The sequence below is a fragment of the Anopheles bellator genome, chromosome 2 (assembly GCF_943735745.2).
Source record: "Anopheles bellator chromosome 2, idAnoBellAS_SP24_06.2, whole genome shotgun sequence".
Classification (NCBI taxonomy): Eukaryota; Metazoa; Arthropoda; class Insecta; order Diptera; family Culicidae; genus Anopheles; species Anopheles bellator.
In genome coordinates this window covers 76,738,740-77,001,989 of record NC_071286.1, presented here as the reverse complement: position 1 = coordinate 77,001,989, position 263,250 = coordinate 76,738,740, and the positions used below count along the sequence as shown (strand labels likewise).

The 263,250-nt window shown below is 50.9% G+C and overlaps 27 protein-coding genes and 1 non-coding gene across 32 annotated transcripts in view; 13 read left to right on the top strand and 15 right to left on the bottom strand.

Annotated features, from left to right (window-relative positions):
- The window catches only part of LOC131208087 (tRNA-dihydrouridine(16/17) synthase [NAD(P)(+)]-like), a 4,568-nt gene extending 2,522 nt beyond the window's left edge, over positions 1-2,046 (bottom strand). The window contains exons 1-2 of the mRNA XM_058200734.1: positions 1,693-2,046; positions 1,356-1,515 (exon numbers count right to left, since the gene is read on the bottom strand). Of these exons, the coding sequence (XP_058056717.1) occupies positions 1,356-1,515; positions 1,693-2,046 (514 nt within the window). The remainder of the gene's footprint in view (positions 1-1,355; positions 1,516-1,692) is intronic.
- A 7,509-nt stretch (positions 2,047-9,555) lies between these two features.
- On the top strand, positions 9,556-9,628 carry Trnak-cuu (transfer RNA lysine (anticodon CUU)). Its single transcript has one exon. It is a non-coding gene; the product is annotated as a tRNA-Lys (tRNA).
- A 23,968-nt stretch (positions 9,629-33,596) lies between these two features.
- Positions 33,597-34,309, bottom strand: LOC131208086 (uncharacterized). The gene is made up of 2 exons (XM_058200733.1): positions 34,002-34,309; positions 33,597-33,930 (listed from the first exon to the last, which is right to left on the bottom strand). The coding sequence occupies exons 1-2, from the start codon at positions 34,307-34,309 to the stop codon at positions 33,597-33,599; spliced, it is 642 nt and encodes a 213-aa protein (XP_058056716.1).
- A 10,867-nt stretch (positions 34,310-45,176) lies between these two features.
- LOC131208085 (uncharacterized) lies at positions 45,177-48,632 on the bottom strand. The gene is made up of 2 exons (XM_058200732.1): positions 46,897-48,632; positions 45,177-46,857 (listed from the first exon to the last, which is right to left on the bottom strand). The coding sequence occupies exons 1-2, from the start codon at positions 48,630-48,632 to the stop codon at positions 45,177-45,179; spliced, it is 3,417 nt and encodes a 1,138-aa protein (XP_058056715.1).
- An 8,722-nt stretch (positions 48,633-57,354) lies between these two features.
- LOC131209775 (sphingomyelin phosphodiesterase-like) lies at positions 57,355-59,522 on the top strand. The gene is made up of 3 exons (XM_058202912.1): positions 57,355-57,485; positions 57,652-59,081; positions 59,150-59,522. The coding sequence occupies exons 1-3, from the start codon at positions 57,386-57,388 to the stop codon at positions 59,486-59,488; spliced, it is 1,869 nt and encodes a 622-aa protein (XP_058058895.1). The 5' UTR covers positions 57,355-57,385; the 3' UTR covers positions 59,489-59,522.
- Positions 59,523-61,235: 1,713 nt separating this feature from the next.
- Positions 61,236-107,073, bottom strand: LOC131210386 (signal-induced proliferation-associated 1-like protein 1). Its single transcript, XM_058203628.1, has 4 exons — positions 107,017-107,073; positions 62,630-67,472; positions 62,469-62,545; positions 61,236-62,405 (listed from the first exon to the last, which is right to left on the bottom strand). The coding sequence occupies exons 1-4, from the start codon at positions 107,071-107,073 to the stop codon at positions 61,884-61,886; spliced, it is 5,499 nt and encodes a 1,832-aa protein (XP_058059611.1). The 3' UTR covers positions 61,236-61,883.
- Positions 107,074-123,950: 16,877 nt separating this feature from the next.
- Positions 123,951-125,697, top strand: LOC131211607 (protein fuzzy homolog). The gene is made up of 3 exons (XM_058205160.1): positions 123,951-124,056; positions 124,121-125,190; positions 125,410-125,697. The coding sequence occupies exons 1-3, from the start codon at positions 123,979-123,981 to the stop codon at positions 125,465-125,467; spliced, it is 1,206 nt and encodes a 401-aa protein (XP_058061143.1). The 5' UTR covers positions 123,951-123,978; the 3' UTR covers positions 125,468-125,697.
- On the bottom strand, positions 125,241-132,723 carry LOC131211606 (proton-coupled amino acid transporter-like protein CG1139). Of its 3 annotated transcripts, none has more exons than XM_058205158.1 (5): positions 132,337-132,723; positions 131,686-131,993; positions 127,914-128,707; positions 127,530-127,839; positions 125,241-127,461 (listed from the first exon to the last, which is right to left on the bottom strand). In XM_058205158.1, exons 3-5 carry the CDS (start codon positions 128,644-128,646, stop codon positions 127,044-127,046), a joined length of 1,461 nt encoding a protein of 486 aa, XP_058061141.1. In that variant the 5' UTR covers positions 128,647-128,707; positions 131,686-131,993; positions 132,337-132,723; the 3' UTR covers positions 125,241-127,043. The 3 variants fall into 3 exon arrangements, with proteins under 3 accessions (XP_058061141.1, XP_058061140.1, XP_058061139.1); XM_058205157.1 differs by having other exon boundaries at positions 127,914-128,658; XM_058205156.1 differs by lacking the exon at positions 131,686-131,993 and having other exon boundaries at positions 127,914-128,658.
- A 340-nt stretch (positions 132,724-133,063) lies between these two features.
- Positions 133,064-133,660, top strand: LOC131210472 (dolichyl-diphosphooligosaccharide--protein glycosyltransferase subunit DAD1). The gene is made up of 2 exons (XM_058203730.1): positions 133,064-133,381; positions 133,452-133,660. Exons 1-2 carry the CDS (start codon positions 133,174-133,176, stop codon positions 133,580-133,582), a joined length of 339 nt encoding a protein of 112 aa, XP_058059713.1. The 5' UTR covers positions 133,064-133,173; the 3' UTR covers positions 133,583-133,660.
- A 114-nt stretch (positions 133,661-133,774) lies between these two features.
- LOC131209233 (pyroglutamyl-peptidase 1) lies at positions 133,775-134,739 on the top strand. The gene is made up of 3 exons (XM_058202247.1): positions 133,775-134,046; positions 134,116-134,366; positions 134,439-134,739. Exons 1-3 carry the CDS (start codon positions 133,846-133,848, stop codon positions 134,611-134,613), a joined length of 627 nt encoding a protein of 208 aa, XP_058058230.1. The 5' UTR covers positions 133,775-133,845; the 3' UTR covers positions 134,614-134,739.
- LOC131208084 (uncharacterized) lies at positions 134,567-136,602 on the bottom strand. Its single transcript, XM_058200731.1, has 2 exons — positions 134,920-136,602; positions 134,567-134,854 (listed from the first exon to the last, which is right to left on the bottom strand). Exons 1-2 carry the CDS (start codon positions 136,600-136,602, stop codon positions 134,774-134,776), a joined length of 1,764 nt encoding a protein of 587 aa, XP_058056714.1. The 3' UTR covers positions 134,567-134,773.
- A 600-nt stretch (positions 136,603-137,202) lies between these two features.
- Positions 137,203-139,973, bottom strand: LOC131209217 (palmitoyltransferase ZDHHC3-A). Its single transcript, XM_058202226.1, has 2 exons — positions 139,508-139,973; positions 137,203-139,394 (listed from the first exon to the last, which is right to left on the bottom strand). Exons 1-2 carry the CDS (start codon positions 139,621-139,623, stop codon positions 138,698-138,700), a joined length of 813 nt encoding a protein of 270 aa, XP_058058209.1. The 5' UTR covers positions 139,624-139,973; the 3' UTR covers positions 137,203-138,697.
- Positions 139,974-140,431: 458 nt separating this feature from the next.
- LOC131208515 (signal transducing adapter molecule 2) lies at positions 140,432-145,840 on the top strand. Its single transcript, XM_058201293.1, has 6 exons — positions 140,432-141,004; positions 142,545-142,705; positions 142,785-142,901; positions 142,973-143,251; positions 143,318-143,380; positions 143,448-145,840. Exons 1-6 carry the CDS (start codon positions 140,962-140,964, stop codon positions 145,113-145,115), a joined length of 2,331 nt encoding a protein of 776 aa, XP_058057276.1. The 5' UTR covers positions 140,432-140,961; the 3' UTR covers positions 145,116-145,840.
- Positions 145,841-146,015: 175 nt separating this feature from the next.
- On the top strand, positions 146,016-147,070 carry LOC131208830 (transcription termination factor 4, mitochondrial). The gene is made up of 2 exons (XM_058201733.1): positions 146,016-146,128; positions 146,199-147,070. Exons 1-2 carry the CDS (start codon positions 146,063-146,065, stop codon positions 147,027-147,029), a joined length of 897 nt encoding a protein of 298 aa, XP_058057716.1. The 5' UTR covers positions 146,016-146,062; the 3' UTR covers positions 147,030-147,070.
- A 48-nt stretch (positions 147,071-147,118) lies between these two features.
- Positions 147,119-148,024, bottom strand: LOC131208831 (bis(5'-nucleosyl)-tetraphosphatase [asymmetrical]). Its single transcript, XM_058201734.1, has 2 exons — positions 147,664-148,024; positions 147,119-147,572 (listed from the first exon to the last, which is right to left on the bottom strand). Exons 1-2 carry the CDS (start codon positions 147,834-147,836, stop codon positions 147,320-147,322), a joined length of 426 nt encoding a protein of 141 aa, XP_058057717.1. The 5' UTR covers positions 147,837-148,024; the 3' UTR covers positions 147,119-147,319.
- A 381-nt stretch (positions 148,025-148,405) lies between these two features.
- Positions 148,406-149,516, top strand: LOC131210451 (mediator of RNA polymerase II transcription subunit 30-like). Its single transcript, XM_058203703.1, has 2 exons — positions 148,406-148,573; positions 148,633-149,516. The coding sequence occupies exons 1-2, from the start codon at positions 148,453-148,455 to the stop codon at positions 149,436-149,438; spliced, it is 927 nt and encodes a 308-aa protein (XP_058059686.1). The 5' UTR covers positions 148,406-148,452; the 3' UTR covers positions 149,439-149,516.
- Positions 149,517-150,018: 502 nt separating this feature from the next.
- Positions 150,019-152,372, top strand: LOC131208668 (cysteine protease ATG4B). Its single transcript, XM_058201480.1, has 5 exons — positions 150,019-150,499; positions 150,560-150,905; positions 150,988-151,067; positions 151,144-151,716; positions 151,783-152,372. The coding sequence occupies exons 1-5, from the start codon at positions 150,382-150,384 to the stop codon at positions 151,845-151,847; spliced, it is 1,182 nt and encodes a 393-aa protein (XP_058057463.1). The 5' UTR covers positions 150,019-150,381; the 3' UTR covers positions 151,848-152,372.
- A 145-nt stretch (positions 152,373-152,517) lies between these two features.
- LOC131210364 (PCI domain-containing protein 2 homolog) lies at positions 152,518-153,906 on the bottom strand. Its single transcript, XM_058203599.1, has one exon. It carries the CDS (start codon positions 153,896-153,898, stop codon positions 152,711-152,713), a length of 1,188 nt encoding a protein of 395 aa, XP_058059582.1. The 5' UTR covers positions 153,899-153,906; the 3' UTR covers positions 152,518-152,710.
- A 260-nt stretch (positions 153,907-154,166) lies between these two features.
- On the top strand, positions 154,167-156,853 carry LOC131211556 (protein asteroid). Its single transcript, XM_058205069.1, has one exon. It carries the CDS (start codon positions 154,167-154,169, stop codon positions 156,774-156,776), a length of 2,610 nt encoding a protein of 869 aa, XP_058061052.1. The 3' UTR covers positions 156,777-156,853.
- On the bottom strand, positions 156,509-157,816 carry LOC131211558 (uncharacterized). The gene is made up of 2 exons (XM_058205071.1): positions 157,693-157,816; positions 156,509-157,572 (listed from the first exon to the last, which is right to left on the bottom strand). Exons 1-2 carry the CDS (start codon positions 157,703-157,705, stop codon positions 156,953-156,955), a joined length of 633 nt encoding a protein of 210 aa, XP_058061054.1. The 5' UTR covers positions 157,706-157,816; the 3' UTR covers positions 156,509-156,952.
- A 131-nt stretch (positions 157,817-157,947) lies between these two features.
- On the bottom strand, positions 157,948-161,871 carry LOC131211557 (uncharacterized). Its single transcript, XM_058205070.1, has 3 exons — positions 161,734-161,871; positions 158,862-159,136; positions 157,948-158,793 (listed from the first exon to the last, which is right to left on the bottom strand). The coding sequence occupies exons 1-3, from the start codon at positions 161,744-161,746 to the stop codon at positions 158,188-158,190; spliced, it is 894 nt and encodes a 297-aa protein (XP_058061053.1). The 5' UTR covers positions 161,747-161,871; the 3' UTR covers positions 157,948-158,187.
- Positions 161,872-162,522: 651 nt separating this feature from the next.
- LOC131210696 (uncharacterized) lies at positions 162,523-163,831 on the bottom strand. Its single transcript, XM_058203977.1, has 3 exons — positions 163,758-163,831; positions 163,428-163,690; positions 162,523-163,365 (listed from the first exon to the last, which is right to left on the bottom strand). The coding sequence occupies exons 1-3, from the start codon at positions 163,822-163,824 to the stop codon at positions 162,610-162,612; spliced, it is 1,086 nt and encodes a 361-aa protein (XP_058059960.1). The 5' UTR covers positions 163,825-163,831; the 3' UTR covers positions 162,523-162,609.
- Positions 163,832-164,097: 266 nt separating this feature from the next.
- Positions 164,098-171,336, bottom strand: LOC131212795 (mitochondrial uncoupling protein 4). Of its 2 annotated transcripts, none has more exons than XM_058206818.1 (5): positions 170,121-171,336; positions 166,528-166,814; positions 165,937-166,046; positions 165,382-165,867; positions 164,098-165,311 (listed from the first exon to the last, which is right to left on the bottom strand). In XM_058206818.1, exons 2-5 carry the CDS (start codon positions 166,738-166,740, stop codon positions 165,137-165,139), a joined length of 984 nt encoding a protein of 327 aa, XP_058062801.1. In that variant the 5' UTR covers positions 166,741-166,814; positions 170,121-171,336; the 3' UTR covers positions 164,098-165,136. The 2 variants fall into 2 exon arrangements, with proteins under 2 accessions (XP_058062801.1, XP_058062800.1); XM_058206817.1 differs by lacking the exon at positions 170,121-171,336 and adding an exon at positions 169,296-169,574.
- Positions 171,337-171,567: 231 nt separating this feature from the next.
- LOC131208083 (nidogen) lies at positions 171,568-176,846 on the bottom strand. The gene is made up of 9 exons (XM_058200730.1): positions 176,655-176,846; positions 175,469-175,948; positions 175,149-175,393; positions 174,304-175,048; positions 173,940-174,239; positions 173,721-173,871; positions 172,966-173,656; positions 172,021-172,893; positions 171,568-171,961 (listed from the first exon to the last, which is right to left on the bottom strand). The coding sequence occupies exons 1-9, from the start codon at positions 176,844-176,846 to the stop codon at positions 171,715-171,717; spliced, it is 3,924 nt and encodes a 1,307-aa protein (XP_058056713.1). The 3' UTR covers positions 171,568-171,714.
- Positions 176,847-179,379: 2,533 nt separating this feature from the next.
- LOC131208082 (uncharacterized) lies at positions 179,380-182,843 on the top strand. The gene is made up of 6 exons (XM_058200729.1): positions 179,380-179,518; positions 179,586-181,234; positions 181,289-181,874; positions 181,940-182,119; positions 182,182-182,336; positions 182,784-182,843. The coding sequence occupies exons 1-6, from the start codon at positions 179,380-179,382 to the stop codon at positions 182,841-182,843; spliced, it is 2,769 nt and encodes a 922-aa protein (XP_058056712.1).
- LOC131208902 (5'-AMP-activated protein kinase subunit beta-1) lies at positions 182,426-184,229 on the bottom strand. 2 transcript variants are annotated; one of them, XM_058201838.1, is made up of 4 exons: positions 183,801-184,229; positions 183,570-183,761; positions 183,270-183,500; positions 182,426-183,192 (listed from the first exon to the last, which is right to left on the bottom strand). In XM_058201838.1, the coding sequence occupies exons 1-4, from the start codon at positions 184,050-184,052 to the stop codon at positions 183,046-183,048; spliced, it is 822 nt and encodes a 273-aa protein (XP_058057821.1). In that variant the 5' UTR covers positions 184,053-184,229; the 3' UTR covers positions 182,426-183,045. The 2 variants fall into 2 exon arrangements, with proteins under 2 accessions (XP_058057821.1, XP_058057820.1); XM_058201837.1 differs by having other exon boundaries at positions 183,570-184,229.
- A 758-nt stretch (positions 184,230-184,987) lies between these two features.
- LOC131212880 (anaphase-promoting complex subunit 11) lies at positions 184,988-186,114 on the top strand. The gene is made up of 2 exons (XM_058206944.1): positions 184,988-185,145; positions 185,552-186,114. Exons 1-2 carry the CDS (start codon positions 185,127-185,129, stop codon positions 185,785-185,787), a joined length of 255 nt encoding a protein of 84 aa, XP_058062927.1. The 5' UTR covers positions 184,988-185,126; the 3' UTR covers positions 185,788-186,114.
- A 6,035-nt stretch (positions 186,115-192,149) lies between these two features.
- On the top strand, positions 192,150-235,775 carry LOC131212879 (uncharacterized). Its single transcript, XM_058206943.1, has 4 exons — positions 192,150-192,274; positions 193,576-195,430; positions 201,886-202,405; positions 234,706-235,775. Exons 2-4 carry the CDS (start codon positions 193,833-193,835, stop codon positions 235,159-235,161), a joined length of 2,574 nt encoding a protein of 857 aa, XP_058062926.1. The 5' UTR covers positions 192,150-192,274; positions 193,576-193,832; the 3' UTR covers positions 235,162-235,775.
- The last annotated feature ends 27,475 nt before the right edge of the window (positions 235,776-263,250 follow it).

Below are 263,250 nucleotides of genomic sequence, written 5' to 3'. Positions count from 1 at the left end.
GGCAATCGCTTTTCACCACTGCAAGCAACCCGCTGCAAACGGCTTATCCTGTCCCTGCCTTGAGCGCGTCTTGCTGCCTCCGTGCGACACATTCGCTGGCCCCCCACCAACCGGTTTTTCCGCCCTTTGGGGCCCTTTGAACAGAGGGCAGACTGGAAACTTTCCTTCTCAGGGTTGCTATCGTTTACTTTCTACTTCGCCTTGGGCAAGTGAGAAAAAAAGAAATGGTGACGGGTTGGCCGGGACGGAACGGGTGGCAAGTGTTTTTTTAGGACTACACTCGGCGAATACTGCGCCCTTCGGGGAACTGGTAGAGCGAACGCTTGCAGACCGAACGCTAATGAGAATCAAACAATCGAATCGAAAGCTGTTGCGAGTTATTTTCGGTTTCTTCGAGGGTTTCCCTTTCTAGCGGAATGCAAATCAGGTCAGGTCAGTTATCAAGAACCTTCCGGTTGGTGTGTTCCACCCTTTGAATGGTTCAAAAGAACAGGAATAAGGGACTGCCATTCATGGATTCGTTGCGTCGAGCACTGTTATGGTCGGTTTCTGGAAGGCCACCACACCAAATGCTAAAGTTGACATAGAAGGCCATGAAATGACCGAGTCGCAAGAAGAAAGGAAAAGTTTTCACCGAATAATTCCAGAAACTTTGCATGGAAAAAGGGGTGAAAACTATATCGTGCTTTAGGCGGCCAGTTCTTTGTTTTGGAATCAATTTTGGTACAGAGTTCCTCAAGAGTGCTTGTCGTACAAAAACGAGATACAATCCACTTTATGACAAAACCTTTCCTTCTGCTGCAGGGCCACGATTCTGTAAGATTAACTTCGTCTTTAGGAACAGCATATCCTCGAATAGGGTGATTCGCAACACGGAACTGTGACAACATGTGGCGGGATTCGATGGCAACAGGTGCAGAAGAACACGATTCCCGTAACACTTCTACGCTCATCACTCGATGCATGCCAAGAAGCGATTTACTATCCGAAACATGCATCGCCAGGGGAGTTTGTCTGAATATGTTCGACAGAGTTTCGATTCAAGGACAAAAAAAACCCTCACGACTAGCCGGATAGAGAGTTCACTACGAAAAAGAAAGCCATGAAAACTCATTGGAGACAGCCTGCCAACGACTGGGGCTTCACTGGCTACTTTGAGCATTGTCATAGTAACAAAGCGTCGGAGAAAATATGCACTTTTATGCGAGTGATGCAACCCATAAACTACTTCCAAAAGTAGTCCTTTTTCGGTCACGGTGTAGAGATGAAGCTATCCATGATCTCACGATCCGCGGCCAGCCAGAGAAACTCTTTTCGTGCGGTGCCACTGAGGCTTTGGGGAAACTTTGGCTGACCTATCGCACGCAGCAGCTCCCATTCTTCCTGCAGGAAGGCACCGTAGTGACCCCGTTTGGCGATGGCCTGCGGGCACCCAAGGTTGATATCGATGGCGTCACAGTGGTCCTGTGCCAGCAGAGCGGCCTCCAGCATCACCTTCGGGTCGTTGCCGCAGAACTGCAATGAGAAAGGGAACGCACGTCAGTAAGGGGTGGATGAAAGAAACATATATGTTGGACCAAAGCCGTCCGAAACCGCCGCTTTGCACACGTAATTAAATGTCAACATTTTAATTAACCGTTTCCTCTCCGTGTTGGGTGTGAAAAATGGGTGACACGGCGCGCCGGGGCGTACCTGAATAATGAGGGGACGATCTTCCGGGCAGGTTTGCAGCGAGTCCTTCCGGTACTTCGGGTCCTTCGAGAAGCAGCTACTGTGGAACATGGGCGAGTAGCAGAGCTGGGCCCCGTGGCGACGGCTAAGTAGGCGCCAGGCGAGTTCGCTTGCGTCCACCATCGGTGCCACGACGTACCGCGGGGCGTGAAGTACGTGTTCGTAAAACTCAAATCCTGCCAGCTTGCGACCGGCCGTCGTCGGTGCATTCCGATTGCCCGAGCCGGTTGTTGCCGGTTGCTCTTGCTGCTGCTGGTGACTGCCGGTGCTTGGTTCGGCTGGCGAAATCGCGTTACCTTCGTCACTCGTTACCATCGTTACCATCACCCCGTGGAGCTGCCTTTGACGGGGAGGATCGCTTTTGACGGATCGGTGTTAGAACCCGGTGTTCCGGTGCTGTCCGTTTTCCTAAAAACACAAAAGCCAGAAAATGGAGAAACATTAGTTTTCAATTAGAACTGCTAAGAAATGTGACCATGAATGTAATGGAAACCGGCAACACGATGAGGGTCCTAATTAAAACTGACTGATGGCCCAAAGCAAACGGGTAAACGGGTAACGGAAGGACCAATGGCACCAAGGAGGAGTTTTGGTCAAAAACAAATCGCTACCAAACTGGAAGATCGGAAGATAAGCCATCGTCGTCGGCTACACATCCGTTTTGGGTTCGGCAATTGTGCAGCGCTAATTTAACGGCTCATCTGTAATCCGTCCCAGTCCCCTCCAAGAATAATTTCACGCACCAACACACTCGCAAACCAATACACCCCGAGAGCGCAACGCAGTAGAAGCCGCTGCGTTCCGTTAGTTGAAAGGGCAACTTTCGGTTTTTTTTTCATCCCTCCACAAAGTCTCGGGAGGCTCGCCGCCCAGTGAAAGGATTCTTACGAGGGTCGGACTTTGGTGTGGAAATCTTTCTCCATCGCCGAGCATAAATGGTGCCCCGCATATCGTACGATGATCCACTCTGGGGTTCGGGTTTTCCACCTTCCGGCAAACGGTATCACATATCCGCCTCCTGACGCTTCCTTGTATGCCCGTCGAATGGTCGCCGAGGCCGAGGTGGGTGTCATCGCCTGAGGCGACATAATCTTTCCACTCTTCCACATTTCGGGCGGCAGCTGACGGAACTTGAACTCCATCACGCGTTTCTTGGGGCGCTTCGAGCGATTCCATTCTTTTCCGATTTCTCCGTGCACTAAAGTGAGATAAAAGCCCGGGGACACACTCGCCGCCGCCGCCCGAAGGTGAGTTTATGTTTATGCGGTGGTCGGGTATTGTGTTATCGCTTCCTGCGTGACCGGCGGATGGGTCCGATAAGGCAGTAAAAAAAGAGAACAGTTCCTCCGGGCCGCTTCGAGCAAAGAAATTACGGCCTTTCTGCTCGCCGAGGTTGGCGCGCGGTTTATCTGGATCATCGGTGGACGGGCCCCAGGGTGTTCCGGGGGGGGGGAAGTATCGTTGTTTTCTTTCATAGTCTGTCGCCTCGGGACCCCCCGGGACCGCTATCGCGTTGAGCCCTTCGCCGAAAGGTTAAATTAATCCGTCACGTCCGCGGGGTTCCGGGGGGAGCCAGGAAGCAACTCAACCGACGGGACGGGACCCTTTCTGGCCGGCATCGGGCCCCGGGCCGGGTCTTAGCACGTATATCTTCGTCGAGCCATCGTGCAGCAGGAAGCTTCTTTTGATGATTTTGCATAAGATTCTGTTCGGCCGGATACCCCCCTGGATCTGGCGGAAAGGTGGAAATGATTTTGAATAATGAGTTTGCTTTGAAATTGACGTAATTGGACCCTTTCGTAATCCTATCGATAGAGAGAGGGAGGGCAATCAGCGGTAAGCCGATGAGCGGCCGTTGACAGGAGGAGACTGCTGGCAAGCCTAGCTCGACAGAGGGCTTCGGTGTCCCTGTCCCTTAATCCGTGCTGCGTAAACAGAGCAACGGATCCGAGGTCTGAAAACTAGAGCTGCTCGAAAGGATGGTGCAATAAATATTTATCCGGCAAATCCGAAGTCGGAACGGAATCTGCAAAACAGAAATCGATTGCTTCGTTTCGCTCCACCCAATTGCGCATCCGCATCGCATCCTGTGGCCGTCCGCCCGCCGGGGTGGGTTCCGCCTCACAAAATAACAATTAGTTTGGCAACTAATTTCGATACTTCGCAGCACAACGTTAGGTTGTCGCCATTCTCCGGAGGGAAGATCCTTTGCCAGGGGAGCGCATTCCGACCTTTCGAGGCCAGCGCGGCAAGGGCAAGGTTTGTCGTATTTTTTTTTGCTTCTTTCGTTCTGTTTCGACTTCCCGGCGGTGCCTTAAATTTACCTCCGCAGGGCATCCGCTGGCATCGGGCCAAACGGGGCCGGGAATTGCCGAACTATCGGCAGCCGAGGTCACACACTGCAGTAGTATTCATTAGTGGACAAACGGTACAGTACAGTACAGTGTGTTGTTGTGTGGCCCGGGGGTCGGGTGCACTCGAGACCAACTTTTTTGGGAATTGCCCCCCCCCCCGGCGGTTTCAAACAACTCACACTCGGAGAGACAGAAAAAGGCACAACCATAAACCGCACATGCTGCCGCCGGCCACGAGCCACGGGGAACGCCGGAACCGTTACGCTTAATGCTCGAAGCCATTACAAACGGCAATCCTTGGGTTCCTAAATCATGTCGCCACTGGCCATGATCGGGGCGCACGCATCCGTCTGTTGGGTTGCGCGATGCGACCCCAAGTATGTTGCCGCTTGCGAGTCACATGAGCTCGGTCCCTCGATCGATGTTGAAGCCGGCAGATAGCCGGCGCTGTCCTTTCATTCCTTTCGCCAACTTACTTTGCCGCAGGGCAGCGAGGAACCGATTTTCGTCTCCCAACAGACGTTTAAAGCACGAACTTGTTAACAGGAGAAAACAACCAGCACTGTGCCAACTGTGCCCGAGACATCAAGGATAATCATAATTCTTTGTAGCTCCCCGGGTCCGTCGGTGTCAACGGGACCAAAAGTTTATCATCCCCGTTGTGCACCAGCGTTTTTAGAGAATGAATACAAATTATTACTCAAGTTTTGCAAACTCAAATCGTCGGGCGTCAGGGCCCCAGCCCGACGGCGACTGATGAGCTATTCATTTTTGTTTCACTCCTGGTCGGACGCCGGGTCGGTCAGTCACCATCAAGTGTCGCCCGTTGAATGCTAAACAGGACCCCGGCATGACTCCCAGGTGCCCTCCGGGGAAAGCGAACGTGCGGCTCGACTGGCACGACTTTCATGCGCATCGGGAAGTGATAACAAGTTTAGTGTCGTTGAAAAGCGGAGGATGCGAGCCAAACGCGTCAAAAAAAACGGTTCTGCCAACACCGGGATGCTGCGGGAGGCCTAACCCAAACGGTTCTGTCAGCGACAGACGCCTCGTTGGCGAACAAACCTTAGCCTGCAGTGGCTTCTAATTTAGCACATCCGCAACGGTCGCCTACGGCTGACAAACGGCGTGACCGAGGCCAGACAGAAATCATTTAGCGGCAAATAATCACGAATGCGGCAAACGGTGAGCCTATGTTGATCTCTGTGTATGTGTGGTGAGCACCCGATTGAGGGTCCCTATCCGGCCAGGACGGCCTTGTTCCGCGTCACAACCAATGTGCGAACGGTGGCCTCGCAGATAGAGGGAACCCAATCACACGATGATGCTGTTGCCGCCGAATGATGAGAAACAGGCCCTTCGATTGCTGGCCCCGTTCGTCTCGATTGCCCGTCGATAAAAACTCGATCTGATCAACGTTTCTATTGTTGCCATTTTAGCTGCCTCGGACATGGCGAACTGAAGGTGGTTTAACTGAAAAGGATAAAGTAATTGTTTGGTGCCCAAAAACAGGATCCACTGGCCGCCCGGAGCTACTAGACTGGCCTAAAGATTTAAGCATTCGGTTTATCCTCCCGATTTAGGATGCTGGTCCTTCTCTTAAAGCCCTAAAGTAACGAACGGCGCCGTGGGCCGTTTGATGCAATAAATAATCTTTAACTTGGCATGTAATAATGCATGCCATCAGTCGCGTTGCTTCGGTGGTCACGGAAGCAACCGGAAGCCACCGGCCGAAACGGGCGCCCATCAGAAGCTGCACAAACACGTAAACATCCGATAAAGGAAATCCCTGCACGACCGGGAAAAGGAAGACCGTGGTCCGACCGTGGTTCCCTTTCTTCTTCACAAAGGGTGATCATGAGCGCACCATCACGCCGAGCGCCAAGCGGAAGGCGTGAAATAGACCGACCGACCGACCGAAAAAAAGGAAAAAAAAGGACGACATCGGAAAACTTGGTCCTGAAGTCGCGGCCAGCCAGCCAGCCAGCCAGCGAGTGGGAACTAATTTTTGCCATTGATCGAGTCCTTTTGGCCGGGTCTGAGCGAACCCAGCGAGCCGTGGAAAGTTAGCGCCGACCGACGGAGCGGGCGACGGTGTGACTTCCGGTAGGAAGGGGCCGCAGACAGCCGAGACGGGGACCCCGCCGAACGAATTCGGTCGGCCGTGGGCCGCGTCGAACAAAAATTAATCGACCACCAGAACACGCGGAAGCGAGCGAAGTGAAAGTTTTGCGTCGTAAGATTTATTTTCGCCCAAATACCTCTTTTTTGTCCTGTTTTCTCCCGCTAAGGGTGGCCCGACGGAGACGGACGGGCACGGCCTGTGGGAGAGTTTTGATGGGTGGAAGAAGGTGAAGAAAGAGAATAAATTATTCCTTCTTGGCCGTGCCGCCGAACCCGTTGAACCAATTAGTGCGTGATGGCCGTGGAAGCCAAGAATGGATGTTCGAAACAAGCGGAGTCCCATGATTTGGCCGTTTACTGTTTAATTTAGCCGGGCATTGCACTACAGCCGGCTCTGGCATTTACCGGAAGGGAAGGGATTAAGAAATTAATTCCTTCGTTGTCGCTGATACCGAAGCCGAATCCTCGAAAGCCGAGGACCGAGCGGACTCCATTGGATGGGTTCTCGATAGTGCCTTGACAAAAGTGTCAATAAATCGGAAATGAAATCACTTACATGCGTGGTCAGCAACTTGCTTGCTGGTGCTGCAGGGCGGCGTTCCGAAAGTTTGCCACGGTCCGGACACCGGAAACGCCGAGTAATCGCAGCAACCGCAACCTCAATCCGAAGAGCGGGGTGCGTTCCGTCCGCACAGACCTCGGTGTGTAAACATTCTAAAACAACATCCCGAGTATCCCGGGTTTGCAGAGGGAAAGAGAGAGAGAGAGAGGCAGAAACCGGAAGTTACCAATTTCGAACCCCGGACCGTTGGTTGGCTGCGTTGGCGTCGAGTGGTCACTCGCTCCGAAGCGGTAGTGAGTAAAATGAGCTTCGAAACATGAACCCGTCCGTGGGGGTTTGGCTTCACTTCCGGTTCGGGAAGGGGGTACATTCGGGGAAATGTCAAAGTTGCTTGCTTGCAAACACATCTGGCCAGCAACTTTGTTCCATCCGAAGCCAACTCATCGATGACCATCGGGAAGGACCTTCTTCCGGGTCGGTTTTTACCGGGCAACTTTTCCATACCCCCATCCCAGATCCCGGGGAACGTTTATTGACGGATGGTTTCCATTTTTATTCCACTTACGGTCAAAAGTCGGTCCAAGTGCGCCGGAATAAAGCTGCAAGCTAATTCCGTAACGCGGAAACGGAAAAGCTCGGAATTGAAATGGTACGCGTAAAAACACACTCGCTTCGGATTTTCGTTGCGACAATAAATAACACGAAAAGGCGGGACGGCCACGTTATTGGATTTTGGGGAAACCCATTCTATCGCCGGTAAGCCGCCAGGTTCACCAGGGAACAGGGTACGGCGAACGGTTAAACATTTCCATTCGGCTTATCGCACCCCGATCGGGTCCATGCCGTCGCGCACGTGGCCTTAAAGCTGATTGGATGGCAAAACCCCGGGACCGGGGCCAATTTTAGATCTCGATTCGATTCGAATCCTTCGGCGGACATGTGGCCGACAAGCTAGGCGGCAAGCTGGGCTCGCGTTCCGCGACCGATTGAATTGCTTTTAGATGGTCCGGATTTCCCGTGGACTCCGCACATTCGGAATACCGGGCGCGAGTGTCCCTTTAACCGGACCGAGCAACGGAAGTGGCTTTTCATGTTCACAACACAAACCCCGTGGCCTGACCCACAGAGAGAGAGAGAGAGAGAGAGAGAGAGAGAGACAGCGTGAGAGAGATAGCGGGAGTGACAAAAAATCAAGTTAGAAGGTCAGGAAATGGACTGTGGACAATGTTGGGACGTGACGTTTCCGGCCGCTTTTGTCATCGTCCTTGCTGGGGCGTTGGTGGGTAGCAAAAGTTAGTTCATCAATTGACAGGAAGCAAAACACCCTCGACACATGACCGCCAGGCTCCGGAAAATTCTGCCACACATCGGTCCATCGGACACGAGGGTTCGGGGGGCCAGAGTCCACTGGGACCGGGTTTTTTTGTTGCTGGTCCGGTTTCCGGTAGTTGAGGGTACTCCAAAGTTTTGATCTATCTGTTGAAGCGTATCTGGTCTGGCCTTTTCGGTTTGTGGAACGTTCACTTGGTCCACAGTGATGGTGGATGGTTGCGTGTCTCAACGTTTCACAATATTTGCTGCTTGGCCAATGATTAACAAATTAGAATATTTGGAGTCGAGGTTGAGTTACCAGAAAAAGTTCATGCATTACGAATACGGCCTACGAATAAAGGGGACGCAAGATTGGGCCCGCCTTGGGCCAGTTCTACTGATTCCTAGCGATGGCAAATAAATTGAAAGTGTTTTTTGGAGGGGCGCTGCGGTCGGAATAAAAATCAATTTTCTCGCGGAACTCATTGGACCGGAAAAAATGGCGGCGATCACGGAGATGCCAATAAATCATCGGCGCGCACTGGGTCTGGCGGTGAGGTTTGCTCTTAAACGGAACGTGACCACACGGCGGGGGTGGGGGGAAGGTCTATGTGGTCCTGCCGCTCCGTTGGATCCTCCTTTCAAGTGCAACCCACCGAATCTTTCCCCCATCGTTCGGGTCTTCTGTGCCCGACGATGATAGAATAGCAACAAAATTGGTCCAGAGCGGGCGAGCGACTCCAGAAACTGGCGACCACGGCCGTGCTCAAGTCGTCTTCGGCAGAAGAGTTGATGCCCGGGGTGGCCCGCCGGCAGGAAATAAGAATCCATCATAAGACTTCCCGGCACCCGGCACGGTTCAATAAAAACATGTTTGCCCATTTGCGGTCCTTTTCGGCCCGGCCATGATCCGGCCCGAACGAATATACGGTCTTATTTTCCACTTCCCTGAAATATTGAAAAGCTCCCGAAATAGCATTAGCAGCGGGTGAAGGACAAATTCTTCTGGCCTCAACCGACGGCAACTGTGAAAGTAACTCCCCGATGCCCGTGGCAACCGCAACGAGGTTGCTGAGGATCAACTCCTCGCGTTGTCGCGGGTACTTTGGATCACTTCGGCATCATATGATGGATGAGTTGCGCATGATGCGTGCACATTCAGCAGTGACAGCATAAACCCGCCTCCTTCAGCTGCGACATTGTAGTCGGTATCCCTCGGGAAACGTCGCGGAGCGTAACTTGCGAATGAGCTAGCGCATCGTTTACTTTCCGTTTTTTCTTCCTATTTGCTTTGCCTTAGTCAACAGGAATTGACTTTAACCAGCGTGACGAATAAATCCATCTGCTACTTTGGACGAGTGTCCTGAAGTGGGTTGGCTGTAAATTTTATGACTCTTCGTCGTTGTTACGAACCAATGAACAGAGTAAGGACAAGATGAACACGATCTTCAACGGACGCAACCTATCACAGCAGCCCGGCTAGCTCAGTCGGTAGAGCATGAGACTCTTAATCTCAGGGTCGTGGGTTCGAGCCCCACGTTGGGCGATTCTACCGTTTTTTCTTTTTATTTTATTTTAATTTCTATTATTAAGCAAAAACTAGCTGACCTGGGGAACTTTGTTCCGCCTTCCGCGTGTAATAAATATGCAGATTTCGGATTTTTTTTTGACATGAGTAGCAACATAACGCCGCAAAAAATTGAATATACGTAGCCCGCGTAAATACAAAATTATTAGAACTTTTTGAACACACAACGTATAGAGATATTAAGCCTTGTTTTCCTATTGAAAACGTGTCCTTCTATGATACATAATCACATTTCTAAAAATAAATTACGGCCAAGGATGAAGCAGCACTTTTTCGTGCAACCCACGAACGCTTTTAATGCCCAGGGCTTACTGTGATTGGTTTCCACGATTGTTACTAATGAGAGCATTACGACGCTGGTTGGCATAAAACGAGCATCGTCGGTGGTGGTCGATTCGCTCGTGTTGCGGACCCTCTCTCTCAGTCAGTCAGTAAGTCGGCGGAACGGAGTGTAGCACCCACGGGGAGAGTATATTCTTTGCCCACCAACCAACCGACAACCAATCGATCCCGCCGCCGCCGCCGCTGGGTTCGGGGTCTTCCTTTGGGGAATTTCGGTGCTTCCTCGCGAGGGCTGCATCAGCCGGGGGCCTCAATAATTGACAGTCGCGCGGCTGGGCACCAACATAAAATGGAAACCTTGGGATCCGCGCCTTTCGGCGGGATGCATTAATTGATTGTTGCCACACCGGTGGCCTATTCAGGAGCCATCGATGAGACCCTAGCAAAACATTAATAATGCCGGACGGGGGACAGCCACAGCCAAGTGCACGATTGGATGCGACCCCACCCGCGGCCAACGTCCGATGGATAAATGATGCTCGCTGACAGCGAGAGAACATCCTTGTTCTATTGTTTCGTAGAAAATGCTACAAATTTGCTGCGATGCTTGCCGTGTCGAACCGTGCTGCTATCAGCAAAGGACACTTCTCGCTGTCGAGATTGTCGTGTGGGCGCGGCGTCCTAGGTGGTTCGTTCTCCGGCGGCCACAGACATGGTAATTGTGGTGGTGGTTTCGATCAATCAATCAATCAATCTATCATCATCAATTTTCTGCCCACCGTCTCCGACGATTATGTTGTCCCCGAGCGGAGTGGAGAGAATGGAGTGAAAAAAAATCAAGTATGATGGAAGATGGCTTCTCTGGAGGAATTTCTATTGAGTCGTGCCTCCTTCCGGTGGCAGTGGACAATCTTGAACGCGAAAAAGTTCACCTCGTGGCCACCGCAGCTTTGTAACTTTTGCTGTGTAAAGCGCGCATTGGCACGGCACGTTACCGTCGTCCGGTTTGGATTATGTTGCAACTTCCTATCTCACGATGAAAGAGGCCGGATGTGTTGTCGTGTAGCGAATGATGGATTGTTTTAACCTGTGGTAAACCACCAAAGGGTCTTCTCTGATAGTCGCTCCAGAGAGAGAGAGAGAGAGAGAGAGAGAGAGCTAAAGACATTGATAAATTAATTACGGGACAGCACAGGAAACATGCTGCAGCAGCATGTTGGCCACGGCGAGAGGTCAGAGCGCGTATTGAACGCACTTCCTAAGCGTGTGTTTGCCGGGAGAGGGACACACTTTTGCAAGGATTTTTCGTTGGCCCATGTCGCAGTAATTAATTTTACCCACCTGCCCGCTAAGCTCCTTAAGCCGGCAGCAGCAGCAGCAACTGGCCTAGGCAACCGAGACTACAACCACCCATAAAATGCACTTATCGGCAGTAAATTTTTCCACCGCCAATTTCCCGCAGCTGTTGCGCGTTCGTTGCTGAGTACGGGACAAAACTTTGGACCATAGATGTCTCCGCAGCGCTTTTTGTGGTCCCCTACGGACGGTTGAGAGGTGAAATCTGCGCACATGTTCAAGGATGTTCGATATTTTTTTCCCACTGTTCGGAGTATGTCCGGTTTAAAAATGGTTCCACTTTTCTAGTTCAGTCACTGCGAACCACCGTAAGCCCAACCCCCGGGGGGAAATTACCTAGCGGAGTTTCCTTCCCACGGCGGAAAACAATATCCGCACGACAGCCACGCGGAAGGACAAACTTTTCTCTTCCGCTACAAATTAATGGAAATAAACCGTTACGGTGCGCGCCCGTGGAATGGCTCCAAAGTTGGAACAGATTTTTTAATATGAACGTAATTTCCGTAACATTAGTTCGCTAATGGAAGGTGTATAGGTACGCTTAAGTGTCCCTGACGAGCGGTTTCTTACGCCAGTGCGGTCCGATTTTTCCAACCAGACGCAACTGGACGTTGCAATGGGGCCAGCTTTATGCCCAGCACACTACGGCATCGGCTGAGGTCGCCTGCCAGCCAGTCCGAAAGTAACCGGCCTGGGCTGTGGCTGGGTAAAAGTTGGAAAAACAGATGATTGAATCCGGCACACCACAAGGAGAGTACTGCAGAGACACCATTTACATAACAATAACCAAACAATCTACCAACTACCGGGGACTCGGGTCTGCAGGAGTCGGCTTCGGGAGCTGTGTGTCCGGGAGAATTCCCACTGTGAGTAATCCTTTCAACGCTACCGCCGGTCCGGACACTCGGGCCCGGGATTGTGGGCCGCAGTCAACTCTTCTTCTCTGGGCCACTCTGGGCCGGACCGGAAAAGATGAACCGAATGGGAAATGGGCTTCTTCAGTGGCGTAGCACTAGCTGAGTGTCTTGCAGTGCCGTTTCCGAGCCCTACCACCGATGGCAGATGGAAGGCGCCGTAAAATGGCCAGTAATTTGAAGAAGAACAACAGGGCGGCGGAATTTACGGCAGCATCATGCTGTCCTAAATCGATGTTGGAAAGTGTGAAGCAGTGGCATCCGGTAATTGGTTGGCTTTGCGGAGTAGAATCGGGCTGACGGCACGGGTTTTTGGGGGAGGCCGAGCTGATTCTGCGATTTGCGAGGTTTTAAAATAAATCACAGTTTGAGATCGTCGCTTCGGTCTAATGTAACGTGGCCAAACCCCAATGCGCAGTGCATCAACCCGGTTGGTAATGGGCTAAAAAGCCAATGATTTAGTTTAATGAGCCGTTCATCGACTGCATCGATTTCGCTGCTTTGGCGCTAATATCCTGCAGCTTAACGTGATGGCTATCGCAATGCGCACATCATATATTTCATTTAGCGCACACAATCGTACATTCAAACGGTGGTGGGTGTTGCCGGGTCTACCTTACCACGTAATGAAAATTTGTTGGGCAAACCAAACCATTCGCTATTTATTGCTAATTAGCGCGGAACCGAAAGAGGGCCGGGCACGCGGGGAGCACACATAATAATGGTGGATCATCAGTTTCTATTTGTACGCAAACAGAGCCACTCGAGCATACGGCACTGTGTCTAAATTTGCCGATGCATCCCATGGTCCCAGCCAGCCAGCCAGCCTCAAATGATTGGTTTTTATACGTGAAAGTTAAATTGCAATTAACACAGACCAACCGCCGGATGGCAAAAACGAAACAAATACAAACCGACGGAACATGCTTCGTGCCACGCGTGCTTACCGGCTCCGGCTGCAGTGTTTTTTGGGGAACCGGTTCGATATTTTGCAAAATTTGCAAATTACTACCACCGATGGCCGAGCCGAAACAGATGTTCCGGGTAATGGAGCTGACGTGGCTGGCCATTGGAATTTTGCTAATGTTTCGATGCGGTGGTGCTGCGATCACGATTCGATATATTGACGGTTCCCAAATTAACCACAAGCCTCCGGCGCACCAACTAATGCGTGGCGATGCGACCAGCAGAATCGAATGAGGATTTGAAATTGCCAGGAAGAAAAATTAGACCGATAACTAGCCGTCCGGTAGCTGGTCGGGCCGGGCAGTGGTGTAGTGTTGCAGAAATAATGGCATCCGAAAGTTGGAAGCAGCCCTGTCTCCGGAGGGCAGAAGGTACCGAAAGTAATCAAAACTCGTCCGATGGCGTCCTGTGGCGTTTACGCCTTTTTGGGTCGAAAACTAGTTTAGCATCGCTTTGACAGGTTTCCTTCGTTCTTTCCGGCCACCACGCGGCCATGGTATTAAAATGGTTAAATGATCTCACCAACAGCTGCCAATGGTGGGGCAATGGTGTACGAAAAGAAACCAAAATCCAATTGCGCTCGGAATCACGAAGGACGGCAATCAAAAGTTATCCGAAAGTAAAAGACTCCGGGTGCGGGTGCTGGCTGGGTCGCTAGGGTCGAACCGTTCCGTTTCGGCTTCCTCGCTGCAAATAGCGATTGGTTATTGTAATCGATTTTCTTGTAGCCCGTGCCTTTCGGTGCCGTTTACTGGCAAGGATCGGAAGCGGAGTTTGGTACGATTTGGGGGGCCCAGTTTGAGCCACCGGAATCCGTTTGTAGCTTTTGCAAATCTTCATCCTTAGAAAATTACAAAAAGAAAAAAACTTAACTAAATAATGGATAGTAGTGGTTTCAAAAACAGCGCCGAAGGGCGGCTAAGTCAACGTTTACTCAATCGCTGCACAAGTTAGTTCTGCAATCGATAGAAAAAACGGCACCGGCCACGGTTGTTTGGCGGATGGCAGACTCTCACAGCGTTTCCGTTTCCGGGTCCGGGTTTCCGCGAGCGGAAGGATCTGCTGCGGCCAAAGCACCCGACCGACTCCATAAACTAGCTTTGCCGGGGCGATTGATGAAATGTGCAGCAATTTGCAGTGTAAATGTTCGACGGTCGTTTCCCCCACTTTTTATTCCCGCACGAGTCCACTCAAGGGGCCGATAATTGATGGCGAAAGTAGAATCGAAGTCATCCTGCTTGCTAAATGGCGTCGGCAATTCGGCGGTACGTCGACCGCCTTCTGGCGTTCGGCGCCGGAAATGCTGCTCCCGACATCGGGTTAATGGTTTGTGTGTGAAGCGGCTCGGTTCTCTCGTAACGATGGTAAAGTTCGAAGGAGTCCGACCGAGAATCAATTTACCGGACCAGCAACGGTAAAATGCCCCTCTCGGCGGAGGGGTTTTGATTAAGTCTAGTGGCACTCCAAAATCATCTCACAACGGCGCTCGACATTCATTGTCAACATCGCACCCGTGGCGTAGTGTGTAAATCTTCGTCCTCGCACCGACCAACCCACTCGACTTTGACGTCAACAGTGATACCGTTATCGGCGATTCAATTAGGGCCCTCCTTTTATCGCCGGGGCGTTGGTTAGCGCCCCGAGCGGAGGATGGCCTCGCGAGAGGCGTTGGCCCCGAAAAATGTTCCTTGGAAAATTATCCAAATTCTTGGATCTCCGCATCCGAAATGCGCCGAACCGAACGGCGCGCACCATTTGGCAAGAAGTAATTTATTCGACACAAATCGATCGGAAGAACGGATAAGATTTGGCGGGCAAGAAAACGCTAAACAACGCCGAAAAAAAAAACGCCTTTCAGCGCATACTTTGCGTCAATCGAAGATGTTTTTCCCGTTTCTTTTGTTGCGTCGTCAGAAAGAGACAAAGACGCACAAAAGGCAGAGAGAGAGAGAGAGAGAGAGCGAGAGAGAGCTGCTTGCTGGGAATGGCGATGTTTTTTCCCAACAGCAGCCAACTCTAATGAGTGATTTTAGTCCCGGGCGTTAGGGGTTCCCCTTAGGGAAAACTCATTAAGCAACCATTGCAAGTCGAAAAAAGCGATCCAAAATACATTTTTCCGGCCACCCCAAGCAGGTTAGAAAAGAGAATCGATTGCGATTGCACATAAATTGTCTACAATCCAATTGCAACCAGTTGCTAAGAGCCAAAAATCAAGTGAGAACTCTGGATTAAAATTGAACCATTAAAGGTAAGCAAATGCTCACACCAAGTAGCGGAGAGATACAATTCAGTTAGTTAAGCTCATTTCATAAGCGCAACTTTTGAAACGTCCACAACCATGCTTCAAGCACGCACTTCCGGTTCCATTAGCGTCAATCGTTGTGCCGATTTCCGGGAGAAGAAAAAACAACGGTGAAAAATACTTCAACCGGTAAGTGGTTCGCCGGGGCGTCATCTTCGGTTGTCCCGGGACCAAAGGCAGCCCGAATGTCAAAGCCGCCCGCAAGGAAAAGGAAACAACAGAAAGAAACCGGATACTTCGCAGTGTCGTCGTCGCCGCCGCCGGGTGTACGCCGTCCATCGCCGTAATGTCAAAATTTCATGGCAGCCTGCGATGGCAGATCCGCGATGTCATTTTGCCTAAACATGATCATTCCGGGGGTCCCTTTTCGCTCGGTGTTCGTTGTTCCCCGGGCGGAACGGAAGCTAATTTCTTACGGTGGGAAGTAAAACTAGCCGCAGGATGTTTGAAATTGCAAGCAATTTTCTCCCGCGCTCACAATGATTCGTTCCCTCTTTTTTGGTGGCCATTTTCTTCCGAATCACGTCGGCCAATATTTAATAAGCGGGGCAGAGAGCAGAACGACTCATTAGCGCCTTGGACTGATATTTTCGTGGCGTTAATATTCACGAGCTTGGCCATGCTGGCGGGGTGCCAGCAGTCAAAAACGCGGCTGCAGGAGGATTATGCCCCCAGCAAATCGGAAGCGCTACCTTTTTCCCGGCTGTTCTTAACGAGACGGCTGCATCGTTTTGTGCGACGATAGTTCCCTCAAATAACGATATCGATAAAGTGAAATTGCTGCCAACAGACAGCCTGGTCCGAATTTTGGCAGTGGAGAAAATCAAGTGGGTGGATTTTCCTTCCACTGCTTGGAGTCCATTTGTCGGCCACCTGGTGGGAACGAAACGTTTGCTTGGCAAAACTCGCCAGATATTTGAGATCGCCTGCATGAGGCGTTCCAGGACCGTGCAAGGAATGGACCAACCGAACTGAACAAAAAAAAAGAAACGAAACAACATCATCAAAGCGATGCGGTTCGGATGCACTTTTTTGGCCGCAGGATACTTTTCGTGTTTGCTATTCACGAACGTTCGACGGGGTAAATGGGGGGATCGCCGTCGTTTCTTCTGTAAATACGGTAACGGCAAAACTCAGGGTTCCTGAGACGTGTTGCGCTCGGAAAGCACCGGAGAAGAACCGAAGCGATTCAGCCACGCCCGAGGAGGACATCTTTCCGAGGTGCAGGCAATGCTCCCGGTGGCAATAAGAATGCTATTAAGGGCACCTTTAGTGTGGCACCTTCGGTGGAAGGTTTTCATTTTCCCGGCCAGCTGACGGTGCCACTTTAAGGTGTGTGTTGACGAGGACGAACGGATTTTTGTTGTGCATACGACAAACGTTAAAGATAACTTCAACGAAATTTTATTCAACATAAACTCGCTGTTTGCCGTTTGAATGAAACACGTTCGTTTGTTGCGATCTGCATGCCGGAATAAGTTTCCCCCGTTTTTGTCCGTGACGCAGTGGTTAGGACTTTGTGACATGCGACCGAAAAACAAGTGCAGGAACCCGAAAACAAACATCGGTTCCAGTGCAAACGCCTGAATCTCGGATTGCATTTGTCGCATTGCCGCGGAACGGGTGCACAAATAAAGCAAAAACAAATTCGCATCGCGCAATACGTGCTCAATTACGCATCGGGCAGTGATTCGGATTTAATGGCTTTGGCTTTGGTAAAAAAAGGGATAGGCTATTTTATAACAGCCTTTTTGAAACGTTGCTGCTAGAAAATGGTCGTTTTTAGTATATTTTGTCATCCTGCAGGCGGTTGATAACGGTCTTTGTGCGCTCCATTTAATGGACCCCGTTCATGTTGGGCTCAAACCTGCTTTTGACGGACACGAATTTGAGATCGATTCGAATTAACCCATTCGAAACCCGAAGCGGCCCGAAGCAACATTGTCAAGTCCGAATTCATCAATACGATGACATCTTGCCGGCCCAGCACACGGTGGCCACCCGGCAATTAGTGGCTAGTGGGCCATGTTTTGTGCTTTTTCAGGCCCTTGGGGCTTACAAGCAACAGTTGGCACTAATCGCCTTACGCCCCGTTTTGGTCAGCATCGGTTTGGGGTGCCATGTTCCGGGACCCTCCGACCGACGGGGATGATGCTAATGTACCGGCGGTTCCCGGCGGACCGGGAATAAATCATTGCTCTGCGTTCTGTCATGGCGGTTGACCATGTCGGTCGGTTGGGCCCTTCCCAGCAACGGCGGTCAGGGCGGTGGAGGTCGAACCACACGCAACAACCATTTTATGTGCCGTGTCCTTGAACTTTGTGCTACAACACGAGCCTCACGAGCACCCACAAACACACGCTGGCACACGGTGGCACCAAAAACTCACCAACTGAGAGAGAATTCAAGCGGTGTAATTAGTCCTTTGTGTTTCGTGTTCCGGCGTTTGGCGTGGGGCGGCCACCCCGAGGTCGGCTTCAAATTTCCGCATGAACCGCCGACACCGACAGCCCCACACATTTGATGGCCCCCGTACATGCACAATCAACATTCAAGGCATCGGAGGCCAAACGAGCATGAGGCTCCCTGGGTCCCGTGTCCTGGCGGCGGACACACTTTTCGCAGCCGTCGTAATTTACATTTTGTACCAAGCTAAAGAGTGGGCCCTCCTTTTACCCGGTGGTTCAAACGAGAGTGGAAGTAATCCGGTGCTCAGGGAAGCCAATACATCCATAACGGACACATTTTGCCGACGAAGGAAGACTGGCCCAGTCCGCCCCAGCCCGTCGACCGGAAAGGCGTTCCCGATACTTGTCGGCTGGTTGTGGTTAAAAAATATTCGATAATACACTTCATAAATATTCAACTTCCGACAGAGAGAGAGAGAGAGCGCGAGAAAACTACTATCGGTTGGGGTGCCGAAAATTTAGTGTGACCCTCACCACGAGGCCATCCTGCCGAAGGCTTTCTTGTGCCGGAAGTGGGCTGGATGGGCGCGTGTGGTAAGCAACACTTTGGGGGCCCTTTTTTTAGTGTCACCCCAAACCGGGTTATTTGTTTTTGCATCACCCTCCTGAATGTGAAGTGAAAGTGGCCATGAATAGTGTTGGGATTCGCTGGATTCGCTGAACCAGGAAGCGAACAGGAGTGAGGAATTCAACCGCCTTTCTTAACGCACATTAAAACGAGCATGCAAATGTTCTGTGTCCTTTTGCGGCCACGACACTGGGCTCCGGAGGGAAGAAAAATTAGCCATCGGAAGCGTAACGTTGAGGTGCCCTTTTGTTTCCTCGACGAGAAGAAGCAGCAGCAGTGAACACGAGCCCGAAACAAACACCTCGGTAAGGACACTGACAAAGAGGACGGCATAAACGGGTGGGGGTGCCTCATAAATTTATGAGCATATTCTCTTGGCAAACAATGGAAAATGGCGCTAATGTTGGCTGGCAGCACGGAAAGAAGTTCACCCAACTCCTTGTGAGTGGCAAAGTTCAATTACCTTGTGCGCCGTCGGTCGAGTCCGGACGGCCAAGTCTTTTCGCCCCAGCCAGCCCCCAGCACTCTATGTCACCGTCCCAGTTTCGGGATCTGCATACGGAAGACAACATATTTTCTACTCCGCGCTCCGGGTGCGACTGACGAAGGGTGTAAACAATCAAAGCTCGAAAGCAGCGCGGCCAGGACCAGAGTGCCACGGGTGGAAGCCTCACGGAACGGTGTTTATGTTTGTCCACCACTTATCTGTCGCGAGTGGCAATTGACTGTGCGCGGGGAGATTCCTGAACGGGCATTTTAATGAGAAAACATCCAACATAATCTGTTTGTGTAATATGCTACACGGCAGATTGGAGGGGACACTTCAAAAGCTTTCGGGGTTCGTGGTGGCCATTAAGCTGTTCAAAAATTAATTCCATTGCAAACGCACGCCGCCTGCGTGTTGTGTTGGCCAAATAAAACGATTAACTACCGATGGAGGCGCCTGGTGCTTCGTGTGGCGCGCGCGGGGAACAAAGGGCCGCAAGAACCCCAGCCCCGGTTCTGCGCCATTTGTTTGTTCACGCAACGAAACACTAGGCATTCAGACGAACACAAAGACACAATGCACGGTACACAGTGTGAAAAATGGCAACAAACGACGGAAAAGACCCCCGGACAGCAGCACTCTATCAACACCCCGTACGCCGGTGCGATGATAATTGTTGCTGGGGGCGCGCGGCGCTGGCCGGATTGTGTACATCGTCCTCCTGGGCGCATTGTTTCACGGTGCATCCGCTGCAATTAACCCCTCGCAGTACGGTGTACGCGGGCCCATAAATCATGGTTTCCAATCGCGTGACGTGACCCTTTGTAGCTCCGTTTGCTCCGGTTTTTGTCTCACACAGGACATTGTGTTGCTCACCGGTTCCTGCATGGTGCGTACGAATGGAAACTCGGGCAGAGACATCTCATAACCCGCGTTGACCGAATTCGGTTCGCTGGAAGCGGAAAATGACCCGAAGCGGCAGTGATCGGTGAGTTTTCCACCAGTCCACCGGAACGCCGATAGTGGACTGCGGATGAGTGGACCCCCTTTGTCACTGGGCCAGGGTTTATCACATTCCCCGCACCACACACAAACGAGCACAATGGAGGAGGGAAAAAAGCCCGGAACTCCCCATTGTCCTTGTTTGCGGACGAAAAAAGGGGTATCCTTGCCGAGCAGCAACAGGATCGCCAGTGGAGTAGGGTCGGCGTGGCATACATCTGGTTCGGGAGTGGGGATGAAAATGTCCTGCCGAACGGGCTCCAGGGTTCAAAGCGGATTACCGAGGGTTAAATGTGGGCGGAGCGTCCCATTTTCAATACTTGAGATGAAAGCAATGGAAAATCAACAGATGTGAATGTATGGCCATTATGTAGATCCTCGACTGTTGATCTTCGCAGAAGAAATGGCGATTAGATTCCGTAAGCTTTTCGGTGCCTTTTTTATGGTGGACAAGTATATAATTAATGATTCACAGTGAAAGTTCATTTCAATTTAAAGTCCGCACGCTCTTGCTGTAGCCCTGCTAGACCCTTAGAGAAGCAAACCGGGTGCTTACGGAGGGATTTCAAACCGTTTGGATAACAAATCGAAAGTGCGGCCATAAAGGTCAGCCAGCACAACTCGGGCAGCCCGAGGTTCGAAAACGTTAGAATTAGTTTCTTTCCCCAGGTTGGAACTTAGCAACGTCCGAGGCTCGGCCGGTCGGTCGGTATCGGTCAGGCGAAAGCTATGGTAATCCAACGTAAAAGTTACGGTCATTGTTAGCCACCATTTCGGGGAGCGCTTTATCGAGCAATCGATCTGTTAAAGGTCAGCCGCCGAGTGGCACGAAACCTTGGTCCTGCGAAGGTCGAGCCAAGCCGACCGTTCGAGCTTGGGAAGGGAAGGCACAGGCACTCGAGGACACTCGACGCTTCGAAGGACACACACACAGCACGACCCCGGAAGGACAATTTAGATAATGAATCCCAGCTTGAAAGTGATCCCGTGCGGAAGCTGTAATTTATACGCAGCCGTTTATTGAGCAAACATTGTTCCGTGCGGCGACATTTGTTCCTTTGGCGCGGTGGTGTCGGGCGGATCGGGTCTCTACGGTAATGGGACGAGCGATATGAAATATGAAACCAAGCCTTAACACCGCAGGGTTAAGGCGTGCGACGGTGGTGATGGCGTCGGAATGGCCCGAGCCGTGTAAGAAATCGGAGCATTAATTGCCATATCATGTGCCTCCCTGTGCAGCCCTGCTTAGTGCTGGGAAAGGAATCGGGCATATTATTATTTTTTTAAAGTAAATCGCTAACACCGAGACACTTGACGTTGATTGATAGGCCAAGGAAGCGACAATTATCGATCGCACCGCCTCACGCTTACGCTGCCGGGAAGTATTCAATTTCTAAGCACATTTCAACCCACAGAGCGGGGCGTTGGGTGTTGAACGGAACAACGGGCCACAACAGTCGCTGAGCTCGGTTGTTTGGCCCTCCATCGGTTCGATTTGATGGAAATAATTCATGCGCCTCAGAAGCATCGCGTCGACGATGCTTGAAGGACCCTTCCGAAGCCCCGGGCCCAGGCCCAGGTTTTAATTAAACATTTACGTCACTCGCTTCCCTAGTCAGCGTGCGCGTCCAGCATGTGGTCCTGGGGTCAGCGATAATGCGTCTGCGTGTGTATTGGGGAGTTGGGTGCAATTTTCCCACTTTTCTCGGTGCGGTTTGCCGCACGACCACGTGGCCGGCACGTTGCATGTTGCATCAACCTTCCGGCGGGTCCCGCGAGGGCCAAAAGTTGACAGTGCCGCAGTCCACCGATGTACCGGACCGGAAATTGCATGTTGCTGAAATATGCATCCAGTGGCCGGCTATTCGTGGAAGGTAAACTTCACCAGCGCAGCGAGTGGCCATTATCACTCTGAAGCTGCGCCGCTGCCGGGCCGCTTATCGATCGATCCGTTCCGATGTTGTGCCGGGGTGCCGTTTTGACGTAGTTAGCTGAAAATGAAAACATATCCGCCTTCCGGTTTCCCGGCACTGGCCCGCCATCATCATCATGTGTCGGTGGCGAGCGGTGATGGTTGGCACGGATTGTGGTACAAAACACTTCCCCGGGCCCGGGAGCCGAGAAACGAGAGTGTTCGGTGCAACATTGTAGCGGCCACCCTAGGCACCGCCACCGAGGGGCAGTTTCATTCCAACTCGGTGTGATTGCGCAAATCTGTGATGAAGGCGCTGCGTGAGGAGCCGAGCACAGGGCACTCCGTCACACGAGCATCGTTAGGAGCATAAGTCGTTAGGTTGAGCCGTTGGTTGAAGTGTTTCAACCGAAGCGTGAGCCACCATTTGTGAGGGATTTAAACTGCATCGCACTGCACCGCTTGGGAAGTGACCAATTTGTGTCCACCATATGGTAGTGCGGGCCTAGGCGTTCCTGCGGGATTAATATTTCTTCTAATCATGCGGATAAACTTGAAAACCAATTATGGTGAATGGCCTCCCGCGAAACGCGTTCGCTAATGTCGCCACCAGTCGGACGCCGTTGGGAGCTTAAATCAATTTTAATCACCCACCCAGCGAAGAGAGGACCTATCGGGCCGGTCGGAACGTACCCACAGCCCCACAAGGGCCACGGTCGTGCGCTATTGTTTTCAAACGGGCGGGAAATTTATGATACTTTCAGGGAATTAAACAGCGCACGGAACGGCCCTTTCGAGGGCCCCGGCGAAGTTTGAAACAGGAAGGCACCCAATTTTCCGACGATGTCTAGGCCCTCCAGTGGAACATGGCAGACAAGTTTACTACCGGCCCCGGTGACTTTCCCCACACCGAGAGCCCGGGGAATCGGGGGGACCCATAAATCAGCGCCGCAACCGATTGCGCGGACCGTCGCGGAAAAACAAAGCCAACGCCCGCCGTTGTGTTGTTAATTTATAATTAAATCATTATTCATGGCGCTCGCAGCTCAGCGGTGTCGGCTCGCCTTTGTCCCACGTGTGGCCACTACTTGTCGTGAGCATATGCGCGTGCCGCGCACTCGTCCTTCGGAGGAGCGGGGGGACCGCGAAAGCAGTGCGCGCCTATTATGCTGCTTAATCGTGGCCAAATGTAGGCCATTCGTTGTCGCTAGATTCGCCCAATTCATTCGCTCACGGACACCGAGTGTAACGTTTTAATCTTTTATCACATGAACCTTTTGGGGTAGAGCGAGCCGCGAGTAGCCTCGGGCGTAGCCGGGAAGGATATGCTTCGCCGCCGCCATCGACCAGGCTGTTCAATAAGTTCCTTTCAATCGGTTACTTAATTCTTTTTTTACAAGCCATTTAGTATCGGCATGTCACATTATTCTTTGCAATGAAAAAAATCAAGTATCGTGCAGTGATTTAATTTTTTTTTTTGAGGTTTAAAAGCCAAGGAATGGGCGAATGTTGAAAGTGTATAAGGACTCTTCACCTTCAATTAGGGGGTAAAACGGGGGGTTTCTGAGTTTAAACGCGGTCGTACTAGCCTTCAAGACGATCCACTTTAAAAACGTCAAAAAACAGACAGAACGCCTGAAATCGTAGAAAAAATACAGGATGTCGTATTGGAAAATCGTTGGAACAATGCGGAACCAGGTCACAAGAGCTTTTTGAAAATGGCAAAAATCCATCAATTAAAGCTCAAATTTTTAGAGTATACACCGTATTCATCAGATTTGGTCCCTGTGGAAACGTATTTTGAAGGCGTTCCAAATTATCACTTCAGGGATGGAATTTATAAATTGGAGTCTCTTTGGAACAAGTGTATTGATGTTCAGGGAGACCATACTGAGTGTGTTTTACTTATCGAGGCTACGAACTTATTGAACAGCCTAGTATGTCCACTACACGAGTGAGCGAATGATGAATGAACTGCACATAGCCATCCGGCGGGCATCCAATCGGCCGGTACGATATTTCTTATGCTTCCGCCAGCTTTCGCGCGGCTAACACAGATGTGCTGGTGTGGTCAAGGTAGCAATTTTGTGAAATGGTTATAAATTGCTGCAGCCACTGGCCGTGCTGATAACAGGGGCACCATATTTCAAGTGCGAAATGTATATGTAGTTTATTAATTTCCGCACAAAACGGACTGGGACCGCACCATTCCTCTGCGGTCCTGTCATCGGGGCACTGCGGCGCGGCTAATGCTGCTCCCCTGAGTTAATATCGATTTAAATTTAATCGATTATTACTTCGCATCAGACGGGCGCCAGGCGACCACCACCCAGTGGGGCCACCTTTTGTGTGTTCGAGCAATGGGCAGCAATGGGATTTATTGGATGAGAAACATGAAGAGCATTCCCTCTCCGGTCATTCGCTACTTTTTTGTGTATTTTATTTTACATTCACCGGATGACAATACGTTCAGCATTGGGCAGTGTAATGGGATTTTTCCTACGCATCGGGTGACATTTTTACGACAGCCAGCAATTGAATCAACAGATCGGCTCGCCTTCGAGGGAACCCCGACCGGGGCGTTCCGACATCCCGCTGCGTTCCCGGGACAGTCGCTGCGGATGTGACGATGGGACCAATCGTAGCGTCCAATAATCATAAATAAACCCCCGATACCCTCGTGATTGCTGGTAGTGGCGGTTGGTGGCGTCCGACACCCCCAGCACCCATCGGTCCGATGATTTCGACACGCCAATCGCCCAGCATGCTGTGGGCGGTTGGGCGGCCCAGCACCCAGCGGGCCATCGGTGGCCGTGGATGCGAACTAATTTAATTACCTAATTAATCGTTACGACCGTGACGACCGTGGTCGGTCCATGGGGCAAAAAAGGCCGTGCTGGCCCTATTTTTTGGCCCGCTAGAGTGTGTACTTTCGCCGATGACTGGGCTGGCCCACTTCATCGAGAGCGAGAGCGAGAGAGAGAGAGAGAGAGACAGGACCCAATCATTATTATCGATGACGGGAACAAGCAAGGGGTGCCCAGGACAGAAACGTTAGGATGTCCTTCGCTTTCGCCGATGGAATTTGTCCGGTGGAGTGAAAATTACTTCATTGTCCTGGCCACTCGTCTGCAAGATGTTGCGCCATTTCTGCCTGCTTTTTGGGATGGGTCCAGAGAGAGCGTGTTTGGTCGAAGCATTTAACGACGTAGTTGCTAATTCGGTTACAGACCGCAAGTGCGAACCCTGGGCCCGGGGAGTACGTGAATAATGGCACGAGTAATGGCTCAGCATGTTTATTTGATGTGGAGCACCAGGCGTCTCCATCCATTATGAATGGCCCCCCGTTGCCCGCTGGCTTCCGTAACGTCGGATGCAAAATAAATTAAAAGTGGCAGCTTACCGACGGGGAAGAATGTCAATTATTCGATGACCGGCCCGGTTCCGCACGGTTTGTGGAAGTGACCTGCAAATACAGAAGTCCGAAAAAGAGGTACGAAAAATCAATAAACATCATCAATAGCGACACCACAGCGACATGACAGCGAGAAGAGGACGAGCGCACTGATGACACACGCTGACGGATGGATGCGAACCGGGGTCCGGGACAAGGCCGGTTTCCGGTCACTGGCCGGCACCGGAACATGATTATTTCACCCTTCGGACAGAGGTAAATATTTAATCAACCGCGCGCAACCGTGGCCAGCAGCAGAAGTGGTCTTTCTGGTGTCCAGGATTCCCCGGAACGAGTAGTTCTGGGCAGTGAGAAAAAGCAGAAAATGCTAAACCGTCGCCCGTCGGTCCACGGCTCGGTCGGAGGTCTCATTTTATGGCAATCAGGACACTACCGCACGTAGCCACCGCCGGCAGGTGTGCCGTTTTCTCACCGTCTGACCATTTGCTCAACACTTGACCCAAGAAACTGGGTTGCGGTGTATCTGTGTTCGCCCCTTGGAGGACCGACCGACTGCCAAGCCGGTCACCGGAACGATGACGCGGATGATGGCGATGATGACAGTAGTGTCCTTTCGCTTCCAAATGTATGCCGCTAAATATAGCCATCAAATCGGATGGTTATTGAGACGCTAGGAAAACGATTACCGTCGGATTGGGGACGGCGAGAAAAAAAGGCTCGTTCCGTTCCGGGGCCGGTGTGAATGTGCATTTGATTGCGATTTTTCGTTCCACTTTGCTGCCGGTGCTTCTGTTGCTGGTTCAGGGACGCTACACTTCCGGTAGCATGAAACCTACGGACCGACCGACCGACCGTACCACAACCGTTTTGAATAGCGCGGACCGTTTGGCGTGGCCAGCATCATTATAAGCGGCGGCGGTTTGATAGCAGTAATAATAATCCGTGCTCATCAACCAATCCGATTTGGTCGGTCCATCGGTTGGCGCGGTCTGTTGGAAGCGGTCCAAAAAAACGGGAAGTTGTTGGTCGCGGCGGATAATACGACTTTCAAATTTACGGACGATCCACCCCCCGGGTTTGGTGCCAACTTTCGGTGCACTCACCCGCCCCGCCCGATGGTGGTCATACTCAGGACCCTCAGGGGCTTGCAATTGCCATGGAAGTGTTTATGCAAACGGGTTTTCCGGCCCTTCTCTCCGTTTGGTGGGAACAACTTAACGAGTGTATCATTTATGCATTTTTTTATCTCCGGGCCAGGGTTAATTAAAATTTATTGGAATGTAGTGGCCCGGTGATAATGGGGTCGCGGAGTGTTTATGGAAATTGCTGTGTTTAATGCCGGGCGATAAATGTTGCACTGTTATCCCGGGTGTTAAGCGACCGGTGCTAAATGGCCGCCGGGGGTTTTGGGAAATTGAAAACTTTTATGAGACCGTTTACGTTCGCATATCCACGCACGCAGGTCCTAATTGTTTCACAAATTAGCTTAAAAAAACCCACATTCCAAGTCGCGTACAAAATTACGCCAGCGTTCCGCCATGAATCCGCATCCGGCAGGCTTAACATCGGACGAGCAACACACAGCATCTGCCGAGAACTGCTTCTGGATTTTTACGATGCACACAACACCCGTCTTGCGATCAGCAGCTATGAACCTGACCCCAGCCAGAGCAACAGCTTGCGCTACGGATTGTTTGTGTCTGTTTCTCCCATTTCCATCCAGAGCAGAAAGGAAATGGATTTCTCGGAAGCTGCGCCCCGAAAAAGGTGCAAGAGACGGTTATGATATCCATCGTCGTTGCTGGCGTCGATTGTCAAGGCTGGCGGCCCGACGGAACCGACAGTGCTGCTGCTTACGATAATCAAATCCCAGAAAACCTCATTGCACTTCCGGACTCGTACGGTGCGCTGCTCTTCGATGAGGAAAATCGATTCCTTAAACTCGTGAATCCGCCTTGCGATCGTTCCCGTTTTTCCAAGGAAGTTCCCGCATGATGATGCTGCCGCTCCAGCCGCTTCCATCGGCGAGCTCCGTTAACCTTCGCCTTGGAATGATTATATTATGATGTTTCCTTTTTCTGCGGGTGCCAAAAAACGCTGCCTTTTCGCTGTTGCCGCCGCCGCCATCCGAGGGATTGCCCGGAGCATCGTGTCTTCGTGAAATTATGTTCGGTATAAAATGAAATTTATGACTTTATTTATGACCTCCGCCGCGCCGCGCTAAAACGGTACGCTCGGTGGTGGTAGGCCGGAGAACAATAACCGGCCCTGCATCCTTCTCGGAGAGTTATGGGACCGCCCGAAGAATGGGTGTTGTGTTTTGGCCCACGCTCGTGCCAGATAAATAGAGGGCCCTTTTTGGGCCGCATCGAAACACATTTTAATTGCTCCCATCGGTAACGGCCGGAGGGAGCATAAGTTTTGCCACCTCGCTCGGTGTCCGAAGGGGAGCTTCGGGGAGCACTTGGTGAATGCAACCAAAAATCGGGAACTTATCGGGTTCCTGTTTTGCTATTCTTTTTAGTTTTACTCCAGTTCAGCAGTGTGGTGTCGTAAAACGGAGTGCCTGAAAAGTTGACTGAAAGTGACTGAAAAGTTTCCGGCCAACCGGCAACCGGAAGCGTTCACGCGAAACCACAGAACGAAACTCCGCTCGTCAACCATTTAAATTCACCAAGCGATAAGTGTCCACACGCAGACCGCACCGGAGGTCGGGACCGTGCCGCAGTCGACGCCACAGATTTGCCGTAAATTAGTTTACGGCATTTCGAGCGAAGCTTTACAGCACGCGTGACCTCGCGCGCCGGAACCTGGCCTGGCGGCGGATGCAAAGGTGGCCGCGCGGGAAATTGGGAAAATTTGCTTAACGCTACGATGGTGCCGTTCCCGGGACACCACCACTGCCAGTAGCCAACCCCCTGGGCAGGTGTAAGGAGCAGCCAAACACTTGAACAAGTGTGGGGCATAAGTTCAGCCTCGAGTATAGCTAGTTTGTGTTAAGTCGTGCGAATTTTCCACGTGCTCGGTGGGGCAAAGGCCCGTATTTAATTTGCCCGACGACGGCGTACATCGTTAATGGTAATAGTTTTATCTGGCCGTTAAAAGTTGGCCCGCTAACGACGCAGGGGCAGATCAGGTTGAACTAAAAATACGGCAAAGCGGCAATTTAATTTTGGTCTGTACCAGTTCTCTCTGGTTTTGAAATATGAGACGCGCCAAAAAGAACGCTTTCCTGCACCGAGTAGGTTCCGTAGGTTCCGTAAAAAAGACACATTCTTCTTGCTGCCAGCCGATTGGCATATATCCACGTTACGATTGGCATTCATCCTTTTATCCTTCCACGCAACCTCAATTGGTCTTCGGCCCGCCAGCCACAAATCCTCACGTGGCAAAAAGGCGGTGCCGATGAAGCGGAACCTTTTGCCGGAGGTCGTATTGCGCAATCCGATTCACGAAAATCGGCCGACGGAATGTGTCTCCCGCGTGTGTGTCTCGAGCCGGAACCGAGGGGCGAGCAGAACCCGTCGGAACAGTGGCGAAAAGGTACCGATGAAATTCTTGCCTTTAATTTGTACGCTCGTCTGTGGCGAGACCACTCCCCGAGACTTGGGTGTGAAGGGTGCTTCAATCGCCTTCGCTACGCGCGTAACGGGGAAGAATGTGCGCGCCCCTTGGCTGGGCCGCCCTCGGTCGGCGAAGTGCTCGGTTGTTGAGCACACTTCAAAGATGATTAAGAGAGACTCGAACCGGCGGCCTCCAAAGTGGGAAAGTAACAAGTCATTCGAGTACACTTTTCCAATAAAATGTACCTTCGTACCCGAGTAGCCCGAGCATCCATCCTGGGACAAGAATTTATGCCGCTGAAGAAACAAAGAGCTGTAGCGCTGTCGTAATTTTGGGAGCGAACTTTGCGAACAATTTTAATACCAAATAAAGTGATGATGTAAGAAGCCTAAACGGCGAGTTTGCAGCACGATAAATCTGCCGCGTCTTTCCGGGTCTCGGTCGGGCACACTCTCGGGTCCAAGGGATGCGGGGAGCCTTTTACTGGCAAATCACGAAATTTGCTGCCACTGAGCCAAATGAGAAACTTTCACAGCAAGTTGGCTCGGGGTCGGGTTCCGGACCCGGTCGACCAACGCCAGTGTAAGTCCATCCGCCCGTGTCCTCGTTGCACTCGCTCAACCCGACTGCTGTCCGACGCAGCGAGCGAGCCAACTAGATTAGGGTCAAGGAAAATGGCGGAAAACGATAACTTTATTTCAAATTTGCCGTTGCACGGGGGGCCAGGCACAAACTTCTCACAGCGCAAATAAACATGGCCACAGGAGCAGTCTCTGTAGGTTTTCCCCACAAGCACAGCGAGCCGGAGATACGCGCGAACCCCTGTGTTCCATCCAGTACACATCAACGCGCGGGTTTCATGTTGCAAAAGCCGAACATCTCTGCCAATCTCTGGCAGCTGCTTTCCCGTACCCCGGGGCCGGAGAGTTTCGCGCCGGAAGCAGCACCGGACCATCTTGCAGCCATCGGAAAAGAGTGTTGTGTGGGGCGGGAAAACCCCTCCGTCTGAGCGAAAACTTCGGGAAAACAGTTTACTCTTTATGTTAGATCCCGGAGCCGGCTGCAGATGGAATGGAGTTGATGGTATTTCTTTCGCGTGCCAGCGGGAACAGGGCGCTCCGGTTCTTCACAGGTTGTCTCGGGTTCGGGAAAAGCTTCTCATTATGATCCCGATGGCCACACGGAAACAACAGGCGGCAGGCGAGGCTTGTGCGCACTGGTCAGCAAGCAAGGGCAGCTCCGGCTCTGACGTTTGGCTCGTGATTTGTTGGCTTTTTTCCATCGCTCTCCGTTTCCGAGGTTCGTCGGTCGAATGGTAAATTCGGTCTGCCAATTTAATGCTGATACTCTGTGGTTGCTGCATTCGAACCGGGATCGATATTAGTTTAGAGTCGAAAAACGGGACGATTAATGCGCATAATACAGGGTGTTTCAGTAATGACACATTTTTTCATTTGGTTATAAAAAATACGGCTGAATATTTTTCAATGGTTGAACATTGGTTTGGAAGGTCCATTCATGGCATTTATGTATAAAACTATAATTGTGGTTGCAGAAAATTGGGGTGATGAACACTTGACCATATTTATTTTAAAAAACAAAAAAGGTTACGAATCCACCTTTCAAATAACAGTTTATAACCAAATTGTTTTTCCAAATTTTTTTATAATTTATTTAGTTGCATTAATTTGACTGTCATTCGATACGCTCCCGCAGAAAGTAGAGCATTAGCACAAATCAGGTTTAAGAGGTGCAGGGGGGCACAAAAAATTAAAAGAGCTTTTCTTAATTATGTTATTCATTAGACCCGCGGCGGCATCAAAATTAGAGATTCAATTTGCTCCGAAGGATGGAAAACAAAACTGTCGTCCGCGGGCAAGCGCACCGGATTACACCGACGACCGGCCAATGGCCGGTGGCAGCGTAACGGAGTAAGTAATCACCATTAGCATCGTGGACGATGGTCGTCCACGTCATTAAAATCTCCATTTTCCACGGGACGGGAGCGGATATTTTACGGATCATTTCCACCGACCGCCGTCCGAAGGACCATCGAAACTTTGCACTCCCGGATGGGTCCCGTCCGCGCCATCCCTACTGACGGCTTGGGTTCGGTACGGTCCCCCGAGACGGCCATCATTGCCACTATTCGTGGGCCGTTGCCGTTCCCCAGTTTTAGCCTTCCTCCGGGAACACTTTTCGCGACACATATGAGGCCGCCCGTCAACGTGAGCCGGAACGTGCTCCTCGACGAGTTCCCAAAAACCCTCCCCCAGGCAGCCAGCCAGTCAACCAGCAGACAGTATCGCCTTTGTCGGGTCCAGTGGGGCTGAAACAGAAACCCAGAGTGTGTGCCCGGGGATTAGTTCCCGCTGTCCGCTGCTTTACCATAACGGAGTGACGTGGCGGTTTCGGATTGACATTACGTTGTGACGTGCTGTTGCACTTCCGGATTCCGGATCGGAGCGGACCACCCATCCCAGTGTGTCAGGACGAGTCGAAGCAAGTGTCCATCTTCGCCCGGAAGCCGGAGTTTATCGTAAATGAAAACTTCGGCCACATGATGCTGGACCGGCAGCGGACGAGCGTCTGTCATGTCTCGGTAGGATTTTCCAATACATATCGGGCACGACATGAGTGTGCATGGGGGAGGAATCATTCAAAGTCGAACGTGATTGGAAGCGACCGGCCGTGACTAGCAGCGGGTCCAGTCCCATGCTGATGGGTGTCGAAGCCGCCCGAAGAATTCCGTTCCGAGCGGCGGTGTCCGGAAAATCACATTACTGTGCCCGGAATGCTGTCGCAGAGCCATTGGCCATTTGCGCACCCTACACACTGGAGGACACTCTGCTCTCGGCGGAGACGTGTAGAAAATGTATGCTCATGATGCTTGGGCGTGGGTCGTGAATTTTAACGACCAAAGCACAGGGTAATGGACATTGAGCGGCATTTATTTTTCGCACGATGGGCGATTCGACGTTGTTCCGTCGCACGGCAAACATTAGTAGCACTTACAGGTCGGCGAGCATAAGTTTTGTGACTGACGAAGATCCAATTACATTCCCTCGCCGATAATTCCGTCAGCCGTCAGTTCGTGCCATTGCTGAGCAAATGGGGACCCTCATTTGCTCAGAAATTAGGTTGAAAAACTATTATAGATTCCTATCGTTGGTCGGTTCATAGTCTATGGGTTGGGTTTAACCCAGCAATCTGCAGCCCTTCAGCGCCACTGTCACAAAGATGCTTCTTTCGATCGCTTCTCGTAAATATTCGTTCCGTTTCCACATTTTTCATCCCATTTGCTTCGGTGGCCTTCGGAAAAAAACAACGATAAACTAAATCAGTGCCCACCGTCCACCATATGTGTGGTCGCGGTGGAAAATCTCATTACATGTGGCCAGGAATAGGTTACCGGCGGTGACCGGCGACCGATTTTTTCACTCTCTCTCTCTTCTTTCAACTGATGAGGTTGAGGTTGGTGGCATTTTTTGCGCCATCCCCGGCAAACGCAAATGGAAAATTATACGCCCCGAACTCGTGGCCGGCCCGGCGTTTGAGTTTGCCGTTTTTTTCCTTCTCCACATTTTCCAATACCGCGTCCATTTTCACCCCGTCCTACACAAACCACCGCAGCCTTGACCGGAACGAGCGGGTCCATTATAGCCAGGTTGGTCAACTCGCGCCACCCCGAAAGGGGGCCACCAGCTAAGGGAGACCAGGCGCACAAGGACGGTTCGATATCGATCACGACGCGGTGGAACTCGTAAAAAGTCCTAGACCTAGGCAAAACTGTTGATGGGGCCAGAAATAATAATCTGGCCAGTTTTTGTCGTTCCTTCGCTCACTTCACGGCGTTGTTTTTGTCGATGCGGTCCTCCGATGTGCGGTCCAGCACACAAAAACCATCCTGCCCCTGTTAGAGGGACATCCTCTCGGCCAATATTGTTAGCAAAGGAAGAGAGGGAAGGCAGGTCGCCCGAGCAATGCAGTGCAATGTTGCATTTGTGTTGACCTCCTTTCAAGTGCCCGAAGTGCGGCTTCCCGTGGCGATGCGGGTCAAGAACGTGCCCATACAGTTCGCCTAAGCGCGAAGGAAGGAGCGAACCATCCACGCACCGGAAAGCGGAAGTTTTTCTCCTACGACCACGATGGCCGACAATGCGGCTTAACGTTTCCGTCGTTTAATTCCTCGCCTTTTTTGAGACAGTGTTCCTTAGGAGCGTAATGCTCCGAGGGAAATACGGTGGTCTTCGGCCACAGTCTGCGAGCCCTCAAAGGAAAATAAATACCCAAACTATGCGTGCGTGGCAGGTACCATGGATGGCTGGCCTCGTCCTTGAAGAGAGAATATGTTTCAATTAAGCCAGCCAGCAAGAAAGGTGGCCGGCCTTTCCGGTCGGCTTCAGTCGCTTCGAAGAATGTCTATTGAAAATTCCACCCTCCCGAGAACCGGTCGGGCCAAGGAAAGCAACCACAGGATAATGTTTTCACGCATGCCTTCACATGCTCTCGAAATTCCGGCAGCCCACCCGTAAGACCATTAGCATCCCGAGCGCAGGAAAGACTGATTCAAACTGGGTACACAAAACAGTTTAATGTTTTTATCGTTATAATGTCTATTTGTGAATTCGTTCTTATGCTAACGTTCTAGTTCTATATGTACAATAAGGTTTATCACATTCGAAATTTATCACATCCAACCTTCGCCGAACAACCCGGCTTCGATGGCCGCACCGTGGTACTCTGCCGCGTGCAGATGATCGTTGAGGTCGTCGTCGATGTAGTAGTCGTTCAGCAGCAGCAGTGTGTCCAGCGGATCCTTGAGGTGCTGTTTTTGGTCCGGAACCGGAATATCCCAGGAGATATCACCCGGCAGGAAGCAGTCGTCGATTTCCTCCAGAAACGTGCTCTGATAAACGTGGCTAAAGTCGCTGCAATCAAAGTTGAACCGCTCGTTTAACTCGTCCAGCATCTCGTCCTTCACAAGGTCGGCTTTGCCGCAGGCTGGTTCCTCGACGTGTTGGCTGCAAGCGGAAAGAAAGATAGCATTAATGGATGTTGTTTAGAAGGAAAGCATAAGATCGAGAAGACTTACCAGCAAGAGGACGACAGAATGGGTGCCAACTTGTGTGGTTCCTCGTAGCAAAGCTGCTTGCGTTGTGGGGTCCTCGAGAAGCGTGAGGCCTTCCAGTACTCGTCCGCCAGCTGACCGCACGGCAGCTGACGGGGATGAAACCCGTGGTCACAGTTCGGCAGCACACTCAGCCGGGGGAACATCTTCAGCAGTAACCGGTACCACAGATACATCAGAATGCGCTGCAGCAGGATCATCAGCGAGATCTCTTCGAAGCACCAGCACATCTTGTTACGGCCGTTTACACTTTCTTCACCAATGGTACACATGATCTCTACGATTTGTTCACGTTGCGTGATCCTCGAACTCGGAACGACGGACGTTAACTTTTTGTGCGCAAACTGGCAAAGTCTTCACCGCTGAACGATCGAATGACGAATGATGAGTTTTCCGCCGAACGGAGCTATTTTAAATAGTTAAACAAAAGTGACCTCAAGTGTGGTCCGGGCTGGCAGGTAGCGCTCGAGCACCACCACCACACCCTCAGGAAGGTATGAAAGAAGCTACTGCCGAAGGAAGGCGTTACCACGGCAGATGCGATCGCAAACAATTTACCAACAAGTTCGATCCTGCAGCTGCACACGTAGGTAGAGTACCGATCGGGATGCGGGACCTGGGTAACATACAAGGACTGGTGCTCGATCTAGGCCCCCGGCTGCATACCTGCAATGCGTGAAATGGCACATAAAGGTGAAAACACCCCGTCCTGCCACCTTTCTGGGGCGGGCCAAGAAACGAAAGATCACGAGTCGTGCCCATTTTTTCGTGTTTAGGTAAAAAGTCCGAATCTTCCCGTGTTTGCGAATGCCTTGGTGGTTTTCGTCCTTTCACAGTGCACTGTAACAGCTGCGGTGGCCATCAGGTGCTCTCGTTTCGTACCTCCCAGCCAGGCTACGGCAGACGGTTCTCGGACGATCGGTCCAGGCGTAGTGGTGTGGAAGCTTGTCGTGACGTGTTCGGTTCAGGCGACTGATTTTTGCCTTCACCATTTCATGCTCCTGTTTGTTTCGGTACACACCGAGCGCAAACAAAGGAAAGATCCTCCTGAAGACAATTGACCCCAGGGCTAGCGATTGTTTCATGAACAAGATTTGCACCCAGCTCCCGCATTCGACCGAGACGCTGTTTCTGGCGATCACATCCCAAAATTGGTTATTTGAATGAACGTTAGGGTCCCGTCAATTAAGGGTTGTCCTGCTTAACCCAGCGGAAGGCCCACGGGAGCGATTCGACGTGAAGCATCGTGCTGAAGGCTAGCCATAAACGGGCCACAAATTGGGTTACCCTTTGGACCAGGAATATTCACGTTTCTCAGCAACAGCCAAGCCCTCTAACTGATCGAGGTTAAGGACCAACATTAATTGCCTCGGGCAGGAATGCCATTTAGCACAAGACACACAGGGACAGCGCGGAATGGCCGCGTGAAAGTGCACGGCTTCTGGGCGACCATTTCTGGTGCGGTAAACACATTTAACACATTATTCATACGCAAACATAAGCTCCATTAGCGGCTGGCTGGCTGGCCGGATTGCGGTAACTGCCGAAACTTTTCCCCCGACGGGACTCGACAGGGCTGTGGTTGCTTGTGGTGCCGGTGCCGCCGTTGTCGAACGGTGGGATTAATCTTCACACAAAAAAACGGGAACCCGAGCGACCGATAAACGCCGACATCTTCGGTCCTGTGGCGTGAGCTCGGGCGCCGCCTGATTGCGAAAGTCTGAAGGGATCGTGTCGTCACCGGTCGTCGTTTGCAGCTTTGTTTAATAAATTGCTAGATCGCCGGCAACAGCCGTCGACAGGCCGACAGGCCGCCAGGGAGACCGGAATGGCTGGGTACGCATCCGGTGAGGGTACCGAGGGTTGATTAGCAGCTACACGGAAGCTACTTTCGCCCGGCCCCTCCGGGGGCTCCGGAACAAGTGTGTTATTATCACGTATTTTTAGGGGGCTACCCACTGTCTGTCCCACGGCACGTGGCATGGCGGTGAAAAATGATGCCCGGCCGGGCGGGTGTAAACTGTAATCAAGAATATTTTCATTTAGCAGGTGTTACGGCCGGTGGTAGCCGCGTCGGGTCGGAAGCGATTTACCACATGGCCACTTTTCTTCTGCATGCCGGCGGGGCACGTAGAACCACTTTTTCATCATTAAAAACCGAAAGGCGGAGAAGCAATCCGCGCGAAAAGTTTCCTTTTCCGGCAAGGTTAAATACGATAAGCGAGACGATCGAGAAGGGTGCGCTGTAAGGGTATCAAATATCGGGCCTCGGGGATGCGGTTCATGATTCTCGTGCCGAGGAAAATGCTTCGCATATAAACGGCGTTTCCTTTCATTTCATTGGTGGGAATATTTTTCCGGAAGCCCACATAAAAAGGCGACTGGTTTTGTGTTCAATACGCCATCATTTACTGGCAGGATATGCGAAGAGCACCACTCATTCTGCGTTCGTTGGTCGTTGGAATAATTCAGCGTAAACATTAACACCGCATATTGTTCGGGTGCGTGAATCGGCTTCTGAAAAGTCATGGCCATAGGTGGATGACCTCTGCGACCGCACGCCATTTTCCACCCAGACCTCGCAAAGCCGCACCGACCGCAGGTTCTTTCGCACCGGCCGGGTGATTATGTTGTCTACCGCTCACGCCCGTGTGCGGGCCCGAGTTTCGTCCTTGACTAAGGACGATGATCGTATGCCTTCCGCATACAGTGGCAGTGCGGCCTTTTCTTTCCTTTGTTTCGACCCGCAATATCTCGTGCGAAACGTGTAAAGATTATTTAACGCCGATAAGAACCACTGGCCGGATGGAGGTGATTTTGATGTGATGGCTCCCCGCCGCTACTGTGGTGTTGGCACTTTTGCCACCAACCGAATCGACCGAGGCAAGTTCTGGACCAAACCATGGGCGTCTGGTCCGTCTGGTACATCAGAATCGCCTAGGCGGTCGGTTTTTTGTATCGAGAACGCAGGAGGATGAAGATGATTAAACGAGATTACGAAAATGTGATTTTTCATACAAATTTTGCGGCCACTAAACGGATCCTAGGGCCGACTGTATCGGTCCCTTTTGTTGGGTGCCCATCCTACAGTTGAGCAAAACAGTATCTTTCCAGCTTCAACTTGCTTATCTAGAGTATCACTGCGTGACCGCACATTTGGACAGTTTATGATGTCGAGCGCCGAAAACCGTTTACATAGTCGTAAGGACCCGTAAGGCCTTTACTATTTTCGTTGGCAAGGTACACAATTTGTAATGCGACCGTTCATTGACCGTACCACGAGCGCAAAATCGAAATGATGGCATTCCAGAATATGGCCCTCAGAATGTTGGAAGAAGTCTAGCACCGTGAAAGGCTTCTTAGTGGGGCGCCATTTTCCTCGCAGTTACTACCCATAAAGTAAGTGGGGCTCAAGTGAAATCCTTTTAAAACCCAGACCCACCGGGGGGGTTTCGTAGTCCAACCGGGGGCCACCAGCACCGGAATCGAGGCAGTTTTCGGATGCAAAATATGCTTTCCATTAAATAGAGTTTCAAGGGCACGTGGAAGGTTTCTCGTTGTTTCTTCGCAGACATCTTTACATTCTTGTTAAGCGCTAAATGATACCCTTTTGCACCGTGAAATACGGCAACGAAAAGTAACATCAAACGGAAACCTCGGACGGGCACTCGGTTTTTTGTGCTACTCTTACGTGGCCATTTTATGGTTTGTTCCTTTGCGTTCCTTTGCGTTCCTTTGCGTTATAAACTTCCTTACCGTGAGCGGGCATCATAGGGGTCAGGGTTTATGAATTTTTCGTTACATCGAATGGGGGGATTGTCTTGGGTGATTTACAAAAACGAATCTAAACATCTTCGGGTCACACGATAAATGGGTCCACATTCCAAAGCGACTGCCACGGGGGTCTCAATAACGAGAACCCAACAATTGGGAGAAAAATAATCATCATCAGCAAATGTAACTTCTGCCCACAAAACTACCCAATTGGCAGCAAATTGAAGAAGAATCATTCTCGGTCGGTCGAATCGTTTGGGGACAAAATTTAATTTCTCGCCAAAATACATTCCAGCGACACGCTGAAGTTTGGGCCCATTTTTGTTCTGTTTGTTTGCGGAACCAAACCCGATTCCTGGCCGTATGTGTGCCACACTACGGCGGGGTTCCTTTCGGACTCTACGCTACGCTCTAACTAGAGCGACCAACGACGACGGCGACCGGATTTCTGGTCAGCCAGTGGCTTCCGGCGGAGAATTTATTTCCGAGTGTGGCAAATTCCTCAGGACGCTCGGGACAAATCCAACCGAAAGCCGAATGAATTGATCGCTCCTCGGGTGTGTCCTCGTTCGCAACGGGAAACAACAGCATCAAGTCTGGGCCGGGGCTGGTGGTTCCGGGGTTCCGCATATTTCGCTGCTGCCATGGCCGCCAGCGGCACAGGAAATTGCCTTCGGTGCAAAAGAAGGACAAGACCGACGACGATGACACTACCAGCGCCGTTCGAGTGGAAATAAGGATGGCGAGTAAACGAACGCTCGTGTCCTCGCAGACGGAGGCCGGAATTGTTGTCCGCGTGGCTGAACAAGCTGCATGCATTCATTTGCATCTGAATTCGATGAGTTTTGCGAAAACCGTCGGACCGGGCCCGTGCGGCGGCAGACTTCCTTTTTTCTACGGACGGCCTTTTTCGAAGCAGCGAAGAAAAATGGTAGCGCGAAATGTATGAGCTGGCGACAGAAAGTCACCACAACGGCCAACCGACCAAGAATTTCAAGAGCAACGAGACTCGCCGCCATTTGGTAGGCTGAATTTAAATCGTTTTTCGCATTTTGTTCTACGTTCGAACACACCGTTTACCGACGGACACGGGCAGGGAGAAGCACAAGATCGGGTACTTTCGCATGATCGCCTTGTAAATAATCACTAATCAGTTCGCGGTTTTAATAAACTGTCATTTTGTTATTTATCCATTGAAAAGGGCCAATTGGCGTCCGAAGGTGTCAGGTTTAGAGCCGATACGTCCGACAGGCTCCGTTTGAAGTCGCAGAGGATTTGAGCTGTTCTTGGGCAACGAATGATCGATCACAGATCAACATCATAACGGGGGTATCGATCGAGATCAGATGCTTGCAGTCTTCCCTGCATGGACTCCACAAGAAACACGCTTTTGCCTGTCCCAGTTAACGGAATTCGGCGAGTAATATTGATTAATGTTGAACCATACTGGGTGTATTTAATCAAAACTTTACTTATATTTCCTGCAATCAATTTAGGGCCACGGACCGAAGCTCGCGAGGATATAAAATATTCATTGAAAATTTCGTTGAAGTTTTTCCCTTACCCAACAAGTAAGAGGCGATGTAAATCGGTGGTAAGGTTTGTCGTGTTCCAGGCAGAGTGCTACAACGGGAAACACCCTTTACATTTCAACTCGAGCTACGCTAATGCCGCATCCATCCACTTACTGTCATTTCAAGTCATATTTCTGCCACCCTCTCGATTAGAAGCCGTTAAAAGTCACATCCTATCCGTCTGCTCTGCCGCCGTGTCATTACTTCGAGTTCCAGACACAACTCCGCCAGGCCTTCAGCAAAGACAACGGCAAACGCGATCGGTTAAACAACCGCACCAACATCTCGTCCGTTTTCCGGTATCTGGTACTTCGTGTCGCAAGATGGATGTAAATGTCGCCAATTATATGTCAGAGCGCTACCGGATGCTCCTTTTTCCGCGAGCGAGCATAAGATGGCGGCAGAATTCGATTCACAAACACAGCGGCCTTCGCAGTAACCGTCCCGAATGTGGTCGCTGTCTATCTGGCCGTCGGTTTGTGAGACGCAAAATTTGACATCCCAGTTTCGGAGCACATTACGTGAGTCCTGCGGATGGGTGAAAAGTTTACTTGTTCACAATGGAAGTAAGGCGTGCGCTCCCGTTAAGTGGACTCCTTGCTCCAGCGAGTCCGTTTGTCCTCGTGCGTAAGTGGTTGGCGTGAGTTTAATAAATTGCACAAACATGGACGCTAATGGAACCGAGAAACCTCTCGAGGGGCCACCCGGTTTTGATTAACACGCGTTGGGACCAACACGGAACCGAGATTTAAAGACCCGTGCCCGTGAAGCACTGTGTTGCGTAACATTTCTGACTACTGTAAACGGGAGATGATTGATGGTGATGGGTTTTCGCGGCCGGCACGGCGTAGGGAAATACTTAGCATCTCAAACTGAGCCACGTGGGAAAGCATGCGTTCAACACCACTCAATCTCGTTCTCGGAGTCCCGGCCACAAACGTAACAAAACGTGGAGAGAAGCTAATCATTCGCTTCATTAAATTGGATGGTCTTTCTCCGTGTGCGCATTAAATTATTAAGCCCTTGCTTAAATGGTGTCCTGGCCCCCGTTGCGCCTGCGAAGGAACGGCTTGACATTTAAGTCGATACACAACGGGGTACCGAGGAGAGCATCCGGACCGCCCCAAATGCAGCAAATGACAGACAAACCAACACGGAAGAACGATGCTTCCGTCAGGGTTGATTCGCTCGGGTTCTGTTGGGTCATTGGCACCGAGAACCGTTACCGAAGCATCGCGTGATCCTGCGGATACGTCGCCACTGCCATCGCGTATGCCGTTCACGTGTGACGGAACCATGTGACCCACTCCTGCTGCCCGGGGGCCTTCTGGCTCTTGTTTCGTTTCCGGCGTGTCACTTCCGACGTGCGCCCTTCGTGTACGTTGCGACAAACGAATGTCCTCCGCATGGAACGCACGGTTCAAGCCTGTTCTCCCCGCCGGGGTTGGAGGTCCATATTTATGTTCATTAGGCTAATGTTGAGCGAACCGTGAATCGTTACACTATACCTGACTCGCTACGGTATTGATAGTGGGGCTCGGATCGATAGTGGCGTGGTGCACCAGTAGTAGTGGGACAGGCCGCGGGCTGATTTAGATAACAGGCAGCATTAGCTGTGGACGGTGGAACGGAGAAATCAGAACCCGTGCACACCGTGGCACCGGAAGATAAATGGATGCCGATCGTAAAATACGTGAGCCCCGGCAGAGTGTGTAGATATCGACGGCCGAGTGATGTAATGCAAACTAATTACCTAACACTGTACGGTGGCCGAATCCAAATAAGATCGAACCTTGGCTTGATGTTTGACGCAAATATCTTACACAAGGACCCGGTCATCTCAAGATAGCCGAATAGATGGAGATTCATCGATTGATGGTACATAGCGCCCGAGCGGCCAAGAACGTCTTCTTCCGTCCGCAATAACCACTCGGGCAGTCTTTCATGGTGTGGTTGTTTCGACTTTGCTCGAAGTTCCCGCTGACGATAGAAAACTTTAACCTTTGATGTGACAAGTACCAGCAAAAGATACTTGTCTACAGTCAAACCATAACAGCCATCCTGTCGAGACAAGAAACTTGCTTTCACCCTAACTAGGAAACTAATTTCCTTTCGGCAGCTGCCTCACGCCAATATCGCTACACTTTAAGGGCGCCTTTTATGATGATTTGAAACCCACGCGTGACGGCGTCTCATCTGTCAGCACTGTTGGAACTCTTCCAACCGAGTCCAGCCGGAGCGGTTGGGCAATTCCTCACACGCCCGGAATAGGCAAACAGTTTGTCACGGGTTTCGATCCAGAACTTGACACTTTTCGGCACGTCGGGGGCGGTAGGAAATAGGCAAAACGGGGAATTTATGCACAGATTGCTTATGCACCCCGATCCCGAGGCCACCCACCGAAGGACCGGAGGTCTGTTCCGTGCGCGCCGAAAAAGGTACGGAAAATTGTGCCGCTCCTATTGATGAGAAAAGTCTGCCAAAAACTCGAACCCGTCGAAGTGGAGAGCGCCGGTAAAAATGTTCGCCAGTGAAGACGTCGGGTAACTTTGGCGAACATATGTGTGGGCATAAATTGGTGTGTGGGCACACACTGCGGCGTGCCCTATGAGATAGGTGCCGGGGACAGGTTTTATTCAATTTTCCTCGAACCGCCCGGCGTGCGCCAGCAGCCGGGCGTGCCGAGCGAATTGTTGTGAGGTGCGTTACGTGGCCCCAACGTTTGCGATTCCCGACGATGCTGCGGTTTGATCATGAATTATTTATCAGCCCTTCTTTTTGCACTCCGAACAAGTGACATACTCAACCTGAGTGAAAATATTAGCAAAAAATGGAAGGGCAGAAGTGAACCGCAGCTTCCAACTCCGCGATCAGCGCCGCTCGCTGGGCACGATACGGTTGGGCGGTGTAAAAAAAACATGAACAAACGAAGAATGGGCCTAACGGAAGCACGAATTTATTTCGACGACGGATAAACAAACAAACCAATAGCCGGACCATAAAACGGCGCATATTTCGCAGCTCGAATCGAACACCGGTTCAGAAGATGTGTGATATTTTGTCGCTTCGACAGAGCGCTGGGGCCAAAAAATATGTATTTACAAGCAAAAATATGTTTTCCGCAGCATAATGCCACGTTTACATGCCATGTTTTCGGTTTGTATGATTCGGGCGCACAGCACGTGCGACGATTTATGGACAACACATCATGATGCCTTCAAAGGACACTTCCCCGCTCTGTGGTCCATCAAACCGTATCGATAGCACAGAATGATGTAAAATGATGCGTCACTCTGAGGAGTCTTTCGAGTGATAAAGGTAACGGTTTATGAAGAGAGTTCGGATGGACATTCTACGCTAGAAGAATCCATCCCAACATTTCATGCGCAATTTGAACATTAGGCAGCATGGCGCATTCGTTGCTTGGATGTATTCGTTGCCATCTAGTGTTGAAACCGTTCTTCAGCTGGTAACCAAGGCAACAAGGAGTAGAGTTTGAACCGCAACGACGTGAGTACTTAAGCCGTTTCGAGCAATTTTGGAATTATTTCAAACGCGACCTGATCAAAGAAACCATCAAAACCCTTTTGAATGGGCAATACTAATTCACGAAAGGTTTTCCGTTGCTGTCATCATCAGTAAATGGACTCATTTTTTCCAATCTATCACCAGGCCGCGAAACAAAAACTCCCGTTCTCTGAGGTGAGGTTTTTTTTACTTTTTTTTTCTTCAAAGAAACAGTTATTTATTACTCTGTAGTATAATATATCTTTACCAGCATTTTGACTCTGGCACTGTTAAGCGTTCTGCATGCCGCTTTCCCCTATCGTGTCCTTATCGGTTGACAGTAACAAATTGTGTGCAGCCTACTCACTCGATTCGACGATTTTGCCCGATTCCCTGTGTGCTGTTTGTATTGCCGAAAAATATCCTCCCAGCACCACAACCCCAACTGTCACGGTCGGCGGAAAAGTGATGCCCACATAAAAAGGAATCAACCATTTGGCAAGATCCATAAAACGTGCATGATCTCACCCCACCTGGTGCATGTTTGGATGCATCGGGGCTCTCGTTCTGACCCATTATCAACGCGCAGGACCGCGATGCTCCATGCATTTCATTACCGACCAGTTGTTTGCACTCAACACTACTGTTTTATGCCTTCGTTTATGCGTTCCGCCTGGCGGTGATTTTCACTCCATTGTTTGAATATGTATATCAATGCACTTGTGTCCGGGTGTGTGGTTTTCCCCTTCGGGGATCGATGTGATAAAGTTCTTTTTACGTCCATTCGATGGGGTGGTACAGTATCTTGCCGCTTTGGACGCCTGTCATGTTCCAGCCAATTTTAATATTAACACTAACTTTTTACTATTGTTTACCATATTGTAGCACCCACCATTGTTACGAAGTGGCCTATAAATGTAGCGTAAACGTCGCCGACAGCAATCGGTCACTATCGGTTCGATCAGTTCGGGGTACCACTGGTTTGAAGGTGAACGTTTGCCACAACACTATCCTTTCGTAACTCGTTTTTCGTAACCTCTTTGGCTACTATGATGGTGCCTTCAAACCTGGTACTGATATGGAACGGCAATCATGGCACACGGTAGGCCGGTAGCACTCCAAAGGTAAGCGTCAAACAGCTATCTGTGTTTGAAGTAGTAGGCAAGCAAGAAAAAGATGATACCGTCTGGGGGGCTACGAAATATTCGATTTCGATTTTCGATTCCATTTCCGTTCGCCCAGTCAAAGGATGCTGGGACCAATCAGTTTTACTTCACTTCGCCACCCATCCGGGGGGGGACATACACATAGAGGATGAAGCACACTAGTATTGGGCAGAGGATCGCTCTGCTCACTTGCGTACGTATACGTTATAGGGTTTTTGGTAAACAGACAGAAGAATTGGGGGAGCAAGATTAGAGACAGAGAGAGAGAGAGAGAATGATATATATAATTTTACGGATATGCAGTACAGTGAGAAGCAGACACACCCATCGAACAAACTGCACACACATGCACACTGGGACACGAAGAAAACAATCGCCCCCTTTCGGCGCCTCTTCACTCGATTAACCTAACCTAGCAGCAAACAACATGGCAACGTCCAAAAGCGTACTTTGCTCCAGCTCTAACGCCATCAACGCCATAACGTATTGCCGGACAGATCTAGGCTGATGTATATTGTTTCGCAAAATTTACACTATCGATATACCGTGTGTGGGAGTTGAAAACAACGAACCAAGCCATATTCGCATCCTGCAACAAACATCCGCACGAGCGCACACATCAACACTCCGGTCCGGGCCGGTCTCTTGTCAGTCGATTAACGGTGCGATATTCGTATATAAAAAATTAGCAATACAATTTCACCTAAACTACTGAATTTCACAATCGCTTCCTTAGCCACTAGTTAATCTCACTACCCCGGGCCCCCCCTCGAATGGGACCCCTTCTGTGTTGTGTAGTGCTCGTTGGATCCGCCTGCGCAACAAGTATATGCTGGGCGGCTGCTGGCCGGACATGTTTTGATTTACGTTTGTTTTGTATTCATTTTTGTGGTTTGCTCTTCGCTTCGTGGATCTGAATCTATTTCGTTGTCTCAGAAAAACAAATATGCTTTTTAGTTTTTCGCCCTACCGGACGACTCGGTGATTGGCATTTCTATCCGTTTCGCCTCGCCGACCATTTCCGTCTTGAGTTGCTTCGCAATAAAATCATCACAGCCTCCTGGATCGAATGCGATGACAACCGACTACTTGGGTACACTGGGACACTGCATGGCGGATCAGGGCGATGGGTCGGAGTAGCCGGTATGGACCGGTGGCGAAGCGCCGGACTCCATTTGGCGGATCAACAGGTTGCCCGTGGTTCCGGTGGTGCCAGAGCCAGAGCTTGGTGTGACGGGTGCACAGACGTGCCGGCAGGGCAGCGGCGAGGTTGGATTCGACAGCCCGGACTCGTGTATCGGTGACAGCGTGGGGCTGCGATTGCGGAGCACGTTCTTCCGGCGGCTTCTACGGTACGCTAGCGGTGGATGGACCGGAACTCGGACCCCCGATCCCGACCCTGACGGCGGCGGCGAATGCTGATCGACATCGACCAGTAGCTCGGGCAGCGGTTCGCTGATCCCTCCACCGCCACCCTTCAGCCGGCGACGTGTCGGTGGCGGCAGAACCGGCATTGTGATTGCCATCGGTCGGTCCGGATCGTTGGACATCGTGACGGATGGGCCAGTTCCCGGGGCCATTGCTTCGGACGCAAAAGATGACGCGGCGGCAGCCAACACCGACGCTCCGAATCCCGGTACTGATAGTAGCGCACTGGCATACTCGCACGAGGACATCGGTCTTATCTGGTTCTGCTTGGGTGGGGTGAATGTGCCGCCGGCCGACGAAGGACCACCGGTAGACGGGCTAGAGCCACTTCCGCCGGGACAGCTCGCGGTCGACGACGCACTGGCCGATCGGGCTCGTGGTCTTCGGTAGCGATCGATCATGCGTATCATATGCCGCAGACGCACCACGGGCCAGGGCCTTACAAGTCTCGCCCGGGGACGCTTCGGGGCTGGCGAAACGTTGGCCGCCTGCTGGGATGCTGTAAGCGGTGGTGGCGACGCCGGTGGCAACGTACCACTCTCTACACCGCCTCCATCAAGCGCCAGCTCGTTTCCATTGGCATCGGAGTGGAGAATCTGGATCGGGGAATCATCATCGCCGTAGATCCGGTTCCCGTTATCGTTACACCGCCGCGCCCGAGGTGACCGTGGACTTCGACACGGGCTAGGGGGGGTTCGACTAACACTAACACTAGCGTTGCTACTAACAGAGTTATTGTTGGCACAGTTTTCATTATACATCAGTTCTGACCGCAGGAGTCGCGGTGACTCGGCGGTGGCATAGGATATCTGTTCCTGCTGCGGCTGCTGCTGTCGGTAACGGGTACGATATTTCGGTTGCTGGTGCTGCTGCTCGGCCACGGTCGTGATCGACGGAAGACCGCCGGCACTGGCACTCAGCACCGATCGGGACGCGGCCACCGAGAGCGTCCCGGAGATGGTCCGCACGATGCCAACCGCTTCGCCGCCGGTCGCCACCATCGGCGGTACATCCGGACTGTCGGGAACGCTCGAGCAGCAGTTCCACTTCCTCTTCCAGCGGTGGTGTTTACCGGACGTGGTCGCACAGCAAGTCACTCCGTCCGTCACCGAAGCCTTACCACCGGCACGCAGCGGATGGTGGCACAGATCGCGCTGATGATGCTGCTGGGGACGATCTTCAGGACGCTCGGCCGGAACTTCCTGCCCGTGAGGCGACGGTTTCTGCACCTGAAAGCTGCAGAAAGTGCAGCGCTCCGTGTACTGCACGTACGCTTCCTCCGACGTAGTGGTGGTCGTCGTCAGCGTCGTCATGGTGGTGGCCATCAGCGTTGCGGCCGTGGCCGCGGCCAGAAAGTCGTTGCTGCCGTGACTGTGCGGTAGCAGGTGCTGGTGCGCGTGGAACGGAAACTGGTGCAGCTGTTGTTGCTGGTTGTTGTTCGTCGTCATCGTCGAGGAATGGTGGGCCGCCAGCTGGCGGCTGTACTGTGAGCAACAGTGGAACGTACGCGAACCCGCCTCCTTCTGATCGACCCCATCGTCCGACTCTTCGTGAGGGCAGCTGGTCGTCGATGACGAGGAAGCCACATTGGTCGACAGTGTCCTTAACCCGGCAGCGGTAATGTTGTTCCGACACTCGGTCGAGGTACTGTCGCAACAGTGCAGGGTCCGTGGCCGGACGCGATTCAGATCGTTCAGCTGCCCGGGTGGTATCGCCAGCGGCGGAAGTGGATCAGCCTCGGGTGACTTTTGGTTGATCGTGTCGGGGGGAAACTTGCGACGTCCGTCGGCGTGGTCACAGTTCGCCAGCCAGCCACAGGCCCGGCACCGGTGAGCTAACGGGTGCTTGGGGCCGAGCGGACCATTCGGTAGCTGCGTTTCCGGAGCCGCTCCATTCTGGGCCGCCGCTTGCCGATTGTTCCGGATGTACTCGTAGGTGGTGAGGCCGAGGAAGGAAATGTACACGTGAAAGCAGCACAGATGCAGCAGCAGTCCGGCCGCGATGGCGGCCAGAATTCCGAGCGATGCGATGAACACGAGAAACACCGTGTTGTGCAGTCCGATGCCGGTCAGCTGGCTTTCGGCGCCGTCGGTCGCCGCCGGCGACCCCTCGGTTCCGTTGGCAGCCGCATCTCCGCCGCCACCGATGAAGATCCCAATCACCGTGCCATTGAGCAGGAGGTCCTGTGCCGAGGTGGTGAGATTTTCAAAAAGGCCGCCCGTGCCACTGCCGCCATCCGCGATGGTGGTGTCGTCCTGCGGCACGACGGCGGTGGTGGAAATGGTAGAGGACTGGTCCGCGGCCGGCACCGCCGGGAGCCCGAACCAGGCGAGGTTCAGCCAGCCGGGCTGCACATGGTACAGCACGATCTCGATGATGGCAGCGGCCAGGATGACCAGCGCCGCAGTGACCGCGCTCACCACGCACATAAGGAAGGCAACATAGTTCCGTCCGCCGACGCAGTGGTTTAACCATTTGCAGTGATGGTCGAACGTGCCGACGCACTTGTTGCACACGCTGCAGTGCTTCGTCCGCGGGCTCGTCGTCCGGATGTTGCACAGGTGGCAGCGGCCGTTCTCGATCACGTGCGAGTGCTTGGTGCGGTCAAACTCGGGCACGACGGTTTTGCTGGACGGCAGCCGGCGCAGCTCCGGGTCGGCCGGATCGAGCAGCAGGGCCGTCAGGTGCGACAGCCCGTGCAGGGCGTAGAGCGCGGTGAGACCGACGTACAGCGGTGTCTGAAGGGTGGGCTCCAGCACCGGAATCAGCACACCGAACGTGGAGCCACCGAACAGTGCGAGGGCGAACCAGCCGAGCAGTTGGAGCGGATGCAGCGGTAGCTGGAGGCCGTGCACCCGGCGATCCTTGCGGTACTCGGACGCACCGAGATTATCCTGCGACGAGCAGCACGAGTTGCGCGTCAGTTTGCGCGCCCGTCGCCGCAGGTGGCTGCGGATCCGCTGCACTAGCGTGCGCGGAGACACGGATGGGGCCGGTTTGGCCGCGGCTCCAGCAAGCCGTTGGTCGCCGGTGGCGGCGATCCGGTTGCGCCTGGCGACACTCCTGCCGCTGCTGCTGTTCGGTTTGGTGGTGCTGGCCGGTCCGTGTTTTTGCGTCGCACGCTCCACGATAGACTCTGTGAGCATGATACTCGGTCCAGGGTCGGGGTCGGCGGCTCACGTACCGGCGGTGGGACAAGGGCATCCTATCGTACGCTGCCGCCGCCGATGATGGCTTCATAAGATCCGTTACGGTAACGTCGCACACGTCACACCAAAAAGTCACCAACTCGCGCAATTGCCTAGCCTATAGTTCATCGCCTACTTTCTGCCACTCCTGTGGATGGATGGATGGATCACTAACACGTTCGCACAGCTTCACAGGAGTGCACCGCACATCACTTGGGTTCGGTTCCGTTCACTAAAACAATTGGGAAAAATTAGTAAAACAAAACTTGGTAGAAGATGGCCACTACTTTCCGGTTGTGAACCGAAGTGGGCTCCTCGGTCGGCGCACTAGAGGCGTTCGGCGTACGTTACCAGGGGCAACGGAGTGCCACACATCAGCGCACACACTGCGGGCCGCTCTCGGTGCGGCACACTATTACTACTACGTGGCGCTCACGGTGCACTTACAAAGGACGAAGCACTGTGTCTCGGTCGGGCGGTCGTGTCGCTCTCTTTTCCGTTACACAACACCGAAACGCATACCATCGAACGGAACGGAACCGGACGCGAGGACACACGCGGTGTAGACGAAATTATGTAAGCAAAGTGCCTGCCCCGTTCCAACTGTTGACCACCGAAGCCGCCAACGCCGCTGCCGCGCGCGTATCCTTCGATGATATTTTTATTCGTCGGCTGCTTTTGTGGCGATGATGATGGTGTTGCCGGTGACAGCAGCGGACCGTCGATAACTGTTGAAAATCGGCTGCGCGCAATAGAATCGCGTCCTTGCTCGTGCTCGGCCGTGCTCGGCACCGCAGTTCCAGGATTTTCCAAGCTTTTCGTTCTTTTGTCGCTGCTTTGCGTACTTTTTAGCACGTAGCCACCACTATCGGAATGCCTCCGCGCACCGTACGTGACAGTAATGGTTGATTAAGGCCGAAGCGAAAGATGATCGCTATCTGAATCGCGCTGACGGCCGTCTGTGACAGAAACATCACGGTTGCCATGGGAGGTAACCATTGTGCCAGCCTTCCATCACAGCAGTTGGCGACGGTGACTGGCGTAACAGATGGCACCGCACGAAAGTCCTGCGGTCGGGGGGTACTCCATTGTCGGCAGCGTGGGGTAACACTTTCTGCACGAGATAATTGTTTGCATACGAACTCCTTCCCAATATCCTTCAGCACACTTGCGGGTGCTGAATTCGGAGACCTTTTTCGGTTACTTAGCACAACCTTTGCGTAACCATGGTAACATACACGAGGCACCCTGAACAAGGCTCTCCGTTTCGTTTCTTCAACGCCACACAACCGAGCCCGGGACACAGTAACCGCGGCAGTCAAGTTCGTTCGTTTTCCTCTTCTTGGCCGTGGTACGCACTTTTCTCAGTTTCCAGTTCCCATCTGGAGAGCCGTGACTTTCCTACGAGCAGCGTGCGCGTACCGAGCGACCGACTACGTGCACACGGCGTCTCAACTACTACTGAGGAGTCGCCGAGTTCGGATCCGACCTCCATCTAGCCAGCACGAAGTTTTATCAATATCGAAGGAGAGGTTCGTCCCACCGTTTACGCCGTCGGATGCGGTACTTGAGAACGAATCCGGTCCGAGTCCCGTCGCCGTTCGTAATGGAGGCGCCCCGAACAAAATGCCACCATTCGATTTACGCTTTCTGTATTTTAAGGAGCGTTTTTACCGACCGAATCCGAGAACACTGGTGGCAGTGACGTCAACTTTCGAACCGGCTTCAAATTGTCCAGGAGCGCACCAGGAAGTGCGCATGTCCACCGATTTGTTGTCGTACGTAAACAAACCGTGCTGGCTTTCGTCTCGCTATTTTACGTAAATGTCGGATACGAGCCTCGCACACACGGGCATGAAGGTGCGTGGCTCTCGCAGGTTCCCCGACTGTCGGTGGACTATTAATTCTGGCCTGTCCTGCCCCCGTCTGAGCGATACCTTTTGCCCCACGTCCCCAACAGTATGTCCACGGTGGTGGAAAACTTTATTGTTTTTATTGCTCTGTAGCCCAAGTGACCAGACCGCTAGGTCGCCCGCCCGCCCGGAGGGGCACCGGGCTGATTGATGGCCGAATAGCCGAAGCGGCCAAGGAAGTCACCGTTCCATGACGTCACACGCGAGGTTAGGAAATAGAATTCGATTGAATACCGCCACAGGCGCCCAGCGCCTCCCGACACGACACGGACCGAAAGCCAAAGCGGCTCCCCTCAACCGGGGGTGGGTCTGGTGGGCAGAGGGTGGAAAACTATTATTCATAGCGCAGCGTACTGAAATCGTGGGGTGGTGAAAATGGGGTAAAAATAAATGGATAATGGAAAAATGGGGTTGGAAGGGAATCGAAGCCGAGGGCGAACGCGCGTCGTCCGTTGCCGGTGCACCGGTACGCTATTGACCCATTCACGGAGTCCATAAAAGCCACCCGCCAGCGATTGTGTTGACTGCAGTGTCCTGTGTCGCCGTGGAACCAAAGGTTGCGTGCACAATAGATGGTTTAGTGATCGAAACGGGCGGATGGCACACTTCAAAGCACGATCATCAACAACACACACCATCTGCTTTAATTGTGGCCCACACCAACAAAGGCTTTCCTTTTTCATTGGTCCATTTAAATACGTGAAACCGAAAGCAATCGACATGGACACTCTGCACATTCTTTGCTGGTTACGATTCGTATCCACAAGTTTTTGGTGCGAATCGGATGGAATATCCATTTCAATCGGATGCTTTCTAATAAACAAAATAAAATGCTAAATCGGAGCGTCGCAAGCTTCGGTTATAACCGCCGTGCCACATAATCCTGCTGATGCGTTCGTTATCGTACCTTCGGCATCGGGTTCCGCGTTGCCGTTGGATGCCTTTCAAAAATGGTAACTTTTGCAAATTCGGATTTTTTGCCGTCCCGCGACTAGCTCTGGCCCTGGTTTCGGATTCCGTCCAGAGCGCACAGAGCGCAGATGACATCGATATGCTGGCATGGCTCTTTTCGGGCCATAAACCGGGCATGCTCCTTCCTCTACCGTTACGACCACTGGCTTTGGTCTACTCGATCTCTCCACGTCCTGCGTCGGCTGGGAAGTATTTTACAAATATGCTCGCCAGTAGGCAATATTCCTAGGCGTTCCGCGTCCTTGTGGGTCGTCCCTTACTGTCTCTCTCCCTAATGGTTCCATTCTCGAATACGATACACCATCAACACTCCATAAGAGGACAAAGTGGAGCAAAAAATACATCAATGAACATTAGCTTTTATGTTGATATCGGCGAAAAGCGGCCAGCAGATGAAGGCTTTCGGCCGGTGTCCGTTGTTGCAGAACTTTCAGCGGAGATTTTCCAGCAATGGCCTTTCTGTCATCTCCATTTTCAGCTCATGGTGTGTCTCTGTGTTGCCATTGCCTGCGCTGTCCATCCATCTGGCCCCACGATGGGCACCCACAGGCCATTATTTATGTACACCTTTCCCGGTCCAACCGGCGTTAACTTTCCAATCTCATAGTAACTACGATGGCCCCAAAAAAGGGTTCGGGGCTATATGCGAGAGAAAGAAATGATAATTAACAAAAAACAAAGCACGGGGACACATTTTGTGAAGTATGTTTTCGCTTTCCATCGGTGACCTTTTTCGTGTCCACTACGACAGGGAACGTTGGCCGAAGCGCAGCACCACAGTGGCGAGCGGATTGCAAATAACCGGAATTAAAATCAAACAACAAAACCAGGAGCCACTCAGCGCGTATTGTCGTTGTTGTCACTATCGCATTGTTTGCTGGTTGCAACCAGGAAATAGTTAATATTTTCATCAACCACGCCAGGATTATTTACGTTGGCCAGCGGGCTACTTTCGCCAGTGCCTTTCAGTGTAAACATGTTTTCGGGCTGTTGATATTTTATCCGGCACCCGAAATCGGGGATTGTGACTCGGATGGACACTAGTGGACACTCTACACCGACATCTTTCACTGTAGGAGGCGAAACAATGCGTTGACCGCATCCCAACCCGGCGACCACCATCATGGCGTCGTGTTATGGTGTGAAAACCGACCCATTCCGACCGGAATCGGGCCTACCGAAAAAAAAAACAGATTTACCATTTCTCACTGCTCCTACGTTATGACTTCCGGCCGGCGGGGAATTTACATAACGGCGGAACTGGCAAGCAGCGTTCCCGTTGGCCGTTTGCCACCTTACGCCCTTACGCGAACACCTTCGGGGACCCGGTGGCCAGCGGAGCATCAATCGAACGGCCAACAACGCACCGGCGAGCGAAGCGCCATTAAATTATCATACTTTTTATGCGATTCCGACCGGCGATCGGTGGCTGAATGTTGTGACGCAATGTGCTGGAAGTAATGCGATGAGAGCACGCTCCGGTACAAACTTTGGTGGCAAGAAAATAAATAAATCACCGTCAACCTGTCGGCTGGCGACGTACACGGAGGGGCTGGCGACAAGGTGGTGATGTACATTTACGGACAGTAAATAGCTGAACGGTTGACCGCGCGCGGTTCACGGAGAACGATCCTAGCGCGTTGGCTCTGTAATCCTGGCTTCATTTAATAGTTACCATGCTGAAGTCATTGTTAACACTCGGACATGCGCTTATAAAACGGTTTCTTTTCCTGTTTTTCACAGTTGTGTGAATTTCGAAATGCGAAATGCGCAAAGTTAATGCCGTCAGTTTGGGGCTACAAAACAGCCAGATTCATTATGCTAAGTGGGACAACGTTAAAATATGAACAGGGCAACGTTGCCCGGTGGCGAGACCTGCGATACGGTAAGCTTACTTGTGCGCTGCGACGCACGGATCATAAATATGTAAACGCCGAAGCCTGAGTGAGAAAAATAAATAATAATCCATCGGATGAAAAATGGTCCCATTAATTGAGTGGGGTGCCGTGATAGCGGTGGTGATGGTGAGGCGATTGAAGATACTGTCCTCATTTCGTCCGTGCAGGATTAGTATAATCTTTGGCAGACTCCGCAAAACGATATCGTTCGAGACCTGAGCACGCTAATGGGTTGTGTACCACGAGCAGGAAGTTGGACTGCTCGAGTGATACAGTAAGCTGTCGGGATGATGGGTAAGGAAAAGGAAATACCGTTCTTTTTCCACTCCACAAAGTCCGGAAGATTTCGTTAATTCTAAAAAGAGATTACATTTTGGAATTAGCGAAATAAAATTATGGACTGTACTTGTTTGATTGGCGGAAAGCGTTTGATTCGACAAAGTGATTAAGTTGTCAACATCTGCTCCGAAGTGGTTATCCTGGTGGCCTATATTCCGGGCGAGCTTAAGTGATAAATGGTGAAAATAATTGAAAGTTACTCCACAACCTGCTCGACACCAGTCACCGTCATACACCGACTTGTTGATTTAATTATTATCGTGATGCACATTATAAAACTCAAGCACTCGAGTGCTCGATAGTGGCGGACTCTACTGGACACTGTATCTCCCCCAGGTCGCTCACCACACGAAACATAAGACTGAAAGCAAAAACGAAAATCTTCCCCCTTCTAGCTGTAAAATGATTGAGCCATCAGCTTTTACAGCCCCTAAACACCTTTCTATTGATTGGTGGTGCTAAAAACATGCCTTCGCCACCGAACCATGTACCTGAACTCGCGTCCGGACGTAAAACGGCTCTCGCTGATGTGACCCGTTTTGGGATAGTTGGGGTTCGTCTGTCGCCCGGCGAGACGCTTTTTCTTAACCCTTTAGCCGGTGAAAAACTCCCCAAAGGGCCGATCGACGACAACCCGTACCGCCCCGAGCAGACACAGCCAGGAGTTGCAGCTCGTCCGCAGGATTTTGCCTCATTCGATGAACTTCATCAACGAAGCTTCACTGCATTGAGGTGGGTTAGTATGGGAGTCGAATCGGTGGCAAAAAGAAGCCGCAACCCAATCCAACCTCTCATCGCTGGTTTCATCGCTGGCGTCCGGTCGAAGATGTTGGCCGTTTTCCATCGGCGCTTCAGCGTGTGCCCTCCGGACAGGGAGCGCAATAAATCATCCGCCTCCGGGTGGGGTGGAACTTTTGGATCTGGCAGACGGATAAATAGAACCTGTCAGTGCACTGCGGTTGATGACTCACGATCTCCCCGCGGCCAAGCGCGGAGCGGAGCAACAACATACGTGCACCGGGGAACGCTCCTTTTCATGTTTACTCCACTTTACAGCTTCCTCGCACCACTGGCCAACCGGTAAACGAATTGGGTCGTGCTTTACTCTTTCGACCGCAGCACATTATTCTTTGCTGCCGGTGGTAGCCACTGACTTACGGACGGTTCAACAAACGACCGATCAACCTGAGCGGACCAGCGGACCCCGTCGTCGTCGAAAGGATGCCAGCAGGAGTCGACCCCGGACCCGGGTCCGGTTTGGATATAAATAATTCGACAGATGAATGACGGATTGCTGGGGTGCGCACATGTGGAGCAGCAAAGGTTCGCGGGAAAAAGGTTCCCACACAAGACGAAAGGTAACCCACGTTGCCAAGGACTACTGAAATCTTCCTGCGTAAAGCTGTTTGATTGGCCAGCACGTGCACGGCCGTCCTGGCACAATCAATTAATCTTTCATTCGCCTTCATTGGTACTTACAGCCAATGAAGGCTTCCCTGGCCTATGAAAAGGTCAACGATTCGAGGTGCTCTTCTACCGTCGTAAGAGATTGAAGCCTTTGAGTTTGCTAGATTTCTTTACCAAACGTACCGCAATGGCGCACCTTCATGTCGTATTGTGCATATCACGGTTATGTGAACGCAGTTGAATGGTGTGGAAGAAAATGAATCTACTTCCCCGGTATGGATATTGGAAAACAATTATCCACCCACTTGTAACGTGCATCGATCGATCGATTAATGGTTGGTAGCAGAATACACGCCGAAACGTTCCCTATCCGGTACCGAACTGAACCGGAGCACCACGGCGAATGGGAAAAACTCCAAAATCCTTTAGCTTCTGTGTGCCGCCGCATCCTCGCGGTAATAGTGATTTTCTGCCCTGCCATTCCATCCGGTTCGTTTCCGGCATTCCTGCTCGATGATAGGCAAAAACGATGCATATTTAATGATGGCTCCTCACTACCGTACTCGAGCACTTTTACTCAACTGAATCGAATGCGAACGCTACCACATACCGTGTACGACCCGCGGCAGTTACGGGGCATTCGAAACGGAAGGCAGCCACCACGAAAGCGTGGTCTATTTCCCGGGAAAGATGGAGCACCGGTGGTTGAAGATTTAACAAGCAAAAAAACTGGCGCAAAAGTGATTGCCTTTTACGCGCGATAGCTGCCGGGGCTGCCGTTCGGGGTTCGGTGATCGGTTCGGAAAGCAAGACCCGGAATGTCGGATGGCACCGATGGCGGTCAGTTGCCAAAGGGTTTCGCGCCACTTCACGATGACCCCGGTAAGCCCTGGGCTAGCCGACGACGTTTCATGCGTTGACCACTCTTCGATGGCGGCTTCAGTGGAGTGAGAAAACAAGCCTGGCTCAGACGTTCGCAGGTCCTGTTGCCTAGAAATAAACAACCGTACAATGGCCCTGCAGCACGAAGTGTGAAGAAGCCAAGTGTAAGCTGCAAGCTGAAATCTGGGAGTACCTGGTGCCAGGGTCTAGCATGTGGTTGTTTCTTGCATGTCGGAAGCAGAATTTCCTTACACCGGTTCGGAGGATGCATTTTGTTGAGCTGCAAAAACTTATCTCCGCTTCACACGCACGGGCTGCGGACGGTAGATTGGATGGTAATGTTCTTAAACTGTTGCTTGTGGTGGTGGCTGGTTTTACAGTTGATTGCAAAATTTACCTCGGAAAGACGAACAGAATTTCGACCTACAGGGTTTTGATTGTAAGTCTCCCAATTAGAAGATAAGATTGTAAACCTGTTTCATTCGCTCGAAACCTATAGACAGGCTGATCGTTTCCCATAGCAACGGCATCACTACTCGGCAGAACAAACCAAAACACTTCATACAGCCGCCAACTGATCCACTGCATCGTCGTTGTGACCAGGATCAGCCTACTAATCGGTCACAAGCAGCGGCGCTGTAGATAGGGTATGAAAATTTCTCCCTACACTAAAAGAAATTAGATGCAACGCGAAGCGCTTGATTATACAATCGTTATCAGAAACAAACAAAACGATCCAAACGATAAATAAAAAAAAAACCAGTTGGGGAAACACCTCCAATTTACATCCAACAATTCTGACAAGATAAATCGAAACAATGCACGAGTGCGTGCGATATGATTAAGAACGGTGTTCGTACACGGTAGCCCTTTAAGTTACATCCACCACTGTGCGCGTAACGAATCGAATCCTTCTGCCGCCGACTCGCGGCTATCTACTCTTGTTAGATGCACTCAACAGGTTGGCGCTCCCCCCCCAACAGGCCCCCAACAAGGCTGCCGGCGATCACAAAACACTCCACTCCATCACAATCGGTGACAAATGGCACATGTACGGTGTGTGGTACGGAACCCGCTACGAACCCGCACAGTTCGTTATCGTGCCACCGTCGCGGAAACCGTGGCCCGCGGGCTCCGGCCTATAAAAGCAACCGATTGGCGTGATAATGCGCCATACAGTTCACCTGCAGTGTACCGTGCGGAGCGGATCCCCATCTTTTTGCCTTGATACTTCGAAGGAAGGGTGCCAAGTGTCGAAGTGCACACCATGTTAGGACGCCTTGGGCTGCTGGTGGCGGCGATGCTGCTTCTGATCAGCATCCAGTTCGGCCCGACCGGGGCCAATTGGGTGCGACCGAAGGGCTACAAGCAGAATGTCGAACGGATGCAGCAATTCTACGGTAAGTCTTCTTCGATCGTCTGGTTCCCCGTGCATTATCACGGCACAAGGCCATCAAGTCACCGGGGGGCAATCGATTGAACAATTGTCCCACGAGCGGTAAAATTATCCGAGCGGTAAAATAATTTCGATTGCAATCAATCGCTCTACCGTAACGTATTCCACAGTTGAGTTCGAGGCTGAAGTGGGTCGGGAATTCCGTCAGTGGAAGCGCGATGCTGTGATGTCGCCACGGTTCCGTGAGCTGATCGATTCGGTACGCATCGCGCCGGAGGAGCGGGGTTACGAGCTGCGCGAGCTTCCGACGGCCCGCGAAGGACCGTTCTGTGGCATCTGCCGTGGGTTCGGTGGCTCGTTGCTGGAGTTCCGTCGCGAAGGAGCCTCGCGTCAGGAAGTGTTCGATACGGCGTTCGAACTGTGCGCGCTGCTTGATCTGCAGGCACCGGACATTTGCCGTGGGCTGATCGACCTTAACATCGATCAGCTGCTGTACATCATCGACAATCGACCCAACCTGCCGATCTCTTCGGTCTGTGCCGTCATCTTCCAGTCGGGCGCTTGTGACCTAAACGATGCGAACTTTAGCGCGTGGAGTGTAGATATCGATCCGAACGGGACACCGGTGACGGAGTCCAAGTCAGGTGCTCCTCAGCGTGGTCCGAACGATCTGAAGGTCATCCAGCTGACCGATCTGCACTTCGATCCAAACTATCGCGCCGGATACAATGCGGACTGTGGGGCGCCGGCCTGTTGCCGGGAGTCGCAAGGTATCCCTGAAGATCCGGAAGCAGCTGCCGGTTTCTGGGGCGATTATCGTGCGTGCGATACCCCCTGGAACGCGGTCGAGGATATCATCGATCGCGTGGCGGAGGATCACCCGGATGCAGACATTATTTACCACACCGGAGACATCATCGACCACGGTATCTGGGAGACGTCGATCGGGTACAACGTACGATCGATCAATCTGGTCACCCAGAAGCTGTTGGACAACTTCGCGCAAACGCCCGTCTACAACATCCTCGGCAACCACGAGGCGCACCCAACGAACGTTTACGCCCTGGGCAACATCGCACGGCCCGACTTTTCCACCAACTGGCTGTACCATCTGTCCGCGGATCTGTGGAGCAGTTGGTTGCCACGTACCGCCCAGCAGACGATCCGCATGGGTGGTTACTATACGGCACTCGTTCGTCCCGGTTTCCGTGTGGTGGCGCTTAACAATAATGACTGCTACACCTTCAACTGGTGGATCCTGTTCCAGCCCGATGCTCTGCGCGGTCAGCTGCAGTGGCTGCATGATGTGCTGCTGCAATCCGAGCGTGCGGGAGAGAAGGTCCACATCCTGTCCCATCTGCCCGTGTCGTCCGATTGCTTTAGTGTATGGCAGCGCGAGTATCGTCGGGTTTTGGAACGGTTCCGTGACACAGTCACTGCCCAATTCCACGGCCACACTCACAAGGACGAGTTCAACGTGTTCTACGCGGCGAACGATCCCCAGTTTGCTGTGTCCGTGGCATGGAACGGTGGTAGCGGCACGGCCCACACGAACGTCAACCCCAACTATGTCATCTACTACGTCAATCCGGATACATATGTGAGTGCCATGGAATGTGGTTTGTTGTGGGACAATATTTTGAAAACTATTGGGTTCTTCTCGTACAGGAAGTGACGGACTTTGAATCGTACGCGTACAATCTGACTGATGCGAACCTGACGCCCAGTCAGAGACCATCGTGGTTCCGAATGTACTCGTTCCAAGAGGAGTACGGCTTGAGCGACCTAAGCCCGGCCGGGCTCGACGAAATGGTGCGAAGGCTCGCCACACCAGCAGCGCGCGAAGAACTGCAACGCTACTGGGAGTTTAAGGTGAAGCTGGCCGATGTCGCGCTGCGAAGCGGATGCGACGAGAACTGTCTGCTGAATCACCTGTGTGAAATCGTCTCCAATCAGGCCGACGATGATCGGAAGTGTCAGGAGCTGACGGAGACGTTTTTTGACTGAAATAATCACAGCGTAAATAGCCCTTCAAGGACATTCCCATAATGCGTTTTATAAACGTAGAGCATTCAAAATGTTACCATTACGTGTTTTATTCCATTTCCGCCACGCTCCGAGGGGTAGCACCAGGGGGCCAACAAACCTTTACGTAGCTGCAGGGAGGTCAATTTTTCGATCGAACAATGATTCGGGATTTCCTACATACGTCCGATTGTTGACAACGATAACGTAACATACGCTGACTACATCAGATTGATGCGGGCTTGTATGGGGCCGTCGCGTGCACCTTCCTGTCGTCATCGCGCCGCCGATAGCGCGGTAGACATCGAAATTAAACGTTCTCTGTGTCAATCATGCCCACTCAATCGGATGGCTTCAATTAACAACCGTGATCACGTTTCACTGTATCACTCCCCTCGTATCGTTTCTTCGATGGCCGAGATTTTTTACAGATTTAAACGATGGCTGATTAAATTTTCTTTCAAAATTACTTATGTAAAAGCAAGTTATTGATTGCAAAGTACATTTCAAAAATATGGAATTGAATAGATTTGTCATCCTTTGGACTGAATAACGATATTTTTGTCCTTACACGTAGTAAAAGAAATTACTTCTAACTACTTACCACGTGTCGAAACGAACCGTTTCAAAATTGCAGTTGCTCCTAGTTGCGTACCAGTTTCGTAGTTGGCGCAATTAGTTGCATACAAGTCACCGCACCAGAAAACAAGAATCTGTCGGAAACGAGCGACGACCACGCGCCGCGGAGCAACGCATTCAGTTCGTTAGGGCGCAGTCAGCCGGAGGAATAATTCACTCAATTCCACTAGCACACCGGCCAAACAGTACAGGAACCGGTAAAACGATCAATTGGCGTACTCAACTCAATCACACGAAGGGGTAAGCACGGAACACCGTTTACACGACCGAGAAACGCTGATCAAAACAATGGTTGACAGTGACGATAGTTGACAGTTGTCGGCAGTCATGCCCAGTGAAAAACCTAAAAGCTAACACGCTGCCGTCCGCAGCGTCACCTCGTGGTGGGTTCTGTAAACACCAAATAATTTAAATTTAGGAAAGGAAAATTGCGAAAGGAAATTGCTGGAAAGCAAGAATCTGCTACATATTTTAAATCACTGCGAATACAGTACACAACGTAATAATGAAAAAATCGGTACACATCTCGGTAGAGTAATTTTATATAACGTTTTATTTCGATTTGCTTCAAAGATCCTGCGTGTGTATTGCTTAGCGCGTCTAATGATTATAACGAGAAAAACTTATATAGCGTCATAGTTTATGCTGTGATTATCCATAAATTAAGAGATGCGGTGAATGCCTACGCTAAGTCGTTCACAATGTGGGGATGAAAATTATACAACTGGAATGCGGGAATGCCAAATTAAAAAACCAGAAAAAGGAATTCATGAGAAGCTCGTGGTGCGACTCTAGGGTTGACAAAGGAACGGTTCCTAGAGTTAGATTAATAATACATTGCTGGAACTGGGGTTTGGTGCTCTTTTATGATTGCTTACGAAATAATGCCATAATGTTGCACTGTCCGGCGACAGTTTGCGCGCGAGCACCGTTGGCAAAATCCGGGACAACTTCAAACCGATCGATCATCGGAACAGGTAAACGAAACAAAAGTGGCATAAATTAGGTGGTCCTTAAATCGAGTCACTATAATTACACAGACTTCTAATATGATACACAAAGCACAACGAACTATGAAGAAGAGGCATTTTTGGCATATTATTTGTCTTGAACGGCGATGGCGCGTATACTAGGGCTACGCCATCTCTTCGTTTCACTCGCTGGTGCGGGCCTGGGTGTAATATGAGTTACTAGTCTAAACGTTACACGGTTGGTGTTTGCTGCTGAGTCGCATAAATTGCAAATCGTTTGCGACGATTGCTTCGCTGGTCGAATGGACGTCGTCGTCACCCGCCCGATTTCGCTGTGTCATGTGTAGATTACATATATCTAAGGTATATGAACGAACAGCGCTTTAAGTCTAGTGATAAAGAAGTATCGAAAAAACGGTCTCCAAACATTCGCCACACAAAATTCGTCCCGTCGCCCGACGTTTCCGATGGTGTATAATAATGTTTAACTTTATACTGGTGCTCTCGCCTTCGATGCTCCCTCTAATGTATAGACACCTCGTAGGTGCTTGTAAATTGTAAATTTATGTTTCGTTTAACACTGTTTCGCTCGCGTACCTACGCTTTTTTGGTCATTTTATGTGAACGAAAGGAATTTATAAGATCATCACGCTTTGGAAGACACGTGCCACGACCCGCCGCGGGCAACAATTTTGGAGTCACGTGTGTACAGAATAGGATTGGTGTTTTTGTTGTTCTTGCTTGTCCGAGTTGACATCGGACTTGTTTTACGATTGTCGATCGATCGTTTGGAAAAACCACTCGGTGAAGCGGCGCAACTGCTGCACGGCCGCTTGACTTTCGTCCTGCAGGCGTCGGTTTTCCTCCGTCAGCTTGCGCACGGCATGCTCCAGCGAGCGGCGTCGGCGCTGTTCCCGCAGTACCCGATCGGACAGCTGGCTCACTTGGCACTGCAGCTCAGGCAGACTGGAGCTGTTTTGCAGCGCCATCAAGGCTTGCTGCTGGGCGCTACTGCTGCCAGTCGATACAGGCGAAGCGGAACTCGGGGTAGACGATGAAAGGTCCACTCCACTTCCGATGCTGCTTCCGGTTCCGCTGATACTGCTGCTACCGCCACCATTGACACCGTTCGCCAACGTCTGCTGCTGCTGCTGTTGCTGTTGCTGTTGCTGCTGCTGCTGCTGCTGCTGCTGTTGTTGCTGAAGGTGATGCACACCGTTCAGCACCTGGCTGATGTCATCGTAGTAAACGTTACTTCCCGGGTGCGATTTGGCCACGGTTTCTGATAACTGCAATAGACGGAGGGATTGAATGTAGATTAACGTCGTCTGAATGTAAAATGTGCGCCTTACCTGTGTCATTGCTTTGGTTGCCGTGTCCACCAAACTGCTCCAATCCATCTCCTTCATGTCCGGGAGAGGAATTTTACCTCCACCACTTCCGTTCACTGTGCTGCCACCATTCATCGGTGGCGGGGCCGGTGGTGGCGGCATCAAGCTGCTTCCTCCTCCACCTGGCGATCCCCCGTTCTTCAAGATTCCTGCACCGGCACCGTACTGCCTGCGATTCGGAGACATCTTCAGATGATCCTCGTTCAGCAGATGATGATGCTTGTGGCCCATCAGCTCACTGGCCGGGCTGGAGCTGTTCGACGAAACGACGGTCGCCGGGCGAGCCGTCGTAAAGATGACCTCTTCCTCGCCTGACGTCACGCTCGGGCTGCTCGTGCCACCGCTTCCGCCATTGGTTAGCTTCACGCCGTTCGTTGCCGCCGAGAGTTGTTGGCTCGAACCAAGGTTGATTCCCTCCCGTGAGCGACTTTTCTGCGGTATCGGCTTCAGTCCGCTGGCGGCCGTCAAACTGGCGATATTGCCCAAACTGTGGCTATTCTGGTGCCCTTTCTGCATCCTCTCCATGCCTGCTCCAGTGTTGAAGTTGTCATCGTTCGCGATATAGTCCGGGTTGATCAGCTTCATCAGATCCTCCTGCAGAGTGCTGCCCGTGTAGTTGACGCTATTGCGCTGCGGATGGAGCTGTCCCTTCATAACACCGCTGCGGAGCTTGGTCTCACCGTTCGGCCGGGGGCTGTTGTTCCGGCTACTCGAAGCACTGCTACCCGACGTCGGCTTCTTTCCGTTGATGCCATAAATGTTCGTCGTCGTTGCGGACCGTCTCAGCTGTGACGGGGAGTTGTGCCGCGAAAGGTTTTCCTCCTCCGTAGCACTCAGATGGTGATTGGAAAGATTCTTCAGCGAGCTACTGTACAGTGGTTCCTGCGGCAACTGGCCCGAGCCTTGGTGAAGCAGCTGCTGGTGTTGCTGTGGGGACGTCACGTGACCACCGTCCGGCGCAACGCCACCGTTTGGCGTGTCGGCAATGATGAGCCGTTTCAGCAGGGCAACGTTGGCCGAACTATCACGGCCAGTGTTTAGGGCGTGCGTTGAGCCTCCTCGCGATGCCGCCGATCCTCCGGATTCGTTGTGCAACGACAGCGGCCGTGGGCTCGATCCGGCCAGTGGCAGTGAGTTGCTCGATGCCGTCAGCTTTGGATGGTGGTAGTTGGCTGACACTTCGTTCATCGGGGGCCCCGTTCCGCCCATCATCGACGAGGGACTTTCCTGCGGTGGATCCAACACATCGTACCAACGCTCATCGTTCGACGAGTGGCCACTCGAAGAGGACGTCAGTGTGCCCATCATATCGGTGTGGTTGTTGCTGCTGGTTCCATTAGTGCCCCCACCGGTCACCAACTGTTGTCCACTGGCGGCGGCGGCCGCCGTGAACGATCGACTACTACTTCCGGTGCCGTAGCCCGAACTGTTGCTCGATCGTGGTGGTGAAAAGTTGCGCTCATACCGTCGCCGGTGGCTGGCCGAAGACTGCAACTGTCCACCGGGAAGACCCTTTTTGCCACTGCCGGCAGCACCACCGTTACCGCTACCACCGTTACCGCCATGCTTCCCACCACCATCGAGCAGCATCGTTTCGTAGTCGTTCTCGTAGTTCATCGCATTGAAGCGACAGTTCTGCAGCGTGCAGCCACGTCGCGGGGCAAAATCGGCGAACGATTCAATCACCGTCACCGTCACCTGCGCCGAAGTCTTCAGCAGGTCGACCATCTGATCGTGCGACAGGGTCGCTACGGCTACCTTGCAGATCTCGACCAACCGGTAGCCCTGGCGCAAACCGGCGGCCCACGCTTGGCCCGATATTTCCACCTGCGTTACGACCCCATCCGGTTGCACGTGGAACCCAAGCTGGCCCATCGGGTTGCGGCGCAAGCTGAGCTCGAGGGCGCCGCACCCGTTCGTGACCGCACGCAACCGCTCGATCACCTCCAGCTGCTCGTCCCGATCGCCCGTGTCGCGCATGTTGAGCGTCACGCACTCGCCCTGATGGTGGTACACCCGGAGCGCATTCTGGCTCGTCGACCAGCCCAGAATGGCCTTGCACGGGGTAACGAAGATGATCTGCCGCGTGCACTCCTCGATCAGCACGAACGTTTCGGCCGAGATGCCCAGAAAGCAGTCCACTTGCGTCGCCTGGCCACTGTCGTGCAGGACCACCTGCCAGCAGAACGCACCCCGCTGCGACAGGTCGCCGGAGAAGCGTGGCTTCGTCGTACGCTCGCGCTTCTTGCTGGGGAAAATCGAAAACCGCTGCCCCGTCTCGACGACCGTGGCCGTGCAGTAGTTGGTGGCCAGATCCTTCAAGTACTCCTGGCGTGTCCGGATTGCCATCATCATAAACTTCACCGATCGGTGAGCCGCATTCTCGGCGTTGATCACTTTGGCCAACAGAAACTCGGCAAACTGTTTGCCGCGCGGAAAGTGTGACCCCGCCCGGACCGGTGGTCCAAAGACGGGCACATCTTTCGAGCGCGAGACCGCCACCCGGTACTGCGTGTGCTCGGTGCACGGTTGCACCGCGCGCACAATGATAAACACGTGCTGGAACTGGCTGCGAATGTTCTTCGGCGTGAACGGGTGAGCGCCCGGTTCCTGGAACACGATCGTCACGATGTCGTTCCCGATGTGGCGCTTGCGGAGCAACTGCTGCCGGTTGTTGGGCGTGAACGGGAGCATCGTCGAGACGTGGAACATAATCTCACACTCCTGGTGCGTCGCGTACAGCGAGTGCGTCCCGGTCGAGTCGGTCTTGTTGTCCAGCCCGGCCTTGTAGTGCTCGAAACCCTTCAGCCGGACGCGCGTCCCGATCGTGTCGAGAAACTCGTTAAACGCCGGTCCGGCCTCCTCGTTGTTGTACATGTCCTCCTCGGACGACTGGCCCGCCCGGCAGTACAGGATGCCGACCTTGTACTTGTTGGTCAGCCCCTGCTCGTCCAGTTTCAGCAGTTGCTGCTCGCACTGGGCCGTACTGACCGCCAGCCGGAGGCAGTTGATCTGCACTTCCGGCGCGACGTACTCGAGAATTTCTTTGGTATTGACGTGCTTGCCGGACCCGCGCGCATTCGGGATCGAGTCTTCGATGACGGAGCCGCGCAACGTGAGCAGCTCGGACGTGCGCACGATCAGCCGGTAAAGGTACTGTTCGCTCGGATGGGTCGTCGTCGGTGCCACGTCCGAACCGTGCAGGGCGAGCGTTTGCGTTGGATTTGGGTGTAGCTTTTCGCGCTTGATCGAGATCGCGACCGGACCGAGGTGCTCGTCCATGCCGAACCAGTTCTGGTGCTCCTGGCCGAAGAAGTACTGCCGGTAATAGAGTGCCCCGTTGTCGATCTGCTCGATCGGTCGGATGCCACGCTGGTACGGGCACGTGTTACCCTTCCAGAGCGTTTCGTTCGGACCGCACTCCAACACCGACACCCCGTACGCCAGGGCCGGTCGATGGATCGCTCGCTGCTGCTTGGCGGCTGTGCCCGAGGCCGCTCCCGTGCCCGCCGCTTGCATACGCGTCAGGCACACTTCGCGCTCCTCTTCGCCACCGATCTCGTTGCGGAAGAAGGGACAGTTCTCGAGCAGCTCGTTCTGCTGCCCATCACCGTAGTCCTCGTCCACGCCCTCACCACTGCCGGCACCGTCCGGTGTGGACGAGCGCGTTCCGTAGGTGGCAGCGGCCGATGCACCCGTTGTCGTGTTGCGTCGGCGTTCCAGCAGAAAACCGCGCAGTTTGGCCGCGTACCCCAGATTGGCGGTCAGCGAGCGGCAGTCGAAGTGGGCGAACGCACGTCTTCGCTGCCGTTCCTCGATGTCGGCCGACGAAACGGTCGTCGTGGTGGAACTCGCACTCACGTTCAGACCCAAACACAGCTGACTGTCATCCAGCGAGGATGTAGCGCCGGCCGCGGTGCTGGCGCCCGATGTAGATCCTTGCTGCGAACGCGACTGTTTGCCGTTCGAGGCCCCATTGGCGCTGCTGGTGCTGGATGACCAGAGGCGATGGAATTTGTTGCGCAGCTTCGGACTAGCGTTGGCACCGCCTCGGTCCACGACATCTTCGGCTCCGTTGCTGACAGCGCCCGATCCGGACACACCGTTCGTGCCACCGTTGGTGGCGTGACTGTGACCGTGATGCTTGTTCAGCGAGTAGATCAGCGACGAGGCGTCCACCAAACCGAAAGGTTGATACTCTTGCAGCATGGACAGGAATTTCTCTCCCGGCGTCTCCGACAGTGGCTGGCCGTGATGATGGTGATGGTGATGATTGTGATGACGATCGGATGATATCACATCGATCGACCCGTGGCTGCCGTACTCTCGCCTCAGGTTCGTCCCGGCGCCAGCTCCCGGACCACCCGGTGACAGATGATCGTGGCCCGGTCCGCCGCCATGATCGTGGATCAACTCCAGGCTCGAGTTGCTCCGGTACAGGTGGTCCGTGTGGCCATGCGACGGACTGAGCTTTGTCGGCCCCGGACCCAACGCGCCCATCTGCCGCTGGGCGTACGAGTAGCGCTCGTGCAGCGAGTTCCGCACCAAATTGGCGTCAACCCGGGCACGCCGGACATTCGACCGGTAGTACTCGACCGCGTGCATGGTCCGTTCGCGGGCGGATGAACGGTTCTGTGGGGGCGGTGGAGGCCCCCCTGGGTGGACACCTGGCGGTGGTTGCGGTGGCAGATGCATTCCCGACGGGGGCAACTGATGCGATGAGTTGCGCTGCTGCTGCGGGTGATGCTGTGGCTGCTGAAGCGGCGTATGATGATGGTGTTGCTGCTGCTGCTGTTGCTGTTGTTGCTGCTGCTGTTGGTGGCCCATCATTGCGATGCCGTTACCGGTAATGACCGGCGCTGGCATCAGCTGCGGATGCGCCGCTCCTGATCCGCCGCCGCCGCCGCCGATGAGAGGTGGTGGTCCTCCAACCTCCGTCAAGTTTATCATCCCATTGCTAGAATCCTACAAAGAGACGGCGAGAACAGGGAACATTAGAAGTGGCCGCTGTAAGTCAACTGTACTTAAAATTTGAGCTTTTTGCGAAATAAATGACACAGCAACTAACGATCGAAGCAGGGTCTCGGATCGATTCGGATCGAAAACCCCGAAATCCCTTCTCTACTGGCCGTTTACTTTTGAGAGTAGTTTCTCGGTTCACGCTGTTCACGAATTCCAGCTCGGCCAGTGTTGGGGTGCAGCGGGGCCCAATTGGGGCATCCCGAAAGATGCTCCGATCCAGTGCGGCCTAATTATTGGTAATTGTCTTTACCACTCAACGGCTGTGCGCCGTTGCGGACGCAGGAAGAGAATGTAGCAGACAGTGTGACCCGGATACCCGCGGGGAGCCTTTCGACGAACCTACGGCAGAATCGCCAACGATTTTCGGACTCCCCGGCCGGAGCTTAGCAGCGCCGCCCTGGAATGTGTTGCGGAAAAACTCGGTTAGGGGCCCATTGGCACGCCAAGTTCATCATCGTTTTGGAAGGTTGGCGCGGCTGGTTTTAATATCCGGAGTCGTGCCGCCGGATGGAAGTGTCATTTTCTAGTGTGTGTGCGAGGGCAGAAGTGGAGCGTCGTCTTACGGGGTGCCCGGCATCGGTTAAATGTGAGATTGATGGACTTTAAGCTACTACGCAACGTCACTCCGTCGCTCGCTCGGCACACGGTGTTCATCAACGGGAGATGAAGTGGGCACTTTTTCAACCGGGCCCGGCGAGTGGATTCAATATCATCGCGACGACGAGGAGACGCTGAGAGAAAGTGTGTCCCAAATCAATGACCAACCCGAGTTGGAGGGACGCACCACTCATCAGCAACTGATCATGTTTACGCGATCGCGCATTAGGCTTTTGTCATGATTATATCATTAGAGCCTGGAGAGGCCGATAAAAGGCTGCCGCTTCGAGGCGAAACTGCTTTCTCATAAGGAAGGCCAAGAAAAAGGGGATCATATAAAAATTAAGGCTCCGTTTTTCTAACGGCGGCCGTTTAACCTATCGGCGTCCGCGGAACAGGGCAGCAACGGCACCCGGATGTGATGATAGGCCCACCGTTTCTCGATGAGACGGCAACCTGACGACTCGACCGACGCCGTCGCAATCGTATGCAGTTTGGGGACCAACCCTCTCCTGCCGCTCTCCTATTCCGTCCGGCGTCGCATTGACCGGCGTCTCTTCAATCTAATCTAATTTTATAGCACATTAACACTTCATTTCGGCCCGACCCATTGATGGCGGGCCTCGGGTGCGGTGACTGGCGCGACGTCTTCCGTTGCGGGATGTCAGAATCGGGATGAGCATCAATCATGGCGTCCCTCCACCCCGCAGGGTGATTAAAACCCGCTCGCCTGTCGCTCGCTCCGAATCCGAAAGGAAGAAAGCAATTCGGTTCGGTTCGATTCGGCGGGAGGCTCGGTTCCAAAAAAGGGATACCATTAAAAATGGAACCCAAACACACACATATGCGGACCGGGCGATGCAGTTACATGCAGTGTTGCGACCCCGGGGCGGTCAGCTGGCCAAGAATGGGAACTCCAAATTAGAATCGGTGCCGTCGTCGTCGGTGGAGATTTTGGGTGATCCTCATCTAACGCGCAACAGCTGCCAATTGGGGCTTCCAGTAGGATGTGCGCGCGTGTCGAAAACACGGACCCAAATTACTTTCAACCCAACCCAAACACACACCACCACTGTCGACCGACCATTTTGGGTCGATCGATCGATTTGATGCGCTGTCTGGCGTCTGACTTCTTCCCCACGGCGGTTCTTCTGACGAAACCGGAGAACGAAGACGAAGTGCCCTCGAAACTGTAATTGTACCGGGGGGCTCGGCCCTGGCCACAGCCCTGTTGCATTTGTCTTGCAGTCAGAGCGCCCTGGCGTCAATTAAACTGTCGAAGAAGTGCTGGATCGATCGATGGGAGAGAATCGGTTTCTATGGCTTCACAGCCGCTCAGAGGTCTTGGCGCGACCTCAGGTCGATCGGTCGCACCCTCGGGAAGGGTTGTGCCCTTTCCAGTGTGACATGTTAAACTTCTTTCGCGCAGTGCCAATCGTTCGCCAATTACGACTCGGATCGATCGCTTGACTTTTCGCGCTGGTCAATCACAGTCCCGTCGATCACGGACTGGCGTTGCTGGCGCAGAACACTTAATAGCCCGTAATAGCCGAGGTAGGTCTAGGTCCCGGTGTGGTCACCCCAAGTCGCCGCCTGTAAGAACCCTTCTCTTCGGGGCCGCGGAATCGCAAAAGGGGTTTACTGCCTTCGTAACGGTTTTTCTTGACGCGCGCTTGCAACCCCTTCCGTCCTAAGAGACCTTAAAGCCTGTCCGCGTGCGGATGCGGCTCTAGGAAGAGTTTTGAGTGCATCGCGTCTTGCGCGTCCGTGCGCCGGCCGGAGCCAAGCCGACACGGAGTCAACGAAAGTAGGAAAACGTGTTTGCCGCAGCCGGCCCAGTACGTAAACAAGGCGGCGCGCCAAAACCCGGCCCGTTTCGAGACAGAAGTGTACCATCGTCGTCGTCCCAAGGAGATCTCTCTCGCTCTGTCTCGGTACCCTAACGGATGTCGCTAGAGCGACACGATCTTCTTCTTCGAAAGCGGGACCTCCAGTTTTCAACCGGTTCACAACCAGTCCTACAGGGGCCAATGTCGACCCGATGCTGCATCGGACTGCCTTCGAAGACTGCCGCGCCGTGTGCTCATCGACCCCGGGGTGGGAAAAAAACGTAAACAAACCATTCCGTTCCATGAACTGGATGGCGGAGATTATGATGCTGCTAGGCTCTAATGCGCTAGGTGCTAGGGTGTTGACAAAGTCTCGGCCGCAGCTCGGGTGCCTCCTGACGAACCCCAGGCGAAAAAGGGCTGCGCGCTGCGTCCCGCAGGAATTGTATCAACAGATGCGGCGCAGTGAAATAAATCTGCGAAACACGTTTTCTCGGCCCGTGAGACTTCTGGATCGGTACGGCACAAAAACGGCCGACCGGCGCTCGACTCTCTTACGCCACATTGGCTGGGAATGGAATTATCAAAAACAATTACGAGTCGTTTATGGTTACGGGCTACCAAACCGGGCGCGCCACGAACGAACACGGCAATCTCTTCGACAAATGCAACGCAATCGGCGCTTGTCGTGGCGAAGCGAACAGGATTACGATGGATGTCTCTGGGAAACTCCGCTCCGCGTGGCTAGTTACAGCCGCCACCTCAGAGGACCCCCATAATCGGTAAGATTCATTCGCAGGAATGTTGACCCCGAGGGCGATATGTGTGCGAGGGCGCAGCGGCAGCCTCAGGAAGCCTGTGAGTGTAGGACAAACAACATTCCTTCGCCCGGGAAGGCCTTGCCACCGGTGATTATCCATTTTAGCTAATTGATGCGTTATGACTATGCGCCTGGTGTGACTTCTCTCGGATGCACTAAAAAGGAAGCAGGAAACGTTAGCACGTTTAACAACATCTCTGCCTCGGGCTAACGGTTTTTCTTCTACGGAGCACCCAAGCACGTGTCCGGCGGCCCCGACGGTCGTAGATTCCCCATGAATGAACCCCGAGAGCGAATGAGGAAGCGTCGTTCTGATGCTCTCGGGCGGGCGTCAAAGTCATAAATTCCCAGGAAGTGGCCACACTGGCAGAAACGATAGGGGTGTGAGCGAAGAATATTTTATCATCGTCATCGTTTCCGAATGGGCTTGAGCTTGAGCTGTTTGCGCTGACGCGAGGTCTGGACCAACAAACAATTTGTGCTACAATTGCAACTATTGTGCCACGTCAACAACGATCAATTCCGGTGTCGAGTTTCAATAATCTGAAGATGAACCAATAAGACCCCTGCGGGTGGTCTATACAAAGGAGCAATTTGTGGGATGATTATGTTTGTGTTTCGGGCAACTCAGCAGCATCAGCGAGCGACAATCTTCCTGCTCCGAGCACCGAAAAAAGAAGGTCTTCCTCGCGGCTCCACGGTCACCACAGCTCACACAGCTTCGTCTTGGCGCGGGTTGAGCAACTCGAATGCGTAATGCATATTATGAGGTAACATTATCCTATCGCGCTGCCCCGTCATCCGTCAGCGGGACAGGAACCGGCCCCGGGGCAGAGATCAGTAAATAAATAAATAGAGTCCCTCACGGAGTACAGACCAGCTCTCTCGGAGTTCTCTTCATCCGGGCGCACAGCGCGAAGATGCATATCACAACGCGCTTCGGGAGGCATAATGTGACGCGCTACACATAAGAATAGAACGCACGGGACTTGCCCACGACACGAGGTGGAGCCTCGGACGGGTATCAGTTACCACACGGACCGGTGATCGTAGTACGTAGTGGATAGACGTGTAATGGCCGAGACGGTGAGCTGTGCGCACTTGTGCACTTCATAAATATGCAGCTCTCCCCGCACACCCACCGCACCGCGTTGGGGCCATGTTGTGGGGATGTTGTAGCCCCCAAGAGATACTCCTCCCTACTGGTGGCTTCTGATTGCTTCCACCTTTGCACTACATCAACTTCGACGCACGCGGCACGGGGTCTTGCGAGTAATCTTATTATAGTAGCGCACCCTGGGCGTTAGTCCGCCCGAAGACGCCAAGAAGAGGAAGGAATAGGAAGACTATCGAGAAGGAAAAGGGCATCGCCAAGCGTACGATTACTGTCCCCAAGACGTTTTCGTTCCGCGTACGAGGTTTGTCTCCTTGGACTAGGATTTAGACGTAAGCTAGGCAGACTAGGTAGTAAAATCGTGCCGGTTCCACCTATGGCGTCTACCGGTTAGAACAGGCTGGCCTAGTTTCTGTCCGCTTCTCTGCCAGCTGACTGTCAAGTCAGTGCCGTGCGCCGTTGGCAGATATTTATACCTCCGTGTTCCGGATTTCTGATGAGTGTCCCGTAACAACGCACTGCTGTTTCCGTTTTACGACCACGGTGTGCCACCAAAACTGGAGAGCTAAACCCCCCCAAATGAAGTCGGCTTAGAGTTTGTTTGGCCACCCTCGCTTTCGATGGTTGCAAACGGACCTCCCCCCGACGAAAGTGGTCCGGCCCAGAATGATCTCATGATGACGAATAACCCACAAATCGGTAGTTAACCGGGTCCGGAACGTTCCGTGGAATGTTGGCCCAGAATTTGATCGTTCCGCTCGGTGACTGTCAATTAAGGCGACCGAGAGAGGCGCCGACGGGGCAATGAACTTATGGTGTGGCATGTGGGCGCCAGCCATAGCAGCCAGCAGTAGCCGGCAGTAAAATCTTACGCCCGCGATCACAGCGCTCATTTCAATGTGCGATTTTATGCAAAAAGGGGGAAAAAACAACGGTGCAATGTACGCCGCCCGCGAGAAGGCAAAGAACTCTCGTCACACATTACTTTCATTAAGGCCACCACCACCACCGCCACCACCAATCAGAAAGGGCTCCCTCGGCGAGCGATCTGCAGCATGATGCGTCTTATGCAGCATGATGGGGTCACAGCAACACAGAACAATGTTTACTTTAGAGCAACGTTCGTTACAGCGTTCGTTCTTTGTTGGTCAACCATTTTACCCCGGCGGATATGTGGCCGGGACATGGTGACAAATTAGCTCCGCTTTATGCGGAAGATTTATGGCGCATAGCTACGGACATAGAGTGTGGCCAACAGGAAACCCATTTGGGTACGCTCGCCCGACACTAGTATCGACTGTCGCAAGTGGCAAGAATTGCAAAAATGGACATGGACATTCTTGGCATTTTTTTCACTCACTACGGCCGCGCCGTGGTGACCACCTTCTTCCAGGTTTAGAACGCCACACTCGCGGGCTTCTTCACAGCGGAAAGACAGAGAGAGAGAGAGCGAACATTAATTGGTGACATTGGCGACACAAAAGGAATGCTTCGGCCACTTCGGTACCGTATGGAACCCCGGTCGTAACGGTACTAACGGGCACACAGTAACGAGCTTTAAAACCTACTTACGTTTTCCACGGCGACATAGTGCTAGGCGGGCTAAGACAATTAGACTGGTATGTTGGGCCGCCCGTGGGGGGGGGCCACTGGCCCCAAGGCGCCGTCAGGTTCAACCGATTCAATCAGACATCAGTCACCACCGCGAGCCAGTCGGCGCTGCAGACAGTGGTGATAATTTACAGGTATTGGGTTGGTTATGGACACTTAAGACATCTTCGCACGGCCGCCGTAAGGAACGCTACGAAGGGGGGGGGCCAATGAATTGGATTTATGTGTCAAGTGTTACTTCATTTTCTTCGACCTTCCGCGGGCGCCCGAACCACCGTTCTGGCGGAATGATGTCGGTGTGCCTTTCGGTCGGGCGTGACGGAGAAATTATTGGCGAACGGATTTTAGCGCATTCCTCTCGCCGGTACGTCGAGAAATCGAGCCGAGTGTTACTCAACTGGCCGACCTGGAGGCGTCACAGAGCCGTGCACAATAGCGCATCGAACCGTGCGGTGGTTCTCTTCAAGTGCATTTCCTTATGTGGATTGTGTCATTTAATTTGATCGTGGCGCATCTTGGAAGCCCCACATGGGGAAACACGTCACAGACAACCGACGTCGTCGGTGGTTTGTTCGTGGCACTTTTTGGTCTGTCCGGAAAGTTCCCGGAAAAAATTCCAGCCCGTGACGCGCTTAGCCGACCCCAGGTTGGGCAAGTAGCACGACCCGACGGGATCATAAGGAGCTCAGCCGCTGTCCTACACTCCAGGAGACAGACGACGGCGTATGCAAATATCAGACTCGGTTTCAATCAGTTCTAACCGTCTCAGAACACACTCCAGACGGATGGGCCACAAACAAACGCCAAGAAAGATGATACAAGTGTGGACGAAAGGGAAAAAAGCGGGTTGCCACATTCACAGCGAAACCGCAGGGACGCGGAAGAATTTGAATAATTCATCCAAAGTGTCGACATAATGAGTCGATTGTTTTCGAGACTCGTCGTTGGCCCACAACAGCGAGGAACAATCTCTGTGTGTTTGCTGTTTGAGTGATGTTCGCCTTTTACGTATGGTTTTTGGTTTCTTCGCCCGGTTCTCGAGCGCGGTTCTTGGTTTTCCCATCGGTGCGCCTTCGGTCCACGGTCAGCCAACCGAGCGCTCCTTTCGCGTTCCTCGGCGTTCTTCCCAGAAGAATGGGCCACGATTGTTCCGTTTTCTTCTTCGTCTATTTCAGTTTCCGTCGAAAAACAAACAGTTTTCTAAGTCCGGTCCCCGAGAGAGTCGTCTCGGTCGTTGACGACCCGGCCGGAGGGCTAAATGATGTTCGACATCCACAGCCACCCACCCACACGTGAGTTGTTTCAGTTCTTTGCGCTGCCAGCGTGTAGGTGATTGAGTTATGACTCATTTTATGGTGGTGAAGTTGTTAGATAGATGAGTTATGATGAGGTGCCGATAGAGTGTCATATTTCAGTCCGCACGCGCGCTGCCCGAATTACGACCGTAAACCTAGGCCAGGTCGAAAGTGAAAGAAAGGAGCCCTGTCAATTAGATCGTGAGCTGCGTGATAAGATCCCCATGCTAGACCACCGTCAATTTATCGCTTTCTGGTTCGCGCGGCCGAGGGGCGGAAATCTTTATCAATCGCATACGTGACTTATTTCCACTGACCTTGATGGCCACCCGTAGGCACAGCACACCGGGACGTGGTGCCGAAGGCATATCATTTGCAACTACTTAAGACTCGGTAGTCGCTGAACGCAAGATTTATATGCCAAATCTTTCGTCCGCTCGGGTGGAGATAAACGGTTTATACTTTCCAGAACCGGCTTGTGGATCGTCGATGGACGAGTCTACTCCTAAACATTACTGGCCGAGACTGACGATGTTTAGACGAAGAGAAAGAGAGAGCGCGTGCGCGCAAGAGCGAGACAGTAGCAATCCCTAGGCGCAATTGATGTCAATTGCAGTCAATTGACGGGATATCCCGGTATCGAACTCAATTGAGATATTCCATTTTCACGCTTCGAATCCGCGGCGCCAAACACGCCCGTCAGCTGGTGGTTATGGGTAAACTTTCTATTCAGCGTCTCAGACTCGTCGGCCGGAGGATTCCAAAACACGGTCCTCTACGGTCCAGATCGAGATGGTTGATCGTTTGGATCGAGCGTCGGCGTGTGACCCTCTTTCCTATATCGCAGTCCTCCATTCGGTTCTCCGAAACGTCCCGAGCCATCTTATCGAAACGAGAGCAGAAGATGGAGAATAACTGTGTAATAATTTATATGGCACCGCGGCACGGCACCCAGCGATTAAAAAAACCCTGACCTGGACCAAACAGCAGCGCGTCCGGAAACACGTCTGAACGCTCTCATTACGAGGGCGCGTGGGCCCGACGAGGGTCTTAGCATTCGTGTGTTTCTTATTATGATCTTTTCCCATAAGATAGGGAATTGGTTGCCTTCTCCTAACCACGAGACTTTGTTTGAAATGGACCAAGCCGGAGATAAAATAAAGGTCCTGAACACGGACGCTCGATCGCGTCGTGGGATACGATCATTATTTACGACGGGCTGCTCTCCGGTCCCCCCGTCGGGCACCGTGTCTTCCGATTGATCCTTAGCGGCGGTGGCGGCGGTTGTTAAAACAAAAACAGGTTCATCACGATGATCCGTTTCCCAAATAACGACCCACCGTCGGAACCGTCCGCTTTCTGTGTTATCCTTACGCCGACGGCGAATCCTTGGGGTGTTAGACGCACGGCAGAGAAGCGCAGGAAGCGAAGCTAACCACGGAGAACAATAACAACAACACACGAAAATTGGGTTTTTCGTCCAACGTCCATTGGTGGATCAACATAATTTGATCGCGTTCTTTCCCCAACATGCACACTCCTGACCTGCCCCGACGGAACGAAGGAACGAGTTTTTTTGGGGGGGTTTCTTATCCATCTTTTCGTTCTCGGCTTTGAAGAGGTTGGTTATTAAATTAGACTTATCGAAAATTATTTGACTTTAATGGCGATGGGAACGCCCACGGTCCACGTGAGAACCTGTTTCTTCCTGTCCCTTGCACCAGAGTCGCCCGCGTGTGTGTCTGGGAAAACAGTTCCGGCATTGGGGTACTCGAGAGGTTCTCCCGGTTGGCATTCTATGAATGAACCCGAGTCTGTTGACGAGTGGATCTTCAAGATCATTTGAATAAGGTAAAAGTCACGCTTTTACTGGAAAATCATTCTTTGAAACACCGAATGAAGCACGGTCCTCGATGGCTTTACTGACAACAGCACTGTCAAAACTTCATTTCGAAGATGGCAACGCCCAGAGCCCGTACGAAGCAAGTCAATTCTAATGCACAGCATGATGATCAGGTGGGTTGCATAATTTAGACAATGTTCCTTTCACCTTGGCCGAACGGTCCAACGGGGAAGCAAATTCTTTCACCCTCGGGTCGGTTCTGCCCCATCGGCGGAAGACGGTGCGCCAAATTTCGAATACATCATTCCTAACGATCTCTGCGGAGTACTTCCTGTCGTCGTCGCCGTGTAGTGCTGTTCCCAATGATTCCCGGATCGATAATTTATAGTCGCAAGTGGAAGAGTATGGAACTGACCGATGGGAACCGATGGCCAGCGCCGTCGTAATCCTTCGTGTGGGTGTGCGCACTGGAGAGATTATGATTATGCTGAGCACACACCACCACGTTGGAATTCTCCGTAGAGCTTAAGCCGTGGAAATTCCGATTCCCAGCAGCAGCAGCAGCAGGCCAAAGCGAGCTCAATTTAATCTGTTTGCGTTTGGCTGAGGCAAACTCGCTGTTTGCTTTAATTTTTGTTTGTTTGTCCGCCGGTTCGCAGCGCTCTAATGAGATTTGGCACGGCACGGCGTCGAAGGCAGGCATTGGCGGAAAACATTCGGTGCCGAAAATGGCCTGCGAGATTCTTTAAATTTACGTATCCGAAGCGTATGTTTTTCTTTCTTGTGCTCTATGGGCACACAATCCGCCGTGGAAGACCGCTATGGACCGGCTCCAGCTCCGCGGCCAACTAGCCAGTCGGCCAGCCAAGTAATCGCGTTCGTCACGGGCGGATCTAGCAAAGAAATCGACGGTTTTCTTCCCGATTCTTCCCGTGCCAGGGGCGCGCTCGGGCCCGTGCTCGATCGCAGTGTGTCTACGGAAGAATCGGCGGAAAGAATCAATTTCCCTTTCGAATGATGGTGCTGCTGATGGTAGGCCTTTTGCTCTCGATCTTTGATCGGATTCGATAATTTTGCTGCCGGCCCACACCGAGACGGTGGGCCGCGGCCATCCCCCAATTCCTGGCGGGAAATCGATGCCTAATTAACTCGTTCTTTTTCCAGCTTCCACCGGAGGCCGACCCCTGCGGGACCGGAAAGATTAAATTACCCGATATCCGACCGCGATGAGAACCGCGCAAGAATGCGCGTTCAGAATGGAGGTTCCGCCCGGTATTAATCGGGCTTCACGCAAATGGTCGAACTCAGTAGCGGTTTGTGATTGTCGGATCGCTACGACAATCGCGTAACGAATCCCAATCGAGCCGAGAAAATGCTTAGCAAACTCGGTACCTTACCGCGACCTAGAAAAGTCACGTGTCTCCAGAGAAGTCGGGAACACTATAAGAACGAATGCCGATCAACCTTGCGTCAGCAGCAATGGCGCATGACGCTAAACCCGGAAGGTACACAGTGTTTCCGTTCCTCTCGGCGGTGCCGGATGTAACCATCTACGCCCTCGGCTCCAATTCCTGTACTTATCTCAAACAGCTGAGCGAACGGGAGCCAGTGCACCGATGGTCTATCATCAGAATTTGGAAAATAATCAACCAATGCTATTTTGCCTTAACGGTGATTTATGCCGCGATCCGAAAAGGAAGTAATTAGCGCTACGCGCAGTGCGTCTGGTACGTAGACACCTTGTCATCAATTTTAATTGGGTCTCGGGTACGAAAGCTGCCCCAGCACCGGTGCTAATTGGCACACGGCCTCCTCCGCCTTGGAAATCCGTGCTCAACCGTTCGATGCCCAGAGCCGTGAGCTGGCGCATGCAGCGACCACTTTCAAGTCACTTTTGACAAAACTCGCCCAAAATGCTCAATCACGACTCTTCCAGTGGCATGACGTCCTCCGGGGGGGAGCAACATATTTTTCAGCCTCACGTCTGCGCCGGCGGCAAATCTTCCTATCAAAAAGGGGCAAGCAGAGTTAATCCCCCATTTAAGCGGTGTATTTTGTGCAATTTCCAGCCGGATCCACCCGAGAGTCACTGCCAAACAGAGGACCCGAATCTGCTTTCCTCCACTGCATCGATGCGCCCAACGTAAGTTCATGCTCACCCGGGGTAAATGTTCCCCGTTCACGACTTCCAACAACATGGCCAGAGGTAGTCTAGTCCCTGGGCGGCTAATAGATTGGGGAGTCGGACCTGCCCGTTCGGTCAATTATGCTTTGAGGCACATCGTGACGCCAACAGCTATGGACTTATGCTCACAGACTTTGGCATCTCGGGACAGCAGGCAGAGCGCTTCGGAGTCGGAGACTTCTAGAAATGGAGCACTGCTGTTTTGATAGTAAGCAAAGTTCTTAGTTCAAACGGCAACCACCCTGGGCCAAGGGGCCAAGGTTTAGTTTAGTTCATCATCAAGATCGCGCATACATCAACGTACACGGAGAACCACCGCTTCCGCTCGGTTCTGGTCAGAATTTATTCTAGATTTGCCAGGCAGCATTACTTTATTTTAATGTGTGCGTCTTCCGCCTGTTGTTTTTCAGTCTAAACCCCAGACCTGAACCGCGGGGCCGGGAGCGAGAGCCAGAGCTGCTCCTCGGCCGGGCCCCATTACGGCTATCTGGCAAAAGTCGAACTGGCATGGCCTGGCCCGCCTGTGTCTGCGGGACGCCCCGGAGCGGATGGAGCCGTCAATCTCCTTTCGCCGGGGCGCATTAGGTTCCCCCCTTTTGGGGTGTTTAATTTTGTGTAAATGTATTTCATCGTTTACGCATTTAAATTTCATTCGTTTTTCGCTGCGCTTCCGCTCAGGGTTCGGGCGGCATTGGCGGCGATCGTGTATGTGATCTACGCAAACTCGCCCAGCCAAGTTCCAGCATAGGGGTTTAGGTAGCAGAAGAACCATCGCCGGTTCTGAGGGCATAACCTTTGCTCTTACGACGCATCTAGACCTTTTCGCCCTTTTTAGTTGGCAGAGGTTGTACGGGCACAGGGTCCAATAAAAATCACCCCAAACGGTCTACCATCCATGGGAAGTGGTTTTGGGCATGGGAATTTCGGTCCGGACAGTGGCGAAGGGTCAAGGGATTTGGAAACAGATTCTGACTCTGTCTGATTCGACGCGAGACATTTCAAGTTAATCCGCAAGATAGTGGCTCGGTTGTAGTAATTGGCCCACAAAACTATTGTTTGGCTAAGGCAGCCACCGAAGCAAATTAAAATTAATGAACCCAACATTTGGGGTTTGATGTGCGAACTGCGCAAGTGTTATGTAAAGCGAGGGGCCGTAAAATGCTTACCGGATCATTTGTTAGAAAAGCACCATTAAAAACGGGCTACGGTTTTGCGCCGTCTTGATATGCTGCCACCGGTGGGACAATTTTATTCGTTATTAAAGCGTTTGCATAAATCATTCAACATTTTTCCAATGTTTTGCACCTTTCGAATGTGGAACGGACCGGAAACAATGCGAAAAAGCTGTTGGGCCACTGAAATGGCCCATCGTGAAGGGGTGGATGCCCCCCGGTTAAGTACCGCCATTAAATTAAAGTCGCACTAAAGTTCGCCATTTCACGAAATTAATACTTTGCCGGTTCCCGAGGTTCGCCCGTCGGGTGTCCTGTCAACTGCTGCCCAGGGGAAGAGCTTTCATTTCCGGTTCGGTTCGATCATCTCGTGTATAACATAAAATTCGAATAAATCGCTCTTCGGAGTCGGTAGCTCCTCGGTGTGTTTCCTTCTTCACGGGATATGCTTTCCCCCCTCGTTCTTGTTCTTCTCGATTCCCTTCTTGGGTCGCCTTACCCAAGAAAGAATCCATCCCGGTTTCGATGGATTCATTTCTGTTTTTTTGCCTTTTCTTCTCGCTCCCGCCACCGTCACAGGAAGCCAGTGCAAAACCTGAACAGCCCATTGAAGAGTGGTTCGGCTTTTTCAGCATGCACCACGCTCTCTTTCCCAGCATCATCAGCCGCGCTACTGCGTCGCAGGACTCGCCATGCGGCCAGAACGCGCGGAGGGCTTCCGTGTGTTTGCGGTCAGAGCCGCAACCCTGAGGCCCGTGACCCAGCATCGTGCGTCGGTAATAAACTTTCTTTGCCTCGTTCTGCTTCGCTTCTCAATGGGGACCTCTGAGGGGCATGTTCCTGCAAGTCCGCCTTACGTTCTTTTTCTGTTTCTTAGTTTTTTAAACGAGACAACAAAAAATCACCAACACCACCGACCGACCAGCATTTCTTCCCTTTGGCCGCGCGTGGTGAATGTCGTCATGGATCGACGAGAGAATGGAGAGAAGACAACCAAATCTGGCGAAGAACGAAGAATTGATGAAAGGAACGAGAGACGCAGCGCACTTGAAATCGATAACCGGTGGTGGTGTGGTGGCCCATCATTCTTCAGCCGGTCTACCATTCCATGTCCTGGTTCCTGGGCTAGTGCTGGGACCACGGAGAAGGGACGAAGATCATGCTCCCGGGTTCCTTCCTCTCTAGAGACCCCGCCGACAGGTTTGCCGTCTCGTAGCGGATCGGATACCTGTTTGTCTCGTGGGCCCGTCTCTTTATTACGACGCTGCAGCCAAACCACGGATCACATCCTGTAAATTTCCGTTTCCTGTCGCTGTCCTGTCGCTGTCCTGTCGCTGTCCTGTATTCTCTGTATAGCTCAAGCTATCGACAGAGAGGACACCCGTAGGCCAATTTTGAACCATTTTTGCCGACCCCTCTAGATCCAGTGAACGACAAGAATTGGATGCTGGCCGTGGATATTGCAGCAGTGTTTCAGTGACAAAAGTGCTGTTCACGGGGCACCCAAAAGGTCACGGTAACCGAAAGGTATTTCGCTACCCTGCTGTGCATGGCGTAGGTCAACTGGCCGAGCAGCCCAAAGTAGTTCACAAGTATTTGACCATGATCTCCATTGGGTTTCGATCACGGGGCAGCTTTCCGAGTCGAATCCGGACACGCAAAATGAATCCTACGAAACTTTCTTTTCGTCGATCGTGCGCCGACCCGACGATCGTCGTCATCATGCCCCTGCGATCCCTCCGGCCTGCCCTGTAGGCTGCTCTCCGCCCGTGTTGATGGCTCTCCTTCCGTCAGCGGCCGCGTGTTATTCTTTCTTCGCTTTCGATACCTTCGCTGGTGGTGGTGGTTGTGGTAGGGCCGCCGCCAGAGTGCCCGAGGGCCAACAGGAAACACCGCGCAGCGAGCCGATCTTGTCACAACCACATCGTCGGGCTTCACGGCAAACAACGGTCCACACGAAGCTACACACCTGGGACGACTCTCCCCTCTCTCCCCCGGGGGCCTCTCGATACTATAAGACGCGTCGCGATCGTTCTGGAGTAGAAACCGGTTTTCGACGGCCCGCTTGCTGCTGCTGACCTGCGCGCGCCGACGTCGACGATCGATCCCGGGCATGTCGCTGAACCAACAACCAGGCTCTTGAATTGAGGCTGTGGCTGCGCCCGCCATCACCCCCACCCGGGAGGATCGTCGTCGCCCGCGGCCCGAAAGAAGAAGGAGCACAAAGTCCCCTTCAGCTTGCGGCGAGAGACCGGTCGGAGTTGGAGCTTTCGTCGTGCCTTGTGGAGTTGGAGTGCCATCGGGAGGCGTAGTAGTATCGTGTGCCCCGCCACGAGCAGCGCGTCATGCCCGCTTCTTCCTCTTGGGGCGTGCTCTTTTTCGCCCCCTTTCCCTGCTGGGGAGCACGAGTCCGCGGACGGCCATATTTAAATGTCCCAAACAACACACAACGCGGAACGACGACGCTCTGGAAACCCGGCGAAGCCCGGCCACGGGGATTGAGGTTACAACAGCTCCACGGTGAATGCTGGCGTTTTACGATTCTGGCACATCACTGTTTTCTCTCTCTCTCTCTCTCTCTCTCTCTGTGTCATTCACTTTTGCTGCCCCTCTTTCGGTTTTCGATCGGTCCAAATCGCGAATTTTGTGTGTGGTTTAGGAGAATAAATTAATAAATTATGATTACCTTAAAGAGAGAGTGCACCATAAAATCCATGCTGGCCCGACTGGACTTGCTGATCGATTAACGAACTAACGAATCCATTGAACGGATGGGCGCCCGAACACCTTCTCCATCGAGAGCGGGATTGATGCGCTTTCCAAGTCGTCCTTTCAAAACTCCTTCACACTTCTGTTCTGTTCACTTTAACTCTCCACCGGTCACCACTAGCCGCCACGTCTGTCGCAGCGAGCTGCCTCGCGCAGAGTGTTCTGGCGGGCGTGTTGAAATATGGCCCACCGTAACGCTGTAGTTCATTTTTCGACAACCAAATCCCCACCCGGGCTGCATAATTGCCCACGGGCCAGAAGTTGACAGCCAGCGGGGACGAAAGGAGCGTGATCTTCCTCATTGTTTGCAAATGTAGATCGTTTAAATATCCGTCTCCCAGACTGATCGCCACCAGCGATATGCTGCCCATCGGTCTCTGGGGCTCACTGCCCAATAAACTTCAGGCGAATCACCCACTGCGATTATCGTCACCTTACGCCGGAGACGAGACCGACGAGCCGATTGTTTCACACTTTGTCGTTTTGTGGGTGTGCTTTTTAGTTCCTATTTTCCGCAACTCCGCAGCGCGAAAAACTGTCGGTGAAGGTGATTTAACCTTCACGACCATCGTGTCCCCGGCGGGGGCGGGCGAGTTATAGAATCAACCTGTCACTTCCGGCGCGCATCCTCTCGTGCTCGTTGGGACGAAACCATTCAACTAACCCCAACCGCTCATTAAATCAAGGTAACATCGGAGTGGTCTTATCGGAGTGGCCATTAATTCGTGATCCGAGTGCGCCCGCGTATTGCATTGTTTTGTTTTTTGGACATCACACAGGCGACAACAATTAGCTGAGTGGATGGCATCTGAAGTCCGCATCTTAAGCAGCGCGCGCAGGAACAGCGTTCGGACTTTAGATTGCGCAATTTGCGCATCGTTTTCCGCAACACAGCGCTGCGCCGGAAAACAAAAGGTACCTAGCGAACCGGAAGCGAACATTAGATTCACACTTTTGCTGTCACGGCTGGTTTGGGGTTTTGTGCGTTATTCCATCACTCCATAACGCAATAGACACACCGGCGGAGTTATGCAGAAAGGGACCTCGGGAGCCGGGGCCGTTAAAAGCATCCGTCACCGCCGCCCAGGTGCCATTTAGATTTATTGTTTGACAACATTACTTCTCCACCATTAAATGTCAGCCGCGGGGGGGGGTTGTGGCGATTGTTTCAGAGTTACCCTCCAAAAGTAATCAGGCTTCGCGGACTGAACCCATCACTCAATGCTCGGACTTGAACGCTGCTCACTTATGGAAGACATCGGTGAGAAACGTCAAACACAGTTCGCAACAACTCCGATTAGGGGTTGGTGGTTTGGATTGTTTTTTCGCAGGGACGCGGCAAACAACTAGTGAACAATGGTTACGCGCAAAGTTCACGCAGCCAGCGCAACGCGGGTTGATGTTCAATTGAGCGTTAACGTGGCGTAAGTACACGGAAAAGTGAAGGAAAATCAACAACCATTTAAAGCATTCCATTTATTGTGCTTCTTCAGCCAGCGACAAGGTGACAAACGCTGCTGAGCGTTCCGTGAAACGCACCACACCCAATCCTGCAGCCGGAAGCAGTGCCCCTTCGACGGCCGCTGCTTGTGTTGCTTTTAAAAGTGAGAGTGTGACTTAATCCGAGGACTTTAATGATAAAACATTGTTTAAAGCCCGACCCCCCCAATCGTGGTTCGTGGCAGTGGAAACCCACTCGCTAGATACCTGCGATGTTCCGTGGGGCTGTAATAGCTTCATTGGGTCACAATAGACCGACTATATCGGAGTTCTCGCACGTAAGGGCCAACTTCCCGCGCTTATCAAGATTTTGGACTTAAGGGTGCACGCGGTGCACGATAATTGGGAGGTCACCCCGCCGTGGTCTAGACCCAAAGGTCTCATCTCGGGGCGACACAGGGTCACCACGATGGCACCCCGTGTGCCGCGAGCTATTTTAATTGGAATGGCGCGCGCGCGCAACAAAGATCGCTTTGCCCTTCACCCATCGGGCGGCCTCTAATGGGGTGCTGATGAGTTGATGATACACCTTCCGCCCCCCGAGCGCGCCAACCGCGACATGAGAGCAGTGACTTAAGATGCATTCCAGAAGCCAACTTCCAGGGGAAGCATAAATCGCCCCACCGACGACCGGGCGCTCTGAAGGTCACACAGTGTTGCAATTAGTCGGCCTCCATGAGAATGCCCGGCAGAACCTGGCGGAACCTGGCAGAGAGCAAACGGTTTCTTGAAGATTGATTTTCAAATAATCCCGTCACGTTGAGCCCCGGACACGGGGGACAATGCTGGGAACCTGGGCCCGTATGGGAAGAAGAATGTTCCTTCCTGAATAAAAATCAACCCATTTGAAGCCTGACTCCAGCTTAACTCACGAGGGTCGCTTGATCGCAGCTGCTGGTAGATGATTTAGAGCCACCGCTCCGAATGCTTACCTGAAATGGGAAGAAGGGAGGAACTCACATTAAATTGAAGTGTTGTGTTTATGAAACATTTGATTTAATGCACACAAAAAGTCGCCAGATACGGGTGGCCGATTGTTGCGCAAAAGCCTTTACTCCACGCGACGGCCTAAGAGAATGGCTATCCAGCGGACCGTCATACCGTTTCCGGTGCAAAACATCTTTCTTGAGAGACAGCAGCCTTCCACAGCAACACCCCGCCCCTAATGCCACCCGCTGCGGGCGGAAATCGTAGCTAATAAATTGTGCATCGGTTGGTTGCACACTCGGCAAGAAGAAGTATGTGTTTCCGTTGTCGTCGGTAGTCGCCACGAGATGATGATTACCGCCACGAGTTTTCCGTGCCTCTATTGTTTCAGTCGTTTTTCCTTCTCGGATGGAAAACACAAGCCGGCGGTTGCTTCGGAACTCGCCAATGCACTTTTTTTGCTGAACCACAACCCCCAATCAAGGCTGGGGCAAAACATGGACACACGGAAAATGAACCCGATGAAAGGGAAACAACCAGTCATCGATGGGCGTAGTATTGGGCATCAGTTGCGGGAGAAAATCACCCCGGTGCCACCCGGGAAAACTCTTGGTAACTCTGGAGCCCTTGTGTGGGGTCCATTTCCTCATTAGGCGCTTTGGTAGGCAGTTTACCGCGGTTCTTCTCCGTGTCCATCACGATAAACAATCATAAGAAAATTACCATACAATCACGTCGTGGAGGGCCTCAATTTCACCCATTGTCGCCAATCATGCGCGCTACCGAACTCGACAACGTCGTCTTCTTGATTCGCCTTGGCGCATCGCATCGCTGTCTACAGAGTAGGGCGCATTTAATTTGCATACGTGCGATCTTCTAGTGATTAGGAAAAGCCCCACACGCAGTGACGCTCCGTTTTTCGCCGGGTGACGAGAGAAAAGCGATTGGAAAACCCCATAAATCACTCCACTCCGCAGGGCTGCGCGAAACGGACGTTCCGCTCAGCTAGCTCGTTTGCTTCCGTTTCTATCACCTCCACACCTACGCCCTCGCAGCCAGCCAAATGTTCGGTAAATAATGAGAGTAAAAATGGAAAGTATGTGGAAAGGAAAAGTGAAAACCAACTTTTCTTCACGCTGGGCCGCGCACATGCCGCGTGTAGGTCCTCCTCAGCGTGCATGCTGCTGGCCACGGTGAACATTCTGTCGCGCCTCTTACGTATTTTAAATTGGGTTCGGTCGAGTGTGTCGAGCTTCGTAGAAAGCTTTGCTCCTTTCACTTGAACAAACCCTGAATTAATTGCTTTCCCGGTTCACGTTTCCGTTTTAAATTATTTCATTTACAGCAAACACCTCAAATACACGGATTTAATTCTTTAAAATCACCCATTTTAAACCCATTTTTCCACTACGCGCACGAATGATGGTCGGTTCCGTTCTGGTTCTTTTTTCCGAATTCAGCTTTAAGCGCAAAAAGCGAAAGCGGTTTTCCCGCAATGATGATGCTGTTTAAGCTCTCGCGTGAGCCGTGCGCAAAGTAAGTAATCAACGCAATGTACCGTTCAGCGGTGAACGGGAAATTCTGGGCCAAAAACGGCGCATTCGTTCCAGAGCACAGCAAGCACCAACGGCCTACCGTTGAGTCCTGACTGTGCATCCCATCTGCACATCATCGTCTAAATCATCGCAGAATCACTTTCCTGACGGTTCGTGAGCAGAGACGTACTTACCGTTAGGTTGCGCCGTCGACAACATAGCGACACGCAATCGTTCGCCCTCATCAGCATCGCAAAAATATGGCCTGACTGATGCGGAATGAGGCTGGCGAACGGGACGGAAAACTACCGTTCCAGGAGGCATTTCGCTACGCCGGGCACAAAAACTTATCAGCCTGTTTTGTGTCTTTAATCGCCCTCTTCGTGCCCTGGGACCTGGGCGCATATTGCGGGCTTCCCGAACGAACGAAAACATTCTCCCAGCGGGATGTGATTGTGGTAAAAATAAAGTCCTTCCTCTCTTTGGTGAACCGGGAGGATTCTGGGTCCGAATGAAGTTGACCGCAAAAGAACCACAAACACAGAGAGAGAGTTCCATTCCGTTCCCGGAGTGTGCGTTGATTGAGAACCGAGGGGCATGAAAACCAGTTTACGAACCAGCAGCAAACCGAGCAGACTTACTTTGTGCCAAAGCCAAGTTCTTTAACACACGATTGCGCGGCGCGGTGGCTTTTGCGCAGCCATCGCGGCCATCGGGTAACTAGTTTTGGGACCACTCCAACGTGGGCTGCTGTCCAGCTCGGCGAGCCTTCTGGTACGTTCGCTCTGCCTCTCCCGCAAACAGGGCTCCATCGTCGTGACTTTCTGGGGCCACGCGACCCAGAGAGACTCCGGTCCGGCAGTCCGGAGTCTGGGCCAACCATCATGAGTCAGACAGTCGGCGCAGCACACACCACTACGACACTCAGCTAAACCGGTAGCAAATGGCGGTAAAATCCAACCTCCGATCAGCGCGCCCCAAGGTGATGGAGGATGCATGAATCACCCACCCAGGGTTACCGAGTGGCGAACACAAAAATAAAATGGCGTTCAATGGAGTGCGCCCTCTACTGGCCGGAAAGCCTCGGGGAGTATTAGACACATTAATACGGACCTCCACAGCAGCACGCCGGTGTGGATCCGGTTTGCGGCGTTTCGAAACTGACCGGATTGTGAAATCTCCACCCAAAAGCCACGTGGGCCTACCGGTCGATGCATCGCACTTGTCTCTAGATGCATCGCTCGCTCGCGGTGCACCTGCGACGCCCATTTCCGACCGGTGATGATGCATCCTATTGGATTGCAGCAGATGCAATGGACGCGGCGGGAGCTTAAAGCAGCTTGCGAAACCACTTACGGAACTGTGTCAATATGCAAAAGCACTTACAGTAACCTGAGACACTGCTCCATAACTGCTTGTTAGTTAATTTGTAATCCGCAAACTATTGCCGCCATTTCGATAGCTTCATTCAAATCCTCTGTGGTGGGCCTAAAGTTTCTGTGTCTCGTTTCTCAATTAACACCTCTTCGTAAGGGGCGCACTGAATTCCGTGACCAACAGTCGCGCCGCTGAGACAGCTGAATCGACGAGGGTTAAGCGGTAAAGTAAGTGGAACCTGCGCCATTCTTAGGCGCACTTTAAAAAGTTCTACACACAGCCAAGATATTCGGTTAGTTTGCGAACGAAGGAGTGCTCTGTCATCGGTTGTTCCTCTAGGTGACACACCTTGGTACAGGTTGCCCTTCTCCCGGAGGGCCTAGCCCGTGGCTACAGTCGTTTCCTTCGCAGTGAGCGCCATTTCGCAACAGCCGATGTTCGATCTGATGATTCAAACCATAATTCAACTATATCGGGCGGAAACCCGAGTTTGTCGATGACGTGTGTAGGTTGGTCAAAGAAGTCTGGCCGCGCTGAATGGTACTGAATGTGTTCACAGCATGCGATTGAAGTAAACATTATAGAAACGGCCCACAAACTGTACTTTCCATTTTCGATGCAATCGCGTGGAGCAACATTGCGGCTTCTAATCGGTGCTCATCGCTCTAGATACCCGGCTGAATGCATTCAGTCTCCCGTTCGGTTGTGGGATGCAGAAGAGGCACGTGAATACAGCTTCTTCACACTCTCATTGCTGGCCTAATGAGACGGAAGACGGGGTGCTGTAACGGCGTGGAGTACATCGGCCGCGAGATGCAACGATTTCACGCCAACGATCGTTTCCGGTCATGGACCACCGGCAGAAAAAGGAAACACCACACATCCGAAAGGTACGTTCCAGTCCGCCACGGTGACTGGCTTCAAATCATCCCCGCGCGAATGGCTTCCCCGAGAGGTTTCGGCCGATTGACCACGTGCGAGGGCTATGTTCTAACATCCAGTCCCGATCGGAAGGGTTCCTTTGCCTTCTTGCATCAAGCTAAACTAACCACTACGGCCGGGGCCAGGCACCGGTACAAGTAGTGCGTGAAATCGATGAATTTCCACTCCGAGAGCGCTCACGAGACCCGATCACACCCAACAAACAAACAAAAAACAGTTTAACAAACATTTACTTTTTTTAATTATTGAACTTGGTTCGTGTGTTCGTTCGCTGATAACGGATAACTTACCACCGAGAGGGTCGCCACTTTGTCTCAGTTACACTTCCCACTGATAAGCCGGGAAGGACGGAGCGATGTGGTCATCGGCAACGCCTCGATGATAAAAATAGATATCGATGTCCAGCGATACACATGAACTCTACCCTCCTATGCTTTGTTTGCTGTCAGGCACAATCGGCCCCCTCAAGCGGCGTGTACACCGAAAACGCATTTAATTTCTCCGGTGGCCAACGGAAATGTTCGACTCGGGCATGATTGAGCGAGCGTCGTATAAATAAATCTGAACTGCGTCAAAATCGTTATCGGGCAGGGAAGGCTGTCTCTGATAAGAACAGTTAATGGAAGGCAGGATCCATTGAAGCCAACCATTTTACTATGCGATTCGGGGCTTTCGGATCCGTTAAAGCAGCGCCGCGATTGATCTAAGATTGAATTGATTCTACTACGCTCGGTGCCGTTGTAGATGTGAAGTAATGGTTCCCTCCCAACAGGAAGTACGTACCGTGTTTCGGTTTTTAGTAAAAAAAGAAGACACCGCTGGAATTACAACATCTGAATCTGGTTACGGGATCCTTTCTTAATGCAGGCCACACAGAAAAGAGGCGGGCAACAATAGGATCATCCACCAGGGAACCCATCCGAATGTGCCCCGAAAGGAAAATCCACTTACTTTCATTCAATCAAAACAAAGAAACATTTCCGGAACCACCCGCCGTGTTCCGAGCTGTGGTAACAAAGCCATTTTCCACAAAAAGCAAACAATCCCTTACCGGTACAGAAAATCTCCCATTCATGAGGTCCATCCCCCGCCCGCGGCTGGGCCGGGCAGGGCCACAGAGTGAAGGGCTAATATCAATTAGTTCCCAGCGCCGGTAATTGAGGGCTGTTGGGCTGTATCGAAAACTAAAGACGTCTTCCTTCCTGCCAATGAAAGCTTCACGAGCCCACTTCCGATTATTACCGGAGGTGAGAAAGACATGGCACATGGTGGTGTGTGCTCAAAAGATTGTTCAGAATCGTACCAAAATCGCGGCGGATGAAAATGGTTAATTGGGCGGTAGCACTAACAATCGGTGCCAACAAGCGGATGAACAATTGGTTCCACACGCTTCCGCCGATTGCTTCTGTCGATCAGTTTTCAATCTACACACTAAACAAAACAGTCGAAAACAATCGTATAAATCTACAGTAACTGCGGATTAGATGGTTGAATGTTTGAATACAATATGCAGCACACACTCTAGTGAGAAACATAAATCATGTGAAAAGACCTTCAATCAATGTAAATATCTCAAAACCATCAATTTGCCAGTGGCCGGAAAGGCATTAAAAGTTGGCCAATTTCAACTCATTTCGACAGTAAGCGGCCAGGCAACTTGCAGACGGTTCCAAAATACATAGCTATTTCAGCATTGCGGAACAGACGGGACATTATCCGATGCCCTTCAAGTTTACGCGCAGTCGCACATCATATCGCTTGGCCATTTCGTACGGTTCACCACTACACTGGCACCAACACGATTCCTACAATGGACCGATATCCCTGCCGAAAATACAATCGAACGAATCGTTCCCAAGCACAAGGACAAGATTATCCAATTTCCCCCCAAACAACCACAACGATCTCTGCTCGAGTCGAAACAAGCGAAAGTTGGCCAAGATCCGCAGGGCCGAAAACGACCTCCAATGCTGCTGCTGGTGCTGAACTGATTCTAACGATGCGTAACTAATATGCCAATCAATTGAGTTTTAGAAAAGCTAAATCCATTAAATCGGACATGTTGCGGCATCTACGCACACGTTTCGCAATGCGTACTCTGCTGGGGATAATGGGGTTCGTCGCTTGACGTATCACTCGCCACAGTGAGTCTTTCGATTGCGAAAGCCCAATGTTGCGATACAAATGAAGTGTATTTTCGCTCATTAAACTTAACGCGTATTTCTTTCTATTGAGCGGAGTAAATGAAAACAAATCGTTTAAACCATAACATCTCGAGCTCGAGCGGCTTACGTGTTTACAAATTACTGTTCTATTCCGTTACGGCAGCATACCGGCTGTGCACGCAGCATACATTTTAGTTTCACTAGCCGACCCACATACGCCGATATCTGCTGCCGTTCCACAGATCTCACACATTCTTCACTCGGGCTCGAGAGGCACGTCGCCGGACAGCTGTTGTTTACGGAGGCATCCCCGCGCGACGTCAAGTGCATCACGTTCTGGCCATCTGACGACGCACCAAACATCCGCACGAAACCAACGGTGTTACGCTTCGCGGTCGATACATTCCTAAGGCACTTTCTATCGCACACGGATGCCACAAAGTTAAATGTGCTTAAATGATGTTCCAAATACCGCGCCAGCCTATGAGCCACGGGACGTGCAACAGTAATTCACTCCACAGTGGCACCTGAATTTTTTCCGCCATAAAGCTGTTGTGGAATAGAAAAAATGATATTCAAAGGCCCACCGGTGGTCGGTCAGTCGGGCGTGAAAAGTGGACTAGAATATTTCAACTTTCCCGCAGTGGGACGGATGGATGACCATTAGATTGTACCGTTATGGCGTTGCCGGAAAGTTCCCCTTGCCGTCTTCGGAAGCGCAGCCGAGAACGAACTGCGCTTGTCTAGAATTTTATTATTTTGCGCCCTCATTCTTCGGACCCGCAGAACAGCGTGCGGAAGGGTTCTACAGGTGGTAGGTTGTGCCGTCTTGGTGGCTGACGAGGAACCAGTCCTCCGGAAGGAAGCATTGATCGGTGCTCAGCCGAAATCTCCGCCCCAAGCGATCGGAAGCGGTGGTCGGCGAACGATTGTTGACGAAGTGTTCCTCGGTAAATCTTCCGGTTTTTCGCTTCTAAAACTCGCCGCGGTTCGTCCAATTTAATTTGTGATGATATAAAATAAATTAACGCGACAACCCGAGCGGCAGGCTTTAGTGTGTTCCTGTGCCGTTCCGCGTGTGCACTGTTTTCCCGTGCGTTAACCGGAAACAGCGCCATCGCGGGGGCCACTGAACCCCGCGTGTTCCATCGGCCCATTGTTCTAGCAGCGCCAATGGATTTTCCTGCCGTTCGCTTTTTGCCGTTGCGTTCTCAACTCGATTCTCACCACCGGCGAGCTTTTCAATTGTGTGGCCGCTGGGAGTAGACAGAACGACAGTGACATGGGGTTTTTCCCCTCCACGTGAAGCCACCGATATGCTTCGCTGGGACACCACACGACGTTGTTGGTGCAAAAAAATAACAGAAAAAACGAAAACATCAACAGCATTCGCAACAACTAGTAACATCGACGACGCAGCGGGCACAGGGATTGCGGTGGAAAACACGGGCGTGGTGGCTCCAAACGAGCGTAACGAGGTGGAAAGGTTAGAAGAAACAAAACAAAAATGGTCATATTAGTGCGCAGTAGAGGTTGTGTAAAAGCCAACCGATGAAAACGTAGTAGAAAATGTTACTTCTGTTAAGTAAACGCAGTCTCGATCGGCCTGTACGTCTACGAAGCTCCCCAAACAACTATTTATTTCGCTTTATGATGGACCAATAAGTCAAAAAAGACTGTTACGTGTTGGCAAGTTACCAAACATGCGTACACCTCCCTGTGTACTGCTGTGCAAGCCAAAAACATCTGAAGAACGTAACAACTACTCACCGGTGCATTAAAACTAATGTAAAGAATCTTCTTGGCAGTCAGAATGAAAGGGGAAAATGAAACATTCTTTAAATAGACAATGGAGGTAACGGAATGTGTCACATTTTGCTCCGTTAATAGCCAAATGACTATTATCATAATCTAGGTGGCTCCAAAAAAGAACAGAACCGTGATGCGCTGCTTCACGACAAGTTTTCCGTTTCCCAGCTTGAGAGCTTTACATTTCGCGCACTCCTTTTGGTTTGTTTGGTTTCGCCATCAGCCGCAACGGAAACGTTTTAATTACGATTCATCCGAGCCGTTGTCACGTTGTCATTTAGGGGCTCAGACGACGGGCAGAAAACCATCCTTTTTGCGCAGCGTCGTCGACGACGACGTAAAACGTGTTCCGACGTGTTCCGCGAACAGAAGCGGAGAACAGCATTAACACTCGACACGACGCGCAAAAGAAGCCAATTTTATGCTGCGAGAGACGCCGTCGATAAGAATATCCAGAGAACGGTTGTTTATGATCTTTCTGGTTGGAGACGGCTCCCGCAAACTGGTTCGCGGGGTGGCCAGCCGCCAGCCAGTAGTCAATCATCGAACCATGTTGTCGCTGGAGCTCGACGAGGACCACCGCCGGCGAATGGTGGCGCGTTCCGGTGGATGAACTTCATTTCATCACCGAGCTCGTGATTAACCGTTCACCAAAAGCTCACGGTGTGGCGGCCAACCGATGGTCATTTATTGGCATCCGTTCGCGGTTGAACTTGGACCGGAGCCGGCACACGGCACAGCTGCCCGTTCCCGGTGGGCCAACCACCTCAGGGCCACCGGCAGCTAGCCGATCTCATCCGGTCAGCGAGCAGCAGTGACGCAAAACCGGCTTTTGGTGCCCCACCAAAAAAACGCGAACAGTATCTCCTGTCGCGTCACAACCGCATATTGCTTTCCAACAAAACCGCGCAACATACTCTCTCCCGCCCCGTGGTGCCTTCGGGTCGGCTTCATCATTATCATCAGCGCAAAACAGAGGTTGCTCTCTGTCGGGTGTTTAAGCGCCGTCAAATTCGGAAAAACAACGGGTTAAGAAGCTGGTACCAGTAGCTTAGCATTTACGTGCAGCAGCATGTACGAACAATCGTTCTTTCTTTTAATTACCGCGTATATTACTTTCATAAAACCTGTAGGGTAGCGTATGCTGCACAAATGACATTCTATCCGTCTTTTTGGGACATCATAAACGCAAAAAGAAGCCGCCTCCGGCGTGATGAACATCATCATTAACGCAATCTTTTCTGGAGCAAACGCGGCTTTACTATGTCCCGTTCTACTGAGTTTTTTTTTTTTTTTGTTAGTTCCGTGGCGCCAATTTGGAAAGCCTTTTGGCCCGGCCATCTAACGAAATGAACGGCAACGGTCCGTCGTTTCTTTTTTGGGACAATATTCGGCACCAAAGCCCGAACGTCTATTCCGAAAACGCCTGTATCGCCGTGGTCTCTTCTGGTGACGACCGAAACTACCGCTACTTTTCCCCCGCGATGGTCATTGGAGATCCGAGCTTATCTTCCCACGCCAGCAGCCACCCATTCACCCATTAGCGATGCTCCAGATTATGATGGGAATTCATTTGCGATAGGATGTATTAATTTTGGGAAAATATAAAAAGCTTTTGATGATAGTAGGAGTGGTGGGCCCCGGAAAGGGAACGAACACAATCGCCCGTTCGCCTACGATCGGTGGTGAAAGGCAGAGGCAGGATCTATCACTAGATACTGTGGTGGGATGGCTATTTATTAAGAACTCAGACAGGGTCGTTGATAAAATACCTGCCAGTCTGATTGAAGAATGCATAACCATCGCACCATTTTAATTCCACAAACAACAATCGAACATTCTTTTGATGCTGTCGGCCCCGTCGGACCCGTTCAATCAATTATTCATTATTATTACTCACAGCAGACACAGCCACCGTATTTTCTCTCGCCTCGGCAAGTCACGTGCAGAATTTATTTATTCTGCAACGTAAACACCTATATATACACCGCACATACACAAACGCTGGCTGCTGGCGTCGCCAGCGTAAACAAGGATTATTTATTTATGCATCGTACAATTATAATCACCCTCGCAGATTGGCGCCAGCGAATCACAGCTTCGTCGCTCGACGGGGAATCATTTTTGCCGCAGAACTCCGCGTACGCCAAATGCAGTCAGGAACCGGAACGGCTTCTGCAGTGGTGTCAGGAGATTTGTTTTAAAACCCTTTTTCCCTTTTCAAATTCCGCACTCCGAGAGTGACAGCTGGGTTTTGAAATATGGAACGGTGTGCGCACGAAGGTGAAATGCGCGGAATCAAACAAACGGCACCAATGGCAAAGCAAAAAGTGGGTCATCGGCGGCGTCAGGTTTGCCTTTAACTAGTTACCAATCAATCAACCCGTCCAGCCAGTGAAAGAAGCCATGGAAAGGATGCATTTCGAGGAAAATCGCAGCGAAAAAAGAAAAACGGTGACCACCGGGCGTGTCGCTGAACCCTAAAAAACAGTGGTTCCCGTGCTTTATAGGCGCACCGATTCGATTTACTTACTTTGCTTCGGTTGACCACGCGGCGGGCTTGGCGAGCAATTTTGCACCCCTCATAGTCATGCTTCAACGAGCTCCTCCAGTTTCTCACTAGGCAGGGACCCACACTTTCAGACTTCATTAGGGGGGCTCGTTAAGTTTTTGCCCAGAATCGTACAGATCAACAAACTTTGATCCAATCAAACTCTAAGCGGCCGCAAGTGGCCGCGCTTTGAGTTATTTACTCAAAAAAGCAAAACAACCCCACGAAGAACCACAGGGGCAATGTTGGCACGTATTTTTTACGGAATAAAACTTCAAACAAAAATCGAAACCCTTTTTTTATCTTTCAATCTGTCATCCGTGACACAATTTCCCAAACAGTGCGGCCCCTTCTTGGGATTGTTGTCGTTTTTAAGCCGAAAGCACGTTCAAGGATTTCATTTTCTCAACGAAACCAACCCCACGGGGGCTGGACGACGCCAAGAGCGCAATTCACTTTCTTTCGTAATGCTTTCGCGATCGGCTTAATCGTACCGCGCTCGAAAACGCTCTCCACGCAAACGGATAGTGTATGTGCTTGTAACCAACGGTCACGGTTAGTCGGTCACGACGCGATGGCCAAGATGGCCACAAGCCAACGAAGAAACCACACACGCTTTGCGTCGAAACGAATCGAACACATTTCTTGGGAAGATTCGTTAACAGCGAGCCGCGCGGGCAATCGGGCGTTGAATGTGTCCAGCGAGTGCATACATGTTTGGCACATTTAATGCTGTTTAACAGCGTCATTCTCGATGCAGCACCATAACCCAGAGGGACCCCCCCCGACACATTTGCTGCCGTGCGCGGACCGCTTTTGATGTTGGTGATTGGGCCGAGATTGTTTAGCAGATGGGTGTTTTTTTCTGTAGAAAAGAAATTTTTTACACTGCATCGATGAACATTTTCGATTAACCATGCCAAATCAGCGTTCGTCGAATGTCGGCGTGGCTTCAGTGATGCTCTACTACGTTGCACTTTTATGGAGCAGTTTGGTAGAAAGTCAAATTCACCGTTGCGTTGCAGCTCGGGGAGAGAGTTCCGAGTGCATCGGATCCAATCCGATAATTTTACTGTCCACAAGCTGCTTTCAACTTATTTCGATCACCTTACAGCATTAAAAATTGGGCTCGACAAATTGTAACAATCAGTTTTCAAATTTTACCTGAGACTGATGCCAATTCCCAAACACATAATGAAATGCAATGAAGACTTACCTAGAAAGAAAATAAATGGAAAAATGCATTTAGCTTAGTTATAATAAAATGTAAAAGGAAAACAGAGTAATGAAAATACAAAAAAAAAGTGAATAGTGAGCTACAGACCCAAGAAAAGTGTAAAGTAATGGAAGCAAAAACTATCGAAAACAATCTCTTCGGAAGCCAAAATATAATTCGAACAACTTCATTTGCAAATTAATATAAATCGATACGTTGGAAGCCATGTTTTCTGTCTAAAACAAGGCCAAACTCTAGACGGCATCGTCTCAGTCTGTCGAAGGCTATAAACTCATTAAGCGTCCAGCTGTCCCACGACGTGAACCACCCCAAACCAAACTCCAATCGATTCCAGTGCCCTCTAACATTTCGAGTGCGTTTTAAATGTGACATCATAGCTGGAAGGACTATTAGATTATGTGTGATGGCGACCCCCACAGCAAAAATCCAACCATCATAAAAGTGCGATTGCGATTTTCCTTAAAACCACCAATGCAATAAATTCTCCAAAAACACGTGCAACACCACTTTAGGAAGATTTATGACTTTTTGTTGAAATTTTGGTATTTCTGTACAATGGTTCCAGGAACAGAGGATGACGAGGAGGAGTGTCATAAAAATAATTCGAACTCTACCAACAATTTCCGACTCTTAACATTGCTGAATTCGGAAGTTACGAAATCGATAATTCTGTAGAGCTTAGAAATAGAGAAATATCAACATACAGAAACTATGAAAGTTTTGAATGATTCTGCTTTAAAGTATTACGGCCGAGTCGTTTTGCAATTTCGCTTTCGCATTAATGTTCTCAGAATATATTGGCAATCACCGTGCACGTCAATGAAACCGCTGCACAGGGGTTCCCGAAAGGATCGGGACAAATTCTTGAAGCTTGAAGATTGATTTATGGATGAATAAAAGCCACCGATACACATTACACTCTGTGCTGTCGCCTGAGTAAAAACAGATGATTCACGATTGTTTACTACTAAACATCCCACCCACTTCCTAGTTCCATTTGGCAAGCACACTTTTGTTCCCTCCTCATTAATCCTCATCAAACAAATGGTGTGGAGAATAGTGGCGCGGGGTGTTCTAAGGGCGAACAAGTCACGTTTTATGGGATGACATTTTTATGGCAGCAGCAGGAGCGACGGCAGCCATGGCGCGCGCGCGATCGGCTGTGTTAGGCGAGACCCACGCACATCATCATCGGTTGGCGCAGCTGGAGGCCGCCCGGCGCGTATTCCCTTCATAGGTTGGCCACGATGCATAATTTAAAGTGAACTAATTAGCATTTTACAAGATTATTGTGTCAACAAACATTAATAGAATACCGCCGAACGCCGAATATGTAGCCCACCCAACACAAAGGCACAGCGATACCTCGCGGTTTCCTTGAAGTGCCGAAATATTCGGAAATAATCCGACAACAGATGTGGGCCTTGCGACTTACAATGGCGAGCCTTACACGGATGTCCTATCATGCTGATCATAGAAAATAAAACAACAAACGAGCATTGGTTACAGTTTTGCAAATTTTTAATCAATTAAATTGCTCCTAATAACACTCACCACACTTATTGGTACGATGAAATAGAAATGGTATCAATAGAAACAATCGACCTGAACATCGCCGCTCAACATCTCGCAAACCTTAGACGCCTTAATGATCTTGAATAATTGTTGATAGCACTGTATCGTCGACAACATTAGCTGGCAGTTTGCCTTCCACTGCGTTTTGTTATTTGTTATGCCTTCTAATGCATTTTACAACAAACCAGCATGACCAGCCGCAGCAGCACTGTTATCGCACAATTAAATCAGCGATGACCGATGACCACCACCGTCGTCGAAGGCGAACTCGCTAAACGATGCATTTACTCACCGCAACATCGCGACGACGCCGACGACAATCGTGTAATTGAGTGCGCGCAGCATGACTGTTGCCGGCCACCGGGAAGCTATCTCCGAGGTGATTAAATGCATCTTCTCATTATGAAAATCTGCCCATTCGTCGTAAGCCACCAAAACGTACTCATTGTTTCGAGCAAGCTAAAATTGTTTAAATAGAGTCTACCGCTCACGATGTGACATGATAAATGATGAAGACCCACGATGATCACACAATCACTGGTTATGGAGGTGATGATGAAACAAGTTCCGCGCACCACCCACCGCCGGCGGAAGCAACGCGGTCAACAGTTACCGAATGATTCCCAGTACGAAAAGGAAGCCCCCACTTCTCGGTAACGTTTTCCGTAACTGGCAGAGATTTTCTAAATCCATTCAAATTTGCGCATCACTTTTGGACAGCCATTCTCTCCTTTTCTTACGGCGTCACGACGGTGGGATGACTAATTTTTCATTTCTGAATCCTACCATCATCCACAACACACACGAATCTTCTGCTCGGGATCGTGAATGGCAATATGAAGAAATTTACATCTCCTGACGAGCCACACAACCCCGTTAGGATGAATTTCTTTTTGCGAAACACGGTTCTACGAATCCTCTGGCGATCAAAAAAGGGCCATCGTGGTGCCTTTTCTCGACCAGCATCACGTTCCACTGGACACTTTCTTCAGACCAGTTTCTATTGTTTCGCCTCGGTTTACACGACGAGACAACGATCGTGGTTCGAGATGGGAAAAGCTGGTCCCCAGGCGCGTCTCCGCTAATGGACCGAAATGAACGACGGATCGCGGACCATACTGCGCTCTGGGGGGAAGCTACCGAAGCGATTCAAATAGTGGACCCTCCGGCGGCTAATGATGATACATATCTAATTCGGTGCCAGCCCGCAAGGCTACAGTTAGCCAACGCATTCACGCACGCACGAACAAATGGGCGGCGAGTCACGGAGAGTACATTAGCCTGGGAGAGTTGTGGGGCTTAGTCGACCAGCATAGATAGTCAGCCATTCGCTCATTAGCTGCCAGCTTACACTCTCGAATGGGACAAGAACAAATTAAAATTTTAAATTTAAAAACGAACCACGTTAAGTTGCTGCATAATTCGTTTATCGAACCGATGATTGGGGCAACATTTTTCAATGTTTCGTCAATAGTTGTGCCAGTACGTTTCGGACGGTGGCCATACGAGCACGGGCCCGGTATCAAATTCCCGACAAATTACACACCATCAGTGGAACATTTGGGGGTATGCCCGGTCAGCGTACTCATCCTTAGGGAATACTCACACTAACATCGGAGCACACATCTAACTTTTATGCAAATTATGCCAACTGTCACCGAAAAAGCGTCCGTGGTAAGGGTGTCGCTTTTTATAGCCCAAAACACGGGAAAAGGTAGACACATGTTTGAAAGGTGTCTCGTGTTCCGACACGGCACACTAACACGTATGGGTTTTTCGGTTGTGTTTTCCCTCTATTCATTTGTAAAGCTTTTCATTTTGGCTTTCGTGATCATTGTGGATTTTCCGCAACACCATGTGGGCAAATTTCGCGCCATGAACGGACGTTTCATTCGTTTGGGTCCTCTGTGAAATTCATGATTTTAGCTTCGACCATCTTGATGCCACCTGGTGCACGTCACTTGGCGCCGCAATCGACTATCGCCGTCAACATCTCGTAACGTGCGTGATGAGCGTAACGTTCATCTGCGACCTGAATAAATTACCCGAAACACGGCCCGGTGAATCATGTGCAACCCCCAAATCGAGCCGGAAGAACGAAGAAGGAGTGTCGTCCACATTAAAATTATAATAAAAACTTACATTAAAGGAAACCCAAAACAACTGAGGGTAAGAGATAAAAAACACATCCGCCCCGTCGGGACACTGTTCCAAAAAAACAACGACAGCCCAGGACGGACGGAAAGCCGGTTACGTTCAAAGCTTAGTGTGGGCGCAATATGTGTCAACCGGCTCGTTCGCCTGATTGCTATCTTGATCAACTGACGTGTAGCCTGTGTCGAGGGCACATTGAACCTCTTGAAAACCTCGCGCGGTGCTGCTCTTCTCGAGGACAATTTAATCGCCAATTTCCGTCTGATGAAACAACAATTGAGAAGCAAGTCTCGCAAGTGAGCGAAGAGACGCACTCGAGCGATCAGAGCACTGAAGAAGGCAAAGGCTTCAGTCTTCTTCTCGCAGGGATTTTTGTTCGAGGGATGCTATAATATATTTGTACATCAAATATTGCATTTTGCTGCACAATATTTTAGAGAAAAAGCATAGTATTTAAAGCGAATGGCAAAATGGCGAATCAGCAAGTGGATGCAAAAATAATTAGATCAGTAGCACAAATTCCTTCGACCGAAATCCTTCAAAATCCGATCACCTTTTTTCCACGGACAGTCGCGCGATATACAACCAACCAAACGAAGGATGGCGGTGGTATTGGATTACCACTTTCATTTCGCTCTCATTTTCTGGCAATGAATTCAAACACCCACCAGAGTCCGGGTGGCCAACAAAAAAACAGATCGGAATTACCGGTCGAAATTGCATATTTCGAGAACGTGTTTTTTACTCTTTCACGAACACAGCTCCCTCGACACAAATTCGATGGAGAGGCATACACAGCAAGTGAATTATTAGAAGTAGAGCATAGAAACCTACGGTTCACAAAGTGTTTCATGAGAAGCTTTCCGACAGCCGTGAACGTAAAACGAGTTCGAACAGTGATTGAACATTAACCGCCAATGCGCAAACACGTGAAAACTCTTCATCAGGTTGTTTTTATTGCAAATTTTTCATGTTGATTTAAGTATGGTACACGCTTCAAAAATACTTCCGATGATGAGCATTCAAGGGGAAAGAAATCGCTAGAAGGAAAGTAAACCTATGCAGCAATTTGAACATGATTAATCCAATGGTAATTACAAATCAATTAAAACCTTGCGCTTTTTTCATGAGACTTCTCATATATTTGCAATGTCGCATAAAAAATAATACAAAACGATTAAGAATATTGAAGTAACCAAGGCAATATCATTTTTATTTTTATTACACAACTAATGGCAACGTTCATTAATTTTTGATGCAATTTCTTAAACAGGAACTGCAAGACAAAGGAAAATATGAATAATTGTTAAAAAAAAAACGTCTTATGAATAATTGATGGTACGTAAAATAATTTATTTGGTTGGAAAAATTAAACCAACTCTGCCGAGCTACAACCAAATCGGGTGCAGAAAAAGTATAAAGCCACCACTTTGGGGTAACAAATCCGAATCGTCATCGCTAATGTGCAGCACGTGGCCGGCAAGCTTCCTTCTCAATTTTATTTCGCATCATGATGTCGGTGTTTCATAGCGAAAAGAGCGGCGCACGTACGTGGCCGAGCCGGACCATCAGCATAAGCAATTAAAAATCACCAACAGTGGCTCGTAAATCAATCACATCAGCTACCCGCACTTGGCTAAGCGCTTTTACCCACAGAGAGAAGTGCTGCCTATTATTCATCTGCCGGCCACGTATTTTGCGGTCAGCATAATCGTCAGCTACCGCTGTTACGGGTCCATTCAAAATATGGTGCAGTTTGAATTTTCAAAATGTTTCTCTCTACAACTCTAGGGCATCGCTTTCGTTTCTTTGCTAAAACCTTTTTTCTGATCAACCACCGCGAAATCCACGGTGTGCACTTCTGGTAAAAACTGTCCACCGACACAAGGCAACCACAAAGCATTGACAATGCGAAGCAGACAGGGGGGGCTTAAATTGGGCATTTCCGGATTCAATTAATTCCGCCAGCAGCACACCAACGGCAGCTGCTGCAAAAACCAGAATTTTATGCCCCAGAGGCCGTGCGGCGGGTTGAAACACGACGATCGGGATGGTGATGAGGCTGGACTAAGCCACACAGCGAATACCGTAACAGCCTCGGGGAGACCGCCAAAGAGATTGTTTCAGCCTCAAGTGGCGCGTTTCCGAACCTTGCCCATATATCTCGCAGAGAAATTGTTTTTCCGGGTACTGTTTTTCTTTCTTCAGCATTGGCTCTGATTTTCCCAGCAGATGTGCAATGAGAAAAACATTTTCCTCTGCTTTTTGTCAACTTTCCTGTATACATGGTGCCGCATGCCGTGAACAAATCACCCGATGACAGTGGAATAAGTTTGCTTCCTCACACATAATTCAAAGCAGCAACACGACCGACGAGTTATGGGCCACGACGGGTTGCGTACCACGCAGCTCTAGCCATCTAACCCTTCGGGCAGCGGAAAAGAATGGAAAACTGTTTCAAGCCAACTTTCCCGCAACTAATGCGTTCGATAAATCTTCCTTAATAAACCACCCGATGACGTTTTGTGTTGTTCAAACTTAACAAAAAAGGTAGATGAGTTTTTTTCCGTCGTGTTGTAGGTTCCGCCGTAAAACTGATTGAACTATTACAACTGCCGACAGTAGGATTACAACATTGCACCAGTGGCGTGTAGAGAAGATCAACCTTCAGATACGCTGAAGGGTGATCATTTGCATAGCGAAAGAGACGCAATCTGCGCCCGAGTGTTTGAAGTGGAAATGTAAACATTTTACGCGTTTATTCAGCAGATAAGGTAGACATAATTGGAACGATGCACACCGACCGCACATTCCATACTACTGTAGCTATGGATGAATAGAGCTGAACTATGAGGGAAGTAAAGGTTATAAACAGTGTTTCGTAAACATTAGAAACAATACATTGCATTTTGTTAATGATTGCAAAAACCAATCCAGAAGTTGTGGAAAAAATCATTCAAAACCTAGCTCTTTGTCACAGACCATGCTTCTTAAATCGTTTTAAAGGATTAGAGATCGCCAAACAACAGAGCGAAGCAGTTGGCAAGACCGGACCGTTGCCAATGCGCATTCTTGCGATGTGAATCATCATCTTTATTTGGGCGAAATCAGAAAAGAGAAATCCGAAAGCACACGGTTAAAGGGTGTGCTTATGGGATGCTTAAAAAAAACTGAAAAAGTCTTCCACCAATCTGCCGGTAGAGTTAAACGTGTAGCACCCTGAAGTGGCATTTCAATCTCTGGCAAAATCTGTTTGGAGCAGAAATATTAAATCGATGACCAGCTCAAACTCCACTCCGCACGTTGAAGCAGTTGCAACCTGAGACTTTGGTCGGAAACGGCCACAAGAGTGGTAGCGAACAGAATCCGACATTCCGAGAGTCAAGGAGCTACAGAACAAGATACTCGATAGTGGGATTATAGACCACCACCGCAGGCAGTCTGTTAAATGCTCTTGGAATTTTGCCAAAAACTGTTCTTGACTTTCCGTAACGAAGCATTGGCAGCAGCGTCTTGGGAGAGCGCGGTGTTCATTCATAGATATTTAGAAGCCAGACCAGCCACCACCCAGGGGCTTCTTTTATGTGGCGTTCCGACCACCACCACAGAGACGGATGCAACGTTCGTGATGCACCGGTTTCAACATGGGCAAAACAAGAAAAACACACTCACACACAAGAGGGAAAAAGGATGCAACTCGACGACGGAACGTGAGAATTTTCGCATTCCCGTAATTAGTCTGCAGAGTGGAGGCTATTAAGGGCGAACCGCGCTCAGGCGCAGTGCCCTGCCCTGCCGGCTGGGCGTTCTTTCGCCATTGACTTCTGATCCTCACGTCTGTCAGGATGCGGAGGACGGAGCGCAAGGCGCAACATTCCCTTTCGGCGTGGCGAACGTGGCGAAAAGAGGTTGAAAAGCAACCGGAAAAGATACCGAAACTAGCCCCGCGGTGATGTTGAGCGAGGGCTCTTCGTCAACGGCAAATTAGCTCCACGATACGTCCACAAACAGGATGCCGGAATGAACAACCACGGGATGAAATAATCATTTTACTTGGCGGCTGACGGTAGGGTAAGCTACGTAGCATAATGTTGCATCTAGGACGAAGATGCCCAGCAAAACTCCGGAAGGCACTGATAATTGAATAGAAGATAACGGGCAAAATAACCATGCGTTTACTATGAAACAGGTTAATTTTAAAACTTTTGTACTACGCAAGCCATCGCCCAACAGTAGCTGATAAGACAAGGCCTAATTACTTACAGTGACCCGCAAGGAATGTGGTCTGTCAAGTTCATCTACAAACATATCAACAACATACACGTTGAGGTTGAACGTTACATTGAAACGACAAATGAAAAGTGATAACACCAAGCAAAGGGCATCAAAAAACGACTCATTCAACATCCTCAATTTAACGGAGGCCGAAGATTCGCAGGCTTATCGCTTAAAATGCTTTCTACTGTACAGTCACCCGAAGAACTTCTTCGAACGGTAGACATTTTAAAGCACTCCCATTAATCTTTTTATTTGCGTTCGGCCCCCAGAAGCAATAAAACTCCCGAACGTGCAGGCAGCCAACGCCCTTTGGCGGTCGATCACCGGAAAGAACAACCGGATCGGTAAGGATCGTTTCGATTGCGATCATTAAAATAATAACGATGACTTGGCATGGCGGCGGCCAGAGGCAGCATGCGCGCGATCCCCTGGTTGTTTTAAAGAACCGGCACCGCGGTCGGACGCACACACTCATCGAAACAGCACCACATCCTGTTGTTATGATTGCGAAAGTGAAACGCACTTTACCGGGAGGTCTCAGACCCCTCAGCCCAAGACGAGACCCCCAGAATCCCGACCACAGTCGCGTGGTGGTGCCGCCAGGAAGCCGCCGCTCGTCGATTGTTTCACCCGCCGTTTCCGTCTACTTAGATACATCCGGGCAAAACTCGTACGCAGCATCCAACAATCCAGCCCCCAAACGCCGGGCGGCACCACTCGGTTGATCTTGTTTCGCACCGGGCCCGGCAAAGGATCTCAAAGCGTGCACCACAGCGGCCCGCATCACATCGCAATCGAGAGCCCCGGCTGGTCGCCCCACTAAAAATGCAGTCTGGAACCGGCGCGCGATGAAGTTGGGTTTAAAGTTTTACACTTTCGCGCCGCATTCCGACGCCTCTTGCCGGCCTCGCCGGATTCCATTAAATTGTCCGCACCATCATGTCATCAGAGTAAATCTTGGCAGATGAAAAAGAGTACCGTAAACTTACACTTCTTCCCTTTCACTGTTTATGTCTGCGGCAGACCCGCCAGCGTGCAGCCGGAAATGCCGGACGAGTTCAGCCAACTCGTCGATTAAGCGATCTCGAGAACCGCCAGCTCGACAGAAAGCGGATCCTTTAATGGAGGGAACAAGGCGGGCACAATTTGATGTTATTCGGGAGAAAGGTTGGTTTTTTTATTTTGCAGTCGATCAATTCGATACAACGAAAACAGTTTCCGCGAAAAAGTAGCCCACAAATGGCGAGGCTAATTGCCGTACGATGCGCCAAGAAGATGCAGCCGAAAAGAAATTAAATCAATCTCCCTACGCCCAAGCTCGTCAAGTTCAAATACCACGACATGACAAAGGTTATGATCTTTAATTAAAAGAAATTTGCAGCTGCTCGTAAATTTGCAAACCAGCTAATGAACGAGAACTTGATTACTTGTCTCAAGAAGATTACCACAGGACCGTCTCTTATGAAACATGTCTTCTTTATAACGGTGCTTCTCGCACTGCATTCGGACGGCAGATGCAAAACAAGACTGATAAGCAAGCAATGGTATTTTATGTGCTGTTATCTCCGCGGCAAACACAGCACAGTTGATTCGTTCACAGTAAAGACGACGGAACTGTGCATTATCAAAACGCGCGGCCTTTGCTTGATAAAGCCAAAAATCGTTTACAAGCGACCGAACGTTACGACCGACTGTTTATGAATGAAATCGAGACAAATGGTCCCTTATCGTTCCGTTTTATTTATTCTCGGTTACGGAGGAAGTGAATCGTAAACCCGTGTTGTCAAGACATCCTCTGCAAGATTATTTCTAAGAAAAAGCATTGCTAAAAAGTACCAAAGCTTTCTACACCGGAAGTGACTACGATTCACGCAAAACGTGTGATGGCGAAGCAAATCGAACGCACAAAGAACTACAAATCAGAGGGAACAGTGAAGAAACAAGAAGACTCTAAAGAACTACGCAGACAAATCAAGATGACAAGTAACATGAGAAGGTTAAATAAAGAGACCGTATGCTACCGGAGTATCCAACTCCGAAGAGACAGAAAGTACGAAACGAAGAACTAAACAACGAGAAAGGCGAAACAAAAGCCACTACACTGTAAACTAACACATCAAAGCAACATTAAGAACCAAAGAGACACACATAAGGAAAAACGAAACAAAACAAACAGACAAAAACAAAACAAAAACTATTTACCTTGGTCTTCTTAGCGATCGGATAGTGGACGGAGGAAGCTCTGGTTCTATGATACATGCAAAGAGGACTGACGACTTACCTAAAAGAAGAGAAACACAAGACAAAAATGCACAAAATTAGTAAGAATCTACGTAAAGTGCAACAAAATGTCGAAATTGGACGCCGGTGTGCGCCTCGGTCAGAAGTCAGACAACCGGAACAAGTCCACAGCGATATAAAAAACCTGATCCGGTGCCCGGCAAAGTGGGAACGGTACAGCGACACAGAGAGAGGGAAAGAGACGCTCCCACTATACGCTCATGTTCCGGGAATGGGATGCCCAGCCATTCAAATGTCATTTCCACAATCGAATCGGCTATTGTTCTGACCTCGTTCAACTGGGCGCGCGTTTCACCCCGTTTCGGTTGTTATTTTACTCCCGTTCGTTCGATAGGGGTCGAAGCTTTTCCCGGGGCTCGTTTGGCCATGTTTTTTGAGTCCCCATTTCGGTGCCACCCCGGCAGGACCGGCGGTATGCACCTGTGTGCCACGAGTCGCCACGAAAGTGAACAACACGCAAGGAGCATGCGACAACGGCGGCCAAATGGCCCAAACCGACCGAGCATTCTGCCTCTTTCAGTATGGCCAGGCGCGCATGAAATTAAGTGCTCGCCAGGGCATTGATGAAAATTTTAATTGATATTCAAGCTCAAATTCATCGGCAGCATAAATCGTAGAGGTTCTTTCAAATTAATTTACTATTAAATTTTATTCAGAACACGAGAAAACACACTGGACTAGGCAAGTGGCATTTTGAAAAGTAATTAATTTATCGAAAAAAGTCAACATTTAAAGCAAGTTTACGCAGTCTTTTGTGTTCGCTGCATCCCTAAATAAAATAGGCAAAGGTTGTTAAATTGACAGCCAAATTGAAGGTATCACAAGCATTATACAAAACGTTGACGGTACCGTCGAGCTTATGAACCTGTCGTATTTACTGCCCCGGCCGATTGGGGTAATGATGGTGGAAATATGGCGTCTACGAACTTTTACGGTAGTTACTGTATGCACCTGTGCGTCATTATCCCACAACCTGTCTGTCTGCATCCGTTGCCGTCCGGACCGAGTAAATACACAGCGGCCGGCTGATAACAACATTTCCTGCATCCTCAACACATTTTTTTTCTCCTCGCTCTCGAGTTGGTTATGGCATCGGAACCCACCGGTAAGGGTGGCGGCCACGGGAGACAGACGAAACGCTGTGCTGAACAAAACACCCAATACCGTCCCCGGAGCCACGAAGTGGTTCACATTACCCGCCGGTAGCACAGAATTGCACCAAGTTAATTGCAAACGTTGCATAACCCCCACAGCAGACACGTCGATGACAACACCTCTGACTGATTGACGACGACGGCATCTGCACCACGGGGCGCTGTTATGCTGCAGCCACACTGATACGACCCCCACCTTGCTGCTGCTGGCCGGTTTGTTTGGTGGGTAAGTGTACTGTAGGTTTTTTGGAGCGTTCAAAGCAACAGTAAATCGATTTGCATAATCTTCATCATCATGTGGCAGATCGCATCACCCAAACAATAAGCCGCGCGCCTTTGCCTTTCTAGCAGCATCGCGGCCATCACTGTTTCGGGTGAGGAGTCTTCGTTTGTGCAACTCACACAGCACGTGACTCGTTGCGGCACGCTGAAGAGCACGATCAGCGCTTTTGGCTAAATTACACGAACAATACAAATTTTAGCGCACAACCATGGTGCTATGCTTCAAAAGAGGTAACATTCTTCCTTTGCGTTAATGCATAATCCAAAACTATGCCCGTTGAGTCACCATTTTCGTTTTGCCTAAACATGTTTCAGCGCTCACGGAAGGGACATTTTTTTTAATTAAACATTTTAGCCACGTTCCATCGACCGACGAAAATTCCTCAATATTTCGTGCGTATATTGTCGCGTTTTCACAGAAAAAAACTACTCACGTGAGCAGAATTTGAAAGCCATTTGCTAACCCTCTATTCGCATACCACACATTGTTTCGCCGCCTTTTCGCATCATGGTCACCCCTGAATGGGTTCCTGGGCCCGGTGTCGGTATCTAAATCGAACGCCCCGAGCAAATTCTTCATCCGCAAACGCAAAGTCCCCGTTGCGCACAGGAATCCCTCCGGTCAGGGTCCAGCTGTTGGCATGTAACCCGCCACCCGAACGCCGGGTATGTGTTAAGTTCACTATTTGTTTGAATACTTTTACTGTTTGGTTTTGCGCCGACTGGCCCCAGTCTGGACTGGGCTCACAGGGCGCACCCGAAGGGAAAACATGGGACAAAAACATAAGTCAACATAAGGGACCAGGCATCGGAGAGAAGGCAGCAACCTCTCACCGGGTCGCTGCACGCAAGGAAAAGGCACACCACACATCGCGTGTTTACGAGAACGAGTTAACACCTAAGCAAATAGTCCGCAGCCTAATGTGACAACTGCGATAAACGGAAAGACGGAAGCGTGTGCAGAAAATTTCCGACCGCACACACCGTGAGGACGCATTCTCGGTGAGCTTCCCCGCACGGTGGCGTTTCCATTTAGGCCAGGGACAGGAAGTGAACTGGCAGCGGTCGCGCTCGGTGAGACCTTACCGTAGCCAGCCAGTTGCATCCCTTGGCCCTGGCGAAAAGATTGATAAGGCACTCGATGGTGGGCGACAGATTTCAGGCCCTTAAACAGGCACCGATAAGTAATTGCGCCGGACCGGGGGGGTCCGCTGCCAACGGGCAATCGATCAGCCATATCGAGCGCCATGTTGGCGTCACAACACGACGCGCCCGTTATGAGATTTTGAAGTGGTTTTGCGCACGGCCACCGACAGGTCCTAGCGTCGTCTCGCCAAACTATGGACGGATGATCGGCACCCAAATACGTCGAAAGTTACCGCGGTGCCTTCGCTGCCCGATGGCGATGATTGATTGGCTGATTGGCCGTTGAAGGAAAAAGACAGGAGCCACGAAACGATCGAGCACCGGTTAAGGCATACTGTCGCCAGTTGGGTAGTTTTGGGCATCGTGCAATGATAGTTGGAGGAGAGTTACCCGGCCGTAGGTTGTAGCGCCTTTTCCATTATCGCACAAGGCCACTGCAGAGGGCGCCAGATAAGTCCGGAGCCTCGAACTCTGTAATCGATAGCTGGCGTACACGCGTTGAGCTCAATATTTTATTGGCAGTTTTATCGGCACAAGGTTAGGTGTTGTGTGATAGCAGCTTGTGGTGTCACATACTCAATGTGCTTGAAGCGTTCACACGCCTTTTTTGCCTGGTTTGTAGCCACACTGTCATATAGGCATCCCCAACACCGCAACGCGCCCAAACAGAGTCACTAAATATTGGACTAATCACCCTTAAGGAGCTCGTCTTTATTTCCGCCCGGCACAGGGATGAGAAGAAGTACAGTTCCCCGCATAGCGTCGTGCCGTGTTTGTTTGGCAAACATCCAGTCATCAACCGCCCCGAACCGCTCTCCAGAGGCTCGTCTGACCATTGATGTTCCTCCTTAGTGCTTCCCCTCCGAGGGGCCAACGATAAGGGAAGCCAACGACACCAACACACGCGCGAGAAATGTGTTGACTTTTCTGTAGCACCCTCCGTGCCGTGATCCATTACCGCCGGCGCGTAACATTTTAATTTCCCTGGGAGGGGCAACCATTCGTCCGACGTCCCACCTCGGCATTTTAAGATAAACTGCCCGCAACGAAGTAGTAATGACTTGATCGATACGGCACACACCGCACGTGCGCATAATTGCGATTCATCACGCGTTCATCGCCACGAGGGTTGTTCCGACGGACCGAATCCTGGACCACTGCTCCTCGGGCAGTCATTTCCGACAATGTCGATAAACGGGCGTCGTGCAATAATGTTTTGCCTCATAACTGGTGCCCCCCACAGGGACACAACACAAACGCTGATAATCTAATCGAAAACGTTTCCCCTCGTCGACTCGTTATCGGAATGAAGGAGTCAGCAAAATCGGGGCGACTGTCAACTACTTACAGTGACAGTACGGCCACCCTTACAGCATTCATCTACTGGGACTGAGGATTATCGGCAGATGTGAAAGAAACACATTTTCCGGCCAATTTCCTATCGGCCCGGCGGGGCTCTTATCGACCAGCCAGAAACCCCCCCGTCAAGAAGCCAGGAACCACGCACACTCTCCGGAGGACATTTCACAACCCGAAACACCTCTCACTTTCGCCACATTGTTTTATGACCCGAGGAGGCCCTTGAGAAGTGCAACCGTGACGATTTATGATACCTCGCCAAGGTTGCGCTCCGGTGACCAGCACTTTGAAGCCCACGACCGTTCCATTACAGTTCCCGTTGCCCGTCACATGGCACTGAAACACAACGATTCAGCCGCCCAAAATTCAACGGCACCCTACTTCCATTTTCCACTGCCTTCGCTGTTCACCGCGAGCGCCCAAATATGGGTGTCAAAAGATGGCTCCCTTTTTGCTGACCACCAACCAGCAAAACACTACACATTTCTCCATTCCGCAAGAAAAAACAGGTGAAAGGTGACAACACGCAGCCCTGGCTTTGCCAGTTACCTGTTTGTAAAACTTGAGCGGCAGACAAAACAGCAGCAACAACCATAAGCTACTGCTGCTCCGGCCACAGAGCCAGTTGAAGAAATTCAGCAGGTCTTCCGAGGGCCACACGCGGCCAACACCCCACCAAAATGGGCGCCGCGCGACTATCGTGACCGCGAAGGTCGTTCGAAAAATGTCGAAAAAATGCGCTTCCATCCAAACATGCCATCCGGGTGGAGTGGACACAAATGGACATCAACAACAGCAACCAAGAAAAAGTAGTAAACGGTGCCCCATCGCCCGTCGAAAGCCTGCCGCGAAACAACAGGTGGCTTTCTTCCCAGTCTGCCAAACGAAGGCTCTTTCATTTAGTTTTCGGCCAGGCCAGGTTTAGCTTTCTTTTTTCCGTCGCCGAATTCGGTGTCCGGTTGGGGATCGGCCAACCTGCCTTTGCAACGTCAGCTGCGTTCTGCCACGTTTATTAAGCTGTTTCTTTGACGTTTCATTTCATGGAACTGACCATCTACTTCCCAGCCACACAGGCCAGCAATTAGTAAGGTAACCAATCATCGGGAGCGGACGAGAAAAAAGCGGATTGTCAACCGATGCAAATATGTCGATGTCGATCCACGGCGCGACCGAAAGAATGTCAATGTCAGGTGGAAATGAAACAAGCGGTGGGGCGCTGTGGCGCTGGAACAATAACAACAACAGCAACCATTCGCAGTTCAGGTTTCGACAGTGACTCCGATGCCACGGCGCCAAGGTAGTTGGCGACGAACCCTGCGCGCGTAGTTTGCGGCTGTGGACAACCTTAAAAGATGTAAATTCAAAGGCATTAGTAACACTGGCTAATTAATAGTTACAGGAATTAGTGAGATTATCTTAACGACGCACACAAAACGGGCCCGCGGCTTTCAACACTGTACTGTGTGATGGGTGCAAAAGATGAGTTGGTCACTCTCTACATCCCGGCGGATAGGAATGCTGCCAAACGTCCCGCATCCCATCGCGGGAACCATTCAAGGCCCAATTCAAAGCGATCCCATTCGGATCCTTCATCTGCAGGCAGTGTGTGGAAGATAAAAACGTGTTCGCCGGCTTTGTTCACTTTCCGGTCGTTTTCTTCTCAAATTTCTACTCTGAGGTCCCGGTAACGGTTCTCTCCTGGCACAGCAAGCTGTAGGCCAGGGGTCGGACGCACAATCCGGCACAATCCCAAACTGCTGGCACTGTTCCGATGAAGCGGAGATGAGGGTTATACAGAAATTGCAGGTACTGCTTTTGCCGTATTATGGCAAATGGTTCGACCCGGCCCGATCCTGCGCTGCCCTTCATCTCATGGGTGGTTCCGCGGACCCCGGCAAACATTGTACGCTTTGTGACACCATCGGGGCTGGGTGTCGAAAAACGTCGCACATTAAAAACTCGACCACTTTAGCCGATTGAATTGAACAGCAGAAAAGACCGCCATTCCATTAGCAACCAGCTTCCAGATTGGATGGCATTCCGTTCACCATTTCCTAATTCCTCTCCGGGGGGGCGCAGAGGTTTTCAATTTCAAAGCCGACGAACATCTTTCCAGAAGGGGTCCCTCTCTTGGCTTGGTGCACAGAGACGGAGCCATAATTTCACTGCCAACCGTTTTCGTTTCTGTTTACTGTTCGAAGAAGCCAGGCGAAGTGGGTTTCACAAAACTCAGGCCGGCCAATGTGTTTTCTGGTGTCGATCTCCTTTTATTGCTTCACGCAAATTTTTCTCTTTTGCCGTCAGTTCCACAGGGCGGTAAATTAAATGAGACTGTGGTTCGGTTTAAAGACAGCTTTTATGATGGAACGCCAGAACTCGTAAGAAATCCCATCACTGCCAGTGGCAGATATTGAACTCATCTCTTGATGGAAAACGAAACCACCCTGGGAGTGTGTCTTCATCCGGCACCACGCTCCAGGATGCACCAGGCCTGGCTCTGCATTCATCGAACAGCCGTCGACATGGGCTACAATTCGTGCCACATTTGCTGGCCCGAGAAGAGGAAGGACATAAAAAAGGGTTCGTGCGGCGGCTTGAGTGCAAAAAAGGACCATCCACACACGGGCGTGCCCGCTTTGGGATGATTAAAGAAACTCCGACACATGTTTGTTGGAACATCCGCAAACGACAGCCGAGTGGTGCAGCGTTGCCGTGGCTTGTCTGCACCATCCGGAGCCCGAAAAAAAGCTGTGACACGATGACGTTCCATTTCGCTGCAAACGGTCCAACCCAGAAGCGCTAAATTAGAACCAGCTGCTGCTGCTGCTGCCGGGGCGCAGAGGAATGATCATTCATGGAACCGCTTCCTGTTCGGTGTGGCAAAACGCGAACCCATTTTGCAAAGTGGCAAATATTTGTAACGGGATCCAGCGCGCAATCGGCAGAGAGCCACCGCCGGGAACGTGACACGGGCAGCCATTTTTTGCTCTTCATTAACGAAAAACGTTCCCCAATCGACAGTCGGCACGAGCTACTTGAGGTTCGACAAAAAACGGAGTACAAAGTACTATCTATCCAACACATACAAGCGTGTGGGCCACGGGGAGAGGTCATGCAGAGCATTATGCGCAAAGCCGTAGCTTCGCGTCACGTACCCATTAGTTCATGTTTCGAATGGCTAATCGCCCGGCACATTCCCGTACATGTGATAGAGCCGATTTTTCTTCGGACATTTATCCAAATAATCAGACCATTTTCATCAGACCTTCTCATACGCTGACAGAAGAACTGTTGTGTTGTTGGAGTGTTGCGGCACGCAAACAACCCGACTGATTCGCTGGAATATAAAATGAAGGCCGCACACCATCGATTTGGCCACGTTTTATGCTCGCCGCCGCGCACACTCAGCACAAACCCCACCGAGTCACGGCAGACTGGCTGGCTTCTGAGCCCGCCACACCGATATGACGATCTTGGGCCGCCTGGCCGGCTGGCTGACTGGCTGACTGATTGGTGCCCCCCACTTATGCAAATACCCAGAAATAAACGGCACCCAAACGGAGCTTAAATATTACGCGAACCGCATACCTCCTGCTGCCATGCATGGCCTCGAACGTGCAACAACCGCCGCGCGTCTGGACAGCCCTTCCGGTTTAACTGTTTGACGACGGCCGGGACGACCGAGCGACACTTCGAGTGCTGGCCCCGCTGATTGCTGACGCTGTCAAATATCAGCCCTCTCGAGGACGGCCCTGCACGGCTCTCGGGTACGGTTTCTTGCATAAAGGGTAAGCAAGCAAGGGAATGCACGAACAATGTTAACTACCACAACCAAGTACCGGCCGAACACAGTCACGGTCGCGTTCTAATACCGGCACACATGCGGCCACAGTGTAAGCATATTCCGCCGGCAGCGACGAATATAGTTATCGGGTTTCATGCTGTGGGAGCATATCGCAGACCCCGTGCGCTGACGGCCGTGGGACACTCAACCCTGCTCCGAGTGTCTCACTTACACTCCCAGAACGGCCTGCATGCGTGTGTATGTTGCGCAATAATCTAATTGAAGTGAAGTTATTTCACGCCCGTGGTGGGCCATCTGCGTAAGTGGCCCAAAAAACACATAGACCACCGATTTTCGATTGATCACCGGAGGTTTAACGAATACTTTCGACCAATTCTTGTACAATAAATTCATTTCCTATTTTGTTTAATCAACACAAAAAAAAACAATAAAATTAGTTGGACCATAAATATCTTTTCACCGTCTTTCGCCTGTGTCGATAGCAAATTACCTTACAAACAGCCATAAACAAGTTTTAGCTTGGGCAAGTTCAATTAGAATTCTACGCCAATGCGCGAACCAACCGGTGATTTGCCGGTGGTGTCGTGGCCCCACCAAAAACGGTAGCACACCCCTTTTGGGGCTAATTATGCATCCATGTACGTCTCTCTCGATCGCGCCGCGCATGAGACAAATGAGTTCAGTCGTGGTTTCTCCCGGCTGGCCGAACGGTACGGTACAGTAGTCCGACCCCGGTGGTAAGTGGAAGGCGCTGGTAGCGGGTCATTTGTCGCTTGGAAAATTTACATTAACCATGGCCATTGCCTGTCTCACACCGCGACTACATCACGGGCGGGTGCTATCCACTTCACCGGCAAGCGCCGTTAGTCCGCATGGTTTAGTTTCATGCTAGAAAAATGATGCCATCTGAAAACATTAAGCCGTTGTAGCTAAACACGGCCGACACTCATGTAGCCCTAACTTGAGTGTAACTTAAAACGATGGTAAATAAATTACTAAAACAGTGGCATCGTGCAACAGAGAAACAAACATGCAAACATTCCACAGAAACATTGTCAGCCCGACGCTTCGACGTTTGGGAAAATAAGCAAAAATGATGCTTGCAGGGGAGACAACATAATTAGCACGCGACTCCACAACGAACCGGCCAAGTTACATCACATGCGCCCGGTGTGCGCGCGACTTATATTTCATCATCCGTGAATTTATCATCATAAACGCACAAAACCCGATTGCGTGATCGCGAAGCAGGAGGAATGCTATTCCCCTCACACCCACAAACGGACGAAGACGTAGATTTTTGCGCCTAATGTACCATTGTTTCAAGCACAGCATAAACCTTCGCACACAACAACAACCCGACGCTACTGGAGCGGCATTCTTCTCACCTTCGGTCACGCGCAGCACCTTTGCATTGCACCGCATGCAAACGCTGACTAGACAATAAAGTTGTCGAATTTAATCACGTTGTTGCAACATAACAACAGCCGGAATCTCTCGCCCACGGTCTTGGCCGCGATTGTGTGTGTTTAACCACTTGCGCCAGCGCAATTCGAATAAATCCTTCCGTTTGGCTCGGTGTCCATCGAGTGCTGTTGGTGCATTATCCGTGTCTTGTGATGTGTGCTCTCGAAAGACGCTTGACATGTCATGTTTGGAGGTCTTGACCAGGACCAGAGCATGATTCTCGCCCACAAGCACCCGGTGAAGAAAACCAAAATGGAATAATAATTCCAGTTTCTAATGAGTGGAAACTTTGGCGTTTTTTAAAAAAAAAACCCAAGACGCTTGTAATGTAGCTCAGAAAAAATGTTACATGACATGCTGCTACTGCTACACGGTTCCTTAAATAGCCTCTGAACCCTCACTGCGCTCCGTTTTTCACTCATTTTCTTTCCACACCGCGCACAGACGCAAGCACTCGTGTTGCAGTAAACTGGTTAGCATTCCAGCGGCAGTTGAACGGACGTAACACCGAACGTTTTCCCGCACAAAGACTGAAGACCTTCTGCGGACCAGTGGACCAACCCTTGCTTGGTTGGGCAGAAAGGGCCAAAGTGTCGCCCATACTTTCCGTTGCGCCGACTAATTTATGTTGCACAATTGTGTTTTCCTCGGCCGGGTCGGAAGCAGTGAATGGCACCACTGCTCGTTGACAATTGTCGCCAGCAACAACGCTCCCAGCGCCACAGGAAGATGCCCTTTCGAGCAACAAACGCGTTCACAAGAAACAACAAACATGCCGTGGATGGGCTCTAGCAACACTAGGGCTAACTAAAAGGCATGGCTGAAGTTGCTAAAGTGTCCTATTACAGTAATTACCTTCGGTACAACGTTCTGCACACGCTGCCGGGCGTAATTGACACGACTTGAGAAAGCATAGCGCGATGCAGCCAGTTTCTTGACGATTACACGTGATTTTTCATCCTCATAAAGTTTGTGTTTGTGCAAATATAAAACATTTGGAAATAAAAAGCTTAAAGTGGCGAACATTGACGGCATAAGCGAAGCATCGAAACGAAGGCAGAACAGAAGAGAGCGGCATGCTCGGAAACGGGTTTGTTGTTTTCTTGACGTTTCTAACAACGAATCCAGGTCAGCATAAGCCGGGTGGGGAATTTCTCCCAATCGCCGGCGCGCCCAAACATGATGGCGCACGCGGCGTTTCACTCTTTTCGACACCGATAAGCCCCGGCCAGCGTTGACATACATTCGGCTCGCCGTTGTTTGCGATACCCAATCATCGTCAGGAGATCGGTGGGGGCTGCAGCGTTTATCAGCTATCAAACAGTAATCAGGCCACGATGAAAAGCACTGCCCCCACGATGGGAGCGATCAAAAGGGGTGATGGAAAGGTTGGCCAGCCAAGTGAGTGGTGTGCACTCGACGAGCCGCAGCTGTTGCCGACCATCTCTCCCGTGCACACCCGAAAGCCTCGGGAACAATTATGTTGCTACAATTCTATTGCACTCTCCGGTGTTGGAAATCCATTGGATGCGCACCATCGACGAGCGTAAAGTTTCCCACGCAAACATGTCTCCAAGGAACGCCGTCATCATTTGCCGGCGCCGTCTGCCATCACGGTATTCGGTTAGCGGTGCTCATCTTCGTTCGGCTGAGGAATGCGAGAGTGAAATTCCCGCCGTCCCAGCTCCGGGGGACGCTCCAGGTCGCGGACATTAAAAGGACGGTGAGCGCGCAGTTTTGCAAATCATGCAGCGATGGCCTCGTTGCCACTTCCGGCCGGAGCAGAAACATGGCGGTCGGTCGACTGGACGCGGTATGTCAAGTGTGAGGATCTGGCGGCGGCGACACGATGAAGTGCCCACTCTCGTCTTCCTTCGCCCTTTTCTTGTTTGGTCTTTTGTTGCACCCATCAGAATATGCATTTCTCGCTTGTCACTTTCTCCGTCGTCTGAGACTCCCGCTGGCGTCTGTGGACCAGTCTATAGTCGGTCTACGCGATAGCCCTAGAGCCTGGACCACCGCACATCTCTTCGGGCAGGGCGCGATGGAAATGAGAGTGTATCGAGTCCAACCCAAGGCACAATGCTTGTCGCTTCTGCTGACTGGCACTTTTTATCGGACAGCACTCTGGTCGCGACGGAGGCTTGTTTCCAGACGGACCCCGAAGAAAGTGTGCATCGTTGGGTTGGGCCGCAGCAAAGAATACCCTTCTAGGAGGGCAATGGAATGGCAGCTAGAGAAAGCCGTCTGGGTGATGACAGAAGAATGTTTGTCGTCGGGAAGAGCAAAGTTCGTGCGAGATGCGCTTCCGGGCTGCGGTGACAAAGTTTTACCGGCGTCAGAGCGATGCTGACACTTCCGAAACACGCGACGCCATTTTCAACCCGCAAATGGACCCTATCTCGGTGGAACTGCTTCCGTGTGGCATGTCACAGCGGCAGAGTACTATCGTTCCGGTGGAGTCGTCTTCCGTTCCATTTTCATAGCACACGAGCCAATGGGCTCATCGTTGAGCTCGTCCCTCATCTAATGACTCCACCGGGGGAGCTCCAGCTCATCTTCCGCTCATCTTTATTACTTTTGGGCTACGGAATTGGGTCAATCATTTGGCGCTTAATCTTCATTTGCCGTCTCGAGCTCGTCCAGCATTTGGATGTCGTACAGCAATAAATACCCATTGGACCTGACGGGGTCGTCCAAAAAGAGCCACGTCTCAAGACACGTGCGTGCCGCACCTCTTATCAATTGAATGATGATGAATTATCACCAAAAAGGGCGGCGCAGCAAAATTCACAGCATCGCGCTGTTGTGGTTAACTGTGAACGTCGCCGCAAACACCGGCGCAAGCAAGCTATTCTCCGTTGCGTTAGGATCACTGTGAAGGCCCCGATTCTCGGAACCACAACACGAACTGACCTCCGGAAATCGCCGGCACGACCAGCGCTATCTTGCGCAAAGCAACCTTTCGTTTGAACCATCTTGCCGTTTATTCCCACAATTGAAAACGTGCCACAATTGGTTCGAGAGTCCTTTCGATGCTTAAGAAAACAGACATTATGGTCACGCGAGAACGAGCGACAAATATAATGCATGGGCGCTTATGGTTACGGCTTCGCCTTACGGCTTAACAGAGACAGTCCTTTTTCGAGGACGCGCGTTGAGGGCACATCCATCAAAGTGTGGGGCTCACAAACCTTCAGGAACACGGCGACTCCGAGACTGCTCTCAGCAATCAATTGACTTTGACTGATGATGATGGCTGCGGTTTGTGGGCTTTGTCGCCGGTGTCTCTGTTTGCATCTTTGTTAAAGGAGTTCTTGAAATGCGATCGATTGAAGCAAAAATCCGTATTGCACAAGACTTTTCTTTTCCACACTTTAATACAAATCGCCTTATTTCTCCTGTTAAATTTACGATATGCTTGAAATGAAAGTGTATTCTGGTTTTGTTGGGAGATGCCTCAACATATTTCCTATCAGCCCGAGATGATGACGGCGAACAATTCCCTAATATTAAATACATATTGTACCAGCTAATCCTTACATAATCGAGCGCAACAACAGCAGCCGAGAACGGAATGTTGTTCCACACTGCCCTAGAATTAGGTGATTTTCATCTATGAAATCTGTAATGCGCTACGCAACTGGCTCCTGTTCGGCGATCGGTTCAGCGATCGAGCATGACCAAGCCACCGTAACGAGGATGTGTTAAGCCGGACAATAAACCCAACATAGACTCCAAAACCCATTCCCATCCTCAGTGGTCGGCCGTTCGTTACTCAATTCCTCGGTAACCGCCGCAGACCGAACTCTTACTATCATCAATTTGCTGCGGCACTTCCGAAATAATTATTTGGGGCTCCAAACTAGCTTCTGCCTACAAAGCAAGACACAAACACTGCTGATGGCCCATACCATGATTTGAAATTATGTGTCTGCGAAGATCGTTATGTGTGTGCGCGTTGCGAAAATAGATCATTGACTCTGGCTGGCGTGCATGGCGGCTCACATTATAACTTCTGGTCCAACCGATGGCACGTAAAGGGACAGGTTACGGAAGGTTTTAGCCGATCTTCTCCGGTGCCCATCACACCCATCGTCTGCCGCTGGAAAGAGCAAATTATTATTCAAGTTCGCCAGCGAATGAAGCCATTTTGAGCGGGCCTCCAACCAAAATCGCCGAATTAAGTATGATGATCTTACTTTCGCGGACTTTTAAATTGGTTCGCCCATTTGGCGCATACGCCACAGGGGGACACGCGCGGCGGCGGTGTAGTTTACATACCCAACCGCGTATCCGATTCACCGTGGCGAAACCGGTACGAAGGGAAACCGGGCGATCTCCGAGCGATTCATTAGCGCGAGGCGCTGCTGCTGCGTGCGCGCGATCCCCTTCGCGCGTCTTCGATCATGCTCCGCTAAAGTGTAGCTTTGTGGGTTTTAATTAAAATACAAATGTGCAATCCATTACACAGCAAACTACCATCACACAAACGGAGCGGCCGTCTGAGCCACGAAGGCACGCGACCACCTTGGGTTGGCCGGTCGACGCGCCGTGTATCGATCGGTTTTGGACTCGCTGCGACGACGTCCACATTCCGCGGTTCGCTGTATTCGGTAATTTTGTTTCATAAATAAAACAAATTAATGAATCGTTGCGCAGCAAAAGGCGGTGTGTGCGAAGGTGGAAACTTTGCACACCGGGCGGGCCAAAACATGAAATGGATCAAAAATGCAGAAAGAGTAAACGAAGCTCATCAAAATTCCACCACCTACGCGGCCAAGCCATAGGCGCCCTGAGCGGAGGTGACCGCACATAAGCTTAAAAATGCGAAGCGATGATTCGAGGCAGGTGGACTCCGGCCGACAGCATACGTCACAGGCCGTGAGGGTTACGGATGGGTTGGCTGTGTTCCGGGAGGCGACCAACATCGAAGCCTTATATGATGACCTCACGACGCAATCATCCGTCGTGGCCTATGACGCGTGCTGAGCATCGTCGGTTCGCGCGACTGAGGATCAATGAGCAACGACCATCGTGAGGGGAAATAACCAGGTTTTCATGGCCTTCTGCAGTGTGTTATCGCATGAGGTACAACCTACATCGCCATGATTTATGGCAGAAAGGGGTACTAAAACAGCCTTCTCCGCCGATCAGCATGTCATTGGAAACGTTGCTGTGACATTGAAATCGATCCAACTTCGCAGACAATAGAGAGACACCGCGAGTTCGTCTTCTGCAATGATGCTGTTTCCCATTCCAATACAACCCATTGCTTTTCCAACAAACAGCATCTGACATCGGTTGGCAATGCGAAACGGATACTTACGTTCACAACATCCGAAGAGTCCGACGATAACCGTTGCTTCACCGGGACACAGAACAGAGCCAGATTTGCAGTCTACAGCGAAATGATGCGAAGAAGATATGGTTTGGCGAGCTGCTTCTTTTATGTCTTCTGACGATGCTGGCCACTCGACCGGCTATGAATCGTCCGCTGCCGCGGTTCGTTGTTGTTTCGTATTTTATCGTTTGACGAATTTGGCAACCGGTACTTAACACACTTTCCACTGCCTCACTGTCTTTCTTTTTCTTCCAAAGCACCTTCACAAAGCGCGTGAAAATCGGAAAAAGCACTCACGGCACGCAAAATAGTGTAAAGAAAATACGACTTTCATGCGAAAACTGATTACGAGGTATTATTCTTCGAATTTCATCACCCAACAATGTCGACTGATCAGCTTCTTTGGGAGCGGATGCTGCCCTAACCTCAAACGAGCCACTTCCTCCGCGGAACACTGTCGTTGCCGGCAACCAATATATCCACAATAATCACAATCTCGCACTCACTCCTTCGTTGCACGCACCTCTCACAGACGCGGCCGTTATCAAGTAATCCAATTTGTCGGCACAATTCCGGCCGCAACTCCTATTTGTTTTGTTTACGTGCGGCACGATGATCTAAGGGGGAAACGGAGAAAACATTAAATCGCCTGAAAAAGACACAAACTATGGAACAGAGCGTTGTTTGCTCTTCGCTTGGTTGTGTTGGTTTGGCGCGTTGTTTCCTGTTTGACAGCCAGCGAAAATCGATGCACGGAACGGCGCAATCAGCGAAGGCTGCGGCGGACTTTTCGCTCCTCTTGGGCTTGTTCACAAACTTTTAAAGCATCGTAACTGGTCACCACTTTCGATTAAACATGGCCCCGTTGGTCGCTCTACGATGAAACGGACCGGGTATTTGGGTAGGTACTTTTCCGTGAGTAGCAAATGCAACAAGTTTGCCACTGGAACCGTTATGACGCTATTTTGGTCACGCACGCCCCGGGTCACTTCTCAATCACTTCTCATGGCGCGTTTTCTTTGGATTCGGATTCGGTTTCGGTGGCAGAAATGTAACAATTACTTTTGTTTACCAAATCACAACAAAAAGAACATCCGCAAACACTGCATGAACTCCCCGTACCGGAATGGCGCGCGAGTCGATGAGTAACCTTCACTGCGAAAATGTAAGTAAATCTCACATGCGCGTAACTCCGTTTCGATCGATTGAGCGTCACTAAGAACCACGGAAGTAATGCCCGGCAAAACGGTGAAAATCAACCATACATTTAACTGTACACTTAAGGTCTTCGAAAATATTACCACCACAGCACCACGCAAACGAAACGCAACCGGAACACTGCCCGTAGAACAAAGGCTATCGAGCGTCAAAGTTAAAGCACGTTGGAACTGAAACACCACTCTAGTTTTCAGCTGCTATATTGTAGCGAAAGATTGAAGCTACGAGTAGTCTTCACTCCTTCCTATCCGGTTTGTTTGAACGTTGAAATGACTCTTTAGTATTATATTATCTTGATTACAGAGAGTTTAAGCCTGAAGCTTCTTTCATCTCTTTTTGCAGGTTTGCGGGTTTGTTGTTTTGGATGGTATTGTACGCACCAACGAATGACTTCGACGGGAAAATACCTATACACGAGCGCGCGTCCATCCCCGGCAAACGTTCGAAATGTTAACTAAAGCACTTTAATTTTCCGCTTCAACGTTATTATTGTAGTGAGCCACGAGAAGTTTTCAAATATTATTGCTCCTTCTTGTTCGGATTCAACAAAACAGTGAAAATTACGAAAATTCGACGGGAAATTACCCAAGTTTCAAAAATTCCTTCCCTCTTGCTTGAATTTTAATTTTGAAGTTAGGCTCTGCACTTTCTGACCAACTGAAGATGTGGAAACCTCAAAACTTTGCGTTCCCGGTCCCTGGTTTTCGCTTGCAGGTTCGCAAACCGGACATTTTGCGTTCCCAGCCTCTAAAATTGACCGAAATTCCCTTTCTAAGTCAAAATTGTCACTCAAATTCCCTTTCGAGACAAAATTCTCACGAGTGAAAAAGGTATAATTCGTCGGACAACTTTGGCGATAAACACTTATTTAAATTGTTTACTTAATAACATAATAACACTTAATAAAACAAACAATAAATAAAACATCGAAATCCTTCTGTCGCACAAGGAAAGAATGATCTACTGTGGCCCGCTGCCATGACAACCACTTGTCAAAAGCACACTTGTTGTGATTTGTTTACGTTTACATTCCCCGTTTACATTCCGTTAGAAAATAGGATCTAATAGTTCCACAATTCCTGGCCGCAATGTCTATCCATCTTATGTGTCTCACATCGGATGGGGGTGTGCCCATATATTCGAAGAAAAGAGGAGATTGCGAGACCGTAAGTAGCGGGCAGTGGGTTTCCCTCCTATCCGCTAGTGACCTTATCGTTCGAACGCTTACAGTTACCGTTTTCGACGATTGCCTCATTGAACGGTGTGCACATGTTCTGCAAATCGAAAGGCATCGATCTCCCAATCACCTACCTTGAAGAGAGCACAGTCATGTGGAAAGAGTACGAAGGTACGATCGTCATGATCGGGATTTCGCGCGACATCACCGAGAAAACGCTGCGCCACCTGCTAGATTACTCCTACCAGGCGATGGTGTTCTGCGTGGGCATTCAGTCGATAAAGAAAATTAAAAACATAGACCGCTTCAAGCGAGAATTGAAGCATTACTACCCGCTCGTGGATCAGCTGCTGGAGGTAGTTGACAGCGATCTTTTCCGCTACGTCGATTGTGTTCTTTGTACCGAGAGCGCGGGCATGCTGGCGAAACTCAACGAATTCAGTGTGCAGATCGGTTCCCCGTTCTGCGCATTGCTCGTACGCCAACGAATCGCCTGCGGTACCGAGGGCTGGTGGGATTTGGACGTAGTCGATCGGAAGCTGCTAATGTTGTTACTCAACGCCTCCGCCACCATTCAGCAAGATGTGCCCGTTTATTTGCCAAAAAAGTCGCCCAACATCGCGTACCGCTTCATTAGCATTCCGCTTACGCAGGGGGTTAGCATTTGTGCATTGTGCGGCGCTGAACCTCCGTACGATGTCCTACAAGGGATTAGCCAGCAGTTTTGGATGAGCGAACTCGACATGCTAATCGCGGCCGAACAGAACAACGTGAAACATTTCCCGTCGTCGATCGAGCTTGATCCGCACATTCTTGGCTTTCTGTTGCTCCATCGGGAGCATGCCAAGTACGTTATGTCGCGAGGGGTTCAGCCACTCAGCAACACCAGTACCGGAAGTAAACAGCAACGCACTGCCGGTCAGTCTAGTGGAGGAAACGACCGATTGGACATCCTGCGAGCGTTCTTCCACCAGTCGGTCGACGTCATGGAGGACATACTGCGCGAGGTGATTAATCTGGAGCAGTACTGGTGTACGGAGTATCACCAATGCCACGCACTGATAGAGGGAAGCAGCGTCCTGTGCGTGCTCTACACGTCGGCCATCCCAACGCACCTCATGAAGTACGTCTGTCCTTCGTAATGTATTCGACAGAAAAGTTTAATTAAAATTGTATAGTTTATTATCATCGGTTACCTTCTTCTGTTCCATTTGCCCTAGTCGGCATATATGCTTCCACCCCTCACTAGACGTGTACTAATTTTAATCACTTTTGTATGTGAGATTGTTTTACACATGTTTCGTTCTTTTCTCTTTTTTCCTTCCCATTTTGGCTAATGTAGGATAGTAACACAAAAAACACTGAACACGTTGATATCAGATAAGGATGTATGCTGGTAACGCCTACCTCACGATGAATCGTAAGCATAATGTCTGGGACACAGCGAATGAAGGTGGTTGCAACGATCGGAAGCTTTGAATCGGTGAGCCTCTTTCCCAGGGCATATTTGCAACATATTCAGCTCACAGTTGACGACAGTGCGCCCAAACTGAGTTATTACAATGTAATATGCATTATCCGTCCATAGACGTTTCCCGAGAGTGCTACTGTGTTTACACAATAAAAGATATTCCAGCTAGTGCTGGGGCTAATTTTTTAAATGCTACTTTCTTGTGTGTCAAATGTAGATTACTAATTTACGGAGTGGATTTCTGTGCGAACGGAGAAGGAGGAAGTGCTAGAATAAGATAAAAACAGTCGAATCAATTGAATTATTGTCCACGGTCATTGAATCTACTTTCTACAGTCCACAGCAGGACAGTACAGTATGGAAGAACCGAACCTTCATCGTCATTCGAGGATTACTCGTTTTCGTTGCTAAATTCACTCATTTGTTCCCCTTTCGTTTCGTTCTGTTTAGTGCATTTCACCAATCCTCAATGTAACAGAAAAGACAGTGATAGTAACAAACAACAGCAGAACAGTTAACAGACGTAGGTAAATGATCTTTCACTCCTTAAACGATAGCTTATTTCCCAACTCCTATTGGCTGCTTTCGGGGGAAATACAGCTTTATTTCACGGCGATACATAAATACGGTTGTTCGAAAGACTTACAAGAAAAGAAAATCCTTTTCTCCTGCTATGTAGTAATCCTGCTATGTAGTAATTTTTATACATCACTTAGTCTCTAACTGGCAACTGGAACAAAAGGAACACCCACAAAACGCTGCATCGTTCATTGGCAGCGATTTGAGATACTACCGTTTTAAATTTTTTATACATTATTATCACCATAGATTAGTTGTTCATGTCTTTTTTGCAAGCTTGCATCATTCTTTGTGTGCTATTTTGGCTTGGATATCTTAAGTGATGCCTCTAAACGATCTAAAGTACGGGTAAATATTATTGTCATGCGCTAATGTATGTTGCATTATTAGATACAATAAACTGCAGCCATTGCTTTTCTTTTGGCCGTTTTGCGGGTTACAAATTGATATTATGCTTGTTGCCACGTTTGCCTGCTAACAACTCAACTCACGTTTGTTCGTAACTCATTTCTGGAGAGGAGTCATATTTTACTACATTGAAAAAGTTAGCCAACCGATTTGTAACACCATAACGAACCGTAAACCACCAAACGATGTAGTTTGCTGTAGCTGAACAATGTTTGAACGAATGAGGTACGCCTGAAACCCGAATCCAATGACATTCGTTGAATTTGAATGGGAAGTCTTTGTATTTCCCAACTGGAAAGAAGTTTTGGATTATTTATGATACCAGACTAATGCCATTGTTGTAAAAAAGAACACTATAAACCCATAAACCAAACAGTATACCCCTTTCTGCGTTCTTTATCACGGAATAGGTCCCTCTGGCGCTAGCAGAGTGTACAAGCTTCCACACACTATTCGTATAAGCGTAGTCTTCGAGTCCGCCCTGAAGCAACTTTACAGAACTGAGTGTAGGCTGAAACTCAGTTCAAACTGGGATTCAAAATTTGCGCAATACTCGTGTAGGTACCAAAGACGAATCCCAGTATCCCGAACACCATTATCGTAAGGTCTTTCCACAGGACCCAGTAGTGCCGTCCCAACCCGTTCGGCCAGAAGGTAACGATTTCGATGATTGGCGGAAAGATGAGTGCGAGCGTTGAGCTGCTGACGGCACCGACAAGTGAAATGACCGCACCGAGGTTCGGCACCATAGCGGCCAACATGAACGTAAAGAGAACGAGTGTAACGCGCGTAAGATATTCACCGATCTGTCGCGACTGCACCGTGTGTAGATGGCGCCTTATGTGCGGGGTAATAACGGACATCGGGACGTAGAACTGGAGCGGATACGAGAAAAAGATTGCCAGCGCCATCATAATGCGAACCAGTTGGGCAAGGCTGCAAAGAATTGAACCAGATGTTGCTATAAACATTCTTTTGCCTCCATCCATCCATTCACGACTTACAGTTGATCGCCGGGAAGATTCAAGGTAATACTTCCCTTGACTGCATCGCCGTACTTTAGGTAACCGAAGAAACCGACTCCCGTGTAGAGGCAGGCAACGATGACCATTCCGGTATTTAGCACGCCTGTCCATCCACCGAAATCCTGCGGTGTGACCATGTTGTTCTCTAGTGGTAACACCATTCCGATGCCTTCAAACGCGTAAATAGCCGTACCGAAGTAGAGAGGCAGCTGTGCCCACGAAGCCGTCGGTTTCACGGTGTGCGTATTCGGAAGGTCCTGCAGCACGTAATAGAAAGTACACGTAAGACCTGTTGGATAAAAAACAAAGCAGGGTTCTAAAACCGTCGCACATACTGCATCGAATGAGATTGCGTATCCTTACCGGCTACCGTGAGAACGGTGGCAATGAGCGAAATCGGTGTAATGTACTTCAGATTTCGCACCAAGTTCATCAGGACCATCGGTATGAGCAGCAATAGCAGGTAGATGCGTGTGTTAAGATCGAAAAAGTAGTGCGCCACAACTTCGCGCAAATTGGCCGCCACGAAAACAAAGTATACGCAGCAGAAACCGAGCTGCGTGATCACCAGGAACGTATTGATCAGATTCTTGGCCAGCTTCGAATAGCGCCGCAACCCGACTGGGCCGGATTCGAACGCCCGGTGACACACTTCGTCGAAGCTGAGCGATGGAACCTGTAGCCGGCGGCACAGTTCGTGCGAACATTTGACTAGTATGTGCATGCAGTGTGTGCAGACCGCACCCATCAGGAGCGTTCCGAAAAGGCCGACGTAGAGGCCAGCGTTTTTGAATGCGTCCGGCATTGCGAGGATGCCGGTGCCAACGTTACCCTTTAACAGATGGATCATGGTATCCAGGTTGGTGGTCGGGTGTTCGAGGGTGCGGTGCATCGACGGATCGTACCCTTCCGCCAATGAGCCGTTGGTTTGATCCTCCTTCGCCATTAGACTGTCCGTGTCGTTGGTCGTGTCCACTATGGTATTTTCTGGCGAACTGCGAAGATCGGGCCGGACCAGCGGATGCTGCGGTTCGTCCATGCCTGAGCTCATCCCGTCGACCGACTGTCCGAGTAGAGGTTCCCGTTCATTTCTCATTTTCCGTGGACCCTTTTTATGTGGGCCAAAAGTACGATTAGTAATCAAAGTTAATGGACATCTGTCAATATTATATGTTTTCATTAGTATTTCCGAAAGAAGATTATAATTCTCTACAATGTTGCTTTCATTACGAGCTTAGAAGTGCTGGGAGTGCTGAGCATACCGTGACTTGATGGAAAAATGGATCTTTTTGGTGCCTTTAAATCCTTCAATAATAAAACCTCAACAATTCTTCACCGTACCAAAAATCGATCCCTTAACGCAAAGATGAGGAAGATGTTTCATTTTCTTTCAATTTAATCCTCCGAAGGTCCACCGCATTGCTTGACCCATTATTGCGAGCGTACCTTCGGAACGGGCATAATGAAATTTTCCATCCCCATCTTTGCGTGTGTTTATTTTTCCTTTCCAAAAGTCCACAGACGGGAGCAGCGTTACAACGGACTGGAATTAAAATTTTCCACCACGATTAGACCGACCCGACCGCGCAACTTCCACGGTTGGGAACGCCACACCGGTAGTGATTCCGATTCTGCGGTACAAAGGTTTTCTGCTCTGCCATGTCTTTGGGTTATTGCTTTGTTTGGCCTACATAAACAATGGCAGACCCCACACGACCGGATGGACATGAAATGACGATAAGGACGAGATGTAAATTGCGTTCTCGTGTGCCCTTCTGTGTAACTCCAATCGTGGTCAGATCACGTGGATTAGAGTAGAAAGTGGTCCACTGGAAGCATTAGAAAAGACTCAGTTGACGTAAAACACTTAAACAATATTCTACTTTCACGAAGTTGAAAGTTGTTCTTAAAAGAAAAAAAAACTAGTATGCATACGGCTAACGATGGAATTTTCGAAACAGATTTTTCGAATGTTTGCCAGAAAATTCAATTTAGGCACAGCGCATGACATGTGTTTTCTCGAACCTATGGAACTGTCGCGTAACGACTTGAATGAAAGCCACGAAATGGCTTGTTGGTGGCTTTTCTACAGTGCCAAAGGGAGGAATATGAACAGATCCATGCTGTTTGTATGTTAAAATTACATTCTTTTTCTTCCTGGCAAGTTGCTGCAATCATGCCAGCGAATGTAAGAAGGAGAAAAAGAATTCCTAAGATTCCGATGCCATTCGACCGACGACTATTGGAATTCTTTCCCAGCCCAATTGTAGTACATTTTTGTATCTATAAGATGCATCTAAAGATGCGTAAGTAAATATATACATATTAAAGAAAAAGATATAACCAAACCAGCACCAACCATTGAAAACCGTTTCATCAAACACTTCAATAACTGGCCATACTTCCGGAGTGGAGAAGAAACGGAAATGTCGGCAAGAACCGGCCTAATACTGACAGTCCATTATCGTTAACACACCAACCGTATCCTTCCTACCCGGCAGAGATCAAAACCTTTCAAAATTGCGACCAAACTTCTTCAGCACTTTTTTCGGTCTTTTTATCATATGATGACACATAACCCATCATTGCTCCCAAATCATTATTCTCTTCCCAATCCTCTTATTGCTGCTGGTGGTCGAGTTATCATCGTCTGCGTTACTGCACGATGACCACCCTTACCCATCGACGATAGCATCATCTTCCCATGTTTCTATGCCAACGAAGCTCCCTAGTTAGTTGAAAAGATCTCCTGTGGGTTTCTCGGAAAACCATCGCCTGCGGGTTGACAAAAACTGGCATTTCACTCGGCGACATCAAACGATAATGCCGTCGGCATTTCATTTAAATGTGAAAAATTCATTTCATTTTCCCCGAAGGTGTGTGCGAAGTTTGGAATAAGTAAGATGTTGTCTCATTAATTAGAAACTTATGTAGCACTGAAGACACACGAACTCTTTATGATGATGGTGTTATTTAACGTACAATTCCATTTATTTCCCTACTTTAAACGAACGAATAGGGTTGTTCGGTGAAATGCTTTCGTAACGCAACGTAATCGCTATCGTATCAATATTAAATAACAAACATGGAGTCACGAGTGACTTTATAATGGATTTGAGTCGGATATAATGGGTGAAACCTGCCATCCATAATGGTGTCAAAGTAATGATTAGGACCTAATTAAAATTTTGTGCTTAAAGCAACACGTTCTGCCTATTTATCATTGAACCATACCGGCGCGTCTAGCCTGGAAATTATCCGGACGCCATACTCCTTTTTCTCTGTTTGCATGTTCATGTTTCTTGCTGACCAGTCTGTTTCACTACTAATCCGCTCATTGGTATTCATGTGCCGTCCAGAAACTACCGACTGTCATTTCCTTATTACTAACACTGCAAAGGACTTCGACAAAGAATCGCCCCATTCGGTTGAATGGTCATAACTTTCACACTCTGTGTGCTGAAACTGTGCAACTCGTCAGTCAAGAGATAAAAAAAACTTTACCGACTGAAGATGATGTCCTTTCCGTCTAAAGAATCCCGAGCGGGTATTCCCGAGCAATTTCAAGTTATGCCTGCGGCACGATTGATAACGAGGGGTCTTATAGGTTTTATAAAGAAGTTTCCGCCTCATTTATTTGGCAGATGCAACTGACGAAAGATGGACCTTTCAATGAATAACCGCACAGGGTAACAACTTCGACTGATAATGAAGTCAGCTGTTGCTGACGGTTCCCAGAAAATAATCGGTTTTGCTGTTTCGTTCAGGTCAGCTACCAGCCAAACCGTGTAACGTTAAAGTGACCTGTGGCTAACAGGGTCATCATTCAAGACCCACCCGCCCCAGGTCAGTATTAAAGGCGCACCAAGAATGACGAATCTAAAGAATCTCGAGGGTTAGGGCGGGTGAATGAAAAAACAAAACCGAACCTAAGACGCAATCAGCAATTAGTGCCATAATCAATTATTCGAGTCGGTGTTGTGCAGGCGGCCTCCTGCATTGCCGTTGGGGTGCAGAAGGACAAATCTGCTAAAGGGCACATACAAACGAAAACAAAGAAAGTGCACTGTACCAACGTGATAACTAAAAACTAAAAGTAAAACCAAAGGGTAAGTAAACATAAAAAAAAACTTACAAACAATGTTTCCTTCTGTCGGGAGTGATTACGCTGGGTTCTTCTGAGTATTCGTTTCCGTTTTCAGTTGTGCGTTTCGCCTTCACTTCTGCTGCAATTTATTTCTATCGTGCAAACACGTTATCGCGGTATTTTTTATCGACCACGACGCGGCTGTATTAAACAGACGTGTGTCGTTTCTCTATGCTACTTGTTAGCGTTGTATCTACAAATTTTATCACGTCTGCGCCGGTTTCTGCATCCAAGAATGTCGTTGTCGCTATTGGCAACAAGTGCAAAATCGCACTTCGTCGTGTTTATTGGTTTGACTACAATCACAAGAAAATGAACATAACAATATAAACAGAAGATGTAAAAAAAGATTCTTTTGAGAAAGAAACTGTACAAAGGGCACACATTTCAGGGTAAGCTGTTTAGTTATGGTCATGTAAATTACATAATGTGTTACTGGTTTTCCACGGTTCGGTTACATGCGTTTCTTTACGCCCCAAAAGGCTATTGCCCTGCTATAATCGATGCGAAAAGAGGAAGCAAAATAGAACCAACAAACGCTCAGCAGTGTGGTCGTTCGTGGGTAAGTCCGTCGCGGGGACAACTGCTCGACAGCGACCGCGGACACTGAAAAGCCGTTTTAAAAAAAGTAATGCTTACCTGCAAGTTAAGCAGTGGCGTGAAATCTTCCATCTTCTCTAAAGCGCCAAACCGTGTTGTTCAGGAATTATTTTAATGCTCGCATCAAGCACACGAAGCAAGCTCAAGCTGAATCACTGTTCACCATTGTCGCAAAAACAACTAACCAATAAACCACCGCCCGGATCGGTGGTGAATCACAGATAAACGAGGACACCAATCGGACACAGGAAAAAACTCGGAACAATGGGACGTAAGGAAAACAACTCGCACAGACACACTCTGGAAATGCTTCAGACTTTATGATTTCGGTAATTGAAGTACCAGCATGAAAAAGCCCGTGAAGCCCGTGATTGTAACGAAATACCGACACTCGGGAAGAAAACAAACACAAATTCCGCCCGCAAAGTTATGTGGTTTTGTTTGAATTGCTGACAGAATTTGTATGTTTCTACCAGCGGTCCCAAACAGCCGCCTGATGTGTTTAGTGTAGCCGCCACACAGCAGGGTTGTGCGATAACGATTGGGTGGCTGAGTGAAGTAAGCTGATTTTTCCAAACTGTTTCCTTTCCTGAAAGTAATTTACAAAATTTTATACAGCAATAAAGCTGGGTTTTCATTTCTTACAGCCATTTGCGGACAATAAATTCGATTGTTTTCTTTCCGTTCACCAGTCGACCGATGATTGATCATTCAACATCAGCCGCCCGCGGCGACGGCTGTTCATCTGGTCTTAGCCGCCCACTGAAGCACACGTCACACAGCAACGCGAGAGTTGGAAGCTGAGTTCACAAGGATTTCAAAGTGTTTTCCTAGCGATCAACAAGCAGAATAGCGAATAAAACAGGAGCCGACAACATGAAGAACTTTACGGATGTGGTGCACAAATTCTACAACGAGTACACGCTCAAAACGCCCAAGAAGCTGAAAGTGGTCGACGCCTACTTACTTTACGTCCTGCTAACCGGCATCACGCAGTTTGTGTACTGCTGCCTCGTTGGAACATTCCCGTTCAACTCTTTCCTGGCCGGTTTCATTAGCACCGTTAGCTGTTTCGTGCTCGGTGGTATGTTAATTGGAGCCCTTCAAAGGATATCTCTTGTAATGTGGGCTTTTGCCCGTACCCTTCTTTGTAGTTTGCCTTCGCCTGCAATCGAACCCGCAGAACAAGGACCAATTCCTGGGAATCTCGCCCGAACGGGGATTCGCTGATTTCGTGTTTGCACAAATTATTCTCCATCTGGTCGTTGTTAATTTCATCGGCTAGAAACACAAAGTCCATGATACCATGAAATTAGATTTTGTAAGCTGATAGAGTAAAATATAATGAAAAATACATGATGAACGAGCATGAATGAAATTCCATTCTGACGTTTGCCCACGAGTGAACATGCTTGAGGATTCACTTTCATATCCGAAAGGGTTCGGTGAAACCAATAAAACATTGTGGTAAACATGAGCCAGCACAGAATCCCGTCATTGCCCTGCTTCGTAGTGCCATCGGAGAAGAGCGATTAGATAGTGAGCAGCATGCCGAAAACAATCATCGTCACCGGATTTGGACCCTTCCGGGGTCACGAAAACCGAAATGCCAGTTGGGAAGCGGTTCGACTTCTGCCCGACGTGTTCCATTTTAAGGACCAACCGTACGAGCTGCGCAAGTATGAAGTTCCCGTTACGTACGAAGCGGTAGATCGCATTGTTCCGCTCATTTGGGACACGAAACCTTGTGTAAGTATTCGTAGCACGGTCCAAGCAAAAGGAGACATTCTATTGTGTGGGGCATCGTGTGTCGTATAGCTGGTGGTGCACGTGGGCGTTAATGGTCACATCGACACGATCAATCTGGAATATGGCTCGTACACAACTGGCTACTGTAAGCCAGATTTCGCTAACCGTTGTTTGCCATGTGATAAGATAACTCTGCGTGGCAAATCCTCTTCGGGCGAGAAATGCGTTGCGTTAACAACCAACCTGGACATCGAACGAATCTCGCAGGAATTAAATCTCGAGACAACTACCAAATGCTACTGCTCCACTGAAGTTGGAAAGTAAGGCGCCAGGGTAGGGCGGAACCGTTCTTGCGGATATGTAACCGGAAGAATCAACGTCTTTCTTTTAAGCTACCTCTGCGGATACATCTATGTTAAATCTTTAGACGTGGACCCCGACCGAACGCTGTTCATACATGTGCCAGATATTGGAAAGCCGTATAGCTCGGAAGAAACGAAAGCAACAATTTATCGTGTGATCGAGAAGTGCATCTTGGAACTGTCCGCTAAAAACAAACTTTCCTAAACCGCGCCGGAAAGCTTCGTACTACCTCTATCTAATTGATTTTGATGTTTTTAAGCCGAGTTTAATTTATTCTTAACTAACACACAGCTTTTTCTTAGCGAAAAATAAAAGTTTCAGTGAAATGTATCTTGTTTTAGAATCTCACCGTTGCTACCTAAACCTAATTCACTTTATCGTTGGTTAATGCCTGTCTAATTTCCGGCAACCACTTTTGGGGCGTGTCCAGATTGCACACGTTTATCTGAAAGAATCCGGCAGAGCAATGATTAGACACGGAAAACGCATTGTAATGCTTTGTTGCCTTACCGTTGTACTGTCGATGCTTTTATCTTGCAGTATTCGTAACTTAAGCTGCATCAATCCGACGGGAGTTTTCTGATCACTTAGGCAATGCTTATCGTCCAACACGTCCAAGTTTTTCACAGCGCCATCGGCAAGCTGCACCAATACGCCGGCAATATTGAGATGCTTCACCGGAAGATTGATACTTATCGATGCAATGTTAATATCGCCAACTTTTCGCACCTGCTCCAAACCCTCGACGAGCTGTCGCAGTGCAGGTCGGACAAGAAACTCTGGCGCACGACGATCCAGTACGAAAGCATCGCCCGGTTTGCGTATCGATCGGAACATATCTGCCGCCTCTGGGAGATCGATTTCCGCGCAGCTGAGTAGTAAGTCTTTGCGTGATTCAATTTTCGTCCGATCTTTGCGCAAATTCTGCACCATCATACGATCTTTCAGAAGCATCCTTAGCAAGCCGATCGAACGACGACCGCAAAGCCACAGCGAGAGCACACTGTCGACCAAAGCATCCGGCGCGTTTCGATAATCCCCGGCTTCTGCCTTCAATCGAATTGCTTTTTCCAGCAAGTTACCGTTAATGCTGGTGCCTTCTAGCGGCACTCCAAGTGTTCCACAGCTCCAAAGGAACGTGGCAATGTCCTTCGGACGACACGATTGTGAGTTGGATTCGAAACCATTCCTGTGAATGTCTTCCTCGAATCGTTTCCAGCAAGTGTCGATGATGAGCCGTGTAAGTGTGTCATCTTTAACGCGGTTATCTGCAACGTAGGCGAATAGATGAGAAATGCCACGGAAATCGAGCTCCTTCCGCTGAACGTTGGCCTCAATGAAGGATCGCACCTTCGACAAGATCACTTCCGATGGCAGCCGATTCATTCGGGCACACTTGATAAGCGTTACGAGAAGCGCGGGATCATCCTCATCATCAAACTGTTCGATCTCTCCGATTAATCGACTTCGAAAAACCTGCGATTCCTCCGCTATCCGGACACTGGTCTTGTACGTGCCGCTAGCGAGTATGGCAAAATCCATTCGGGTAAGATCCGGTGTAAGGAAACGGTCGACATGGTGTTGCAAAAATTCTTGCATCAGCACCGTTCCCGTTTGGTGGCGTTTCCACATGCCGAGAAAGAAGACGATCGCAAGAAAATCCCGCTCTTTCGGTTCCTCGTTGAACAGCTCGATAAGCTTCGGCATAGCGCTACGGTAAGTGCGTAGCTGGGCGATTTTGTTAGGCAGTAGGTACATGAAACAATGAAGCACCTCCAGTAGTTCGTACACCGTGGCGTTGCCCACCCGTCCAAGGCACTCTTCGTCGAGAGCATTCACGACCTCCGTGTACGATCGGGTGTCCGTTTTACTTCGAAAATCCGTCGTGAATGTTATCAGCTTTGCTAGATCCGTCGTAGACAGATCCCGTATTTGTTGATCATACGTCGCCACATCCGGTAGCGGGTAGAAATTGGACACCTTGAAGCTGTACTTAGTTACGTCCGTAAAATCACGTTTGGTCAGTGAAACATGCCGCGAGAAACGATGAATCAATGTACCGTTCTCACCGTCCGATGTTTCGAACTGAAACTCGCGAGGCGAAAATGTCCCATGCCGTGTCGCGAAGCAAGCCGACGGTAAAGAGTTACTCCTGATGAGCTGTGGCTTAAAAATTCCCAACAACCGGAACATTGTACAAAATATATCAGCACAGCAACTTTTCACGAGTTTCTGCAGTTTCTTTTTTCTGCCGGTTCGCACAGTAAACAAACGCACGTGAGACGAGCTGTCAAATTCAGTTCAGTTCATTTTTGAATGAACTTTTTGAAATATTCTAGTAGAAAGTGTTTTTGCAACGGTTTCTCTTTGTAGATTACAAATCACGACGAAATGGCGATACTCTTTGAATATTGCACATGGTTTAATACATTTATTTGTTGACCACAAAAAATATAATTCATGCATGTTTTGTCTGTCTTTCCATTATCATTGCAATCGCTCTCTTCCATCACCGTTTATCACACAGCACACGGAAAGAGGTTGGTTCCTTAAATATAAATTCCTTAGTTGTACGTAGCTCTGTTTGTGTATGTTTTCCATTAACGAATTTTCCTCGATCCACCCAACTCTAATATTTATCATTTTTTTCGAAATGATCCAAGTTGATTCCACCACTTTCTGTTGTTCCGTATTACATATCAATGTTGATTGTTTGTTTGCTCAATTAATTTGCCCCATTGCACGCGCTGACTCGGATGACTCGGCAACCGGATGACTCGTCCAATTCCTAATTCTTGTGTTTGTCACTATGCCCTGCTCTCGCTGTTGGTTCGTTTGTTTTAGGGTATCGTAAAAAAGCTACACGAAGATGAGACGAAAAAAGTTCCTTTGTTTAAAAATGCTACAATAATACATTGAACCTTGATTATCTGTTGTTACAGAAAGGTGGTAATAGCTCCCTGATCGACACTGTATTCTATTGCTCGTGGCTACTTGATATAATACCGTGGCAAAGTGCTTAACGCGATAGCTCAACTTGTTCTTGCGCGCAGCGCTGATTGGAAACGAAAGTCCGTCAATTAAAAACAAAATACATCTACCAACCTACACAAAGAATCACACCCTTTGCTTTTAGATTTTTTATACAACTAATTGTCTAAACGAAAAACTGAGTGAATATTACACAACTCATCCATGAATATCCAAACCTGTAATACTATAACCGTCGAAGGAAATCTTGCGAAATTCAGCAACCGTATTAATATTTACACGAAAAACACAACCGCAAAATTTTCCTCCTCCTGAGGGGCGCTACGTAACATATCCTATTGAACATACTGCACCGAATGCCAAATAAAGTAGGTCTAACAAATAATCAACAATATGGAAGCCTCGTTAGCTCCTATTGCTCGATAATTGATATCCAAATTTTCCCGACCGCAGGAAACCATACTAGGAAACGTCAAACTAAAGCAAAGACCATATACCAAATACTCTACGCTAGCATGCTTTTCACAAAATTGCGCGTCTGGTGAAACTATCTATTAATCAATGGATTTGTGTATTTACAGACAGTCACCCCTTGGGGATGGTATTCGTTCTATGGTGCTAAATGGTTTCATGGTTGGGCAGGAAATAAGTTAAATATATAGTTCGAAAATAGGTAACAAAACTGAAGTACAAACGCAAAGCAAACAAATTTACAAATAACTTCTAACTGCATGCGTCTGTCACGAGGTCGATACCTCAATTCCTAAATCCAAATCCACGCGTGTGAGACCAACTTTAAGACGTGGGAATTATACTGCTTCTCTGTATCGGTGCGTTTAGTTTATGGTTAGTTTCGCTGGTCACAAAACAAGTAAGTAGGCGATGCAAAGGAACCCGAAAGAACCAATACGGGGATTTCACGTAAAGTCTCGAGTATAGACAAAGATAACTTAAAAAGACATTTCAAAAATTCCTCAGACGAACGGGTAACTATGATGTGCTTTGCGAGTAAAACATGGGAACGGTATTCAAATTGCTCACTGCGGTGGGAGAAAAGAAAACAACGGACGAACAAAATAATAGCGTCTGGGGAAATGCTAATGAGAAAAACGAATGATGATAAATGCACGGCATGTTGCTAATTGGCTAGGCGGTCGCCGCCTGGCTCGCTGTAGGTAGAACCGACCCTCGTCTACCGTTGTTCCTCCCTCGTAATTAATTTTTGGGCTTCATTAGCTGCAGGTTATCGTCAGTCAATGGCGTTTCGTGACTAGCACTACTACCTGAGCCGTTTCTCTTACACATCATGACTGAGCAGCGGTACATCGTGGTGTTTGGCTCGGTTCAACGATGCACACGGCAGCATCCACGACATCGGATGGCCGCGGCCACAAACCTCTGCCAAAAGCGCCATCTTTGGCCGATTGCTACGATACGGACCCTTGTGCTGTACCGATTCTACGGCCGTTTCGTCGTAAAGAATGGCGTGCATCTGATCAATCATGATCGCTATGACAAACAGCCCGAACAGGGCCGACTCCAGCAATAGCAGAACACTGTGCATCATGCGGCTCTGCGCCTGTGCCACATCTATGTGGCACTCTTCACAAGGATACAGCCAGGAGACGACGATCAGAAACACGGAATACACTGCCAGGGCGCAGACATATAGCAGAAACTGTAGAAAGTACTTTTGATTTCGCTCTCCGACGCAGTTGTTAATCCACGGGCAGTGATGGTCCATTTTCCGAATGCACCGTTTGCAGATACGGCAGTGATGTGCCCGCGGTGGCCGATACGTCTCACAACGCGTACACATGGTCCACTCGCCTCGCTCATGGCCATAGTTTTTCTCCGCGTGTAGATCGGAAAAATCGATGCGGATCTGAGGTAACGGCACCGTGCCTGGGTCGAGCAGCACTGCCTTTAAATGGGCCATTCCCAGCATAAAAACGATCGTGTTGAACGCCACCACATGAAACGGCGCCCAAAGGCTAGAATGAGGTATGGTCAGACCACCGAGAGAGAGAGAGAGAGAGAGAGAGATAGAGAAAATCAGTAAACAAATTTCGCGCATATTGTTTCCCGGGACTAGCTAATGGAGTACCTGTTGGGCATCGTTTGCAGAATTATCCAATGCGTTACAACATAATCGGCGTAAAAAACCGCCATGTATGTGACCAGTACGCACACGATACCGCAGGGATCTTTGACGAAAGTCATCGTGAAACTTTCAGCCACACGCAACAACCACCAGCTGCGTTGTTGTTGCGTAGACCAGCGTTTTCCGCAATAACACGGCGAGCGTTCGAGACACGTCGTTTGGTTTCACTTTCACAATCGAGCCGCGAAAATGGACAACCACTCCACTTCCCGAAACCGGCCTCCTCCCACTCCTGGACCTGGTGCTATAGGAACTGTAGAACACACAACACAAGCCTACAACCGACGAGCATCTCGCTTGCGGGGGTCAAACATTATTATTTTAACACTCCGCCCAAAACGGTTGCAGGGTGGCTCCTATTTTAACACCCCTTCCATCCGCACTAGAGGGATGCACCGCCACTTTGCCTTTTCACCACTTTTCTGATTTCTTGCAGACCCGCAAAGCCGACACTTTCGACAATCGGCCGTATCGTTGCGCGCAAGACGCATCAGCTGACGTCAACTGTCAGCACACTCTCGGTGCGTTACACTGTAAATCGAAACGTAACATTCGGCAAATAGCTTACATATTCCTCCTTATTATGATGGTTTTCCACTCAAGCAGTAACATTCGTTTTAGTAATTGCAATAGGCTTAAGCTTGAAGATCTTCCAGGGTCCTTCTGCAGGGATGAAGTGAAATCTTCATCTTTTAATAACGAGTGAAGGAAGACTGTTTGAATAGAGTTTGCAGTGTACGGAAGTGTCATGAACTGACAACTTTGACAACCAGGAAGAATCAAACAGCAAAAAGAAGGAAGGAAGGAAGAAGACAACGAAGCACAAATGTCTTTTATTCGTCGATTTGATTCATCATCGCGAAGCAGGCTAGACGATTATTTCGGATCGAAATTGCACCAAAAGCAAACCTTTGTCCAATAGATTGCACTTTTTGCTACAGTGTCGACCTCGGTGATTCCAAATTACTCAATCCGTCGAGTCCGTCGTTCCTTTTCCGTGCGCGCTGTTGACACTTGTTTTAGTTTTTCGTAGTGCTCCGCTTGCTAAAAAAGCTCCTCGCTCACCGAATTCTGGTCACTTCGTCCGGGAGAACAAAAGAATCCGACCGATCGTTCGTTCGACGCAGTGAAAAAGCGCTAGGATATTGCACGCACCCACGGGCTGTGCAGAAGAAAGTGGCCACCGTCTTTGCTGGTCATGCGAAACTAGTTTTCTTCCACCACTTCTGGGCGTGTGTTTGTGAGAGTGATTAAGTGAGTGCGTTCGATCATCGGATCCGGGCGGGCTCCAGCTTCACTGTCGCGATCTTTCTCCGGCCGATACGTTCCGTGCTGCAAGGATTAGCATCGAATCCCTGCGATAACCAGCGTGCGATTGGCACTGTTACACCGGAACCATGAGCCTGTTTGGCACATCGTCCTCCCTCAACCCGGATATAGGTGCGTATTATCGGGATACAGTGGAAGGTGGGGGGAAAACAACAAAGGCATCCTTCTCTGATCGCACAACGAAGGACAACAGTTGCGTCTCGTGACACTGTGACACTTGTGCTTTATGTGAACCCCGCCGTTTGTCCTGGGATAATTTCGCGCTGGGTAAAAACGCACCAATTTGTTACGCATTCTTGTAATTGATGTTTATTAATTAAATTAAGATGCAGCTAGGAGTTGGAGCAGTAAAGATGCACGGGAACGAGCCGCTGGCAAAGGGGGCCGACGCTCCCCTTGGGCGAGAAAAAGAGAGAAACATGGGTCCCGAGCGCGATGACAGCATTGGAGTGTACGCTGTAGAATGGTGGTTCAAAGTTAAAGCATTCCTGATAACGCGGCCAGCCGCAACAGCAGTCCTTCTGCAGGACGTGGCGATGACGAACAGCTGGAAAATCAATAAACAACCGTTTCTCCAGCAACGCACCGCACAAGGAGCAATGCCGTGTGCTATTTGTGGTACCAATCGTCCATTCCCCGGCCTCCCGTCGAAGTAGGCTGCGTGATTCATCTTTTCCATTATTGTCCAGAGACGTAATGGCACAATGTAAAGCCCGTAGCAGAGGTTCGATGAGGTCAAAGCCTGGTGCGAGGAATCTTGTGTATTGTTATTTCTTATTTCTTGTTTAAACACTCTGATTTCTCGCGTTGGAGAGATTGTTCTATTCGTTTACGTTAACCGTGCGATGCTTTTTCTTTCTTTCCGTTTGTTGATTTACGCTCCAGTGTACATTACGCATCGGGTTATCGTTATTGTGGCCATGGCCACAAGAGCATCGCTTTTAACGCAGATTACAGCCCCTCCAAAGGGATTGCAGATTGTCCAAAAGTACACTGAATCTAATCGACCACGGGTGCTGACTAATTCGCCACTACTCGGTCATCGGACAATTCTTATCATTTGGACGCTCGACGGTTATGCTTTTCATTTCTTTCATTCCGCCTAAAATGGGTGAAGCCGTACACATTCTCTTGCCCAATTCGACACCCTTTCCAAATGTGTCTTTCGTTGAAATAAACATAAATGCGTGGCACTATAAAGTAAACAATACTTGTTACATTTGCGCGATCAAAAAAGGACAGTTTTCAATTATGCATGACTAAGTTTAGGGCATTGACAGGTTTGGTTTACTGATGATTATGAAAGGGGCATTAAAGTTGCGCAATGCAAGATCTTGCAACAGATCAAATGGCATGAATCACTTCTACGGGTTCATTTGCAGCACTATCGACCATCGGTATTCCTAAGCACTGCCGCAGTAAACATTCTGAAACCCTACCCTTTCCGAGGTGACACAAAAAAAACCGCAAGAACTCTATCAGCGGATCGTATTCGATTATTTGTTCCGCAATTGCGTTCTTATCGGTTTCCCTGCTTGATAATTCACGTGTTTTATATTTTAGTTGCATGAAGTTTATGGTGCCAAGAACGATTGTTACTGTTTCTCCCCTAATGCTTCACCATCCATTTGGGTTTGTTTTGGTTTTGCAGAAAAAGCTACCAACGAAAATAATACGACTGAAAAATGGGGCCTCATAATGGACATCTGCGACAAGGTCAACAGTGGCACGGCCACACCGAAGGAATGTTTGAAGTCGATCATTAAGCGGTTGAATCATGCAAACCCTCACGTGGTTATGAAGGCGATAACGGTATGAGACAGTCGATAGACTGTTGGTTTCAAACAATCAATTTCAAAACAATCAATAAAATGAAACTTACCTATTACAGCTTCTCGATGCGTGCGTTAATAATTGTGGCAAGCAGTTCCACCTAGAAGTGGCGTCCCGGGAGTTTGAGACGGAATTTAAGAAATTACTACAAAAAAGTCAGCCAAAAGTGACGACGGTAAATACAAACAGCAGCAACCATTTGTAAAAAGCATTTCATCAGCGACGGATTCATGTTTTTTTTGCTAGAAATTGAAACTTTCCCTTAAACGTTGGGCAGAGGAAACATTCAAGTCCGATCCCCAGCTGGACCTCATACCGTCGCTTTATAAGAAGTTACGCGATGAGGGGCACGACTTCAGTGATCCATCGGCTACACCGAAACGCGAAACCCCGCTAAGCAAGGACCCGAATGTGGTCTCTAGTCAACAGGAGGAAGATGACATTGCGAAGGCGATCGAGCTTTCATTGAAAGAAGTTAAAATCAGCCAATCACCGAAGATGTCGTCGACAGCTGCGTCCGGACCGGTAAGCTTCACTTTTGCTGTTACGCACTCCGTCTATCACCGCCTAAGTTTACTTCCCTCCTTGTAGAGCATCACATCGCTTTACCCTTCGACATTACTTACGGCGGCCCCCGTACCAGAACCAAGAAAGGTAGCCGTTGCGGAATGGCTTATCAAAGAAATGTTAGCTAATTTTGCAAATTTTCTTCACACTTCAGGTACGTGCACTGTATGACTTCGAGGCCGCGGAAGACAACGAACTAACGTTCCAGGCCGGTGAGATCATCATGGTGCTCGATGATTCCGATCCAAACTGGTGGAAGGGTCAAAACCAACGTGGAGAAGGTCTATTTCCGTCTAATTTTGTAACGGCCGATCTTTCAGTGGAACCAGAATCGTTGGGCGCCACCGGTCAAGCGAAAGGCTCCAAGAAGAGTGTACAGTTTTCAGACGATCCAAAACTGTCAGAAGATGGAACTGGTAGCGGAAATGAGAAGGATACGCAGTTACAGAAGCTACCGGTGGTTGAGATAAACGAGGAGAAGATTAATCGCTTGCTGCACCTGATACACGAGGCCGATCCGCAGGATCCGTCACAAGACACGGAAGAAATGCTTCAACTGGAGCAGCTGGTTAATCAGATGGGGCCATTAATCGATGCCGAGTTGGAGCGTGTCGATCGGAAGCATGCGCAGCTCACGCAACTCAGCAGCGATCTCGTGGATGCCATCAACCTGTACCATAATTTGATGCGTGAACCTGACCGTTCAATGATGATGTCGATGGGGGGCGGGCCAGCGGGAGGAGCGTACGGTATGACCGGAGGGCCGGCAGTCGGTGCCTATCCGGGTGCACCGATGCCACCGATGTACGGAATGCCTGGAATGTACCCTCCGAGCCTTCCCGGTGCAGGCATGTATCCCATGGGCCCTGGACACCAGCAACAGCAGCCACCGATGTCCGGCTACAGTATGGGCCAGCTCCGACACGATATGGGACAGATGAATGTTGCGCCGGGTATGCCACAGTTCCCTGCGCCACAGCAATCGTCGTTGCCACACCTTCCGCACCATCATCCGGTGTCGTCGGTTTCACAAAATGGTCCCACAAACAGTATGGCTCCGGTGGCTACGTCAATGGCACCCGGTGTCAGTAGTCAACCTACGACGCAACCTGCGCCAACTCCACAATCGATGCCAAATATGACAGTTCCCCAGATGACGCCACAATCACTTCCACCAGCACAACTTGGTGCTGGCAGTCACATGCAGCAAGCCCCGATTCCGCAAGGCTATGCGAATCCCACATCGCCACCACCGACTGGGATGTCTGGCCCAGGGGTTCCACCAACACAACTGAGACCTTCGGGACCGCTTAGCTACCAGAACTATGGTCCTCAGGCATCGCCACAGCAGCAACAACCCCAACCGCAGCCAGTGCCACAGTCTGGTCCACCTCCTCAGCAGCAACCACAACACGTTCCGGTCACAGGCTCTGGAATGGGCGTTTCGCTTCCTGCGACGACACAGCCCGCCAACATGAATCATCATCCCCATTTGACATTGAATGGAGTGGCCAGTGGTGGCAGTGGGCCGGCAATAGGCCACTATCCTCCTGTGCCTCCAACTTCAGGTCCCGGATCTATGCCTCCGTCTCAGATGCCACCACATCACCAACAGCACCTGCATCAGCAGCAACCTCAACAAACGTTCATCATGCCACCGATTGGGGGCCCACCACAAGCTATGGGCGGCTATCCGATGGGCCCAATGGTAGGGGGTGGTGGTATGTTTCCTTCGGGGCCGGTACTCACAAGCAGTGGGCCGTTATCGATCAACACTAACCCAGGTCCACAGAACATTCCCATCTACCAACAGCAACGGTAAAAGCTGTGCGTTCAAATTCAAATTGGCTGAGCCAAGAGCATCTGCTTTCTGTCCTAAAGACACCCTTCTCGGTTTATTCCTCGATCTTTCGCGTAGCTTACGAACTGCATCGGTACAAGGATCATAGATATTTGTGACACGAAGAGGAATTGCTTCTGGGCGGTTCCGAAAGACCACGGGTGTTTCGATCAAATGTTTCGGCTCGCCGTCGCGCTTTACAAGCTGAGCTTCTGTGCATCGTGGGTTTTTGGCAACGATTGTTTCTTGCTGGCAATACTATAAATATAAATGTTTATTTTTTTTGTTGAACGAAAATCGGTGGCATAAGAACTGTAAAAATGAATGACGGTTTTCGAAAAAAAACTGCAAATGAAAATTAAAAAATAATACGATTCGCCGGCGACGCATCAAACAACGATGTGCAGTTACTATTTTTCGGCAGCCACTGAAAGGAAATGCTTTGCTCGTCGGGCGAAGCGGCGAATAACCTATTACACTCTACATCCAACCTAATTCGGGCTTTTTCGGAACATTCAAAGAATCTACAAACAGATAGCGTAGAACAAAATGGTAGGATTGTTGTATTTATATAGCGGACGACGATGATAGTGGAATGTGGAGTGAAGTAATGCTGCGTTTGTCGTTTTTCTTGTAACAGCAGATTTGCACGACGAACCTGTACCATAGTTGAACTACATACCTACATGGAAATAAATATTCTAAATCCAAAATGTACGCTAATTATTCTACTGCGAGGTATTCTTGGGACTGAGACTTGAGGAAAGATGCATTCATTTGTCCATTCAGTTTCTCTCCGTGTTGAATACAATTCCTACCACTGTAACTGTTCCGGGTTGCAACTGTCAACGCTGCGTGTTTACATTCGGCTCCCGGCTCATTTCGATCTTTTTCGCCGTTCCGTTGTACGGATCCGGTTTGCCACGAAAATGTTTGTCCGACATTCTGCGCGACTCGTTCGCGCCTACTGTTCCACACCTAGCACTTCCAGTATGGTAAATATTGTATTCAACAAACAAAAACTACAAAAACTGCACTTCTGATTGGTTCGTCATTTGTTTGCAGTCGGAAACGATCGCCGGTAAACTCGAGACGGTAGATAAGGAAATGGTACGTGATTTACTGAACACTGTTCCGGAGCTGAGGAAATACAGCGCCGAACAGTGGCAGCGTATGCACCGGCTTCTGAGTGCGGAGGGTCTGGAAGGGGAAAAAATCCTATCGATAATCGGTGGATACCCTGACATTTTGGTACGCCCCTCGGAGAGGATTTCAGACAGCTTGCACTGTTGGCGTTCGTGCCAGTTTGGAGATGGTAATACAAAAGTGCTTCTTTCGGCGCATCCCCAATTTCTGGACTACGCCAACCATGGCAAGCTGTCTCAGCGTGTTGCGTTTCTGCACTCACACTTCGAGACACGCAAGAACGTGTTCCGATTGTTTCTGAACGCACCAAACCTGCTAACGGACGAGCAACGGGCGGTGGAGGAAAAAATCGATTACCTGATGGTGCAGATGCGTCACGAGGTGCCGGATGTGGTGATGTCGTGCTCATTTTGCCACGACCTGGAGCATATCCGCTGTAGGCATACGTTTCTTGAAAGGCTCGGTATCTTCAAACCTCGTTCACTGAAAGCGGAGAAAGGTGCGCCAACCGACAATCCGAAGCTGCACCAAATTGTAGACACGAGCGACAAGCGGTTCGCAGTGAAGGTTGCGTTCGTGACGCTGGAGGAGTACGAAGTGTTCCAAGAACTTTTCAAGCGCGAAATGGAAGGCCGCACCGATTCCCACCACGATATGCATGAAGATGAGGCGGAAGAATTGGACGACAATGCAGACGAACTGGGTAAAGAGTCTTACCAAAAGAGTAAACGAAAAAAAGATCGAAGTTGAGTCCTTCCAATGTGTCATAGTCCGTTGGAGAATAAAAGTAAATAGTTGAGCAAAATAGGGAAAAAGGCTTATCGATACAACGCTTCGGGTTACGCGTGGCATAAATGGGATTTATTGGGTGTATGAAGTCACTTACTCACTAGCATTTCTCACACTCAAAACGCTTCCTGCGTAGCAATAAAAATAATCGATACGTTTCGTCATCCAATCGTCACTGGCGCAACGGACGCGGTACAAGGCAAAAACAAGAGCTTAACTCCGGCCTTCGGAGACCGGCTGCAAATGGACGTTCACAGTTCGCTCTGCTTGATCCTCGCGTCGTACGTTCGGATCATTTTGGCGAAATCCTCGTAGCCCGAGATTTGGACAGCATCCTCACACTCCAGCCACCGCAAGTCCTGATGTTCGTCCGAAAGTGTCGCCTCTTGCGCCGGATCCCGCAACTCCGCCAACCAGTAGACGACCTGTTTGTCGTGTCCCTTCACTTTGTATTGCAGTGTGCACGAATGATTGCGATAAATTTTCAGTTCACTTTCCTTGTAGCTGCGCATGATGAGTAGGCGTGTGTGACAGAAGGAATAGAAAGTCTACATTTATCCATCTCTGGACGTGAAAGTTATTTTTCTTGTTTTACCCTGATTCTTCCGCCGTTTCACGGAGTGCTGTCGCGTAATCGTCTTCCCCCGGATCGACGTGACCCTTCGGTGGCGACCAGTGGTGTTGGCCGTACGAGGCTTGCATCATGAGATACTCGATGCGTTCGCACAGGCGGCGAAATATGAGAAAGCCGGCAGCACGTTTGGCCATTTTCCCCCCTTTTGGTTCAATGTCTGCGAGATTCTTGTCTACCGCGAGCGCTAAGCTTCGTCCGAGGTGCGCGGAAGGATTGAACGTGTGTTGTTCGATTTTTTTCACCACCACCAAGCCAGTGCAGCTAAATATTGCGGTTTCTATTGCCTATGGCCGATGTTTCGCTGAACTTTGCCCGATGCGCTGCGATGCGTTTTTTGAAATGACGAACGATGGAACGATGCAAAACAACAAAAGCGTATGCGGTGGAAAACAGGGTGCAGATGAACCGGTTCACCGGTTCGGAACCGGTGTTGATTGGGAGGAAAAAACTTATCGAGGAAAGAAAATTTACTTCCAATAATCCACTGCTCTACTGTAAGTGGGAAAAAGTTTTCATTTGTTATTTAAATCTCATTGTCCCCGTCCAATTACACAATTTCAAGCTAAATAAAAATATTAGCCGGTTCGTATCGATAGGCTAGGATTAAGCCCTGCTGCTTGGTTGAGAAGAAATGTCAAAATAACGGCATCGTTACTGCCGAAAGCGCAGCTATACTGCAAAATATTGCACTCGAAGTAGCCAGGCAGTGGTCGGATTTGATTGGTTTTGTGGTTCCCCGCTAAGCGAACGATGTCCGGACAGTTTACCGGAGGATATCAGAGCCCAAGTGGCCACCGCGGTAACTATAATAACTCCATGATCCAGCAACAGTTAAATCAGATGAATGTTTCGAACCAAATGGGAATGATGGGTTAGTGGCCGTGCAGAATCTTGCCGAAATCGAGAATTGATCGAAGTCTGTTTCCGTAGGTTTCAATCAAGGCACCGTGATGAGTAATCAACAGATGCAAGGCGGTCTTGGGCAAGGAAATCAGGATATGGGTCTCGGCCAGGGAATGATGGGACAGCAACAAGCGCAGCAGCAGGGCGGCCCAGGAATGCAGTCCAATGCACAACAGGTTCAAGCGAACCAGCATCAGTCCGGAGGAAATCAGATGGTGGGACAAACAGGGCCTCACCAAGCACCACAACCATCGCCACAGATGGGCGGTCACATTGGCCCGGGAGGAATGATGGGCAACCCACAAGGACCGACCCAGGCGTCCCAAGGACCCGTTCAACCCGGCGGTGGCACAGCAGTGCAACAGCAACAGAAAGCCGAGTTCAACTTGCTCTCCTTGTGCCGCATCGGACAGGAAACGGTACAGGACATCGTGAGCCGTTTTCAGGAAGTATTCGGCATTTTGCGCTCCATTCAACCCCCGAATGGTACCAATCAGGGGCAGCTGTCGAGCAACGATAAGAAGGCGAAGGTACAGGAACAATTTCGGACCATCCGGTTGCTGTTCAAGCGGCTACGGCTGCTGTACGATAAGTGTAACGACAACTGCCAGCAGGGCATGGAGTACACACACGTGGAGAGTTTAATTCCACTGAAGGGTGAGATTGAACGCTCGGAACCGGTGCACACGGAGGAGTACAAAAAAGCCCTGCAGGAGAACCGCGAGCTGGTGGTGATGGTGCAGAATAAGAACAAACAACTACGAGAAATTATCGATAAAATTCGCATGACGATATGGGAAATCAATACAATGCTCAGTATGAGACGCTGCTAAGTGCAATCCCGCAATTCCCGACTGACGATAACAGTGTATTCTCGATAATGGGCGATGGCGGAGTATTTATAAGCTAAACGCGTGAAAAGATAAATAAATCATTGTATAATTAATGCCGTTTTACCCTTTTCTCCCAGTACTTGGAGGATAATTCCTGTTGCTTATTTTATTTGTATGCTTGGCTATTTTTACGCGTTATATCGAGCTTCGCGCCTTACTCTCACGCAATAAATACTAATATAGCAGCCCCGGTAATAAATTGTGTGGCGCCTGGCAAACGAACGATGGTAACAAATGCACAATTATTTCATTATTATTTATTAATTACAGTACAATTGCATCCTATTGCAGAATAAACACTAGATGAAAAATTCATCAACGAAATCGAGAATAGAGGGAAACAACCTCCACTTAACAGACTAACGATTTTCATCAATTGAACCAAATATTAAACCATATTTCTAACCACCGTCCGTCCCATAGTGCGGTGATGCATTTTTGTTCACAGCTGAGAAGCAAGACGCAAGTGTCAAAAAGCGAGAACGAAAATAATAACAAACGCGAACAAAAGAAATTTCACCCGCCAGCATCATCATAAAATTAGTGCGGACCGTGGGGGTCTTTGTCATTCGCCTTCTACGACCCTTAATCCAATGGCCAGGAGAGCAAAATACAATCTGCGTTATTAATTCGTAACCTAGTAACGCGTGCAGACCGTTCGTTTGCGTACACGGTCACGATTAGCTAGTATCTGGGTGACGTCGTAGCTAGCCTCTGAAAGTTCCCTGTGCAACCCTCGATTTAAGTGTGCAATATTGAGCCTACGCTACTACCAACTTCGGCTTTAATAACTTCGGCGGGGGTCAAAGGCACCATCGGAGACGTATTGCCCCACGCATTAATGTTGTTATCTGTGTGGAAGTTGCGTTGAGTAAGCGATAACATGGACATGCTCGATGCATACGTTGGCTACGAGCTGGGAAGCTCTTCCGAGCCGGATGATATTCCAAGGACGAACGACAGCGTTTGGGTACTGGGGAAGCAGTATCACGCCACCGACGGTGAGTTTGAGCACAGCTTTGTAGAAGGACTTCGTGATCCAATACCCTTTTCCGCCCCAGATCTGGAGGCGATTCGTCAGGATGTACAATCGAGGCTCTGGTGCACCTATCGCCGAGGCTTCGTCCCAATCGGTAACACACAGCTTACGACCGACAAAGGATGGGGTTGCATGCTACGCTGTGGTCAAATGGTTCTTGCCGAAGCACTAACCGAGCTTCATCTGGGACGCGATTGGAAATGGAGCACGGACACGCGAAACACAACCTACCTGAAGATCGTCAATCGGTTCGAGGACAGCAAGCAGGCGCCGTTCTCGCTGCACCAGATTGCCCTAATGGGTGACTCGTCGGAGGAGAAGCGCATCGGCGAATGGTTCGGCCCGAACACGGTGGCACAGGTACTAAAGTAGGTGCTCACTTGCAAGATAAAGGTTCTCGAAAGGGTGGCAAAACTAAGGACTCATTCCCTACTTGTTGTCTACTTTCAGGAAGCTTGTGAAGTTTGACGATTGGTGTAGTTTAGTAATACACGTTGCCCTGGACAATACCCTAGCAACCGATGAAATTGGTGAATATCGACGACTTTTATTAAAAACCTCTGGTTAAGAAGCTAACGATGATCGTCGATCCTCTTTTTCCTACAGTGGAACTGTGTACCAGTCATCAGCGGACAGACCAGGATGGACCGGGTTGGGAGCCGTTGTTATTGATCGTCCCTCTGCGATTAGGTTTAAGCGAAGTGAATCCTATCTACATTGAGGGCCTGAAAACGTGTTTTCAGCTGCCCGGAAGCTGCGGCATGATAGGTGGACGCCCAAATCAAGCACTCTTCTTTATCGGGTACGTTGGCGAAGAAGCGCTTTATCTTGATCCGCATACGGTTCAGCGTGTCGGGTGCGTCGGCGAGAAGGAGGATAGCAGTGAACAAGAGCAAGACGAAACGTTCCACCAGCGCTATGCCAGTCGTATCGCGTTTGGTGCGATGGATCCATCGTTAGCGGTTTGCTTTCTGTGCACCAGTAGGGCTGCCTTCGATCAGTTGGTGGCCCAGTTCAATGAACGGCTCAATGGTGGGGGAAGCCAGCCACTGTTCGAGGTAACGAAAACCCGGCAAGCACCGTGGACACCGACGACGGTATCCTCCGCATCATCGCGCAAGAACAGTGGACCAATGGAGGCCTTCAATGTGATATCTGCCACGGAAATTCCCAACGAAGGTGAGGCGAATCGCGCAGGCTTAAAGGATTATGGACTGACGGATACCCTTTTGCTCCTTCACACAGAGTTCGAAGAAGTGGAACCCCGTACCTTGGATGACTCGGATGAGGAGTTCGAGATTATTGCCTAACGGGATCGCATCGACGGCGAAATAGTAAGCCGACTGGCAGAAGCGGAGAGTCAACACGGAGCTATGGTAAACCACACAGCCACACGGTAACCACAGTGGGATGGTTTTGCCATCACCAGTGCACCGTTCTTACGCAAATAGTGTCCTACAAAAAAGTTTTTATGAAATCGTCAGGATGTTTTGCTTCTTTAAACAGACACAATAAGACGATAAGCTTAGAAGTGCATCTCAAACGCCCAAAGGCCCACCCTTTAACAGATCCGGTCGCACTGCTGCTGTCTGATGTAAAATTTCTTCCAGGCGTAGAAGCATGGAATGATTATAGTAACAAAATTTTTCAAAATTTTTAATGTGTAGATGATTATTACGAAAGGCCCCTTTTGATCGCTTCCTTAAGGTCTCCCTGTTCTGATCTTGGTTTTTTTTTCTGTAAAAAAGTGGCCGTACTGTGCATGTTACTGATTTCGATTTTTTAAGGGTTACTGTAAAGTAACATGCCCGGGCGAACTAGTGTAACATCGCAGAGGTGGATTCGAAATAATTATGTTTAAATTAAATTTGCAATAATAAAATCAAGCTGCAACTTGCAATCATCAAACAAACCTTCAAGTAGTAGTTTTGCTGCACTTATCATCGATTTTATTTATTTGATCATTCTTTGTATGGTACAATTCCTCAAAACCACTTGTTGATTCGTCAAAAGCAGTTAGCACACGCAGGGGACTCATGTCGATCGACATTTGCAACATTTGCACTAATCTCCGACCAGATTGTGAAGGTTACATTGCTCTCTTCATGTTCCATCGATCGGCGTACTGCTAAATACATTAACTGTGCCGATGCTCGTCGGCCAAACCAAACTGTTATGCAGCGACGACCGTCGGGAAGGCGTTCTGCTTCGAAATAACCAGTTTATTGTGCTGATAGCTGATGTAGCCCTTGATCCGTCCTTCGTATATCAAATTAGCCACGATACAGTGCGTTTCGTCGAGTGACACATCCTCGACGCCGGAAACTTGCAGCGCCGTCTGGAACGCGTTTATATCGATTTGGTGTGTGCCCAAAATCATGTGCACCTTCCGGAACAGATTTCTGTAGGTGAGTATTTTCATTTTCTCGACGATCAGGTAGATCCCGGCGTTGATGAAGAACATCTCGTGTCGTCGGATCGCTTCATCGAATCGTTTCACGTTTCCCTCGCGGACGGCGGCCGCCAAGTCGTGGAACTGGAGCACATTGTACCGTTCTAGCACCACCTTCCGTGGCATGTAGCCAAGCAACATTTTGACAGGCGTCAGATAAATCAGTATCAGTCGCTTGTTCTTCGTAAACCTCCTGGGACACTGGTTGAACGCAAAGCTCAGATATTCTTCCGCGTTCTTAAAATCCGAATCATACATCGCCTTCCGACCGGCAAAGTACTTGTAGGTTATGCGTTGAGCCAGGCTGAAGCTTTCGCGAAAGTTTGAGCTATCGATCGCACGTATCAGCGGTTTGCAGAGGTGCAGCTTGTTGATGCGAAAATACACCTTCAGCAGCTGATTGACGAGGTTGAGCATTCCAAGCCGCTTGGTGTCCTCGTCGGACGAGCGCGTATCGCCGGCGCATACACGAAAACACGACATCAGACTTTCGGCCGCCTTCTCCAGAATTTCACCCGCTTTCGAACTTTTCGATAGCTGCTCGCATTTAGTTGCCAGCAGGCGTAGATCGATCGATACGACGTACATGATCGGCAGTATCCAGTTCTCCTCTTTCATGTGCTGCAACAATTTGACCACCGCCTGAACCACGCTCGTCTGATGTTTGAACGCTTCTTCGTAGTTCGGTGGATCGCTGCGCATCAGCTGGTAGATCGCCCGCAGGTGTGCCGATACGATTTCGTCCAACGGTGTCGGAAGCTGTCGACTGACGGCACCTTCCGGATTCTCCTTGTACAGGTTGGGATTGTTAACGTGGTTGTTCTGGAGCGAAAGAAAGCAGGCTACCGCTTGACCCTCCTGCGCATTCCACACGCGCATGAATTTGTTCAGATAATCGTGCAAATACATTGTGTTTCACTGAGCTGGCGATTCCGGTCTCAAAACTAACAATACGGGCGCCAAAAACATAAACACACCTGTTTGACAAAACTGGTCACGGCGTCTCACTTTGGTGAGAAGGCTGTGAGAGGGTCTCCTTCGCACGGGGAGAATTGAACTAAGCGTAATAAACTCATTGAGTGCCATTTTCCATCCAACCTCTTTTCTTATTTGTAAACAATCCCGCGTGTATTGAGTAACAAAATTGAGACTAGGAAAATCTGGATTTTACTACCAAATGGGAGTGCGAGGACTAACGACGTTCATTGGAACCAACGCTGAGGTGTACCTGAAGCCGCACGAGCTACACGATACGGCCTTGGTCATCGACGGCGACAACCTGTGCGTGCAGCTTTTCAAAAAGTCCACCCTAAAATGTTCGTCGTTCGGTGGGAACTACGACAGCTACTACCGAGTGGTGTTCGATTTTTTCGAAATGCTCAAAGCTTGCAACGTGGTCCCGTACGTGCTGCTGGACGGTGGGTACGAGGCACGCAAAATTCCCACCGTTCGCGAGCGGATGATAGGAAAGATTCACGGTATTCGTAGTCTTTCGCTCGAAGCGGCACGCATCTCGTTTCCGTTGATGATGCGCGAGGTGTTTATCGATGCTCTCCGGGCGGCAGAAGTGCGATTTATGCGGTGTTCGTTCGAGGCGGATGACGAGGTGGCTATTTTGGCGCGCAAACTCAACTGCCCGGTGATGAGCTATGACTCGGATTTCTACATCCACAACGTGCGCTACATTCCATACGTTACGCTGTCGCACAAGATCTTCCGCAAGGTGAGCGACCAGAAGGGTGAAAACTTTCAGATTGCAACCGTCGACCGGACGAAGCTGGGTACGCGGCATGAGGTTAAATTTGTGGCACAATGTGGCGACGACACAGCTATCCTGGGGGATGGTACAGTAACGTATGACTATTTAGATTGCTGTCTTTACACCATCGACAATCTAACCGGCCCCAATGAGCGTTTGAATCAGGAGATGATTCCGTTGTTTGCGGTGCTGTTGGGCAATGACTACATCGAGAGGAAGGTGCTAACACGGTTCTATAGTAGCATCAAGTGCGGACGAGTAAATCGCAAGATCAACCATCAGCAACGGCGGATCAAGGTCATCCTGCGGTGGTTACAGAGACACACGCTGCAGTCCGCAATCCGCGCCATAGTCAACCAGATTAGGCAGAAAAACAAGCAGCGTATCTTCCGCCAGATGCTAACCGCCATGCGAGGGTACAATTGCGAAGAGTGTGTATCGTATGAATATTTTGGATTTAGCGATGAAAAGACCGTTGATGAGGCACAGCTGGAAAGTGAAATCGAACAAAATTTGAACGATTCACTTGCGGAAGAAGTGGAGGAACAGTTAGTGGTAAACGAAACAGCATCCGATGATGAACCGGAAGATGTTAACCTTACAAACAACGACACAGCATCCGATGATGAACCGGAAGATGGGAACCTTTCAAACAACGACGAAGAAAATTTCGATTCGGAAGCAAATCGCCACAGTAACGTGGCGTCAGAGTCTAGCGAGACAGAGGAAACCGCACCGCAAGAAGAGTTGGGTTGCCGTCGTAGGCGATATACCGATGCGGAATGGCCCACCTGGTTTCGGGAGTTGTATCGTGCTGCATACGTTCCGCGTTTTTTTGCTGATCTTTACCATTCGCAGTTGTACGTAAATTCTCCCCAAGTGGAGGACTTTAACAAACCTGATAGCAACACCGTGAGCTATCCAATTTTGCGCATGATTTTCGCGTTGCTATCATCGGCCCACCCAAAGCCGACACCAACGAGTTTTAGATATATGTCCCGAAAGGTACGAGTTGCCAGTGTGCACTATATCCCGTTCGAGAGTATTCAGCTTCCCAAGGGTCTAGCTTTCGACCCTGAATCGCAGACAAAAAACATCATCATTATGAAGCATCTGTTCGAAGAGTGCGGAATCGCCAAGTGCACGGAGCTGTTCCGAGAAATTCAAAGCCTTCCCCCGAACTTGACTCTTTACTTTCTTAGCATCATCTACTGGGCAAAGAACTGTGATGCTGCCAATGTGGCCCACGTGCTGGCGTTACTGGTTTGCGTTTTACAGTTACAAATAATCGATCGATTCTTAAAGAACAAAAATCGTGACGAGAAGCTCTTCCTAAAGCAACACCAAACGTACCTCGAAGAGCAAAAGCGGAAGGGACCGAAGCCGACCATTGTGGGAAAGACAAGCAACGAGAAGGATAACAAAGCCAGCTTCACGAAGACCTTCTTCAACCAGTTGGCCAATGAGGTTGCTCGAGGAGAACTTATGCTGGTCTACGAAACTCTGATCCGTTGCTTTGCGCCAGACCAAAAGTTGAATCGAAAAAATACGTCCATCGACCGGGCAACGTTGCATTGCTTGGCCGAGTTTCAGTCCGTTTGTTTCAACTTTTATTCGCTCGTACCGTTGTTGGACTTTCCATTTGATAACGTGCGAATGCACGAACTTTACAATGGTTGTTTTGTTTACAGCCTGTACGAAATGATCAAATCCCGGCCAGATCCGTACGATTATGTTCTGACGACCAAACTGTTGCGATTCTCACCGGCGCTGTCTGAAGCACTGAAACGGATGATGGAACTTGTGGTCCGATACGTTCCGGAGCTAAAGGACCGAAAGCGATCGGTAAGGGGAAAAGCGAAGTCGGCCGCAGCAAGTGGCCGTAATGTTGGGGACAAACGATCGAAAAAATCCCAAACCCCTCGGCAAGGGAACGATTGCGCAATACCGGACAATCAAAGTGAAAGTGACAATGGTGATTTTGTTGATGTTAATAATAAATTTACCCAACTTTTGTTGGCCAACTAATCAGGCCTTATTTTAACATTCATCCGGCGTACGGCATCCCTCAAACTGGCATACTTCGGGACTGGATCGAAACACCAGAAACATAAATTAAACAGATGTAGTAAATAATATTTTTTTTCAATAATAATCCTATAGTTATCAATCACATTACGTCCATTTGGAACGCATTCAGTTCTTTACACAGCCATAACAGGTCGAGAACCTTCGTTTAACTTCTGACACTTTGTTGGTGCCGTCGTTGATCCATCTATTGACGATCGTATGAAAACCTCATAATCTGTAAAATTCAACTCGTTGCCATCGTAAGGTATGTAGCACACCTGGTGCGAGCGTTGGACCTTCCCGGGAATTAGCTGACCACAGTGTTGTACTCTTCCGATGTATAACGGTTCTCCTTCCTCCGACACACCGGCCGGAGTTGCATTCAGCAGCGTCGTCGAGTCGATGCACGGAAAAAAGTCGCCCTCCGTACACAAAACTTCAAACTTCTTATTCTTGTGCATCTTGCCACCCCAGGGTAGAACGCAATGCGTGCCAGCGGGATTTACATATCCGGGCGTGATGGATCCTCGATGGTGGGCTCGTCCAATGTACAGTATCGTTTTCCCTTGTTTACCGCCAGGCACCGCACGTGCCGGCAACCGCAAATGGGAAGCGCTGTCTATCGGAACCCATTCCATTTGGTGAAGAAAGTCCCAACGGCGCACTTGCTGCTGGCGCGTTTTCCGAGGAAGCCGATCATCTTCCGGGAAATCGTGCATAAAGTACAGGCGCTGCCTATTTCTGCCGTAGCACACTGCAAAGTAGGCGGAAAACCCCGGTTAGAAACAGGATGACTCATGCGATTACTATGAACTTGAGTTCGGCTGTTAAAGGACACACCGAGGAATAGCTGTGTTTTTCGTGAGGTACTTACTGTGTCCAACCATTTTGACCGGATACGGTAGGTCTCATGAGAAAGGATATTTCGGAACAAAGCTCTACTAACGAAGACGGAAAAGGGTTTTGCGAAAATATTTACCTCTGCGCTGGGCAACCACTTTGACAGTTGTCACTGTCACTGTGATTCTGGCGTTTGGCTGAAACATTTAATATATTAAATTCGTGATCAAACGACCGTTGTTCATTGCTTTCAAGCGGAGAAGGAAAATGCATATTGAGCTATCCATCTGTTCCATTTAATGTTGTGTTTTATATTTAACATACTGGTTTTTAGACTTAAAGTCTTGCGGGACATTCTTTCGATGGCGATACTTGTTGATAAATATTATAAAGGTTTGCGCTGTGTAACATTGGTGCGTAAGGCATGCTTTTGCAAGTGCGTTTGTGTACCGAGATTCTTATGCGATCATTAGCTTTTTCTTTGTAAGCGCACTTGGCTTTCTCGAGCACATTTCTCTCTCGTGCATATTTAGGGACTAACGTAAACTTCGTACTCTGCAAAGGCAAGTTCTTGACCACCGTACGGAATGTAGCAAACACCGTGCGATGGCTGAACCTTGCCCACCGTCACCGTACCCTCGTGGTTAACTCGCCCGATGAAGAGCGGTTCACCGTCTTCCGTTTCACCGGCCGGTAGTGCCGTCGCAGGAATGTCGCTACCGCTTACCGGTACGAAAGCGCCGTTGAAATCGCACAACACTTCGTACTCCGCTTTAGGGTTTTCGGCACCGCCCCACGCTACATAAGCCACGCCATGCGATGCGGCCAGCTTTCCTGGCAGCAGAGCGCCCTCGTGCCTTGCCCGTGCAATGAACAGATCCTCTCCGTCTGAACCACCGACGACGGCGTTTGGTGGAACCTCCCCATTGGCGGCCTCAACCCAACAGGCTGCGCTTCCGCTCAGTGCAGCGGCCGTCGGTGCGGACGGGGATGACTTTTCTTTGGCGGGCTCAATCAACCACGACCCGCTAGCGCCCCAACCGGTGCACACCCCGATACAGTTGATCGGGAATGGGTCCGGATTTTCGTACGACAGGAAAGCAGCGGCGGCACCCTCATTGCCAACAGTAATGACCTAGAAAAGAAGCAAGAGACATTATGTTAGCGTGTGTTTCTGTCGATTGCTTACGTTGGAAAACTCACATTATCCAACCAGCGGATCCAGAACCCGCGGAACTCGCCGGCGTTCAAAATGTCGGGTGTGTCCACCTCGGCAACATCCGGCTTCGTGCGGTTCTTTCGAATCACCGACTTCGTGTTCTTCCAGCCACCGATAAACACCTCCAACATGTGGTCCGATTCCTCGGGGTCGCTGGTCAGTGCGATGTGCGCATCGTTCGGGGCGCGAACCTTAAAGTTGACCACGCCATCGCCGGCCGGCACGAACCGGTACTCCAGCTTGTCCACGGTTTCCAGCTCTAGAAGGTATCGGAGACCACCAGAAGGGTGCAGTGGAGAAAAAACAAGCAAACGGAAACAATAACGTAACGTTGATGCAATGCAGGGACGCGAATTACAATATGTACAGGTGTGCCGCCCTCTTCGCCATTGTTCCCACACACAGTTCTTGACACAATGCGTTAGTATGCCGGCGGCGGCGTGCAGGTCGTAACGTTCCTACATTTAATCACGCCCACCGGTGACGGAAATCCATCTTTGGCGTTCCCCGAATGGGATAGGGGTACGGAACTAAGGGTGGAATAAACCGTACGACCGTGCACGCGATCTACTTACCGATCGAAGTGCGGGTGTTCAGTGCATTCGAAACGGTACCGCATGCTAGCAACGAACGGCAGCAGTCCGGCTGCTGGCTGCTGCTTACGAAATGTTTTCTTTCCTTGTATTTACGATGCGCACCCGAGTCTAGCGCAGATTTATTAACGAAGTTATTTAACAGATGAGGCATGGAACATGGAGAGGATGATGGCGCCAATGAAAAAAACAAATGTTGTTAGTAAATTTGGCCTCTTTCGTGTGCCAGAAAGCCTGGGGAAAGCGTGAAACCAAACGTATACGTAGACAATATTTGGCAAACGTTAACTGTAAAAAAAAATTACATCAAAAAGCTAATAGCTCAACCGGAGCACTCGCCAGCGGTTGTAATGTGGGACAGTTTCTAAAGTTCCACACAACGGGGAGTGCTAATTGGTTTCTCGCCTAGTAACTTTCCTCGGCTGTGTACTGAGGTCTTTCGGTTGGGAAACGAAAATTGAACAAACGGACGTCATGCAGTGTCCCATGGATCACTTATTAGCATCTAGTTGACTCACACGCGTGAAGATCGCGGCCAGATAGTAAGTGATTTGGTGTGAAGTGAAGAAAATTCTAAACGTGCAATTGGTGTGAACCATTTTCTGTTTGTTGCTCTTTACTGTCACAAAATAATCTTCATGTGTTTTAACAGAAAATATGATGTTTTTATCAAAAATTCAAAACGACCAACTGTGTCCAAGCAAAGTTGTGGTTCAGATTGAAAAACAGAAATCCATTTCAGTTTGCCGCTCATGGCTTGCTTTTGTCATTGCGCTACGCTTCGTTGCCCATGTAGAACACGGCTTGCTGAGTGTTTTCTATCACATATTTTTTACACTTGTGACTGATGTTCTTATTCTTATGCCCGGTCTGCTGGACCATTGAATCCTTTTTTGCAGGGCAATTCATTTTCAAAAAAGCTTGCAAAGATATCCTTGAAGCACCACAACGCACCAAGGACCGGCAGCTGTATCGGTTTTTGTCTTCTTAAATCGTTCCCCAAATGGAAAGGAAAAATCGATAACACGAAAAAACAAAACATCGGCCGCATTGCATCATCGGGCAAAGATGGACGAAAAGGACCAAATGTCGCATCGAATCTGTCCCGCGATAGACGCATATGTTCGGCGGCGGAAGGCATTGTGCTCTTCGATGAAGCTTTCGATGAAGATTATCAGTTGCAGGTGTTGCAGGTCTGGCAAGCTATACGTGGAATCCCGGAGCAGCTCCGGTGGCATTTTTGCAATTTTCTTCGAACCCTTCTTCTTGTATTCTGAGGAGCCAGCGAAATGAGGATGATGATGAACTAATGCGCGACGCCAACCTCTGGCACGGGCGAACATTAAATCTCAGGGCTGGTGGAGTCATGGAGCGCCACATCATCGCCCCATCGTCTGCGGTGACATTCCTCCCACGGAAACTTATGCCACAAGCACACACCTTTATTTTGGCCTTTGATGGCCTTCTCGCATGGCCATCGCGTACAATTAACATAGCGCTAGAATGTGTTGTGTTAGCCCCACCGCTTCGGCGGGGGGACAGGGTGGTGCCACGCGAATCGCAGAACGCGGAGCCCGTGTCACGTTGCATCTCACGTTGCTGACCCAGACCCTCAGCAACGGAGAGTTAGTGGTCGGGTCTCATGATGACATCATCCAGAGGCGATTTACGATCGGAGGCGATCGTGTTCGCATATTCGCTTGTTGTCTTCATGGAGCGCCGAGATCTGTTTTAATTCGAAAGATGACCTAATGCTAGACGTGAGGGGCGGCATTGGTCGTATGTTTCAGAGACAACACTAAAATGTTCGAAAGTACCTATTTCGATAGCATAAAACAAGAAAACTAACACGCTCTAAGCGATCAATACTTTGTCGACCCGAGAAATCTCTCGCTATTGGCCATTCACTACCCCGGGTTAAGACCAACGTTGTAAAGGTGGCCAATTTCGAGCGTATGCGAGGGCGTACCGGTGGAACAGGCGAACGGTTCTTTCACCTTTATTTTTAGATCCGCGGTCATAGAACCGAGAGGAACACTGCTCGATGCGCTTTCACCAAAGAAAGGCCGGTTCGCAATTGGCACAGGAATGGGATAAACTTACAAGTGCAAAGTTCATCCCATCGCAACCGGAATATACTCATTCGGCGCGTTCTACACTGTCCCGCTTTACGCTTTGCGATGCGTTCAACACTCCCGAATCCGACCGCAACCAACCGTAACCGTAACCCGAATTCCCAATTGAGGTCAATTCACTGACTTACCAATGTTGGCCATGTTGTTTCCTCCTGGCGGAACCGATTGCGAAGTGGACGCGGCGTATTCCGAAACTATTCTGGCGCTACGAGAGTTGCGAGTTTAACCGGTAACGGTTTCCCAAACAGAAGAGGCACCCCTTTTCTTCGTACTGAGACGGGATTTCTCACTTCTCACGCTTATGCGCTTCTCGCCAAAGGCCAGACAGAGCGAGCGTGTTTTGCTTCTCTTTCGCGCTAACGTACCGTCCACTTCGATACTCTCGCGACGGGTGTTCCACATTGGACAGTTCAGCGGTAAGCTTTCTTCGTCTTGCGTCGTAAATAAATTATCGTGTGAGAAAATAATAGTTAATTTTAAGAACTTACCTATGTCGATAATTAACTACTTATTTCGGTAATAAACTCCGTTGCTCCGTTGCTAAACTCTCTGTCCCGCAGTATTCTCTCGTCGCTCTTTACAAATTACGTCTCTTGCCGGCATTTTACACTGCCGACCGTAGTATTTAGGGCACGGTTCCTATTGAGCAAATAGAGTTGAGATTATCAATACGGAACGCAGTAAGAATAATCACGGAGCACGGAGCACGCACGGAGAATAATAGGCAAGCAACAGAGCACAGCAAATTAAACAATGTGCAACATAGCCCCCAAAGATCAGTCGATCGACTTAACGGTTTCCGTGATTTGTCCACGAAACCGAATAGAACATGCCTTGGGACCAACGAACCTTCGATCGGCGATCCTACCCAGCTGCAAATGAATTCTGCTTGACTTTTATTATTACTTTTCTGTGCTGCTCTACTTTTATTATTATCGTTTTGTTTGCAGTGCTCACGGATTGCGGATACTATTCAACATGGCGTCATGTAAGCAGCGTTGGAGTTACACCACAAAAATTTCATATTTGAAAAACTTTAGCTCCATCCCGCGGTGGGCACAGAACAGGCGTTTTTGCGATTTCTGGACCTTGCCCACCAACGTCATGCCTTGAAAATTGGCGCGCCCGATGTACAGAGTTTCACCTCGCTCGCTTTTTCCGCCTACAAGCGCGTTGGCCGGTATTTTGTCACCCGTGGTCGGGACGAACGTTCCGTGGCCGTCTGTGAGAACTTCGTATTGAGAAACATAGTGACCTGCTCCGCCAAAGGCCACGTAGCAAACACCGGCTAGCCTTTCCACCGCACCTGGCAGCAGGGATCCTTTGAACTCGGCGCGACCAATGTACAGCGTACGAGTTGAGTCAATTTGCCCGCCTTGTAGGGCATTCCACGGAACATTGTTATGTCGCGCTTTGACCCACCGCGGCATGCGTCGTTGGGGCGTAGGAGGCGGCTGAGTCGTAGTTGGAGGCTTGGTCGTCGGAGGAAGGGTGGTCGTCGGTGCCAGTGTGGTCGTCGAAGGAAGGGTGGTCGTGGGGGGCAGGGTGGTCGTCGAAGGAAGCGTGGCCGTAGGAGTAGTAGCTGCGGTAGATAGAGTGGTGTTCATCACTGGACTCAAGTGTCCATCAGCCGATTCGATGACCCAGGAACCGTCGGTGCCCCAGCCGGTGCTAACACTGACGAACCGAATCAAAAACGGATGCGCAAGCTCGTAGGACAGCAGCGCAGTATCGCTATCTTTCCTGCCAAAGGTAATTGCCTGCAAATGAATCAGAACCGAACGTCAGTCGCGTTGCAGCACTCGGGACATGGTTGGCTCACTGTTTTGTCCCAGCGAATCCAGAAGGAACGGTACTCGTCCGCACTCAGCACGTTCGGTGTCGGTGTTTCGATGAGCCCCGTTAGACTCGAACGAATTCCAGAGCTCGTATTGTTGCGGCCACCGATAAACAGCTCCAGCACGTGGTCTGCGTCATCGAGATTGCTATCGAATGCGATATGCACATCGCTCGAAGCACGAACCTGAAAGTTGAAAACTCCATGCTGCACCGGCACAAAACGGTAGCCTATCTGGGGGGTCCTCTCTGGAATCGTGTGTACGCCATCAATCCACGTCCAATCGATCAGAACCATCGTATCTCCGAAGCTTACCAGCATCACCGACATATTGCAGGGCGCAGTGTAATAAGAAGGTGAAGACGAACTGAAGTTTAGCCATCCCGCCAGAGCCTGTGATCATTGCCCTTGTGTGGCTTTTTTATGGACATTTTATATCGCGTCCGTTCTATTTGCACAAATGTCGTCAATCAATCAGGTCCATGCTCCGAAGTGTTTGCCAACATTTGCTCAACCGTCTGCAAAGCGATCAATCAGACGATCATCAACACTGATCAATGATCACAACAATCGGGATGATTATGTTGTAGGAATAGTGGATTTATAAGCAAGTTTTTGCTTCCCTAGAAGCAACGTTCATAGACTTCCATTAGGCTTTCGATGGTTGTTTCTTTTTATTTTATCTTAGAATCACATTTCTAAGCACAAAGATCTACGAAAAAACGGGACTACAACAATATCGCGGTTCAGGAATTAGTTATTATACGCTAAGTCTTCGTACCAACACTGGTCGGTACTGAACTACCCAGGCTATTAAACCGGCGCTACGTAGCTTGTAGTATTGTTATTATTGTACCTTTTTTCCACTATCCTACCTATTTACAGTTTAGATTTCGAGAGTTTCCACCATTCCCGTCGATAGGCAACCCTCTGTTGGTTCGTACAGACACGTTGCCCAAAAACAAAAACCTTCCCAGCTGGTTGTTTGCATGTCTTACAGACTTCGTTCGTTGGGACTCTAGACGTTATGGCGTAACATACAAAAGGTTCAGTATTGTCGTCGTTGGTTGAGGGATATTATGGAGCGAGCTTTAGTTACTCGACACGCTCGATATCAAGGCGCACACGATTCGGGTTGGGTGATAGAGGAGTGTGGCGATATGGAATGAAAGACTGAACGAGAGGAGATGGACACCCCTTTCACAACATGCCAGTAGTGATGCGTGTGTTCCTGAGCTCTTCTTAATTGTTATATAGGAAACGAGTTACTCGCACATTACCTTCGAACACTGGTTCCTTCCTGGTTGAACGTTTTACTATTTAGGGGGTAAGTGACTGAACAATATAACACCATTAATCTGCGAAATAAATTTTCACCGACTGGTTGCTCGAGAACTGATCGCGATGTTACGCAAGCTCTGCACGCCAGTTTCCCTACTATTTGACTACTCTACAATCTACTCTAAATCACAGCTTCGACCACAAATGGTACGGAAATCAACAGCAGCTCTCTGAGTGACCGACGTTTGGTTAATTGCTTCCTTCGCTCAAAGAATCACGGCATCCGAAACAGATATGTTTGATGAGTAAAACGGTACAGCAGCCCGTAATGAAAACAATTGGCGATGGCACAGGCGATACCCCTGCGATGAGTCGTCACACTATTATGCGGGTTTGTGCAAAACTTGTGTCATTTAATATTCACTCGCCCCGAGATAGGCACGGATCTGCTCGAACGAGAGCCAAAACGTAAGCGACCACGGGGCCATGCGAATCCAAACGGGCAGGAATCCTTTGTAGAGTGCGAAGAATCCTTCCTTGCCGATGGTCTGCTGAAGACAGTCGATCGAACCCTTGTACAGCAAACCTCTGAAAGCAAGAACGTCGAACGATTAAGTCCTAAAACCGTATGCAGATAGATTATGGTCTCCCCGCTCACCTGCCACTGGCATCGGTCGGTTGATTCATCACCCGCGTCTTGACGACGTCCGCCGGGGTACCCATTGTGGCGGCCACGAGCCCGGCACAGATCGACGACATGATGTGCACCACATGGCAGTCGGGAAGGCCGGTTTTGTGCATGATAAAGTGCTTCACCGTATCGTAGGTGGTCAGATCGCCCAGGTTGACGAGGGCAGCGCGCTGCACGTTCGGTACGCTACCCTTCCACAGACCGAAGATGCCGCCGCGGGCGATGATCTCGCGGAACGCGTGCGCCGCACTGTGCACTCGCGGTTCCAACCCGAGCAGCCGCCGTTTGCCTTCCATCTGTACGTGCACCTTCACCAGATCGGCGGGCGAGGCGAGCCACTGTGCCAGCGAGCCCGCCGCGACACCGGCCAGGGCCGCTTGCCACAGGGCGAAGGATTCATTACCGTTGCGCAGCTTCTTTCGCAACCCGTCGTACGTTACAATGCGGACGCCACTAAAACAAAAAGAACCGGATATTAGATTAATATTTTTGTGATACCGAGGAGGGTATAAAGCAATCTACCTGTACACGAGATGCCGGTAGAGGGCTGGCGTAATGCCTTGCCAAAGCTTCAAGGCGCCCTCTTCGCGGATGATACCGTTTGCTGTTGCCAGCATTCCACGATACTTGAGCTGAAGAAAAGGGGAACCATTGAGAATCATTGAGGAGAACCTTCTAACTAAAAATGTACCAGTTTAAGAACCGCAGGAAAAGGGATCAAAAATGAAATGGTAAGATACAGAATGTTGTTGGTTTGAGAGATCCACTTTCGTTGCCATATTTTCTTGCCAACGCTTTTTGTTGATTCTGCTAACACATCCCGGTCTACCGTATGGGTACTAATTTTTTATCTAAATAAGCCTTATTTCCAGCACTGCGTTAACGCTTCTCACGGACAAGAACGGTGGAACGCGAACGTTGGCAGGAACGCAAACGTGGAACAAACATGCGAGCCTCCAATTCTGATTTTCTATCAATTTAAGTTTTTGACATGCAAATGTCCGAACATAACTGATAACCCAATCGAGACCGAGTAGCGAACCGGGAGGCCGGCCCTTTTGGCCGATTAGATAGCCCACACGGGATCATGGTGTCGATGCTCGTTATGCTTACGTTCTTTACGGCGCCACCGGTTCCATTTGCGGCCGCCACCGCGGCTTCGCCCTGTATCTGGAGGCGCGTTTTGGTTAAATCGAGTGGGTAGGTGACCGTTTCGGCGATGCTGGCCGCAAACACCGACACGAGGTAGGTACACCAGAAGGAATCGGCGTAGTGATACTTGACCGGCCGCATCTCCGTCCGGCCCGTCGCTGCCGTTTGCTGCATGGTGCTGGGGTCGGTGGGGCTACCCGTGTCCGTTGGCAATGCTGCTGCTGCGGCTACTCCTTCAACCGTGGGCTCTGCAGGAGATCGGACACAAGATATTCCGTTCAGAAGAAGTGCTGCTGGTGATGTGTGATCCTTACGATTCTATCACGATTCTGCCAAATTGCGATGTTAGTATCATCGCCGCAGAACCACGTAGAGCTTCGCGGACAACACGAAAACGAACAACCTTCACGCGAGTGGCGCTTTATCGCTACTACAGAGTACCGAAGCACGACGATGCTACCGTGAGTGAGTGCCACCGGATTTCGATGCCGACAAGTGTGTGGAGAGCGAAGATCTCACAGCCACCATGGGACGTACAGTGTCCGAAAGGGTTGGAAAATTATTTCACGGAATCACGGAATACCTATTTTTTCAATCTTCCGAATGCATTTATTAAAACAATTCGAACAAGCATTAAATAGGCGAATTTTACGCTCCAAGAAGTAAAGCAATATCGTGCTATTGGTGGACAATTGTACAAATTCTAGGTCAAAGTGGCCCATAGTGCTTCGCGCTCTGAACGCGAGTTCAGAAAGGTCTGCCGAAGCCCGCGCTATGCTTTCGAGCGCCAAACGGCGATAATAACGACGCACGCGATAGTAGTACGCTCCAGATAGGCCGGTTTGCGTTTGTATAGATTTACAATCGCACCTGATGACAGGGACTTCGGTTGATTAGATGATAATAATTGTTGCGGAAACGGTTAGTCCTGTGAGGCGTTGTTTTGGGAAGCGCCATCGATGGTGGTGTGTCCGGATGGTGCTGAGATAAGCTCGTGCCAGTGAGAACCAGATGATTGAATAATGTTTCGCAAACTGATACAAAGTGCGAACAAGTAGTTTTTCTTATCGCCATCATAGCCGTGTGACACTAATGATTGGCCAAGTTGGCCTGGCGACCGGCAGAGCATTCTGCAAAATTGTGCTGACAATCGATCACTCACGATGTATGCGGCTTAGAAACACTCCATTCAATTTTCACACTAACGACCTTACAAAACGACCTTAATCGTAGTCGGCGGAATGACGCAAGTATTAGACCCCGGATACGGATAGCTGTCCGTTGTTCGGGGTAGACATTGGAAAAAAACCCTCTACTGACAGGCGAGGAAACGTGGTCATGTGTGAAAATAAAACAGTCAAGAACAGTTTGAGTCAATACAGCAGATGGGCTGATGGGCGAAATGCAGTTTAGCGCGGCTGTGGCCAAAATTAATGTTGCCATGGAGTTTTCGCCCCGTGACCGCACGAACACGGCCAAGCCCGCGGTATTTGTGTAACTCTCGATGGCTTTTTATTGGACCACACGCTTTGACGAGCGGGGGCACGACATTGGCCGCCGATACGCAAAAGACGCGAAGTCGAAAGAAAAAAATGCCAAAAATAAACAATGGCTCGGCGCACTCGTTGTGTCGTAAGTCAACCCCCTTCCGTTGTTAGGCCGAACTCGCGACACTCGCGATTTTTCACGGAAGAGAGCCGGTCCTTTGGCAGTCCTTGTTGAAAAGTGGACAACAATGAAATGTAAGTTTTCTTGGAAAACACTCAACATGACGAACTGGTCACCGTTGAGAACAAGTACTGTGAGTGTGCAACGCTGATGAGTACGTGATTCAATTCCGGAATTCGGAATCCCGAGGAAACACGAAGCACGGCGGCCACGAGGTTTTGTTGTGATCCTAATTTTAGAACCCCCCTTCAAGGAGCACTGAATTGTGTAAGAGGATGCATCCGAGCCGGCAAGCACGCGCACGTGCTGTTGCCGTAGGCCAATAAATTCACGCCGCACACGGTGTTGCTACTGAGACGACGGTGAAAGAAAATAGAATTGCAGCCGCAGCATACTGCATGGCAGTTGCATGTAACCGATGCTGCGAAGAATGGTTCTGTTGGGTAAGAATTGTAATAAAATGCAGAATACCGTTGGCAGTCTTCAAATAATTTAGCCACCTCAATGCAACGGTCAGTGTTTTCGGTTTTCTGGCCCGTGCATGAACCATAGTGCAGGTTTTTGGCGTTGGTCATGCTCGCGTTTGCCAAGTAAGAACTTTCCACTGACAAAAATGGTAACAAACAGCTTTCCGCTTGCTTACGAACGTTCTGTTTTCGTCCGGTCAGCCTTGAGCACCCACAGAAAAAAGGCACCCATTATTTTCAAATGCTCCCGTGAGTCATAAGATTTCCCGATGAAATATTCAAACGCGTTGCAAGCAACCCACTCACAGTGCTTCCTCAATGGCGACGATTTCCGGTCGATTAGCGCGACAGAAGCGAACGTCGGAGACGTAACATACTGGACCAAGTGCCCTTTTTCGGTATTGATCTGGTCTTCATGAATATTCTACGAGACCGTACCATATTTGAGAGTGCGCCAAGAGCAAGTAGCACAATTTCTTACCACCACCATCGATAAAACGAAATGTGTCAAGGGACAACTGTACGGAGATGATTGATTACTTTTTCGAAAAATGTCACTCTACTTGGACCCGTTCCATTGCACTGAGCACTTACTTTTATTACCGGTGGCATTAGACACCATTGTGCCTTATTCACCAACCCTACGGCGGCACTTCAATGTTGGCTTCAAATGTAATTATTACTCGCTTTTCGATCACTTCTGTACACTTGGCCTCGTAATGAAGCAGATCCCCGTGCACACCTCTAAGGACCTTCCTGAGAGTAATCCTTAGCTCTAAGGGAAGCGCATTACTGGACACCACGTTGCAATTAACGCGATGTTTCCTTAGACATCGTAGAGCTCCAAGTAGCGATCTCGGCAGTGCAACGGTACCTTCGTCGAACCAATTTCAATGGTCACTGAGACGCGGATCTTGACAACTTTGCAATTTCCTGCAGTGCCCGCCAAACGAGTCGACGACTCGTCGAAGTCGAAGAGCACCGCCCATCGGAAAAAGGAAGCATTTTAAAAATAGGAATCGGCATTGGACAGCGAGAAGCCAAAAAAACAAGAGCAGCAAATCAACGAAGCCACTTGCGACCAGATGTAGTGTATCGCCGTCATTGCCTCGTGATAAGTTACTCCCGGTGCGCGTCTGGATGGGCACGGCAATGCTCCCCACGGACCACAAGGATATAGCGCCGTCGATAGAATACGCTGAGGGATACGAAGCTAGTACTTGCTGTGCCGATGTGGAATCCCTTGGCAGATCGCTAAGTATACACGTGGTGGCGTCACCGGCTCCAGACACCGGTAAAACCATCTTAGTAATCCTTTTCTCGTAAGACCGGTTGGACGTGGTGATGTTACTTGTTACCCTTCTATAGAAATCGGATCATCGAATTGTACAAACGTTGATGTCCTTTAATGACACTTACCCAGTCGTTGATGGTCGTTTTGGGGTTTTATGACAGTCTCGTAGTGGCTTGTAGAATCGCATTCGATGAGGTCAGTCGAATTTGAACACCAGCACTCGGGACGGGTGCCGTTGGGCCACGATGAAAATCGATAAAGAGCGAGTTGTTTCGCCAATTGGAAACGACGGCTTTTTGTTGGGGGAGATCACATTTCGTTTTTCCCACCGAATTCACTTCGATCACATTTCGTTTTTCCCACCGAATCCGGAGTTGCAACCTTCCGATGGCAGTGCTAAATTTGAATTTCCTGCTGCGTGCACGTCATCAACGAGGCTGTCGAACTTCGGCTGTGTTGCTTCTTACTGCGCTTTTAAATTCCACATTTTACCCCGGGCCCAGACAAGGACAAGCCGTTCGGAGCGGCTAGCTGATATGCAAAGTCGGGCACGGCGCAACATAAACCCAGACAATCCAGACGCTTCGTTGGGGCCCTGCGTACCGGAAAGGGTGAACGCCTCCTCCTCTTTCAGCTTTACCGTCTCAGTGCATTTGTTGCCGTCTTCCTGGCACAGGTTGTTACACAGTAAGCGGTGGAAGATTTTAAATTGCACTAGGATGGCGAACGAGGTTTCTCAGTAGGGCGCGTAGTGGTGATGTTGCGGTGCCCGAACATGCCCTCTGCGATTACATAACACAAGCCTCCACTATGTCGTGGCTGGTGGCTACCACGATTGCACCATGAACGGGTCAGCAACCTGTGGTGCCGTGCGTTATCAAGCCGATAGATGTTGATGTTGTGAAACGCAGGAAACATCGAACGGTGAAAGCTATCCGCTTGCGATTACTGACGGGTTAAAATTAATTTGTAACCAAACGGACGAAAACGTACCGACGACTTGCAGTACACACGAAAGGATGGTGGAAATTATCCTGCAACACGGACTCAACGGTTTGAAAAACAAAACATAAAGAACACAGGAACACGCACGCACACGCCAGTAAGTGCGAGGGGCACGGCGCCCCTCTCTAGCAGTGAGGTAAAAAACTTTTTCTTAAGTTTATGATCAGCACGTCGCTGCTGGCCATCGTGGTTTCGATTGCGACGGTCCAGTCTTTGTGCTACCGATTGACCGACTTTCCACCACACAACCAACACAAGGGACAGTGCGTAAGATCCTTCGCGCAAAGATCCGTCGAGACACAAGCACGAAACAGCAACTCAGTTGGATTCGCGCGGAACAACTTTGCCCCGCGAGAATGGTGAATGGCGAAACACGAAACACGAAAACAGTCCGTCGTCAAAACAGAGAGCTGTCAGTTGGCCGAAGCGATGCAGTGTTGCCGGAAAAAGTATTTCTCGAGGAGTAGGTATTTTGAATACAAGTAAAAGGAACGAAATAAAACTAAAAATGCTGTTGATCGCGTCGTAATAAACAGGTTCGTAAGGAAAAGTTTAGGTTGTATTTTATTGAAGTTTGAAATGCTTCCGTACAACGACACTCGTGGTTTTTCTAATCTACTTTCAGGGACAAAAACTGCATCAACGCAAAATGCTTCTTTTGAACTTTCCCTTCTCCAAGGCAGCACCATGCGGGTGGATTTCTATCATTTGCTTTCAGTAATCTAGTATTACGTCGTTACAATTATTGGTACACTTGCAGCTTCTACCCGAGGGCGCCCGTGGGTTGATGAGACAAATCTTGTCCTCCGGACAGTCGCCGTTGTTGATGACGCACGGGCTGTGGAACAGTGGACACTTGTCCGTCACGGCGGTCATTCCGTACATCTTGTGGTTCCCGAATACTGGCGAGTTCATGCTCTTCTGGCGCACACCGTACAGGTTGATGCTTTCGATTTTTTTACTGAAAAGGGAAGCGAACGGTTTTACGCCCACTCCTGCACTGCATCGCTCGTCACTTACGTTAACCAATCGGTCCAGTAGAACAGATCGTCGGTTACGGCTAACCCGAACGGGTAGCTAAGATTGCTGGCCACGGTGCGAATCTGCTTGCTGTACGTATCGACACACTCGATCTTTTTCGTTCCGGCATCGGCATAGCACAGCTCTCCGCTGGCCATCGACACCTGAATGCTGTTGGGTAGCTCGACCTGAGGACTTCCGACAAGCATCTGTCGCTCGGTACCGTCCAGATTGGACCACTCGATTTTCGGTCCGTCACGGTTCCAGTCCGACCAGTACAATTTGCTCTGGTGTGGATCTACCGCGATGCCACGCGGGTTGACAAGATACTTGGACACCAGCACCGAGCGTTGGTCCGGATTTTCCAAACTCGCCACCTCGATCGTATCCTTCGCCGAGTCGGTCCAGTACAGGCGCCGGGAAATCCAGTCCACTGCAACCCCTTCCGGGGAGACAATGTCCTTGGTGATGAATGGTTTTTGGTCTGTTCCGTCGTACTTTGCGCTGAGAATCTGCTGGGCCGCGATATCACTCCAGTAAATGCGTCCCTCGGCACAATCACGATCGAGCCCGATCGACATGAACGCCATCGTTACGGGGAAACCGGCCTTGCCGCTTAGTGGAAGACGAATATTGGCCACCCCCTGGCTGATGAGCAAGAACCCATCGACCAACCTGTGGGCCGTATTGCAAACGGTGCCGTTTCCGATGAACCCATCCCTGCAGATGCACTGATAGCCGCTGGTGGTCGAGTCACAACGCGCATTGGTATCGCAGAGACTCGGAATGTTTGCGCAGTTACGCTCGGGAGTACAGACAAACCCGTCGCCAAAGTACCCGGAGTTACAGACACACTCGTATTTCGACGGCTCGCTGGAAAAGAGTTAGAAGAACTTGAATCATCCTCCGGGCTTGATAGCCGGGTCTCCGGCACACCCAACATACCGGTAGCTTGGAGAGCAGGAGGCGTGTAGGCCACAGTTATTACGCACATTGCACGGCGGAGGGATCGACTTGCACTGCGATACACCGTCTCCGATGAAGCCTTGCGGGCAGTGGCAATATGGAATCTTCTGGATGGCGTCCACAATGCAGATCGCGTTTTCTGCGCAGTATGCTCCTCCACAGGAGCCGGCACGTACGCAGAAATCGGACAGATCGCGCTCGTATCCCTCCTGGCACACGCAGACCCCGTCCTGGCATCCGGAGTTCATCCCGCAGTCATCGCTCACCGCACACTCGGGTGCCAGTTGACAAGTGCGGCCATCACCTTCGTAGCCCTTGTTGCACACGCAAATCGACATTTTGAGGTTAAGGATGTAATTACAGGACGCATGAATGTCGCAGATGTCCTGATCATCCAGGCAGGATACCTCCTTCTCCACACACGTGTAACCATTTCCATCGTAACCGGGATTGCAGATGCACTCGTAGCGGTACAGGCTCTCGCGCCACTCGCAGTTAGCATGGGGGCTGCAGTTGTTCTCCACGTCACACGACGCCACATCCGTTGGGGCTTCCTCGTGCAGTGACTCCGGATCTACCAGGCGGCAGATTTGGTTGAACGCAAACTCGATCAGCTGATAGCCCGAGGGGCAAGTACATCCCATGTTGGAACAGAAAGGAGCTATTTCATCTGTGTACGCCACAGATAAGCATTATTTGCTTTATTAACATTTACGCCAAGGTACTCTACTTACACTCCTCGGTGTAGGATTCCCTCACGCAGGCTTCCCCATTCCAAACGCTATCGCGATCGCAAACGGACTGACAGTACGAATTACCATCGCCCGAGAAGCCGGAACGGCATTCGCAGTGACCTTCCACACAATCCGCAAACTCGGCGCACCGCTGCAGAAGGGGACCAGTTAGATTAGGATTAGAGGCGCCACACGGAGCGGCATGTCGATGCTAAATACCTCGCATTCTGTTGCTTGCTCACGGACGGGATCACTTTCTACCTCGTTGTAGCTATACGAGCTCGAGGGTGTCGAAACGGTGTACGAAGAAGGCGTTGGCCGGTTTTGACTGACGGGGTCGCACTGATAGCCGTTCCCCTCGTATCCCGGAACACAGCGGCAACTGTAACCACCGGGTTCGTTGTAGCAGTGAGCATTTTGGTCGCAGATGTTGATGCCCGAGCATTCGTCAATGTCCACACAGTTGACCCGATCGGAGTTCCCGTACGGTACGTAGGTGAATCCGTTCTTGCAGTTGCACTAGAAATTAGAAAGAAGGCAGGCGATGAAGGGAATGCTTGGCACTGAAGTAATTTACCCTTACATCGTAGGTATCGTCCGCTTTCGGGACACAAATGGTGTTGTCACCACAATTGGCCTCATCACACGGATTAAACTGATCGCCAACGATCGTTTTGCTCAACATTCCCATGCGGACGGCCTTCTCTCGCGGTTCGTAGCCCAGATTGACGCGAGTAATTTTCAGCGTAGCTTCCTCCTTACCCGCGTGCGCTTGATCACTGCCGGCACATTCCTCGTACGCAATATCCTGGTGGAGTGTGGCCGTGATGTCTCGGGACTGGGAGGCCACGTGGTACTTGTGGGTGCTCACGGTTTGGAGACGTCCTTTACCCGCCCGACGGAACATGACGGAGTAGTCTTCGTGCTGCAGTTTCTCGAGGGCCGGCACCGACGGCAACTTTCCCGACAGCTCCACATCCAGAGCGAGCTGGTCCCACACGTTTAGTCCACTGTACTGTTGGGTCACGTGAAGTGATTCGCCCGATTCGAACTGCAGTGTGCTGCTGTGGTTAAACTTTCCGCCCGTCAGCTGATATCCGTTGATCGTGTCACCGAGGGGTTTAGCGAATAGCCACGCGATCGTTCCCCCCAGTATCTGTGCCAACTGTAGATCAGTTCCAATCTGTTCTTCGAGCGGACTGATGGCGGTGTAGGTCCGACCGTCGGCCATCACTATGTACGATTGCAGCTGCGTGTCGATCAGTTCGCCGTTAACGTTTCCCATCACCTTCCCCGCCACTCGCAGAGGCACGTCGTTCTTCACGCAACTTGAAACGTAGGTGACCAAGCATGAAACGACACAGGTCCACAGGACGTTGGAGCACATCGGTGAAAACCAGTACAGGATCTGAACACTGTAGAACTCACCTGAATCCATTGCCGTAGAAACCTGATTTGCATTGACAGCAATAGCCCGATACGTTGTTGTCTACACAGGATGCTGCGGAGTGGCACTTGAAGCGCCCCCCATCGGCACAGCTTCTTGGTTCCCGCGGATCCTGCTGCGATACTAGGTCCGGTTGCTCAACGTTGCCTTCCGGATCAAGCGGCCCAACGCGGTACAGCCACACCCCCGGATGGTTTACGTTCGATGACACGGTCAAGTGCCGTACCTGGTGAGCAAAATATGTTCCATGAGAGTTCCCTGAAGGCCCTGGGACGAGCGTCGGTCATAGAGTGGTGCTCACGTTGTCTGTGCCAGATCCTGGTAGATTAAAGATACGGTCGTCTTCTCCGGTGAAACCAGCTTGAGCGCGCACATCGGGCAATCCGCTGTCCCCAGTATCACCCTGTATCCAGTTGATGCCGTTGTCCGGGTAAAGGAACTGGACGAACGTATCGGTGTCACCTAGAATGATGGCCACCTGGAAGGAGTTCTGCACGACGTTCTTCATGTTGTAGTGGCCTACATGCTCCCAGGTGGCCACAAACACTTGATGTGCCTCGAAGTCCACGTGCCTACTGAAGGTTTCGTGCACCAACATCGTCGTCTGCTCGAGAAGCGCCGGATCGCGAGATTTAAAGTAGACGATCGTGGCCGTATCGTTTGGAAGTGTGCTGTCAATGTTGGCATAGAACGGCGCTATTACTGGGTTGCCCAGCGGGAAAGGTAGGTTGAGGAATCCAACCAGCTCCCCGCCGAAGGACAGAATACCGTTGGTGTTGATCTATGGGTATGGGCGAAACGACATAAAATAAAAATCAACGATACGTGAATCCGTGCCAACTCTCCGACATCCAATTTACAGCACAGTCTATTCATCCGGACGGGATGGAACATAATCTGTGGCCGGCTTATCATCGTGGCGCACTTGGCACAACAAACGCTGCTACTGATCGTCTTCAAACGAGAGTACCATCGCTGGAAGACAATTTGAATGCTCATCGTTTGCGTAACACGAGCGCCGTTATTTTTACCAAGTAGTTGCTAATGTTTTATTCGCTGATAAGAGAAAGCTCAGTTTTGTTGTTAGCCGTACACCAGGGTGGCGTTAAATTAGTGCTCCTTCTCGGTGCGAAATACTGAACTGTGTGCTAAAACATTGATCTATTGTTCAAGGACCCCGAATAACTTTCACCGACTTGTGGTCTAAGGCGCTACTTTGGCAAGCTAAAACTGCACACTTTCAGGACGATCTCAAAAAATGTGGGAGATTTTAAAATTCGTCGTTTTTTAACGTAGCATAAGTGTCTCCCGTAAGCCCGTACAATCCGATTCGCTACGTTGGACTTTCGGACGGTTTTGCGCGCAGCGAGGCCTATTGATAACCCTCTGGAAAACAGGCAGCCGATCCTCGGTTCATGGAAACTTTGAAATCTGCTGCGCGGTTTGATTCACCCAAGAGTGAGCAAACTCGATTAGGGATCACTTACGTATACGCGATCATATTTTTCGTCGTAGAAATAGACTGGCATCTCCAGGTCGATGTATCTGAACTCCTCGTCTCCGCGGGGCAACACTTCACTCAGCTCGTCGGCATAGCTGTACAGATCGCGGGGATCGATCGCCAATGTGAGAGGTAACAGTAGCCCGATCACGTACAGTAGTTCACTTTTGCGCAACATGCTGCTCGCATCACTTTAAGAATCAGTTTGAAGAGCTTATCAGAACCTCGTCGCCAATCTCCAGGTGGATTCAACGCCTCTAACTAACTTTTTTCGTACTTGGTATTCTCACACACCGAAGCTCTTCTAAGTCACTTTCGATCTCTCCCGACACTGTTCACTTATCAACCGAAGGCACAGGAGCCTCTTCAGTTTCTCGGTACGGATTACTCGACTGGGCACTGGTGCACTGCAAACACTGTTCGAACGATCGATGCCCTATCAGAATCGGTCCAGCACTATCAGCAAACAGAAACTTCGTCCGCACTGATTTCATTCATAATCGCTTTCGCTTCCTATCGCTTCCCAAGATGACCAGCCAACGAGCACATCCTTTCGGTGCCGCAGCAGAACCACACTAAGACGCAGGGCAAGACTCCCGGGCAGACTTTAAACTACACGTCCGATTCACGCCAGCTCCCGGACAAAACTGATGCGGCGTTTCGCTATCGATATGATGCGCCCATGTCTGAGAGAAGGTCTCTGGCTCGCGATCGTGAAATCATGAACACATGTGTAGCTTTGCTTTGGTTGAGCTAATTTAACGACAGTGAGCGAGTGTTTGGGATTTCCTGAATTTTCCTCAAGTTGGCGCATTACGCTTAGAGGCCCGGGAAATTAGTGTTCTGCGAATGGTGTAATTTTTGTAGTTCGTCCATTACGGAACTGATCGTTTTCACAACTCCAACTAACTGCTATGAAGCATGTATTGGCACTCCTTCTTCAAGCGTATCGATGCAGGATTTTGTCAGACACGTGTTCAGTTTGCAGCGTTTTTGAAATATTAATTTAAATCAATTGTGGGCCTCTCCGGATCTCAGCATAAATTGATGCTGCCTATCGATTGCGAGTGTGGTTTCGATGGTGCAATGTTGGGACAAAAAAAACAATCTTTATACACGAACGGACCTACGGAAGAATACGATCGTTTGCGTAGAGTTTGATCTGAGGACGCCTATAAACGGTCGTAGTGTGTTTTGCCCTGCGCAACGCACTGTCTGGCAGTGGCAGACAATTAAAACTAATAAACATAACTGCGTGTAAACTTCAATTAATATCAACGTTATTAATGGTCTTTCCCTGCTCGACCCTCGTCGCGTCGAATCTTCCGAGCTCAGTGCTGCGTTTTGGGAGAATATTTCTGGCTAACCGTTGTTGGGTGATTACTCGGGTGACGAAAATGTTACTAATGGTGATGAAACTAAGTCTCGCGTATCAATTGAGAAACGCTCGAACGTGGGAAGAACTGGCTGGATGAAAGGAGTACCGGCAGGCAAAACGTAGTGTCAGGGCAAATGAATGTTAACTTACATCAAACGCCGTCGCAACGCATGTCACGGCGGGCTAGAGAGGCAGAATTGCATCAAAGAAATGCCACGGAAAGAAGATGAGCGCAAAATACTGCCACTTGAATATTGCGGTAGCCCGGGTTATAATGTTAGCTACACCAGGGGACGGAACAGGGGAAGCACGATGGTTTCGGGATTCGAATCCGGAGCCAGGGTGCGACGAAGGAAATGGGAGGGGCTGACGCTACGCCCCGGTTAGGACGGAGGAGGATCGATGTTTCTAATTTTGTGTAAAAGCAATTTCGGCGGGTAAGAATAATTAAAAACATGTGTCCGTTTGGTGGCTCTATATTTCATATCTTCGCCTCTCGAGAGGGCATCGCGGCGCACGTGTTTTGCTCCACTCACTCGCACTGCGGAGAGATGCAGTTTTATGCTTGTGCGTTTGTATGACACGCCGTGGCGTTTATTTATGGTACCGCGGAACGTTTAAGTATGTCGTAGACAAGGAAGCAAAACAGCGAGCAGGGGTAAATGATTTACGTACGCAGGGAGTGTAAACGTAAATTATATCATCACGTAGAAGGACTTACCACTTAAGCCGCGATCTTGCTGCTCGATCAGAGAGTGTTATGAAATGATTGTTTCTGAAACAGTTTGCTTCGACATATTACTCACCCATAGCAGACTGTTTGATGTTCAATAAGTGGCCTGAATATTCAAAATAATATTCAGCATTATCATAACCTTTGTTCTCCTTACAGAAGACGTGTAAAATTTCACAATCTTTCAACTATCAATTTGTAAGCTCAGATTACGATGCTTAGGAATGCGAGGTATGGTTGGTTCCATGGATCCAATAATCTTTTTTCGTTATAGAACACAAATTACTAGAGAACGAGCTTAGTTGGGTCTTGAACCGTCCCATTTGGTTTCAAAATATTCTATGGCTGCGTCAAATGAACGAAATTAGGCCGCGTAAGCGATACTATTAGCGTATACCATTTTCACTGGGACTTTCGCTGTCAAGCTAACGTCACGGTGCATCGAGGATATTTTTAAGATTGTTGTCTTCTGCTGTTTCTGTCCATTCTTTCGTATTTTAGTGTTCAGTTGTTAAATGAAATGTTAAAAAGCTTCGATGTGTGAGCAATAGTCCGGTGCGTCAAACAGTGTTGTCGATCTGTGTATAAAAGGGAGTAAAGATGTCGAAAAGAGTGGGTAATTTTCAATTAAAACAGCCGGCAAACGCGAAAAAACCGAAGCTCGACATCGAGATCGTTCCAAGTCAACGCTACAATCCACCACCGCTAGCAACCAGTTCGTCGAATAAACGATCCAGCAGTAAGATCAAAAACTTCGGAAAAGAAGCCGCATTTATTGTAATATCATTTCCATTACCCTACAGCAGTTGCCAAAAATGATCAAAAAATTGAATCTCTTTGGGGCGATGAGGACGACGAGTTTATTGTGTTGGCCTCACAGGCCGTCGAAGAGTTGGAGATGTTTCAACAAAGTCAAGTGGTCAATGGTTCGTCGGCTGCGGACATAACGTTCGGAAAGTTTAGTAGCCATGTAAAGACAAGCACGCAAACCGTTTCCATGGGAAATGGTCTAGCGATTGCTAAGCACCCACCAAGGGCCACGGATAAACTGGTTGCTGAGCTGTTTGCCGACGATATGGACGATATTTTTACAGAAAAGTTCGACGACAACTATCAGAACATTGGCAATCAGATCGACAACTATTTCAACAACGAGTTCGATGATGAGTTCAATTTAGTTGAATTTCGTCAGGAGGGTCAGAAACCGGCCGTAAGGGGACGGCTCGAACCGAGCGACAAACCGGCGCCGCCATGCTCTTCTACCGCGTTCAAGGCTCCGTTGTCACCATCGAAGCAATGTACTACGAGCGTAAGCAGTACCTCGGTTGAAATCACTGGAGCTGAAGCGGTTAGCTGTATGTCAAAAGTAGGTTCCACGAACCACACCAATAGTTCCGTTGAGCGGGCGAAAGCAGAACAAGAGGCTAGAGAAAAGGCTGCTAAAAAGCAGGAACATGCGAAAGACATCCAGGTGAAGTTTCTTACCAATAGGCTTGAGCAGATCGAACGAAAGGCGGAAACACTGCAGAAGGACTACAATGAAGCGGTGGAAAAGGCACAGATAAAGGACGGCGAGGTGTCTGTGCTGCGTTACGAGCTGAAAACGGTCAAGAGCACCAACGAGCAGCTGCGCTTGGAGAAGATCCGTGAGAAGGAAACGATAAAGAAAGAATGGGTTGAAAAGCTGAAAGATCTCGAGAAAGTGATCATGGCCCAAAAGGTCGAGCTGGAGTCTAAAGATATGGAAGTGATGAATCTACGAACAAAGCGCCTAAACAGTACGGTGCGCAGTGTGGAACCACGCGGCATGGATCCGCCGGAGCCAGCACCGGTAGCGGTGGAAAGTTTCATTCTCTCAGCACTCATGCCACGACTAATGCTTCGCGATGGGGAAGGACTTTCACCCGATTGTCGTTTAACGGTCGATCCACACGTGTTTGAAATATCGTCCGAAAGCGCCGAACAGCACAGTCGGTGGAGGAAGTTTTCCAATCTTTCGCGAGTCGATACACTAATGATAGCACGGCTCAACGCTCTCCAAACTGTTCTGACGCAGGTCATTAATCAAACGAATGGCTCGAAACCCAATTTAAAGCTCTCTGCCGCCCGGCTCGCCATCGTGGTACGATCGTGTGAACAAGCGTTTGGCGACATCACGCAATACTGTAGCCGATTGACACCTGCTTTGGCGAAAGAGAAAGAAGTTAATACCAACGCTGGTGCCGTTGGTCGAAAAATGACGCCAAGCTCTAGCCGGAGCAAAATGGACCATTGTTCGATGAGTATTTTCCAGCGCAATGAGCTGTTCTCTGGCGAACAGGCGAAAGTTACGCGTCGGTTCCTCGCTCTCCTAGGACTGCTGTGCAGAATATCGAGTGAGCTGGTAAACGATACGTTGCTGAAAAAAGAGCCTCTGGAGCAGCTGGCAAGGGATGTAAAACTCATTAGCAACTCTGTAGGTATTGGCAGTTCTTTCGAGATTATTCGTTTTTAACACATTTCTCCAAAGAGTGCCTTTCAGATGCACCACGGAATGGTAATGGGTGTGGCAGCGATACTAAAGGGCATCAGCTTCCAGTTCCAACGAGCTGCTGCCGATGGACGCGAGTTGATGGTTCTGTTTCGCTCGATCATCCTGTGCCAGACTGACGCACCGTCATCTTTAATGGAACTGTCGGAGTTTTTGCGCCGAATGTCTGGCTATGCGCGGAGTGCACTGCCGTTGGAGGAATTGTGTCGCAAACGAGCCCCTTCACAAAGCGATTCGAGCAAAAGGTATCGATTGAAAACGGTCAGCTTTTCTGACGAGACATGCACGCTGCAAATGTACGCCTCGCTTTTGGAATCGTCCATTAAACCAAGCGTTCAGTACGAGACCTGGCAGCTGAAACCGTTACTAGCGAACGCAGAAAATACGATATGCTTTCTGCGCAATGCTATCCTGAAACCAGCGCGCTGGCTACAGGATTTCGTGGATCGATGCCAGGTGGGCCGGGTATGTGAACTGTGTCACATCCGGATAGTTTCGGCGTTCATAGTGCTACTGCATCGCGTGTTGCTCTGTTGGCATCAAAACACACTGGTGCAGGAATCAGGTAGAGCAGAGAGATTTGTGTTTGCGCCGGCCGCAATATTTTAACCCCTTTTTGTATTCGTTTAGACATTATTCGACTGCAAGCCATAGCACGAAATGGAACACTTTTGCTGTTCGACGTGTTCCACACGGCATATCGCAGTAAACTGCTGCGCTTGGCTGGTCCTGCCATTCAGTGCCGGCTTCGAATCATCTACAACTGGTTGCAGATGCAGCAGCAAGAGTTTGAGTTCCAGCCCGTCCACTGTAAGCAGTTTCACTGTAGCACAATATGACTTAGTAGAGCTATTCTGTTTGCAATATTTCAGCCACCGCTCTCCGAACACTGGACTTGCGGCTTCTCATAAACGAACCCCTCAAGCTGCACTACGAAAAGGAAGTCCCCACCGAGACCGGTTCGAGTGTGCCTAAGGATTCCATCCTCGACGGTCACAGCAGTGACAGTCTCGTTGAAGAATTCCATGTGGATTTTTTTAGAAATAAATTTACCTCCCCGGGATGAGTCTCAGACATCGCCGATGAACGCGTATAATTTGCACGGTTTCGTTTATATGTTTCGAAGTGAAAGCTTGTTGGAAAACGTTTATTGTGCGCCGCTGGGCGTCATTTGTTTAGCAATAAAATATTTACACGACGTACTCGCCGTTTGTGGCATAGGAAAGGGAAAAGGTGCGAATTCTGCCTTGGGTAAGTGCCCTACTGGTGCCCAGAACTATCCAATTCTTGTCCCGCGTTTCTGGAGGTAATCTCTAGCCATTGCGAGCCTTTTTTTGTTGTGTTGTTTGATTTAACTATCGTATAAATTGGCCACCTCCGTATCGCGTTACGCGTTAATCAACGATCCGGTTTCGAATTCATGGCGTGGCACGTATCCCATCTAATTTTCGCGTATCAATTACGTCACTCGCAGGAGCTGTTAGCATCGAAGAAAACCGTAGCTCAAGCGGCCCCCGAGGAGGATCATGCCTGAACGGTCCGCAGAAAATCGTAATATGGCGGAGATTGAAGAACAGCCCTTTCGCTAGCTTTTTTGATCAACGAACCGTTGTGGACCCCGAATGGTTATCTTATTTTGTTACATTTTCCTTGGTTCCCAGCTCTCTATCTAGGGTGTGCACTGGTGCGGCAGACGACGTGTGGTCCGAAAGGCTGCCTCGAAAAGTGTCGTCCTCTTAGATCGGTTTGTAAAGCAGTGTGGTGACGTATTTTTTCCTATACCGGTGCGTGGCGCTCAAAACCATCACCCCGTCCTTGATCGACAGTGCGTACAGATGATTCAGCATGACGTGATTCGGTTCCGGAAGCAGCGTCGGTTCACACTGAATTGGATCGAAAGAAGTGTCAATGCGGTCCTCCTTTGTGGTTGTTTGATTTGCAAGCCCTTCCTCATTCTTACCGACAGTGGAGTGTCCTTGTTGAGAATGACCTGCAGCAGATGTGGTGGAAGCACGGGCGGTCCCGATTCCTTGCCCCATGGTTTGCTGGTGGGAATATCTTGGCCCCACTCTTTCGACTCATCCTTGCCGGTATCTTCACTATCTTTGGCTAGCGCTTGGAATACTTCAAAGTCGGACTGACGCACGGTCACCAGGTTGTTTTTGATGCCAGTATCGTTTTCGACATTTTTCTGTAACGGTAATCAAAGAATTTAGTTTTATTTCACGCTATGAATTGCTCTGTTGAGCTATCTACCTACCAGCTTGGGATCGTGCTTCCATTCGCCATCGACGAGGAACTTGTACTGATGGTCACCCTCCGGTATGTTAATGATCGTAACAAAGTCACCATGGGACTTGACCATCGGCAGAGCCTTCCACTTGGAGAACGTACCACTGATGTACACCTGTTTACCTCCGCCGTCCCACTTGAACACCGTCGGAAGTGTTTCCTTTTGGCCGTCCGATTCGGGGCCGACGATACCGGGCACCTCCGAAGGCGTCGTTCCTTCGGACATCGTGTTGGAACGTTGGCGCGGTTCGCGTGCAAATTCCGGCTCTGGCACCGATCGGGAGTAATCCATTTCCTCGTCGTTGCGAACGTACGGGTACCCGGCGTGGTGGTGCTGTGGTCTGCGGTCGAAAACAAACGCCTGATCGTCCTTCATCGGGGATCCCGGAATCGGATCATTCGATCCAGATTTATGGCGCTCCCGAGGTAGATTGCTGCCTACGTTACCCATTGACTGTTCGGCGCTACGATGAACGAGGAAACAAAAAGAAACACCTCGGGCCGCTGGCGAAGATGGAAAGGGCACTAAATGGCAAGGGGAACGAACAGAACAAAAAAACGGATGGACAGAAAGGCGCAGAGGACACGGAATTCCACCAGATCGTCTTCGGGACTGTTCGATTCTTGGAGTATGTTTTTATGTGATGTCGAAGTGAAAAATAAACCCAAAACGCACGCAGCCACTTATGACATGCCCATCCATATTTCATTTTTTAAATGTTTACATAGGTAAAACTTGAACAATAACCATGCGTAAAGGGGGGGAAATCGCACGGAGTAAACTACAAACTAAAACATTTTAAAGTGTGAAGGAAATTTTTCATTGTGGTTTTCAGACGATGGATGGCACGGCGTAATTGTTTCGAAGGCAATCTGGAGTGCCACACGAACCGTAATTCGGAGCGTAAAAACGTCAGATCGTTTACGGTTCGTGTGGCAGGATTAAAATATAAAACCGAAATGCCAAATGTGTTTACATTCGTGTTTTTGGTCCGTGAAAACAGAAATAGAAGAGCATTAAATTGATTTCTGAATATATTTTTCTGTTTTATAGATTTTGTAGCGGTACTAGCAAATAAGAACAAATATTATCCCCTATTCGTAAACAAACCGTTTGTTAACGGTTTTTGCGTGTCCACTAAGGTATAAACGTTTTGAGATAAGCGGAAACAGTTTGGCATATATTTAAAATGTCAGATTGTTCATTTCCGCTTCATGTGGCGGCCCACAATTCGTCTTGTGATTGGCTGCGTCCGTGCATATCCTTTGACAGCTGGTGTTTGGTTGCACAAGTGTGCGTGAAAGGGCACGTGAGCTGTCAGAATCTCAATCACGCAGCGGAGCATCAAAAGCAGCTTCATTAACCCGCATCAAAACAGAAAACCGAATGAAAACGGACTGATTTCCCCTTGAATTTGGTGCCTTTCGCCGTTGGTTCGATCTGTGCAAGTGAGCGCATTGTGGTTGTGCTTCCGTCATCCTTTCTTCTGCCGATGGTCCGCGATCGAATGTGGAAGTTATTAGAATGAAAGTCACGGTGAAAAGTAAGTAAACAACGCCGAACACGGGTGCACGAGGGGCGACAGGGAAACCGATTTTCCGTCGGCGTGCGTGATGGAAATTCCGCATTTCCTTTCCATCTGCAGCGCAGAATTGCGCTGGTAGTGGTGATGGTGTTTGATGGTGTGCGCCCAGGAAATGTCAACCGGAAAATTCGGTTGCTTGAGTGCTGCTACACAAACCAAGAGCACGCCGATGCTAATTTGAGAGTGGCTGCCTGTCTTGGACCGATCGATTCGGTAGGGCGGTCGCTAGAAAGGGAAAAAGGGGTCAGGTTTATGTTTATCGATTTTCCGGGAGGGAACCACTTTTGCGTTCAACGGTGGTCGGGAAAGCCCGTTTTTCCGTGTGTGTCCTTCGCAGGTACAGTATCGTTTTCCCCAATTGCAGGCTGGATGGGTGTCGCTGTCTGGAAATGGCTGGCGAACGATGACAACTGCGGTATCTGCCGAATGGCTTTCGAAGGCTGCTGCCCCGACTGCTCGCTTCCCGGGGACGACTGTCCGCTCGTTTGGGGCGCCTGCTCGCACTGCTTCCACGTGCACTGCATCGTGAAGTGGCTCAATTCGCAGGCCAACCAGCAGTGTCCCATGTGTCGGCAGGTCTGGAAGTTTAACGATAAGTAGAGCCCCGCAACGGCGGTGGGCTGTGGTGCTAGAGTGACCGATGTGATGGCCACAGGGACTAATGCACCGAGATTCACGTGAGGCAATAGACTAGCAGTGAAGAGTGGCAAGCGTGCCGAGTGTATTCGTTTTAGAGTAGGCACCACGGAAAATTCGCGTCCGTTTTTGGCCATATAGTTGATAAGGGAGGGTGTCGCGGTGTCGGGTGTGCTGTGCGATTATTAGTCACAAGAGTGCTTAGCTGGTTGTAACGTGCCCGGTCGAAACGATCGGTTTCTGTGCGACCGGCGTGTCCAGTAATTCCTGACTCGGAGTCAACACGGATTTTAGTAGGTAAGTCACACTGTAGTCACGTTTTATCACTAACTCCGCACGAACTTGGCACGGACTGGGCGAAAGATGGCTGCTATTGTGGGCATTACGTAATTGGTCCACAAAATGCTACTTTTTGCGCTCTACATTGCTGCCATTGGCTCTATTGCTCTAGTGCTGTCATTTGCGGCAAGAATCGCTGGGAAGCCCATGGGAAGAAGGCAGAAGCAGAAAATTGCGTTATGCCTCTAATCGCACATCCCCTAATGACCGTTGCACAATAGAAGATGCATGGCCCAGCGACCCACTCCACGCTCCGTTCCGTTAGTGCGCGCTTGTCAGCGAAACGCAAAAGATGCACCAGTTTTGCAGTGCGAAAGTGGCACAACGGCCACTGTGCGTACAAATTGCGACCGGAGGCCGATCCCAGCGGGGCAGCATCCGTTATCTGGGTTCTTTGTTTAAAAATAACAAAGAACCGACGAAAACCCGGCGCCCGAAACACCGCGCGAAACCGCAACCGCTCTGGGGTCTATTCCGCGCGGTGCATCTTGAGTGCATCCGACCATTCGGGCAATGGTGATCATGCCTCATATGCACCAGCCACTGCATTGCCGCATTCTGTCGCAGTGCCTGACGGGACACCGATTTTCATGACGATCATCATTCGTTTGCGTATCATCTTACAGCACGGACAGCCGGGTGCCGAAAACGAGCGGACTATATTTAACCGCCGATTGTGAGGAAGTATCAACATGAAAAATGAAATAAATTAATGCCACATCTTTACGGCAGAAGAGCATCGTCGGGCCATATTTATAGGGCGACTGCTCACTGTCTCTTTCTCTCTCGCGTGCCTTGGCTTATGATGGAATGCGGCAACGAAAATTGGAGCATATTAACAAAGTTTAACGCATCCTCGTCGTAAAATCAAGCACCACTTCCTTCCGGCCACCACCGACCGCGCCTCGTCATAAAACCTTCCACAAACACTGCTCCGATGGCTAACTCGGAAACCATTCGATTGCAATGATGATGAGCGGCGGGGTCCAGCGAGCCCTTCGAAGGTTCGGTGCGTATGTCGGTGCTTTACGCGATACATCGGAACCACACTTTCCTTTCCGGCGCACTTGCCGGGCCACTTCGAGGAGGGTGAAGTGGGCCACAGGAGGTGATTGTTGTGCCGGAACACGAACACGACTGCCGCTTGCTGTTTACAGTTCAGTGCTAATCCTTCAATCGGCTTCGGTGAGGATTAGTCGTTGGATTTCGATGTCGGGTGAATCCGAACCCGACCGACCCGAGCTGCTAGGGCCGCGAGAGTTGCAATGTCTGTGGCTGCAACCAAGTGAAAAGGAAAATCAACAGTTGATCATATAGAGAGAGATAGAAAGGGGCAGAAGCCATCACTAATTAAAACAAACATAAGGCTACTGACGGCACCCGGGCCGACGGTTGGATTGATAGTCGAGAAACACGTTTCACGGTTGACGTCACGGACGCGTAAACCAATTATTTATCTCGTTTTGGCTTCGCTGAAAGCGAAAATCAAATATCAACCGATGTGGATTGGATGCCTGGTCTGTGGGTGGATTGATTACCGGTTTTATTCATTTAAACGATTTGTTTTGGTCTCGTCTTTTTAGAGCGCCGCCCCTCCTAATCCGGCTGACCGATGCTTCTTATGTTTTAATGCGGGCGAAGAACAAACGATCACCGATCAAAGGGGTTTGCGTAGGCACAGCCTACAGCAGCTCGGTCCTGCCGGCGATCCTCCCTGAGGGGGCGTTTTATAAACATGATCATGCCTACCGAAACGCCCTCAAAGGTTCGTCAAACGTCATCGATGTGGTACATTATTTCGACGCCAAGAAGACGCCAACCAGACGCGTGACCGCACCGACGGGTGGTCCATTTATTTCTGCTACTGAAAACAATAAATGGACTCCACCGGTTTCGGACCGGTATTGTTCCGTGCCCAACAGTGGATGTGCTATTTGTGCTTCACTACGGCTTCGATTGTCGCGTGCAGCAAGTGTGTGCGTTTTTATGGGTTTCGCGTATCGCGGTCCCTGGCCACACGGATCCGTGCCCGGGTGTCATTTGCATAATTTCTCCCATTCGAAAACCCTCGACCGCGTCTCGCGAAACAAACGATGGAGGTTCCAAATGCTTTCTCTGGCGTAACGGCGCAAGTTGCAGTTTTGTCATTGGAACGGCTCTTCGACGGCGTGGTCTAATAACAATGCACAGTTTAAAGTGTGATATGTTGAACCGGCCGCATCGTCGGGGGTGTGCCGTGCATACGGAATTAAAATATCAAACCATCAACAATGTACGCAAGGCGAGACCTGTAATTTAAAATTAATTGTACTAATTTCTCTCGGGCACCGCGTGTTGTTCGGGCAAACGAAAAGAATCACACGGGGCAGATGCTATCGACCACGGCTAGAATTACCGCGCAAACTGTGTTGTTCTTCTGTCCCCATACGCCCAGCAATATTGTTGGCGATAAATGGCCATAATTATTCTCTCCACTCTGCCGAACGCAGAAATGCAAATTGCACAACCCGCCCAACATAATCCGACCCGACGGTCGGTGGTGGTTCTCAGCTTTCGCTTTTATCGCTTCGCCCCGGCCTCCCGCGGGGACACGACGAAGTATTATCGTAATAGAATTATGGGTATCATATTTTTAGAACATCAACCCCTTACGCCAGCGGCCGGCCGGCGTCGGGTGGTTTTGCGAAAATTAAATAAGAAAATATGGTAGGAAAACTATCGTAGGTGTGTTGACGCTGCCGGTAATGAGATTTGTTCCGTTCAGGCGGGGCCGCCGCCGCCGCGGGCTCCGGGCACACAGACGGGTGCTGACCCTTTGGCAGGAAGCACCGCACGGAGCGAAGGAAATGGAAAGGAGTTCGGTTTCTCGGGCGGTTTGACAAATTATCCGCCCGCAGGAACGATTTATCGACAAGTAATTCAATTACACCGGCGAGCGTTTTTCCCTTTCTGCGAACCGGGGAAGCCCCAGCTTCTGAGGCGTATGCCGTGTCCCCTTGGCTTGCTCCTTCTTGCGCTGGCCGACGGGCGCCACATCGTGAGACAATGCATTAATCAAGAGGCAAACGCATGCGGCTTTAAAGTGCGCCGTGCCCCAACGGGTTGCCGTTGGGGGGCTCTACTTGGTTGGCGACGTCCGGAACTCGGCACTTTGCACAGGGCTTAACTCTTGCGCGACTGGAAGTGAGTGGAAAATAGTAATACTTATCTGATCCGTTAGTTCTGATAAAAACATCGCGATCAGAAGCGTTATTTTGCACTGAACGATATTGAAGTCAGATTTAATACCATGTCTCAAAAATGGTTTAGGATTTTTTTCGTTTAGATGGAATGTTAACAAACTTCATTTAGATTGCGAAATTTGAATAAAATAACTCTTATTGTAAGACCTCTAATTTAATACATTGCCGTGGCCGTTGCAACGCGTTTTCCAAAGATAAGAATCATCATCTTCGAAACGGCACTGTCTGTACGGAAATTCGCAGCATGGCCGCCAGCCACAGGATCTTGGTTCGGTTCGTTCCCGGGCACCTCCTTCTTCATCCGGCGCTAATCCATCCCGGTTACCGACCCGAGGGGTGGCGGTCCGGTTCCGTCTCCGTGCTTTGCATTTTATAGCCACTAAACGAGCTGTAATTGTGTGGCCTCATCTCGTGACCCACACCCCGTTCCGTCCAAGCTTCCCGGTCCTCGTTTATGACGTTTGCAGTTTTGCGTATTTTTTTTTTATTTTCTATCTATTTTCAAGGCGGCGTAACACCACGGGGCACTTTTGACAACTAATTTATTATCAATCCCCGGAGAGGGGCGCCCCGTGCCGAAGATCCGCGTGCGGGCAGCGATCCGGATGTGTCCGGGCACCCACCCCGTCACGCACGCGAAACGGAAATGCGACACTAGCCTTGCCGTGCTGCGGCCGCTTACCGCTCTGTTGTGGTCTTGTGGCGATTTTCACTTCGATGCCCGATGCATCGTCCGTAAGATAAATTACCGTTTCTTTCGCTCGCGTTCCAACTGGACCCTCGGGAAAGCGCGTTCGAAACGTTCTGCTGATCTTTGTCCGCGGGGTGCGTTAACCGGACGAACGCGGCCCCTCCCTGTGATTTGCGGATAAAAATATGCGCGGTCAGTACGCTGACAGGGACTCGCACCGAGGGGGGTTGGCCACCGGAGAGCAAAGGGCTCACGGCAGGGAGGTATCCAATTTCATTTCCAATGGGATAACGTTTTCCCACTAATGACGTGCAGTTTCAGCGAATTTGCGGTCATGTAAAACCGAATATTCCTTCGCTTAAGTGTCTTTATCGGCTAACGCACGTGGCTAAGCGAAAGATAAACTACCTTCCGCTACGCCACCTGGGGGTCGAGAGGTCCTTTCGCGTAATCCTACTCCCAGTGTGCGTCCTTGGCTAATCGCTAGCTTACTTCTCTGGAGCCGCCCGCTGGCCGGTGACAAACGACACCGCACACCGAGCATGTAACGTATGTGGCCTCCCTGCTCCCGGAACACGTGTTTAGGGCCGTCTCACATCGGATCAGCTCGTAGGTGATCGTCTAAGCAGCAGTCCCTTAATCGATGGCGGCGGAGTCGTCCCTCCCATCGTACGGGAAAGTGGGCTTACCAATGACGACAGATGTCACGGAACATGCTGGAAAATGCTTCGTCCCGTTCGTTCGTGCGTGGCGAATGTGGAAATGGCGAGATCTCACACAGGGGTCCGAATCGCTCGCCTTCTGGATTGGAGCAAATTGGATTATGTCAAAGCGTCTTTTGATTCACTGCGGTTCGTGTTACATTTGCTGATTACACATTTTGTAAGCGCGAAACGCAGATTCGCAACGAAATGTGACGTTCGCACCGCCGAAAAGATTAGTCTTCGAAGGGACATTCGAAAGGAATACAGTCCCCCCCCCAACGGTAGTCACGCAATGCTTTTAAATATATCAAACAACGATTCTTCACCAGAATCGTTTTGATCTACGGTGGCCCGAGACTGGGTCCACGGTCTTTTACATTATGTTAACGTTACGAACTATGCTCCAACTGCTGGCGCAGCTGTTGCACTGTGCTGCGCGTAAAAAAACAGCTGCACGCAAAGCGTAGACACAAAAAACCGATCGACCCCTGTGAGTAGTGTATGCTTATTTTTGTGCTGAAAAAGAGGGTCTGAAGCCAAACATTTGTATCAACCGATCGTATCGTTCAAGTCTCAATCGGTTCTTTGACCACCGAAGATTCTACGCACCGTTGTCGCGATGTTCACCTTTTCATCATGATTATTAATCTCCTTTACGAAATTACATTTTTGATTTGATTACTGCCTCAGTTTTCGGAGCTATTCCACCCGATAAAGATATTTCAAATTTGAGTTTAAATTTTTGCTTTTTTTCAATTTTTTATTCGCTGCCAAAAACCAACTATTTGCCATCGTCTTGTGAGATGTTCTCACCCGGCAGGATTTTTACGCTTAGACCGCCGCCGATCAACTGTTGTTGTTGTGCAACAGTTGTTTGTTTTTATATATTGAATTCCTTACCTAACCGAAGTAAAATTAAACCAATGTTAAACTCATTCTTAAATAACTAGTAAGCCTAGTAGTAAACTAAGTACGATCATTCTTATAATATTGCTACGAAAAAATACGAAAAATACAAAATGCTTCGCGTTGCTTCGCCTAACTAGGCTTTACAATTAAAATTAAGATAATTCTAGATTTAAAGTTACATTACAAAATATTGTTTAAGTGAGTGTTTCCAACGAACCAGAGAACATTTCTCTTTTGGGGCAAAGTGAGAGAGTGAGAGAATGTCCGTAAAAGTGAGAGAACGCAGAAAAACAGAGAGCGAGAGCAGAGACACATAGTCAGGTTCGAAAATTCGAACTCAGGTTCGAAAGTCAGTTAGTCAGGCGGAGTTAGTCAGAAAGACAGAGAAAGAGTTGTTTTATTTCAAAAGTTCAAGCGATCGGTTGCGTTTCGTTGCGTATAGTTTCGACGGAGTTAAGATGTTGATTTTCGCGCAACTCAGAATTCGTTAACCCGTTCAAAGAGGCCGCAGAGCAAGTGTTTTGTGATTGGAACAGTTCCATGTTTTAAGCAGTGCAGTAATAAAAGTGTTTACTTTTTTTGTAGTTTTCTGCACTAAGCTTAGATAAAAATGTTAGAGAGCCAGAGCCAGAGCCGAGAGCTCTTTCGACATTGACAGATGAATTCTCGGAATCTGCGAAACATGGAAGGCCAAAAACTCAGATCGGTCACAGATAACTTATCTATTTTAGGAAAATATCTGTAAAACCGTCAGTTTTATTAAGTGCCGCCAGAGACTCCAGAAGTGCCTTATGTTGCGCCGAAGGCGGTTGTTTCTGTGCAGAATTCCGCCGTGAAGCCACTTGAACCGGCTACCCACGGGGTCCCCGGTGGGATGCGGGGGGACGAGCCACCGTCGATCGTGAAGTGGCCATAAAGCGCAAACGTGAAATCATTCTCGCGCAAGATTATTGGACAGACTTTGGGGACGCCCGCGCGTCACGTACGCCGGCACGGCACGGATTGCGGGCCGGCCTGGTAAACGATAGTCTGTCCTTCGTGTCCCCCGTGCTGGTTGGGGGTGGGTTCGCGGATTTTCGCGTTCTACCGAGCGTGTTGTACACGTGCGTCGCGTGCGTTAGATTATTGGCCGACAAAAGTGTGACCTCGCCGGTGTTGTTGGGGTTCCCCGTTTTTTTTCTTGGCCCTGTCTTCTAGTGGCCGCCTCGGTGTCGGGTGTCGGGCATTACGTCGCAATAGAGTAGTACCGAGAGCGCACCCGGACCACGTGAAAGTAGGCCGCGCCACCGGAGTGCAGTTCCGCGCGCGCACACTCGCGCGACTCTCGGTGTGCCGTGCCCCGGTGTATGTATGTCAAGCAGGCCCGATCACGGTGGTTGCACCTTCTTCGGTCCAGCTGAGCAAATAGATAGGCCAGACTTAATCGTTTATCGGGATGGTGGTGGCCATTGTTTGTTCGCGAGTGGCGTATTGTTTGGGCGAATGGATCGTCGCTAAGAATATGTGTTATTAAAAAAAGGGTCCGAAATTAACCCTTCACGAGGCGGCTTTCTGTTATTGGATCCGGTCCAAGTGCTGGGCTGAGTGAGTAAGATCCAGACGGTGACACTCTGTGGCAAGCTGTGCCAACAAATTCAGATCGTATATCGCGCTACAGTCACTCTCACGGACGGGAATGGAATTTACCGTGCTTAGTCACTAGGCACGACATTGAGATTGGGTTTTTGTGCGCGCGTGTGTGCGTGTTAGGAGTCACTGAAAGATCACGATCGGTGGCTGCTGAGTGCTGTTGGCGATCACCGATGATAAATCAAATTGGCAAACCCTACTGACCCCGAATGCTAACGAGTGTTTTGCTGTTCCGCAGTGCGATTTTGTTGTGCCTTCAGTGATTCGAGCGGTTGAAAAAATCCCCGTTGTTTGCCAGAGTGTATCTCCCAGCCGGTGTGAATCATGTAATGAACCGATCAAGCGGATCGAGTTCTCTAACAAGGTGCCTTCGCGCGTGTGTGTGCTTGTGTGATCGTGTGAAGAGATGTGAGTCTGCCACAGCTTGTCGCACGTCGAAGTAACGAAGAAGCATCGCTATCGTTTAATCATAAGATACAATCCTGCGGCCTGCGAATGGTGGGCTTTGGCAAGAAACCGGGACCACCGGTTCCGCCGCGGCCAAGTGCGGCCACGGTTGCCACGGCTTTGGCGAAGCAGCGCGAAAACTCGCCTTTACCCACCGCCGGATTCACGGTGCGTGGCGGAAACGTAAGTCTCGCATCGGGCGTGGGCACCCTGAAACCACCGCACCCGGGGCGTACCGTCGTGTACAAGTCACCGGATTTGGAGCAACCGAACCGAAGTGTTCTTGCGGGACCGTGCTCCGGCCCAAGGGCGGCTTCGAGGCGTGAGATCTCGGTCTATCACGAGCTGCTCGGTGACCGTGGTGACCCCGACGTGATGCCGGCCGGCGGCAGTCCCCAACAAAGTCCGACACCACTGGAGCGCGGTAAACCTCTGTCATCGGCCAATCACGGTGGAGTAGTGTACCGGTCCACCTGCAGCATAGTGGAGATCAACAGCTCGCCGAGCTCGGTGTCCAGTTCGGCGTCATCCTCACCGGTAGCGACCCTGCAGAAGCCTCCGCTGCAGGACCTACAATCGAAACAATCCGCGGGAGGGCGCTCCACCCGTGGCTTGGAGCCACCCGTGGTCCCGGTGGCACGCCGACGTCTGCGAGGTGGTGAAGGTGGTGATCAACCACAGCCACCGTTGGCGGTGGCATCCGAAGTGATCATCATAAACGGAAGCAGCATTCCGTCTGGTGGCACCGGAAGTGGAAGAAAAGACTTTACGGTCGGTGGCGGCGTCGAGTGTGACAGTGGCACCGAGCGGGGCGACAGCTCAGGATCTTCGGCCAGCGCCGGCAGCACGCTGGAGCGGGAGAACAATCTGCGCAATCTCGAGAGCGCCAAGAGCAGCAGCCATTTCACTGAAATCATAATCGGTTCGAACCAAACCAGCACGGTGGTAAGGAGCGGCAGCAAGCCGAATATTGCAGCCCGGACGGAGGCCACGGGAGCCCCGAAGAGTACTGTGATACGATCGAGCTCGATCCGGCTACCGTTGCCGTCCTATCACCGCCCGGAACCGGAAGGTGGGGAGCACGTGCAACCGTCCTCCGACAAGCAGATGGCGTCCGGAGTGGCACCGTTAAAACAGCCACTTGCCACCAATCTGTCCAAGTCGAAATCTTCAACGCGGGCAGCCCTCGACCCGGCCACACTCGATTCGAAGCTGAGCGAGCAGAAGTTTGCCTTCCACGAGCTACTGATCTCGGAGCTGACCGCCATGCGTGAGAAGCAGCAGCAGCGCCAAGCGGTGCCACCGGACGAACCACCGCCACCGGTGCCACGGTCGGTGGTAGAGCGGCAACCGGAGCTGGAGTTCCGGGACGTGGAGAAGGTGAACCGGCGCCAGCGCTGCCCATCGGAGCGCCGATCGTCGGGCAGTGAAGCGTCGGAAACGTCACCGAGTGGGACGGCGGTGCGGTTGCCGAAAATCCGCACGTCCGACTGGATCGAGGTGGGCGACAATGGCAAGCAGGTGCTCCTGTCGAGCTGCCAGATCAGCCTGGAAGACTCGGGCATGGAGGACGAGGAGAAGCTGGATGATGCCTCGTCCGGCGTTGGCGATTCGTGGGACAGCGTGAAGGAAGATGTAGAATCACGGTGAGTCACGGTGGTGAGGTTGGCCGGTGGTATATCTTCCGATAAGAACTAACCACCCGAGGAGCGTATCTAAACCCTCCCCCCGGGTGGTGTGCTATTTGTAGATAGGCTGCTATCGGGGAACAGATTGCCAACTTACTTATCGCTTCGTGTTGAAGGTGTCGTAAAGCGGAACTGATTTTTATGGACCTTCGACGCGGTGGGCACTATTTATGCACCCAAGTGGCAAACGATAATAGGTTGTTCGATAAGTTCTTTGCTTCGATAAGAAAAATACCGTGAAGCGAGAAACTGGAACGTCTTCAAAATACGTTTCCAATACGCTACGCTGATTTGGTGCATTGTGTTTGGTGCAATCAACGGTTATACTGCTCAATGAGATGACTAGCCCTTGTACTAACCCTCTTTCACTGATTCGACGATTTTCTAATACGATGTTCTGTATTATTTCTGCGATTTCGACTGTATCTGACGTGGATCGCTTTGAAGGCTAGTACGAGCACGTTTAAACTCAGAAACACCTCTTTTAACCCCCTAATTGAAGGAGAAAACTCCTTATAAAACCTTCCAAAAATAAAAAGTCAATCACTGCAAGATACTTGATTTTTCCGTTGCAAAAAATACTGTGACGCGTCGAAACTAGCAGTGCCCTCTGTTATCTCTGGCAAAGAACTGATTGCACAGCCTAGAAAGCATGTCGCACTCGCCCTCCTGAAGGTCATTCGCTCGTCAGCTTGTTGGCGCTCGTAGTTTGGGATTGTTTTTCCCAACATATTACGGCCTAAACAACACACCAGACGCCAGTTGCCCGAAATCTGATCTCCATCGACTCGTGGCTTCGCGCATGCGAACCAAAAAAACGCTAGTCGAAACATAAGTCGCCTCGTTACACCCGATTCGGGGCAGAAACATTGGAAGTTCCATAAATAACGGCCTTCCGCTTGGTGCGCGCATATGAGCATAAGCATGGCAGTGACGATCAAACATACGATCACCGGTAAGGGAGAGAGAGCGAGAGAGATCGGGTTGGTGGGGTTCGGTGGAAGGGCGTTGCGTTGACCTCTGAAGCAAAAATGAATGAATGGTGGACGGGCCGGCCGCAACAACAATGGCGAAAACGAGAGAAAATGGCCACAAAAACTGACGCCGCCGATGTAATATCACAGAATGGGAGAGCGGAAAAAGCGGGGCTGGGTACCCATTTCCGCTGCGGTTGTGAGGGGGGGTCTCTCGATCGGTGGCCCAGAACACTATGGCCGTGGAAGGGGGTTAGGAGCATGTTTTAGAGGTTACGTACCATCCGCCGCCATGATGCTGACTCGGCAACTCACGATTCACGCGCGATCATCCTCCGCGCGATCGCGCCCGGTTGTCGGGACTTGCACTTGACTTGTGTGCGGGGTTCTTGTTCTTGGCCCGCCAGTGGGAGGGATCATTATGGTGCAGCATAATTCTAGCAACGTCACCCGACAGCTGGAGGTTCCATTATCGAGTGCCACGCGGAGTGCATCGCTGATGGCACCGTGCATTTTCCTTGCTTGCCAGCACCACGCACACAGGAAATGCCACACCGGTAATGATCATGGACTGCATGGCACTCCCCCCCACCCCGCCAGATGACGATACTGGTCCCCGCAGCACCATTGTGTGCAGCGAAACCATGTATCGCTCGGTGGAATGGAGTGGCCATTTATGCCGTACTTCCTTGTCAGTTGGGCCCCGGCGAAGAAAGCCCTTCGCAAACGAGGTCTTACACGGCGGCGCAACGATCGTCACCCGGCGATAGTTGGTCGTGTGAGGCACAGGTTCATTATGACGTGCGCGCGCACCGGGGTTCTGTTGGGTTTGCGTTGGCTTGTGAGTCCCAGGTCCGGGTGCCCGGGAGATCCGCCACTAACGACACGACACCGAGTCCAACCCAGTTCCCAGCCTTCTAGTTACAACAGGGGCACCCCAACAGTCTGCACAGCCGATTATGCACCGCATTGCATAATGCACACGATGCAAATGTCGCTGCGCGAAAACGGTACGCGCATATGCGCTACGGTACTTTTCGTGTCCTCGCCGGCTCGATGGCCAATTGCGTTCGACGCAGGCGAGAAATGGCACTGGAATGTGGCACTATGCGGCGCGGTCGAGCAGTTTCTCGCATTTCACGACTGGACTCTGGGAAGAAGATGTATGGTCCGACAGAGTAATTCCCGCTACACAGTCGCCCCGTCGTCGGGAATGCTGCTTTCGGTACCGCCACAAGTGGGTCGCCGTTTTCTGGTACCGCAAATTCCGATCGATCGAGTAGATTCTTGATTGGATGGACCGGATACCTTTCCTGGGGTTTCTTGGGAAAATTATCCGAAAAATCAGTGGAACACAGTTACAAGACGCCGTTCGGTGATTTATGGGCGATCCGGTCCGGGCTTTAAAATCTGTCCGGTTTGATGTGTGATTTTTTGACAAAGTAACCAGCGGTGCCGTGCAGCAATCGGCTTCAATTTTAACGTCCTGCGCGCCCGCGCTCCAATGGACCAGACCAGGACCATTTATTCACCGTTTTTTGGAACGAGTAACACCGAGCGCTCGATCGATCGCTCTAATGACGGTGGTAAATGGTTCAACATTTGACGAATCAATAAATTTTATATGTATCCGATTGCGTCACCAATCTTTGCGTGGCCCAGTTTTTTGGGTGGCACCTTGAAGAACATCCGCTCGCGTGCGCACGATCTACGGAACCCGGTTCTGAGTCCGGTGTGCGAATCTTCGCTCTGCTCGCCCATTGGCGATTGATTTACGGAACGATGACCGACAGGAAACGAAACACGTTCGCATGGATGATGGCATCTGGCGGCCATCATCATCATCATCATCTGGCGTGTGTGACCTAGATTTCGAACCGAACCAGTTTCTTCACTCGCGTACATTTTGGACATCCTGCACCGTTTGATGTCGATCGAACGTTCGTTTGGCGTTCTGTGTCACTTCCGCCGTTTATTTTTGCGATCCCCCGGCACACACAGCACCCGAAGGTGGTGGTTCTAAGTGGTAAAATATGTTCCGTTCGCGCGACTCATTAGCGGCCAGCATATTTCAGCAGCAGCACGCGGTAGGTACACCGTTAGCCATTAGGATTCAGTAGCCCCCTCGATGGACATACAGCAGGTGGTCGGGTTTTGGGGCGGGTAAATATGCAAAACCGGCCGGAAGGTGTATGGAAATTTGATTGGTCTCCTGCTGCTGTGCGAAACCGTTAATCCTGACGATGACGATGGGTGACGTTTTGGCACGATAACGATACACGAGAAGCGTTTTAAGCGGAATGGCGGTCAACGATTTCCTGATAAGATAACCAGAGAGTGCAGATGGTAGAAGCATCGACGGAAATTACGACACAATAAATAGATAGGGGTTCGATTAGCCGATCTCGTCGTTCGTTCCGATCAATGCTGATTTTCTGAGGATATGATGGCAACAGCCGAATAACAGTTCCAGCTGCACCTTTTGCCGATGGATTCTACTACGATTTCATCAAACCTATTTTGTTGGGAAACAGGACAACATCGAACCGTTGTCGTCGTCGTCATCGTCAGTGGCCTCGTTTTAATGGGGAGTTATGCTTCCTTTGCATAACCATTGCGGCTGCGCCTGCCCGTGCTTCGCTTAGTTCTGCTCGGAACCGCATCGAAATGTTGCTGCTGGCGCCCTCTTATGATCTCTCATGATCTCTAGCTCCCTAACCGATAGACTCTGTGTGGCCAATCTTTTGCGTAACGGACGAGGCGAGAAGAAGAATCCGACTCGATGGCGGTGTCTGGCTTCTGGCTTCTATATTAGCACTCTTGTTGCACCACGGCACTCATTAGTATGTTTTCGCCCGGGAAAAGCAGTGCAGTGAAAATCATAAATTCGTGCACCGGTTTGCAGCTTGCTTTTCCCCTGGTCGGTTGCGTGCACCGTATTAGCGATTAGCGATAATGACCCGGAAGCTGCTGCTGCGCGTTTCGATTAGTCTCCAGGGAGACTCTTGGCGTCGGCAAACCCTTTGCCGGGTTTTGGACTTTTGAACGTCGGTGGCACGTTTGGTAACAGGATGAGAAATTGGAACGCTTAAGCGGGCCTTCGGATCGATTGGCACACCGCGCTTCAAGTTTCATGCGCGTGCATGCTACACGCCACCAGATCCTAGCCACGGCACGGGTTGTGGCCGACTGCGGGCGCTTTGAAGCGACCACAAGGGTGGCTCTCGCCTCTCTCCGACGTGCAACGTGCTAATGTTGGCCCCATTAGCGCACGCAGTCTGGCCGATCCACCCGGCCGATCAAGTGTTCTCTGGGTTTGCATAAGACAATTTGTCCGGTGTCAACGCGGCGTAATCGCCGCCATCGATTACCCATTCGATACGGCCGGCGTCCGCCTAAATCATTCGGGGTGCACCTTAAGAGTCTAACCCCTCCCGAGGGTGGCCATGCCCTCGCGGGAACCGTGACCAACTGTGATGGCGATCGGCCCAATGCTTCCCAATTTATTTTTTGCCATCGATGCGATCCCTCGTGGCGTGGCGCGCATTCCACGCGATCCGCTTCCAGTACCGCCGTCGTCGACGGCTAATTGATTTTAGCCGTCGACGAAGGAAACGACGCTCACCGACACCAAAAACTGGATTTCGATCGGCAGGGAACGGCGGCCAACGTGACGGGTGAATTCCGGCGCGCGCCCGCGAAAATCGGTCACAGATTAGTGGCTCGGCTGTAGGCTGACCGTAACGCAGTTTTCGGCACGCACCCCCGCCCAACATTTCATCGCCCCCGAGAGGTCCTCGTCAGCCTTTTTGGGTCGGTCGACCTGGCTACTGTGTTTCGCCGCAGCAGGGACCGGGGAAGGGCCGGTGACGTAATAATATGGCAGAACTAAACGGCGCCCCGAACTAACTGGGACGAACCCGGTCGGTGGGTGAGCTGAACATCAATTGGCCAGTGGTCAATGGCCGGAAATGGGCTTTCTTTTTTTCCTATTCCGCCGATTGTGGCCCCCGATCGGTCGGGTGGCTCCGGGAGCTCCAACCTTTCATTCTTCTCCGTAGTGATTGGAATCTCTTCGGATCGTCGGTGTCATCTCCAGCGAAATCGGAACAGTGGGCCGCGGCAAAGAAGTCGATCATCTTGAGGATTGTTTGACCTGATGATACCTGACGGAGCAAGACTAAAGTGGCAAGGAACGGGCCTCTTTTCTAGGTCGCGTCCCAAGTAATTGGCGATGGTCTTTGTTTGTTCACCCCACCGGGGCCTCTGAAAGTGGCCGCGTCCCTGGATTACGCGTGGCGCGGAAGTTCGAGTCGCGCTGGGAGAAGAATGCTGAACTGCCGCATCACTAAACGAACTTTTTGTAAGTGGCCTAAGCCGCCCCCCGGGGGGGGATGAGAATTTGCTGGGCGGGGGAATTCGAAAGTGGAACATGATGCTACCGCCGGCTGGCTGATGGTATTTTTTATTTTTTTTCAACGTTTGCTTCCCGTGACCCTGCCGATGGGGTTTGGAAGGCGCGAGTGACACATTTCATCCGTGGTCGATTACAATGAGCGCTTTTAATTTTGGCAGCATTTTTTGACCGTGGAAATCTAACGGAAACCCGGTGCCGCGGCCGCCTTCGTAATGACGTGGGAAATGTCGGGAAAATGGTTTGGGGAGAAAAAAAAATGGGGTCCACATTTTGGATCCCTCGCAGAGAAGAGCTTGTCGAAGCATAATAGTTGGTGCTGCGGGAGGGTTAAGCCATAATTAAATGTTGAGGTTTTGTGTCTTACTTTATTTGGTGGATCGGTGTAGTAATTACCTTGAAGGAGGACACGGCTTGCGGACAAGGAAGTGGACACCTTTGCCACCAACCAACGGTGTATTGACATTTAAATGTTTTCACCCATTTTGATTGTTCGGTTGTCATTCCGTTAAAATTAGGCGTTTGACGTTTCTAAGGGTTCTTCGGATGGAGCACGTTCAAAGTCCAAACATTACACCGATCAAGCAAGCGTCGAACTACTTCTTCCAATGACTGTTCTGAAATTCACTACCAATTGTAACTGTCTATAAGTAATAATCGTCAAATTAGGTATAGCGAGGTTTTTGGAATCGAGAAGTCTCCGTCGCTGTCCCCGCCATCACCAACGACTTTTCCATACAAGTAAAACGTAAAAGTAAGCTTATCTCAAGGTTGTATCAACGACAGGGCACGTTCACAGCTGTCAATGATGGTCAAGTCATAGCAAGCCTGGCATTTTATTAAACAAAATGTTATTGGACCCAACGAAGTTCGTTGTTCAAAAAGGTTTGTCTGATTCAATTTTGTGCTTGTTTGGTTTCGTAAAAGATAAGTTTATAAATTGTTTCTACTTCGTTAGTTGGAAAATTCTTCACTCTTTTTAAAACAAAATTTAAAACCATTTTTTTTCTACTTCCATTTCGCAGCATCATAATGTCGCTCCCCGGACTGCCACCGTTGCCGAAGAGCCTGAGCGGCTTTGATCTCGCCGGCACTCAGCTCCAGCCACACCACCATTCCCACCACCACCACCACCAGCAGCAGCAACAACAACAACAGTCCCAGCATTCCCACTACGGTCACCATCTTCACCAGCAGCAGCATTCGACCCCGATTCACCAGTCGCACCATCAGCAGCAGCAGTCCTTCCACGGGACCGGCGGATTGTCCTCGCATCCACCGTCCAACCATCTACCGTCCTCCCAGTCTCCGGTGACGCTCAATCACCATCACACGAATCCGTTCATCCCGATCGGCGGTTCCGCCGGCGGGTTACTACACGGTGGCAGTATCGACCCGCAGCGTGGCCACTCGCCCGTCGGCAGCAGTCTATCGTCCGGCAGCGGTGGCCCCGGTAGTGGCCGAAAGACTTCACCGCAACCAGCTGGGACGACCGTTCCGACGACGACCTTGGATACGCAGCTGGCTATCCTGCGACGAGAAATGGTAGGTGCCTCCCTTCTTAACTCATGCGATCTTTTTGGTGTCGATCGAACGGGTGTGGCGCTGCCAACACGCCCAAAGTTGAAGGTATTGTCGTGACTGGCGGGTCGAGTTTTTATGTGCCGCGATTGAGCAAATATGCGTAAACTCAATTTAACGCCATCCCGTCTGTGTCTAGTCATTGGGCTTGAAATTTACGAGTCATTCGGGGGCAATTTTCGGGCTCAGCCCAACGCGAAACTAGAGCTGAGGCGCAAGCTGATATTCCGCGGTAGGCGTGTGGTCGTTGTTTGTTGTGACTGAGGGCTGCGTCGACGGATCCAGGTTAATGTCAATGCTCAATGGGTATCAATTTATTTCTCTGGGCCAAACCTTCTCAGATTATCTTTTATATCTGGCTTTTTGGGTTCCCGTCTTGGAGGACACACTCAGCTTGCTCTAGTTCGCCGGGGAGTAACAGTATGGGCTATTTTGAATTGTTCTCTTGCCTAAAGCCATAGACTGGACACTGGTTATTGTTTAAAATTATGGTCTGGTGACGTAAAGTGTTTCGACGCAACATGACATTGTGTCACAATGCTTCAACCGGACCCTGATGGGATTTAAACAGATTTTGAGCTTCGCTTCAACATTATTAAGGTTCTTTCCAGATTCGCAAAGCCAAAAAGCTAACTGTAGAAAATGGTGCGCGACATGGAGGCCTTACCAACGCCAATCTTGCCCCACTGCCCGGACTGGGATCATTTCGCTCTGCCTGTGCCGTGCTGACGAGTTTTGTGTCCCCGGCAAGACGGAAGCCATGCCGATGGGAATCGATTTGTCGTCGATTTTCTTCGTTGGTTTGTGTGCAAACCTAAAACACTGGCACATGCGGTTGGGCACGCCCTTAAAGTGTCTATTTGTTTGCTCTGGAACATTGGATTCGTGTCGGTGGCGTGGCGTGGAAAGTTTCGTGAATGAGAGAGGGCCCGTAAACAAACCGTTCGGCCTAGAAAGGTGAACTGCTGCACGGACATTTGGAGGGGAAAGTTTCGCAAGAATCGTCCATCGGTTTGGTTCCCCGATCCGAGCCGGCGCTTGTGATCGATGTTTCTCAATGGAAAATGAAGTCATCCTCGCGATCACCTTTTATCAGAAGTGAAAGCATGTGACGTTTTAGAAGATTTTCCACCGAGTATTGGATATCGAATTCAGATTGAGCCAATTTTCATGTACAAGATATTGTACCAAAGGGATTAAAAAGTTATTGAGCACATTGCTGGGCTGCGGAAGCTGTTGACGGAAGCTACAAAAAGTGCATACGGAAATCTCGGTTTTTGGGTCTCTCGGGGAAGGTGAGTAGCGTACTGTCGTTTTTCCTCTCTCCATTGGATTTGGTCGATCGCCGGAAATGGGTTTAAATTTCCGATCGCGATTCGATTTTTCTCGCGCTCTCTCAACCTGTTTCCATTCAGCAGTTTTATGAGTCAAACAGGAAAGTATTTAAGTAAAACAAACGATCAGCCAGCTGGCCTCTGGTAGGGTGGTTCAGGGTCCAACATATCTGACCCATTTCGGGCTGAATGTCGAAGCCGGAGCCGGAGTGCGGAGAGTGCATTTGCGCGCGCCCGGCAACCGGGCACAGGGATTGCAAGCAAATGCACAGAAAGCGGTTGGAATGGATTTCTTCCGATCACTCCGACAGTCGACAGTTAGTGTGGCGTCTGGTGAAGTGCGAAAGTGTGCTGCCGCCCGGGGAAAAGTAAACAAACTTGTCCATCCACTCCGCTTCCGGAGTCACGCTTAGCCGAGAGCCCGAATGGGTGAGAATGTGCCACGTTCGCAAAGTTTTTAGGATACAGCATCGTGTGCCGATCGTGAATTACTTTGATGGGTCAGCCGAGTTTAGCGGCAATTTTAGCGCCCGATTGGCTAAGCAGTTCGTTTCGGAGTCGATCGACTTTAATCGCAGATTGTGTTAGTTATGAAGAATTTAATAAATTATTTTCCAGTTTTGTTACAGCTTAACATTTTATGAGATCTCTTCGTCACTTTCTCAGGAAGGCTGGCGCAAACCAGTAATTGGTTCGCGTCACGCGGCCGCGAACTTGCTTTCGATTCGAATTCGTTATCGCGAATTATTGCCAATTTTTCCTGCGAACGTACTTTTCCGCGCGGAATAGCTTCCAGTGGCCACGCTTCCCCGTGCCGTAGATCACTATCGTTCTGTGGGCCTTCTTGGATGCTCTCGAAGAAGTGATGTTCTATTCTACTCTCGGAACCGGAACGCCATTGGAGAGTCACGTGATCACGCCCCGGGGGTTTTCACTTCTTACCGTGGCCAATACCGGGTGGAACGAGAACCCTGGTGGAGGCGAAAAAAAACGCGGAGCCGGAAAAAAGTGGAAACGTGAACGAACATTAAAAGTCGAGCAAAGCTAAAGGCACGGTTCCGCTTCGGTGGCCACTACTACTGTGGCTGTTGTGGCGCACCACTCGGCAGACTCGACTCGGACTCGATGGGGGCCCCCATTAGCAGGTGTACCGATCCGCGACGGGAAAAGAGCCCAGCGTAATGAAGTTACCAACCCCCGGCCGGCTCGCCAGAACCTAGCGCTGTGGGTAGCATTTGTTGCGGTGAAAATTCCGCCGCCATCGTCGTCGTGACCGATGCACAGAAATTAGACGATTCTTTCGTCGCGTCGGCCCTGCCGGTGGTTCTGGGAACCCTCAGAACGTTCTTCGTTGAATCGTTTCGATTTCATACCGTTTTCAATTTCGCTGTTTCCCTTCCAGTCGGTGGACGTTGAATGTTATTTTCATAAAATTATCATTAAAACAACTGGGCATCCGTCAGTCAGGGAGGAAGTCACCAATGTGGAACCGACGTGAAAACTCTCTGCCGGTAGCAGCTCCCCCCGCGATCGACGGAACGAAAGGGATGTATCTCGGTTTCGTTGCGCGAGGTTTTTTGTTTGGCATTAATTCTATGTTTGTCTGATGTCAATGTCCCTTGTGGGGGGAACTCTTGCGGGAGCGAAGAAAAAGGGTGAGCGAAGAGTTTCATGGTCGGTTTTCAATTTCCTTTGTTTTAGTATCGGAGGTCCGTCGGAAGAGATTCTTCACCTTTCTCGAGCCCACGACAAGCAACCTTGGAACATTTGATTTATGACGATTGGGTTATAAAAAATTACGTCTCAATTGAAGCGCCTAGAACAAGCGCCATCTTCTGGTCGGACGCGTGGTTAGAATTGGAGAATAGGTTTTTTCTCGTTACGTACACGCAATTAGAAGCAAACGGGGGCTACGGATCACTTTACGACAGGCATTAATTTTTTATAAGATTTTTTTTTCACTTCGACACGCCCAGTGTATAATAGGTTTTTATTTAACCGTTGATCCTCTCGAACCTGTGAGCCTGTCAAGATAAACAATAGATGCTTCCAAAAACACACTCAATTTTCGACGCTGTAGAAAAGCTCTGCAAACAGCCTCGTCAGAGGGTTCGGTTCCGTGTCCAGTGGCAATACAGTGACAGCCCTTGAACCGCTCTCGACTTTCAACTCAACCTCGGCGGAATGTTTCAGGACTGCTCGCACACAAATGACTCATAGCCGATGATGAGTCACAGCCCGTCTGTGTCCGCGTGTTTATCCTTCCAATTCGCACATATTTCTTACGCAGTGTCCGAGAGCGAGAGCGATGCGTTTGTATGTTGGCAAACGGCCAATTTTGCGCAAACATAACGCAACAGGAAAAAAATCGCATCGTCGCCGCGCTGCTTGAGACGCGCAAAACCTGTTGTTGAGAAAGGGGCAAACATTCTTGAACTTGAATCCCGCGAACCTGGCGGTGGTCTGCCGCGGCGCGAGCAGCTCTCTTTGCAGGAGATCTTTGCTGATCTTTGCGATGGTGGTGGCCATTCTTGAATGAGTCACGAGCACAGCATAAGAAGAGCGATCGCAAAAGGGACCGCGCAACGTGGGCTTCACTTCGGTTGCAGCAGTACCGAGAATAGATCAATCCGCGGTTTGGCGAGTGCGCGCATCGTCGTGTTATGCTCACCAGTGGGATGTTGCGGGATATGCACCGGCTCGTGACTCATCGCCCATGACCGCCCAAGGGTGGGCGAAGATCAGCAAGGGCATCTCAATCACATCTTCGCACCCATGGTTTCGTGCGCACCTTGTGAAGCATGGTTGCGTTTGTTGAAAGTTATGTTTCTGGTAGGAACTCTGTTGTTTTCTCTTCTGCCCATCAGCCGGAAATCGGAAGCACACGGGCAGAAGCACGGTGCCGTACGTTCTGTGGAGGGCCGTCATGCTTCAGCCAGTCCGGGGCCCGCCCGAGCGGCTCGGCAGCATAATCAGAGCCGTTCTGGTGCCATGTTGCCCTTGGGTTGTTGTACCTTTCCGAACCGTGCACAGGTTATTACGTATGCAGCGAGCGTAAAAAGTTTAAGATGCGCTTTGTTCGTCTTGGTTTTTGGGGGTGTTCTCTCGACTCGGGTTTTATGGGGCTGAATTGAGCCCCACTGCCGTGAAAGTTTTCGTTGAAAGGTAAAACAGTAGCGCAGCACTTGAAGAAAGAAACACTCCGCAGGATGTCGTTAGCCGTCAGCGGTGCTTAGTTCGTGTGCACTTTCCAGTCCGATCACGCCTCACGACGTCGGACGATTGGAATCTGGCACGAAAAATTCTTTCCACATCGTGCATAAGAACGTATTATGTTGTTTCTCTTCGCCCGTGGCCCGTAACAAATTGTGCTTCATGCTAATGAAACGCGCCCGTCCGACCCTGTCGCGGTGAGTAACAACATCCACGGCGATGCTATTTTTACACCTTCTTCCCGGCGACGGGCCAGAGGCTCTCAATTAGCATCCAGTCACGATCTGCTATGGTTCTTTATTACGTGACCTCCGTGGAGAAGTAACGGGTCTCGCACGGCACGGCTCGCCGCCAGGTTAGGTTGAATTTCGATGCGCAATCGGATGTCTGACTGATGATGACTTGTGTAGTGGCAGGTGACGCACAGTGTGTGCTTTCGTGGCAGAGTCCCTTCTTTCTTTTCGGGTTGTAGGAAAACGTAATCTCATTTGGAGTGCTCGTCGGTCGGAGCAATGAAAAGGAGTCGTTCGTTCATTTTGCATAAGCAGATGACGGCAGTCGCGAGAGTCTATAGGCGGTCGTTGTAGCATGAAATTGGCGTGAAACATGTATGACGGCTAGGGAAATTGGCGATAGTGGCCATGGGGGACCTACATAAAAAATACGGTCTCATCAGCACACCAATCAGTCCGTTAAAAGCAAACCGAAGAAGCTACCCGTGTAATGGATTGACGGGGTTGTAATTAAACATTAGAAACTGGTCTATAAAAAGCGAAGTAGGATAGGACGTGTGCTGGACGTAGCTCAAGTTGCAGACTAGTCTCGTGCCATCGCGAGAGATTAGATACTTAGAATGAGGGTCGAAAACACGTTTCGTCTTTAACAGCGGAAGGTTTGTCTTGAAGGCTGTTACTAAGGCAAGTTTCCGCGATTTTCCTTCAAGACCCGGCCTACTACAACAGATGTTTCTATGGCGATCGGTGAACAGTTCTCAAACTGTAGAGTGTTTCTCTTTTGCCCTCTTTGGTTTTGGGGCCACCACTCGAATGTCCAAGTTCTACACTTGCCCTCCAAACACACAGATTCGGATTATTCAACAGTCTGCCGCCGGTGCAAATGTAAAATGCCAACAAAAAGCCTCCAACGCATCCGATGGGGCCAAGTTCATCCCCACCACCTGGCTGGGAGCTGTCATGTTTGGGGCACACCTTCGCTGTTGTTTTACGGGGGTTGTTACGGCGGGTGAAAACATCCCCCTAAAACAACTTTGGCAAAAGGGAAAAAAGCGTAATAACAACCTACCAAGTTTTTTTTTGTTGGGCAGTGGGATTTAAAAGTCCGCGGTTTCGATTGTTGATTTTTTTCCACTGTTTGGCCACATTTAATAGTTGCCACGATGCAGACAGCGATAGATAGAGGGCGCTTTCGATGCTTGACCCAATATTGTGAAGAACACCAGTATCGATGGCTTCCGGCGAAATGCGCGGTGTGTTTTGGGGCGCAAGTTAGGTTGTTACTTTCGACATCACCCGAATGTGGTGTGTCCGCCGTGTGCGTTTGTTTTTCTTCTGCTCGGCGTCGGCCGGTGTCCTATAATACAATCAATTCACAGGTGTTCACGGTTCGCCGAAAAAGCCGTTTTCACCCACCCCGGCGGGTGGTGGCCGATTGTTGTGCAAAAACCCCAGAGGAAAACACAACCCCTGGGCGTAGCACACACGCAATAAGCGCTTGTTTGGGCGCTTTTTTGTTGCTTCCTTGAGCCGGTCGACCGGTGAAAAAGTTGCAAGAAAGTGGCATAATTTGAAAACCAATTGGTGGAAGCCTCTAATCTAATTTGGTGTTGTTCGTAAAAGCCCGAGTTAAGCGATGGCGCTTTGGCTGCCGTTGCGATGGAACCCTTACAAGCGTTCGACTTTTCGACTCCGCGGACGCTAAGATAAAATGAATCTACTCATTTCGCCTGGTCCGTAATGGATGCCCCATCGGGCCAAACACGAACCGATTACCGACAACCGGGGCTCGATCGAGCGTGAGGCCCTGCTTTGGCTCGAATCTCGCGCCACTGCGCTCTATATTTGCTTCACGCCACAGGAAGCATCTTTGTGGCTCATATTCATCTTTCCGATAAGACCTAGGCCGCGGCGCCCTACTCGGCATATCCATCGCTGGCAGCAAAGAAGTAGAGTAAAGCAGACGGTTTTTGATTAATTACCTCCTCAATCTGTGCGTGTCTGCAGTGGCGCGATGCACAACTGGCGTGGATGCCGCTGCCAGGGACCGCTGATAGCATGATATGTGGCCATTGCACAGAAGCTCCAGGAACCGCTCAGCTCGGTCTGTTTCGGCCTCTTCGTACCGATTGGGCAAAAAAAACAAATTCGCAACCCTGCCTTTGACTGACGTCGGGGGAGCGTGTTCTCGAAGCTGCTGATGCTGTGTGCTCTGCGAAAGTTAAAAAAAAATCATTTTTATTTCTTCCGCAACCCCGAAGCATGGTGCTGCATATTCGTGTGATGGGGTGCACCACCATCACGCGTTGAACTTTTGGCTTTTGATGGTTGTGGATTTCCTCAGCACAAAAACCCGAGCGGCGGCTCACGGAAAAATGCCTCCGGCACGCTAATGCTTCCCACATTAATTTTCCACCAACTCCCGTGTGTGGCTGTGTGAGGATAGTTCCGGATAATTGTGAGGCCAGAGTAGGCAGAAATCGTAGTTTCATATTGTCTGTGCCAACTGTTGCCACCAGCGCCAGCAGGGTTTGGAGTCCGAAGTGTTCTTTCTTCTTGTGGATCGCTTGTTGCATCTCCTTGAACGGAGCTCGGACGAGCTTCCGACCAATGGTTGGGATGTGTCACGTTGTTTTCGCTTTCGCAAAAATCGGCGATCGTGAGCTATAAGATTTCATTACTGTGTGGTCCTTCGTGTTTAACCTCCGATGGAGATGAACAAGGTTTTAGGGGTCCTATGGATGGCGAAGATCGATGCAGTATCCGGTATGCAGCAGATATCGTGAACATTGTCAACTTGTGTTCGACCATTGAACCATCCGGGAACCATTGAAGAGTCGTGTTCGAAGTCAAAATAGGGAGCTAGACTCCGCTGGTCGTTGTCCTTCTCCTGCGTACAAGGTGATCATCATTGCTGTCACGTCTTACCAGGACCAGGAGGCAATTGGGCATTTGGAAAGTAAAACATGCCCGCGATGTCGTTGTCGATTCGGATGAGTTTCGCGTCCAACATGCAGACAAAATAACTGTCTCCACAACGTGATCAGCATAAGCGAAGTGAACGATTTTGGGCTCCTTGGGCGTACTTTCGCGCCCACCGGTCCGGGTTCGATGGCCGCCGGTGTAAAGTACACGAACTTGAACCAGTTCCGTGATAAAAGTCGACGCATCACGTGTCATCGACTCCTTACACCACAATCAGGAAGGCTTAAAAGGTACCGTTTTGTCGGACGCGGATCGAACGGAATGAGCAGATGTTTCCGGTGCCACGGTTCACCGATGTTAAATGGGCCACGTCCGTCGGGTTGCAGGTTGAAGGTGTCAGACGTCAGGTGTTGAGCCACGCCGGCCGCGGCGTGCGCGTCATAATGCGTTTAGTGTTTGCTTTGGCTGCTGAAATCAAATTAGGCAACGCCACAGGAAGTCTGACGATCCTGGGGGGAGGTCGTGCGTGACGGCGCTGCTTTGTGCCGAAATCGAACATTATTTCAGTTCGTTACCATAAGCCGGCGGTTGGCGTTGGACGAGGGCTCGCCGTCTGGGCGATCCACAGCATATCGCACCCCAGCCACGGGTGGCGCCTTCCGTTAAGTAACGCCACACATTATCGCGTCACCTCGCTTTGAATAGGTTTGCGCGTCGAAAGCGGTTGAAAGAAGCTCGCTTTTGAGCGCTGCTGAGCGTGAAGTGTTAGCGTAGACGAGTAAAAGTTATGCTAAAGGTGGACGTTTGCTCTACCAGCAGCACTGACTGCGTGATTTGTGGGTTACGCAATGGTGTTAATGGAGCGATAAATGATCAAGTGAATAATCGTTTGCTAATTTAGACGAAGCGAGGAGATGCAGGTGTCACTTAATTGAGTGTAGGCCTAGCACGAGGAGCAGCAGTTCCAAAGTCCAATAATTTTCTGTTGGCTCTCCGGTCTGTCCGGTGAGTATTTTAGGGCTTTTGCTACGGCATCCGTCTACTACAGACTCGCTTACAAACTAAGTCGATCGCGATTTCCTAACCCCGTCTACAGAGTGTAGGTCGTGTTCCGATAATCAGCCGGTCGCCTGGGTACCTAGATACCCAGCGTGATCTTTCGTCAGATCGTAGCAAACAAGGAATCAATCGAAAATGCAAATATCACAAACATCGACCCGGTGCTGGTGGCCCTCAAACGACGGGAGCACCAGCATTGCGATCACTGGGGCCGGTCGCGCTGGGTGGGTTGAGGTGTACACCTTGCGAAATAAACATACACCCAACGCGCGGCCCCCAAAGATCGAATCGGAAAGGAAAAGTCTTACTGGCACGTCGTGGTCGCCACTTTTCCACAGCCAGCTGAAGTTTCTATTTCGCGACGGCGACAAGACCGCTACTAGGGGCCCGATCGCGCTCGTCCTGTGTCATGATCATTAGCAGACTACATCGCGTAGGTCGCCCCCGGAGGGGTCTGGTCTAATTTTGCACGGCAAAATATCTAATTGCACAAGCAGTAGTTTGGGGTGGGCTGGGCCATATCGAAAACTGGTGCTTGGGGTAACCCACTCGGTTCACTCTCGGACCGATGTCCACGGCTCTCGGGTGGGTCGTTATGTTTTGGACCGAACCACGACGGGACTATATTTGGTTTCGACGGCCGATCGTAGCTAGCCCGCGACAGCTTTTCATGCACTGGGCCGGTGGGTTTGGTCTCAAAACGGGAGCCCTTCCTGTCTGCGTGTCGTCTGGTTGGTCCGGTACACCGAGTTTCCACTGCGGAAAATTACGAGCCACGAATTGAGGTTAGTACACGTTCGATTGGTCCACATTAGGCCGGTCGCGAGGGCCGCCCGGGAGCTGGCTTTTTTCGTTCCTGTTTTACAACCGCAAACCACCGGTAGTATCCGGTTGATGGGTTGTCGTGTCCAACTACCACCCAATATGGTAGCCAGCACGCGCGGATGAAGATGAGATCGTCGAACACTTAACGTGATTTCCCGTCCGCGAGGTTGCTATGGATACGCGATTTCCGCATACTTCAAGTAGCTGGTTTTTACATGTTTTGCTCCGAGGAAGACACTGCGCCTCAGAATAGCAACCAATCAAAGCCACCCCAGGAGGCCCATCGCAGCATCGCTTCGTCCGTACGTGATGCCGGCAATTGGCGAGTGCAAAAGTAGCCACCACCGTGTAAAGACCATGAAGGCGACCTTGGCGTCTGGAGGTTTCTCCGTCATTCCGGCATCGAATTTGCAGAGAACAAAATACGAAGCCATATTCAGAACCATCTCACAATGGTGCTTTGTTTTTCGCGCGTCAACAAGCAAATTGACGCGCAAATTTTGCGTGAGAGGAAGTGCGAAATCATCCACCCTGAGATCAGCACCACGGAACGAGGAAAACTTGCCTACAGAGAAGTGTGGTCGTTTGGTGAGAAAATTTCCATCCTGTGGCGTGGCGGAGCCGAGGACCTTGAAGTGGGGCCGGCGCTACCACAAGCGGTAAATTAATGGCCGTCGCTGACTGGCAGGCAGGCCATTTCCTTTGAGGGTCCGAGGTGTTGAGTTTAGAACCTGAACCGTGCGTTAACTGCTGGTTGGCTGGTTCACGGAGTTAACGTAGGTAGAGTTAAACTGGAATAGTAAAACTAAGGCGAGGCCCGTCCTAATTATTCAAGTCGTGGTGTGTGTTTGTTGGTGGTCGTTGACGTCCTCCAGGTGGTTGACAGCAAAACGCGGTGTATGAATCGCTAACTAGCCTCGGCGAGACACTACGCGATGGAGGGATATGGTTCCGGGAGTCCGTATAGATATTTACGCTCCTCTATAATCAACGATGCCGCCATCGCTTCCATCATCCATCACAGACACGCCGACACATAAACAGGGTTGGGCCGGTTTATGTTGTTGTATGTTGTTTAATGGCAAATTAAGAAAACAAAGAACCAGGAAGACCGTATTCTGGCCAATAACGCACACACTGCTTGCGTGCCCCGGGGTCCGTAGTCGGGTTGGTCTTAAGTGTTTTACGGACGGTTGGCATTTTCCCACAGCGATTGTATTCCATGGCCAGGCATCAGAGTATCACACACCGTTAACGGATCGCTAACGCAAACCGGCGGAACCAACCCTAAATTCTTAACGTCCACCGAAAACGGTTGGCGTTTGCGATGTGGAGTGCGAAATCCAATCTGTTGACGCCATTTTGGGACCGCGCATTCCTGGGCACCGAAACCACAGATTATCGAATGAGCCTATGTGTTGACTCGTTATGTTTCATGATGCGGCCAAACCCACGCCGTTACACGGTCTATGATCACCCGGCTATCAGATGACTGGTTCTGGTTTAAGGCAGCACGCAACAACCGTGCCGAATGAAGTTCGGGGAAGTTAATCAAGAACTCCTTGGCCGGGCCTCGCATTACGTTACACGCTAAACGTTAGCGCCTCAGCCAGCGCGCTAATCCTGACCCAGGCAGAGGTGTCAGTTGTTCACGGACCCTACTTAGCATCTGCTGTCTTCTGTGGGGGATATCTAGTTTCGGGACAACCGAAGCCATTCATCTCAGGTGGTGGCCACCTTTTTCGCGAACACGTGCGTGCGTGTTGGTGCGGTGACGGCCACCTTGCTCGACAGTTTCTGTTGCATCGGCCGCGACCCAGCTCAGCAAAACGTGTTCAGAGGCGGACGGAATTGCGCACGAAACACGTTCCATTTAGCGCTCATAAAACGCGCCCAGCATGGGGCTCCGTGTCTGGGGGGCTCCGTTTGATGGACTTGTTGCCGAGCCTAGGGTAGGTGTTCGATCAAAAAATCAACCTTTGCCCGATAGCGGATCGCCGCGGCGAAACAGAAACAGGTTTGACCAGAAATGGACCCGCCGGCGACTGATCGGTTCGTGGCCGGCGTGTGCGGTGCTTGTTGCTGCTGTTGGGTACCATCGACATTACCGTGATTCTCCCACCGGAGCGTTCTGGATGGAACCTGGGGCGCGCACGGACCTTGCGGCTGGTCCCGAGGTCGAGACACGGGCCTCTTGGCGTCAGATATTCTTACATCATTAGAACGCAGCGGGTGTGCGCGTTGTTTTCCGCATTCGAATCCAAGCGTACTTGTCAACGACCTTGACTTGACTTGAGGTAAGAAACCTGGCGCGAAGAAAACGGAATAAATTGAAGAATAAAACGCTCCACGGCGTATACACCTGAATCACACGCGTCCCGTGCGCTGTCAATCACCTGTCGATCGATGACTGCGAGAAGAAAGAGTATATTATAAATGGTTTCGTTTGCTCGGAGTCCGAGCGTATCCCCAGGTCGGTTAGGTCAGGACGGTGATGGGTTGGGTGGTAAGCCGGTGGCCATTGGCTGCTGCAGCACGTCAGCCACCGTCGGGACGATCTCATCGGGGGTCCCGTGCACATTAGTCACAGATGCTTTTTGTTTGGCCCATACGACTTTCCACTCAAGTCTTCGCGTGAAGGTAACAGGCCGAGACCGAAGGTGGACTGCCGTCACTTGACTTGAGAGGCGCTAGCTGAGCTGGTGCAGCAGCTCGAGGTGCATACGCATTGTGCATTTACAAATGATGAAATATTTCACCCGGCTACCGGTCACCACGTTGCTACGCGTGACATTTGGTGGAGCTGCGCGACTGCGTGTATGGCGTATTTGCGTGCCTGCTTTGCGTGGAGTATGATGGATGGACCGAGAGGCTGCTAGAGGCTACCGGATGCATCGGGCCATCAACACAACAACCGGGCGACGGTGAATCGTAAATTTGTTGCAAACTACTGACCCGTCCCGTGTAGTGCAGCCCCCGTCACATCTCTCTTCTCCGTGGGCAGGTCGGTCGATGGTCCGCGACTACAAAGTAAGGTACTCGGTGCCCACGGCAAGGCCACCATCGGTTACTTGTCGGTGATCTTTACGAGGCAGCAGCCGGTGCGGGACATTTATGTAGTTCCAGTGGTGTGTACCACAAAACGACCATCCTGGCAGTGGACAATCGTGTTTCGGTCAATTAGCGTTCACCGTGCATCTGTTACTACTGCCTCCGAGGGACGTGTCCCGGTGTACTTGAAACGCTGGAATCGGTTTTTAATGCACCCTCGTGTCGATAGTGGGATTTGTTGGGATTGGAATAATGGATTAGTTTCCTTGATGTCATCACCCGACGATCGTATCGTCGTTTCACTGTGACAGAGGTCCGAGGCCCACAAAGTAAGTCCAGAAGCATAATCATCGTGCTTCGGGTATTTCGCGCCGTGTGGACACTACTCTCTGTCGGCGGGGCAATGGAGTAACAACGTAACCGAATCTGCCGAATGCTTGCTGCTTGTTGGAAGCCGTGATTACCCATTCGCGGTCGTGAGGAAAAACGTGCCAAAAACTGGACACAACCCGGAGATGCCAGGGTGACGAACTGGGTGCCCGAGTCGTCGAGACTTGCAAAAACCAGCAGAGATATCCATTTTTTCCCCCCTGATAGCGGCCACATCGCGCACTGATCGGGCTTTTCGCACGCCTTGCACGTAGCACGCGTCCGGTCTGTGATCGCGACTCGATCGTTTTCGTTCCGTGTGGGGCCGAAAGTCAGGCAGACTATTTTTTGGGGTGCTCGAAGACACGGTGCGACATAAGAAGTGTAAGCCAGCGCGCGATGGTCATCAGGGCCCACCGGGAGCTTTAATGGACTCGGGAGATTAAGGCGCGAGAAGGGCTCTGTTCCGACGACCGAAAGTGTGCGTTGATTGCACGATGCTCGGTGTAGTGTAGGTTTGCGTTGACCGAAACCCGCCGGAACGACGACGACGCCATCACCGGCGTCACATCTCGTACGCGGGCGGGCGTCAGATCGGGTGTCTGGGTCACCGAAGGAGAAATTGATTTTTGGGAAAGTTGGCACACTACCTACCGTGTGCTCTCGTCGGGGGTGTACTACTTTCTTTCGGGGCAGCCACCGTGTTCCGTTCGAACTCGACAAATCCTTTACCACGTAATGTGCCGGAGTGGAATAATAAATTAATTCTGGTTTCTTTTCGCTCTCGTTTCATTTTACTTTCAGGTGAGTACGTTCGGCAACATTGTACTGCATTACGGGATACGGGGAGCTTACGGTTTATGCTGGCGCCAGATGGATAGAATGGTTGGCGGGTCCAATGGCGGTGGGTTGCGGTTTTTGGAGTTGGCGCGAACCGGCGGTCAGACAGACCGAAACATTATCGTAATTCTCCGGCTGGCTTTCCGGCGATTCCGCATCCTCTCGGAGAGCATCGAGCGAAAACTAGTTACGGAAAAAACAAAAGTGGTCCTGCGCAATCGTAGTGCGTGTAACCTAATAAGGGATGATCGTTAAGTCAACCACAACAACGAGACGACGATACGCATCCGCCAGAGTGGGGCGGCCGCCGTGGTTCTACAGCGGGCGAGATGAACCGCGTTGAGGTTGCGTAATTTGCGTACAACTACTGCAGGCTCTCGCGATTGGCCTTCTCCGTTTCTGGCGAATGGCGGTTCTTCGCTAGTCCGTCGGCCTGAGTTGGAGTTGGTGGCGGTCTCCCCACCGGGTTGTGCTCTAGACCAGATCAAAGCCCCCCAGTTGCAGTGGTGTGCGCGCGCATGTTTATGGTACGGATTTTATGATTGTTTTTCTTCCGCATCTCGACCGTGCCCGGGTTCGCCCGCTCCGATCGCGATAAACGGAAACAATAAAATCATTATCCTATCATTAATGTTGCGAACGGTGGCCAGGGTGGCGCTGTTGCGGCGGTTTGCGGGACCAGCAAGCAGTCCATCGCGCTGCACAACCTCCTGTGTTGATGTTTTATAATCCCTTCTATCATATCGCTCGCCCAACTCGGGAGAGGGATCGGCTTCGAATGGCCAGATATGGTTCCGTGGGTGCTGCAGCTTAATTCTGATCGCGGGATGTAATCGCGGGACAGGCATGGCAACAAGCTAGGGCCGCTTGTTAACGATTTGCCATCGAACATCGATTGATCACGGATCGCAGATCGGTTTGTTTGGGCCTAATGCGAACGGCCTGAGAGCGACATCATGTAAGCTACAGTTCCGGACGCGCTCGTGCGTGATACACCTTCGCTTCGACAAACAAGGGTGAAATTGTAAATGCATCGTCGTCCCAAACTGCACTTTCACCGTCAAGTGCGGGAGCGCAAAATGCGCAGTGGTGGCGCGAAACAACAACAAACGCCACAGATCGTCATGATTTGCGCCAAACCCCTTGAACCTCTCGTAGCCGCAGCAGGCAAGTATGATGTCAGCGAGCGATCGGCACAGAGTAAATAAATACGGTGGCAAAAAAAAACGGAGGAAGCCAACAGAAATAGAAACACAAATCCCCCGAAACCGGATTAGAAACATCAAGCGGCAAAAGGGGGCGCGTTAGTCGATGTTGGGTTGGGATATTTATTTAAATGCAGATGCAGTTCGCTACTGCTGACGGGTTGTTGTGGCAGGGTTGATGGACCTTTGGCGGCGGCTACGGAGTCCCCGACGGCTAAAGAAGAAAGTTCAAGGGAAATGGACGCACCCTGCGATCGCGCGCGGTGAAGAAAGTCAGGCAAAAACGCTTCACGGCCACACGGAGCAGAGACCAGAGTGACTCATCATGCATGCAAATTAAAGCGATCGCGACTGGTGTATGAGATGAGATTCCATGGCTCTCGCAGGGGAACGTCAATCGGTTGGATCCGCCGCTGGGTAGAAGGTCACGAAAGGGCGAATTATCGACCGCTAGCGAAGTCTGAGTTGCTGACGTAGTGCTGTCAGTTAAAAATAGTTCCTGCGAGTCCCGGTGTGATGTAACCTTTTCTTGCAGGACTTGCGGGACACATATTAGCTTCCGTCCAAATCGTCATCTGTGATGTCGCTTGTGCAGCGTTTAACAATGCAGTGGCCACCAACCTTCGGTTTATGTCATCGAAAATCCATCAGGTTTCGTCGGTCCGCTATCAATTAGCGGACGGTACCGGTGGGGGCAGGGTTGGCAGTAACGCGCTTGTTCCGAACGTAGGGTAATTATCTGAGCTTTTTCCAGCCACGCTGGCGTGCATCGGTAATTGATGGAAAACTGTTAATTACATCGCGCAACATGCGCTTCACGGTGCGAGATTTTGTAACGCCACCCTGGTCGGGTCGAAACGGCTGATCGATTTGGCTAAATGAGGTCGACACACGCACGTGCAGGTGCTGGGAGGCACCATCCTTGCGTGGACGAGACAAAAAAACGGACATGTTTCGATTTTGTCTTTGACCGGTGTTACTTTCAGTTTCAGTTGGAAAAGGCCCTCCCCCTGGGTTGGTCGGTTAAGGAAAGTAAGGAAAAAACTACAGCCTCTCTCTGTCTTGTAGATCGCTCCTGTGTTCGCCTGCGCTAGAGCCCACCTAATGTCTCATTGGTGCTGTGACATCGTCGCCTAATGGATGCATCTACGCGCGTCATCAGCTGACCGCGTTACCGGGTTTGAAAAATGATTCTTTCGCTCGATTTGGGTCACTTTGGGTCGCCCGAGCCCAAGCATTCCCTCTCGGTGTTCGCTCATCACGACGACGGTGGGATCCACACGGACACCCGGACCGCACGAAAGTGTGACCCAGAAACAGGGAAACACCACCAGCAGCCGGCGACGGCAGTCCGTTCGAACGCGATCGAGTTTCACGCGATCGGTCACCGAGTACCGCACTTCTGGAGCACCGCTCTGAATCTCTGAGATGATGCCGGGCTTCCGCAGATGTGAAGACATGAAGCCGCGAAGATTAATGTACCGACGGCCAGCCGGCGCACCGGAGAATCCGTCGCCACCGCGCACGACTTCGGATTGGCAAATGGAGCGCAAAATTGCGCCGAGTGATGGATGGATGGTGGTGGTTCCTAGTGAGTCGCGGATTATCGCGATCGTATCGCATCAATCACGCTAAGAAACCGCAATGCGCGTTCTAGGAAATGGTTATCGATTACCATCAGGTTGACCTTTCGCCCGGCACGGAACGACCTGCTGCTAACGTGTGGAAATTGAGCTATTAAATTTAGCCAGCCCTCATCCTGGCCACGATCATTCGCCTTCCCTATCTAGAGGGTCGTTTCGAAAGTGGCTTGACGAACAACCGCAGGGAATGATGTCATCATTCGGCCGCGGCGCAGAACTTCCGCCAGTAACCGGGGCTACCGGGGATGAACGCGTTTTGGCGTGGCGTTTCGAAGCGATTGTCACCCGACCCGGGAGGGAACTTTCGGGGAAGCAAGACGGACGGAGTGCGGTGCATTAAGCTCTGCGGTTGTGGGGCGAATTTTATTAAGTCACCAGTTTTATGGCAGTTGCAGAGTGAAATGCACTTTCGTTCGGGTGCACCGATCACCGGTTTTGCTTGCGTGGGCAAGGAACAGGACGGCTTGTGTTCATCGTTTTGGCACATGACCTTTGGCGCCCCCCCCTACCGAACCGAGTGCGTGTTGCGGTTTACGGTCAGCGACTTGTTGCCAAACCGTGGAGGAGGCCATCACGATCTTTCTGCCCGGCCGCGGCGTTGACAGCGTCAGCGATGACAGCTTGCTTGACGCGCCCGTGTATCTCGATTAATCTCGACCCCGGGCCGTCGAGTATCGCCGAAATCGTCACGGTCGTCGTCGTCAGTGTCTGACACCCATTCCGCAACGGTGCAGCCGGTGCATCTATTGACGGAGCAATGCTGAAAACTAAGACTAAACAATGGAGTATCCCAAGAACGCTAAAGAGTATAGCCTTTAGAGCTTCATTAGTTCAATCCTTCGCATGGGACGCGCATGGGAATTTTCGCGATACGCTTTTACAAGCCCTCCAATGAAGATGATCCCGGAGACTCGGGGCCGGGCTTGACGATGGCGATGAGTGGGTTTTCCTTACGCCGTTGTTTGCGAGTGCCCTTTTCACCTGCGCATTGCGCAACGCGTTGTGCAGCCAGCCGAGCCCTAGCCCAGCGCACATCTACTCGGTGGCTGCTGATTTGTGTGTAATTTTAGTCTTATTAGTGCATTGTGCGTGCGCTAACTGTTTCTGAGGTGCGGTGTTATCGCTTGTTTTGGTCGAGACAATTCTCCACCACTCAGCTCTAAGTGGTGTTATTAAGATTCTGCATTTTCTCGGCTTTCGCAACCCGCCTCCAGTCCGCTGCTGTTGGGAGCCGCGATGATCGTTATGATATTGGCGCACTTTACCGTCAATAGCTGCAAGAGCAAGGTGACATGGGAGAGAAGGCACGGCAACCGCGGTGTTTATGTTCGATACATTTAAAACCATGTTACACACTGTGTCTGGCTGGCGGCTCTCTGTCGTTAGTCTAGTGGAAAGTGCCACAAGAGATACCTGTTCGTGTCGGGTTCGTCGCTGGCTGGGAAAACGTAGCGGGTAGCGCCCAGACAGCTAACTACCGTGGCCCATTACGCTAATTAGTTTATTGACTCCGGGCGTTCCCCGGGAGCATGCCGGGCGCCCCACCGGCGAGAGTGAAGATTTGTCGCCAAGAAAATAGTTGCCTGGCGGCCGTGAGGGACCGATTTGCATAACTAGCCCTCGGCCTATTGGCGGGAGAATTTCGAGCATAAAACCACACAAAATGATGCGCAAAACCATGCGCCAATGGCGGTCGGAATCGAATCGGAGAGATGCAAATGAAACCAGTGCGCCTAAACGCTATGTTTTCGCCTGTTGATTGCCAATTTATAGCTGTTTAAGCCCGTTCTGCGCGCGCGCGTAGCTTTCATTTCATGCTTCCCGGGACGGGAACTCGTGCGGACAAGTGTCGCCTTCAATTAAACCCCCTCTTATCCGATAAGCGCGCCCGGTTCGTTTCCGTCAAACGGATTCCGGTAGCGTGTGGCAGGAGCAGGTCTACGGTAGCCGCTACAAGCTCACTACATGACGGCAGGCAGACCACAAACGCGTCGGTTGGTGGTGTCCCCTTGTTTTCTCACACTCAACGAGTCCTATTTTGTTCGACTAGTTCGGCTGGGTATGTACCCTTACCCTGGCTACCGAATCGCTCGCTGCCATGACAAAATTTATGAAATCTCTCCACCGCAAACTTCACATTACGGTGCGTAATTAAATTTACGTTTCCAGTGACAGATCGTGGCGCGCGATCAACCGATGCCGCATTTGGCCCGGTGCGCGTTCCAAATATAGCTCCGGTATTTGCTTTGACTTATAGTTTTACATAAGTGGCCCGCGAGTGGCCAGAGCCCTCTTCCGGGAGGCATCACACGACGAGAGGATAGGCAAAAAATTCGCTGGTAAGTCGATCGCTTCGCTCGCTACGGAAAGCACCGCCCGTAATCGTAATTTATCGATTCAACGCTCTTTACAGATGTGTGTCTTATCGCAATTCGCAAATACTTGTGCTGCGGGCTTTCAAAGACCGGACCCCGGACACTCCGGTGATACGATTCCGCGATCGGAGGTTTGCGGAGGCGAGATGGCGTCAAAAAAGGGAAACTGGCCCATGGAGTTATAAATAGCAGCGGCGGCACCCTACCGACCGCCCGGGTCCCGGTGGAGTACCTCAAATGGTACCAATTAATCATAGTTAATTGTTTTTGCCGCACCGGGAAAGGTGTTGCGCCCGGTTTTCCGGCAGCCGCTCTCAGCCCGGAGAAAGGATAGCCTGTGTTGGGGCTGTGTGCGCGGATGTGGGTTGAAGAGTTTTCCCGCCAGCTCTACCTTTTTAGCTCTTTCGGGCGCGCACTCTCTCGTGTGTCCACTTTTCCCACAGACAACGCACAGAAGGGGGCGTATACGTGTAGTGTCCAGCCCTATCGGAGCCTGATTTATCGCTCAACCTTCGTCAGCAGCCAGCCGGTGTTGCTGCTGTCGTTTGGCAATTTAATTCGCGATCGTCGTCCCATCCGGCACGTGCTCCCACCCGAGATACGGTTCTGTGTAGCTGCGTGCCATGGGCCTGCGGGTCCAATGAGAGGTTTCATTTCACTTATCCCCCTGCGTGGCGAGGGAAGGTGTCTCCCGGCCGGTTGGGTTTATTTATTTTTCATAATTATATGGACTGTTTGGCATCTTTCCGCGACCGTAGGCTGACTGGTGAGATGAAGACCGGCCAATCCGTTGACTAGAGTGGTTCGCTGCCGACGTCGTCGTGTTGCACTCGAAACCGCAACTGCGCTGCAGGGCGATGTTGTTTCAAGCGCCTCCGCTTGACCACGCACGATCGATGGCGTGGCTTGCTTCGACGACGATCCTGCCGCGATGATGGAGGACGGTGGTGATTCGAGCTGACCGAGTGGACCGAGCCGCAGAATGCAAGGAATCTTCTCACACATCCGCCGTTGACGAATGCAAAAGTGTGTCAAAATTGAAACTGAACCACACACTCTCTCTCGCTCTCCGTTTGCGGTGGGGATCCGATTGACGTATCTCGTTGATTTGTGGCTTCGAATGGACGCTCGTTATGGACGGATTAGCAGCAACGACTCGATCGGTCGCCCCGCGGGCGCCATGTGCTGTTTAATCTACTGCAAGCAGATTGGTATTAACACACATATTCGGAACGGCTCCATGTAGATGGTATCGGCGTAGGAGAGAGAAAAAAGGGGCATAACTTTATGTAGTCCACTCACCATTTTTGTAGGGCTCCCATTCAGGGTCATAAAAAGATGACGCGCTGTGTGCGAAGCACTTCAGCTTCTGCCGACGTTATGTTGCATACAGTCGTTATGGTAGAGAAGTTTTAAGACCCAGCGCACTGAAAGCAACGCCTCGGACAGAAGAGTGATAAGAAAGCGGCCGGCCGGCCGTGTTGTTGCTGGTTTGCGGAAGCGTGTTACACTCTGCTAACCACCCGAGCCCCAAGTTAATGGTAATGTAATCGACTCGCACACTGAACATCCTGGCGCACCCCAGCGTCTGGGCGTGTCTGGGCGAACCAGTGACATAACATTTCGGCCCAACGAGATGCGAACGTGGCGGCCCCACATCCACATCCTTCTTGCGGTGCGTTTGGCGTATCGAAGAATGGGCGCAAAACGATCGCGAGCTTGCCTGTTGTGTGATGCTCAGGTGGTGTGCCCGTACGTGAACCTCAGCGCGAAAATGTTTCAATCCACGGTTCGGGGTCGTGTGCTCCTCAAAAGCCGGCTGTTGGTGGTGTGGCCTGTTACATGAACAGCGCGCGCGCGTGCGCGCGAAGAGCTGTTGCTGCTCGTTCGCTATCAATTACCTTTCGGTTTAGGATCCGTGCCCCACTAACGGCTCGGCTGTGCCCCATCGCATTATGCTGGACTAAAGTGACCACGCTAACGAACGGTTATCGTCGGAATTGGGGAAGAAATACTGGCAATCTTTGAAGATTGATTTTATGATTTTTTTTGCGCGCGCGCGCCCACCGCTCAGCGCGGCCCATCGCAGCACACAATTGCTGGCCACGGCTCCAGGGAGGGGAGCTCGAATCAAAATGGCGCTGTTGGCGCCACTCGACTGGCCGATTATACTCCGACGTCGACACACCGTCGGGGCTTAACATTTATGAGACTACCGGGGCGCAAAGTGATCTTCTGACCTAACCTAACATCGTTTTCGGTTGCCGGTGGTGGTGAGCAGGAAGACCAGGCTGATTGTAAAGGGACCAACCCAAGCGGACAAATTATATTACTCAAACAGCCGCGCGCTAGCTGAACGTTGCAGCGAAAATGGCCGCTCCGACTGCGATCAACCCACGGCGGCCCCGACCGAGCCGACGGGGATAATTGCAATAGCCTAATGATTGAACATTTATAATCGGTGGGCCGGGGCGGAGAGTCGGTCAGTGTGGTGCGTTGTTGGCCCTTATTTCACATTCGGTTTGTGTGTGTTGGAAAATTAAGAGAGGTCAATCCGTCACGGGACATTCCGTAACACCGCAACGACCTGGACCAGGGTGTATCCTTCCCGGAGCCGCGTATTATTGCGTTGATGGTGTGCCTGAGGTCAACCAGAAGATGCCGTCGGTAGTGCTACTTTGACCCAAGTGCGTCGACAGCATCTGTCGACGTTGGTTGGGATGTCCAACTTATCGGGCAACCCTTTCTACCCTCTTCGTTCGCGATCCGACTTCTCGGCGAAGCCACTTAAGCAGGAGGCTCAATTTCAATTTGTGTTCTGTTATGTAAATATACGCAGCAGCGGCCAGTCGCGCGGCACGATGGGCAGTTAGCGGTTTGGTTTTTCGGCGATTTTATTTAGTTTCCGTTTCGTCTCGACGCGCGCTGCTTACGGGTTCGTCTCGGTACCTTCGCGGCCGAATGTTCGATTGGGCAGAGAAGGTGCTATCGATGGGAAAACCGTCCGGGTGCTGGGGGATACCGTTACGTTAATTAAACATTCAGACCCTGGACTGACCTCGCGGTCGCGGAGGGCAGTTCGATGAGTTCGACGGCATACATTCAGATTGGGTTGGGCGTATCGGGGAGCTACAGCTGGAAGCCGATGCCACGCAGGGTTAGGGAGCGCAAGATCAAACCACACTTCACATCTTTTTCACTGGTGACTCACTATCACAGTATTTTCTCCACCAAAAACGCCTTCGCCTTCGGGTCGAATCTTCGGGCGTTATGAGTTATGGAAGAAAGCGTTGAGCGAAAATGTATGAGGTGTTATGATTGGGGGACGTGCAGTCAACTTGACGAACGACGACGACGATTTTAAAGGTGGACCCGAAGGCATTCCAACCGTTCCGCTGGCTGAAGCCAGCGTGACGGTCCGAAAACCGTCGTCGCCATCGGTTGAAGGTTGCCCGGGTTGGCTCCTTTTTCGCCGGTGGCTCCAAAGTTGGTGCCAAAGAAGAGCAAAGAGAGGCAGTATAACATATCGACCTCGAGCATAAAGTTGCATAATTGCTAGAAATTGCTCTCGGGGTGGGTTTCCTTTGTTTGTGTGCCCGGCCGAGACCAATTGCCAGTGCCCGTGCGTTCGCGGCAGCTTACGGCATTGTTGCCAGCTCTCGCCATTGGAGGCCCGGTTGTATGTGCGTGCGAGGGTCGTGAGTACATGCGAAAGGTAATGCACGGTCTCCGTGGTTCGATTGTTTTGGATCGCTTCTGCGCCCCTCGATGAAACCGGGTGGCCATTTATTGGCCAAACGAGGCCTACCCCTCTGTAGTAAAAATTATCAAACTGGAAAAGTGAGCCCCACTAAACGATGGCCCAGACCCAGGCCCGCTAATTGCGAACCCATTCAGTTTATGATGGTTTATGGCTTACTTTATGCTAAAATGCCCGATTGAATTCAATCAATTTCCGGCCATTTCGACGAGTCGATGGCTGATGAAGGCTTGAGTGATTTATGGTGGCCCCGCTGGAAGCGACTAATTTTTAAGGTCGAACAGCGCCAGATCGAGACGAAAGAAAGTGCCGGACGGGGTGAATTAAGTTCGCGAAATGTAGAATCCCGCGCATGACGCTAGAATGTAATCACCTCTCTATAATGGAACCTCGTTACGCAAGTCGCAAGTCACAGCCCATGCCAAAGCTACTGATTAATGCTGGAAGAATCCCGAGTGCGCTCCAATCAGTCGCCCATTACACGGGGGGCGGCGGCGGCAGTTCTTGGGGTAGTAACCGGGGCGTCGTTGAAGGCGAAGATGATGGCCGGATGATGATGCCTTTACGGTATTTTGTGATGACAAACGAGACACGTCGCCAGCACCGTCGCCAATCTTCTCCCCGTAGGTGCGTCGGTTCTGCTGCAGAACGTCATCGCGTGCAGGGTCGTTGAAACGGGTGGCGTCAACGGCGACCGCGGACGATAATGTGCGGATGGGAGATGATCCGACGAAAGGAAACCGATCGGGCATAAACGTTAATCGGGCCCTATTAAATATTAACTAGCAGCAGAGCAGCGCATACATACGGTTGGGGGTCCCGCTTGTCATGTCCCGTCGGGGCACAGCCACTCGTCAAGAACGCGATCCCCGCGATCATTCTGCCCGCCGGGGATGGGGGATTTTATTTTATAGCAGCCATCGCAGGCAGCTGTTGCGATCGTTTAGAACGATCGTTTGTGGGGGGGACAGCGAAAGAATAGACCTTGGCAGTGGCGGCCCCAGTCGTCGTCGTCTAGACTTTGTTTTAATCCCACCGGAGGGGGTCCCTAGATGGGCTGCCTCCTTGGTCGGGACGCAGAGCATAACAGGAAGAGATCATAAAAGGGCGTAGCGTGGTACCACCGGCATTCGCTCTTCGGCATTCCGTTGGACAATTATGCGATGCTGCTGCCACTTCTGATACCAGCATCATCAACAGCGCAGCGCAGGCAACGCATTCCCAGAATGCGTTCGTTCTGATTGAAAGGGAACACTCCCGAGGGAGACACTCGTCCCGCCCCGCTACACGTCCGTATCTCATCTGTTTCAATTAACACACAAAGTTCCGGGCGGCCGGTCCTCACAACCGGAGAGAATTCACCGTTGTCTGCCAACAGTTTCATTAGCTGCCGGTCGGCCGCCAACTAAAATTAGTTTTACTTTAATTAAATCATTCATCGCGCTGCGAGCCTTAATAGCCTGTGAGGGGCCAAGAATTGTGTTCAGCGATGGGGTGTCGGCAGATATCGTGGGCTGCCCATTGGAGGACCATTTTATATCTTAATCGTGCGATGCACATCGAGCGTGGTCAACTTGGAACGAAAGTGATCCTCCGCCAGCTTACTGGCACCAAATGTTCCTGCTCATTGCTCGATCGATGCCACGTTTGGGGGCACCCTTCAGTGAAAGATCAAAGTGGGAAAACGGCAAAGGGTTTGGCTGACCGCTGATTGATGCGTCGTTCGTTTATTACCACTAATTGACAGGATACAGGCATGACCATAACGGCGCTGTCGGTTCTGGCTGTGGTGGGGTTCACGTTGTATCCACGGATCATCGCCGTGAAATGTGCGGGGACAGGAAATTATCCATTCAAATGTATGCTAATCATGCTCGACATTCATTCGTCTTCGGGCCGTCTGGGTGGCGGTTAGCAATGGTCACTTGGCACATATCGACGGCGATGGACTCCGATGATGGTGCGTTTGCGCGATCGCTGATGATCATCGTCGTCGTCGTTGGCGTTCTGTCCGCCGTCCGCGGGGTCGCTTTCATCCGTCCAGACCCATTTTGTGTTACTAAAACCGCCGACGGTCAAGCGGATTGCTACGTGTCTGGAGAAATTAATAACGGTGTCAATGCGAGAGCCGTGGCTCGGATAGGTTTGGGTTGCCGGTGGTGGTGACACGGACGACGTCTGCATGCGAAAGCATGCCGGATGTGCGCCCCCCCCCCCCCAAGGTGACGATGGTCCCGGAGGGATTTACCGCCCCGTTCGGAATGGCGCTCTAGGTCGCTCGCTGCGTGTGAGTCACCCTTGGGGAAATTCCAGTTTCTATTAGTTGTGTTGAATATTGTTCTCAGGATGATCGCCACCCTATTCATCATGGAATTGAATTCTCATATGATTTGTTTCTTCTTTTCTGACTTCAAACTCAGAAGTGTATTGATTTAATTAGTGGCCAGTGGTGTCGCCGCCATTCTAAGGTCCCTTTCACTTGTTCAGGAGAGAGTTGCGTGATGCATAGAAAGTGAGCCGGCCGTAGGGCCGGGCGCCGTTCGTTGCTCGAAGGGAACTCCCGGGAAACAATTATCGTCGCGCGTTGACAGCGAGCAATTGGCCGTTACAATCGCGTGCCGGTGGGGCATGTCTGGCCCTCGGATCACTCCGGTGGCGGCCCGGCCCAGCCCGATATGGCGTGCATTTGTGGGCACTGCCTGGCTGGTGTGATGTGCGTTACGGTTCGTGGTAGGTGCGGCCACCAAAACAACATTCTAAAATTCCTTTCCATTAGCAGGGCTGCCGTCGCCGCCGTCTGGCGCGCCCCTCGTCGTGTGGGAGGACCGGCGGCTCCTTGGTGTGACAATCCGTCAAGATATCCGTGGGACGTGGCTTCGGGGTGCGCTCGTGTGATATGATTTGCTTCACCGCCATTGTCGGCCGGAGCCCTCCCGGTGCTGGCGCATCTTCGTCGCCCACTCGCGAGAGGCGCCCCATCAACGGGGTCTAGAAAAGGGGTCTAGTGGCGCGGGTTATTTTTATCTCCTTAACGTGTTTCTTTTCCGGGGGCTGCCTTCGGGGCTCGTAGAAATCACGCCCCAACCGGCGTCACGTTCGTTTCCCTCCGCAGGTTCATCTCGAGTTTGCGCCGATTTGCTGGCCGATGGGTATGATTTAGGTTGGCATTTATTCCGCTCTACCAACGATCTGAGCTGTGTCGTTTTGTTCAAATTTATTCAAATTGGACATTTGTCACCCGAAAGTATCACAATGGTTAAATGCCTTCATTAGCGCGCGGAACCTTGGAAGCGGATCAGCCTCCGGGCGTTCTTGTGTTGTGATCGATTGGCTTGGGAATGGTTTTCTTTTCTTACAAAATCGGGACTTAACGGCTGTAGTGGGTTCCGAAGAGCGGCTCGAACACCGGTGGGGGGTTGCAGGTTCGAACAAAAGCGCAAATTAAAGAGCTCGTGAAGTTTTGGGGTCACCCCTTGCAAGATGCTAATCGTGTTTCCATCCGTGAAAGATTGTTCGGAGTTATGTGAATGGCGCGGCAAATTAGGAGAGTCCAGATGTCTGAAATGGAAGCAGCACCAGTCGGATTGCTAAATGATCCTGGCCCCGGCCTGGCTCGGCTCGGGCCGGTTCGGTCCGTGTTTGTTTATTTGAATATTTTTCGCTCCCTCTGTTTGTTCCGAAAGCAACACAACACCGTTTTGTGAGTTTGTTGTTTGAGGTTTTTGCACAAGTTTTGTTACGAAAACTGCGGCACCCTCCCCAAAGCAAGGCGAGCTAGTCGAGTGCCAATCGGGTGAAAGAAGGTCGTGCTGAGATTAGCGCCCGTGCGCCATAAATTATAGATCGTCTAGGAGAAATGGTTGCCCCGAGTCTCCTCCGCTTCCTAATTAGTCCCGTTGGTCGCCCGGTCAATCGCCACCCAAACCGGGACAACCGGGAGTTGTGGTCTTCACGCTCGCCGGACCAAAAATAGTTTCGCCCGCTCGCGATACACTTCGCTCCTTGTCAGGATGTTGGCCCGGTGGATAAATTTAAAACGGATTCGGCATTTCGGCATGCAAATTCGCGGCGCGCAAATGTAGACCGTTGAACTGTCATTGCGACTTGACTCGATGAGAGTTGCCATTTAGGGCGTCACTCGACGCTCTGGCCGATCCTGGGACGCAAGATCGCAAATATCACGTTCGCTTCTTGAATGTGTAAAGAGCGGAGCCACTTCACTACTGTCGAAGTTCTCTGTTTGCCCGTCACCGCACGGTGAGTCACCACCGTTCGGTCGGTTAAGCTAATTTCAATGCCCCAAGTGTAAATGTCAGCATATTTGGATCCACACAGACTGCCTCGCTAGTAGACTGGCCACCGAATGAATGTTGCATCACAAACACGCACGGCCTTGCGATAGAAAATGATAATTACTTTTTTGGTCCGAGGCGGTCATCTCCACGCCTTGATGGCGGGGTGCCCAAGAGAGCGACCTCAGATTGAGATCGAAACAAACCACCGGACACAACGGCGGAACGGAACGCGCGGCCTAATAGAATTTCGGCCGGCGCAAGAAAGATCCTTCACTTCTTGGAGAGTTTCACAAATCATGCCTCGACGGGTGACGGTCGGCTCCGGGCGCAACGTTTTGCGTGAATAATTTAGATAGCTGTATAATTACCGATCAAATCTCCATTTATTGAAAATCGGGGAGTTTTTTTGCTTTAATTTACCTGCGAACCCCAGAACCAATAGTTCACCAGGCCGCGAGCAACAAAGGAGTAAATGGTAAAATAATATCCTCCCCAGCGAGACAGATGACTGATGTCCTTCGGCCGCAGCCGCGACGGACAGTGCAGCGCGTCCTTCTTATGCCTTAATGATGGCGTGGGTTTTTTTGCTGATCCCACGCCGATGCTTTCATGAATCGAGACTGCTCGATTTATCTTTTTCGGTCGTTCTCTTGGCTTGGCGTGGTGCCGGCTGAATGGGGTTAAAAGCTCGTAGAATAATGTTTATTATTTTCTTGAACCCCACAACGTCAAGATCATCCGTCGCCGCCGCCGCCGCCGAACGGGTCAAGGCTCGGGCTTATAAATATTCCTGCAATTTGCGGCACTTTTTTACTTGAACGACTGAATGACTCGAAAGGGATGCTGCACCGAAATTAAGAAGCGGCAAAGGTAACGCTGGCACAATTTAGCGTTACAATTATTCCATCGTTACTCGGCCGCCAAAAGTGGGCTGAGAAATTCGCGAAACTTGCCCGATGAAAAATTAAACTTCCTTTCATTCAACCATCGGAGGAATGCGCACAGCACAGCGACCGCGGACGGCGGAAGTAGTAGCCGGCCTCCAGCACCAGGGTTCCACTCTCGCCACGGGCGGGGAGTGATGCCGAAGCTAATGAATCATTTTCGGCACACGGCATTGACCTTGAAGCCGTTAGGTTAATGTGTGTGGAAGATGGGTAAATGTAAAGTGATGAAACTGAGCGAGAAAAAAAGGAAGCGGCCAGTTTGTGCGAGGAAAGCGAGAGCTAAGAAAAGCAGCCAAGGAGCCCCGAGGCGAACGAGGCGATTACGGCACGCCGCCTTGGCTAGATTTGGCTGTGGCCTCGCCAGGCCCCCCGACGATCCGTGGTGGTGCCTATCAAAATATTTGCACGAAGCAACAGCATCGGAAAACAAATGTTGTGTTTCAGTTACACTCCAGCCGAGCCCCCCCGGTTGGCCAACGTTGGAGGAACGCCCAGTGGACCTGAAGAAGACGTAATCAAACTGTGTGGTGGATGGGCGCCAATTACGGCATAAATCAATACCAGCGGGCCAATGCTCGAAATCGAAATCAGTGCGTGAAGCAATGCAAGCAAACCCCAAGATCAGTGGAGCAGTGCAGAAGAAATGTAATCGGCCGTCGGGGGGAGTTGAGCATGGTTTACGATCGCGCGAAGTTCATTGAAACAATCTTGCGGGAAGATAAGACAAAAAGCGCCGGAGCAGCACACAAGAACAAGACTCTCGTTGGTCGAGCGATAGCATCGGTCCGAGATAGCCACTGGCCGCCGCCGCGTACGGATCATTAAATCGTTGAACATAAGGCGCAAATGGTTCTTCCGACTAGCTCTCCGGGCAGCCAGCCCATCTAGCAGCAGATCATTGATTTTATTCCAGAAATAGCCGGGGCCAGAGTCTTGAGAATGGGGAATGGGTTCTTGAAAATTTGTATTCCAGCGCTCGCTTCAGCCATGCAAAATCTTGCAAACCGATTGGCCATACATAATATCACGCACCGCGCAGCCATTCTGGAACGCTCCTTCTCGCTTCACTCTCTCCCATCATTCTTTATGTTGCGACCGCCGTTTAATCGCGAACGCGGCCAATCGATACTAACCGGAGAGGCAGTGAGTGCCGCGCCGCGCTGCGTTGTTGATGGTCATGTTTGCTTCCATTATTATGCTGCCGGCCCGGGCCGGGCCGCGCGCGCACTCATCATCATTCTCGAAGGGCGACGATTCCGTTTTAATGGCCTTCCCCGCCTCAGGGCGATCGGTGCCGTGAAGCGAATCCCCGTTTGTTGGTGGATACCGTTAGTGCGGCCGGCTAAACTATGTTGTGGGCCAGTGTTCTCGCCAGGGAGGGGGTTCGTTGAACCCCCTTTTGATCGCTTTCGATCGCGCGCGAAAAGGGCGAAAGGATGCGGTCGGCGGTCGATCGATTAGAAGCCACACCCGGGGGCGGCGATTATTATGGCGCCCTGCTCTGCCCTGCGGAAGGGTGGAAAACATGGAAAGTGTGTAACGGGCCCCCGCCGGGCTGGCGAGACTACCGGTCTTGAGCGGCCTTGAGCAGTGGTTAAGTTTGATTGCATAATTACGATACGATCGATTTAACTAGCTCTCCCAGTGCACTGTGCGCCCGGCAGCAGCAGCAGCACAAGAATGTCGCTCGATTGGTTTATTATGGTCCGATAAAGGTATTTTGTACAGTTAGCTGCGAGCCCTAGAGGAGCGAGTGACGCGGCCGTTTTAATGGGTTCATTCTAAAATGTAGCATAAAGAGATGAAGACCAGGAGACCAGTTTAGTGCAAATAGTGCACTTGGTTCCGGAACGGAATTTCGTTCCGAAACGAAGGCAAATAAACAAAACAGCCGTCGGTGGCCGTCGGCCGGGAATCCGGCGAGTTTCCTTTTCATCCGTAACCGTATCCGTTCGCTTCCTGTTTGTGTGCGATCGGAAGGAAAAATAAACCCCACCGGGAAGAGCGCTCCAGTGCATCGCGCTTCATTTTCATGTTTATTTATAAAAGGATGTCCCACACAATTATCGGTCGGCCATTATAAGGGGCGTACCGACAGGCGAAAATGGGTGGCCATCCGTAAGATGGACCACCGAAACCGCGGAGGGGCTCACCACTCGGACGTCGTCCACGTTAATCGCTCGCTTCCGATGCAGTCACTGCATCGGTCATTCTCTGACGGCGAAGGCGCTTACGTAAAGAGGGACGCTACCCCATCGTGTCTCTCGGGCTGGGACATTGGTGTATAGCCTCTTAAATCCGGTCAGGTCAGAGTTTTTTTCTCCTCTTGTTTCACGTGTGTTCATCTCGGCAGATCGATTAGCGCAGCGGAAAGCGCAAGGCTAGCAACAGTCGTCGGTCGGGGTGGCCGGCCACGTTGCTTGCGGATCTGCTTTAAGGGTGGCTTTACGCGTCCGCTCGATAAGGAGTCGGATTTCCGGTGACAATTTGTTTGCTGCTGCACACTGGTAATTGCAATCATTACTCTCTCCGTGGCGAGACACGCTCCGCGGCCTGCCAAGAGGGTTGAGTGCTCCGCTTCGAATGCTCCGAATCTGCTGTCGCAAACCTTATTATTTTACGTAATTTAAATTTTATTTAACACGATAAAGTTGGTTGGTAAATTTTATAGTTTTTAATCAAATTCTGAGATTAGATTGAATTAATTGGATCAACAACAAGTAGATAGAGGCTGTCATAAAAAGACACGAAGATGCTAACGGATCCGACTCGGAACGAATCTTTCGGGCGAGTGCGCAAAAGGAAATGAACATTTGTTTTATTTATCTTCCCGATGTGTCCGCAATCGGTGGCTTGATTTATTGGTTGGTAGTAAAAATGGGACCAGGAAATTGTGGAACACCATTTTCTCTGAACCAAGGCCCCAACATCGTCGAGCGATGGATTTGTTCCCTCCATTTCGTACAACTTTTTCAAGCGGCAAACGTGGACGGAGACTGTGTACTTTTCTTTGTTCCGACTCCGACCAGAAAGCACTACTGGCTATCAGTCGACAGCAGCAGCGTGGTGTGTGTGGCGAACGGCGGGGGATGCCGGAAGGCCACCGCATGTTCTATAATTATAATATGGAGCGAAATATATTGCGATCTCGCGTCAAATTCAACGGCTGCCCCATCGGTGGGCTGTAGCGCAATGGACAGGGGAAATGTAAACCAAACGATCGTTCAATTCGAAGCCAGGAAGCCAGCTGCGGCTCGAGGGGGCCCAGTTCCATCGATAGGATCGCCAGGAAAGAGAGTGTGCGCGCGACTGGCGGCGGCCCTGCCAGGCTTTCGATCGCGATATCAACTTGAGGCCCGTGTCACGCTTGCCCACAGCCTGCCGGTAGTTGTCAAGATGGTTAGCAGTAAGCAACAACGGTGCAAGTATCTTGCCGGTTGTGTCAGCGCGCAGGTGTCAGCGAGCCAAGAGGAGAGACCGCGACGGATCTGGCTCGCGCCCTTGGCTTCATCGGTGGAATCTGGGACCGCCGACACCGTTCGGTACTTTGCACCGCGCACGGCGGTCTTGTAATGGGCGGTGTAATGGTCGGTTTGGGTGGCGGCATGCCCCTTTCTCGGATGGCCTCAGCAATTTGAACTCTCGCCCAACAGCGTGACGGCGGCGAGGGGGCAAATGATGGCCTCCCTTTCTGTGCCATCCCCCGACCTCGTGCGGCTCACAGGTGGCACTTTTTGGTGGGCGCCCACGATACATTAGCCCCATCTAATAATCTGCCATTACGGTGCGGGTTTTTTTTTTTTTTGGGGGTGACGAGAATCGAGAACGGTTCGTGGCTTTCGAGGACGCCGCAAATGAGGCCGATTAATATGCCGAACCGCCGTTGTTACCGCCGTCAAGTGCTAATGATGACCGGGCTTCGGAAAACGGTTCCGAAGCGTGAGCAATTTGTGCTAGAAAATCGAGAAAACCAGTGAAAATTGGCTGCAGCTTGCACCACTTTGGGAGGGAATCTGTGTCGGCTGCCGGTGTTCTGGCCCCGCGGGCTGGGAACCAGGCGCAATCTGAAGCTACAATTTTCGTCGAAGGACTTTCATGGCGCACAATATTTCACTCTCTCAAACCTTCAGCCTTCCGTGATCACTAATCAGATGTTCTCGTTTTCTTCCTTTCTCTCTCTCGCTTTGCAGTACGGTCTCCGGCAGTTGGATCTGTCCTTGCTGTCACAGCTGTGGGCCCTGAACGAATCCATCCAAGAGTTCCGCACGATACTGCAGGAGCAGGAAACACTTTCGCCTCCCTCGCCAACGCCTTCCAACTCGGACGCCAATTCCGTTTCGTCGGACGACGATGTGGACGAGGACGAGTCGTCGGCCACCACCAACAGTACTAACAACGTCAACCAACAGCAGCAACAGCAGCTCCACCAGCAGCAGCTTCGTCTACTGTCCGCCCATCACCCGCTACAATCGTCCACCACCAGCATCGTCAGCAGTGTCGGGAGTGGCGCTGGCGCTGGCAATGGATTGACGCAGAACGAATCGGGCGGCTCCAACAGCACTACCCTCTCGTCGTCCGCTTCGTCACGCATGCGGGCACCACCACCGCCGCCACCCAACAGGAAAGCTCCTTCGAGACCCGTTTAACCCGGTGGTCGGCTGGAGGTCCCCTGGTGCAAGATGGTGCTTTCGGAGTGCCGAGTGATCCTCGGGCTCGGGAAATCGAAAAAGAAGGGCCGGTGCGGCGAAGGATGAGATTTCATAAAGGATCCTAACCGTGTGCACACCGAAGCAAGCGAATTGAATCTAATCAGAAAACAAATAAACATAATTTCACGTTGACCACTAAGGGTGCGCGCCGTGGCAAAAGTCTAGCGATAGGCGATCGAAATACCAAAACTCACAATTAAAGTAAACCTTAAGCAAATGAAGACTTTTGGGGGAGCGTGCGACACGATGCGATGCGGGAAGAGAGAGGCCACTGTCTATGTGTTATGAAACTTTCACTGGAATGTTTATTAAGGACGTTACGGAGCGCGAAGGCGAGACAGGGTTTAGGACGAGGAATTGTTGGGATACGAAGGAACGGGGTAGAGCCAGAGCCAGACAGCATTAGACCGGTGCGAAAGGGCGGCGGTGTGCCACGAACACAGAACAGTAGGAAACACAAGGAAACGCTGTACTCTGTACATACTAATATTGCGACTAAATAATGTTCCCAAACTAGAGTTACACTATGAATGATGAAATAAAATAATGAAATCAACATTAGTCACGGTCGTGTGTGGTGTGTCTGATTTGCGAGCTCAAAGATGTATTATAGATTTGGGATATTTGCTATGGATTTAATCGATAGACTTCAACATTCGTGCAAGCAACGAACCCGGTCTACGATTTTTGAATTAATTTATTATTCGCCTATGATTTTGTCTGCCAAATATTTGTGTCCCAGGGCTGAAATCGTGGAGGAAAATTAGTTTCTAGGCAAGTTTCAGTTTTCACAATAAGTTTCGCAGATTGAACCGTCAAACCGTCAATTCAAAACGTTGATTTCGATTTTTCTGTCGAAATCGAATTTCGATCTCCACTCACTCACTCACTCACGCCAAAATCTACTCACTTCTCTCACATCTCACGCAGCCATCTTCTGTATCGCGGATTGCATACATGAAGGCGTTTCAAAGGCGAGAAAAACATCGATCAAACATCGAATGAGAAAATGAAAATGCTTCTTCATTTTAACTTCCGATCTGCTTCTTCTGCTATAAATCCTACGCACGTGTCTCGAACATGTCGCCGAACACGCACGCACAGCAATTAGCATAGATTAGCGATATTTCACACCTTCTTGCGGGTTGTCGCCGTGGCCACCGATCATCCCAACGGCGGTTCGAAAGTTCGTGGTGTGCGATCGTGGAATTCGCAATGGCACGAACCGGTAGACTCCCGATTTTTTTCTTCGTTGGGATGTTGGACCGCTTATGCTGCGATCGCCTTGTCGTGCAGACGGCATAAAGTTGCCGCTCCAACGATTCATCCGTCAGCCTAGGCGCAGGGATCCCAACTGGGGGAGCAGTCCATTTAGGATGGGAGAAAACGTGCGGAAACAATTTCGTATGTCGCCGTGGCTGAGACTGAGAGGATTGAACTTCTAGGAGTTCGATGGAGAGGCCATGAGTACGGCCTGATGAATGAACGGTGTTGTGTGGGGGGTGGCCTTTAGTTGGCTGCCATAATGGGCGAGAGCCGTTGCCGTTGTCTAAACACCATTCTTGTTGAAGTACTGATCGTAAACTTTCTTACGGACATTGTGTGGTACGACGATGATCTGGCCTGAATCACAACACCGCACAGGCTAAGGGGCGTGCAAGTATTATGTTGTCTGAGGGCTGAAGGCGAAGTGCTCTCCACACAAAATGACATCATTCGTTCAACATGATAAAAAAAAACCTTCAAAGTTGCTCGCTGCCCCCCGAAAACGGTTGGTGGCGTAATCGGCCAAGTAGTGGCCAAATTGTGGTGACAGTTTTCTATCACATGTTTGGAGATCGCTTAAAATGATCGCTAATTGTTGAAACCTTTTCTCTGGTGACGACCCGGTTCCACAACCCGTTCCGTGCGATGTCTTCATACGGTTCTTTCTTCTGTTTGCTGCCCGTTTTTATGTCCGATCTCCGACTGATCCGATTTCAATTGCGTTCACTTGGGAAGGCGTGTTTTTCGGGAAGATGGAGTAACAAAATGTAGCCCGTTTTTCTTCGTGGAGGCCATTCTTTCGTACGGCGTGGATTTATTTAAATGCTGAAAAACGGAACAATACTTGTCCGGACGGTGCACGTTTAAATGGGGGACGATTTTTCATGCGCAACCGACCCCGAGCCGGGCGTAATGTCTTCACACAATTGCTGTTGGCAAAAGCGGAGCCAACCCAGCGCCGGACGGATGCTGGTCTGGGGTGGGTTTCGGTTTTAATGTACGTTTTTTTTTCTTGCTCTGTGGCCGCCATTTTTTCGGTACAGCACTAATCCGTACCGGAAGGATCGTCGGCCACAATGATGACGAATGATGGTGCCAGCCCGTTTGGGTGCGATCGAAGGGCGGAAATGGATGGTCTGGGTTGCGTTCGGTTCGAATGAGTTGGCCATTTGGCCTCCCCGTTGGGTGTTGCGGTGAGTGATGGGAAATAAATACGTTTGAGCGTTAATCCTTTCCCCACATGACCACGCGCTGTAAATGGGACGAAATTACCATTAGTCTAAATCTAAATCAAATTACCTTCTTCTGGTGTAAAAGAAGCGGTTCGTAGGATCGTTTAACTGAAGCACTTAATAAGAAATTCCTTGAACCAGTCTTTGGCACGATTCAAAGCAGTCTTTTGGCCGTTCAAAGTGGCTCATTATGGGTAGAACATCCAGCGTTTGGCCACTTTAGCTACTGCACGACGCCGACTGCCTTTCGGTTATCAAGTTACGCAATCGATCGCTCGATCTGGTTCAGGCTCGTTTGTGGTCCGACTCATTACGGCGCTTCTTGAAGGACCACGTTTCGGGTCGTGTTTCGAGTGGCGCTTCGGATCCTTTTTTCCATCACGTCCGAGAGTGTGCGGTGAGTCATGGCCCACAGAGTGTCACGTTTCATAAATCATACGACCCCTCTCTACGGGATTGGCAAATTTCTAGTTCCGGAGGTCGGCGTCGCCAGTAAGTCGCCAGCGAGGCGAGGGCGAAGTTTGTCGCCTGTCAGCAGCATGTCACTGGAATTGTCCTTACTTTCGTACCGGCGGTCTGACCACATTCTCTGTGTCTGTCTGAGACATTAGAGACGCTAGAGGAATGATTTAGTTATTGATCAACGAAGCGAAAGCAACGCAGAAGTGGCAGGCCCGTAAAAGTGGTTCCGCGTTGACGCCTCGCACTCGTACGAAGGCGGCCATTCTAGAAAGGCGTGAGTAAGCGCAAGAGCTGCCACTCATGTCAGGGTGACACTGGTTTGTCGGTCGTTCTTATTCGGGAAGTCGTCGAAGCTGTTGTTCTACGTTCGCTCCGTTCTCCGGGCTCGCCCCTGAAGTCGTCTGGTTAGTGGAGCGTGGCGACGCGGTATGCCTGGGTCCCCTGCGCCTGGTTAGGGCCGGTTGGTCATTAATCGTTGAAATTGTGCGTGAAATTGTGAACACCGTTTCTTTCATTGGCGGCCATTTGGTAGAACTATAAACTACAATGTTATCGCTGGGTATCCTACGGAAATGGAGCAAGAATGGAAACTTTGTTTACGCTACGCAGGCCCCCACAGGACCGGTGTTGAAAGAAAGATTTAGATTTCTCGTTAGATTAATTACAAACGCAAAACGGATCAACTGGTACACTGGTTCCGGACGCGCTCCTACACTGAACGGAAAGCATGATCACGTTTGCTGGAGGATACTGTCGGATTCAAAACTCTCACCGTGGACCGTGGAGTATCCGTGCCTGGCTAGCTACCAGCTGCCCGGGCTCAAGCAAGTTGGCCAGATTCGGGACACGAGATTGAGACACCATCCATCATTGGGCCCCGACAACCACCTGGACCCCACGCATTTTTCAAACAATCGCACGACCCATATCGGGGCCCGATCTGGCCCCCGCTCATACGCATATTCATGGCCAGACCCCGGCCAAGCCCGGAGCCTGTGGACCGAGCTTTCGACGGGATAAATATGCAAAATGAACTAATATTTACCAACGCCGCCGCCGGCCGAAGTGAGTCACCGGTGAGGCTACCCTCCGGAGGAGGTTCCCGGCGCAGCCGGCGGCTGTTTGTCCAACCGACCAATTTCTCCAAACACTGCGACGCAAACACTCGGGGAGCGACCCCGAAATTCGCTACGATGGTTGGCCCCTGCCCGGCAACGGTACCATTTCCGCCTTCGACACTTTCCAAGGCGTGTTCCGGTGGCGGAATTGGGCTACCGGAAGACTAGCGCGGAGTGCGATCGGCGAAATGATGATCCGCTTACGCGGACCCCCGGAAGTGGAAGCGTGGAAGTGTATTGTCGGGGTTTCGGGTTACGCTCCCGGCCCGGCGGATAGAGAGCCGGGCTGACAAACGCCAGAAGTCAGATGCCATCTTCCGGTCCTTGCGGTCCGGACTCTCTCTCTTACTTGACGGGCCCACTTGGTGGCCCCTTGGTGCCGTGATTGAAGTTGTTTATTCGTCGAACACTTCGCCGATTGATTCAAGCCCGTGGTGCCCTCTCGAGATCCGTGTCGAGTACAAAGGGCGGCCACGGTGTTCTGTTTCTGCGCCACGAAACGAAACGCGCAAGACGATCGCTGCGGGACGACCTTCGCGCGGTGGACGGGATCGGGAAAGGTGGTCCGTAGAGTGCGGCATGGTTTTGCCCGACGATCTCTGGTTTCGGTCGGGTGTGTGGCCCACGGTTTCACTCCTCCTCGCGCGCCCTCCTCGGGACTCCGTGGGATTGTCCTTATGCATTATTTATGTGCATTCCGCGCCGGCTAATGGGGAGCGCAGAATGTGCGCACACGTTTCCGTTTGCGTGAGTGCGATCTAGGGCTGCTGCTAGGCTGTAGAGAAGGAGCCGCGCGGCCGAGTTGGATGAACCGAAAGGTTACAACCTTGGCCGGTGTCTAGCGGTGCTAGGTATTTTCGAATCGAGCTCCGACTTCCGACCGGCAAAATCGCAGATTGAACTGGCCGAACCGTCCGGCGAAAGGAGTCCGTCACTCAAGTGCACCCAATTTCGGCTGCCAGCGACCGGTCCGAAAGAGGTTCGGCCAAACGTGAGAATGTTTAAACGATGTACAAACATCTTCGGTTTCACCGAAAACCACAAGCCGAAGCCGGAATGGGCAGGAATAACGTAAACATTTCAATAAACAATCGCTCCAGATCGCCGGGCCGAGGCGTAAACACGGACCCGGCGGTTGATGGAAACCAAGCAACTCGCGCAATTTCCCCCCCCATTCGCCGTGGGCCTCTCACTGCCGGGGGTGTCTCTGTGCTCGGGTTGGTGGCCACGACCGGAAGGCGTGGAACTGCACTTTTCTCCACCGCCGCTCGACCTCGCCCTGGCCGAGTGAAGAACCGGGCAAAAAGCAGCTCAAAGTGAAATGATTCACCACGCAGGGCCTTTGGCTGGGAAAGCGAAATTAATAACACAAACTCGAACGAACGCTCCGTCGGGTATCGATTTCGCTCGGATCGATCAATCGATTTAGCCGAGGACGTCTGTCGACCGACAGTGACAGCCGGGGCACCGGGGGCCGACCCTTCGGCAGAGACTGCCGTGGGCTGTCGGGGTGGGCGACAGCAGAAACCGAGCTCCGATTGACTTTCGAGTTCGCTGAAACCGTTCCATAATTGTCACGATGGGTGGGTGGGTGGCAACCCGCCCCCCCGATGTGGTTACGGCGCGGCCCCAAACCTCGAAACCCACGGCCTGGCCGAGTTGTGGCTTCGTTTGAAATCAAATATTTGAAAACGGACCAGCGGTTCCAGTTGCCGCGGGCCGCCGAAAGCATCGCTGGGCCAACGGGCGAATGGTGCCCTGTCTCGGTGGCCAGCAAGCGGCTTGATTATCAGCGTCATAAACATATCAAAGCCCTCCCTCCACAGGTGCTCTTCCCCGGGCCTCGTGATGCTCGTAACTTTCTTTCAGGGCTTCGGTACTTCGGGAGGGCTTCAGTAAGGAAATCAGGTTTGCGAGAGAGACAGAGAGAGCAGGCGAGGGTGCGTGCACCCGATGGAAAACGAGGACAACCTGCCGTTGCCGGGGCCATCTTTTTGCCTTCCGGACGATGTCGGTGACGGCAAAGGATTTGCTTCCCAGAGGACCCAGAGCGAGCGGTGAATGGGTTGCTCCAATTGTGGAGTGCCCGTTCCGGCCCGGATGAGCTACGGATGATTAATTTTCCAACGAGAAGGATCCATTAGATACTCAAACGACATCATTTAAAGCAATTTTTTGCAACTACGCGGATTATTTCGCCTGAAATATTTCACCATTTTTTGCCAACTCTTGAAGCCAGCGATCAATGTGCGCAAAGAGTGCAAATGAGAAAAAGAGAGTGAGAGAGACACAGGGAAGCCTTTCTGGTGCCATTGGGGACAGCTGTTAACATGAGCGCCGTGCCGGGCTTCGCGAATCAATGTCGGACACCCTTTTTCAACCCTATCGCTCGGGACGATCGCCGTTCGGTCGGTTCATCTCGTCCGACTAACTCCGGTAGCTCCGAAGGCGTCGCTTCTGAAGAATGTCTTTGCAGCCGTATTGCGGGAAGCCCTCCGCCCTGGAAGTGGGCTACGCGGAAGATCGCTTTCCGAAAAAGGACTTCATAAACCACCGATCGCCCACCGGCAGCGGGCTGCTCGCTGCTCTCTCTCTCTCTCTCTCTCTCTCTTGTTCGCGTCACCCGTGGCCGTGGACCGGGTTTCTAATAAATTCACTTTTCAACCGGTCCACCAACACACCGCCGGGTGGTCAGCCGCGGAGTTATGTTGCCCGGCCGGAGCATAGAACAATGCACCGGAGCGGAGCGTCGGCTCGGCCAAGACCGAGCGACCCAAGGCCAAGATCATACTTTCCAGCGTGAGCTCCAGTCCGCGAGGAAACGGAATCAGTTGCGGTGGGAGTGCCATTTTTTGTGGCTGAAATTCAATAAGATAGAAAAAATAAAACGCCACACGCACGGAGGAGGCCAACCGGCGGCGGCCGTCCGGAGCGAAACGAACGGAATTTATTTGCCCCAGGGATGGCGAACATAATGCTCTTTGTTTCGATGTTGCTTGGCCGTTTTCTGTTCGCGAATCATCCAACAAGCATAGATGTAGCGATGTAAGAAGCCCGTGTCGGCGACAGAGAGAGAGAGAGAGAGAGAGAGAGAGAGAGAGAGACAGAGAGCGATAAGCTTGGCCGGCGAGATGATGGCGCAATGGCGACGCGTAAGTTATGGGAGCAGAAAAATGTGCCCACAGAAGAGGCGGTTTGCGTGATCATTCCCCGGACCGCCCGGTCTTCATCGGAGCCCGCTCATGGCGATGCAAAATTGTTGCCCACGCGCACGTTGGCCCTCCGTAGTAGCTTCCGGTCTAGGTTCCTTTGGGCATCAGGAAGACTCGAAAACTGCGGCCGATGCGACCACACGGATTTGCGACCTTTCTCGATGATCTATCATCTAGCCGATCGCTTGGTCCGAGCGCCCCGATTTGGAAGGAAATTAATGTCTTCGTGATCGGGGCGGGGGCTTCCTGGAGCGAACTTTGTCCACCGAAGTTTATGGGCCGCTGTCGAATTTATGATGTTTGTCAACATGTCTCCGAGGGGTCCCTGATGCTGATGGAAGATAAATCGCTCGCGGATCGCAATGGCAGTTCATTATTGAACGGTCCCCCCATCAACAAAACACGGCCCCCGGGGCCTTACCACCAACTGTGAGGTGTTCTTTTTCCTTTCCACGCTCCGATGGAAATTCGGAAGCACCGCACCCCGGAGACATTACGACATTCGACGACACAGCTGGTAGCTCTAAATTGCTTGCCCGGAGGGTGGTTTTGGTATTTTAACGGACCCCCGCCATTCTAATTCGGTGGCCACTTTAGGCAGCCCGATGATGAGTGATTTACGCGTTTTGAAGTAATTGAATCTTGAGCCGTATCGGATAGGGGGACGAGCATTCCTCCTTCTTCGGACTAATGACGGTTGGCAGCTCTGAAAACATTTTGTGTTTTATGTTTTGAAAAAACAAACCATACAGCGGTGTCCGATTGATGATCGTAATATTTCAAACGGAGCAATAGGGAACTCGGAGCAAGGAACACCGAGCGACTGATTCCGAAGATGCTGTGGTCCATTGTGGAATTGATACATAAACTCAACGGACCGCTCAACAATGAGTCCATCTAAGGCTCTCTACGCCTCAGCCTCTCATTGTGGAAGAGGCTTACGATGGTCGTCCTTGCCTCGGTGATGCGCCTTCCAAGACTTCCCGGCAACCTTTAATTAGTTCACCGATAAATTGTGGGATTTATGAGCCCAGCGCTCCGTTGCAAAACCGTCACAAAGCAGCTTAGCGAAGGCGAGGGCCCCGAGACGCCGAGACCTTGCACCTTACGACTCGTCCGATCCCTCAAGGTGGCTCGGTTGGCAGCACTCGGTACCTTCCTTGAAGGGTGCCTCAGCAAGAAGTACACGGAGAAGAAGCGACGATGATGAAGATGATCGCTGGGATATGATGACGAGCGCGAGGACACGTACTCTGCCGGAGCAAAATGGCCGCAAAACAGCAAAAACATCCCTAAAGAAAGAGAAAGCAAGAAACGCGAACGGGACGTCCGAGAGGCGCAAAGAAATGTCTGTGAAGACACACAACACGATGGAGGTGCCTTTGGCCGGCCTCCCTGGGATCGCTGGAGAGCGCACGACAGGACACGGTGCTGTGGGCCAGCAACAAAAGGATCACGGGGCCAGGAATGCCGGGCCGAGGGTTGGGTGCACCGTTGGGAAACGGCAGGCAGGCCAAAGCAGGGCCCAAAACAAAATACTTCGTACGTCACGATCTGCACCGCACTCCCGGCGGGACGGTCGGTCGGATCTCGGAGGACGTCCCGGGGTTGGCTGATCGTCTTCTTCGCTCGACGTCGGGCGAAGCTGGGTAGCGGATGGAGTGGCAGAGGGTGAAAATAACGCTTCTAAGTCACCGGGGCCACAAAAGAGGTACCGAGCCGAGCCGAGCCGAGAGCCGTTCCCAGCCCTTCATGTGCCGGGGCCAGTGCCGGTTGCTCAATGGAATATCTTAACCATGCGATCGCTAAGAACGAGTGAAGGAGAAAGAAAAGGAAGGGGAAAAAGAACAAGACGCAACCACGGAGCCGGGCGGAGGCACGGCGGGATCTTACTTGACATCTTGTGGCTCGTCCCGGCTGCCGGGGTTTGCGTTCTTTGGACTTTGGGTTTGGGCGAAAGAAAGATTTTTGCAACGCGCAATCTGCGCCGGCGGAGACATTCCAGAAGCTCCCGGGGCCGGGCAGAAGTCCCATCCTGAAGTGGTTTACGGGATCGGCGAGTGTTTACCCAGTGCGGTTCGGGGTGCGCCGGTCTAGGGCAGAACGTAACAAATGAGCTCTCCTGGGAAAGCTTTCCCGCGGGAAGGTGGCATTAGCTCGAAGTGGGTTTTTGTCTGTACAATTTCGAGGTTGCCGGAACAGGGCGATCAGCTTAGAGGTTGGGTTGGTTCCAATTTCCCGGTGAAGGCTTCTCCCGGATCGTTTACCGTTTTGAAGAAATTAAAATCTTGACTTCTAACCGGCGTTTGCAAAGGAGTCTTTCTGCGCAGCATCGCTTTGCCTTCGAAGACGGGCGCGCTCGATCGAGATTCCGTGATCTTCGCACTTTAGATGGTGCCCTCTCCGCGGAAGAGAACGCCGTGAGAGCGAACATATAGCAGAGAGCATCAAAAAGCGAGAGAGAGAGAGAGAGAGTGATTCCATGCGTTTTGTGGAGAACATAAACATAGAGCGCGGACACTGCCGATCGAAAGTATTCGACCATTCTGTTTTTTTGATGAGTTTAAATTAGGAGCTTCTTTGGGCGGTTGTTGATTTCGGGATGCTTTTTTATAATCTTTTTCCTGTGCGAATTGTTTTATCAAGCCTCTAGCAATTAATTTGGCGTCAGGAAACACTGGACACTCTTGCAGCTAGTCTTGAAGGTCTTAAAAGAGCTCCCAATGCGTATTATGGTTAAGCATAATTTACTTCTTCCGATCCATGGCGATAAGGGTATCTTCTGCTGTTAAAGTATCGATATTTTAAACTAAATAGTACCAGTTACAGATAGGGAAAGCCATTTCATCTGAATTACGCTCTTGTTAAACCAATTTTTTAATTTATATTTTTATTATATTATTTTATGTATTTTATTTATGAGTGTTTATATATTAAGCTTTTCTTATATAGTTGTATCCAATATTAATTCAAAAATTTTAGAATTATGTTGTTTTCAAAAATTTCAAGTTTCATTATGACCCTGTACTATGTGTCACGATTTTAGTAGAACTGTTTGACAAACTAGCATGAAATTTCCTTTACCTAAATACTTTGGCCCGCCAGGGTACGTGAACGGCAAACATGTTTCGGAAGAAAATGACGAAACGGAGAGAAAGCCAAAGAGAGAGGATCACCGGGGCCAATGCGAGAGCGATCGTTTTAGGGGTGCGAGGGTGCGTTAGAGAGAGAGAATGGCACCGAGAGAGACAGAGAGAGAGGCACTGAGGGTGAGCGGTCGGAAAACGGACCCTGGGAAGCCGTAGCAATTCCACCGCAGAGCGCGTTTTCTCAGTTGTCGCGTGTGAGTTGTGAGTTTCGGTTGCGTCGAAGACCTACGAAGAAGCGGTTCAATCGCTCCTCAGCTAAAGCCAACCTGGTCAAAAGTTGGGCCCCCGATCGTCCGTTTCAAATTCCGCGCAAAGTGAGGTGGTTGTGGTGTTGCGACGGTATTTCAGAAGTTGCTGGTTGATTGGTTGGTGCGTTGATTGGTTGGTTCGGTGGCGGCGAATATTCCGATTCCCGCGCGTGCTGAGATGCTGTGAAGCACCGCCGCCGCGTGTCCTCCAGTTTCGGCCCTCACGACACGGCTCGAGGTTCGAGGTCAAGTTGTTCGGAAGACGGGCGCCGTTTTGGAGAACAGGGGATCAGTCTCTGTTATTGCGCCGCAACGGCGGAACCTTCGGAAACGCAACCCGGCGAGGGGGTTGCGATGTGGTCGTGATTCCGGCTCTCTTCAGAACACCGTCGATTGTGGTTCTGTTTTGGTGTGTTCCGAAGTTCCGGGTCGTGGTGCCAGTTAAACGAGTTTGTGATGTGATCGCGCGACGCCGGAGATTCTGTGATTCGCTGATTGGGGCGACACACGTGGTTCGGAACGGTGCGTTTGGTAGTGACATTCCATCAACAAAGTTCCCGGGATCGCCGACTTCAGCAGTTGGTGGTGCTCCTAATCTTCGCGGGAAGGAACTCGGAAGGTAAACTCAATCGTCTCTGGTCCGATTCAATTACATTGCAAGTCCTGGGATTCCGTCGATTTCTCCCTTTCTCGTGGGGATGGTGAATGGGGATTTTTCCATTCAAGTTCTTTGTCCTTTCTGGCAAACTTCCTGCTTCTCTGCGAGGGCCGAAGGTTGCATAAAGTTTTTCCCTTTGTCTACGCACGCAGACTGGAAAACATTGGAAAACGATGAAAAACGTCCAAAAAGGGGAGGATGGGAATCATCAAAAAACAAAAGACTTGAAGTACCGGCGGGGCCAGAAAACGGAGCAGCGCGTGCGGCGCACCGGTACTCCCCAGGTGCTTGGCCTAAGCCCGGAGTGCCAGAGGAGGAAGGTTGTGGCGGTGGACAGAACCACGCAGAATAGGGGAATGGTAGAGCGCGAAGAAAGAAGCATAGAGAAGCATCGAAAATGGCGGAGAGAGAGAACGGAGAGAGAGCGAGAAAAAAAGTATCAAAACAACTGGGTTTTATTATTGGATTACCCCCTTAAAAGGAAAAGAAGGTGAACAAAACGGGACTTGGCCGAGCGAGGGCATGCCGAGTACGCCAAGTACTCCCGTGGCCGCTGGAATGTCCAAATTGAAGCCCCGAAGTTATGATGGGCACTGAAACCGGTGCCGGGTCGATGTTCTTGCCGTCGTCGCCCGGAGTCGCACCGATGAAGAGTGGTGCTACTGTGGCTCGCTGCTAGGTTCGTCCTAGTTTTTGACACATTTCTCGGGAACCCTCGGGGAGGATCTGGCCTCTGCAAAGGGGCGGCCGTAAGTGCTCCGTTAGCTCCGGGCTCCGGGCATCCTTAACCCGTTAGCCCGTTTCCGTCGGTACGACGAGAGGGTTGTTTTAGGTCCCTGGTCTGGTAAGTGAGTGCGAAGAAACAATGCCGGGATTTTATGCTACCGCGTCTGCGCAAGGGAACCAGACTCTCTCAAGTGCTCCGGCGGCGAATGTGCCTTCGCCCGGGTGTCCTTGGGCCGACCAGAACCTCGGCCTGAGACATGAGTTTTCGTTTAAACCGCTTAAGAGGCTTCTTGGGTCGATGGGCGGAAAAAGGTTCCGAAAACGTGCCGCGGTTCCGAACACGATCGACGATGGGAAGATGTTGGCCGGGTCCGTTGTTGTCGGCTGAGGATTTAAAAAAAAAAAACGCCGGAACGGGTAAATGTGCCGAGACCGGAGAGTGGCCGCTCATACGGAGGCTGTAACATTGCTGAACGATCCGTCCGATCGGCGGTTGGTGGTTGAAATCGAAAGTCGGAAACGGAGTTCGGTACGGCCACGGCGCCATTTAAGTGAGCACTTTATTGGTGTTGAGTTGATTTCGGTGTTCCAATAGTTTATTGTGTGGCGCGAGAAGTGAACAAACGCTCCGAATGGCTGCGAAGAAAAACGGAGGCTTATCTGGGGAGGGTGACTGGCTTACGAAATTGGCCCGGCCCGGACTTTGTGTACCGTTTGTTGCGCTCCTCCTTCCGCAACGAATGGGGTGGTGCCCTTTTGCTTGGGGCCAAGCACACTGTTGCGCCCGGCGATTGTTTATGCAAATGGCAGAGGCCAGCCCAGGCACCCATCAATTTGCACGCTCCAATTGAGACGGCGGACGGCGTGATTGACAGGGTGACACTCGGGAGCGGAGCCCAATCACCCCGAGGTGGTCCCACAACGCGACTTTGTTGTGGTGAGTAATTTTGCGTAAAAGTTGCTAATTTCCTTCTTCTTCTGCGAGATCACCAACGTTACAATGTTGTGACAGACTCCGGCAGGGGGCCACTTTGTTGGTGATAAATGGTCCAAAAAAAAAGAGGCGCAAACAGAATAGGGTGGCGCTGCTAAATTGCTTCATTCACGATCGATTGGCGTATTGTTGTATCGGCGTCACTAAGTGAACGATCGATGGCTCTTCCATTGGGGCCGGTCGGGCTTATTTGAATATCCTCAGAAATTTTGGACCCAGAGGACGAAGGCTCCTGCAAAAGTACTGCAAAACAAATCAGGCGAATAAGGCCGATAGATGAAGCACCCGGTACGCCGCTTAAATCCCCTCAAACCTTCCTGGGCCCAGTATGCAAATGCAGAGCACACCACGCAAACAGACAGCGAATGCTGGGCAGAGCCTGGTACCTTGCGCCAGTCAGGCGCATCGACCGGTCGCCGGAGCTAACCTCCGAACCGATGAACCATATCCGATCCGAGCTCCGGCTCCGGTCGACTGCACAAAGATGGCGGGCCCGGTTGACGCGCGGATACCAGTTTGCTGTGTCCGTTTTGCCGGTTGCCCTCCCTGGTTTTTGCCCCTTGTCCACGGTCGGCTGACTTTGGGTGGCCCGGGGTTTTTTGTTCTCTGCTTCTGCCACCGCCCCAGCGAGGATCCTTCGGTTCCCGGAATCGCAAAGTTCGATCGCGAGAGTGGCAGCATGTAGCAGCAGCAGCAGCACTGGAAGGCCTGAAGGCCAAACCCGAGCTGGAGCGCCCGAGAAAAAGGGGTGGAAAACCGTGGCCGTGACGCAAAATGGGCGCTTTTCTCTCGCTTTCACGGACGGTGCTAAATGTCAAACTCATTACCCGCCATTATTTAAGCGGGAACTCGCGTCACCCTCGAGTAATTTCTCACTTTTTGGGCTTTTTAATGGACGCTCGCGTTTAGCGAACGCTTCGATCACTATTGACAGTCGTTCCTCTGTGTGGAAAAAATAACCCCATTCGGGGCCAGAGTTTTCCGAAAGGGACACCATCAGAGGCAACGAATTCCGGAGCAAACCGGTAACACCCAGCCCGAGGGACGACCGTCGCCGGGGATCGTCGTCGTCGTGTACTTGCGCACCGAACTGTCACGTTCTGTGGTAATCGGATTTCTTGTACCTTCCCTTTCTCGCGATCGGAATTGGCCAATTTTCCGCCGCCCAGCCTCGGGAGTCTCGGCTCGGGATTGAAGCCGGGGGTCCTCTGCTCGGCGCTGCCCGTTTGTCAATGTGAGCGAAATCAATAAATTTCGCGAATGTTGAGTGATTTAAAGTGCCTTTGTTTTCACGACCGGGGGACAACGACTCGGGGGGTGGGGGCCACACCCTGCCACACCCTGTGCGCCGTCACCGAGGACACCCTTTCTGGCGCGCAGATTGACGGGCGGAGTGCTTATTTTCATGCCAATCGTCAATTATCCCCGTCCCCGGCCGCCAATCGATCGGTGGTAAATTGTGAAAAGTAAGCAATTGGCATTCCGGCGGCACGGGGACCCCTCTGACTCAGGCTCTCTCAGGATGCACTCTCTCTCTCGCGGCTCACCTACGTCTCGATTTGATTTCCTTGGCCCATAAGTAATTGCGTTGCAGCGCGCCCGGGACCGTCTTGAGTCTTGAGGACCGACCCATAAGACGTTTCGACGGAGAGGATTCTCCTCTTTTTTGGGGGCCTTTTTGCCGGTTAGAAGCCCCCAATTTGGAGTACATCCCAAAAAAGCGATCAAATAATTAAGTGTTCGATCTCTCAGGGAGATGCTAATGCCGCCGGCCGCCGGATCGCCCTTCACTTGGGACACTTGGGTTAAAATGGCAAAATTGATTACAGATGGCGGCCTAACGAGTGTGCCGCCGTTCTGGGGCCGGCGGTGCAACGGATCGGTTCGATGCGGCCTCGGCCCCGTTGCCGGCCGCAAAGTTCCGTGAAATTAGTCGGCAACGAGTCGACCGCCGACCGGGTCGTGATAATTTAGTGCCAAGGCAAGGCGAATAAATATTTACGTTTCGGAAGAATTCCACGTTGGCATGGCCCTCCGGAATGTTGATTCGGTTTCGGTGCAGGCCGTCGTTAATGTCATCGCTTACAGTCGATCGGAGGGGGATTTTGGGGGCCAACTACTTACCGAGCGCTAAGAACTCGAGACTCGAGCGCAGCTTAACCGCGTTTTAGTGGCCTTCCCTTCCCGCCGGCCAAAACATATTAGGGCGCTCTCGACAATGAATGGTCACGATAAGCCGGCGATGATTTGACTATTTACAACCCCCCCCGGGGCTGGCCGACCGGTGACCGGTCGACCGGTGATATCGTAACGTTTGGAGTGTCCACATTTCGGAGGAATCAAATCGGAGCGTTACGATCGGGCTCGGCTTAGCGCACGGGAAAACGGGGAAACGATAGCCACCGACACTAGACAGAGGGGGGGATCGACAATGTTGTGACAACGGAATGGCCCCCGAATGATCATTCCGGAGCGTGGAGCTCTTCTAGGATTAGCGGTGATGCTGGCGATGCTCTAATGGTGGTGGCCGATGGTGATTTGTGTGCCATCACGAATGCGTCATCGAACAAATCATTCTTAGCGTTGCGTCACCACGTAGCCTTGGGCCACATCGTAATCGTTACAAAAGCGGTCCGATACCGGCGACACACCGGTTGCCGCCAGCATTTAATCCCGCGCGTCGTTATGGGAGAGGATCCAGTTTATGGATTTTAATTCCGGAGTTGTCCGAAGCAAGAACATTACGGCTTGCGTTCGTCGGTGGGTTGCTGTGGGTGTATGGAAAAGGTTCCAAAAATAGAGAACCAGCACTCGCCAGCACCACCACGAAACGACCCTGCGAAAGGATCGTCCGAAGCCCGGTCCGAAGCAACCGGCGAATACGATCGCATCAAGGAAGAAAGACAAGAGGACAGTAAAGAGAGAGAGGGAGCGAGAGAAGAATAAATAAACGTAAAAAACCTATCGTCAAATCGGTTCGCCACAGACTGTCGTACGGAAATAATCTCTTAATCCGGTCATTATCGAGCTGAAACATTCCAAATAAATACCGATCAGTGGTCCCGACCCTACCCCCTTGGGGAACAGGAAGAACACGAGCCGGGACGGCGGGTGAAGGGCGCGCAGTTCACGCCGCCGCCGCCGCGCAGACGAAAGATCAAACGATCGTCGTCGTTCGTCTTGCGTTCGTCTTGCGTTCGCAGTGCGCTACGGTTCACGGGGAAGGCGAGCAAGAAAATTGGTTTGCCAAGCGATCGAAACGAGCTGCGGAGAGCGCAAGGGAGAGAGCGATGGAGAGCGAGAAAGGTAGATAAAATAACAGCAATAAAAGCGGGTCGCTCGAACAGGGCCTTTCTCCTGCCACCCCGGTCGCCGAGCCGTGCCTTCTTGTTCCATTTTCTCAGCCTCCGCGTGGACCGCGTTTGAAGTCCGGGACCACCCAGCGGAGCTTCCGATTCGGAGCTTCTACGCCTTCGGAGCTAATACTGCCCCTACAGAACCCTCGTTTGATAGGGTCCGCATCGGGCCACTTCCTTCTGGGCAATCCTCACCCATTTGGCCGTACTTCCGGGTGCTCGGGATCGCTGCCTAGGTCTAGGGGATTTTTACGACCCCACGGACCGGCCGGCAGGGGACACGAAATCTCTCACATCCTTCGCGAGCGAGGAGGGTCTGTGGAACGCTAATGGCCCGCCGAATGCCGACTAATTTGTGGGAGAACGATCGTAAAAAGTGAAAATGTTCCCAAACTATACACTTCGTTCCCTGCAGTAAATTACAATCGAAGAGACGGAAGGGAAACAATGGATCGGGGAAGGTCTCGCTACTCTCATGTCTGCGTGTGATCGTTATCCGCACGTTGGCATCCTGGGCGAGCCAGTGGCGAGAACAAGTGACAAATTACAGCAGTCAAACCCCCGAAGAACTGGAGGGAGCGTCCCAGCGTCTTCTTCCAGGTCTGCCGACGGGTTCTAGTTTCCAGCCCGGGGGGGACGGATAATTACGACTGTCCGGCAGATTGGACGTGATTTGAGATCGCTCGTGGAGCGGAAGTTGAGCCCCCGGAGTTCGTCGTGTGCTGCTACGTCCGGCCACGTTCACTGTCCACCGTTCCAAGGTCAACACGGAGAGCAACTCGGTCCGCGACCTGGATCGTGCCCGCGATCATCACGCAAAGGCTAACAATAATAAGACGCAGTAATTATTCAATCTAAACCGTGACTCAGCCCGAACTGAGTGAACGGAAACTGCGGAAACTTTTCGGGAGTCCAACCGCCACCAACAAAAACCGACGACGGACCGCGAAGACCGAGCCGGGCCGGGCCGAGATTGAGGCGTAATGATGGGGTTAATGTTTTGGCTAGGCTCGGGGTTTCGCCGGGGAGGTTTATTGCGAAACTCTAGACAACGCCACAATGCGCTAATGCCGGCCGGGGGTGGTTTGTCTGGATTGTGGAACCCGGACTTGGGCCTAGCAACAGGTTGTTGTTTATTTGGCCAATTCGTCTCCCTCACGAGAATGATAAACTCTTTAGCTCCCCGTCCCAGAGGTCCGAGGCGACTTCTGGGCGATCGAGCTAATTTCTGGCGGCCGTCCGCCAAAAGTCGCACCGGAATTCCCACCGGAACCGGCGCAAGAAAGTCACGCAATTTGGGAGCTCCCATGCCGCGCGCGTGACCCTTGCGAACCTAGACGCCGGACGCCGGACGCCAGTTTTTCTCACGTGAACGGTCGAAGTGTGAACAATGCTGGCCACCGAAGCCGAACTTATCTAGCCGCCTTCAATTTTTATGTTTCTTTATGGTCGAGGTTGGCCAACAGCCCTCGGCGCCATAAAACAATTACTCGTGGGCTCTGGAGCTCCAACTCTAGCTCGTACGACCACAATTCTTTCTCCACGGTCCAAATGTCCCCTCTCGGGGGCTGATCACGTGTGGTGGGGGGTGCCATAATTGGCTAGATCGTTATCAGAGTGTGTATAGGAGGGTCTTATCGTAGAGGAAGAAAATGGCCGAAGAAACTCGACATTTCGGGCGTTCCGCGGTGTCATCGCTACAAACAACTTCGGGTTGGGGCGGGCTCCAGGCTGTGATAGTATCTGATAGGTCCCTGCCAGTAATTGGGGTCACGGATGACGGAACAACCCCCCCCGGCGCAATGGTCAATCGCAGTCCGCTGCAAGTCCGATCCCGGCGATCCGATTCTCGAACGGTGGACTCCCTGAAGTTATTGCGGACGGAAGCTCACAGATTACGCCGCACCACAAAGCGCCCGTCCTGTGAGAGCCTCGATCGGATCGGCCAGAGGGACAATGTTGCCACAGTGACCGCGAAGAAAGTTCCGTGAGCCACGCGGTTGGTCCTGCGCGAACGCCGCGGAGATTCATCAGATTCATAAACATTCACCGAGCGCCCGGATCGCGCAAAACCGGGAGCTCGGGTAGTGCCCGGGACGCGCCACAAGAATCCGCGGCGGATGGCGGAAAAGCGATAAAGAAAAGTCAACCCCCTGGCACCGTCACCACCACCGTCGCTGCCATCGACGACCGCGGCCGTTGCGGGAGCCGAGCTAATTTTCTCCCATTATGAGATGCTCTCCATTCGTCGTTCGAGAGGGGAGTCTTCGACATCTGAGCAGGGAGCGCCTGGTCCCTCAGCTCGGCAGAAGCTGCGTCTCGGTCGCCGTTGGGACAATTTTACACCGATCATCTCCACCTTCCTGTGTGCCGGGAGCCGGTGAACGGAACGCCGCCGCCACCGCCGATGCCTGATTGGTGTTTGATAGCGCTGGAATTAATGTTGGCCTTTTTGTCGTAATTATTTTACCTCCCCACACAGGCCATCGGGGGCCCACAGATTGATTCCGTCGCAATCCGGAGCCGGCCATTTTGGAGTCGAGTCGATCCAAGAGCCTTTCGTCATCGTGCCGTTTCGTTTCGATGTAAATTCTCCCCCCACCGGTGACCGTGGACACATAAATTTTTCGCCACACTCCTGCCCAGTTTTCTGCCGCGACTCATCTTCAGAAGTGGCCCGGTCGGTCCCTTTGGTCGGTGAGGTTTTGGAGCAGGAGCATCTTTCATTAACTTCTGTATCAACCATCTCTCGCAGCGGCTCGCGGAATGACAAAGCAACCCCGTTCGATTCCCCCGGCGGCGACGGCGGTCCTTCGCCTAGGCCTAGCCGGGCGCATCCAAGTATGCCGCGGAGGGCCCTTTGAAAGAACCGGGCGTCGACGTAACATTGGTCGGCTATTATTACAATGATTGGTACTCGGCACTCGGTCGTCGGAGGAGTGGCGCACCCGAACCAACATTCCTGGGCTCGCGTGGTGCGAAGTGTCGATAGGGTAGTAAACTAAGATTCCATCGGGCGTGCCACTCGCGACCGTAAACACGTCGTCCGGTCGAGGCCAACAAATGTGTCAAGAATTCGGTTTATTGAAGAGAGATACCTCTAGGATCCCGGTTCGCATTAGCACCTGATCGGTGGCGAATCATTTTAGCCTCATGAATGTGAGGCTGTCATGTTGTGTTTGATTAATTTACAAATTAATGGCCACACAGCATTACCGACCACCGTCGCCATCATCATCATCAACGCCATCACCGGCTCCGGCTAATGGCATTTCGCGTTCCATCCATTTTTAGTACTTTTATTCGATTGAGAGCGCGTTTCGCTTTCGCTTTCGTTCTCAGCCGCCAGCTCGCCAGCGGCTCGTGATCGCTGGCCATTCTTTGATGCGGATATTGAAGATTCCACCCGGCTTCTTCTTCCCGCCCGAGTCTCATTACCAGGCGAACCGCCGAGACGTCGACGACCGCCTACTGGTTTTCAATTTTCCCAGCCAGGAACCAGGAAAGGTTTCGGGCGGCTTGCGGTGCGGGCCACGCAATCACGCGAAAGAACGAGACACACCGGGACACGGCATGAAAACGAAATAAAATATATAATAATCATAATAACGTATAAGTTATGCGGCAAGCAGTGAGCACACGGAGTCGAGTGGACGGTTGATGATTGCGATCGATGCGCGACGTTTGGCGCGCTGCGCCGCGGCTCACGAACGCCGCCGACTGCTGGCGAAAAGAAATGGCGTTGGCCTAGGGTATGTCGTGACTGGGGCCGGCCACTTGGGAACCACATGGGAAGATGGGCACCGTCGGGGACGAAATGAGAAAACAAAATGCTGAGGCTTCCCTCAGCTTGATGGTGGTGGGCGCAGCGCAGCGCATCAACAACAGCGTGTGGCCTGTCATGTCCATCAAGAAGTCCGAGGACGGGGCGAAGATGACACTGCCACTCGACGGAGACGGAGAAGGACTGCTGGTGGGGTCGGGCACGATCGCACGCTGGACGACGCCGAGCACGCAGATCGCGATCGCGGCTTGGCTGACGGGCCGATCCAAAGCGAAAGAACCCCCATCAAGGCGGAGGCTCTCCGATGGCCGCCACAGGATGCTGCTTTGACTTGCGTGTGCGTGTGCGTCTCTAGTAGAAAGCATCTGCACGGCGAGTACACGATCCTTATCCGCCGTGGCTGCGCTGTGAGAAAGCCCCACACGAATCGGGTGTTTCGGGAAATTTTGGGGTCGTTGTGCCATCCGCGAGAGACTACCAATCGCAGCGCGGCGATCGAGTTTTAATTGTGACCCGTCGCAGGGTTGGCATCTTTTTTTCTCCTTGGCCCCAGGTCACGGTAACCACGACTGACCACGGTGGGGCTCAGCCAGGCCCGCCCCAAGAAAGTGATCGATGAAAGGAGAAATTATGAGCGCCGGATTGAACCGGGAGAGAAACAAAACAAAGAAAAACAGGGTTAGCCGGCTGCAAATGAAGGAAAACGAAACAAAACAGAAAAAGAAACCCAACACACGGGACGCACGCGCGGGACATTTGGGAAGAAAGATGTGGTGACAAAATACCACGATAGTGAGAAAGAGCGAAAAGTGAGCGAACAAACAACGAAAAAGGTGCTGGAAAATGGGAAAAGATAGAAAGAGACAGAGAGAGAGAGAGAGAGAGAGAGAGAGAGAAGTGCCAAGATGTGATAAAAAGTGCGTGAATAAAAGAGAAACGCAGCCGAAAGAAGCAGTAGCAGCAGCGGAAGAAAAGGAAAAGAAAGAGCAAATCGAGAAGCGCTCGAAGCAAAACATCGAAACACCGGTGAAAGAAGCGAAACCAAACCAAAAAAGAAGAGGCAGCAAGAAAAAAGCGCCAAACTCGGCGTTATGAAAGTTGACCGAGAAGTAGAAGAGAGAGGAAAAAAAAGGAAAACATATACACACGTGGATAGGGTGGCCGCTGGCCGATCTGCGCATGCCGGGCTCCGAGGTCCGATCTTTCGGCCATCGATGGGGCTCGTCGATCGCTCGGCGCGCGGGGTTCACTGAACTTTCCCCTCGGAGGACACGGAGGCTGCCGCGAAGAAAGCGATCTGACAAGGGGCTCCGGGACAAAACGGGATCGTGCGTGGATCCGGTGACCGATTAGAGAAGCGCCTTCGGCCGTGCCATCTGCTTCGGGTGGCATTATTGGCGCGCTGCAACAGTTGCCAAGCTCCCAGCAGTCATCTTCATCGGTTGCCATCGATTTGTCGTGGCGCGTTTTGCGTCCCAGGCCCACGGCCAGCATAACGAATCGGCACTCCACTCGTCGAGGTCTCCAGAGCCCACCGGAGATCTTCATCTTCGAGAGGCACGGCAACGTGGCGCTGCGACAGCAGGAAGCTCACGCTTGGGGTCGAGCAGAGAGTACGATGATGATGGACCACTTAGCAAAAGGAAATGGGTAACGGTTCCGCCAAATGCTGGACTTGCGTAACTGTGGAGAACCCTCCCATTGGGACCGAATTCCGTGGCGTGACCGGTCACTATGCATCATCTGCCGACGCACAGGACGCTGTAAGGAGCTGGCCGCTGCATCGCGGGACCCCAAAACGTTCCGTCATAAATCATCGGCACCGTCTAATCATCCGACCGACCGACCGACCGAGCGCGACTCCGATTAGCTCCGGCGATCGGGTGCGGTCAGCATAAAATTAGAGCCCCGGCCCCTGGACACCTCGGTACCTGATAATTTATGATCGCCCGCGAACCCCCAGAACATCCCGTAAATGTCGTCCGTCGGGCGACTTTTGTGTCACGCACCTTCGCCTCTCGCTCCGGAAACGCTTGGCAGGATCGGCAGCGTTCCGTGTGCATCGGTCATACCATATTTGATACGCTTTAATCCCGATCGGGTGGCCACCTGAACTCGATCCATAAATCAGGGGAACTGGTCAGCAGCAGCAGCAGGCGGGCGGCCGGCCGACCGACCGGACCGGACTCGTTTCACCCAGATACGCGGAGGATTAATGTAGGACGCCCGCCGTGACACGCACGTCACACTTCCGTTTTTATGGTGGCGGAGGCCGTGAAAGTGTAACAAAGCCTACAATTAACCCGCGGCCATACCGGGCAAAGGCTTAGAACCCACAGCTTCCAACGCAATTTATTACGCGATCGGTGTCCGAAGTTTGTTCGGTCGTGCTCCGTGGAATCTGCTCCGTTTCGCTGCGGGAAGCTGACCACCGGCGGATCGCATGTGGCAGCAGGTACCAGTGGCCTCGGAACCGGCTTTCGCCGACCAGGGCACCTTGCAGCCTTCGCGCCTTGATAACAACACGGGGGGCTGGTGGAGAGCTGAACCGCTTTCTACCGTGGATATGCCGTGTCGGCTGTTAAAGCATGTCGATAAAATCGTCAGCCCGGCCCCGCGGTTCCGGACACGGCCTCCGACCGCCAGCCGGGGTGGACCTGGAGAACAGGTTTTCCGTTCCGTTTCGGACGGGAAACCCGCCTCGATCGGTCGATCGGAAGCGGGACTGGGGCTCTGGATTCATGAATGGAAATGAGACACAGACCGCACGTTGGTCCCTGATCGAGCTGATCCCGTCGCTATCGGAAGTCCACGGCAGGGACACTTGATCGTCAAGTGTGCGCGATCTGGAACTTGAGGTCTTTCCGTACTCTAGAGAGGGCCAGGAGTTATGCAAATCGCGCGTAGAGCCCGAATAGCTATCGAGCAATTACGTCGGCCAGCTGCCGTTGCGGTTTGGTGGCTCATAATTTCGACCGATAGGGGGTTCGAAGTTGATTAAGGCGGGCTCAAAGGTTACAGAACCTACCGGACAGCCCTACCTTGATGCGGTGGCCTTGGAAGAAATGGCTTACTATCTTGGTGCTTGGGCGCATCGACGACGATAATTATAGTCCACCGCGGGACGACTGATGACTGGAATTATGAGAGGCGATCAAGCAATAAGTGCCGAGCTGCCGTCTCCTGGGGACGGCAACAATGGAACCAACGCTCCGTTCACGTGGTTACGTGAGCTCAATGACACTTTTTGCTGTCGGTTCGGCGTCACTGCGTCACATTCCATATTGGCCAAGAGCACCCGTCGGCTGGCTGGTAGCGCGTGTCGTAACGTACCGCAGGCTATGGCTCGTGTTGTCGAAGCGAATCAAAATAACTTCATCCATCAATTGTGTTGGCGTCTGTCTATGTGAACCCCAGTGTTGGGGGCCCCGCATGATCGAGATCTGTCCAGAGCTACAAACCCCGCCGAATAGCTGACAGCTAGTGAGGTAGCGAATTAATCAAATTTGAACACGAACGAGCTGTGGCGTTGCTACAAGATTGTTGTCACATCGAAACGTAGACAGCACCGGCGTTGTGCGGACATGGATCGATCGCAAGTGATCTTTCGATCCTGCGATGCGTCTGAGCTGCATTTGATAGAACCTTTGATTGATCGATCAATCTCTCTCCGGCGCTGGCATTTGCAGCTTGGCCCGACCATAGTAGGCTTGGTCTGGAGTCTGATTGGGAACGTGAAACAATGGCCAAGGAACGAGGGGTGGGCAGCGGGGCCATTAATCATGGCGGCACCGAATGTCATCCGGTCCATAACGCAAGAACCGGGTTGTCTAAATGGCAGCGAGGCTAGCGATTGCGCCGGCGCACTATGGCTTCATGGCGAACTGGAATAGAACCGGCATCTCTCTCGGCTTGCGGAATGACAATGCGGACGGCGTAGGAATCACGGACACCACCACGTCGAGTTGATTAGAGTTTTTGCCGGGGCTCTAATGATGGGCCTTCCTTTTCCGCTGGTGGTGGGTGCACTTTCCCTTGCTGGATGCCCACATTATGCAACTCCGGCTGTCATTGTTCTAGGCGTTCCGACGGAGAGCACCCGGGTGACTGGCAGCAGGGTTCGTCGCGCGTAATGGTTCGTAACGAGCTGATTTGTGGTCGCCCAGGAATTCCAGGAAGTTCCAGCCTCGCGGACGAGCTGGGCACGATCTCTGAAGAGCTACCTTAGCCGGGGTGACGTTGATGGGTGTTGAGCGGGGCTATAGAAAGTACCGCACCGAGAACGAGGTCCCGCTTTTTACGTCCAGGCCGCAGCATCCCTGGCTCACGGCTCACGTTCTCGAGCTTCTCCTCGGGACCAAATCGAGATTTATACGCCCGGCCGCGAGCAGCACACCTCTCCCTGGAGAGGTTCGCCAAGATGGCGACGGATCGAGGTTAATAAACAGATGAAATTTATAGTCGCCTCGGTACGTAAATGAGCGGGTTGTGGCCGAATGGCCACTACGACGCCGGTTCCACTGGAAGGGTTTGTTTTTTTGCGTTTCTCGGTCACCGTCAAACACTACCGCCGAGAGAGAGAGCGAGAAGTTCCAAAGCCACTCTGCTGCTGCTGCTAGCTGCTGACCTTTTCGCCAGCCTCTTACGCGGTCCGCACCGAATCGTGCCAATCTGTCAGATTGTTACACTCGACCGAAGCACGGGCCGGCCGCAGCAGCAGTAGTAACAGAGGGCAGCCTCGTCCGGGGGAGAGCCTCATTGGGCAGTCTGCCGGAACGGAATGTGGTTTGCGGTGCTGGGGCGCTAGAACTCGCTCGGCCGAGGGTCTAGAAGTACCACACAGCGAACACTGTCACCACCGCTGCGGAGGTGACGAGGTGATCGGTCCAACTCGGTCCACCGCGGACCTGCGTCGTCTGCGGCGTCATGTTTATCTGGCCGTGGAGCGTGGCGTGAACGAGGTCAACTTGGGGCGCGAGGTTGTTACAACAGACCCGCGGCTGCGTCTGTTCTCGGGATTGCAACACACTCTTCCAGCGATTCCGATGCACCTTCCAGAAGCAGTAGCAGCCACATGGTCAGGCGTCCGGCCAGTTTGTTGTTGGCTTTTGATAAACAACGCACCCGGTTATGAAATGGTAGGGGGTTCCAGTAGCACCGAGCGTAGGTCGTAATAAGGCGTTCTTTTATCTTGATTAATGTGTTGTTGATAGCGTGGAACATGAAATTGGTTAGCCGGCTACAAGACCGGCCACCGGGGGGCTTGGGTTCGAGGTGTGAACTCAGCGAGGAGTTCAATATTTAACGCCGGCTCCAAAACCCGGTTTGTACTAAAAATTAGTACAGTTTTAGTACAACGGCCCAAAAGGTGCCAGAAATGCTGGGGATCCTTTCTCGATCAGCGGACCACGGCGATCGGCCCCGATTTCAGTTCCAAACCAAACATACACTCAGATCCCAAAAAGTCGTGCCGCAAAAACGGCTCCGTGTGTGGCTTGTGGCGCGGATTTAGCGGCACCTCGGCCCCTCGGTCTCGTTTGCTTTTGAGGATGCCCAGCTCAGGTTCCAGCAGCGGCAGCAGCTGGCGACATGAGGCGCACGATATGATGAAAAGCGCTTCGAGGCGGTATATTCCTTCGCCTACCTTATCGGCCGCGTATGGCCGCGTTCCCAGGACTTCTGCATGCAGTGTGGTTGTTGCGTTGTCTCGTCGGTAGAATGCGTGCCCTCGACCCTCCTCCAGCACCGCCACCAGTTCCGGCCCGGCGAAAGATGCGTACGTGAGGGCTTCCCGCGGGACCGGTTACGTGGAGACCCCGAATGTGGACCCGCGCCGACCAGGAGCGCGACTCGTAGGGCGGCGCGGGCTCGATTGTAACACAAGGAGGCTGAAGGGAGGCAGCCGCGGCCGCTACATACCATCCCCCGGGGGGGGTCCGTGTTTGGTCGTGTTTGGTCAGGTTCAGGTTTATGTTGAGCGCGTTTTTTTCCACCCCTCCGGGCCGAGAGTACCTCTCCTCAGCTACTGACACAAATACTGAGCCACAGCCACAGTGCCATCGTGCCGTTTTATGCCCATTCGGGTGCGAGCTCTCGGGAATCCGGGATCCGCCAGGTATTGGTGGCAAGGGATCCGGCCTTTTCGCGAAACCACAACACATCGCACGTCAGGGAGTCCCTGGGCCACGTTTTGGGCTCCAGCACGGCGCTGTGCGCCTGTGTTGGTGAGATCTCGCGAGTCGCAGTCGAAAGTTGTGCTGTGCCAAGCCCGGGCCCAAGACCGGTTCCTGGCGGTACCCGCTCGCTCCGCCGCACGACTCACGGACCCACCCAGCAGCAGCAGCAGCCCCCGGGGGGTGGGCTCCAGATCTTCCCGTTCCCTCGTCCCGTCGTCGTCTGCGCATACCGTTCGTTTTTCGGGCTTCGGTCTCGGGAGCCTTTTGGAGCCAGTTTTCGCCGGCCCCAGTCCCGGGAACCGTCTCGGGCCCTTGAATGGTGACTGGTGTGGTGGTGCCGACGTTGCCATGCCCCACCGGCACCGGGGGAGCATAATTCGCGGGCGACGGGGGGCGGGTTGTTGTGGCGCGCCAGTTTCTTACTCTTTCGGCGTTGCCCTTTAAGCGCCCGGTTGTTTGGCGGACTTTCGTTCGGAGTTTAAATTGTAACGAACTCGTTTGCTGGTGGGAAGAGGGCACGCGAAGCCAGCGCAGCGGTTTCCCGGACGACGCCGCTTTTGGGCGGGAGTTTCGGAGAACCGCGCGATAAGTGAGGGCTTCTTCTTCGTCCTCCACGTCACCGGCCAATTGCATTCGGCTCGGCCCCGACCCCGGCGCATAGAAACTCCACTCCACTTTAGATGTTTCGCGGGCAGGTATTTGGATGTCCCGGGTCCTCGAGGGGCCCGGCGACTGTCCGTCCGACGTACAACCTGGTGCAGGTGGATTGCCACCCGGAATGCCTTTTTAACGATTGTTTTCTCTTCTCCCGTTCCGTAGGTTCCCGATCTACGCGGCTCACATCAGCGGCCCGTGCGTTTTGCGCACACGCGAGCACAGGACCACCACGAGGATACCACGCAAGGAACCGGTGTTCGTAGTCTCTCTCTCTCTCTTGCTCTGTGGATCTGACGGCGCTCCGGAGAAGCGATTCTGGGTGACGCGCGGGAAAGTTCGATCAGTGATCGACAGGCACCGGTCGACGGCAGACCACCGTCTTCGTCGTCGTCCCAAGGATAACCTGAGTGTGGTGTGTCTCGCTTCCGGACGGGCCAGGCACAAGGGGGCCTCTGGCGCCAAGGGCCACCGACGCGCGCGTGTGATTGAGTGACCCGGGTGGTTGTGGAGTGAGTAACGTCATCAGAATTCCGTCCGACCCGCCGACCGGGGGCCATTACACGCGGTATCTATCGAGCTATCGAGCCCATTTACTCTCCGTGTCTAGACGGAACGGAAAGTTATGATAAGGCCTTGACGGTCGACCGGACCGGGCGGTGCCGGTTGTGGAATGTCAATCACTGAGCTGGTCTGGCCCTCTGGTGGTGATAGTGGTGAAAATGAGCGTAACGGCCGCGATGGTCAGCAGTAGCAGGAGCGTTATGATGATGATGATGGTGATGGCAGCAATCGAAAGCAGTGTCCGCCAGCAGTGTTTCAAGTGACGGTCGTGTTCAGTTCAGACTCCCGATAGAGTCCGAAAGCGGAGTGTCGTTAAAACCGAAATAGGTCCACGTGCTCCTCCCGCCCCCCAGGCCAGAGTGTTCTTTATCTGACCATTGTTATTATAGTTCGATAGTGGCGAGAAGTGGTTTCTTGGCATTGGAAT

What these genes read in the sequence shown, in the direction of transcription:
- LOC131208084 (XM_058200731.1), bottom strand. Translation starts at nt 136,602, where the DNA reads ATGTTCCGGTTGTTGGGAATTTTTAAGCCACAGCTCATCAGGAGTAAC. An exon ending in AAAGCATCGACAGTACAACG is followed by an intron (nt 134,855 to 134,919) that starts GTAAGGCAACAA and finishes GGATTCTTTCAG; the next exon opens with ATAAACGTGTGCAATCTGGA.
- LOC131208830 (XM_058201733.1), top strand. Translation starts at nt 146,063, where the DNA reads ATGTTTGTCCGACATTCTGCGCGACTCGTTCGCGCCTACTGTTCCACA. An exon ending in CACCTAGCACTTCCAGTATG is followed by an intron (nt 146,129 to 146,198) that starts GTAAATATTGTA and finishes ATTTGTTTGCAG; the next exon opens with TCGGAAACGATCGCCGGTAA.
- LOC131210386 (XM_058203628.1), bottom strand. Translation starts at nt 107,073, where the DNA reads ATGTATCATAGAACCAGAGCTTCCTCCGTCCACTATCCGATCGCTAAG. An exon ending in CGATCGCTAAGAAGACCAAG is followed by an intron (nt 67,473 to 107,016) that starts GTAAATAGTTTT and finishes GTCTCTTTGTAG; the next exon opens with GATTCTAGCAATGGGATGAT. An exon ending in GAAGAACGGGGGATCGCCAG is followed by an intron (nt 62,546 to 62,629) that starts GTGGAGGAGGAA and finishes GAAGTGGTGGAG; the next exon opens with GTAAAATTCCTCTCCCGGAC.
- LOC131208831 (XM_058201734.1), bottom strand. Translation starts at nt 147,836, where the DNA reads ATGGCCAAACGTGCTGCCGGCTTTCTCATATTTCGCCGCCTGTGCGAA. An exon ending in GAAACGGCGGAAGAATCAGG is followed by an intron (nt 147,573 to 147,663) that starts GTAAAACAAGAA and finishes CATCATGCGCAG; the next exon opens with CTACAAGGAAAGTGAACTGA.
- LOC131210451 (XM_058203703.1), top strand. Translation starts at nt 148,453, where the DNA reads ATGTCCGGACAGTTTACCGGAGGATATCAGAGCCCAAGTGGCCACCGC. An exon ending in GAACCAAATGGGAATGATGG is followed by an intron (nt 148,574 to 148,632) that starts GTTAGTGGCCGT and finishes CTGTTTCCGTAG; the next exon opens with GTTTCAATCAAGGCACCGTG.
- LOC131208515 (XM_058201293.1), top strand. Translation starts at nt 140,962, where the DNA reads ATGAGCCTGTTTGGCACATCGTCCTCCCTCAACCCGGATATAG. An exon ending in GTCAGCCAAAAGTGACGACG is followed by an intron (nt 142,902 to 142,972) that starts GTAAATACAAAC and finishes TTTTTTTGCTAG; the next exon opens with AAATTGAAACTTTCCCTTAA. An exon ending in CCGTACCAGAACCAAGAAAG is followed by an intron (nt 143,381 to 143,447) that starts GTAGCCGTTGCG and finishes TTCACACTTCAG; the next exon opens with GTACGTGCACTGTATGACTT.
- LOC131212795 (XM_058206817.1), bottom strand. Translation starts at nt 169,323, where the DNA reads ATGGTGTCTAATGCCACCGGTAATAAAA. An exon ending in CCGGTGGCGCCGTAAAGAAC is followed by an intron (nt 166,047 to 166,527) that starts GTAAGCATAACG and finishes CCTTTTCTTCAG; the next exon opens with CTCAAGTATCGTGGAATGCT. An exon ending in TACCGGCATCTCGTGTACAG is followed by an intron (nt 165,868 to 165,936) that starts GTAGATTGCTTT and finishes TTTTTGTTTTAG; the next exon opens with TGGCGTCCGCATTGTAACGT.
- LOC131209233 (XM_058202247.1), top strand. Translation starts at nt 133,846, where the DNA reads ATGCCGAAAACAATCATCGTCACCGGATTTGGACCCTTCCGGGGTCAC. An exon ending in TTTGGGACACGAAACCTTGT is followed by an intron (nt 134,047 to 134,115) that starts GTAAGTATTCGT and finishes TGTGTCGTATAG; the next exon opens with CTGGTGGTGCACGTGGGCGT. An exon ending in TGCTCCACTGAAGTTGGAAA is followed by an intron (nt 134,367 to 134,438) that starts GTAAGGCGCCAG and finishes CTTTCTTTTAAG; the next exon opens with CTACCTCTGCGGATACATCT.
- LOC131208668 (XM_058201480.1), top strand. Translation starts at nt 150,382, where the DNA reads ATGGACATGCTCGATGCATACGTTGGCTACGAGCTGGGAAGCTCTTCC. An exon ending in GCAGTATCACGCCACCGACG is followed by an intron (nt 150,500 to 150,559) that starts GTGAGTTTGAGC and finishes TTTCCGCCCCAG; the next exon opens with ATCTGGAGGCGATTCGTCAG. An exon ending in CACGGAAATTCCCAACGAAG is followed by an intron (nt 151,717 to 151,782) that starts GTGAGGCGAATC and finishes TCCTTCACACAG; the next exon opens with AGTTCGAAGAAGTGGAACCC.
- LOC131209217 (XM_058202226.1), bottom strand. Translation starts at nt 139,623, where the DNA reads ATGACTTTCGTCAAAGATCCCTGCGGTATCGTGTGCGTACTGGTCACA. An exon ending in CTGCAAACGATGCCCAACAG is followed by an intron (nt 139,395 to 139,507) that starts GTACTCCATTAG and finishes ACCTCATTCTAG; the next exon opens with CCTTTGGGCGCCGTTTCATG.
- LOC131208083 (XM_058200730.1), bottom strand. Translation starts at nt 176,846, where the DNA reads ATGTTGCGCAAAAGTGAACTACTGTACGTGATCGGGCTACTGTTACCT. An exon ending in TTCTACGGCAATGGATTCAG is followed by an intron (nt 175,049 to 175,148) that starts GTGAGTTCTACA and finishes CTACGTTTCAAG; the next exon opens with TTGCGTGAAGAACGACGTGC. An exon ending in GGAATCCTACACCGAGGAGT is followed by an intron (nt 173,657 to 173,720) that starts GTAAGTAGAGTA and finishes TGGCGTACACAG; the next exon opens with ATGAAATAGCTCCTTTCTGT.
- LOC131210696 (XM_058203977.1), bottom strand. Translation starts at nt 163,824, where the DNA reads ATGGCTAAACTTCAGTTCGTCTTCACCTTCTTATTACACTGCGCCCTG. An exon ending in GCAATATGTCGGTGATGCTG is followed by an intron (nt 163,691 to 163,757) that starts GTAAGCTTCGGA and finishes ACACGATTCCAG; the next exon opens with AGAGGACCCCCCAGATAGGC. An exon ending in GGATTCGCTGGGACAAAACA is followed by an intron (nt 163,366 to 163,427) that starts GTGAGCCAACCA and finishes ATTCATTTGCAG; the next exon opens with GCAATTACCTTTGGCAGGAA.
- LOC131210472 (XM_058203730.1), top strand. Translation starts at nt 133,174, where the DNA reads ATGAAGAACTTTACGGATGTGGTGCACAAATTCTACAACGAGTACACG. An exon ending in TAGCTGTTTCGTGCTCGGTG is followed by an intron (nt 133,382 to 133,451) that starts GTATGTTAATTG and finishes CCTTCTTTGTAG; the next exon opens with TTTGCCTTCGCCTGCAATCG.
- LOC131208086 (XM_058200733.1), bottom strand. Translation starts at nt 34,309, where the DNA reads ATGTGTACCATTGGTGAAGAAAGTGTAAACGGCCGTAACAAGATGTGC. An exon ending in ATTCTGTCGTCCTCTTGCTG is followed by an intron (nt 33,931 to 34,001) that starts GTAAGTCTTCTC and finishes TTCCGCTTGCAG; the next exon opens with CCAACACGTCGAGGAACCAG.
- LOC131211557 (XM_058205070.1), bottom strand. An exon ending in GGATCCGCTGGTTGGATAAT is followed by an intron (nt 158,794 to 158,861) that starts GTGAGTTTTCCA and finishes CTTCTTTTCTAG; the next exon opens with GTCATTACTGTTGGCAATGA.
- LOC131211607 (XM_058205160.1), top strand. Translation starts at nt 123,979, where the DNA reads ATGTCTATCCATCTTATGTGTCTCACATCGGATGGGGGTGTGCCCATA. An exon ending in AAAGAGGAGATTGCGAGACC is followed by an intron (nt 124,057 to 124,120) that starts GTAAGTAGCGGG and finishes GAACGCTTACAG; the next exon opens with TTACCGTTTTCGACGATTGC. An exon ending in ATCCCAACGCACCTCATGAA is followed by an intron (nt 125,191 to 125,409) that starts GTACGTCTGTCC and finishes TGGCTAATGTAG; the next exon opens with GATAGTAACACAAAAAACAC.
- LOC131208082 (XM_058200729.1), top strand. Translation starts at nt 179,380, where the DNA reads ATGTCGAAAAGAGTGGGTAATTTTCAATTAAAACAGCCGGCAAACGCG. An exon ending in CACACTGGTGCAGGAATCAG is followed by an intron (nt 181,875 to 181,939) that starts GTAGAGCAGAGA and finishes GTATTCGTTTAG; the next exon opens with ACATTATTCGACTGCAAGCC. An exon ending in GTCTCGTTGAAGAATTCCAT is followed by an intron (nt 182,337 to 182,783) that starts GTGGATTTTTTT and finishes CGTCACTCGCAG; the next exon opens with GAGCTGTTAGCATCGAAGAA.
- LOC131212879 (XM_058206943.1), top strand. Translation starts at nt 193,833, where the DNA reads ATGGTGGGCTTTGGCAAGAAACCGGGACCACCGGTTCCGCCGCGGCCA. An exon ending in AAGGAAGATGTAGAATCACG is followed by an intron (nt 195,431 to 201,885) that starts GTGAGTCACGGT and finishes TCCATTTCGCAG; the next exon opens with CATCATAATGTCGCTCCCCG. An exon ending in CTATCCTGCGACGAGAAATG is followed by an intron (nt 202,406 to 234,705) that starts GTAGGTGCCTCC and finishes CTCGCTTTGCAG; the next exon opens with TACGGTCTCCGGCAGTTGGA.
- LOC131209775 (XM_058202912.1), top strand. Translation starts at nt 57,386, where the DNA reads ATGCTGCTTCTGATCAGCATCCAGTTCGGCCCGACCGGGGCCAATTGG. An exon ending in ACGGATGCAGCAATTCTACG is followed by an intron (nt 57,486 to 57,651) that starts GTAAGTCTTCTT and finishes CGTATTCCACAG; the next exon opens with TTGAGTTCGAGGCTGAAGTG. An exon ending in ACGTCAATCCGGATACATAT is followed by an intron (nt 59,082 to 59,149) that starts GTGAGTGCCATG and finishes CTTCTCGTACAG; the next exon opens with GAAGTGACGGACTTTGAATC.
- LOC131208085 (XM_058200732.1), bottom strand. Translation starts at nt 48,632, where the DNA reads ATGCTCACAGAGTCTATCGTGGAGCGTGCGACGCAAAAACACGGACCG. An exon ending in CAGCAACAACAGCTGCACCA is followed by an intron (nt 46,858 to 46,896) that starts GTTTCCGTTCCA and finishes GCTACCGCACAG; the next exon opens with TCACGGCAGCAACGACTTTC.
- LOC131210364 (XM_058203599.1), bottom strand. Translation starts at nt 153,898, where the DNA reads ATGTATTTGCACGATTATCTGAACAAATTCATGCGCGTGTGGAATGCG.
- LOC131211556 (XM_058205069.1), top strand. Translation starts at nt 154,167, where the DNA reads ATGGGAGTGCGAGGACTAACGACGTTCATTGGAACCAACGCTGAGGTG.
- LOC131211606 (XM_058205156.1), bottom strand. Translation starts at nt 132,369, where the DNA reads ATGGAAGATTTCACGCCACTGCTTAACTTGCAG. An exon ending in CACCGTTCTCACGGTAGCCG is followed by an intron (nt 127,840 to 127,913) that starts GTAAGGATACGC and finishes TTTATCCAACAG; the next exon opens with GTCTTACGTGTACTTTCTAT. An exon ending in AATCTTCCCGGCGATCAACT is followed by an intron (nt 127,462 to 127,529) that starts GTAAGTCGTGAA and finishes AATTCTTTGCAG; the next exon opens with CCTTGCCCAACTGGTTCGCA.
- LOC131208902 (XM_058201837.1), bottom strand. Translation starts at nt 184,052, where the DNA reads ATGGGTAACGTAGGCAGCAATCTACCTCGGGAGCGCCATAAATCTGGA. An exon ending in GGAAGCACGATCCCAAGCTG is followed by an intron (nt 183,501 to 183,569) that starts GTAGGTAGATAG and finishes TTACCGTTACAG; the next exon opens with AAAAATGTCGAAAACGATAC. An exon ending in ACAAGGACACTCCACTGTCG is followed by an intron (nt 183,193 to 183,269) that starts GTAAGAATGAGG and finishes GATCCAATTCAG; the next exon opens with TGTGAACCGACGCTGCTTCC.